At 46.5% G+C, this 288,358-nt stretch overlaps 4 protein-coding genes across 22 annotated transcripts; 3 read left to right on the top strand and 1 right to left on the bottom strand.

Annotated features, from left to right (window-relative positions):
• The first annotated feature begins 18,004 nt into the window (after positions 1 to 18,004).
• On the top strand, positions 18,005 to 29,288 carry CHRNA2 (cholinergic receptor nicotinic alpha 2 subunit). The gene is made up of 6 exons (XM_069575933.1): positions 18,005 to 18,077; positions 19,285 to 19,436; positions 19,879 to 19,923; positions 23,899 to 24,008; positions 26,970 to 27,978; positions 29,163 to 29,288. Exons 1-6 carry the CDS (start codon positions 18,005 to 18,007, stop codon positions 29,286 to 29,288), a joined length of 1,515 nt encoding a protein of 504 aa, XP_069432034.1.
• Positions 29,289 to 33,430: 4,142 nt separating this feature from the next.
• On the bottom strand, positions 33,431 to 171,467 carry PTK2B (protein tyrosine kinase 2 beta). 13 transcript variants are annotated; one of them, XM_069575923.1, is made up of 32 exons: positions 171,216 to 171,396; positions 103,364 to 103,449; positions 99,715 to 99,955; positions 69,591 to 69,769; positions 68,957 to 69,044; positions 67,293 to 67,372; positions 64,857 to 64,919; positions 64,280 to 64,334; positions 63,702 to 63,842; positions 63,227 to 63,301; positions 62,510 to 62,611; positions 61,705 to 61,822; positions 61,100 to 61,139; positions 60,402 to 60,448; positions 59,241 to 59,291; positions 58,630 to 58,727; positions 57,825 to 57,909; positions 57,085 to 57,185; positions 56,732 to 56,847; positions 53,664 to 53,764; positions 53,394 to 53,483; positions 52,347 to 52,551; positions 49,892 to 50,000; positions 48,032 to 48,097; positions 46,003 to 46,128; positions 40,916 to 41,062; positions 40,330 to 40,365; positions 39,950 to 39,974; positions 37,708 to 37,754; positions 36,929 to 37,066; positions 36,425 to 36,505; positions 33,431 to 34,527 (listed from the first exon to the last, which is right to left on the bottom strand). In XM_069575923.1, the coding sequence occupies exons 3-32, from the start codon at positions 99,916 to 99,918 to the stop codon at positions 34,312 to 34,314; spliced, it is 3,030 nt and encodes a 1,009-aa protein (XP_069432024.1). In that variant the 5' UTR covers positions 99,919 to 99,955; positions 103,364 to 103,449; positions 171,216 to 171,396; the 3' UTR covers positions 33,431 to 34,311. The 13 variants fall into 13 exon arrangements, with proteins under 13 accessions (XP_069432024.1, XP_069432023.1, XP_069432020.1 ...); XM_069575922.1 differs by lacking the exon at positions 103,364 to 103,449 and having other exon boundaries at positions 171,216 to 171,467; XM_069575919.1 differs by lacking the exon at positions 103,364 to 103,449 and having other exon boundaries at positions 39,944 to 39,974; positions 171,216 to 171,467.
• Positions 171,468 to 184,214: 12,747 nt separating this feature from the next.
• On the top strand, positions 184,215 to 244,142 carry TRIM35 (tripartite motif containing 35). 4 transcript variants are annotated; one of them, XM_069575934.1, is made up of 6 exons: positions 184,215 to 186,742; positions 198,165 to 198,260; positions 200,358 to 200,588; positions 200,909 to 200,931; positions 201,751 to 201,869; positions 203,400 to 206,210. In XM_069575934.1, exons 1-6 carry the CDS (start codon positions 186,308 to 186,310, stop codon positions 203,975 to 203,977), a joined length of 1,482 nt encoding a protein of 493 aa, XP_069432035.1. In that variant the 5' UTR covers positions 184,215 to 186,307; the 3' UTR covers positions 203,978 to 206,210. The 4 variants fall into 4 exon arrangements, with proteins under 4 accessions (XP_069432035.1, XP_069432036.1, XP_069432038.1 ...); XM_069575935.1 differs by lacking the exons at positions 200,909 to 200,931; positions 203,400 to 206,210 and adding an exon at positions 244,064 to 244,142; XM_069575937.1 differs by lacking the exons at positions 200,909 to 200,931; positions 203,400 to 206,210 and adding an exon at positions 227,834 to 227,922.
• Positions 244,059 to 252,327, top strand: STMN4 (stathmin 4). 4 transcript variants are annotated; one of them, XM_069575939.1, is made up of 7 exons: positions 244,059 to 244,142; positions 245,485 to 245,580; positions 246,260 to 246,340; positions 246,847 to 247,055; positions 247,972 to 248,163; positions 248,859 to 248,912; positions 251,738 to 252,327. In XM_069575939.1, exons 1-6 carry the CDS (start codon positions 244,130 to 244,132, stop codon positions 248,877 to 248,879), a joined length of 612 nt encoding a protein of 203 aa, XP_069432040.1. In that variant the 5' UTR covers positions 244,059 to 244,129; the 3' UTR covers positions 248,880 to 248,912; positions 251,738 to 252,327. The 4 variants fall into 4 exon arrangements, with proteins under 4 accessions (XP_069432040.1, XP_069432039.1, XP_069432042.1 ...); XM_069575938.1 differs by lacking the exon at positions 248,859 to 248,912; XM_069575941.1 differs by lacking the exon at positions 246,260 to 246,340.
• Positions 252,328 to 288,358: the final 36,031 nt, after the last annotated feature.

A 288,358-nucleotide genomic window follows, 5' to 3' on the forward strand; every position in this document is an offset into this window, starting at 1 on the left:
AGGAGCCTGGTGGGCTACAATCCATGCGGTTACAAAAGAATTGAACTTGACTGAGCGACTAAACAACAAGTAGCCTCAGGCCGGAGCAGTGGCTGCTTGAAGAGATGGACCCAGGCCAGGGAATGGGCTAACAGGCTTTAAAGTGTACTTGCCAGAATTTCCAGTCTGGGCAAAGATGGGGACCTGAGAAAAAGCCAGAGGCCACAGAACCTTTGAGAGAGAAAGAGAGAGAGAGAGAGACTCTGTGTGTGTGTGTGTGTGTGTGTGTGTTGCCAAATCTTTCTTCATTCAATATTTGGATCTTCGGTATTCATCTCAGTTGGAATATCTAGGAAAATAATAGATTTGTGTCCCTTATTTTCTAGATTCAGTACATACAGATTCCTCACTATCCTGACCATGTGCCTCTAGTCACACTTGTTTGTCAAGGCAAAATGTAATTCTGGAATAAAATAGAATGCCCCAAGTATGGTATGCCAACCCGCAATACATCCACCCCAGCCTCTTGTGGAATGAGGTTTAGAAGACATTGTTGTTCAGTCACTCAGTCCTGTCTTAAACCCTTTGCGACCCCGTGGACTGCAGCACGCCAGGCTTCTCTGTCCTTCATGATCTCTTGGAGTTTGCTCAAATTCATGTCCACTGAGTCAGTGTTGCTGTCTAACCATCTCATCCTCTGCCTCCCCCTTCTCCTTTTGCCTTCAATATTTAGCATCAGGGTCTTTTCGAATGAGTCAGTTCTTTGCATCAGGTGGCCAAAGTATTGGAACTTCAGCTTCAGCATCAGTCCTTCCAATGAGTTTTTTACTCAGGGTTGAATTCCTACAAAAGACATACATTTGAACTATGATTACTCCTTTGTACATTCTTTTTGTGCTAATGCTGCCTTAAAATGTTTGAACTTCATTTTAAACTAAACTCTTGGCTCATTTGTGTTTTTGGAAAACCTAAACCTTAGGAGTGTCTGAGCTGTGCTTACTAATGGGTTGTTGGATTCTCTGTGCCTTTGTAGTAAATTCTGTGAGTTAAAGCATATTCCTGGCCTAATGTTCCAACTTGCTGAGATGTGGGTTCAATCCTTGGGTTGGAAAGATTCCGTGGAGGCAGGCATAGCAACTCACTCCAGTATGCTTGCCTAGAGAATCCCATGGACAGAGGAGCTTGGGGGCCTACAGTCCACAGGGAGGGTTGCAAAGAATTGGATACAAATGAAGCAACTTAGGATGCATGCTCAAAGACCCTAGGTTTGAAGACTGAGCCAGAGTTAAAGTGAATAAAGTCACTCAAGAAGTTGATGAACTTAGGGACTTCCCTGATGGTCCAGTGCTTAAGACTTCACCTCCCAATGCAGGGGGTGTAGGTTCCATCCCTGGTCAGGAAGCCTGGGGCCATAAAATCAAAACATAAAATAGAAGCAATACTGTCATAAATTCACTAAAAGATTTTAAAAGTGATCCACATCAGAAAAATTTTTTTAAAAAGTTGGTGATCTCAAAAGTAAAATTGAGTCAAAAAAAAAAGAAAGAAAATGGCTGCCTGACTTATGTAGTTTAAAACCTCTTAAATTGAAAGCTACAATTTAGACTTCTCTGTGGTCTCCACATATGCACATGCAATTTCCTACTCAATACCTCCTCATGAATATCTCATAGGCAACTTGAATTTCTCATGATTGAAACAAAGTTCTTGCTGCATTCACGCCTCCCAAGTCTGCTCCAGGTCTTACTAAAGGGTATTTCCATTCAGGCAGTTGCTCAATCTAAAAAACTCAGAGTGGCTTACATATCCCTGGTTCCCAGCTAAGTGTGTCCTTGAACTTAATCCCAGTAGAGGCTGGCTAATTGGGGCAGAGGTGACAGCTTCCAGTTCAGTGGTGGTGTTTTTCTGGGAGTCTTTTTTTCTTTTAAGTAAATAAAATCTTTTTTATTAATAATCCTTTTATAAATTAATTAACCATGAACATTTGAGTGACAACATATGCAATTTATCAGAGTTGATTAACAATGTTGTGATAGTTTCAGATGTACAGAGAAGTGATTCAGCTATACATATTGTATAACTGATACGTGTATCCTTATTCAAATTCTTTTCCCATTTATATGATCCTGTAAGCTCACTCCTGGGCATACATCTGCAGAAAAACATGTCTGAAAGTATACATGCACCCTAAAGTTAATAGCCCAGACATGGAAGCAACCTAAATGTCCATCGACGGAGGAGTGGATAAAGAAGATATGGTACATATATACCGTCGACTAAAAAATTAATCACAACCTGAAAGCAGAGTTATTTTATTTGGTGGGGATGTTAAGGACTCCAAGCCTGGGAGATATCATTTCAGCAGCCATGAGAAAACTGCTCTGAAGAGGCAGGAGAGGGAATCAGGCTACATACAAGTTTGCAACATAGGGAGCAGGCAGTCTGAACATCAAAGATTATTGTGAAGTAAGGAAAACCAGATATCAAGTTAAGGAATTTAGCATTCTTCTATGCATGGAAAGATGCAAGAGTATGGGATTATTGAAGTCATTCCTTTCATATGCATCTCAGCTATCTGGGGCCAGCATCCTGCACAGAGATATTTTTCTCTTTCTTGAATTTCCTTAAGACCTTGCAGTTCACACTGGATTGCTATAATCACTGATGATTATAAAATCCTTATGTTCCTCATGTAGGAACTTGAGCACTTGTCAACATGGTTCAGAAACTCACATTTGGAGGGGCAGGATCATGGATAGCTGTGACATTTCTTATCCACCAATATGGCAGGAAATATTTTGTTTCACATTGCAATGGAATATTACTCAGCTGTAGAAAGAATGAAATAATGCCATATGTAGCAATGTGGATGGGCCTAGAGATTGTTATACTGAATGAAGTAGTTCAGACAGAGAAAGAGGAATATCATATGCTATTGCTTTCTTAAAGGCCCTGTCTGGAGCTCATTCTGCCATTTTTCCCCCAAAGATTCTACAGGTTCCTAATTTCCTGTATTCAATCTCTTGCTATTTAAATTAACTAGAGTGATTTCTGTTGCCTGACTGATGCAGTACTGTTTAGGAATACATATATGTGTTTGTGAAATACAGTAAAGTGAAGAGGAAGGTCACATCAACAGAATTAGATTTTATAAATCCCCCCTTTGAGAAAAAAAATAAGAAAGTTAGAATATGAGACCCCACTTTAGATGGGAATCATCTTTGCTGAAGATGAAATTGTGACCCCTTTTTTATTCCAGGGCTGTAAACTAGGAGAGTGATTTGATCTGGACTATTTTATAATACCTTGTGAGTTACAGGACTTCCTGGATGAATTACTTAGGGACAGATGAGAGGTCTCAATTGCATTTCTCTGTGTTCCACTTTTTCTCATAGGTCATTGTCCCCCTCTGTTTTCTGCCACACAAGATATAGGAAGATGTGAGTTCACTCAGCTGGACAATGGAAATGGTATACCTTTTTGAGATGTAAATCCTAACTCTTATGTCTACAAATCTTAATATTTATAAATATGTTTGAGGTGATAGCACTGGAATCATAAAACATGGCCAGTGTAGTAGTGAAAATTCAGAAATTACACCTGCTATCAATCACTCAACTTGTAATAAGCCTATCAGATTTTATTTTGGATTTTCTGCCCCTGCAACCCCTTCCCCACCTCCTGCCAGACATTGGTCTTCCGACCCTATTTTAAAGACGTATTTATTTTTATTTAGTTTTGGCTGCAGTAGGTCTTCACTGCAGTCATCAGGGGCTACTCATCATTGTGGTGTGCAGGCGTCTCATCGTGGTGGCTTCTCTTGTTGTGGAATACGGGCTCTAGGCCCACAGGCTTCAGTAGTTGTGGTCTGTAGGCTCAGCATTTGTGGTTTTAGGGCTTTAGAGCACAGGCTCAATAGTTGTGGTGCATGGGCTTAGTTACTCCATGACATGTGGGATATTCGTGGACCAGGGATTGAATCCACTGCCCCTGCACTGGCAGGATGATTCTCAACAACTGGACCACCAGGGAAATCCTCCAACCCTATTTTAAAACTCTGTTTAATTCCTAATAGTTGAGAGAGAGGTTCACAGCGCTGCTTCTCCTGCTGTAGGTGTTTGAATCAAGCTCAAAATTGTCTCAAGTGTTTTCTAAGCCCTCATTTCACATGAAGGTTGGTCTTTATTCAGTGCAGCAAATAAATTTCTTTTATTCATTCAACAAATACGTATCAAGTACCTGCTGTGTGCCAGGTACTTTCTCAGCACTTGGGATCCACTGGGAAATAAAACAGACCAAAAATAGGAACAAAAAGTTTCCATTTTTAGTGTAATGATGAATTAAGGAGTTGCCAGTTGCTTGTGGGGCAATGAGAAAAATGAGACTGGGAATAGTGATGTTAGCTACTTTTTTTTTTAAAGCAAGAAATATAACTGTCTTTATTTTCAGAAGACATGTTCTTAAAAATAGAAAATCCTAAGGAATCCACTAAAAATTGCTAGAACTAGTAAGCTGAGCAAGTTGCAGGACATAGGGTCAATATAAAATAGTCAACGGTATTTCTATACACTAGCAGTGAAAAATATGAAAACAAAATGTAAAAAACAATTCCATTTATAGTAGTATCAAAAAGAGTAAAATAATAAAAATAAGCTTAATAGAAGTGTAAAGCTTGCATTCTGAAAGTTGCCAGACTTTTTTTTAAAATTTAAGTTGTTTTTTCTGTCAGTTTTTGGGCTGCCAAATGGCAACCCACTCCAGTGTTCTTGCCTGGAGAATCCCAGAGATGGCAGAGCCTGGTGGGCTGCCGTCTATGGGGTCGCACAGAATCGGACACGACTGAAGTGACTTAGCAGCAGCAGCAGCAGCAGCAACGCCTATAAACTCTTGCTACCTTTAGAAAATTCTGCCCCAAAGTGGACATCTGTCAGTCAGAGATGCGCAATGTTCTTCAAACATCTCTCTATTTTGATATCTCTCACATTTTGAATTTTACACAAACACCACATTAGTCAGGCTGTCCTACTGATCACATGATTTGGGTGGTGCCAGTCAATGTGCTCGCCTGTTGGGTAAGGGAATGAGCAATCTGAAGTGACAGCCGTGTGAGGTGGAACTTGTTTCCAGCCTTGGCAGTGGCAGAAACATCTAGCTTTGACCTTGGAGAGATAGCTGTGAGTGGTCCTGAAGAGAGATTTTTAACTTCCTGCCCAGGAATTGAACCTGGGTAACCTTTAAGTCTGTTGTGTCTGATACGAATACTGACTCCCCTTTTCTTGCATCTCCGTTTGCCTGAAATGTCTTTCTCAGTCCTCTCACTCTCAGTCTGTGTGTGTCCTTTGCCCTAAGGTAAGTCTCTTTCAGGCAGCAAAGCTCTTGGTTTTTTATCCAGTCTGCTACTTAATGTCTTTTGATTGGAGCAGTCACTTCATTGACATTTAGGTAATTAATGATACATATATATTTATTGCCATTTTAAACCTTGTTTTCCAATTGGTTCTTTGTTCCATTTTCCTTTTTCTTTCTTTTTTTTGTTTTATTTCCTTTTATTTTATGCTTATGTTCTCTTCATTTTGGTTTTTGTGAATTTGTTGTATATTTTTGATTTGTGGTTGTCCTGTTTTACATATATGTTAACCTCATTCCAGTGTTCTTGCTTGGAGAATCCCAGGGACGGGGGAGCCTGGTGGGTTGCCATCTGTGGGGTCTCACAGAGTTGGATATGACTGAAGCAACTTAGCAGCAGTAGCAGCAACCTGGATGAAAACCAGAAATCTTAGCCACTAGACTGCCAGGGGCTAGAAGCTAGAAGTTCAGTTCAGTTCAGTTCAGTTCAGTCGCTCAGTCGTGTCTGACTCTTTGCGACCCCATGAACCACAGCACGCCAGCCCTCCCTGTCCATCACCAACTTCCAGAGTCCACTCAAAACCATGTCCATTGAGTCAGTGATGCCATCCAACCATCTCATCCTCTGTCGTCCCCTTCTCCTCCTGCCCTCAATCTTTGCCAGCATCAGGGTTTTAAAAAACGAGTCAGCTCTTCGCATCAGGTGGCCTAAGTATTGGAGTTTCAGCTTCAATATTAGTCCCTCCAGTGAACACCCAGGACTCATTTCCTTTAGGATGGACTGGTTGGATCTCCTTGCAGTCCAAGGGACTCTCAAGAGTCTTCTCCAACACCACAGTTCAAAAGCATCAATTCTTCGGTGCTCAGCTTTCTTTATAGTCCAACTCTCGCATCCATACATGACCACTGGAAAAACCATAGCCTTGACTAGACGGACCTTTGTTGGCAAACTAATGTCTCTGCTTTTTAATATGCTGTCTAGGTTGGTCATAACTTTTCTTCCAAGGAGTATAAGCGTCTTTTAATTTCATGGCTCCAATCACAATCTGCAGTGATTTTGGAGCCCAGAAAAATAAAATCAGCCACTGTTTCCACTGTTTCCCCATCTATTTTCCATGAGGTGATGGGACCGCATGCCATGATCTTCGTTTTCTGAATGTTGAGCTTTAAGTCAACGTTTTCACTCTCCTCTTTCACTTTCATCAAGAGGCTTTTTAGTTCCTCTTCACTTTCTGCCATAAGGGTGGTGTCATCTGCATATCTGAGGTTATTGATATTTCTCCCAGCAATCTTGATTCCAGCTTGTGCTTCTTCCAGCCCAGTGCTTCTCATGATGTACTCTGCATAGAAGTTAAATAAGCAGGGTGACAATATACAGCCTTGATGTACTCCTTTTCCTATTTGGAACCAGTCTGTTGTTCCACGTCCAGTTCTAACTGTTGCTTCCTGACCTGCATACAGGTTTTCTCAAGAGGCAGGTTAGGTGGTCTGGTATTCCCATCTCTTTCAGAATTTCCCACTGTTTATTGTAATCCACCCAGTCAAAGGCTTTGGCATAGTCAATAAAGCAGAAATAGATATTTTTCTGGAACTCTCTTGCTTTTTCGATGATCCACTGGATGTTGGCAATTTGATCTGGTTCCTCTGCCTTTTGGAAAACCAGCTTGAACATCTGGAAGTTCATGGTTCACGTATTGCTGAAGCCTGGCTTGGAGAATTTTAAGCATCACCTTACTAGCATGAGAGATGAGTGCAATTGTGTGGTAGTTTGAACATTCTTTGGCATTGCCTTTCTTTGGGATTGGAATGAAAACTGACCATTTCCAGTCCTGTGGCCACTGCTGAGTTTTCCAAATTTGCTGGCATATTGAGTGCAGCACTTTCACAGCATCATCTTTCAGGATTTGAAATAGCTCAACTGAAATTCCATCACCTCCACGAGCTTTGTTTGTAGTGATGCTTCCTAGGGCCCACTTGACTTCCCGTTCTAGGATGTCTGGCTGTAGGTGAGTGATCACACCATCGTGATTATCTCGGTTGTGAAGATCTGTTTTGTACAGTTCTTCTGTGTATTCTTGCCACCTCTTCTTAATATGTTCTGCTTCTGTTAGGTCCATACCATTTCTGTCCTTTATCGAGCCCATCTTTGCATGAAATGTTCCCTTGGTATCTCTAATTTTCTTGAAGAGATCTCTAGTCTTTCCCATTCTATTGTTTCCCTCTGTTTCTTTGCATTGATCACTGAGGAAGGCTTTGTTATCTCTCCTTGATATTCTTTGGAACTCTGCATTCAAGTGGGTGTATCTTTCCTTTTCTCCTTTGCTTTTTGCCTCTCTTCTTTTCACAGCTATTTGTAAGGCCTCCTCAGACAGCCATTTTCCTTTTTTGCATTTCTTTTTCTTGGGGATGGTTTTGATCACTGTCTCCTGTACAATGTCATGAACCTCCATCCATAGTTCATCAGGCACTCTGTCTATCAGATCTAGTCCCTTAAATCTATTTCTCACCTCCACTGTATAGTCATAAGGGATTTGATTTAGGTCATCCCTGAGTGGTCTAGTGGTTTTCTCCACTTTCTTCAATTTCGGTCTGAATTTGGCAATAAGGAGTTCATGATCTGAGCCTCAGTCAGCCACTCCCGGTCTTGTTTTTGCTGACTGTGTAGAGCTTCTCCATCTTTGGACGAAGCCAAGTGGCCCTGGCTCTTTCCCGGTTTGAAAGCAAGAACGTTTCAAGGAGGCAAAAACTCTACAAACATTTGCAAAGTTTATTATTAGAGACACAGCATAATATGTAGGAGAGCACACAGAGAAACAGTTTGTTTATTTAAAGCAGAAGTGAGACAGAAATATACACCCAGGGAGGAGCACAGGTGTCCTGAATGAGGAACATATTAAAGAGGTGATTTAAATCAGCAGTCCCCAACATTTTTTGGCAGTAGGGACCAGTTTTGTGGAAGATAGTTTTTCCTCAGATCCGGCGGTGGCAGAGGGGATGATTTCAGGATAATTCAAGTGCATTACATTTATTGGACACTTTATTTCTATTATTATTACATCCCCTCTATCTCAAATTGAAACAGAGCAGGACAATATGGTCCTTGTCCTACCAAGTCCTCTGCCTGCATTTTGTCTGGAAAACTTTAGTCAAAGAATAAGTTTAATCAGAGACGTGAGAACATGTGAAAACAAAGGAAAATAGTCAAAGGAGACCAAATAATGATAACGAGTCATTAAACATAGTCAAGGACCTTTCGTTCTTTCTCAAGGGCTGCAGATAATATTCTGAGCCATGTCCTATGAGCTGTCTTATAGATACTAAAACAGCAGGTGGAGAAGTTACTTGCTTGATGGCCAGACTGTAGCCATGACATAAGCTGCCACAATTCCGTGAACTGACCACAGAGAAATGGTAACAAATAGACCCTGAAGCTGAAGATTCAGTTCAGTTCAGTTCAGACGCTCAGTCGTGTCCGACTCTTTGCGGCACCATGAATCGCAGCAGGCCAGGCCTCCCTGTCCATCACGAACTCCCGGAGTTCACTCAAACTCATGTCCATCGAGTCGTGTACCTAAAACAACCAAGAGGATGCTGGTGAGACCACCGACAACCAATCTGAAGGTGGCTCTTAGAGCTGACTGTGCTGTTTCTGCATGTCCACAAAAGCTGTTCCTGCCACTCTGTCCACAAAAGCTGTCACGGCCTGCTTGTCATGAGGGGTTGGGGGAGTCGGCCTTGAAACAGGTGTCCCCTCTCCCCCACCAGTTGCTGGCATCTGAAAAAAAGCAAACTTTCCTTTCCACCAACCTGGCCTGTTCATTGGCTTTTGAGAGGCAAGCAGCTGGGCCCACCACATACCTTTCAGTAACAAGATCACTAGGCATTAGATCCCAGACGTGACCTCCTGATTTAAATCTCTTGTATAGGACAGTCCTTCCTGGTTTTTGTTTACCTTTGGCCAATTATCTCGTTGTTTTTTTTTTTTTTTCCCTAGGGCCCTCCCAAACATCTATATGCAACTTTTTGTTAAGATGGATCCCACACAGAGGACTATGGGTGCATGTCCACACTTATTGTGGGCTGGCACCCCCTCCCTTTTTTACCCCCAAGGAGCCTTCCTGTGTATGTGTGGGCAGGGGAGTTTTCCTGACTCCAGGAGCAGTCATCTTATTCCTTCACTTTAGCAGAGCTCAATTCTGCCTCTAGCTTTGTCCTTGGAGTGTCTGGGTGATCCTCCACTTGATGAACACCAGCTGTCCAGCCCAGGGGCCCATCTATCTCCCACTTCAGATTCACTGGGGAGCTGAGACAGAGCTTCTCCAGTCTAATCCTGGGCCTGCTTGCTGCGCAGTGGTGGCCTTGTTAACATTGTGCTGGCATGATTTGCCGTCACTACATTGCTTTTGGCTGTGTGGTTTCCACACCTGCTTCTCTCATCCTCCCTGAGAGTCTGTGAGCTATCAATATCCTGTAATAAGCCCCTTTTTCTTATAAGACTAAGAGAAATCTCTATGGTAGCAAATAAGAATCCCATAAGTCGTAGCTAGTGCCAATGCAAGAGACATAAAAGGTATGGGTTTGATCCCTGGGTCTAGAAGATCCCCTGGAGGAGGAAATGGCAACCCACTGCAGTATTCTTGCCTGGGAAATCCCACAGACAGAGGAGCCTGGTGGGCTACAGTCCATGAGGTCTCACAGAATCGGACACAACTAAAGCTGCTTAGCACACACTCCAGATGTAGCCACCTTATGAATCTTGGAAGTGCCACCTTGACCATAGCATCTAAAATTGCCAAGTGCTCACTTTCCCAGCTCCCTGCCTTGAGGCGGGGGTGAAGGTCAGTGAGCTTAGCCCAGCAAATCAGAGGCACCCAGCCCAGACTATACAACAGGGGCTGGTGAGGAGAACAGGCAGAGAGGAAAAGGGTTTTGGTTGGCAGTGTCAGGGCAGCAGCAGCATCTGGGGTCCACAGCTGTCAGAGGTGATGCAGGTGCCATGGCCCTCTGCCTTAAGCAGCAGCAGTTACAGTGTTCTTTGCGGGTTTCCTATCATTTTTTCCTTTCTTTTAAAAATAGTTTTGTTTTTTGATGTGGACCATTTTTAAACTTTTTATTGAATTTGTTATTCTGTTTTATATATATATATATATATATATATATATATATATATATATATATATATTTTTTTTTTTTTTTTCCAGGAAGCATGTGGGATCTTAGCTCCCGAACTAGGGATCCAACCCGCACACTCTGCATTGGGAGGTAAAGTCTTAACCACTGGACGACTAGAGAAGTCCCCCCTTCCCATCATTTTTCCGGTTTCTAAGGTAAAAGTCAGTCCTTGGGACTGTTCTCTTCTTCATCTACATTCATCCTGTTGGTTATCTCAACTGATCTCCTCCTCCCTAAACTCTCTTCTGTCGTCTTCCTCATATGTGACTGCCTGGCCACAGACAGCTCTGTGTGAAGGCCACACAGGCCTCTGGTTTTCATGTTCAAAAAGCTGCAGAGAAGTGATTGCCATGCTGAGACTACAAGCTGCACCCCAACCCTGTCTGTGCTGGGAATTGCAGGAAACCTGTCTCTCTTCCACCTGCAGTGTCTCCCCAGAATTCTCTCCTGAGAATGCTTAGCATCATGCACCCTTCAAAGGAGAAATGCTTGAAGAAACATGTGTCAGAGCTACATTTAAAAATGAGAGGCTGAACCTAGATAACTGATCAGAGGAGTAAACTTGAAACTCGGGTTTAGATCCTGTGATTTGCCTAATTATTGTGTCAATTTAATTTATAGCATCTATAGCAGGGGCGTGGGCAAGATCCCAGGACAAATGCCAGGAAGCCTCCCTTGTCAGGGAAATGTATTTTTCTTCCTCTATCAGATGAGCTCGTTTCTGCCTTAGCAAAAATTCTTGCAACAAACTCACCTAAGGATTTTTACTCTTTAATCTTAAAATTTTTTTGTTGAAGTATAATTGACCTACAACACCCTGTTAATTCCATCCGCACAACACAGTGATTCGCTATTTCTATGCACTACAAAAGGGATCACCACAGTCGAGCTACCATCTGTCATTCTACCAAATTATCACAGTACTATTGACTCTATTCCCCACTGTATATTTCATTTGCCTGACTCACTTATTTTGTAACTGGGAGTTATACCTCTTAGTGTCCTTTACCTATTTCACTCATTCCCCCGACTCCCTTCCCCTCTTCATCTGAAAGATTTATCCTGGGCAAGCCATCTTTCTTCCCTCCCCTAACCACCTCTCACTGCCTCTGAACTTGAACAAGGGTCGGGTCCCCACATGCCCCAGCAGGCAGGTTCAAAGGACAAACCTGGGAGGAGATGCAGTCACACCCCAAACCTCCAGTCCTAGGCTACTTACCCTGTTCTGCCTTGTGTTTCCTACAGAAACTCCAGTACACTCTGGGACATGCTTTCTCCACTGCCCTTTCTGCCCTGTCTGGCCCATGTGCTTCCCCAGGTGGCCCTACCTTACATGCTATGATTCCTGCTTCTGGGGATCTCTGCGTATAAACGTCTTCCTCCATGAAATCATTCACATGTCTGCATCTCTTACCATTCCTGATTAAAACAAATTCTGAGTATACAGTTTAGAACAGGATATGTAGATGTATGCATTATTTCAAAGTGTAATTACGAAAGAAACTTGGGTGTGTCAACTTTTTTTTTTTTATTGTAAGAGCCAAAGTGCTTGATTTGGGGGAGCTTCCCAGCATTTAAATTGCTTTCTAATACACTAAGTCCCCTACATACAAATGAGTTCTGTTCTGAAAGTGCATTCGTAAGTCCGATTTGCTTGTAAATCCAACAAGTTAGTCTGAGTACCCAACTAACACAATTGGCTATATAGTACTGTACTGTAATAGGTTTATAATACTTTTCACACAAATGATACATAAAAAAACAAACACAAAAATAAAACATTTTTAATCTTTAATCATTAAAGATTTAAATCATTAATCATTTTTAATCAGTACAGTACCTTGAAAAGTACAGTAGTCCAGTACGACAGCTGGCATACAGAAGCTGGCATCAACTGAACAGGCAAGAAGAGTTACTGACTGGCAGGGGGAGAGGTGGTAGATGGCAGAGCTGAAGGATCATCAGTCATAGAAGATGGAGGGCAAACTGTGATTTCACTCACACCTGACGTTGATGGCATAGGTTCTGGTTCCTTGCAGGAACCAGATGCATGTTCTCATCTTTGAAAGTTTGCAACCAGAAGGTTACTGTATTCTGTGAAAGTTCCCCCCCTTAAAGGAGGCAGAGGCTACCTTCCACATAGAAGCTCGAAACACCAGATACCTGCTTCCTCAGGCTTCATACAGATAGTTGACCAGCACAAGATTAATCAGATGTATCTGTCTTGGCCTTTGTCTTGGGAGCCAGTGACACAGAGAAGCAGGGAGAGAGGAGAAGCAATTCTGGCAGCAGCAGGAGTGGCTGGTTTCCAGGGACAGCGGTGACACAGAACCAGTGACAGATGGTGCAGGCCTTCACATCCAGTTCTGTGGCAGCAGCCCCCACTGTGCAGGGGATGGCCTGTGACTCGGGCTCCACTCCAGCAGGCATTTCCCTCGCTCTCACCTGTGCCCCAACGGGGTTCTCTCGTTTTGTACATGCACCTGTGAACTTCCTGTTGCCCTTTAATAAAATTGCTTTCGCTTAATCAATAGATGTTTTTATTGCTCAAACCAAAAACCCTGATTGATACAACCAATGATTATTTTCCCCTTTCCTTCCTTCCTTTAATCTTTCTCTCTTTATGCCTTTAATACTTTAACTCTATGCACACAGAGTTAAATATATATCCATATATATCAATATGAAAGTACACATGATAAAATATTAACTTTCATTAATTCTGGATAGCGGGAATGTGGGTAGTTAAATTTTTTGTATTTTATGGGCTATTATCTTTTTGTTAAAAGATAATCTATCATCTCCACATATGTAAATATATACTCTTATATTTGCAAATATGATATATAAGAGTATATATTTACATATGTGTGTGTGTGAGTGCTTAGTCATTTCAGTCGTGTCCAACTCTTTGCAACCCCATGGACTGTAGCCCGCCAGGCTCCTCTGTCCATGGGATTCTCCAGGTAAGAAGCCTGGAGTGGGTTGCAATCCCCTTCACCAGGGAATCTTTCCAAGCCAGGGATTGAGCCCGTATCTCCTGCATTGCAGGCAGATTCTTTACCACTAAGTCATCAGGGCTCCCATATTTGTAGATATCACACATATGTATCACATGTATATTTACATACTTACATATATGTATCATGTATAATTTCCATTTTCTAAAACCTTTATTTATACTAACTCATTTACTCATCGTTACACACTTATTCAGTGGAACCAGTATTCACATCCCCCTTTTACACATGAGGAAACTGAGGCACAGAAAGCTCTACCAGAGACCTGTCCAAAACCATACAGCTTTTAGGGAGCAGAACCTGAAGCAAAACCTTGGCAGTAGTATCCTGGGTCCTTGGCTTTTAACAATATATGGGAGATGAGACAGCAGGGAGCAGACCCCAAAGGGTGTATTTAGAACAGAGGATGAGCTTCCTTATGGGCTGAGGGGCAAGAACAAGGAGGAGAGGAAGAGATGAGGAAGCCTGGGGACGTTTGATAGATGGAGTCACTGTCAGAACCCCAGGGTCAAGTTCCACCAGATACCATACATGGCAGGAGGAACAGGAGTCCTGGTTTGATGTGGTCCAGAAGGAGGCAAGGGGTCAGCTTCTGGTTTGAAGTCAAGTGACCTTACTTGTCTGGGAAATTGAAGGCAAGGTCACTGGCAAGGGGGCTGAGGAGGAGACAGGAAAGCTGTAGCCAAACCAGGTCTCAGCACGAGTGACCCCGGGTCCTGCAGGAGGCTGGCTGCGGGGAGGAGGAGGGGCTGGGAGGGTGGTTCCTAGTTGGGGGAGAGAAAGGAGAGGACGGCAGGTTGCTGACCTGCAGCCCTCTCCGTGGTCCTGCTTTACTCAAAACTGCACATCTCTATCGACAGATGGACCCAGGAGGTTCCCCATCTAACGGTGAGGGTCGGGGGCCCAGGAAGTGATCTTGGAGCACAGAATCCTTCAGAGCAAAGAACGAAGCATCCTGGTAACCACGCAGAGGGTGAGCAATCTGCTGTCGGTCCCCACTGGACACGGACTGGAAAGTCAGAGGCTCCTCCTCCTCCCCTCTAGAGTGTGTGTGTGTGTGCACATATAAGAGATAGAGGGAGAGAGAAACAGAATGCGAGCATGAATCTGTGTGCTTGCCAAGCTGGCAATCCCTGCCCTGGACCTGCCTGACTCTTACCTGCAGAAGCCTCCATGCCAGGCTCTTCTATAGGACTTAAATGTGCAGCTTCTCTGCCTCCAGAGCTGAGAGCCTGGAAATAGCAGCCTGACTTCAGGACTTAACCAGCCCTCCCCAGGAAGACAACCTGCCTGTCAGAGTCAGACCTCTCTCACGCACCGAGGCAAGTCCTGCCCCAGCATCTGTCTGACCAGGAAGAGAAGTCACCCAGCCTTGGTCTGTGCCTGCCTTTCTATTCTTGGGGTGGAGGGGGAACTGTTGCCAGCTGATCAGAACCTCCAAACTGGGCTGGTTTGTTGAATGGCTTGTCTTCTCTGTGGTCACAGGTAAGAAAGGTGCCCCCCTCCGCCCCCGGCATGTGTTGGTAACTTGGTGGGTATGTGGACATTAAGTGGGTGATTCAAAGGAATATGAGAGGATTAGCAGCTTCTGGGTACTTGCGGGGGGGGGGGGCGGTCTATGTCAGACTGCTGGAAGATGCCTGCCTCTATAACAATTTTAGTTTTTTGGTTGTCCCTGCTGGGGCTGTACAAGTCCAGTGGCAGTCACTTCCTCTCACTGTGAAGGTAGCTCCATCTCAGGCATTATTGGCTTTACTTTATTGAATCTGCTTCTGTGTCTTTAATATCACTATTCCTCTTTTGTCATTTACTTATTCACTCAGTATTCCATATCCTTGAATAAAGTCTAACAGACATCCATGGTATTCACTGGCTTGGAGGGTAGCAAGTTCTATCATTGCTGTTTTTTTCCCCCTGAGGCTGGAATTTGTAAAAGAAAATAACCAGGAAAATGACCAGCTGGTGTGGTAATCCAAATGACCTTTAAGATTCCATCCAACCTTGAGAGGTTAAGCTTCTATGATTAATCAACGTATTGAGCCAATCATAAGAAAGCTAGAAACAGGCTCTCTCTATCACTGCCTAAGCAGTTCTGATGAAGTGATTTGGAAGAAGAAACATTATTATTTCCTTTAACCGAGGGACTTTCTCTGGGGTATTGACAGTTACAGAAGAGCAATGACTCCCGTGCCTGGGGATGTGCCGGGTAATGGACAGGGGCTCAGCGAGATGCAAACAGGTTTTATGGAGAAGGTGCTGCTGCTGCTGCTGCTGCTGCTGCTAAGTCACTTCAGTCGTGTCCGACTCTGTGCGACCCCATAGACGGCAGCCCACCAGGCTCCCCCATCCCTGGGATTCTCCAGGCAGGAATACTGGAGTGGGTTGCCATTTCCTTCCCCAGTGCATGAAAGTGAAAAGTGAAAGGGAAGTCGCTCAGTCGTGTCTGACTCTTAGCGACCTCATGGACTGCAGCCTACCAGGCTTCTCCATCCATGGGATTTTCCAGGCAAAAGTACTGGAGTGGAGAAGGTGAGCCTTGTGAAAAGAGTAGAACAGTGTGAGAAGTTGAAAACCATCTGCCGTGGGAAGATGGATGAAGAAGTCAGTGCATACCACCTTAACTTCAGTGGAATCAGGGTTCAGGATGTGGGCAAGAGAGGCTGACTTGGGTTGGGGTGTACGGAGCTCTGGTCATGGCAATGCAAGCCCAGTGAGCATGTCTGAGCCCTTTGAAATGAAAGTGAAAGTGTTAGTCACATGTCTGACTCTTTGCAACCCCCATAGACTGTAGTCCGCCAGTCTCGTTTGTCCATGGAGTTCTCCAGGCAAGGATACTGAAGTGGGTAGCCATTTCCTTCTCCAGGGGATCTTTCCGACCCAGGGATGGAATTCAGGTCTCCTGCAGTGCAGGCAAATTCTTTACTATCTGAGCCACACGGAAGCCTTGAGTCCTTTATATATGTAATACTTCTTGCATAGTTTTCCGGTGCACCCCCCTCATCCAGACCCACTTTACAAATAGGGTCATCACCCTGCAGGCACCACCCCCCTAACCTGCCAGTCCAGGCATGTAGAAGATTAAAGGGTTTGGGGCTCTTTCTCTTTTCATATCTTTCTAACAAGAGGTGGAAATTTAATTACTGCTAATTACCCGGAAGAGTTTCTCCTTTGGTTTCCAGTGACAAATTAAATTATCATAGTGGACTAATTACAAGATATGCAAGTGTGAGTCTTCTTGCAGGAATATGTCCACCGGAGTCGACTGAATCTTATTTGCATATTCTTCCAGAGGGTCTTGGATGTCTCTGGTTGAATCTTTATATGGTGCAAGTTCAGCATGACTTGATTTCTACTTCTTTTCCCCCTATTCTTATGAGTGGGGAAAAAAAAAATGCTTTTATTTAGTGCCCTTGGTGGGAAGGTGAAACAGATTATAGTCTTGGGATCTGCAGCCATGATACTGGTTGGAAGGAGAAGGGAGTGAAGCTGTGCATGGAGGAACCTCCTAGAACTCTGGATCTAGGTGAGACTGGCTTTGGTGTAGGGCACCTGGGCCTTGTCACCACCTGTCTTTCACAGACCTTAGTTATGACTGTGGCAGAGCAATGACAGTCACAACCTACAAAACACAGGCCAGTACTGGCCGAGTCGCCCATACACAATTATCTTTCTAGTTGCCACCGCTGAGTGGCACTAGAACACGTTATAGTTGACAAGCTGAGATGTGAGCTTGAATTCCAACTTCATCAATTGTTAACTGTGTTGTTGTTCAGTTGCTAAGTTGTGTCCGACTCTTGGCGACCCCATGAACTGCAGCGCACCAGGCTGTCCTGTCCTCTACTATCTCCTGGAGTTTGCTCAAATTCATGTCCATCGAGTCAGAGATGCTATCTAACCATCTTACCCTCTCCCACCTCCTTCTCTTTTTGCTTCAGTCTTTTCCAGCATCAGGGTCTTTTCCAGGGAGTCAGCTCTTCGCCTCAGGTGGCCAAAGTATTGGAGCTTCAGCTTCAACATCAGTCCTTTCAGTGGATATTTAGAGTTTATTTCCTTTAAGATAGACTTGTTTGATCTCCTTGCAGTCCAAGGGACTCTTAAGAGTCTTCTCCAGCACCACAATTCAAAAGCATCAATAACTATGTGGCCTTGGGAAAATCAGTCAATTTTTCTGTTCATCAGTATTTTAAATTTAAATAAAAAGGATAATACTATCCCCTTCCCTGTACCTTCCTAGGATTGATGGGAGGTCCAAATGAGGTCAAAGGTGTGAGGCACTGGAGGTGATGCCTTCTTGTGTCAAGGAGGCATCACCCTAAGAACACTTTGCTGGGCTCACTCAGGTTCTGACGTGAGAAGGAACCAGGGAGTTCTGCCGTGCTAGCTCTCCAGGCCCTGCTGGGGGAGTGGTCCCAGCTTCAACCCACAGCCAAGCCCAAGCCGGCCTTCCTTCTGATGTCCAGCAGCCGCCAGACCCCTCCTCTGAAGCCATGGGTCCCTCCCGTCTTGTGATCCCGTTCAAGACAAAGATCGGGCTCTGGTGGCTTCTTCTGATCCCGGCAGGTGAGCAGGGGCGGTCCCCAGGGCATCCTGTCACACATGCGAGCGCACATGCCTCGGGTTGAAACTGCTGCAAGTGGGTTGGTGGTGACCCGCGAGTCTCAGGGTAGCTGTTCCATCGCGGGATGGTAGGGGGCGCTCGCTGCGGCATCTGAACCTCGCAAGCCCAGTTCTCCCCATCTGCAAAATGCTAACTGTGCTGTGACCCTCCCAGGGCTCCTGGGGGTGTGGCCTGGAATGAAGGCTAGTGACTAGCACCTGAGATACATACATGGCAGCTGCTATCAATGTTTTGAATTTTAGAGCGGTGGTTCTCGATCTACTCAGGCAGGAGAACCCTGAAGAGATGAAGCTGTTTGCAAAACAGGGTGAAACCAGACAAGGGTGATTCCATCAGACAATCTGGGGACACTTTACCTAGCTGATGAGAAGGAGCAGATACCAGTGGTTTGAGGAAAAACAGAGGAGATTCTCCGAGTGGCAGAGAATTTCATGGTTAGCATTAGAGGTTCCTTATAAGGGGGTGGGAGTGAAAGTTCCCGGGGCCAGCTCACCCCTCACAATCAGGTGCCTCTCACAGTTTGCTGTCCCTTGGGTCTCCTCAGTTTCAGGCTTAATCTTTTCCCTCTGTCTGACTTCTTCCCACTGCTTTGCACCCCTCTGAGCACTTGTTTTCACCCCTTATCCGTTGTTGTTGCTGTTCAGTTGCTAAGTTGTGTCCGACTCTGTGACCTCGTGGACTTTGGCATGCCAGGCTTCCCTGTCCACCATTTCCTGGAGTTTGCTCAAACTCATGTCCATTGAGTCGATGATGCCATTCAATCATCTCATCCTCTGCTGCCCCCTTCTCCTCCTGCCCTCAATCTTTTCCAGCATCAGGGTCTTTTCCATTGAGTCAGCTCTTTGCATCAGGTGGCAAAAGTACTGGAGCTTCAGCTTCAGCATCAGTCCTTATCCAGTAGTCATAGAGTAACTGATATTGCTTGAGTGCCGACTATGCACTGATCGGTTGCTTTGTAAGCTCGAACAGACGTTATTATATTTCATTCTCAGCAGTGTTTTGACATAGGTACGGGATTAGTGTGCCCATTTTGCAGGTAAGGAAACTAAGGTTCAGTGAGGCTGAGTGGCTCTGGTTGGACGGGAGAGGGAGCCAAGTGCCCAGCACCACGGACACCTGGAAACCCCCATCTCCCTTCCTGTCCAACAGTATCCTCGAAGAGGGCCCCCCACACCCACGCTGAGGACCGCCTCTTCAAACACCTCTTTAGGGGCTACAACCGCTGGGCGAGACCGGTGCCCAACACCTCGGACGTGGTGATCGTGCGCTTTGGGCTGTCCATCGCCCAGCTCATCGATGTGGTGCGTCTGTCCTACCATCCTTCCCCCTTGGGATCAGCCCTGGGCACGAACCCCTTTCCAGGGCTCCTCTGTTCCTCCCCATCTCCAGCGCTCGCAGCCCACCTCAGTCAGAGCATCACCCTTCAGCATCACAGGTGTTCAGTCTCCCTCCCACTCTCAGCCCTGGAGCCCCTCCAGGGAGGACGGTGATTGGCAGCAGTGGGTTTTCTAAATGCCCTCCTTGTGTCACCTGACATAAGCCCAGAGGACCCAGAGGCCCGTGTGATCCTGAAGAATCTGAGTGAGGAGGGCAGTATCAGGAGGGGCGGAGGGTGGGCTGGACTTGGGGCGTCAGGTCAAAGCTTCTTTGGCGAGTGGGATCCTGAATCAGCTCCTCCCACTCTGCCCTGTTTCCTGGGACTCGCTCCTCAGTCTAACTGTTTTCTCTCCCACTACCGGTCAGGATGAGAAGAACCAAATGATGACTACCAACGTCTGGCTAAAGCAGGTGAGTGTCCCTCCCCGGGGCAAGGCAGGCGCAGGGTGGGAACTCATGAGCCCCATACCCTCCCAGGACTCTTTCACTAGCAGCATGATTCTAAACTCACCTTCTGCCTGAGACTTGCCACTCAGGACCCTTCCAAAGCCAGCCGATTTCAGGCCGCTTCTTGCGAGGGGCTGCGCTCCTGCGGCCAGGCTCTGAGTCCAGTATAGAGACTCCGCCGACAAGAGCCACGTGGTTCCCTTTCCGGGAGTGGACATTGCCTACATCCCTGCTACGTGTGCAGGTCAGCTCACTGAGCTGTCACTGGAAACATGGGCAGTTTTATTCTGTCCGCTTCACAGCCGAGGGAAATAGAAGCAGGGTGCTAGAAGAGAGGCCAGGTGTGTCCCACCGTGTATCCCAGGCTCCTTCTACTGGAGAACACCGAGTGCTCTGTGTCTACACTGCCTAACAGGCTTCCCCAGACCTCACTGGCTTAAAGCAACAGATAGCTTATTATAGCAAGAGATTTCATGGCCAGGCATTTTAGTGCTTTGCTTGGAGACTCCTGGCAGCACTTGGCTGGTGGCTGGAGGGTCCAAGGTGGTTTCACTCACCTGTCCATCCCTCAGCAAGGATGTCTGGAAGACTCTGAAAGATTCTGGAAGCCAGGCCCAGCCATGCCTTCTCCTCCTGGCACTTTCAGGGTCTCTCCATCTGTTCTCTCCAGAAGAGGAGCTGGACTCCTCACCCAATGGTCCAGGGACCCCAGAGAAAGGGTCCCAAGAGATAGGAAATGTAGTTGCTGCCTCTTAACCAGAAACTGGCTCAGCATCAGTTCTGGTAATGGGTGAGCGGCCCTCTTTGATGTGCCACTCACGAGGGCAGAACTCGGGTGCATGGGCTTTTTAGATCTCTCTCCCTTGCCCTCCTCCTTGCTCACCCTTCCCCAGACCCTGAAGATGTCTTCTCCCTGGAGATGGGAGAAGACAAGAAAGAGGGCCCAGCCCTTTGCCTACGTCCCTCCCATGGCGTCTTCTCCCCAAACCCACTGGCAACCTAACTCTCCCCATCTCAGAGGCTGGCACTTTGAAAACTATAACCATCAGAATTTTGATGGACATTTCTGTTTGAGTCACTTTAAAATATATGTATTTATTTTGGGCTGTGCTGGGTCTTTGTTGCTGCACATGGGCTTTCTCTAGTTGCAGGGTACATGCTTCTCATTGTGGTGGCTTCTCTTGTTGCCGAGTATGGTGAGCACTCAGGCTTTAGTAGTGGCTGCACATGGGGTCAGTAGTTGTGGTGCATGGACCTAGTTGCTCCCCAGCATGTGGGGTCTTCCCAGACCAGGGGTCCAACCCGCATCCTCTGCATTGCAAGCCAGATTCTTTTTTTTAAATTAATTTATTTTTAAATGAAACAAAGATGAATATTTTAAATGAAAAAAGGTACAATGCACAAAGAAATAGACGTCATAAACCATTAGACACTAAACACTAAAGAAGCTAAGATATATAAAGCAAAAATCAGAAGAAATATAAAGGAAAAGAAAAAATATAATAGTGACACACGTTAACATCTCTCTGAGAATATTTATCAAGTGCAGAAAAAATAAGAATAGAAGCATCTTGAATGAGGTTATTAACAATTTAAATATGATAGATTTCCATTTATATTATTTTGTATAAATCTTATATCCCACACAAATATATTTAAACTTTTGTATCTCATATGCTGTTATTAGATGTCCACAGGACATTTAGAAAAACTGGCAAAAGGATAAACATAACTAAATTATGCTGGCCATTCAGGCTTTACAACTGGATGTTTAGATGGATGGCATGGATCAGACCCCTCTGATGCTATTGACCTTGGAACTGCAGGGGCCATGAGGTTCCTCTTTACAGATGAGATGCAGAGTCATGAAGGGACTTGGGAAGCCACAGCAGTGCAAAGATCAGATCTTGAACCTGGGTGACTACAGTTGTCCCTGTGGACCAGTTATCTTGGCTTCAGGGACTGGGGTAGTAAAGAGAGAAAGAAGCACCGCAGCAGGAGTCAGGCCAACAGCACCGCTTCTGACCAGCCTGTGATACCATGCAAGTTAGTCTCAGAGCCTCACTTTTCTCATCTGTAAAATGGGGATACTACAATCTATCTGCCAATTAATATAACCCATCTTGGTGTGGATGCCCCTACACTGTTGGTCGAATCTGAAAACTTGACACACAGTGGACTGGGGGAAAGGGAAATATTTGCAAAGGCCAATCCCTTTCAAAATGGTTCCTCAATGTCCTGAAAAATCATGACAATTTTAGGAACATTTTTATCTTTCCTATTTGCAATCTGGCTTCTCTTTCTGTCTAAGCTTTCATCTGAAAGTGAAAGTGAAGTCGCTCAGTCATGTCTGACTCTTTGAGACTCCATGGACTGTAGCCTACCAGGCTTTTCCATCCATGGGATTTTCCAGGCAAGAGTACTGGAGTGGGTTGCCATTTCCTTCTCCAAAGCTTTCACCTACACACAAATAATTAGCACCACTGCTAAGCCAATGTCTTCCCAAGCATGGTTTTGGTACCAATGGCAGTTTCTTGAGATGATTTTAGTTGGCTCCAAAACCTCTTTTTAAAAAGTCATACATGTATATTTCAGTAGATAGCTTCAAATGGTATGGGTTTTCCAGCTACTTCAGTGATGTAAAATTCAAAAATTTATGTAAGCTTAACTAGGACTTCCCTGGTGGCTCAGACAGTACAGCGTCTGCCTACAATATGGGAGACCCGGGTTTGATCCCTGGCTTGGGAAGATCCTCTGGAGAAGGAAATGGCAACCCACTCTAGTACTCTTGCCTGGAAAATCCCAAGGATGGAGGAGCCTGGCAGGCTATAGTCCATAGTGTCGCAAAGAGTCGGACACAACTGAGGGACTAAACTAAACTAAACTAAACTAGTGAATCAATTTAAAGGAAAATACTAAGTAAATGCATAATACTAAAGCTAAGTAAATGCTAACACACTGCTAAGGTGGTGCATATATATGGGCAAAACTTGTGAAGTTGGGGCTTGAGTGCTTGAAGTCTGGGAATCATTGAGCAGGATCAATGCTTTTCCTCTCATGCACCTGCCTCCTGCAAAGCCTCCTGTTTGCCTTCTTGGACCCCTACCCAGTTGATGAGTTTGTGTAAATGTTTCACAGCTATCCTTAGAAGGGGAAAGGTTACCATGCATGGGAGCCTTTTCAAGAGTGCACCACTGCACTATTTTAGTGCAAATGCACAAAAGGAAAATGACCCCTAGAATTAGGGCAAGTTTGACGACTCGGAGACTTGGGTTCAAGCCCTAGAGCCGCCACTTGTTGACGGTGTACCCTCCAAGCTTCACTTGAAAAACACAGATTCACTTGAACCAGCCAGTGGAATCAGGGCTATTGGGGGGCGCTCTGGAGCACAGTTGGAAACTGTCCTTTCTCAGCTGACTCTCCTTTCTCAACTGTGTAACTCTGGTATGTTGTTTTTTATCCATCTTGTCCTCAGTTTCCTTATCTGTTAGATGGGGCAATACTTCTACCTGCTCTGCCCTCTTTGCCCAGCTCTTCCCATTGAGGCTCTTTCTAGACAGAGGGTGTGAAAAACCTTTGTAAGCTGTGATGCACTGAAAAAAACAAATGTTACTATAAATGAGTGAGGTTGCTTGCCGGGGTCGTCCAGCCAGGGACCAGCATAACGAAAGCGGGAGTAGGGTGACCCATGGTCAGATGTGACCCGGACTCTGACTACTAGAGTTGGGGCAAACCGAGAGCTTGGTCGTCTTCGACTGAACTCCTCTTTCCCATCTCAGGGCCCTTTTGGGGCATCGTGGCCCTTTCTATGCTGCAGGATCGGGTGAGGAGCTCCGGATGCTCTGTAATCGGCTGCAGGGCGTCCCTAAGCTGCCCGAGGTTTTCCCAGGCCCCCTCCCCTGGCAGGGCCGCTTACAGAACTCCCTTCCCCACGCACAGGAGTGGAGCGACTACAAGCTGCGCTGGAACCCGGTCGATTTCGGCAACATCACATCCCTCCGCGTCCCTTCGGAGATGATCTGGATCCCAGACATAGTCCTCTACAACAAGTAGGAAGCGGCTGGGGTCCTGGGACACCGGGCCTGCGAGGGGCGGGTAACTGGATGCTGGGCTGCGTTGGCCTTGGGAGGCGCGGCCCCTCGTGGCCCAGCTGCGTTGCCTTCCTCTCAAACTCCTGCTTTGCTCAACGCTCCACCTGGTCTCTTGATTCTCTTCTTTCATTTCATGCTTACACTCATACACCCCAAGTTTACTGAGAACCTACTATATATCCGTGCCTGCGCTCTGCTAGTAGGACACAGATTTGCCAACACTGAATATTGTTTGAAAAATGCGGTTGATGCAGGTTGTGAAAACAATGCGTAAGGGTGGGAGTTTTGCAGGATGGCATGACTGTTGGAAAAGGTAAGAAGCATCTCCCGGCAGCACCTTTGAAGGGAGCGAAAGTGACATTTAAAAATATTATTTATAGTTGCCTTGTATTCAGAACCAAAAAAGATCAGTCTTTGAGTGTAAGGACTAGAAGTTCTCCAGGGGATCTTCCTGACCCGGGTTCACTGGGTCTCCTGCATTAGCAGGCAGATTCTTTACTATCTGAGCCCCTAAAGAAGCCCCAAAACAGAAGGCAGGGGAATCTAAAGAGAGCCCCAGAGGACCAGGTCGGTTTTTTTTTTTTTAAATGAAAGATATGAAGAACTATAACTTCATTTATGTTTAGTAGCCAGTAATTATTTATTTAGAAGTCAAGAACTGAAAATTAAGAGATGTTTGGCATGATATTTGTCTAAAAATGTTTTCTAAAGTGGGGCTCCAGAAAGCACTAGTCCCTGGAGATGTGACTAGGTATGAAAAATAGTTTTGTGGTCAAATAATTCTAGATAACCTTGTATGTCATTAAAACCCCTTTGGCACCCCATCCCTAGTTCTTTGGAAAATGTCATTTTAAATGTTGTTAGAAGTTGTACAGACAAGACACCCCCTGAGCCCAGCATTTCCCAATTCGTTTGACCCAAATTTGGAAAAAGCTATTTTTAAACAATAGAATAAAGGGAAACAGATTCAATTCTGAAGTTTGGTGTCCTTAGATGGGTCAGGAAGATGACAGTGATCCCTTTATACTGCCCAGCCCCAAACAGGTCCAGAGCCCTTTCATCTGAGCCATCTCTGTAACACACATTCGGCAGGGATTATCCGCACTGTCTCACACTGCCACTGTTAGACCACTCACCTCACTCAGGATCCCTCTAGTTTCTGCTTCTCGTTTCTGGCAGAGGGCAAGAGCAAAGTCCTCGCATCAGCCAGGGCCTGGAGTTTTAGGATTGCCAATAAGGCCAGTGTTACCTGATTATAACAGGAAATGCCTTTGACAGAACAAAAGTTCAAATCAAATTCTTACAGACATTTGAAGAAAGGTCTTTCCTCCAGCCGAACCCTCCACTTCAGGTTAAGAAGACCCGGGACAGTGTTTGGCTCTTTCCTCAAAATAGGGGCCCACGGTGCCATCTAGTGGTCATTAAGTATGATGTCTTCAAAAATTTAACTTCTGCCCTAATCAGTTTGTACCTCCTTTTCAAAATTCCGGTTTCCACTCGGCTTAAATCTCTACCCTGGAACTACTGCAAGGGAAAGAAGTGTCTCTTTCTGTGTATTCTGGTTCACCTGCTTTCAGGATTGACTGTGGAAACTGTGGCGGGAAGTATGGCTGGGGCTAAGAGCCCATTGTGCCACTTCGTAGGGGCAGTCAGGGACTCAGGCTCCCAGGAAGCCCAACTGGACTGGTCACCGCTGTCCCAGTGTCACCAGTGTCCTTACGGGCCCTTAGATGGGTAGCCTCAGGACGCTGCTGGCCTCCTCTCTCACCACCCCCACCGAGGCCCCACTCTGCCCCAACTCACTGTCCAGCAGTTCCCCTAGCCCAAGCATTGTCTGTGAGCCATAGCCGTTCGTCCTCCATTCCTTGTTCCGCGGAACCTCTGCTGGTCCATTCTCCACCCCAGCTTTCTGCCAGATCCTACCATCCATCCATCAGGGCTTTGCTAAAATGACAGCTTGCTCACCGGAAGGGAGCTCCCCCGAATAGTTCTTGGGGAGAACTCTGATTGGCCTCCGAATGCTGTTGCCAAACTGCCTCCCTTGGACTGTAGATGCTCAAGGCTCATCTTTTCCTCGTGGTTCCCTCAGGGCAGGTGTTGAGTCTCCCACCTCATCCCCCCCACCAGTCCCTATAGTGGCCCTGGTGGGGGCAGCTGACTCAAATATGCCTGTTAACTGGATGGATTCCTTCTTCAGCAGCAAAATTTTCAGGTCTCTGCTGAGGAAGAAACTAAAATCCCAGGTAGAAAAGACAAGACCTCCAGCAGAGGGGTTTCATCACCACCTGCAGCACATGGTGGAGGATATAATAAAAAACAACCAGGGTGGCTCAGCAGTAAAGAATCTGCCTGCCGATGCAGGAGACACAGGAAATGGGTTCAGTCCCTGAGTCCTCTGGAGAAGATCCCCTGGAGAAGGAAACGGCAGCCCACTCTACAGTATCTTGCCTGGGAAATCCTATGGACAGAGGAGCTTGGGTGGCTCCAGTCCATGGGGTAGTAGCACAATTACCCTAAAATGTTAAATGAATACAAACAGGCCATCAAACTATGCATATACCCTATGATCACAAATATATAAAAATTCTATATGTGTTGTCTAGATGATGATCAAACATATGTGATATGTATATATATACATATATCATCAACAACAGTGATTATTTTTAAAATTCTTGGTACTTTCCTATATTCTTCAAAATTCCTACTTTTGTAGTTAAGAAGATGGTGTTTGAAAGACAACTCAGGTAGCTCTAGCTGTCTGTGTGCTGAAGAGTCTTGCTTCTTCAAGTCCCAACAACCCAGCATGGTCTGGCTGTGTTATCGGGGTCCCCCTGCTGGTAGTTATCTGGAGTAGCCTGGGTTGGGCAGCTGGGGTGCCCCAGGCCCCCCACCCCCCAATGCCTCTCCTCTCCTCAGTGCAGATGGGGAGTTCGTGGTGACCCACATGACCAAGGCCCACCTCTTCTCCTCGGGCCTGCTGCACTGGGCACCGCCCGCCATCTACAAGAGCTCCTGCAGCATCGACGTCACCTTCTTCCCCTTCGACCAGCAGAATTGCAAGATGAAGTTTGGCTCCTGGTCGTACGACAAGGCCAAGATCGACCTGGTGCAGATGGAGCAGACGGTGGACCTGAAGGACTACTGGGAGAGCGGCGAGTGGGCCATCGTCAATGCCACGGGCACCTACAACACCAAGAAGTACGACTGCTGTGCCGAGGTCTACGCTGACGTCACCTACTACTTCCTCATCCGGCGCCTGCCCCTGTTCTACACCATCAACCTCATCATCCCCTGCCTGCTCATCTCCTGCCTCACCGTGCTCGTCTTCTACCTGCCCTCCGACTGCGGCGAGAAGATCACCCTGTGCATCTCTGTGTTGCTCTCACTCACTGTCTTCCTGCTGCTCATCACCGAGATCATCCCGTCCACCTCTCTGGTCATCCCACTCATCAGCGAGTACCTGCTCTTCACCATGATCTTCGTCACCCTGTCCATTGTCATCACCGTCTTTGTGCTCAATGTCCACCACCGCTCTGCCAGCACCCACAACATGCCCCACTGGGTGCGGGTGGCCTTTCTGGGCTGTGTGTCCCGGTGGCTTCTGATAAGCCGGCCCTTGCCACCCTTGGAGCTCCGAGGCACTCCGGATCTGAAGCTCTGCCCCTCTTATCACTGGCTGGAGACCAATGTGGATGCAGAGGAGAGAGAGGAGGAGGAGGAGGAAGGCAGATGGGTGTGTGCGGGTCCTTCGTCGCCCTCCGTAGGCGTCTACACCCATGGTAGTCTGCACCCAGCGGCCTCGGGTCCCAAGGCAGAGGCTCAGGTGCTGGAGGGCGGGCTCCTGCTCTCCCCTCGTCTACAGAAGGCCCTGGAGGGTGTGCACTATATTGCTGATCACCTGCGGGCTGAGGATGCTGATTCCTCGGTGAGTGCGGGCTGGGGGAGGGTCCCTCCCCTGGGTGACTTTGCCAGCCTAGAATGGAACCACTCCCCCTCCCCCAAGGGTGTTAGCTGGCACCACCCTAGTCTCCCCCATAAGGACCAACTCCCTTAGTCATGGCCTTGGAATCTGGAATACATTGTGATGGAAAACAGCTGGCTGGCCGCTCTTATGACATTTGTTGGCAGAACAGCAGTAAAGGCTGTCCCAGTTTAACTCAGTCTTTGTGCTCAATGTCCTCAGTTTAACTGGGAGGCAGCAGGACAGAGGAGGAGGGGTTCCCCACGCCATCCTCACGCCAGCCATTTCCCACCAGTGCCCACAGGTGGGTGGACGGGGATGAGCGGAGGCAGGCGGAGGGGATTCATCAGGAGATCCCCCAAAACCGGCCGGCTCCTTTGTCCTGGTGGGCTCCCCTTCCTTGTCCTTGTCCTGGGCTCTGGGCACTTTGTCAACTTCACTATTTACCCACAAACCCCGAGGAGCTTGGCTGGGCCAAGTGAGTTCCCCTCCATCCCACCCCTGCTGTGTTCTGCATATTAGGTGACAAGGCCACTGCCCAGGGTCACAGAATTCTTCTCACCAACCTTGGGAAGGATGAAAGGCCAGGAGGTTGTGACTGGGTGGCCTTGTTGAGTAGATAAGAAAAATTAATTATTATCTAATCTGGAGGCACGTGGCTGGGCTGTGAGCCCCAGTCCCACGAAACCCTCAACCCCCACTGCATATACCCCTGCTAGCCTTCTCTGGGCCATACCCTCACCTACCTTCCCAGGGGCTGGGTGAGTGGTTGGGGAGGCAACTTTGGGGGAAACAAAGTCTTCGCCATTTTGCAACTTCTGAGTGTTGTGCTGAAAATCACCCTCCTCCAGGGAGGGTTCATGCCCCTGGGTGATTCTAGAACCTTCTGTATCCCTCTAACTTCCATAACCTGGAACTTGAGAGCCCATGGAAAGGCTCTGGGCTATTGTCATAGGGGTGGGATAGGGTGGAAATCACTAAGTGAGGGTTATTTGAGTCTTGAGACATCTCTGTTGTCTCTGCCCCCTCCACCGCCTTAGCTTCCCAAGGTCTCAGTGGGGTTGCCACCGCCCCCAGCACCATCCTCACAGGGGCTGCGTGTGGATGGGTCACCTTCCCTTTCACTGTGCACCCATCTCCCCCTGCAGGTGAAGGAAGACTGGAGGTACGTGGCCATGGTCATCGATAGGATATTCCTCTGGTTGTTTATCCTCGTTTGCTTCCTGGGGACCGTCGGACTCTTCCTCCCTCCCTTCCTGGCTGGAATGATCTGATGTCACATCACCTGCTCTGGCCCAGAGGTGGCATGGCTGACTGTCGTTCCCTGCTGCCACCTCTGGAGTTCGCCTTTGGAGTCAATGCCAACCGACTGCAGGTGTCTCTCCATGGAGTCCCAACGTGCAAGTCTTCTTAGAATGCTTCACTTGACATGTTTATACTATGTGCTGAGAATCTGCTGGGTACAGAGCCCTGTTTGGGTTTTTGGAGTTGGGCGAGGAGGAACTTGCTTTGCAAAGGGTTACCATGTGGTGAGGATGATGTGAAGATGGTGATGTGGTGATAAGATGCTCCTGGGATGCAAGAGGGATGGGAGGGCCAAGTTGGGGGACCCAGAGGGTGCGATGGGGCCATGTGAGGAGGCTCAGACATCAAAGGAGGGGTGTGTGGGGAGAGGGTGCCTCAGGGGACAGGTAGCTCAGGTGCCCACCCCTTCCACACCTCCACATGCTCTCCCTGACACTCCAGGGAAAACTGGCCACCCCAGGCCCAGCCCACCTGCTTCAGTTCTTTCCAAGACCCGCCCCCCCGGGGGGCATTCTTATTTCTGACCCCTCCTGCTCTGTGGATGCAGCCCCAGCCCCGCTACCCCTCCTCCCACCTCTCCTGAAGCAGGGATGCTCCCAGGCTTGACCTCCTGATGTAGAGATATTCCTTCCGGTTAATCCGTCTCCCAGTCAACTTGCAAATGAGGAAAGAGAGCAAATAAAGCCACAGTCACTGCTCAGGCAGCTGGGACCCCTTTCCAGCCCCCCAGAGCCCTGGTTACGTGGATGGCAGCTGGGAGGGTGCACTGGCTTTTCTCTGTGGCAGTGGAAGGTCTGTCTGGGTCCCCACTGGAAAGCCGCCCTTGGGTCAGGCACGGGGGGAAAGGGCTGGAGCACGCAGGCACCTGACCCCACCACCCTGCTTTAGCATGTACCCTGGGGGTTGAGGTCTGACAGAATGTGGCCCACTGGAGAAGGGAATGGCAAACCACTTCAGTATTCTTGCCTTGAGAACCCCATGAACAGTATGAAAAGGCAAAATGATAGGAAACTGAAAGAGGAACTCCCCAGTCGGTAGGTGCCCAATATGCTGCTGGAGATCAGTGGAGAAATAACTCCAGAAAGAATGAAGAGAAGGAGCCAAAGCAAAAACAATAACCAGCTGTAGATGTGACTGGTGATAGAAGCAAGGTCCGATGCTGTAAAGAGCAATATTGCATAGGAACCTGGAATGTTAGGTCCATGAATCGAGGCAAATTGGAAGTGGTCAAACAGGAGATGGCAAGAGTGAATGTCGACATTCTAGGAATCAGCAAACTAAAATGGACTGGAATGAGTGAATTTAACTCAGATGACCATTATATCTACTACTGTGGGCAGGAATCCCTTAGAAGAAATGGAGTAGCCATCATGGTCAACAAAAGTCTGAAATGCAGTACTTGGATGCAATCTAAAAAATGACAGAATGATATCTGTTCATTTCCAAGGCAAACCATTCAATATCACAGTTATCCAAGTTTATGTCCCAACCAGTAATGCTGAATAAGCTGAAGTTGAACGGTTCTATGAAGACCTACAAGACCTTTTAGAACTAACACCCAAAAAATGATGTCCTTTTCACTATAAGGGACTGGAATGCAAAAGTAAGAAGTCAAGAAACACCTGGAGTAACAGGCAAATTTGGTCTTGGAATACAGAATGAAGCAGGGCAAAGGCTAATAGAATTTTGCCAAGAGAATGCACTGCTCATAGCAAACACCCTCTTCCAAAACACAAGAGAAGACTCTACACGTGAACATCACCAGATGGTTAACACCGAAATCAGATTGATTATATTCTTTGCAGCCAAAGATGGAGAAGCTCTTTACAGTCAGCAAAAATAATACTGGAAGCTGACTGTGGCTCAGATCATGAGCTCCTTATTGCCAAATTCAGACTGAAATTGAAGAAAGTAGGGAAAACCGCTAGACCATTCAGGTATGACCTAAATCAAATCCTTTATGATTATACAGTGGAAGTGAGAAATAGATTTAAGGGACTATATCTGATAGATAGAGTGCCTGATGAACTCTGGACGGAGGTTCGTGACATTGTACAGGAGACAGGGATTAAGACCATCCCCATGGAAAAGAAATGCAAAAAAGCAAAATGGCTGTCTGGGGAGGCCTTACAAATAGCTGTGAAAAGAGAAGCAAAAAGCAAAGGAGAAAAGGAAAGATATAAGCATCTGAATGCAGAGTTCCAAAGAATAGCAAGAAGAGATAAGAAAGCCTTCCTTAGTGATCAATGCAAAGAAATAGAGGAAAAGAACAGAATGGGAAAGACAGGAGTTCTCTTCAAGAAAATCAGAGATAGGAACGTTTCATGCAAAGATGGGCTTGATAAAGGACAGAAATGGTATGGACCTAACAGAAGTGGAAGATATTAAGAAGAGGTGGCAAGAATGCACAGAAGAACTGTACAAAAAAGATCTTCATGACCTGGATAACCATGGTGGTGTGATCACTCACCTACAGCCAGACATCCTGGAATGGGAAGTCAAGTGGGCCCTAGGAAGTATCATTATGAGCAAAGCTAGTGGAGGTGATGGAATTCCAGCTGAGCTATTTCAAATCCTGAAAGATGATGCTGTGAAAGTTCTGCACTCAATATGCCAGCAAATTTGGAAAACTCAACAGTTGGTCGCAGGACTGGAAAAGGTCAGTTTTCATTCCAATCCCTAAGAGAGGCAATGCCAAAGAATGCTCAAACTACTGCACAATTGCACTCATCTCACATGCTAGTAAGGTGATGCTTAAAATTCTCCAAGCCAGGCTTCAGCAATACATGAACTGTGAACTTCCAGATGTTCAAGCTGGTTTTAGAAAAGGCAGAGGAACCAGAGATCAAATTGCCAACGTCCACTGGATCATAGAAAAAGCAAGAGAGTTCTAGGAAAACATCTATTTCTGCTTTATTGACTATGCCAAGGCCTTTGACTGTGTGGATCACAATAAACTGTGGAAAATTCTGAGAGAGATGGGAATACCAAACCACCTGACCTGCCTCTTGACCTCTATATGCAGGTCAGGAAACAGCAGTTAGAACTGGACATGGAACAACAGACTGGTTCCAAATAGGAAAAGGAGTACATCAAGGCTGTATATTGTCACCGTGCTTATTTAACTTCTATGCAGAGTACATCATGAGAAACACTGGACTGGAAGGAACACAAGCTGGAATCAAGATTGCTGGGAGAAATATCAATAACCTCGGATATGCAGATGACACCACCCTTATGGCAGAAAGTGAAGAGGAACTAAAAAGCCTCTTGATGAAAGTGAAAGAGGAGAGTGAAAAAGTTGGCTTAAAGCTCAACATTCAGAAAACGAAGATCATGGCATGCGGTCCCATCACTTCATGGCAAATAGATGGGGAAACAGTGGAAACAGTGTCAGACTTTCTTTTTTTGGGCTCCAAAATCACTGCAGATGGTGACTGCAGCCATGAAATTAAAAGACACTTACTCCTTGGAAGAAAAGTTATGACCAACCTAGATAGTATATTCAAAAGCAGAAACATTACTTTGCCAACAAAGGTCTGTCTAATCAAGGCTATGGTTTTTCCAGTGGTCATGTATGGATGTGAGAGTTGGACTGTGAAGAAAGCTGAGCACCAAAGAATTGATGCTTTTGAACTGTGGTGTTGGAGAAGACTCTTGAGAGTCCCTTGGACTGCAAGGAGATCCAACCAGTCCATTCTGAAGGAGATCAGCCCTGGGTGTTCTTTGGAAGGAATGATGCTAAAGCTGAAACTCCAGTACTTTGGCCACCTCATGCGAAGAGTTGACTCATTGGAGAAGACTCTGATGCTGGGAGGGATTGAGGGGAGGAGGAGGAGGGGATGACAGAGGATGAGATGGCTGGATGGCATCACTGACTCGATGGACATGAGTTTGAGTGAACTCTGGGAGTTGGTGATGGACATGGAGGCCTGGCGTGATGCAATTCATGGGGTCTCAAAGAGTCGGACACAACTGAGTGACTGAATTGAACTGAACTGGGGGTTGAGCCCTGGCATCTTTCGGCTTTTTGATCTCTGCCCAACACAAGCACAGTTGATTCCTTCCAGGGCCTCAGAAGGTCAAACAAACAAAACAATCAAACCACAAAGCAAATGGTACAATTTTAATTCATCCACAAGTCAAATATAAAGGAGGTAAGAGTGTTCTGCACAAACACAAGAGAGGGAGGGAGACAGGGTGTGGGCGAGAAAAGACAAGTAAGAAAAGACAGTAAGAAGAGAGAAGGAAGGGGCCAGGGAGGGAAGCAAAGCCAGGGGGTGAGGAGTGCGGAAGGCGCCCAGGTCCATTGTGGCCTTGCTTCTCCCCTCCTCCCCTCTCTGTGTGTGGAGGACGCAGCTTCCTGGGCGCCAACTCCCAATAGCTTGTCCCTTGACCATCCCAGGCCCTGCTCCGCCCCTCAGTGGGGCACATGGCTGTTGGTCCAGACCAGACTCACATTAAATAAATTCCAATATACACTGTACAAGAAGGCCAGGTCCATCCCTCATGGCACCAGCCACCGGCTTCCCCACTGAAAACCCCTCTCGGCCCCTCCCTCTGTGCATGGGGTTAGGGGAGGGGACCTCCGTGGGCGGAGCAGGAAGGAGAAGGACTAGCTTGGTTCCCCAATCGGCCTGCCCTGTCCCTGCGTAAAGCCATCTTGGCCACAAGGGACTGCCATGTGACCCCCTTGGGCCAGGTAGGAGTGGCTGGTGGGCAGCAGCCATGCTCCCTCTGAGCCTCTTTGTAACCCCTTGGTGTCCTGCAGCCCTGAGTCCCCTCTGTCCAGCTGCAGCCTGGGCAGCACAGTCTGGGAGTAGGGTGGAGGAGAGGGGTCGTGCAAAACGGCAAGGGAAGAAGGACCCCTCTCGGCCTTCCCTCCCCAAGTGGGCCCACGGGACCGAAGGCGAGGCAGGGGCAGGGGCAGGGGCAGGAGCAGGGAGGGGCGGGCGGGTGGGGCGGAGATGTGGGCAGGGGGCGCCGCCCTCTTCACTCTGCCAGTGGGCGGGCCAGGTTGGCCAGGACCTTGGCTTGGTCCACGGCGTCCAGCAGGTTCTTGGCGTCCACGGCCAGCGTGTGGGAGGCGGTGAGCATCTGCCGCTTGCACTCCTCACTCAGGGAAGTCACGGCGTTCTGCTGGGCCAGTCGCATCTTATTGATGAGTTCCGCCAGGTCCTTGTTCAGCAGTTTCTGGGTCCCCTCGATCTGCAGAAAGAGCACAGGGGAGGGGCTGGGACCCTGAGGGGCTGCCAAGTCCAGGCCCGGAGGACAGGGAAGCCCTATAGAGGTCCACCTCGGTGATGGCCCAGGAAGGTGGGGCCGAGAGAGGGCTGGGGTGGGGGTCAGGTCTGACTCAGCCCTGGGCTGAGTCCAAGGCTCGTGCTGGTTGGAGCCAGGTCGTCTAGGACAAACACTACAGGCACCCCAGGCCCCAACCTACCCAAGTCAGCCCCCTCCGATCCAGCCCCACAAACACTCCCTCCTTGGCAAAATGCCTGGGTGCTGGCCTGACACGGAGTGAATGGAGAGAAGTCAAGCGCCTCCATACATCTGTTAACTCTCTACAATCACATCAATAGATCACAGACTATGGTCTGGGCTTGTAGGGTTTTATTAACTACTATATCCTGCTGAACAAAGACTTGGCACTCAAGAGATATTTATCAAGTGAAAGAAAAGACTGGCTTTCACTGCCCAGGTGCGGTGCTCTCATGCCAGACGGGACCAACCTGGAGGGTGCTCCGCTGGGCTGCCGCAGCCACCCTGAAGGGACTTGGGAAGTGCCCAGACCCCCCTGCCCTGTCCTGCCTGTCTTGAGTGGTCACAGATGATGGAGACAGTGGCAGCTCAAGCTATAGCCTGGCAGGAGGTGTGGGAGTCTGTGACTGGGTTTCCAGACAGAATGCTCAGAGGCACTGCCTCTGTTTCTAGTCCTGCGGTAACAAACTACCACACAGTGGCTTAAAATAAGGCAGATTTATGCTCTTACAGTTCTGGGGGTCACAAGTCTGGAATGGGTCCCCTGGAGCCAATGGCCAGGTGATGGCAGAGCTAAGTTCCTTCTGCCAGAAGGGGAACTTCCTTCTTCCAGGGGAGAACTTGTTCCCTGCCTTTTCCAGCTTCACAAGGCTGCTGCCTTCCTCGGCTTGTGGATCCTTCCAGCAATGGCCTCGTTCCAACCTCTGCTTCTGTTATCCCATCTCATTTTCTGACTCTTATGAAACAAACCTCTGCTTCCACCCCCTTCTTACAAGGATCCTTGTGACTACACTGGACCCACTTGGATAATCCAGCATAGCTTTCTCATCTGAAGATCCTTAACTTAATCACCTGCAAGGTCCTGTTTGTCATGTAAGGTCACATAGACACAGGCTCTGAGGACCCAGACATCCTTTATTTGGTTGTTGTTCAATTGCTGAGTCATGTCTGACTCTTTGTGACCCCATGGACTGCAGCATGCCAGGCTCCCCTGTCTTCCACTATCTCCCAGAGTTTGTTCAAACTCATGCCCATTGAGTCGCTGATGCTATCTAACCATCTCATCCTGTGCTGCCCCCTTCTCCTTTTGCCTTCAATCTTTCCCAGAATCAGGGTCTTTTCCAGCTACCTTATGGGGGCGCATTATTCTGCCTACCACTGGCACCATCTCAAGATAGAGCACTGGCATTCCCGTTTTGGTTTTCAGTGGTTGCTTCTCATTTAAATAAAGAAGATTAAATGATCAATTGAAGAAACCTTAACTGCTATTTCTGTGACACACTCACCTTGACCTTAGTAAGAAGGGTGACTAGACAAAGAGTCATGGACAGGATGGGGCTAAAAAGGAGTATGTGTGTCTTCCTTTGCCTGTCCTCAGGCATTAAGAAGTCACTGCCACGATCTGAGACCTAAACTAGGAAATTCGCCCCAGAAAGCCGGCGAGGTCCCTGGGTTCCAACTCCGCCCCCTAGTGGTACCTGCAGGGATATATGGTGCAGGGCCACCTGCTGAAGGCTCACAGAGGACATGGGGCTGCCCAGGTGGCCTTTCTGGGTCTTCTGTTGAAACACAGCTGGAGCAGGACAAGGGGGCAAGGGACAGTGGATGACACCGAGACACTCACCTCTGTCCGTGAAGACGACGGCAAGGAGGGCAGGAGGTCATCCACACTGCCGATGAGCTTCCGCAGGGTCAGGCCCACATTCTGGGAGAGAGAGGGGCGGGTGGCTGTCACCCTTTGCTTTTTTTTTAAGTCTTTATTGAATTTGTTACAACATTACTTCTGTTTTATGTTTTGGTTTTTTTGGTCCCGAGGCATGTGGGAATCTTAGCTCCCCGACCAGGGACTGAACCTGCATTCCCTGTACTGCAAGGTGAAGTCTTAACCACTGGACCTCCAGGGAAGTCCCACTCTTTGCTTTTTGAGAAAGCCATGTCTCCCTTGAGAAGGGCCCTCCTGGGATGGTGCCTGCCTTCCGAGGCTACCTGGAACCAACTTCTCTTTGACGACCTTGTTCTAATGGGGTCTAATCGGGCAGACTGGGAAGCTCAGCCCCTCCCACTTCCTTCCAGGGATGGGCTGAGTGGCCTCTGTCCCCTAAGTCCACGGCTCCTCCCTGGCTCTCACCTTCACCACCACGACGTAGCCCTCAGGAGGCAGCTGGCAGAGCTCATTCTTGAGATCCAGCACGGCCCTCACTAGCTCCATGACGTTGAGGTACACCAGGTCGTCGGTCCGATCCAGGTTGGCTGTGGGCTGGATGGACTGTGGCGGGGAGAGGAGGAGGAGAAGCAGGTGGCCGGAGGGGAGGGTGGCGAGTCAGAGGGACACACTGTTCTTTCCTGGGCATGCACTAGTGGTGCCAACTCAGCCACCAAGACGTATCTCTGAAATAATAGTGCCTGGGCCTGGGTGGGGGGCTGCTTCCCTGCTGCTTCTTGGGCAATGGTTCTTATGTGAGAGTCTGCCTGGGTGTCTTAAAAAAGTGCTGGTGGCCAGCCTCACAGCAAAGCAACTGAACCATCATCTGGGCGTGGGGGCCAGGCCGTGTCAAAGCTCTCAGAGGATTCTCACGGGCTGCCAACACTGAGAACTGCTGCTCCAGAGCGAAGAAAGCAGCAGCTACCCCAGAACACGGGGGTGCAGGGAGCCTGGGGGACCACACCTCCTGCTCCTTGGGACGAGTGAGCCTTCCTCCAGGTCAGGGAGGGGGCTGGTTTTTTTTTTTTTTTTTTTAATGAATTAGCTGTAGACAGGGCACTTGCCCTCTCTGGGCCTCAGCTATATAATGAGGATACAGGACTCGATTCTTTCTGTGGGCCTCTGCAATCTTTGCAGTCCAGGCCTTTAGTCTTGTGGGGCCCTGATTCCAATCCATTACCAGCTTCAGCAGAGCCAGCACATACCTGTGCGCCGAGCCGTGGTGGTTTCTGCGGGGGGGCTGTGAACTCCGCTGCAAAGGGAAGGGGCAATGAGTAGGGGATGTCCTCAGCACCCTGACCCCTCCCTTCATAGGTGCTGATGACCAAGCTCAGCCCTTCTCCACTACTACCAGGAGACCCCAGGGAAATGGGACCTGAAACCCAGGACAATGGAAAGTAACCTCTGGTCTCCCTCGTCCTCTGTACGCAGGGACAGGCACTACTGTCCATTTCAAAGAGAGAAAAAGCCAAAGTCCCCGTGGAGATGGAGTGATGGCGGTGGGTGTTCCAGCACACTGGGCCCTGAGACTCTGACCTTGACTGTCATGAGGGAGAAACCTGCTCTGAAGGCAGCAGGTGATCCTGGAGCCTCACCCAGTGGGTGCAACAGCCACCTATGTGGTAGATTTGTGAAGCTTCCCTATTGCCTGCTGTGTCCATCTGGGGGTCAAGGAAGTGGACTGCTAGAAGCATGCTGTTCTCTGGCCATGCTGTTCTCTGGCCACTCTGATGAACAAAAGACAAACAGGCCGCATGGAACTGCTTGGAGTAACAGTCAGAAGACCTGATTCCACTTTCAACTCTTCCCCCAGAGTGGCGTGAGACTAGGGCAGCTCACTGACAGGCCCCAGGCCTTAAGTGTCATCTGCCAAGTAGGAGGTTTGCTTAGAAGGGCCCTGCAGGAGCCAGATGCCTGGGCTCAGATCTAGGCCCTGCTAATCACTAGCTGCGGAGAAGGCAATGGCACCCCACTCCAGTACTCTTGCCTGGAAAATCCCATGGGCAGAGGAGCCTGGTAGGCTACAGTCCATGGGGTGGCGAAGAGTTGGACACGAATGAGCGGCTTCTCTTTCACTTTTCACTTTCATGCATTAGAGAAGGAAATGGCAACCCACTCCAGTGTTCTTGCCTGGAGAATGCCAGGGACGGGAGCCTGGTGGGCTGCCGTCTATGGGGTCGCACAGAGTCGGACACGACTGAAGCGACTTAGCAGCAGCTGCAGCAATCACTAGCTGTGTGACTTTGGGTAAGTCACTTGCCGTTCCGGTGTATGTTTCATGTCCTTTGTAAAATGGGCATCATGATACATTGTACCCATTGCATAGGAAGGACTGCTGTGGGGTTTAAACTGACATTTTAAAGCACCTGGGGCCAGCGCTTGTCACTGTCTTTGGTGGCGGCCATGGTCACCATCACGGTCATCATCAGCCTCATTCCCCTGGGATGGTGATGAAGCGCCTGGCTCACTGCAGGACTGGGACCTGGGAACCTCTGCAGCAAAGTTTGCACCAGGACAATACAAAGAAACGATATGGGACTAAAAATAGCTCTGTGCATGCCGCAGTTGGGGCAAATGCTGGACCAAAAGATACAAAAAGACAAAAAAGAAACCCAAAATAAAACCCAAGAACCATTTCTGAAGAGCCAGGAGCGAAAAACTGGGTGTTGGGAGCAAAAGCAGGGTACTGCTGAATGCCCCGCTGCACGCACCATCACAGAAGGGCGGGCAAACCACCTAAGCCACCCCTCCTGCATGACGCCTGGATCCACCCCCATCCTCACCCCATGTAAGGAATGAACTCGCCCCTGCCTCTGGGAGCCAGCAAGGGAGCCTGTTTTTGCGTCCTCCTGCAGCTCGCAGCGCAGGAGCCCCAGTAAACTTTGCTTGAATTTCCTGTCAGGCCTCTAGTCAATTTCTGTTAATTGGGAAAGGCCAACATCCTGCCCGGTACCACTCCCTCCCTGCCTTTCAGGGAGGCTCCTGGAGAGACCCTGGGGTCGGGGCAGGGGTGGGTGGGAAAATCAGTTGGCTCCGCCCTCTTCTTGCCCTGCCCTCTTTCTTCCTTCCCTTACTGGGGCCTAGGGAGGCGAAGAGTCATTTGGGAGAGATGCCATGGAGCTACTTTAGAGCTTCCGATAGAGTGGGTGGGAGACAGGAAGGATCACCAAGTCCTCCAAATAAATGCAGCAGAGAGGCGGGAACAGGAGCCATGCCGTGAGAGGGGTGGGGGGCAGCAGTCGGAGCAGGGGTAGAGGTGGAGGATAGGAGGTGGTGTAATATCGACTCCCAAACTGGGCCTCTCTGCACACTCCGAACTCAGGACAGATGTTTCTTTCTATGGCAAATACACTCTGTTTGCTCTCTGCAAGGGACAGGGAAGGCGGCTGCACACAAGATGCCACGCCCAGGGACATTCCCGCCAAGAGGAAGGGTGCTCACACTTACTGTAGCCGGCCTCCTTCTCTGGGGTCTGGAAGGAAGGAAAGAGAAGAGGTCACTGGTGCAGCCCTGGGGGCCACCCACGTACCCCCTTAGCTTGTTCCCGTTCCCCTTGAGAGGTTTGGAGATCATAGCTGCAGGGGGACCTGGGGACTCCCTGACCGGAAGTGACTTGGGGAGGGGGCGGCCTGTGCCAGAGCGGGTGGTGCTAAGAGTGCAGATCAAGTGTGAGCTCAGCAAGGAGCCTCCATGATCAGAGTGAAGTGGGAAAAGGTGCTCTCGTGGTGCGAGGCAGAGAGGGCGAGGTGGGCAGGTGTGGAGTCGGAGGTCCCACTAACTACCCTGCAAGCCCTCCCTCCAGGTAGAGTGCTCTCCCGGTGACTCACCAATGGGGACTTGTCGTTCATGTAAACCATGGGGTCCTGCAGAGGGGGAAAACAAATCAGAGGACTTAGGATTCTATAACCAAAAGCTCCAAGGATGCCTGGAGAGCAGTTCACTCCAGCCAGGTGGGGAGCTGAAAGGGGACAGGATGGCATGGATCTCTCCCAGGGGAGCAAGGTTATCAGAACGTGTTCAGGGGCTTCCCAGCTGGCTCAGCGGTAGAGTCCACCTGCCAATGCAGCAGACACCGGTTTGATCCCTGGTCTTGGAGGATCCCACATGCTGCGGAGCAACTAAGCCCAGGCACCACAACTACTGAGCTTGTGCTCTAGAGCCTGTGAGCCACCACTACTGAAGCCCAAGCTCCCCAAAGCCTGTGCTCTGCAGCAAGCAAAGCCACCGCCATGAGAAGACCGGGCATTGCAACTGTAGAGTAGCTTGGCACAACTAGAGAAAAGCCCGTGTGCAGAAACGAAGACCCAGCACAGCCAAAGATAAAAATATAAGTAAAGTTATTTAAAAAAGAAGGTGTTCAGCAGTGGTGTCGGGGCATGTCCTCTCCCTCCCCTGGCTGGGCTTTCTCCTCACCAGGGCTTTCTCCTCCTGCCTCAGCCACTGGTAATCTTCCACCATCTGCTTCTGCTGCTTGTCCAGCAGTTGCCGCATCTTGAGCCTCTCGGCCTCCCACAGCTGCTGGGCCTCCTCCCGGCTGCTGGGCCGGACGAAGTCCTCCTCCTGGGAGCACAGTGGGGGGAGATGGCAGAGGACACAGTCAGCCCAGTCTCCGCACCCAGGGAGGACAGTCCTCTGGAGAGCCTTGTGGGAGCCACATGCCTTGGCCTCACTGGCCTCAGATCTGCAGCCATCTATGCAGATGGTTATTACTGTTGGCTCCGTCAGCCCCAATCGCATGCAGTGTGTCCGTGAAATGCTGAATCGCAGGGCATAGAGTTTAATAGGTACTGGTTTCAAATCGTCACGTGGCCCGTTAGTACTGTTTTATTTTCAAGTGACTGTCCTAATACTGTTTTCTCAGCTGGCGTGTGTCATGGCTGCTGTCACTGAATTTACATTTAGGAATGCAAAGCCAGCCCTCCGGGAAGCCTTGAGTGCTTAGCTAAAACCGAGATGGCAGGTCTGGAAGCTTCAAGGAGCAGTGGTGTGTGGTCCCCCAAACCTGTCCACTGAAGGGTGGAGCCTGAAAGAAGGAGCAAGAGCGTGCACCCATCTGATCGTGCCTTTTTTATCAGAAGATACTAGTTATTTGGGCTTCCCCATCCTAGTTATGGATGGCTCAGACAGTAAAGTGTCTGCCTGCAATGCGGGGGACCTGGGTTTGATCCCTGGGTTGGGACGATCTTCTGAAGAAGGAAATGGCAACCCACTCCAGTACTCTTGCCTGGAAAATTCCATGGATGGAGGAGCCTGGTAGGCTATAGTCCATGGGGTCGCAAAGAGTCCGACACGACTGAGCGACTTCACTTTCAGTTTCTGTGGCTCAGAAGGTAAAGAATCTTTCTGCATCATTCTCTTGATTAAGAAACTAGCCTGGATTATGACACCAAAGGTTAAAAGAGATGCATGAGCTAAGAGATAAAGTGAAGCACAAAATTTAAAGAAATAAGGATCTATGGATATGCAATAAGTGGTTCCTCTCCTGAGTTTTATTAATCTAACCCCATTTCAACTCATTTGTGGGGCTTTGGACTATTCATAGTTCTCCCTGTTATTTCTCCCTGCATGTTTCCCTTTCCTATTATTTCTCTTCCCTCAATCTTCCCCAGGGTTTCATTTATATAAATATCTGCTCAGTCCCTTTAAACTGGCTTGCTTTTTTCTGCTGCACAAGATTACCTGGGTCTCCTGGACATATGAGTGTTACCAGCATTCTTTTGATTGTGTAAAGCCTGGGGTGACCTTTGCTGGGGGCAGGTGACCTTTCTATGACGTTGAGGTCCGCAAGCTGCTCAGATCCCTTTCTTTGAACTGGCCCGTTTACATACAAGTCACTTACATAAAATGCTAAAAATGATTCTCAGTCTACTTTAACAAGCCATAATCTCTGCCAAGCCTCTAAAAAAGATTATCTCCACTAAAGTCTCTAAACAGCATGGTTTGAAAATAGTGACACTGGTGTGTTTTTCCTAGGCTGTCGGCTACAATAACTGCTCTCAATTTCTAACAATACTTCTCCTTATAAGATGTCTTGCTGAAATAGTCCTTGTTCATTACGCTAGTCAACGACTGTTTATTGAGCAACTACTGTGTGGCAGGGACAGGGCTGGGCCAGGCTGGGCTGGGAGGGCAGTGATGGTTAAATACGCAGTGTCCTTCCTGTTTTCATGAGGCTATGGAACCAATTGCAGACTGGGGTTGCTCAGCCTTAGCACTATTAACATTGGGGCCAGATGATTCCTTATTGGGGAAAGACTTCCTGTAACCTGTAGGATGCTTACAGCAACCCCACTCACTAGAAGCCTACAACACCTCCCCTGTTGTAACAAAAATGTCTCCACACATTACCAAATGTCCACCCAGAGTTGACTTACTGAGTTAGACCTTATGTTAAACTAATCTGTGGACATGGTGTGGGGGAGGAGGGTGGGATGAGCTGGGAGACTGGGATTGACATGTGTGCACTGATAACCAGTGGGAAGCCGCTGAACAGCACAGGGAGCCTGGCTCAGTGCTCTGTGATGACCCAGAGGGGTAGGATGGGCTGGGGAGGTCTGAGAAGGAGGGGATATATGTATGCCATAGCTGATTCACTTCATTGTACAACACTGTAAAGCAACTATACCTATCCCAATTAAAAAATAAAAGCAAATTTCAGAACATAAGACCATTTTATCATCATAGGATTGATAAAATACATAAGATTTACTTAATAAAGGCTTATGCCCCGCAAATGAAAGGGTTTTAAGGCTGTAAGTATCCTCAGTTAAATGCCAGCATGTGCAAACACAATGGTGTGTCTATATCAGGCTATTGGCAAATCATGACAAATAGGAACTAAGTGTCAAACGTTCTGAATATAGCATTAGGAATCTCCAGGTAAGGAAAATGTATGGACGGAGGAAGACTAGAGTAGATACTGACAGGAGGAGTTTCCAGACTCAAGAAAACACTTTGTAGTTTTGAAATTGCCAAATAAGATTCCTATCACTCAGATGTCTAGTATGCCCCAGGCTTGATCACCATCTGACCAAATATTTTAACATATATTGGTGGATGTATTCCTATGTCTTCCAATTTTCTAATAAAACTCAAGAAGCAAATGAGACTTTAAAAAAAAAACTGGATCTCTTTAGGGCTTACTGTCCAAAGTATACTTCAAGAATTCTTATCAGGCAATGAATGCTTACACTGCTGGTCATTTTTAAGAGGAATTAGACCCTTGGGGTGTTTTAAAAAGACTCTGATAAGCTGTGACCCCTTCCAGGAATTGACTCTTCATTCTGCCAGGCCTATTTCTATTGTAATTAAACAGCTCCTGCACTCATCGTAAGCGTCCCATCATTCAATCTGGGCCCCAACTCATGCTTCTGCCTACCTCATCCCCTGGGACCCTTCTAATTTTTCCCATCCATTGAGGCCCAACTGCAAAAAAAAAAAAAAAAAAAAGAAGCTGGAAAGAGTTGTTTTACTCTCTGAACTTCTTCTGCAAGTTGGCTGTACCTCTGTGTGCTACTCACAGCTCTCTGGTTTACATTATAGGCAACCATCTGCCCTGTTCCTTCTGGCTGATGGTAAGTTCACTGAAGGCAATTTTCCCTTCAGCACCTAGGACAGCGCCCAGCAAAGTGTCCCTTAAAAAAAAAAAAGGTGCTGTTTACTAAACTGTTGTTTTAAACTTCAATTGTGAGGTCTTCAAGAGGGAGACTGCTGCCATCCTGACTCCGGAATTGAATCCCACAGATTCTCAGATGAGTCAGGCAATAGAGTTAGTCACTAGAAAAGTTGTTTTTGTGGGAAAACCATCTCTGATTTTCGTTAAATGCTGTCAAATGCTTTGCAGGGAGTCTATTATACCTTTTCAGCATTCTACCTGGAAGAGGCTTTCTCGGTGTTTCTGATGCATACCATAAGATGGAGTTTGTATTTTTAACTTTTTTCTTTTTTGCTTATTTTAAGAAATGCTTATTATGTTCTTTTTATGTTCATAGGCTTTCCTATGGCAAGTACATCTAAACCCCTGACACAAAAGGCCCTTTTTCCTGCTGCACAGTTTGTCTTTATGGAAGGGAACAAAGACCTTTTGGTGAATCAGGGGTTAGACAAAGGCAGTGCCGACCCTCAAATGTGCAAAACACTTTCTTTCTGAAAGGGCATATTTTAAAGCCAAACTCACTAAAACCCAATTAATTATGAATAAAGAGTTAAGAGCAGGAGAGAGAAGTTGAGCACTACCTAAAAGAGAGTGCATGCTTACAGATGCAGTTTTATTATCGTTGAGTATATGCTAAGACATAAATTGGTTAAACTAATGTAAAAAAGAAAAATGAGCTAGGTCAGGGGAAAACCTATTCCACTAAGCCCTCACTGCCTTGAATTCGAAGTTATTTTAATCACTTCAAAGTTTTACTAAATTAAGAAAAACAGCAAGGATATCTCAACATACTTTCCTACATTTTTGTATATCTATTGTAATGGAAATGTAGTCGCCCCCAATTTTTAAGAGTTCTGTATACCTGAGTCTGAAATATGATGCATGGTTACAGAGTTAGAGCTAAAGTAATAAGGGTTTTAGTCTGTTATATCACATATCAAGACTCAGTTCAGTGAAATATATCAAATGCTCATGGCAACTGACCATGGGGGCCATTTGTTTTGAAGGAGGAAAAGATGGATGGGGACTAGTAACAAGTGGACAAGCAAAGGTGCACTTTTTTTTTTTAAAGGAGACATGACAATTAGAAGCTAGTTTCCAGGTGGTGCAGTGGTAGAAATCCACCTGTCAATGCAGGAGACTCAGGTTCGATCCCTGGATCAGGAAGATCCTCTGGAGGAGGAAATGGCAACCTACTCCAGTGTTCTTGGGGGGAAATCCCATGGACAGAGGAGCCTGGAGGGCTACAGTCCATGTGGTTGCAAAGAGTTAGACATGAGTGAGTGACTGAGCGACCGACAATGAAATACTCAAGGCTTCATTGGTAGTTGACAACAAAGAGGTGACTGGGGAGGGTATGGCTTAGCCCTATGCTAGTCCCCAAGTTTGTTCTCACATAGCAGCAACTTTTGCAAAGCAGCAGGAGTGGCAACCACAAGGCAGACTTTCCTTTGACTGAGGAGAAGTTGAACAATCACAACAATCAGGCAGGAGGAAGGGCAGAGCGGGGCAAGACCTCCAGGATCTTTTACTTTCTGGCACCATCAGGCTTCCTTGCCCTCTGCTCATGAGCTTTCACACTGTCACCAGGGCTGAGGGAAGGCCACAGCATCAGAGTAGGGATGGGGCAGGTCTGGGTTCAGCTGGAGTCTCAAGGGCAGTGCCTGGCTTGGCCCCCAAACTCTGTTGTTTGTAGAGGTGCAGGAGGCACAGAGCCCCGCTGTGGCTGACTGGTGTAGGGAGGGCACCTCCTGAGCCTGAGGATGCAGGGTTCCCAGTATCCCAGGCACCTCCCTCCAGCAGCCTCCTTGTCCTGGCCGGGACCCAGCATGCAGATTCCTCTTACCCGCATGCTGTGGCGCTTGAAGACATTGTGCCGGTGGAGAGGTGGGGTGTGCAGCGAGTTTACAGGAGATGGATACTCCATAGGGCTGGTGAGCGTGGGTGAGCTGGCACACAGACCCTCAGGGACCTATTCAGGAGAAGCAGAGGAGCACCAGGCACGGGGACAAGGCAAGAAGGTGGACAGTTAGCTGCTACGAACACGAGCACAGAGAAACGACACAGGAGCTCCATGGGAGAAACGGGACTTGCGCTCCAGGAGCTTACAAAGAACAAAGTGTGGGCGTTTCACTGGTACTGTTTGGGAGACGTGGCAGAGCGACATACACAGCTCTTGGCTAGAAGTCAGCACAGACATGGTGGTTGTTCTTCCATCTAATAACCGTTCCCGTGATGCTGTGCATACCATAGGTCCACAGGTGGCGCTGACCTACTGACTCCATGTCCTCCTTCAGGACTCTCCAGGGGAAAGTCATCATTGTGTTAGAAACTGACAGATACTGTTAACCCACAAGTATGTGTGTACGGGCTTCCCTGATGGCTCAGTGGTAAAGAATTTGCCTACAATGCAGAAGACATGGGTTTGATCCGGGGTTGGGAAGATTCCTTGGAGAAGGAAATGATAACTCACTCCAGTATTCTTGCCTGGGAAATCCCAAGGACAGAGGAGCCTGGCGGGCTACAGTCCATCAGGATGCAAAAAAGTTGGACATGACTGAGCAACTAAAACAAACAAACATATACGTGTATATATATGTTGTTGTTTAGTTGCTAAGTCATGTCTGACTCTTTTGTAACCCCCATGGACTATAGTCCACCAGGCTCCTCTATCCCTGGGATTTCCCAGGCAAGAATACTGGAGTGGGTTGCCATTTCCTCCTCCAGGTATCTTCCTGATCCAGGAATCAAACACACATCTCCTGAATTGCAGGCAGATTCTTTACCACTGAGCCCACAGGGAAGTCTATATATATATACACACACATTTTTAAAACCACTATTTTGGGACTTCACAGGCAGTCCCATGGTTAAGACTTCACCTTCCAATGCAGGGGGTTTGGGCTCAATCCCTGGTCAGGGAGCTAAGATCCCACGTGCCTCATGGCCCAAAAACCAAAACATAAAAAATGGAAGCAATATCGTAACAAATTGGACAAAGACTTTAGAAATGGTTCACATTAAAAAAAAATCTTCAAAAAAATAAAACCCACTATTTTAAACAGCACAAAGGGGTATATTTCTTTCTAGGGATATCGCTCCTGTCTTCTGCCTTGAGGTTTGTTTTCTTTTTCTTTTTTTCATATGAAGATGGTATGTCTATTTGTTCCTGGTTAGGCTTGTTTTGGCTCAGGAGCATTTCCTTGACCACAGGACACCAAATGAAGAAGCACCAAATAAAAGACACTGTTTCCATTTTTAAAGGAGGGACTCTGAGCTGAGGGATAAAAAGGAAGAAAAGAGAGGGGGCCCCTGGCTCCTTCTGACTTAGATGCAACAGAGAGACACAGGACAGAGACATCCTGAGGGGGACCAACAGCTTGGGCAGGTCCTGTGGTTGGTAACCATGGAGGTGTTGGGGGGGGGGCGGGGAAGCACAGGGGGAACCCTGCTCTCTCTCCATCAGCTACTGAGGTTTTCAGCAGGGGCCCTGCAGGGAGCCCCAGTGAGCAGCTCCATTCTCTGGGGAGCATCAATGGTCCCTAGCTGCCTAGATTCCTTTTCAGAGGCTCTGCTCAGGGCTGGGGAGGCCAGGAATAGAGACTTAGCTGTAGGCGGGCGCACGCAGCAGCCAATACTGTGGGCAGACAGATGTGGGTTGAAGTCGTCTTAACTGAGGACAACCTGGTAGAGGTTCAGTTAGATTCTTTGATCTCTGGCACTTTGAGTTTTAGTTCTTTTCTGGGTACTAAAGAAGAACTGCTTCCACTGCCTGAGCAGATAGGACTGCTGCTCTGCTAAGGCACGAGGATGGAAATTCAGGAAGGACAGAGATGAGGCCTGCACTTCCCCAGCCCTCCAGTTTACGTGTTTACCTGGAATTGCAGCTTGGGTGCCAGGAGGTTGGTTTGTGGAGGGGGTCTGTACTTGGGTCGGCTGGGCTGCAGAGAGAACATGGAGATGAGTCAGTCCCTCATTCTGTCCTCTTGAGAGAGCACAGCTCACCAAGGGGAATATCAGGTAGGAGTTGGGTCAGCCTTGTTCAGGATGGTGAAGATGAGGGACAGAGTAATCACTAAACTCATTCATGTCCGCTAACTGTGCATCTATCACTGCTGAGTGATATGAGGCCAGTGGCCTTCCTTCTGGAGGTCACTGCTAACTGGAGGCATTGCCAGTCTCTGTGTAGCCTCTCTGCATGTGCCAGGCATCCTGGAGTGTGAAGTCAACTATGGCTTAGGAAGCATTACTATGAACAAAGCTAGTGGAGGTGATGAAATTCCAGCTGAGTTATTTCAAATCTTAAAAGATGATGCTGTTAAAGTGCTGCACTCAATATGCCAGCAAATTTGGAAAACTCATCAGTGTCCATAGTACTGGAAAAGATCAGTTTTTCAATCCCAAAAAGGGGGTGTGTCAAAGAATGTTGAAACTATCGCACAGTTGCACTCATTTCACAAGCTAGCAAGGTAATGCTCAAAATCCTTCAAGCTAGGCTTCAACAGTATGTGAACCCTGGATGTGCAGAGTTTGCCAAATCAGTAATCAGGAGCTGCAGACATCCAGAGGTGAGTCATGGAGGCCCAGGCGTCCACAGCAGCTTCCTGGAGGTGATGAAACCTGAGCTGGGCCTGACTGCGGGAAGGTACAGGGCACAGCAGATCAGGGGGACCTCGGAAAGAGGCCCAGCACCCACAGGGCTTTGTTATGAACTGAATGTTTGTTCCCCCACCCCCACCCCACCCACCCCATTCATATGTTGAAGTCTTAACCCCCCAGGTGATGGTGTTTGGAGGTGGGGCCTTTGGGAGGTAATTAGGATCAGATGAGGTAACAAGGGTAGGACTCCTATGATTCTTATTAGTAGTAGCATTAATAAACTTCCCAGGTGGTGGTAAAGAACTCGCCTGCCTATACAGGAGAATAAGAGATGTGGATTCAATCCCTGGGTAGGGAAAATCCCCTAGAGGAGGCCATGGGGAGGCCATGGCAACCCACTCCAGTATTCTTGCCTGGAGAATCCTATGGACAGAGGATCCCTGCAGGCTACAGTCCATGGAGTGGCAAAGAGTCAGACATGACTGAAGCAACTTAGCATGCAGTCGTATTAATAACAATAACAGACACCAGTGCTCACTCTCCCCACCATGTGAGGACATGTGAGAAGGACACTTCTGCCATCCAGGAAGACAGTCCTCACCAGACACCTTGATCTTGGATTTCCCAGCCTCCATGCTGTCTGTGTGTAAGCTGCCCAGCCTGTAGTATCTTGTATGGCAGCCCAAGCTGACTTCTACAGACATGGTCCCACCCATCTAATAGTGGGGCAGAAGGGCACTGGCTCCTGTGCCCAGAGATGCCATGGACATCAGAGGCTGGACTTCAGCGCTCCCCATCACGTACCTTCAAGGGAATCTAATTTGTCCCTAAAAACACCAAAAGGGAAAGTGCTACTGTCTCCCGAGGGAAATGTTTCCAGGGTGACTGCCTGCTCCAGCAGCCCCACAAGGTGCATGCTCTCTGGCTGTCTCAGGGTCCATCTGCCGAGGTGACTGATGGGGGCTGACCTCAGGGCTGATGGATGGTTGGGTGGAAGGGCTGAGAAGACACAGGGCCCATCTGACTGCCACTGTAAGGGGAGCTGCACAGTCAGATCTGGGAGGGGCTGGACAGGGTCCCTGCTCTGCTGTGATTCATGGGGCCAATGGGGCCAATGAATTCGGGGCTTGGCTCACCTTGGGTGGGGGTTCCTGGAAGGGTGTGGGCTCTAAGATTTTGGGAGGTCGGTAGCGAGCGTTCCTCTCCTGCTCTAAGGCGATGTCCTTCTCCATCTGGTAAATGTCACTGCCAGGAAGTCAGGTCAGATAAGGAGATAGAAACAAGGTCAGATACATTCCTGGGGGCTCCCCTCTGTGCTCCACTGTGGCCGGGATCCTACTCCCAAGTCTCCCATGTCCTTTGCAGGTGGCACTGGGGAGATCCCTAGGAGACAGGCCACAGTATCGTGGACCCTGCAGCCGCCCCAACCTATGCATTCCTGGTATGTGCTAACGGGAAAGGGCCATGGATTTCCTCCCAGGTTAGCTGAATGCACGCTTCTTGCCTTTTTTTTCTTTTACCCAACAGTGTTCCCAACCTGGGAATCACACACCTCCAAGGACTCAAATAAAGGCAGGGGGTCCATGAATCCACAAGTGTACCAAGCACTGTCTGCAGACAGGGATTGTGTGTTGTTGAAATACATTTCTAGGCCCAAGATGGAGCTGCCTCTGCCCCAGGGGTAGCATCAGCAGGTCAAAATGCAGATAACTTTTGCGTCCTTCTAAATGCTATGCTTTATCAGAATCAAAGTACCATCCCAAATGCCAACCCAAATACCAATCCAAATGCCAATTCAGCTTTATGTGCTTAGTTGCTCAGTAGTGTCTGACTCTTTGCAACTCCATGGACTGCAACCTGCCACACTTCTCTGTCCATGCAGACTCTCCAGGCAAGAATGCTGGAGTGGGTTGCCATGTCCTCCTCCAGGGGATCTTCCCAACCCAGGGATTGAACCCAGGTTTCCTGCATTACAGGCAGATTTTTTTAATCATCTCAGCCACTAGGGAAGCCCATTCAGCTTTATATTTGTTTCCTATTCCCTATTCATTCTCTAATTATCTCTTCTTTATTCCTTATTCTTTATCCTATAAAAGTGTCCTACCTTCCGCTCCCATTTGCCACTGCTCTGGCCCTTGGAAATGGAGATGGCCACTTCACGCAGTGTTAAAAATTGTCTGTATCACTTAAATTGCCTTGTTTAATCATTTTAAACAGTACTGTGCTGTGCTTAGTTGCTCAGTCATGTCCAGCTTTTTGCGACCCCATGGACTGTAGCCCCCTACTAGGCTCCTCTGTCCATGGGGATTCTCTAGGCAAGAATACTGGAGTGGGTTGCCATGCCCTCCTCCAGGGGATCTTCCCAATCCAGGGATTGGACCCAGGTCTCCTGCATTGCAGGTGGATTCTTTATCATCTGAGCCACCAGAGAAGCCCTAAACAGTACTACTAAACATATAATATTTGGTACCATGTTTCAGATTTATATGCATTCTATTGTGTGCAATACAAAAATTCATGATACAGCTTGTTTATAGAGCCCTACCTATAAACAAATGCACTATCATTCTGAGAAATGAATATTTCCTGCCATATCAGTAAACAAGGATGTCACAGTCATCAGCAATTGCCTCCACCATGGATAGTGAGCTGGTGAGCCCTGAGGGAACTCAGGAAGGAAAGAAAACCTGCCATCTAGGAGCCATCAAACTGCAGCCACTCCCTACGGTAAGCCCTGAGGAAACTCAGGATGTGAAAACACAGTATACTGGCCCCAGAGAGCTGAGATGCAGATCAAAGGAATGATTCCAGTGAGCCCAGACTCTCGGATTTTCCCATACATAGAAAAGCACTCAATGCTTTAACTTGGGTATCTGGTTTTCTTTAATTAACAATAATTGTTTGCTGTTCAGACAACCTGCCCTTTGTTGCAAAACTTCTATATAAGCTGGCTCCCCCTTCACCTCTTCCGAGCAGTTTCTCAGAGCTATTTGAAATGTTGTCTCCCAGGCTGCAGTCCTCATTTTGCCTGCAACAAAACTTAACTCCCAGCTCTCACACTGTGCAAATTTTTTTCAAAGATTCCCATTGTCCGGACCTGGGATTCCCAGCCTCTCCTGTGGTGCCTTCCCAAGTGGCAGTTTCTGGGGATGATTTTCTAAAAAAAATGCCCACAAGTTGCCTACAGTATTTAAAGCTGTAGTATTTAATGTTAATTAAGCATTGGGTTCCTTAAAATAGGAGCTAGCAAACTAGGCCCACAGGCCAAATATAGCCCCCAAACCTATTTTTATGTGGCCCCAAATGGTAAAGAATCTGCCTGTAATGCAGGAGACCCTAGTTTGATCCCTGAGTCAGAAAGATCCACTGGAGAAGGGGATGGCTACCTACTTCAGTGTTCTTGCCAGGGAAATGTCATGGACAGAAGGGCCTGGTGGGCTACAGTTCATGGGGTCACAAAGAGTTGGACATGACTTAGTGACTGAGCACACACACATGGCTATAAACCTCTATGTGCTGCTAAAGAGGAGACTTGCTCTCAGGGGGCCCTGGGCTTGCAGTCCTCCACCCCACACCTGTCTCCTTGCTCACCTGAGGCTGCACACGAGCTCGGTGAAGCGGGGTCGTTCACTGGGGTCATAGTCCCAGCAGCGGGTCATGAGGGTGTAGAGAATGGGCGGGCAGAGGTCAGGCTTGGGCAGCCGGTCCCCCTTTTCCAGCACCCCAATGACATCCTTGTTCTCCAACCAGAAGAAGGGCTGCTTTCCGAAGCTCAGGATTTCCCACATGCACACAGCTGCAGGCGGGAGGAGAGGGCTCAGGGCCCGTGCTGAGGGGACTCGAACCTGGAGAGGGAGCCCACCCTCTCCAGAGATAGCCGTGCGGTCAACACTCAGTGCCTGCTGGGGACCGCCCTGTGTTCCTCTCTCTCCTCTATAGATAGCATTCTGGGGGTCCTGCCCATGTGGTGGTCTGCTAAGGGACCAATCGCCTATGACTGTAAGTGAACTAAGCTCCCATACCCAGGCCCTTTCCACATGGAGCTGTTAGGGTTCTGGAGAAGGGGACCGTCAAAGGAACTTCACTGGGACCACCAGGAGGGAGTGACGCCTCCATCAGAAAGCTGGCATACAAAGCCTATGTGCTTGCTGCCTGTGTGATCACGAGCAAGCCCCTGACTCGCTGAGCCTCAGTTTCCTTGTCGGGAAAATGGGAAGAAGAATGATGAGATTGTACTGGGCAGGCTGTGGAGACCTGAGACAGAGGATCTACATGGCTGTGTGCCTTTTAAGTGGCTGTCCATCACTTGGTTTTCCTCTCTCCTCACCCTGCACCTTCTTCTGAGAAGAGCTCAGCTCTGCCTTTGAGGCTCCCCTGTGGGGTGGCCTCACCTCAGTCCTGGGGCTGTTTTGGGAGCTCACGCTCATATCAAGAGCCTTTTCCATGAAGATGAATGCTGGCTGGCCCTTAGCTCGTGTCACCCCCAATCCACCACTGACTCCCCACCTCCGGGACTCCTCAGTGGTGGCAGCAAAACAGAACCCGAGGGTCCATACCCCTGCTTTTTGTGCCCCCTGTTATCCTGGTCACAGAGAGGTAATCAAACCCTTGTCCACGCCCTATGGAGAGTCTGCTCACCAAACATCCAGACATCGCTGGCAGTCGTGAAGCGGCGGAAGTTGATGGACTCGGGGGACATCCATTTGATTGGCAGACGGGTCACAGAGGCTGTGGGTGGACCAAGGGTTTATGGGAGCTCTTAGAGAAGAATGATCCAGACTTATCCAGAAAGGCAGCTTACTCTCCAGAGACTGTTGGCCTAGACTTGCCTTATAGTCACCTTTTGGGGGGATTTTGGCTTCAGGAATGCCCTTTGGGGACAAAGCTGTAACACACCCCCCACCTCACCTTTGTAATACTCCTCATCCTCAATGTATCGGGAAAGGCCAAAGTCCCCCAGCTTCACACACTCCGGAGAGGCTACCAGGATGTTCCGGACAGCAATGTCCCTGGAAGGAGGCAGAGACCAGGGTGAGGTGGTTCATAACACTTCAGGGGGACAGACAGATGGACAGAGAGGCAGAGGAGAAGAGAGCTTCAGGGCCCCAGCCTCCGGAGGAGAATCAAGCAGCTTCTGTGGGTCAGCCCTTCCTGGCCCCACAATTCGTCTTGCTGGAACTTGGCTCAGGCAGGAGCCTTGGCTGGTCTTCCCTGCTGCTCACACACCCTGGTTGCCTCCTTGCATCTCGTTGCTGAGCCCTGTCTCCCATCATCCCTTCTCATGCATCTCCACCTCCAAGCCTGTCTTGTGTTCCCCATATTTGCTCCAGTCACTGCATGTATTGTCCCCTCTGCTGGGGATGCCGTCACCCTGCTCACACTTCAGGGAGGAAGCCTGACCACTTTCCTGATCACAATTAACCTCTCCTTGTTCTGTGACCCCACAGCTGCTCACAGCTCTCTTTCAGGGGGCACTGGGAGAGCCAGGACCTGGCTCAGAGTCCCTGGGAACCCCTGGTATGGAGGAGAATGGGGCAGAGAGCTGGAGGAACACACCTGGCAGCTGGCAAGTGAGAGGTGCCACCCAGAGCTGAGCTCTCACCCCCCCACTTCCATCCCCAACTCTGGGAGCCCTTACCCACTCAGTCATCTTGAATCCCCACATCACTTCTAACCCCAAACTGGCTTATCTATCTCTTGCTTCTCCCAGGCAGGTTCTGCAGCCCACTGTTTGTCTTTGTTATTGAAAAGATGACTTCAAAGCCTGACAATGTCACACAAGGATGCAAATCTATTATACCACTTTGCCCCATGACTGTTCACCCTAGAAGATGCTAGAAGATGAGCTTTACAAGGAAAGGGGTTTCTGTTTGTTTTGACTGTGACTTAATCCCAGAGCTTAGGACACTGCCTGGAGGCCCACAGGAAGAGTTCCATCATATTTGCTGCATGAGTGAGCGAATGAATGAGTGGATGCATATTACATCCCCCAACATCGCTGCACATAGTGTCAGCCATATGGCCCTGTATCTGAGGGGGATGGTGTTGGACTGAAGAATTCACCTGCTCATCCCAGGGCTTTGAATTGGATCATCGAGAAAGCAAGAGAGTTCCAGAAAAACATCTACTTCTTTATTGATTACACCAAAGCCTTTGACTGCGTGGATCACAACAAACTGTGGAAACTTCTGAAAGAGATGGGAATACCAGACCACCTGACCTGCCTCCTGAGAAATCTGTCAAGAAGCAGCAGTTAGAACCTGACATGGAACAATAGACTGGTTCCAAATTGGGAAAGGAGTACGTCAAGGCTGTATATTTTCACCTGCTTATTTAAATTATATGCATGCAAGTACATTATGCAAAATGCCAAGCTAGATGAAGCACAAGCTGGAATCAAGATTGCAGAGAGAAATATCAATTACCTCAGATATGCAGATGACATCACCCTTATGGCACAAAGCAAAGAGGAACTAAAGAGCCCCTTGATGAAAGTGAAATAGAAGAGTGAAAGAGATGGCTTAAAACATTCAAAAAATGAAGATCGTGGCATCTGGTCCCATCACTTCATGGGAAATAGATGGGGAAACGATGGAAACAGTGACAGACTTTGTTTTTTTGGGCTACAAAATCACTGCAGGTGGTGACTGCAGCCATGAAATTAAAAGATGCTTGCTCCTTGGAAGAAAAGCTATGACCAACCTAGACAGAATATTAAAAAGCAAAGACATTACTTTGCCAACAAAGGTGCGTCTAGTCAAAGCTATGGTTTTTCCAGTAGTCATGTATGGGTGTGAGAGCTGGACCATAAAGAGAGTTGAGTGCTGAAGAATTGATGCTTTTGAACTGTGGTGTTGGAGAAGACTCTTGAGAGTCCCTTGGACTGCAAGGAGATCCAACCAGTCAAGGAATTCAGTCCTGAACATTAATTGGAAGGATTGACGCTGAAAATGAAACACTGACACTTTGGCCACTTGTGAAGAACTGACTCAGTGGGAAAGACCCTGACGCTGGGAAAGATGGAAAGCAGGAGGAGGGTGGCAGAGGGTGAGATGGTTGGATGGCATCACTGACTTGATGGACATGAATTTGAGCAAGCTCCAGGAGATGGTGATGGACAGGGAAGCCTGGTGTGGGGCAGTCCATGGGGTTGCAAAGAAGTCGACATAACTGAGCAACTGAACTGAACTCTCTCCTCCAGAGGATCATATCCTCCATGATGGAGACCTCCCTTCAGGGAAGGGGACAAAGCCAGGTAGAGAAGGGACCAGTGCCACAGTCAGACGGAGGACTGGACTTGGCAGCTTGGAGGTGTCAGAGACCAGGGCAGTGCCACTCACTTGGGCTGGAAGGCCCGGGACCCCAGGATTGTCCTAGAGCTGCCAGAACCCAGTCTCTCCTGTTAGGCTGCTGCTGCTGCTGCTAAGTCGCTTCAGTCGTGTCCAACTCTGTGCGACCCCATGGATGGCAGCCCATCAGGCTCCCCCGTCCCTGGGATTCTCCAGGCAAGAACACTGGAGCGGGTTGCCATTTCCTTCTCCAATGCATGAAAATGAAAAGTGAAAGTGAAGTCGCTCAGTCGTGTCCAACTCTTCGCGACCCCATGGACTGCAGCCCACCCGGCTCCTCCGTCCATGGGATTTTCCAGGCAAGAGTCCTGGAGTGGGGTGCCATTGCCTTCTCCTGCTAGGCTGGGTGCCACCAAATGGAAATGCCAGAGAATAAGTGAGCAGCAAGCAGGGAAGTGATTTCCTGTACCCACAGGGATGTGGGCTACTGAGTTACAGGCAGACATCCCTGATTTCAGATTTCGTCTTCCTAGCAATCCTGGGAGGGACCTCTGGCTGTTGTACTTTTAGAGGGGGACATGGGTCCCAAGAAGGTGCTCAAGCTGTCACCTAAGCGGGACCAAAGCCAGGCCTTCAACCCTGGTCTGTGCCTGACCCCACCCTCTCCAGGCCCCTCCCCAGCCCCACCTGTGGACACAGTTGATGCTCTCCAGGTAGGCCATGGCCTTGCAGATCTGCAGCGAGTACAGGACAAGAGTGAGCACCTTCAGGCTGTTCTTGTTTCGCTCCAGGTAGTGGCCCAGCTGCAGGAAAGGGAAGACGCCTTGAGGATTCTGCCTGACCTGGGTGTGGAGCTGGGGGATGGGGGAGGGGACACCCAGGCTGGCAGAAGAATCTGGCAACTTCCTCTCCAAACAGCCTTGCCGGGAGTTAAGGGCCCCTGGCTCCAAATGCATCCTCCCTGGCCACCCCCTCCCCAGGTGCTGCTCCACTGCAGTCCAGCTGTCGTCACAGGGGTCCTCCTTGGCCCTCCAGCTCACCTCCCCGTAGGGGTACAGTTCCATGATGATCCAGGTGGGCTCCTCTTCAATGATGCCGATCAGCTTCACAATGTGTGGGTGGTCCAGGTTCCTCATGATCACTGCAAGTGGGGGTGAGAGGGTTAGGGTGAGGGGTTAGGTTTAGGGTTAGGGCGGGGTTAGGGGTTAGGTGTTATGCTTAGTGGTTAGGTGTTAGGGTTAGAGATTAGTGTTAGGAGCTAGGGATTAGGAGTTAGGGTTAGGGTTTAGGGGTTAGGGATTAGGGTTGGGGTGAGGTATTAGGGTTCGGGGTTAGGAATTAGGTTTAGGGTTGGGGTTGGGGTTAGGGTTTAGGGGTTAGGGTTAGCGTTTAGGGTTATGGTTAGGGATTAAGGTTAGGGTTTGGGCTAGTGTTTAGGTTTAGGGTTAGGGTAGGGTTAGCTGTTAGAGTTATGGTTAGGTGTTAGGGTTAGCGGTTAGGTGTTAGGGTTAGGGTGAGGGGTTTGGTTTAGGTGCTAGGGACTAGGAACTAGGGGTTAGGGATAGGTGCTCCAGCGCCTCAAAGGTCCAAAGCAACAATCAAGGTCTGCTGGCAGGACTCAGAGCCAAGGGTGCAGCCTGTTCTCCCTGCGGATATCAGCTCTGTTCACTGCCTCCCTGATCTCCACCGCAGATGCTTCAACCCCTTCCCGCTTCCCGGTCTGCATAGTCTCCAGGCTTTTTTCCAGCCCCTGTGCTGGTGTCTCCCCAGGGACACCTACCTGCCTCACTCATGAACTTCTCCTTGTTATCTAGAGTGCAGTCTTTCTTGCAGGTCTTCACAGCCACGTTGATCATCTCCCCTTTCTGCAATAAGAGTGTGTCCAGGGACCCTCAGTTCTGTCCAGAGCTCCCCACACCGGCGTCCCCAGTAGACAGGTGACATCTGGGTCTCTGCAAAGCCTGCACTCCCTATCTCTTCCCCTCCTCTCCTCCACACCTGCTTCCTCCTGATCAGGAACATTTGGACTGGAGGAACGTTGAAGATCAGATCTCTTGAGCCCCTGGCTGTCCAGGTGAGGACACAGAGGCTGGGGGTCCACGTGACCTGCCCAAAGTTAGCGAGTGTTTGCAGGTCACATGCAAGGCCATTGTCAGTCATGGCGTCCAGGCCTTTTTCTCTTTATTGTTGGTTTTTACAATTTTGCTTTTCCCCCAGGCCTGGTTGAAGCACAAACACAAAGGCAAACTTGTCCAGCCCCATCAGCGACCTTGGAGCCCACCTTCCCTTTCTCACAACTGCTTCACATGGAGCTTCCCCCTTCATGTTCTCCCATAAGAGTCAGTCCCCACCACTGGGCCCCATCCCGTGCCCCATAGATGTTGCCTCTCTTCCGATCCCTGCAATTGCAGCCTTTCTGGGAAATGACTCTTGTTTTCATCACTCTCTGCGTATTTCATAAACACTGCAAAGGCCAAATATGTGAATTTCCACACACCACAGCACACCCCCCTCCCCCAGCACTAGAGTATTTGAGCTCCTTTCTCTTTCTATGGAAGAACAGAACTTGCATATCACAAACTCACATGATTTGTGTAGACACCTTCATAGACCTCCCCAAAAAAGCCTTCACCAAGAATACGATTCAGGACCACATCTTCCCGGGTGATGCCATACTGTGGGCCTGCACAGGTGATAAAACAGACAGTTCTGGGGCACAGAAACTGGTTGGTATCTCCTGGGAATCCAAGAATTGATGTCCCTGGGGATTCTGAATGCCCATATTCCTGGGATTCTGAGTATCCAGAGGCTCTAACACCAGGCTCCGACCCCTCCTGCCCAGGTGTGACCAGACCTCCCCCACCAACGCCTCAGCCAGGAACCAGGGGCTAGGCTGGGAAAGGGGGTCTAGAAGGTTCCATTGTCTCAGACTTGGGAAAGCTGAGTCCCATGTCCATGCTCTTGGCACACTCCTCCACCACAGACACACCAAGGGTCAATGGTGATGGGATAAAAACAGTGATCTCTGCTTTCAAATCACAGGTGCCTCACTCAGCTATGTCCCTGGCTGAGACACACATGGAAGACGACACAGGAAGGAAAGAAAGTCCCCTGTGATGTCATATGTGTCCTCAGATGTCACTTCCCACGGCCCTGGCGGTGGTTGGCATGGGGTGGGGGGCGGTCAGGGATCTACCTCCTTGTCTTCGTAGGGTCTCGTCAGGGATCTCAGCATAGATGTCTGATTCTGAAATGACAGGAGGACACCCTATGGGCAAGATGCCTTGAGGGGGGCATTACCAGGAACCAGGTATGAGCCCTCTTCCTGCCCCGCCTGCCACAGGTCAGTGGAACTAAGCTGACATCAGTGGGAGGGGCTTGGGGAGGAGCCAGGGGAGAACAGTTCTCCCCCAGGTATCTGGGTAGCCACAGGGTCCAGGGTCCTCGGCCTGAATCCCTCCTTGATGCTGCCGCCTGGCTGTTTAGGGCAAGTTGGTTCATCTCCTTTAATCTGCTTCCCTTTCTGTGAAATGACTATTTCTGGGGAATGTAAATATTAAAGAAAGCAATATCGATTATGTATTTAACACTGTCATGAACTGAATGTTTGTGTCCTCTCAAATGCATATGTTGAAACCCTGACCCCAGGAGTGGTGGTGTTTGAAGGGGTCTTTGGGAGGTGATTAGGGTTAGATGAAGTCATGAGGGTGGGGCCCCCATGGTGGGATGAGTGTCTTTAGAAGAAGAGGAAGAGAGACTAGAGCTCTCCATCTGTGCACCACATGAGGACACAGAGAAGGCGGCTGTCTGCAAGCCACAAAGAGAGACCTCACCAGGACCCCACCACACTGGCACCTGGATCTTGGACTTCCACCTCCAGAGCTGTCAGAAATCATTGTTGTTTAAGCTCCCCAGTCTGTGGCTTTTTTATGAAGCCTGAGCTGACCAAGACAAACATGGTGCCCTATACTAGCTGCCTAACATGTTTGTGCTCATGTTCAGTTGCTAAGTCGTGTCCAGCTCTTTTCAACCCCATGGACTGTAGCCTTGCCTGGGATTCTCGAGGCAAGAATATTGGAGTGGATTGCAATTTCCTTCTCCAGCAATCTTCCTGACCCAGGGATCTAACCTATGTCTCTTGTGTCTCTTGCATTGGCAGGTCAGTTCTTTACCATTGAGACGCAAGGGAAGCCCCGCCCAATACATGTTAGCTATTTTGATATTTTTAGCTGTCATTGAGCAGTCATAGGAAAAGTTCATTCTTCTGTAACTTTGAGGGAATCCTTCAGGATGCCACAAGAGCAGGCAGAAGGGAGGTTCTGGGTGCAGGCAGAGGACAGCAGGTGGGCAGGCTTACCTATGCTGCAGCTTTCCGAGAGGTGGGGCCGCCGAGCCTCCAGGTTTCTACAGGAGGAGAGGACAGGGCAGGAGCCATGTGAGCTCAGAGCCTGGCAGTGCCCACCCAGGGCAGCCTCATTCCCCCTCTCTTCCTCCCACCCTGCCTGGAGAAGCAGCGTGTTCTGATGGCACTAAGCTGGGAGCATGGCCCAGGCCACCAGGAGACAGGAGGGAGGTTTTCTTGCTAAGTCGTTTCAGTCGTGTCCAACTCTGTGACCCTATGGACTGTAGCCTGCCAGGCCCTTCTGTCCATGGGATTCCCCAGGCAAGAGTACTGGAGTGGGTTGCCATGCCCTTCTCCAGAAGATCTTCCCAACCCAGGGACTGAACCCATGTCTCTTACACTGGCAGGCAGGTGCTTTACCACTAGCGCCACCTGAGGGGACAGCAGCAATCCACCCCCGCCTCCGCCTTCCCCCACCCAAGATGGTGCCAGGTGGCTTTAGGACACAGGAATAACCCTGCACGAATTTACTGGGAGAAATTTACTGGTGAAAAATAACCACTTGTGAAATGCTGGAATTACAGCATTTTCTCCTGGGGGCCAGAAACTGGAAAACGTGGTGGGGCAGGCCCCCTCCCTGTTCGGTCTGCCTTTGTAAGGAAGACATGGGCTGAGGACGGGGCCGGTTCTCTCTCGCGGCTGGTTGTACTCACAGCGTGGGGATCTGGGGCAGACTGTTCCGCTTCTCACCATCTGGGGAGAGGAGAGGAAGAAGGGGAGCTGGAACCAGGGACACAGGGTCCCAGATGGATGACGGACCTCATTGCTTCTACCAGCCGACACAAAGGAGACCCCTCCCGCCACTCTATAGCCCCTGAGAGTTGGAGTGGAAGCTGGATAGGCTGTTGCCCTGAACCGGAGCCCTTTAGCACTAAGAAGCAACTCTCAGACTTCCTCTGCCACTGTCACACGTCCCAGCCTGACCCTTGCTTTCTGATTCCATCCCCAGACAGGACGGACCAGCAATGTTCTGGCAACAGCTTTGATCTTCCCAGGGTGACAAAGATCTCTCCATCAGAAGTTGCCCCCAGCACCCCGTGCCACCCTTGGTCAGCGGGGCCAGGGCTGTAGCCAAGCATCTGGGATGGGATCACAGGGAGTGTCCAGCAGGGCTTGGGGAGTCCCTCCCCACACTTCGAAATGCTCTTCATTCACATATCCGTCGATGGTTTAGCTTTCCCTGCTCCTCCCCAGAGGCTTGGCTCGGGTATGCCACCCACTGCCTGTTGGGCCAGGTTACCTTCGAGTGGAAACACACCTTTTTTGGTTCGAATGATGAGAGAGCCCTTGTGCTCCCCTTGCAGCCTGCAGTAACCATCTACGAGGTCAGCCATGTTCTCGGCCTCTGCCAGAGAGGAGGTTTTGATGGACAAGGACTGCAGGGAAGAGACCAGCCAAGGATGAGACCCCAGAGCCTTGGCTAGAGTCAACCCCACGGGACTGCAGGACTTCTAACCATGGCTTGCCTGGACTCCACCAGCTCCTCTTCTGGGGCTCGGCTTGTATTCTCCATTGCCACCAGGGGGCGCTCTCGTCACCCCACCCAACTGACCACCTTACACTCCAGGAAGGGAATTCCTTTTTCTAGTCACTGAGCACAGAGCACATGCCTTGTATGCTTGAGCAGAAAGGGAGAAAAGGGAAGAGGGAGGGAGTGGGGCAGAGGACACGTGGATGAAAGGACGGGCATACAATCTGTTTGTGGTCTGAGGTCTCTCTCGTTCTCCCACCTACAAAAAGCCATGGGTCCCCAAGGTCTTGGTTCTGAGTCATTGTTTCCTGTTCACAGTTAGACCTCTGATCTGTACCTTGATTTCTGGTCACTTTACTCCTGCCCTCCCCCAAACTTCCTACAACTTCTTTCTTGACATTTTTAACAACAGTTTTTCTTCCTGATATACTTTTCATCCTTTTCATCCTTTTCATCCTTTTCATAGTTTGACATCATCCTGCTACCTGGTCTAAGAACTAGGTGCCCTTTACTTAACAAGATCTCAGCAGCCAGGGAAGCCGTGGCCAGGCTGGCCTGAGCAGGCATGCCCAGTGTTCTCAGAGATGCTCACCTGGGGAGCGCCTTCGATGCCCAGCTGCAGTACCGCCTGGCCCTCCTCCAGAGGGAGGCACCTGATGGATTTGATCTGCTTGAACTCAGCCAGGCAGGTGGGCTGTGGGAAAGGAGGGGTTCCTTCAGACCATCCCATTCCTGGGATCGGGCCACGAGGATTGATCAGTATGGGGTGGGGGTAGGGAGCGAGGAAGAACCAGGCATTGGAGTCTCTTGGCGGGGATGAAGAGGGAATCAAAGACCACTCAGGTTAGAAGGATCACCTAGCCCAAGCCCCTTGCAGAAGAAAAAATGAGCCTGGAAAGAGTCAAGGTTTGTCCACGGTCATATGCCAAGCTGGTGGTAGGGCCAGGGCTGGACCTGGTTCTTCTGACTCCCAGGGACATGATAGCCCCATATGCCACTGAAAGAGCAACTACTATTGCCAGAAAAGCAACAGTAGTATCCTTCCCTCTTCCCCTCCCCCACCTTACCCACACCTGTCCCCACCCCCTCTGTGCCAGGGGCAGTCCCAGGGATGTAATGGCCCACGCTCCCCAGGCCATTATCCCAAATAGCCTCCCCACAGCTGCTGATACCAAGAACCTCTCTGCTCTCAGCAATGGTGTGGAAGAACCGATGGGACAGGCCAGGATGGGAGGCAGCCAAAAGGGAAAGAGCACTCTGCCTGGAGCTGGGTGGGGCCTGCCCCCCTCCCTACCCCATCTCTCTCTACCTTTGCATCTTGACTTGTCAGCTGGCGGATGCCTTTAGGGCCAATGACCAGGTCCACAGTAATGTTCCATCCTTGCTGGAATCAAAGGAGAGACAGGTTGTTGCCTCTGTTCTGTCTGCCCGTATTTCAGAGGCTTGAAAACAGTTCACTAGCTAGACATGTCTCCTGGGCCCTCCAGCTCCTTCCATCCTAACCTCCCACCATACAGATCACTCTGCTCCCAACACTCTGCCAGCACTGCCCACCTCCTCCCAGAGTTGGAGCCAAGGTTTCAGCTCCCTTTGGCAAGCAAGTAGCTTAGTATTAGTTGCATTTTCAGATATACTGGGGGAGGTCCTGGTGCCACAGAACCTACAAGCAGTAGGTTGGAGGGTTGTCTCGACCCCCATCCCCACCCTGAGTTGCCCCCGTGGCCGGCTCTCCAGAGAGACTTGGGATTTGGGTCAGGGGGAGAATGAAAAGAGGGCGGTGTTACAATGAGTTCACAGCGATAGGTCTCCTGGTCAATGTTGGCGAAGCCTGCGAGGGTGTTGAAGAACTTCATGACGCACTCCTCCTCCCGGAGTGAGGCGTACTGCTGGAACGTCTGCTGGATCATCTTCCGGAACTGCTTGGGCTGGGTGAGAGGGTCAGGGGTGAGCGGGGCCCGATTCCTTCCCTTAGGATCTCACCGCAGGCCTGCGCACTGCTGTAGGACAGTTCCTTAGGCCTCTGTAGACCGTGAGGGCAGTGGTGATCTCTTACACCATGGTGGTCTCAAGGGAGCTCACCATGGCCCTGGGAGGCAGGCACGGGTGGTAGCACCCCCGGTGCTCAGGCCATAGAGCTAACTGGCCTTTGATGTGGAACTAGAGCAGGGTTTCTTGATTCCCGGCCACAGATGGGCCCACGGGATGCATGGAGCAGTCCCAGGTCCAGATGGCCTAAGGCAGCACAGACACCCTGGCTTGCCCAAGGGTCCCCAGCTCCATCCCTTATAGATCTATTCCTTGGGCGACATAAGGGAGACATGAAGGGAGTCTTTCTGGGCTCTTCATCTACTGGTTTCCTCACCTTTAAGTTCTCCTGCATTTGCCTTGGGAAAAACAGGTCCAGGCCCACTTCTTTCCTGAAAGTAAGGGGGAAAAAGCAGAATTTGAGTTCACTTTGGTGGCTCAAATGGTAAAGAACTGCCTGCGTTGCGTGAGACCCAGGTTCGATCCCTGGGTCAGGAAGATCCTCTGGAGAAGGAAATGGCAACCCACTCCAGTGTTCTTGTCTGGAGAACCCCAGGGATGGTGGAGCCTGGTGGGCTGCCGTCTATGGGGTCGCACAGAGTCAGACACGACTGAAGCAACTTAGCAGCAGCAGCAGCAACCCACTCCAGTATTCTTGCCTGGAGAATTCCATGGACAGAGGAGCCTGGTGGGCTACCATCCATGGGGTTGCAAAGAATTGGACAAGACTGAGTGATTAATAATTTCTATATCCCCAACTCAGGACTTTGGGCCAATCAGGGAAAGGTGAGCACACCAGGGAGATGCGTCTTGCCTGGCTCTGGTCTGGGGATGGAGGTGTATAGGAGGTGAGCAAGAAGAGCAAAGCAGGAGAGGGGAAGGGAAGAGAGGCTGGGGCCAGTCCCAGGACTTACTCCAGGAGCTCGAAGTTGGACTTTTTGTCAAGTGCATTGTGGGGCATGTCCTTGAAGAACCGCCTGCAGAGAGAGAAGCCACAGGCCATCAGAGCTGGGCCACCCAACGCCCACATGTTGGCCCAGAAGCACCCTCCCCTGCCGGATGTGGGAACCACTAGGAGGGAGAAAGGAAGGAGAGGTGAAAAATTCATCTATGAATTTTAGAAAACCCACAAATTTCCTTCCTAGGAAAGACTCCAGTTGTACTCAAGGGTGTCCACCTCTGGCTTATGCAGTTGGTGGGCAGAGGAGGAGGACAGGGGTTCTACCAGTGGTCTCTAAAAATAAATGACCCAAAGCAGCCAACACTCGACTTATAGCTGAGAAACACTGACATCCACATTTTAGGTTCTGTGTTCCCTTTGTGACTTCCTTTGCCCTCATTTGCTACCTCTGAAAATCTATGTGTATGCATGCAAACAATTATAAAATATAGTACACATAAAAACTTTAGCATTTATGAGACAGAAGAAGAAAATAAAACAAATCCATAATCCTGGCACCTGGGGTGACGTCTGTTAAATTTTTATACATATTCTTTAAGTATGATTTTCCCTTAAAATATATGTCTTCATAGAGATTTTTAGGTATTACTTATTTATAATAATTATTTACGTGGAGACCAATTAGCCAATACTATTTGTCTTATCTTCCCTTCCCTGTTTGGATCATTGTGTCTAGTAATTTCTTCAACTGTTGCAGACATTGTCCCACTCCTGATCATACATTAGTAACTCAGTGTTACTTTAACTCATGTGTCCTTGTGCACATCTGGGAATAGTTTTATGCTTTTGATACCATAAGCAGAGAAGGGCAAGTAACTTATGATTCATAAACAATAAATTTACAAAATTTACAGTGTTTAGGAAAGACTGTGGTTAGGCCTTCATCTCACACTTTATTCTAAATATTTATTCTAGATAGATTAAAGGGAAAATGTTAATAATGAAATTATTTTAAAACTGGAAGAAAAGCTAGAGAAATATTCTCAAATCATGGAACTGAGAAGAATATCTAAAGCATGAAATCATAGAAGAGAGCTACATAAAAACTTAAAACATGTAGTGCTATGTCCTTAACAGTTTTTATTAAATGGTATTTTTGAACATATTGTCAATCAAGATAAGTAATAATAATTATGGTCCCGATTTTAGAGGAAAAAAAATACATTGGAAAAAACCTGACTTGGAGCTACTCTGCTAATGGAGGTTATCTCTGGTTAATGGAATTTCAAATGATTTTAGTCACCTTTTCTCCTTCCCTACGTGTTCCAAATACTCCACATTGTACAAGGCAGCATGGCCATCCGCAACGCCCCCTGGGTTGGGTGAGCTGCAAATGTACTTCCAGGTAACTGACCATATTGGCATGCTGCATGCAGTTAAGTAACTCTACAAAATAAATGTCAGCACGTGTCCACCAGCAAAGAGGTCTTCAGATCTTTCACGGTTACCCAGCCATACAAATTCATACTGTGCCCTCACCGTGTGCCAGGAGAAGGCGGCACCAACCCTGAGTTCAAGGATTTGATGGATTTCAGACTAGTGCATGTGAGCCGCTCGGCATCTGACAGAGTGGTGGATACATACGGCCTTATGGCCAATCCGTGCAGGGCGGGGTAGGTGGGGTGGACCTGGGCAATGGGAGACTTCCAGACTGAGAGACCCTGGAGTGGGCACTGTAGGAAGAGCCCAGGGTCACACTGCCTGTTTTCAAGGTGTGCTTCACAGGCGTGCGCCGAGGTTTTCTAAGAATGTTGAGGGAAAGCAAACAACTTTGGGGACTTCCTTGGTGGCTCAGTGGTAAAGAACTAGTCTGTAGTGCAGGAGATGCAGGTTCGATCCCTGTGTTGGGAAGATCTCCTGGAGGAGGAAATGGCAACCCACTCCAGTATTCTTGCCTGGAGAATCCTACAGACAGTGGAGCCTGGTGGGCTACAGTCTGTGGGGTCACAGAGTCAGAAATGACTGAGTGTCTGAGCTGGATGATTTACTAACTCTGTACACATCTATTAGCACCTATTGGAGCAGGGGATACAGCAGTGAGCAACACAGATGGAATCCCAGCATTTGAGTATCTCCCAGAAGCTTGCCTAGTATTCAAAGGAACGTTTACTGGATCACCTGGATGGCAGGTAGAAGGAAGAAGCCAGAGCCTGGAGGCAAGAACAGTGGCAGTGAAAGGCAGACAGGGGACACCGACCAGAGAGAGGGCTGGCGCCTCTCTTCCCAGGGCCAGACGGTGAGCACCTCGGGGCCTTACCATCTGTCAGCCACCCCTTGTCCCCTTCCGGCTCTCACATTCCTGCCTTGGAGGAGAGTCCAAGCTGGCCGAGAGCCCAGTGGAGGAGGGAGGAGCAGGCAACCTCCCTGGAGTGGCCCGGCGGCCACCTACCTGAGCTCCAGACAGCCCAGCTGCAGGGCCATCCCCTCGCTGACCTTGCTGGCATAGCGCTGCATGTAGTCGTTCCGGAGCTGGCAGGGAGAAAGGCCACGGTTCAGACTCCCGCCCTCGCTCCCCATTTCCCTGAGATGAGCAGAGGCCCCAGGAGGTGGAGGGGGCTTTGAACACCATCCTGCTGCCCTGAGTGGTCTCTCATCCCTCCCCCCACAAATGCACAACCACATAGCAGGAGGGGGAGGTGCCCTGGGTAGTGTTGATTGTGCCCCCACAGGCGTGATCGAGTTTTTGAAGTACTTTCAAAGCACATTTTTTTAAGCGTCCACAAGGCAGGAAGTTCAGGTTCCCCTCTCCCACCCCTCACTTTGGAGATAAAGAAACTGGGAATGGGGGGAGGAGTTAGTCATTTATTCTGGCTTCCCGATGGTTCAGCGGTAAAGAATCCTCCTGCAGTGCAGGAGACACAGATGAGGGTTTGACCCCTGGGTTGGGAAGATCCTCTGGAGGAGGGCATGGCAACCCACTCCAGGATTCTAGCCTGGAGAGGCGAGAGGGGCCTGGCGGACTACAGTCCTTGGGTTTGCAAAGAGTCGGACGTGACTGAGCGGCTGAGCACACACGCACACAGTAATTTACCCAAAGCCTTGTTGGTAAGTAGTGACGGATGTCACTCAAGATATGAGAAATGTCTGGCTCGGTCTCTAGAGGACTGGGAGGGAGACGTAGGCTGGGGCAAAGGCCAGACACAAAACGGCTGTGGCAGCTCTCTTGCACGTAGTGCTTATTTGCCGCCATGTCTTGTGCTGGGCACCTCAGGGGCACTACAGCCAGGAGTGCGGTGAGCTCCAAACAGCTCATGGAAGTCAGTTATTAAGTTTTCCAAAATCTTGTGAGCTGCTTGATATATTAATCTTTTGAAATAGGCCAAGATGGGAGTATTTGATTTAGTTAGTTGCTAAGTTGTATTTGACTCTTGTGACCCCACAGACTGTAGCCCATCAGGTTCCTCTGTCCATGGGATTTCCCAACTAAGAATACTGGAGTGGATTGCCATTTCCTTTTACAGGGGAGCTTCTGGACCCAGGTCTCCTGCACTGCAGGTGGATTCTTTACTGCCTGAGCTACCAGGGGTTATTTACACCATGGAAATTGGCAAGTACTACAAATCAGAGAGTTGGTTTACAAGAACACTGCTAGTACTATATAGTTAGGTCTTCATGGCAGCCCAGTAATGTACGTATTCTTATCATCCCCTTTTCATAGAAGAGGAAACAACCTCATGCAGGTAAATTAGGTCCCGAGGGGTTTCAGGTTGAGAAGTGGCAAACCTGGGCTAGAAACAGGCGTGTCAGACAGCTGAGCCTGTGTGCTATGATTGCTCCCCTTCTCTTTGGACTTGCTCTGCTTGCTTCCCCAGCCAGGTCGTCTGGGTAGAAAATAGCCACTAGGAAAATCCAAGAGGGCCTGTGCCTATGGGGAGGGGTCATTCAGCCCTCAGGTGTGAAGGAAGCAGGTTTGGATAGCTGACCAGGGACCAAGGAATGTCCCCGAGAGAACTTTCCTGGAATGAGACCTTCAAAATGCAAGCCTTGTCTTTCCATCTCCCCAGGAGAGGATGGTCATTGGACCCAGGGGACTGGAAGATAAAACACTTTTACCTGTTGGTAAAAATAAAGCAGCGTGGTCTTGTCTTCTTTCAGGCTCTCCATGAAGTCCTCTGGCAGGTAGCGGACTTGAAGGTCATACCTGGGACAGGAAGTTCAAATTCTCTGGTTGACAGAGGGAAGCTCGTCCTGCCAGGGGCTGCCACGGAGCTCCTGGCTACCCATTCAGGACTTGCTCCTTCTTTCCCTCCTTTCCATGGGTGGGACCACAGAGGACGGGCGGGGCGGGGGGGGGGGGTGCGGGTTGCCAGGCACAGTGGTCAGTGCTGGTTCTGACTCTCTGTCTCCTCCCCGTGATGGTAGCTGCTCTCCTTAGGTTTACTCCCCAGCCCTTGGCTTGGCTCCCCCTCCTCCTTGCACTTCTGCTCCTCCTCCTCCATAGCGCCAAGAGCATCCAGTCCAGGGATGCACCTAGATATCCATCTTGGAATGCGGATGTGTGATGAGCCCTTATTAGGTCTTAGCAAACACATGTATTGGATGCTGCAGAAGGGCCAACCTAATATGCCACTCAGATTTTCTATAATATTCTCAGACGTTGGTAAGTGCTCTGAGGAAAGGCGTCCCAGGGTCTCCCCACTCCTCATTTCCCCCACCTCCATTCCAGAACCTGCGGCTCCTCTCTTACCTCCACTCGGCTTCCACATGCAGACACTCATACTTGTCCTGCACCTCCCCCACTGTCATCAGCGGATGTAGCCAGTGGATCTCGTCTGACTTCATGTGCTTCAGCCTCAGCCCATAGCAGTCAGCCAGCTGGATGTTGGGCCCGATCCGCCCGCTCAGCAGGATGGAGGCGATGACTTCCTACAGAGGAGAAAAGAGGAGGCTTGACTCAGGGGTATGCCCTTCTGGGCTCCCACAGTCCTCACAGAGCCCCTGGAAGTGTGATTCTCTAGGGTGGGATTCTGACTTAAACCTTTTATTTGTCTCTGATTCACTAGCACCTAGTGTAAGGCTTGGTATGCAGTAGGCTCTATGTGATGAATGAGCAAGTTTGCAAAGTCAGACAGAGATGGAGGAACTGAGAGGAGAAGCAAAGGAGAAAATGCAGTGAGGCAAAGAGCATGGATTCCATGCTTATGCATTTCATTCCAACCCAACCAATCCATAACTGACCAGGTAAGAGCACCCTCTGAATGGCTTCCAATTTAGCCAGCATTAATAAGCATCTGCAGCAGGCATTTCTGGGAACTGTGCATACATTATTTCACTGAATCTGTGCAACACAAGGGAGCAGGTGTTACATTCCCATTTGGCTGATGGGGAAAGTTATGGAGATCACAGGGGCTTCCTTGATAGCTCAGTTGGTAAAGAATCCATCTGCAATGCAGAAGACCCAAGTTCAATGACTGGCCTGGGAAGATCTGCTGGAGAAGGGATAGGCTACCCAGTCCAGTATTCTTGGGCTTCCCTTGTGGCTCAGCTGGTAAAGAATCTGCCTGCAATGCGGGAGAGCTGGGTTTGATCCCTGGGTTGGGAAGATCCCCCAGAGAAGGGAAAGGCTACCCACTCTAATAATCTGGCCTGGAGAATTCTATGTACTATATAGTCCATGGGGTTGCAAAGAGTCAGACACAACTGGGCGACTTTCACTTCACTTCACTTTAATGGAGATCACACAGCTCATGGCATTAAGCTGGAATATGGATTCTGAGCCCTGGACTCTGAGAACTAGTACTAGATCAAGCTGCTTCATGGAAATGTGGGCAGGGTAAGATAGAAGGGCAGACTTGTACTAGGGATTAGGTGGCACCATTTCTGTACAAGAAGCCTGGCCACCAGAAACAGAGTGTTGACAAAAAATTAGGTGCCCTCCTTATCCCTGTTTTCTTGACCAGAAGCCAGCCCACCTCACAGCCTGATGCCATAGCTTCCTGGCCTGGAGCCTGAGCTGGATTAATAGGCCTATTGACAGCAGCCTGGAAAACCACCATCTATAAAGTCCTGCCTAGTTCTGAAGTCACACTGGTTTCACTTTAACTCAGGTTACTCATGGAGTTCCACACATAATTGGTCAATCAAGCCCACTCCCGATGGAGTAAAAAGTACTCTAAAGGCAAATGAAAAACTCACAAGCACTAACCAATCTCTGCTGAGTATCTTTGCAGTACATGCCACCCAGTCTGAGACCCCTGTGAATACTGAAAACTTCAAATATATATGAAGAAGGCACAAGTCAGTAGTTTAGTATAATAAATCCCCATGTATACCCCACCCATCCGCAACAGTTACTAACATTTCACCATTTTTACTTCTATAACACCACCATCTACTACTTAACCACCACTCAACTATCATCAATTTTTTACAGTTCTTCTTTCACAGTGAAATTTATATTAAAGACACAAAGTTTAGCTACACAGTTTGACACATGAACAGACCTGTGCAACCCACATATCAATTAAGATATTTCCAGATCTCCAGAAAGTTCCCTCATATCCCTTTTCAGTCAAATTTCATGGTACATTCCTACTTATGGTTCTAGGCAACAATTTTTTTTCCTCCCATTTTTACTTAGCTTTGTCTGTTGTGGAACTGCATATAATTGGAATCATTTCATATATATTATTCATCCTCTTGTTGCTAAATACCTGGGCTATTCCTCATTTTTGCTATTGTAAATAAAATTACTATGAGCATTAATGTACAAGTCTTTTTGAGTATGTGTGTTGTCATTTCCTCTGGACAAATACCTAGGAGAAAAATGACTGGGTCAAAGGTAGATGAACTTTATAAGTGATTGCTACAATGATTCCATTTTATATATATATTGTGATATATGAGATGTCCATTACACTACATCCTCTCCAACTTTTGGTGTTAGAAATGTTTTTCAGTTCAGTTCAGTTCAGTTCAGTCTCTCAGTCGTGTCTGACTCTTTGTGACCCCATGAATCGCAGCACGCCAGGCCTCCCTGCCCATCACCAACTCCCGGAGTTCACTCAGACTCACGTCCATTGAGTCCGTGATGCCATCCAGCCGTCTTATCCTCTGTCGTCCCCTTTTCCTCCTGCCCCCAATACCTTCCAGCATCAGAGTCTTCTCCAATGAGTCAAATCTTCACATGAGATGGCCAAAGTACTGGAGTTTCAGCTTTAGCATCAGTCGTTCCAAGGAACACCCAGGACTGATCTCCTTTAGAATGGACTGGTTGGATCTCCTTGCAGTCCAAGGGACTCTCAGGAGTCTTCTCCAACACCACAGTTCAAAAGCATCAATTCTTCGGCGCTCAGCTTTCTTCACAGTCCAACTCTCACATCCATACATGACTACTGGAAAAACCATAGCCTTGGCTAGACAGACCTTTGTTGGCAAAGTAATATCTCTGTTTTTTAATATGCTATCTAGGGTGGTCATAACTTTTCTTCCAAGGAGTAAGCGTCTTTTAATTTCATGGCTGCAGTCACCATCTGCAGTGAGTTTGGAGCCCAGAAAAATAAAGTCTGACACTGTTTCCCCATCTATTTGCCATGAAGTGATAGGACCGGATGCTATGATCTTTGTTTTCTGAATGTTGAGCTTTAAGCCAACTTTTTCACTCTCCTCTTTCACTTTCATCAAGAGGCTTTTTAGTTCCTCCTCACTTTCTGCCATAAGGATGGTGTCATCTGCATATCTGAGGTTATTGATATTTCTCCTGGCAGTCTTGATTCTAGCTTGTGTTCTTCCAGCCCAGCGTTTCTCATGATATACTCTGCATATAAGTTAAATAAGCAGGGTGACAATATACAGCCTTGACGTCCTCCTTTTCCTATTTGGAACCAGTCTGTTGTTCCATGTGGAATATTAGACATTTTAGTGAGTATGCATAGTATCCCACTGTGTTTTTAACTTGCATTTCCCTGAAGACTAACAATATTGAGCACTCTTCCATCTGCTTATAACAGTTGATATGTCTTCCTTTGTGAGGTACTTGTTCAAATTCGTTGTCCATTGTGTGTGTGTGTGTATTGATTGTAGGAGGTCCTTATACAATCTAGATAAAAGTACTTTGCATATGTTTTATGAATATCTTCTCTAGATCTCTCCTGTGAAAGAAAGTGAAAGTGAAAGTCGCTCAGTCATGTCTGACTCTGCGACCCCTTGAACGTAGGCTAGCAGACTGTTCTGTCCATGAAATTCTCTAGCTCAGAATACTGGAGTAGGTAACCATTCCCTTCTCCAGGGGATCTTCCCAACCCAGGGATCAAACTGAGGACTCCCACATTGCAAGTGGATTCTTTACCATCTGAGCCACCAGGGAAGCCCAAGAACACTGGAGTGGGTAGCTTATTCCTTCCCCAGGGGATCTTCCAGACCCAGGAATCGAACCAGGATCGCCTGCATTGCAGGTGGATTCTTTATCAGCAGAGCTACCCGGGAAGCCCAGATCTGTACTGTGCCTATTATTTATTTCCTTAACAGCATCTTTCAATAAAGTTTCATTTACCAAAATATTCTTTTATGGTCAGTGCTTTTTGCATCTTAAGAAATCTTTGCCTGTCTCCAAATCATGAATATATTCTCCTGTTTTATTTTGGTATAAACTTCATAGCTTTAGGACTTCCCTGGTGGTCCAGTGGCCAATGCAGGGGTCGTGGGCTCAATGCCTGGTCTGGGAAGACTCCATGTGCAGAGGGATAACTAAACCTGTGTGCCACAACTATTGGACTCCTCGTTCCCTAGAGCCCATGCTCCACAATAAGAGACTGCAGACTGCAACCGGAGAGGAACCCCTGCTGTCCAAAACTAGGGAAAGGCCGCACACAGCAAAAAAGACTTGGTGCAGCCAAAAATTAATTGATTTTTAAAAGGTTATAAAATAAAAACTTCATAGTTTTAGCTTTTACCTTTGTCTCTGTGATTGAGCTTGAGTTAACTTTTGTGTCTGGCATGAAGTAGGGGTCAAACAAAAATTTTTTTTAATCATAAAGATCTATGGTTATTCAGCATTGGCTGTTGATTTTCATCTCCTAATTGAGTTGCTTTGCTGTCTGTGTCAAAATCAATTGGCCATATAAATTCTGGGCTCTCAGTTCTGTTCTATTGATTTCCGCCTGCACTGTGCCAATGCCACTCTGCATTACTGTAGCTTTAGATAAGATCTTTTAAATTTTTATTTATTTATTTTATTTAGTTTGGTGTGCTGGGTCTTCATCGCTGCACACTGGGTTTCTCTGGTTGCAGTGAGTGGAGGATACTCCCCAGGAGCAGTACATGGGCTTCTCTTTGTGGTGTCTTTTCCTTGTTTCGGAGTAGGAGCTCTAGGTACCTGGGCCTCAGTAGTCAGGTACCAAGGCATGTGAGATCTTAGTTCCCAGACCAGGGATTGAACCTGTGTCCCTTGCATTGGCAGGCAGACCAGAGAACGAGTGAACCGCCGAACCACCATTCTTAACCAGTGAACCTCCAGGGAAGTGCCTAGAGGAGCTCTTGAAGTCAAACAGCATAAGCCTTCCGCCATTTCTTCCCCAAGATTATTGTGCTATTCTGGGTCTCTGCATCTCCATATACATTTTTGAATCAGTTTGTCACTTTCTATTTAAAATATCTGCTGAATTGTGATTGAGACTGTGTTACATCTATAGCTTAGTGAGGGAGAACTGGCATCTTAACAGCACGGAGTCTTCCATCCTCACACATGGTATATTTCTCCACTCATTTTGCTTGTCTTTCATGTTTGTCAGCAGTGATTTGTAGTTTCCAGTGTATAGGTTTTACAGGTCTTTTGTTAAATTCATTCCTAATTTTAACAATTGGGACTGATGCTGGAACTCCAATACTTTGACCACTTGATGTAAACAGCTGACTCATTGGAAAAGACGCTGATGCTGGGAAAGATTGAGGGCAGGAGGAGAAGGGGACGGCAGAGGATGAGATGGTTGGGGGGAATCACTGACTCAATGAACATGAGTTTGAGCAAACTCTGGGAGATAGTGAAGGACAGGGAAGCCTGGCATGCTGCAGTCCATGGGGTCACAATGAGTTCAACACGACTTAGCAACTGTACAACAACAACATGGTTTGAGAGAGAAAGGTCTGTTTATTGAGAGAACCTAGGACCAATGACACCCTGATAGTCAGCTGGATATCAAACACCCAGTCTTACTTTCCAAATACCCTTCTGTACTAAACAGATCCAGGATTCCTTGGAGAAATGCTGATTCCCTGGCTGGGGCAAAGAAGGTCTGAGATGAGCCTGGAATATCTTTTACGCTATAAGAAAAGGAAGTGTTTAGAGAATGTTGGGGGATGCATAACAAGGAACCCGTATCAGCTTAAAGGGGCTGGACAAGCCAAGCCTGGGAGAACATAAGCATTACAGTCTACATGGTGGAGTGCATCCACAGAATAAAACAGAATCTAGGACAGATCAGCAAATAAATGGGGGAGAAGAGGATGCTTTTCTTTAGAGTAGAATACTAACTAGGAAATATAGAAGGATGGAAATAGAAAATAACTGTCAACAAACTCAGTGTTGGTTAGTTCAGGCATGATTAATCAATGGAAGATAAGGCTGGAGGGCAGAGGATACTGACATGGTCTGAGTGTATCTCCTTTCAGACTCTAATCAAATACAAAGGAAAACCTGGCAGACACAAGTGACCAGGTCAACAAAGATAACTTCACCAGTGCTAGGACAAGGTCAAGAGGACATGCCTCCCACCTTGATACACTGAGATGGGTACAGGACATCATTTCTGTGCTGTCTCTGCTCTGAGTTCACGATGAGTCTAGGCACGGACCTGGGCGAGTGGTCTCCTCAGAGACTGATGGATGGAATAAAGGGGTTAACTCTCTCAGACTGAGAAACTCCTTCAGATTGGAGGAGACCAGAGAGTTATGACAACCAAATGCAATGTGTGTTCCTGGACCAGACAGGAAAAATAGATATTTTAGGCACAGTTGGTGAAATTTGAATGGGTTCTATGGTTTGGGTTTCCCTGGTGGCTCAGCAGTAAAGAATTCACCTGCCAATGCAGGAGACATGAGTTCGATCCCTGGGTCAGGAAGATCCCCTGGAAAACGAAATAGCAACCCATTCTAGTATTCTTGCCTGGAGAATCCCATGGACAGAGGAGCCTCGTGGGTTACATTCCAGGGGGCCACAAAGAATAGGACACGGCTTAGCAACTGAACAGCAAATGGTTTAGATGGTAGTGGTGATTGTAGCAACGGTGATTTCCCACTTTGGACGGTCACAGTTCTGTAGAAGAGTGACCTTGTGTGGGAGAAATAAACACTGAAGTCTTTCCAGTGATGGAGCAGTACTGCTGCAACTTGCTTTCAAATAACTCAGGAAGAGAATAAGGATAGTGGGCAGAGTGTATGCGTGTTTATGAAGAGATAGGGCCACTATATATGGAAAATGACACATTTAAAAGATTGGGAAATCTGGAGGTAGGTGATATGGGACTTCGGCCACATCTTTCAACTTTTTTATGTTTTAAATAATTTCAAAATGAAGAGAGTCTCTGGTAAGGGAGATTCCCAGCCATATAAGAATTAAAGGCACCATATCAAATGGACTAATAGAATTTCTGCCCAGCTGGACAGGGGCCTTGCATCCAGCTTCTTTTCCACTCAGAGTCTCTGAGAGGAGCCAGACTGTATCCACTGTTTGCTCTGTGGTTTGTAAAACTCTACAGGGCATAACTGGTGCAAATTTTTTCCCCCTAGGTTTCCTTCTAAAATGCAACCAACTTCTATCATGGAGATGTTGGGATAAGGTTAACTCTAGATCTTTAGAGTGGAAATTCATTAAGAGACTCTTCATACAACAGATTTTCACAGGAAGATTGATCTCAGCTTCAGGTAAGGAAAAGTATGAAGCGTACTATCTGGGGGGCTGCCTGGTACTGAGCAGACTTTTACCAGAAGGCATTCTTCCTAGAGGAGGAAACCTGAAGCTCCTGGGGGGAGGGAGATTTACCAAATGGCTACTCCACCCACCGTCACCCCACTAGTTACTGATGAAAGGATGTTGTACATAAAAGAACTTGGCTGCTCTTTGTCCTTGCTCTGGGAAGGGAGCCTCTGAACCCCTGAAATTTCCTAAGTGTCACTTAGAGTATCTTTATTGTTCCTGGTGGGTTCCTTGGACTGAGGTTTATGCTGATGAAGTGATTCATGGTGGGCCCCTGAAAAGTCTCATGATGAGGGCTGGCCTTGTTGGAAAAACCAACCATGTCATTAGAGATTTAGAGCTTTGAATTACATGATATTAGCCTGGCTGAGGAGGAGGTGGAAGGTTGGAAGATCATATCAAATAGATAAAGAAAATGTGATGCACAAATACAATGGAATATTACTCAGCCATTAAAAGGAATGGAATAATGCCATTTGCAGGAACATGGACAGATCTGGAGACTGTCATACTCAGTGAAGTAAATCAGATAGAAAAATAGAAATATAATACAATATCCCTTCTATGCAGACTCTAAAAAGAAAAATTATATAAATGGATTTATTTACAAAACAGAAATAGACTTGCAGATTTTAAAAATGAACTTGTGGTTGCCACAGGGAAGGATGAGGGGATGGGACAGTTAGGGATTTTGGGATGGACGTGTACACACTGCTATATTTAAAATGGATAACCAGCAAGAACCTACTATATAGCACAGGGAACTCTGTTCAATGTTATGTGACAGCCTGGTTTGGAGGAGAATGGATACGTGTATACGTACGGCTGAGTCCCTTCACTGTTCACCTGAAACTATTACAACATTGTTAATCGACTCTACCCCAGTAGAAAATAAAAACTTTAAAAACTTTAAAAATAAAATAAATAAAAAAGAAGACGCTTCTTTTTGGGGGGTGGAAGGGAGAAAGTGGCTTAAAGAGGAAGGGGCCCCTAGAGTGAGCCGGGGAATCAATTTAAAAGAAAAAAACTTTGAGGTTTGACATGATCTCACCATGGAGGCCTCGGCATCAGTCCTGCAGGCCCCTCACTCTTCACTGCCTCTTCTCTCACATCCACATAGCTTCTTGTCCAAACGGTGGGAGCAGCGGTATCAGCTCTCTGCCCACAGCTCATAAACTGTCATTAATGAGTTCTATATTTCTTTCTCTATGAATAAAATCACTTTGAAAAACAAGAGTATAGGATGTTTACCTGCTCATGAAATTGCCATATGCTACATGGTAGAAAGAGGGGGGCAGTGGGGAAGCTGTCTTAATTTTATCAATTGTTATTGAGCTAAGCCCAGGATTCTTTTTCTTTTTTTTGCTACAAGAAAATCTTTCCTTCTGCCCATGTGAGGGCTACTGAAAGGCAGGCCCCCAATCAGCCCATGGCTCACAGCTTCAGATGTGCAAATAGTGGGATTTCTGTGGCTTTTCCTCCTGCTTGACTGACATAAAAGTATTGGCTTTATCAACCAGCGTGAAGACCTCAGACTGCCTTCACCTCTCTCCCTGTTCTCTGGCATCTCCTCTTACAGGTCAGAAACAAACAAGGGGCAGGACTAGATGCCTATCCCCATGCCCAGGATAATGTAGTTATAAAGAAAAAAGATCCGAGCAATTATTCCTCAATCCATTTTCTTGCTCTTTTGTTGGAGTTGAGTCACATTTTTTTCCATCTGAAATTGACTTTTTTTAAAAAATTGATTTTTATATATAGTGTGAGGGCTCAGACAGTAAGGAATCTGCCTGCAATGCAGGAGACCCGGGCTCAATCCCTGGTTGGGAAGATTGCCTGAAGAAGGGAATGGCAACCCACTCTAGTATTCTTGCCTACAGAATCCTATGGACAGAGGATCCTGGGGGCTATAATCCAGGGGGTCACAAAGAGTCGGATATGGCCAGCAACTAAACCATCATGCCTGATGTCACACCCCTTACTGGGGGAAGCCTGCAACCAGTGATTGGTCACCGTGGGGGTTTCAAGCCCTTATCCTTTCATGCCCAGCAGAGCCATCCCATCCCAGCTCCAGTGCTCCCTGTGACATGTCCTGTCACAGCCCAACTCTTTTCTCTGTCCAGTCCTGTTTTTTTCAATCACTCGCTCCAGGTGAGGTTCATGGACATGCTCACTGATGCTTCCTGCCTGCAAAGATCGTTAGGGTCTGCTTTCTGGGAACCCACCTGAGGCTCTGGCCTTCATTTGCTTTCCAGGCTTGATCTAACTCACTCTCCTTACTTCTTACTCTTTGGCTTATGAAAACAAAATGATGGAACTTAGGGACTTCCTTGGTGGTCCATAGTTAAGACTTCATCTTCCAGTGCACAGGGTTTGGATTTCATCCCTGGTCAGAGAGCTAAGATCCCACATGCCACTTGGCCAAAACACCAAAATGTAAAACAGAAACAATATGGTCCATATTACAAAAAATCTTTTTAAAATAATAGAAATTAAAATTTTAATAACTTGAAACTTTGGTTTTATAAAGTCCTGCTTAAATTGTACTTTAAAAGTTACCCCTTTGAAACGAAAGGCACATTTAAAGAGGTGACTTTTGTTACTGGGTTCTCATTTTCTAGACAATAAGATCCAGACTCTTTAACATGAGGCATAAAAGGCTCTCTGGAATTTTCCTCTGTGTGTTTTTTCCAGATCATCTCCCACGCTGACACACAATGAATTCTAAGCACCTGCCATCTCCCAGTATTACTCTCCATGCCCAGGAGGCTCTTCCCTCCTACAGGATGCCAGGTCCCCTCCCCTCCTGTCCTCTCCTGATTGAGTTGCATCAAAGCAGTCCCATCAAAGCAGTCAGTCCTAAAGAAACTCAACCATGAATATTCATGGGAAGAACTGATGCTGAAGCTTAAGATTCAAAACTTTGGCCACCTGATTCGAAGAGCCTACTCATTGGAAAAAACCTTGATGCTGGGAAAGATGGAAGGCCAAAGGAGAAAGGGATAGCAGAGGATGAGATGGTTAGACAGTATCACCAACTAAATGGACATGAATTTGAGCAAACTCCTGGAGACAGTGAAGGACAGCAAAGCCTGTTGCAAACAGTCAGACAGGACTTAGCAATTGAACAATAACAACAAGCTCTCTGAGGTCCCCTGGGAAGCCCTGCCTGAATTGCCTTGACAGGGTTTGTTTTCATCCCTGGGTTCCCAAAGAAGTTTGCACACTCTAAGATGCTGTTGGGCTTCCCTGGTGGCTCAGATGGTAAAGAATCCGTCTGCAATGCAGAATGCGGGAGACCCGGGTTTGATCTCTGGGTTGAGAAGATCCCCTGGAGAAGGGAACAGCTATCCACTCCGGTATTCCAGCCTAGAGAATTCCACAGACAGAGGAGCCTGGAAGACTACAGTTCATAGGACTGCAAAGAGTCCGACACGACTGAGTGATTTTCACTTTCATGTTTGTCTTTCAGGTTGCTGTTATGGGTTGAATTTCCCACCCTCCCCACTGGGATATGTTGAAATCCGAACTGCCAGACCTTAGAACATGACCTTATTTGGAAGCAAGAGTTTTAGAGACTAATCGACTTTAAATGAAGTAGTTAGAGTGGACCTTAATCCAATATGACAGGTGTCTTTATAAAAAAGAGAAATTCGGACCCAATGGGAATTACACACCCAAGAAGAATGCCATGTGAAGATAGGGGATCTTATTGCAGAAACCAGTAATTGAGAAACCAAGCACCACATTCGGAGAGTTGGAGAACTCAGGTTTATGACGCCGGCGGGACCACAGGAGTTAACACTCTAAGCTCTGAGCCCCAAACAAAGGGGTTACAGAGCTTTTATAGACAGACTATAGTGGGCAACACTAGCTGCTAATAGGCTGGTTTAAACTAAGGGGTTTTGCACACTGGGAACAGCAGTCAAGATGGGGAAGGGGATGCCTGACCTTTACACGGAGAGGCACGATTAAGCAGGTTTGCAGGGCCTTGCAAAAAGCAGCACAAGGGTGAGTGAGATAAGCTCCAGCTTCTAGTATTTTAAGTCCCCACTTTCTGAGACTACATGATATAGGTGATCCAGACTTTGCAAGGAGCAAGCTGAGTTACAGAGGCAGAAAGAGCAGGAGGTTATGTAAAATTTTAACTTTTCCTTTTCATTCTTAGTGATACTTCTGCGAGCCCAGGAATGGTAATGGTTGCTAGGAACCACGCAAGGTGAGGAAGATGCAAGGAAACATTGTTCTCTTAGAGGTTTCTGAGGGAACATGGCTCTGCCAACAACTTGACCTTGGACTTCTAGCCTGCAGATCTGTGATAAAAATGAATTTTTGTTGTTTTGACTCACCCCACTTGTGTTACTTTGTTAGAGAAGCCAGAAGAAATTAATACAGACATTCACCAATTAGAACTAAGGCAATGGTTGATATTTGTCTTTCTAACCTTTCAGATGCAAGGTCGGAAGCCAAACCTTACATACAATATTATCCTTTTGACAAGCCCGGTACTTGGCCCACAGGAGAGTCTCAAATACTTCAGTGATGAATGAATGAGTAAATGAATAGAAGTCAGTTCTCTGGATAAGAAGTCAGGGTTATGAGAGACAGGGACCCACATTAAAAGATGTTCAAGAAATCAAGAGTGTGGTGACTAATGACATCACCAAGACTTTGGCATCTATCAGATCCAGCCAAGATTGTGTAGTAGGCCGTGATCAGGTTAGCTAACCTCTACTTCCTCATCTGAAAAATGGGGAGAATACCTCTTTTGTTATGAGATTTTTGGATGGGATTAGATAAGATAACATGTGGTATAAATATAAGGAGCAGATATAAAACTATAAACATGTAACACTGTCCCTTTTCCACCTTCTAAGGAGGTTTCCATGTACCACTCAACTCTTGAACTTGGTAATGGGGAGCATGAAGCAATGCAGTTGAATCTGAATTATACACTGGAAGACACAAACAGTTGACTGTACGTGTGTGTGCTAAGTCACTTCAATTGTGTATGACTCTTTGTAACCCTATGGATGGTAGCCCGTCAGGCTCCTCTGTCCATGGAATTCTCCAGGCAAGAATATTGGAGTGGCATGCCCCGTCTGTTACATCTCCTGTATCGGCAGGTGAGTTCTTTACCAGTAGTGCCACCTGGGGAGCCTAAGAGTTGACTAAGGGAAGAAAAAGAATGGATTTTGCCATGAGCAGTAGAGGGAAGGAAGATAAGAGCCTTCGTGGGCTGGATTTCAGGAATTTTTTAAAAATGCAAGTAAAGATATTTTTGGTCAGCAGTCAACCCGATTGGATATTAAGACATGATTATTAAAATGTTAAGAAATGTTGCTATTTTTCTTAAAAGTGATCCCTCAATGATATTTTTCCCCTAAAGGATTACTGTAAAGATTCAAGTTCAGTTCAGTTCAGTCGCTCAGTCATGTCCGACTCTTTGCGATCCCATGAATCGCAGCACGCCAGGCCTCCCTGTCCATCACCAACTCCCGGAGTTCACCCAGACTCATGTCCATCGAGTCAGTGATGCCATCCAGCCATCTCATCCTCTGTTGTTCCCTTCTCCTCCTGCCCCCAATCCCTCCCAGCATCAGAGTCTTTTCCAACAAGTCAACTCTTTGCATGAGGTGGCCAAAGTACTGGAGTTTCAGCTTTAGCATCATTTCTTCCAAAGAAATCCCAGGGCTGATCTCCTTCAGAATGGACTTTTAAATAGCAGACTAATAATTTTTTGAAATGTGATACTACTAAGATTGGCTTCAAGGATAAGTAAGCTGGCCAAGCTTTTGGTGGGTTCTACACATGTAAAGAGCTTACGAAGAAAGCTTACATAGCAAGCTTACCTAGCCTTAAACTAACACAGAGGAGTAGGTGCTTGATAAACAGTGGCCATTGTCAGGGTGGGTGGACAAAGGAGGAGAGATGAGCTTGGCTCAAGGTCAAGTTATCCTGGGAGTTGGATTAATGAACTCAAGAAGTCTATTTTGTCATTGTTTTCATCACTAAGTCATGTCCAACTCTTCTGAAACCCCATGGACTGCAGCACACCAGGCTCCTTTGTTCATAGCATTCCCCAGGAAAGAATACTGGAGTGGGTTGCCATTTCCTTCTCCAGGGGATCTTCCCAATCCAGGGATAGAACCCGTGCAGCTTGCATTGCAGGCGGATTCTTTACCACTGAGCCACCAGGAAGATCCCCAAGAAGTCTATAGCTGAGACACAAAATTTGAGAGCCTGAAATAGAGTCTAAAGTTGCCTGACCAGAGGCTCCTCTGACTCTCCCAGCCTGAGTTGGAGCTGGCGCCCTGGGAAATGGACCCATGGAGAAACTATCTGAGTAGAGGCTGAAGGAGAAAGAGAGAACCATGGTTACCAGTAACAGCTCTTCAGCTCCATCGAAGGGGTCCAGGTGGCTAAGGAAAGCCGTCTCTGGTAAAAGGATCTGAGATTGTCTCTAAGCTGAAGATAGTTCTGGTGGGAGCAGGCGGCTGACGAATGATGAATGAGCCTCAGAGGATGTCAGGTGATGGCTGTGGAGAAGTCGCCCAGGAAGAAATAGTGCAGACAAAAATGACTTCCTTCTGCCCAGAGCAAGAAAGCCACAAAGGGCTTTGCATTCCCAGGGCAACGCTCATGATAGCAGGCTTCTTCTTTTCCCCTTCAGCCACACATAGACACTGGAAGTGAAGTTCTGAGAAAGGCAGAAATAGGTGGAAAAGGACTTCTTTTTAAATGACTTGTACAGAATATAAGAGGTGTCCTCTGGAAAATATTCTGTTAAGAATAAGACTGTTCTGTCAAATGTTTGCATTTACTAATAAACCCCAAGAAAAGACTCTGGCTGCCAAGCTGAGATTTATTAATAGAGGGAGGAGGAATGAGATAATCCATTATGACAGAACCAAGAGGACTTCATGCACTTCTTTCTTTCTTTCTCATTTCTTTGAATATTAACTGTTTTCATTTGTTCATTTATTTATTTTTGCTGTACGGGGTCTTCATTGCTGCACACAGGCTCTCATTGCATGCAGTGAGTGGGGGCTACTCTTCGTTGAGGTGCACGAGCTTCTCGTTGGAGTGGCTTCTCTTATTGTAGAGCACAGGCTCCAGGTGCCCAGGCTTAGTTGCTCCATAGCATATGGGATCTTCCAGAACCAGGGATCGAACCCACTTGTCTCCTGCAACGGCGGGTGGACCCTTTACCAGTGGATCACCAGGGAAGTCCCTCATGTCCTTCTTTGAAAAAGTCTTCCTACCAAAATATCTCTTGAAGTCATGACTTGGTGATTTGTTTGTGTGGCGTATAGTGTCTGCCTTAGAGCGAGTTTGCTTCAGTGTGACTGGTGAAGCTTTATTCTCACATAGGGCAATGGGTTCCAGGTTGTTCATTTCACCATAATGCTCCGTAACTCACATCAGTGAGTCCTAACAGGCATTGGTATTTGGGGCCAGATGATTCTTTGCTGTGTGGTGCCATGTGGCATCTATGGCTGCAGCCTACTGAATGCCTTGCCCCCGTCATTCTGACAATGATGACAATGTGACAAGCAAAAAAGAAGGTCCCTACATGTTTCCAAATGCCAGGTTCCAGGAGATGTGGAACAGCCCTCAGGGTGAACTGCCAACTCATCTATTTGGTACTGTTTTCTTCTGCATGTATCGACACCAAAAATTACACAAGAAAACCTCTCAATAATTCTCATCCATGCATTCAATAATTAACATACTCTTGCATCAGGCTCCCTTCTAGGTGCTGTGGATACAGCAGAGAATGAGAGAAAGTCCTGTACCCGGGGAGCTCCCGTCCCAGTGCAAAGTATCAAGAATCTGAAGGGCTTCCCAAGTGACTCAGCAGTAAAGAATCTGCCTGCCAATGCAGGAGATGCGGGTTCAATCCCCGGGTCGGGATGATCCCCTGGAGGAAGAAATGGCGGTCCAGTCCAGTATTCTTGCCTGGGAAATCCCATGGACAGAGGAGCCCGGTGGGCTACAGTCCATGGGGTCATAAAGTGTTGGATATGACTGAGTGACTGAGCACAACACAGCATCAAGAATCCGAAATGTGTTTATATCTCGGATTTAGTTCTATGCCTGGAAGTGTGCTATAGACTGCTGGTGTCAGCCCCAATGGATACTCTGAAGCCTTAGGACTCAATGCGATGGTATCTAGAAGTGAGAGGTGAATAAGTCATGACGCTGGAGCCCTCACGTAGGAGACTAGTGCCCTTATAAGACGAGACAAAAGGGTGATGAACATTTTCTCTGTCATGTGAGGACAGCAAGAAGTGGCCGTCTGCAAGCCAGGAGGAGGGCTCTCACTGGAACCCAGCCCTCCTGGCACCCTGGTCTTGGATTTCTAGCTTCCAGAACTGGGAGCAACAACTCTCTGTTGTTTAAGGCCCGCAGCCTGGGCCGTGCTGTTACGGTGGCCACGCTGTTACAGCAGCCAAAGCATAAACTGATGAACTGATTCAAACCCCAGAAATATTCTGCACACAAAGAAACTCACTGCAGCAGTTATGAAAACAGCAAAAGCCCCAGCATAAGCCACCAATCCAAATAGTTCGAAAAGGACCGTGAAAGTGATGGGAGGACCACATAGGGTTTATGTGCTAGTATAATTTTACAAAAATTGTATGAAGAGCTTGTAATCACTTTTGAAAACAGCTTCTATTATAAATGGGAGGTGTAGTATATATATACCCTGGTGGCTCAGTGGTAAAGAATTTGCCTGCCAAGAAGATTCCCTGGAGAAGGAAATGGCAACCCACTCCAGTATTCTTGTCTGGAGAATCCCATGGACAGGGGAGCCTGGTGGCTACAGTCCAAGGGGTCACAAAAAAAGTTGGACATGACTTAGAGACTAAAAAACAGCAAAAACAACAGCAAGTACTATTATTGAATGAATATGTGTTCCATTCTACATATCATTGGATTCAATTTTCTAATATTTTGTTGAGTATTTTTGCCTGTATATTCATGATAGAAAATGATTTATAGTTTTCTATTCATGTCCATCTTTCATATATTCATATTATACTTGTAAAAAAACTTTGAAAATAAACGTCTAAATTTGGCTATTAGGCTTAGCTTAGCAGATGAGGCATAAAAAATCCACAGTGAAATAAGAGCAGACATCAGCTTCCAGTCCGAGACAAATGGTAACTTTTGCCTACATGCTTGGCTCACATGCTACCCGGTAGAGACCTCCTACCCAACTTATAGGATCAGCTCTTAAGAGATATACAAACTCCCCGGGCAATATAACACTCTAAAATTAAAATGCTGACTGGACAGCAAATGTCACAGGATCAGAGAAAAACAGTGGCCCAAACTCACTCAGGTCTTGATGAAAGTTAAGTTGAACAACTATTTTGCCTTCTGGATCTTGGAAGCTCATATGTAAAAGCAAACCTCACTGATGCAACCACAGCAATACAATCTACAACTCCACAGATATTCAAATATTCAGACATTAATAAGCTCATAAAACAGACCGGAATTCTAGACTCTTAAGTAAATTTAGAGATCACTTAATTTGATTCAGTTTTTAACTGAAGAAACTGAGAGCCTGGGAGGTCAAGTGACTTGCCCAGGAATATACAGGAGCTTCTATTTTAAGCCAGCTGAAATGCTGTTAACTCTCCTACACTTTATCACTTATGAAGGCTAAGCTTCCTTGAGGTCAACTTCCTCCTTGTCTTTACATCAAGTGACGTAGGAGATTCCTGGTCTCCTCTGTGGCCTACAGGCTCAGCTCATTCACTCATTCATCCATTTATTGTACAGACCTGAGTGTCTGCTTTCTGTTAGGCACTAAGTAGCCACTGGGGAGACAATGGTGAATGAGACATAGTCCCAGCTTTCCAGGAAGCCACCTCTGTTTAGAGGCTGACAAGAGGCAGGCACCGTACAACCTTTCTAGGGCTCAGATTAGGGAAACGGGAGCACAGTGGCACCACCTCCAACCCCATGAAACCCACCTACACCCCATCCCATCCCACCTACTCTTGTCACTTTTTCACAGTTCCTCCAAGACTCTGAGTATCTTGTGAGCTCTCAGATCCTCTACCATGCTTCTGTAGCCTGGGCTCCGGCCCACCTGGGTGATGGTTGATAATTCTTCTCCAGGGCATGTGAGCTAGGTGGGCAGCCTGCAGGCAGAAGTGAGTACTTCAGGGCAGTGACCAATCCCAGCAACCTGAGATTTCAAAGCAGTGAATTTGGGATGTGACTTGGAAAACTGATACTTTCAGTCTCCCTGGTGACTTAGCGTGTCTGCCTCATCTGGGAAGACTGTAGTAGTGATTATTTGAACCCCTCTGCCTACCCTATTCACAGCATCTCTTAGCATTCAATGCCACTGACCCCAGACACTGCCCTCTGTACACACCAGGTTAGTCCAAAAGTCTCTCTCCCTTGCTGGAATCTAGAGTTGAGACATGGAATTCCAGCCAGTCTCTGTTGACTTTATAACTGGAGTTCATCCATCCACCCATCCATCATTAAGTAACTACTCAATTCAGCAAACTGGGAAAACAAAAGGTTGCTCTCTCATGGAGCTTATTTTCTGTTGAGAGGAGGGTTAACAATAAACAAATAAGCATAATAATATCATAGGTCCTAATAAATACCAGGAAGACAAGCAATAAGGCAGGGCAGCAGAATGGTGGTCAGGAGAGGCTGCTATTCTGTGTGGTGTGTTTGTGCATGCTCAGCTGTGTCCAGCTTTTTGCAACCCCCTGGATTGTGGCCTGCCAGTTTCCTCTGTCCATGGGTTCCCTAGCAAGAATACTGGAGTGGATTGCCATTTCCTTTTCCAGGGGATCTTCCCAACCCAGGGATCAAACCTGGGTTTGATCTCCATTATAGGCAGATTCTTTACCATCTGAGCCATTCCATGTGGAGTGGCCAGCAAAGTTCTCTCTGATAAGGGGGCATTTGAATGGATCTCTGAAGGAAGTCAGGGAGAGAGGGATGGCCTTGTGAGGGGAAGGATCTTCCAGGCAAAGGGACCAGATGTACAGAGTTCCCAAGGAGAGCATTTATGAAGCTCTGTGTGCTTGGCACATTTGGGGAACTGTAAAGAGGCCAGTGGGGCTGAGGTGGGGAAGGCACAGAGGAGATGACGGCAGAAAATGTCAGAAGGCCAGGCCAGAGGTCAGCAGACTTTTTCTGGAAAGGGTCAGGTAGCAAATACTTCAGGTTTTGTGGCCAAATGGTTTCTGTTGCAACTATTCACTTCTGCTATTGTAGCTCAAATGCACCAGAAATAATACACAAACAAGTGTGGTTAGGTTCCCACCACCCCCCCCCCCCAACCAAATTTGTTAACAAAAACAGGTAGTGAGCCATATTTGGTCTGCAGGCCCTATTGCAGGTCAAGGCAAGCACTTTGGATTTTACCTTGGGTGAGGAAGGTAGGCACCAGAGAGTTTAAAGCAGAGCAGTGATATGATCGAAGGTGTACCTTAACTATATCCCTCTAACTGACTTGTGTTTGAAAAATTCACCATGTCTGCTGCCTGTGGAATGGAGCACACGGGGATACAGGCAGAGGCAGTAAGCAGGTGAATGCGTTATTCTAGGTAAGAGAATTCTAGGCTGTTATTCTAGGCTGTCGGCCTAGACCAGGGAAGAGGCAGCGGAGGTGCTGAGGAGGAATGCTCAGAAGCTGGATATGTTTTTATAGTCGAGCAGACAGGATCTCCTAATGCATGAAGTACAGAGTGTGACAGAAAGAAAGAATTCAAGGAGGACTCGGAGGTTGACAGCTGGAGACACGGTCACTGAAAGAACAGAGCTGCAGTTGGTGGAGCTGGAAAGACTAGAGGAGAAGCTGAATTTCAGGAGAGGATTCTGAGCTGTTTCTTCACACGGAGGTGGGCAGCCAGTGGAGATGGCGGGGAGGTAGGTGTACCTATGGCCTGGGGTCATGGAAGGAAGCTGGAGCCAGTATTACACATTTAGGTGCCACTGGGTAAAATCAGAATTTCAAGCTCTGTGACACCTGCAGAGTGACAAGGGACCAGCCTATGGTGTCACCCGGGCAGACTGTCATGGGAATCAGGCTGGAGTGGGGACAGCCCACAGCCAGCCAGCAACTGAGAGTCCCAGGAGAAGGTAGGGCAAAGTGATAGGCCTTCATCAGCCTGTGGTCACTTTCTGACACTTGGCCTTGTGTCAGTGTGGAGGTGCAAAGGTGTGCAATGTACTCACATCACCCTGTCTACTGTGTACACAGGCCTATGGGCTCCTGAATGAGGGTACCAGCATCTGCCATTGTGATCCCGCTGAGGGCTTAAATGGTGGCCCCCTGAAAATGAGTCTGGGTGTCCTGGAACCTGTGAACCTTTTTCATTTGGAAAAAGGGTCTCTGCTGATACCATCAAGTTCAGGATCTCAAGATGAGATCATTCTGGACTATCTGAGGTGGGGGGCAGCTCTTAAATCCAATGACTAGTGTCCTTATAAAAAGATACACAAAGGAGTGAAACAGAGAGAGAATGGAACGTGAAGATGAAGGCAAAGAGTGCAGTGATGCAACCATAAGCCCACAAGCCGAGGAAGTCTGGAGTGGCCAGAAGCTGAAGAAGCAAAGGAGGATTCCATCCTAGAGCCTCCGAGGGAGCTCAGTCCTGAACCCCTTGATACAGGACTTCCAGTCTTGGGAACCATGTGAGAAAACACTTTTGTGTTTGAATCCACAAGGATCACAGTGATTCACAACAGCCGCTCCAGGAAACAAATAACAACAGCAGGACGAGTTCTGAGTTTTCCACACACCTAGGGGATAATTTTTAAAAAGTGCCTGAAGAGCAAAATAATAACGTTAACATGATTCATCACTCTGAAAGCATTCATTTGGATGTGCTAAAAGCGTATACCTAACAAGGACATTCAGTGATGCCACTGCATTTAAAAATAGAAATGTGAGCACCGGCACCTCACTGCTAATTTGTGGACGTCATGGATCTGGGTGCGCAGTGAATAAAGGGGCGCAGAGGTCTGCACAGCTGTCTCGCACTCACCTCTGTGGATGTTGGGGGTGGGTGGGCTAGGCTGCCAAGCACACACAGGAAATGGGGACAGGGTGCTGAAAGGAGGAGGTCCTTGTGAATGTACCTTTTTTTGTCCCACTGTGTCTCTGTGGTGTCGATCTGTGGTCTCCTGGCTGAACCCCTTGTCTCAGGTTTCCAGGGACTGGTCTCATGCATGGGGGGCTGGTCTTGTGTGGCTCTTTAGAGTAACGTTTCTCTTAGCAACAGCAGCTTCCCAGGACATGAATTCCTTTCCTCTTACCCCTCAGCCTCATGGTCTTGCCCCCAGAGACACATGATAAGGGTAGCTTGGGCTGTTCTGGAAACAACCTGAGCCCATGAACTGTGGCCTGTAGACCCTCCTCTGACCACAAGGAGCTTTTGGTCCTCTGTCTGCTGAGGCTACTGTAACACAGGACCATAGACTGGGTGGCTTACATGCCAACATGTACTCCTCAGAGCTGGAGAGGCTGAGAAGTCCAAGGTCAAGGTGTTGGCAGACCCCATTCTTTGTGGGCGTTGTCTTCCTGGTTTGCAGAGACCTGCCCTCTGGCTGTGTCCTCACATGGCAGGGGACAGAGCTCTGGTCTCTTCGCCTTCTTCTCAGGACACTAAGACCTCATGGGAGCTTAAAGGTCATGACCTCAAGCCCACCTCGTAATACCACTGCACTGGGAGTCAGGACTTCCACGTACAGATTTTGGAGGGGTGTGCCTGCTCAGTCACTCAGCCACGTCTGACTCTTTGTGACCGCCATGGACTGTAGGCCACCAGGCTCCTCTGTCCATGGGGATTCTCCAGGCAAGAAGATGAGTGGATTGCCATTCCCTTCTCCAGGGGATCTTCCCAACCCAGGGATCAAACCCACGTCTCCTGCATTGGCAGAGTGGGTTCTTTACCACTGAGCCACCTAGGGGGGAGGAGGCACATGTTCAAGCCATAATACCCTGTGTCTGGTTAAGTGACAGGTTTAAACTCAAGAGTAACTGGGATGAATGTCTGGCAAGGTAGGGCAGGGACAATGGGTGGCAGCATCTGAGATCTGCCTCTCTGGGAATATTCTGGGATGTACTGTAAGACCACTGAATCTACAGGGAGGGCAATGAGTCCAAGCAGGTGTACAGCAGGCTGCCTTTGGACTGGACTGTGCTCTCCTCACTCGCCAGGTGAGTGGCCTCTACTGGCCGCCCCACAGCCTGGAATCCTTGCTGTAGAGGGGAGGGGACAGAACTGGACCATCCGGGAAAGGGCACAGGATGGCTCTATCTCTGACCCTCCCGGGGATACAGACGTGGATTCTAAGTGGGGTGATGCTTCGGGACTAAGGAAGGATGGATCTTTTTGTTTGTTTGTCTTCTTTTGTACACATGTCATGCAGGATCTTAGTTCCTCGACCAGAGAGTGAACCCGCACCTCCTGCAGTGGACGTGCGGACTCCTAACCACTGGATCCCCAGGGAAGTCCCAAGGACAGATCTTGATCATGGCTTTTCAGCACAATAGAGGCTGGCAGAGGGAGAGGGTTTTAACGTGGGGGCTCTGCTGCCATCCTTGGAACCACACCTTATCACAGACAAGTGCCTCATTTTCTGCTTAAGGCCCTCTTGTGTGAGACACAGATGGTCCACTGATGGAGAGAGATGGGTCCATGCAGGGTGTGGGTCAGCTGGTGTCAGCAGGGGAGAGAAAACACCATGAACCAGCCAATCAGTGTTTTATGCAGAGAGGAGTGAGAACGGCACTTAGCCGTAGGTGATTTATCCTCTGAATCATGATGCTCTCGAGATTGGCAGGGGTACTGCTCATATTCATCCCTGGACAGTGTGTGGAAAGAAGGACTCTCCCATACAACTGGGACATATGGTCAACCCACCCTAAAGAAAGAGAAGAGAAGGAGAAAAGAGGAGGGAGACAGGAGAGAGAAAGGAGAGGCTGTAAGAGTCAAAGAGAGACACCCTGTGTGGGCATGTCTGGGCGGCACTCAGCTGCTTGTTTGCAAAGTGTTATCTTAACCTCTTTCCCAGACAAGCAAATTAGCATGTTAGAAAAATATATGATGATAGAAGCCTCCACTTGCTCCAGAGCTCCCCACACACACATTTTCCTATGAATATCAAACAAAAGGGAAACAGGAAATCAAGAGGAGCAGTCTCCATTTCTCATTCAGCACGTTGCTCCATTCTCTCCAACACCTGTCTAATTTCTGTTGGGTCCTAAACACAGGGGTCAGAGCTTATTTACAAAGCTTTTAACAACCTAGAGAAAACATCTTGAGGCAACTGTATTTATGCAGAAAGAGGCTGAGAAAAAAGGGGAAAACACGAGATCAGCAAGTACACATGTAGCAACTACGTTTTGGAAATGTGTTGCCAAGTGGACTGTGCCAGGGCCATTCTGCATGGCTTCTATTCCACCAGACACAATTCTGACACCTCCACTATTTGGAGGTCAGAATTTCTGGAGTGTTCTTGTGGAAGGACAAGTGCTTGGCAAGCTTGAAAGGACTGGCAGTACTTTGACGCAGAGAAGATGGTGAAAGAAGATACAGAGCTGCAAGGAGAAAAATCCATCGGAGGATGAAGCCCAGCTGGGGAAAGAAATACTAGAAGCAGAGGGTGGGAGGGCCCAGTCCAGGCAGGGAAACTGGTCTGGATCTACACGACTGGAACATAGCATCTACAAACAGGCCATGAATAGCTAAACAGTTCCTTGATGTTTAGACCAAGCTCTTTTGTACTCTGTGCTCTCACAGAATTTCTGTCTTCCTGTCGGAGCACTTGTCTCCATTTGTAAAGGTTCATTCATCAGTGGGGGTCAATGTCATTCATTTTTGTGGGTCCTTGGCCTGAAAGCCCACTGAAAGCAGGGATTGTATTTGTATATGGGGGTTTGATTTTACTTCCATGCCATAACCGGCATGGTGCCAGGTACATGGGGGCACTCAACACATCCTTGTGGGATGGATGATGAAATTATTCAGGACTTCTTCTTTGATGATTTTACCCACATTCCCGGCTTTAACCACCATGCAGAGGCTGACAAGATCCAAGTGTCTATCTCCAGCCCAGTTTTTCCTCCAGAATCACGTATCAAACAGTCTACTCAACATCTTCACATATATAGTGAAAGTGAAAGTGAAAGTGAATTCATGTCCGACTCTTTGCTACCCCACGGACTGTAGCCCACCAGGCTCCTCCGTCCATGGGATTCTCCAGGCAAGAGTACTGGAGTGGGTTGCCATTTCCTTCTCCAGGGGATCTTCCCGACCCAGGCATCAAACCCAGGTCTCCCGCATTGTAGGCAGACGCTTTACTGTCTGAGCCACCAGGGAAGAATTCACATATATAACGTAACATGAAAATGTTAGAGCATCCCAATTGCACTTGACAGTCCACAACTGGTTCTGGGATCTCCCCACTCTCCAACCAGTTTCTCTTCAAGGGTCTTTCACCTTAAGGAGCTGGGACCCTGACCACCTGAACTAGGGCTGCTGTTCTTGACACCTTCTTCTTTGTTTCTGAATCTCTGGTTCATTAGCAAAACCTTTCATTTTCATCTCTTAAATTTTCTGGATTACAATCACTTCTCTCCATAGACCATGGTGATTAAGAGTGCAGGCTCTGGAAGGAGATTGCCTCAGTTTGAAAACAGTTTCCACCACTTACTAGCAATTTGCTTAACACTTCTGAACCTTATCTCCATATATAGAGAATGGAGATAATAGTAGTGTGTGCTTCTAGGTTTCTTCTGAGAAGTTGATGAGATAATGCTTATGATGCACTTTCAAAACTGCTAGTTGCTATTATCATCACCACCACCATCAGCAGTACCACTATTACATCACTACCACCATCATCACCATCACTACCATCACCATAACACCATCATCATCATCACCACCATCAATACCATCAACATTATCATCATCACCGATCCTCACCATCTCCACTGCCGTCATCGTCACTACTACTGCCACCATCATCACTGCCATCACCATCGCCATAAATGTCATCCTTATTATCACCACCGTCATTACCACCAGCACCATTATCACCACCACCAGCACCATCAACCCTTTCAAGATTACCATCACCATCATGATCACCACCATCACCTCCATGGCTACAGTCTTAATCTAAACTACCATCATCTCTTATCTGGATCATCACAATAGCCCCCTAACATCTTCTTACATCCATTCTTGCCCTCTCCAATCTATTTTCCACTGTGTAACCCAAGTGATCTTTTAAAAACACAATCTCATGTTTCTCACATATTTAAACTATATCAGTAGCTCTCCATGGAAGATGGGGTAAAATCCAAAATTGTTAACATGGTTTAGCTAGTCAACCTTGGACATCCTTTAGCCTCAAAACTAACAGGTGTATTGGTCACTTCAGGATCTTTGCCAAAGCTCTTTCCTTTGCCAGTAACACTGTTCCTCTTGCCTTTTCCTCTTTCCTTCCTTACATGAGCAAAGCCTCTCTGGAATGGTAACATTCACTGTCTCTGCTCTCCAAATGACTGCACAATGGCTTCTTCCCCCATCTTTTCATTGAAATTGACCAGAAAAACAGCATTATAGCACCTGCTGGTAAAGTCAATGAATCTATTTTTAGCTTTATCTGACTTGACCTTTCTGAGAATCTGACAGCTAACCACTCTTTCCTCAACGTTTCCTCTGCATTTGTCTCTCCTTTCTGCTCTCTTGGTTCTTTTCATCTTCCTCTGGATGATTCTTCTTTTTTCCTTCATTTGTCCCTCTTTGCCGACTAAGGTCTGTCTAGTCAAGGCTATGGTTTTTCCAGTAGTCATGTATGGATGTGAGAGTTAGACTATGAAGAAGGCTGAGCGCCGAAGAATTGATGTTTTTGAACTGTGGTGGTGGAGAAGACTCTTGAGAGTCCCTTGGACTGCAAGGAGATCCAACCAGTCCATTCTGAAGGAGATCAGCCCTGGGATTTATTTGGAAGGAATGATGCTAAAGCTGAAACTCCAGTACTTTGGCCACCTCATGTGAAGAGTTGACTCATTGGAAAAGACTTTGATGCTGGGAGGGATTGGGGGCAGGAGGAGAAGGGGACAACAGAGGATGAGATGGCTGGATGGCATCACTGACTCGATGGACATGAGTCTGAGTGAACTCCGGGAGTTGGTGATGGACAGGGAGGCCTGGCATCCTGCAATTCATGGGGTTGCAAAGAATCGGACATGACTGAGCAACTGAATTGAACTGATCAGCCCCTTAGAAGTTGATTGCCCAAGGTTTCCTACTTAGAACCCTTCTTTTGCTCTTCTCATTCTCCATGGGTGATCCTACCTATTCATATGATATCCACTGCATAATGACTCCCAAATCCTCATCTCTAGGGCCTTTCTCCCTCCTCAGCTCCAAGTCCATGCCCTTCTATGAGGGTGTTTCATAAAGATGTCAAACAGAACACTCATAAAGCTGAAATCTCAGAACGCCCTTCCTTTCTCTGTTGGTATCTCAATGAATGGTACCAACGCCCATTCAGTGGCCCAAGCAAAAGCTTGAGTCATCCTTGTTTCCTTTCTTCCTCTTCCTCCCTACATCAGGTTAATCATCAAGTTCTATTGATTCTGCCTGTTTAGATGCACTTGGATATGCTGACTTGTCTTTGTCACCTATGCCACTCCCTTAGTTTATCATATCCCACCTACACTACAGCCGTGGCTTTCTAATTCTTCTGCCTTTCACCAGCCTTTCCTCTCTCCTATACTTTTTGTACTTTGGTAGGAGTTGAGGGAAAACAGATCCCTAAATGATTTCTTAGAGAACTGGCTGTCCAACTTATAGGAGAAAGGGTTTCTTAGGCAAATAAGAAATGACTGACTTAAGAGAACAGCCTCAGATATGCAGATGACACCACCCTTATGGCAGAAAGTGAGGAGGAACTAAAAAGCCTCTTGATGAAAGTGACAGTGGAGAGTGAAAAAGTTGGCTTAAAGCTCAACATTCAGAAAACGAAGATCATGGCATCTGGTCCCATCACTTCATGGCAAATAGATGGGGAAACAGTGGAAATAGCGTCAGACTTCATTTTTGGGGGCTCCAAAATCACTGCAGATGGTGATTGCAGCCATGAAATTAAAAGACGCTTACTCCTTGGAAGGAAAGTTATGACCACCCTAGATAGCATATTCAAAAGCAGAGACATTACTTTGCCAACAAAGGTCCTTCTACTCAAGGCTATGGTTTTTCCAGTGGTCCTGTATGGATGTGAGAGTTGGACTGTGAAGAAAGCTGAGCACCAAAGAATTGCTGCTTTTGAACTGTGGTGTTGGAGAAGACTCTTGAGAGTCCCTTGGACTGCAAGGAGATCCAACCAGCTCATTCTGAAGGAGATCAGCCCTGGGTGTTCTTTGAAGGGAATGATGCTGAAGCTGAAGCTCCAGTACTTTGGCCACCTCATGCGAAGAGTTGACTCATTGGAAAAGACTCTGATGCTGGGAGAGATTGGGAGCAGGAGGAGAAGGAGACAACAGAGGATGAGATGGCTGGATGGCATCACCGACTCGATGGACGTGAGTTTGAGTGAACTCTGGGAGTTGGTGATAGACAGGGAGGCCTGGCGTGCTGCAGTTCATGGGGCTGCAAAGAGTTGGATATGACTGAGGGACTGAACTGAACTGAACTGAAGAGAACATCACTGCTGTGGCTCTTTATTAGAACCCATCATGCAGAACAGCATATTAAAGATTCTAAGAAGTCCTGTCACAAAGGAATTGGTTCAGGATTATTTAACCAAGCATCTCCAAACTCCTTCAACCATAAAAAAACCTTTTCCAGAATGTGCTTCCTAACATCTTGCAGGACACTACAAACTGTTTCAAACTACAAATCTGATCATCTTACTTTACTTGAAGATATGACAGGTAAGTGGATAAACACTAAAAGACAATGATTTTAATTTTATTCTACAGGCGATTAGAAACCCTTGGAGATTCTTGAGCAGGGTAAAGACATAATACCCACACAGTCAATAACTTCCAAGGACTGAGCTTCTGCTATATTCTGGATGTTTCTCATCTACCATCTCTGATCCTTAACAATGAGGCTACAGGCAGGCATAGTCCCTAGGTGAGGGGACTGGGCCAGGTTGGCTAAGTGTTAGGTCTAAGGCCATACAACCAGTAAGGGTGGAATGGTATAAAGCTCAAGGTCTAGATGATTTTAAAGGCATGGCCATTTTCAGTGAGCAGGTGACATGTTGCCTCTAGGACAGATGTGAAATAGGAAAAATCAGAAGGCTGGGACATAAACTCCTAGGAGGCTACCACTTCTTTTTTTGTTCTTTTTCCACCTCTGTTTTTATACTTCTCCAGATAATACTTCAAGTACTAGCCATTCTTCATTTTTTCTTAAGATTTTTTGATGTGGATTATTTTTAAAGTCTTTATTGAATGTGTTACAACAGTGTTTCTGCTTTGTGTTTTGGATTTTTGGCCATGAGGCATGTGGGATCTTAGCTCTTGACCAGGGGTTGAACCTGTACCCCCTTCATTGGAAGGTGAAGTCTTCATCACTGGATGCCAGGGAAGTCCCTGAACCATTCTTTCTAAGCTCAGGTCTCCTCGCCCTTTCTGCAGGCTTTTGTATTTTTTCCCTTTAAGCACCCAGCAAGACATCAGATGGCTCCAGGAAAGCCTCTCTTTCTTGAAAGCTGTGTGTCTCTAGTGCCTGTCTGAGCCCAGATTTCTCAGCTTGATATTCTAGGCCCTCCCTTATCCGCCATCCAATTTCCTTTCTGATCTTGACTCTAGATACCTTTCTAAATATAACCCATGCCCCAGCCAAACCCAACTACCCACTGTTCAGCAGCCTCCCTGTGTTTGTTCTTGCCATGTTCTCCTCTTAGAAAGCCCTCTTCAGTACTGCCTCTTACAATCCACCAATCCTTTTGGGTTCCTTTTCGCCATACCTCCACAGAACACGGGCTTCCCTGGTGGCTCAGATGGTGAAGAATCTGCCTGCAATGCAGGAGCCCTCGGTTCAGTCCCTGGGATGGGAAGGCACCCTAGAGAAGGGGATGGCTATCCACACAAGTATTCCTGCCTGGGAAATCCCATGGACAGAGGAGCATGGGCTACAGTACATGGGGTTGAAAAGAGTTGGACACGACTGAGCAACTTAGCATGCATGCACACCACAGAGCACATCCTAAAATGATTAGTTTGACTACACGCTCTTTGGGTTTCAGCCCCAAAGGGCAAGAAGGTGCTCCAAACATGGAAATTAGATTGCCTTCTGAAATTAAACTAGTAAACCCCATTGTAGATGGCATCAGCTATCTGCAAAGATGATATACTCAAAGGAAGGCTCAAGAAGTAGAGAGTTAAGGAGATCTGAAAACATCCTTTTGGAGGAAAGTGCCTAGGACTTTCTCCTGGGACACAATTGTACACACATATCTGGAACCATAAGATGCAGACAAGGCCCTCATCAGATCAGTTATAGGAAACAGGGGGAAGAACCAACCCAGAATCAATTGTGACAATAGGCCAAGACAGAGACCTAATCAATTACATTCAGCTCAGCGTGTTGGAGCATAGCGTGTGCTGTTACAGACAGAAGGCAGCCAAATGCACAGACGTGGAGAGGCTGCTGCCAGTGCCGACTGGAAGAGATGCTTTCTGAGTCTGGGGAATGACTTCTGGGACATGGCAGGGTTGGTGATTACAGGACTAGAGATGGTTCATCCAGCTCTCCCTTGAGTGTTCCCAAGATCCTCCTGCTTCCTTTGTTCAAATGACAAACCCAGCAAAGCCATCTCTGGAGAATCAGTTTGGCCTTGGCTTACTTTCGCATCATCAGAAAGGAATACTCTGAGCAGTGGAAAGTGATATCCTTGCTGTATCTATCGCAAAGGTTCAACCAGATAATGTAGAGGGGTTGATTCAGGCATGTATATAGGAAAGAAAGCAAAGTGTTAGTTGCTTAATTATGTCCAACTCTGTGACTCCATGGACTGTAGCCAGGCTCTTCTGTCCATGGGATTCTCCAGGCAAGAATACTAGAGTGGGTTGCCATGTCCTTCTCCAGGGGATCTTCCTGACCTGGGAATTGAACCTGGGTCTCCTGCATTGCAAGCGGATTCTTTACCATCTGAGCCACCAGGGAAGCCCCATGTATATAGGAATTGTTCAATAAATGTTGCATTTAAAATTAATCGGTGTACTGTGGCTCTGCTTCTGATGACAAGCTCTCATACATTTGGTTAAGGTGAGTTAGCTTTCTGGTGTCAAGGTGCCCTGGTGACTGTGGGTACTTGGATTTGCAAAACAGATTCTGTGACTCTGGATGAGAATGAACCAGTTGAAGTACAGCCTCAGAAAGGGCCTGGCAACCCTGGTCAAGGGCATCTCTAGTTTATTACCATCCTCTTAATGTCTCCACAGCTCCCTTTTCTAAGCATCCAGGGCATGTCTGGGAAAATCCCTCTTGTTCTGTGTTCAATGCAATCACTTGTGTATTCCAATTCCATGAGAGTGTGAGCTCTTTGAGACGAGAGGGAGCATGTATATCCCTTGCAGAGCCTCAAATGTCAAAAATAAGGAACAAGTTGAAATGAGATAAATCAAAGCTTGAGCAAATGACCTAGGGTTTGAAGGAAGGCTACACACTCTGCCCCCACCCCTAGAGCAGCAGAGCCTTGGAGAGGAAGCCCAGAGCTGCAGGAGGAGAGCATCCCTCTGGTGCCCACTCGTCCCTGCCATCCAGGGAGTGGATACAAGAGAGCTGTCAGGCTGAAGCAGAGATGCTCAGCCACCCAGGAAGAGTGAGGGAGAGACGGACAAATGGATGGAGCAGGTGGTGCCCGCCACACTCACCCGAATCTCGGTCTGCACAGTGCATTTAACCAGTTTGAAGTTCTTCCCAGGGTTGAAGCTGTTGCCATAGAAGCAGACCTTGAGGATCCTCACGTCTTCCTTTTCCACGTCTACTGGCACGACCACCATGGGCTCTGCGGGGCCTTCAGACCGACGTAATGTGCCCACCTTCACTCGGCTCAGGGCCTCAGACACCCTGGACATCCTCTCTGACGGCGGCTAGGACCAGAACATCGCAGTCCTGCGGAGACAGCAGAGGGATGGCCCTGAAATGATGGGCGTGGGCCCACCTGCCTCACCCCCCAGGGGCAGCACCCAGCAAGCACACCTCCTCCTACTCCTGAAGACGCCCCTTAAAGGCATCCAGCTTGGAGGATGGGGAAGCAGAAGTGCAAAGGAGCAGTCTGAATGAACATCCAGGTACCAGCCAGGGGATCTGGTGTGTGCAGGCGGGTGCTCTCTGTGAGGGGCCCCTTCTCCCCATCACTTTCCTCCTCCCACACTGGCTCCTAGGCAAGGGGCCCACATTTTGCATACGCAGCTGTGAGAGGAGGCGGCCCCAGCATGATTCCAAGGCACAGCTGAGCAGAAAAAGTGAAAAGCAAGACAGTAGAAAATAGCAGGAGAGGAACAGGGACAAGGGGGGAGAAGCCAGGAAGAAACAGAAGTGGAAAATGGGTAGCCTGGAGGGCAGTGGGATGGGGAAATCAGAAAAGGATCCAGGTAGGGGACCAGCCGGGGGCTGATGGCTTTGCCCGCACCCACCTGCAGCCACCAGCCTGGGTTTCAGGGCTGGCAGCCTCGGTCCCACTGGAAGTCATCTCCCAGAGCATCTGTCACCATATCAGATGGCACCCTGGCATCCCAATCTGAGAGGTCTTTCTGCTGGGGGAGGGGTGTCGAGGGGGTTAGGGGGTGCGACTGGGCCCCTAGAAGACCCAGCCCAGTTCTGACGACAGTTTGGTTGATATCTACATGGACTATAAGTATCCTAGGAATCTTCAGTTCACCCCGAATCTCAGCCAACATTGGTCCTGGCTTCTTGATCCAACAACAGCTCTGTAGGGTTTACTATCACTGGTCTAAAGCTATTCCTGCTTTAGGAATACTCAAAGGGAGCAAAGGAAGTCTGACACCAGACTGGAGATGCCAACCTTGGCTCTGCATTAATATACCCTGAGAAGCCGTTAAGAAAGTATAAATCCAGACCCATGCCCAGAGATTGTCAGTAAGGTGGTCTGGGGGAGATCTGGCATTGGTATTTTTAAGTTTTCAAGGATGTTTCTAACATTCAGGCTAGGTTGGGAACTTCCGTTCTAGACTAAGTTTAGTTCTCATCAAAACCCATTCCTACAGAGAAATCTCTCCCTTCTAACAAGAGACTGTGATTTTAGGGGGACATTCCTAGACTAGGAGTTGGGGGCTGAAGGATGGAGTGACAAGTGAACTTATTCATGCAACAGAAATAGAGTCACAGATGTAGAGAACAAACTTCTGGTTGCCAGAGAGTAAGGGGAGGGGAGGGATAAATTGGGAGATTTGGACTGACATATACACACTACTACATATAAAATAGATAACTAATAAGGACCTGGGCTGCTTCCCAGGTGTCTCAGTGGTAAATAATCTGCCTGCCAAGCGGGAGACGCAGGTTAAATCCCTGGGTTGGGAAGATCCCCTGGAGAAGGAAATGATAACCCACTCCAGTATCCCTGATGGGAAAATTCCAAGGACAGAGGAACCTGGTGGGCTACAGTCCATGGGACTGCAAAGAGTTGGACATGACTGAGCGATTGAACATACACTACACACCAGAATGTAATGAATGTACCACTCTGGTGGAGGATGTTGGTAGCCAGGGTGGCTATGCATGTTTGAGGGCAGGGGGTAGATGGGAAATCTCTGTACCTTGATACCACTGACATTGGCACAAACTCCATGCAAGAAAAAAAAAAAAAGTGTCAGCCCAACATGGAACATCCCAATCTGTAAAGAGTCTTGAACCCTCCTGGCTTAGAGAGCGTCACCCCTTCCCAAGCTAAGATGTGGTCATGACAGGTCCTGGAGGGACTTAAGAGTCTGGGCAAAAGACCTCAGTCCAGAAAGGTGGTACCCACATCTCTGATGACACGTGGCAACTCCGTCAAGGGCATCCGAAACCACCAGCTCTCAGTACAGATCTGCAGTGAACTGCCAAATGAGTCTCTCCTTTGGGACTGAAGCTGAGTAACTGAAAGGCATTCTATAATCAAAGCCTCAGTCACCTGCCTTTGGGGTCTTAGAGAAAACAGCCTTCAGCCTCATGCATGGTCTTCTCTCCCAGCCCACCACGGCTGATTTCAGTCTACCAACGTATGGCAGTGGATGCAGTGTGGAAGACAGGAGAATAACCCACTGACTCTAGCTCATGCTTCCTGACAACACAACCGGCCTGTCCTTCCAGACTTTGCCTGATAACTTGAATCTCTCATTGACAGCTTGCCTTTGGATTTTGATGATCACAAAATCCTCTGGCTCTCCCTGTGTGAATCAAAACCCCTGCCCTCCAGTCCAGACCTGGACCGCAGCCTGGTGACCCCTTCTCCCTGCGTCCCGGCCAGCCCCAGACCCCGTGAGCACTGGCAGAGCAGAGACCATCCCACCACCCTGGGGAGAACCCTGGCAGTGAGCCAGCGTGGGCTCCGGGCTGCCTCCCAGCCCCCAGATCTGCCCAAGTCAGAGCCAAAGAATAACAAACACAAGGAAATGGGCTCAAATTAAAACAGGAAAAGTTTTGATTGGCTCTAAGAACGTCTTGGACAAGAACTGCCAAGGGCACTGACGGAAGCTTAACAGTCTTTGCGTCCCTGAAGACTTCAGGAAAAAAATACAGGACACTCTTCCTGAACATGAGACATTCACCTGCCTGAAGGGGGCAGGGGGAAAATTTGGAGATTTATTTATTTATTTTTAACTTTTTATTTTATATTGGTGTATAGCTGATGAGATGGTTAGATACCATCACCAACTCAATGGACATGAGTTTGAGCAAACTCCAGCAGATAGTGAAGGACAGGGAAGCCTGGTGTTCTATAGTCTATGGGGTCGAAAAGAGTCAGACATAACTTAGCAACTGAACAAGGATAGCTGATTAACAATGTTGTGATAGTTTCAGGTGGAGAGTGAAAGGACTCAGCCATACATATACATGTATCCATTCTCTCCCCAAACCCCCTCCCATTCAGGCTGCCACACAACATAGAGAAGAGTTTCTTATGCTATACGGTAGGTCCTTGTTGGCTATCTATTATAAATATAGCAAGGTGTATACATCCATCCCAAACTCCCTAACTATCCCTTCTTCCCATCCTCTTCCCTGGCAACCATGAGTTCATTCTCTAAGTCTATGAGTCTGTTTCTGTTAGGAAAACATACTCTTGTTTTTGAAGATGTTGCAAGGTAATGTTACATCTTACTGAACACACACTGTGTGTTAGGGAGCTTGTGTAAGCAATCATTCTCTAGAAAGAGTCTGCAGGATAGGTAATGTTAGAGAGGTCCAGGGAGGTGACTTTGTCCAGATCACACAACTGGTAAGGGCAGAGAATTAAGGCTGCCGAGTTGCCAAAGATTAGAGGGCCCATGGTATCACGTCCTGCCAACCAAGTACCTTGAGACGTCAGGCTGGGATGGGACAGAGTTCCCAAACAGCAGCTGGCAGGTGGATGATGGCCTTTGGTGATATTTTGCTGTGTCCTTGGAAAAATGAGAAAAAATAAGGACACTATGGAGGATCCATCATAAAACTCAATGTATTTCATTTGAGGCGCAGGGGCAGTCTTTCATTCTTTGTCTTTCCACCTTTTTTTGTTTTTTGGTTTGGTTTTCCAATGTTCATTAATTTATGAGATGACAGTAATAGCCTTTGGCAACTGACATTGAAGCTGGGCCTCTTGGGCAACCAGACTTGAGGTGACACTGGGAGTTCCAAGGGTAAAAGGCAAAGTCTTGAGGATTGGAAGTTCTGCCCTGGATTCAGGGAGCAGAGACAGGGCACCATTAGTCAGGAAGATGGCACAGTATCAGGAAGAGAGCACAGACACCTGACTCATTTGAACCTGGTTTAAAACTCATGTCCTCGGGGCTGCCATGCTGCACAAGTCTGGGGCGTTACTCACGAGGGATTTCACAGTTAGGCAATGTGGTGGCCTTCAGTCTCTGCTGCTTATCAGCTGTGTGATCTGGACAAGGATATCTCTCAAGACCTCAGTTTCCTTTCTTGGGATAGGAGGCTAACATTACCTATCCTAGAGAATTTTCTGAAAAATCAGAGATTACTTAGATAGATTCCCTGGCACGTGTATTTTTTTAAATGCCTGTGACTTGGCAGAAGAAAGAACCAGAAACCCAATACCAGTGTCTGCTTGTAAAAGATTAAATAGAGCCAGTAAGTCAAGGCTCAGGGGGTTGTGACAATCCTTCCTATCTCCAGTACCAGTGCCACCCACTCCATCTACCTTGGCACCTGAAAAGATCACCTCCACCTCCAACCCTCTGCTCACGCTTAGAGCCATCGTCTGTTCTGTACATGGAAGGAGGCCCCCCCAGGACACAGCTGAAAGGCCAGTCCTCTGCGTCCAGCAGAAGCCAGAATGTCATGAGACACACACTTTATTTCCACTCTGTCTCTGAGTCACTTCCTCTTGCCGTTTCCACATCAACAAAATGGGGAACACATGCCTTTCCTCTGCAGAGGCCTGCTGAGAACAGCCACTTAACGAATTGGCAATGACCTTGCAGTCTTGGGGAGCCAGGCCTGTGTTTCTGGGAAGCCAGGCCCTACTGGCTCCATGCAGTGCCCCTCCCCAGCCCAAGCCCTTTCAAACCCCAGTTCCCACTGGGTGGCAGCATTCTGCTCACCCTGGGGAAGCCCAATCCATCACTTGTTTAATCCCTTCCCCTCCTCTCCAAGCATCCCTCCCCACTACCTTGCAAAGGAAGGACCCAGGAAGGTTGTGATTAATGCCAGCTCTAATTCAATGTCATTCAAAAAACCTCTACTGAGACTCTATCGCATTTTCAGCTTGCCACCTCCGCACACATTACCCACTCCGGATCATTCTCTTTCCAGCACTTTGTGACCAGAGGTCACCTGACTGGGGCTGGCTCTCGGGGGGTGGGAGACCTGCCCTTTCTTGTTCACAGAACCTCTGTTCTCTCACTAGCTCAAGGGCTCTGAGCCCTAGAGCTGGGCAGAGCCTTTTTACCTCCTGGTGACTTCTGGGTGCCCCTGTTTCCCCAACCCTTCATGAAATCCCCCTCCCCTTGCTTCTAACTGGCCAGTTCATGAGTGATTGGGCTGGCTGGTTTTTCTCCCCCTCCCTCCCTTCCTTTTTTCTTTCCTTCTTTTTCTTCTTCTTCCCTTCTCCTCCTTCCCCCGCTTTTTTCTCTCCCTTTCTGCTTTGCTATGTTTCAGGAGGCATGCCAGAATCCAGAGATAAGAAGATAAACAGAAGAAGGAAAAGGGTCCCCATAACCAGGGACTCATCCAGTAAAAAGGAAAAGGATTAAGCAAAGCAGCCACAATGTGATACAGGATCTAATGGGGTCTCCCCTAGGCGTCAGAGGGTCAAAGAAGAGGACTTGCCTCTGGGGCCCTGGGGTCTCAGGAAAAGGAGACACAGTAAGATCAGGAAATCATGTGACATGATACAGGGCTGGCCAGGAGGGTGCTGAAGGGCTGTTGGGAAATGAGATGAGGTGGTAGCAACATACCACCCTGTGGGGAGGCAGATTTTCATTTAGAAAATAGAATTTGGGCCATACAATGAAGCATAGGTGAGAGATGGGAGGCAGGAGGAGAGGCTCAGATAATGCCTTTGTATGAGTTTCACAATGGGCTTCCCAGGTCGCTCAGTAGTAGAGAATCCACTTGCCAATGCCGGAGATGCAGGTTCCATCTCTGGGTCAGGAAGAGCTCCTGGAGATGGGAATGGCAGCCCACTCCAGTATTCTTGCCTGGGAAATCCCATGGACAGAGGAGCCTGGTGGGCTACAGTCCATGGGGTTGCAAAGAGTTGGACACGACTTAGTGACTGAGTGACTGAGCATGCACATGAGTTTCACAACCAGCAGTCCAGAGGAAAGATGGCTCAGTTGCAGTGTTTGTTGATTTCTCTGGTGTAAATGCTTCTGGCATCTCTGTTTTCAAGCTACCAGTGTGACCTCACTGACAGCAGACTCGGGGAGAGAAGCGTGTCTCACGCTGGTCCCAGCACTGCAGGGCTTTATCAGGGAGAGACCTGGGAGTAGGATGGGGGCAGAGACTAGAGCACTTGCTTCAAGCCCACCTCTGACCCTGGATGTTGCCTGCTCTTGGCAGTGATATGGCCAGCCAGTACTGCAAGATAGAAACATACTATAAGGTGTATGGAAGCACAGAATTTTTAAAATATATATAATTATTGTATTTATTTGTCTGCTCAAGGTTTTAGTTGCGGCAGGCAGGATCTTTGACCTTCATCGCAGCATGTAGGAACTTTAGTTGGGGCAGGAGAACCCTTATTTGGGGCATGTGGGATCTAGCTCCCTGACCAGGGATCAAACCCTGGCCCCCTGCATTGGAAGCATGGAGTCTTAGCTGCTGGACCACGAGGGAAGACCCAGAAGCACAGAATGTTAAGATTAGCTCGTTTCTTCAAGGAACTTCTGTTTCTTTTCAGTTTCCTAAAAGTTGTAGTTTTCAAAGCCACACCCTGTCCTCATTAACCATCAGCTAAATTCTCCAACTTCTCCACTATGAGTCCCAGTCTCAGGCTTTTCCTTCTCTCCCAGCTTTCAGCTCCAGCAAACCCCATTTCTCTTTTTGTGCATGCTTAAGTGTTGGTTGTTGGGCTGGGAAATTTGGCACCATGATGAATCCATGCTCCATTGGGTGTTTTGAGCTCTTCCCCGTTTTCCTGAGAAGTGAATGAGGATGCCAGATGACAAGCAGGTGAATTCACAACTGGTCAAATGGTTTCCCCAACAACTGATCACATGTCTATGTTAACCTGAGGACCAATGGCTGTTCAAACTGGCCCTTGTTCACACCGCCGCACTTGGCTTTAAGGAGTTTGTGGTTGTCAGACAAGAAGCACCAAGATCAGCACAGGATTAGGGGAGATTGTGGCTCTGGCTGAAGGACCCCTGACATCTGCACGAGAGGGAAGACATACCAAGGGGAACAAAATGCAACCAGTGAAATGGGCTAAATGTGAAGTTCTTCATGTAGAGGAAAGAAAATCTCTCTCAATCTGGGATGAGGAAGATGTGGTTGAACAACAGCATGGATTAAAAAGTGGGGCTTAAGCTGTGTCACCATGAAATAGCTGCCAAAAAGTTAACACTGTTGGGGTTACTAGAAAAATCCCTAATATAAGGATGGTGACTTCCCCCCAGGGCTCTGCATGGGAACAACTGCATCTATGGAACTGGTGGTCTAGGGCTCCTAGGTTTGATAGGCTGTGTTCTAAGATGAATCTCCTAGGACACTCAGAGCCCTGGGAATCTGGAGGGCCAACCCTGAGGCTAAAGGGAGATGAGGGTCCTGGGAAGTGAGGACTGGATGGCTGGTTTCAAATAGTTGCAGGGCTGCCATGCAAGAGATGGACTCACTAACCCCATCCAGGTCATTGTTTTTTAAAAAAGTACAACAGGGACTTCCCTGGTAGTCCAGTGGTTGGGACTTTGCCTTCCAAAGCAAAGGGTACGACTTCAATCCCTGGTTGGGGAACTAAGATCCCACATGACTCGCGGCCAAAAAACCAGAACACAAAACAGGAACAATGCTGTAATAAATTCAATAAAGACTTTAAAAAATTATCCACATTAAAAAATATTTAAAAAGTGCAACAGACGGATGGGAGGAAAGAGGGTCTTTATACACACATCATACCCTCTGTGCTCCCATTTCTGGACTGTTTGCACCATCACTTGCTATCTTGTTGCTCTCTCCCAAGGCAGACTTCACTCCCATTTGGAGGATGAGGAAAAGTGATAAAGTAGCTTGCCTGGGGTCACTGTTGTTAAATGGCAGAGGCAGGACCAGAACTCAGAATTTCCCATCGTAACCCAACAAACAAAGCCCACAGCCTGAGTCCCCTAACTCTGTGCTTTGTCTCCACACAGCAAGTGATTCCTGTGCTCAGGTGGACACTGCTTTTCTGATATCCCTAGAATTCTGCTCAGATGAAAGCTCACACATAAACGTCAATTTCCAGCCCTGCAGTGCCAAAAGGGATACTTGCCTTTTGATATATTAATATTATAATCATGGTGTATAGAATTTTATCTTTGATGATACATTTAATAAATAGAAAAAAATTGACCATGAAAAGAAAACTCAAGTTTTTTTTATTTTCAACTAGATAGTACAAACCCAGGTCTGACAGTATGGGTACTGTCTTCTCATCTAGTACCACTTGAAAACAACCAAAACATCCTCCTGAACAAGCTTCTCCACCTGACAGCCCCCAATATGCTGCTCTTTGCAACTTCAGTAGACACTACAAATTTGCTTTTTGTAAACCAGATATCCAAGCCATTAAACATGCTGGTGGCCCCAGTCTGTACACTGCAGTGATTGCCTTTCACTTTAGTGAAGTTAGATGCCCTGCCAAGTAAACAGGATGCTACCTGTGCGTGAAATGACTTGGGAAAATTAAAAATAGAGGGGAAAATCTTCAGCAGTTAAAAATACTAATAAAAAAACACTTTGAGGCACCACTACAAACCTTTTAAACAAGCCAATGTAGCTGGAGAAAATAATACAATCTTATGTTTATGGACCTGAAATTAAACTAGTACAATTGCCAGTTGATTCAGAACCAGCTTCCTGAAGAATAAGCTAGCTGAATAGAAAACAACTGATGAAGGGCAGGAGACCTAGACAGAAATTCCTCCAGAGAAGACAAGAGGACATGAAGAGGTGCTCAACATCACTAATTATTAGAGAATGCAAATAAAAACTGCAGTAAGGCATCACCTGACACTGGTCAGAATGGCTAGCCTCAAAAAGTCTATCAAAAATAACATATGCTGGAGAGGGTGTGGAGAAAAGGGAACCCTCCTACACTGTTGGTGGGAATGTAAATTGGTACAGCTACTATGGAGAACAGTATGGAGATTCCTTAAAAAACTAAAAATAGAGCCACCATATGATCTAGCGATTCCACTCCCAGGTATATATCCAGAAAAGATGAAAATTATAATTCAAAAAGATACATGTGCCCCAGTGTTTAAAGCAACATTATTTACAAAAACCAAGATGTGGAAGCAATCTAAGTGTCCACTGACAGATGAATGGGTCAAGAAGATGTGATATATATATATATATATATACACACACACACATACATATACATACACATACACACACACACACTGGAATATTATGCAGCCATAAAAAAGAATGAGGTACTGCCATTTGCAACAACATGGATAGACCTAGAGGTTATCATACTAAGTGAGACAAACACAAATATATGATATCATTTATCTGTGCAATCTAAAAAACAATACAAATAAACTTATTTATAAAACAGAAACAGACTCACAGAAGTAGAAAACAAACTTATGGCTGCCAGAGGGGAAAGGGGGAGAGAGAGGGATAAGTCAGGAGTCTGGGATTGACAGAACCACCTTACTATATATATATATATATATATAGTAAGTATATAGTATATATATATATATATATATATATATATACACACACACACACACACATATACATATATATAAAATAAACAACAAGGGTTTACTGCATAGCACAGGGAACTATATTCAATATCCTATAATAATCTCTAATGGAAAAGGATCTGAAGAAAATACACAATATACACACGCACATATATGTATAACAGTCACTTTGCTGTGTACCAGAAACAAATACAACATTGTGAATCAACTATACTTCAAAAACAAAAACAAAACAAGTAACTGACATAGGTTGACACGGCCGTTCAACTTTGGGAAATGCACATCCCACATATCTAAAGAGGAAGCAAGGATCACGTGCACAGAAATGTTCATAACTATAATATTTATAAGAGTAAAAGTGAAATCAGAACAAAATGCTCAGAGAAATGCTGAGGGGGAATTTTATCTAGGCAATATCCATAATGATAAACCCCATTTAAAAACATGAACAGTGGTAATTCATGAAAATACTGGGTTGGCCAAAAAGTTCGTTGGGGTTCCCCTACAACATTGTATGGAAAAACTTGAATGAATTTTGGCCAACCTAATGTTTATATTAAAAATGTTAAGTGACAGGGAATGGGGCTTATGTACAGATTGTAACTATGTAAAAATACATTCTGAATTACATACAGTAAGGACTGATGCTAAAACTGAAACTCCAATACTTTGGCCACCTCATGCGAAGAGCTGACTCACTGCAAAAGACTGTGATGCTGGGAGGGATTAGGGGCATGAAGAGAAGGGGATGACAGAGGATGAGATGGCTGGGTGGCATCACCGACTTGATGGCCATGAGTATGAGTGAACTCGGGGAGTTGGTGATGGACAGGGAGGCCTGGCATGCTGCAATTCATGGAGTTGCAAAGAGTCAGACATGATTGAGCAACTGAACTGAACTGAACTGAACTGAACTGCAAAGACGTTAAGATCTTTTGATGTTAGGTTGCCTTCCCAGGTAGCTCAGTGTTAAAGAATCCGCCTGCCAATGCAGGAGACCCGGGAGTCTAGGGTTTGATCTCTGGGTTGGGAAGATCCCCTGAAGGAGAGCATGGCAACCCACAACAGTATTCTTGCTTGGGAAATCCCATGGACAGAGGAACCTGGCGGGCTATAGTCCACGGGGTCGCAAAGAGTTGGACACAACTGAGAACGCACACACTGTCTGTCTCTCTGGTTAAATATAAGCAAATATTAAGTGGCTCCCACAAGGCTAGAAACTGGCCCCGTCTCTCCTTCCGACCTCCAGCTCCCCTTCTGATGGTCTGACTTTCTTATTTTCTGTGCTCTCCACGTAGCCCAGAATGGCCAATCTTCCTACCCCAGAGCTTGGCTAGAGAGCAAACAGACCCCATATCTAGATGTCAGCATCCCACTCAAAGCAGGAATTGGGGTGAAAAGGCAGAGAGGGAGTGCAGTAAAAGCTACCAAGAGAACCTGGAGCTACAGAAAGTTACCCTCAGGCCAAGACAGTCCTCCAAGAGACCAGAGCACGTGGCAAGACCTGGCGGGGGGCTCTTTGCCACAGGTCTCCAGCCTGAGCCCATGTTCCCTTCCTTCTCCCCTGCACACCCGTGGAAGGCTCACTTCTGAGAACTGGCAGCAATTCACACAAAGCCTGTTCAGCCCTAACAACAAATTGAGAAGGGCAGCTTAGGCTGAGCAAAGTGACTTCCCCAAGGTCACAGGGGAGGCAGAGACCAGATGGGATTCCTCATTGTCCTGAGGGCTCTGAGTGTGGGCTCTTGACTGCCATACCCTGCAGTAATTGTGTCTGGGACTACTTGGGGAGGAGGCCTTGGCACATAGACAACACCAGGGTAATTCCTTTTGGGGCTCTGAATTCTAATGATGAAAACAGTGGACTATTTGACCCGACACATAACACCTAACAGCACCTGGACTCTGCCTTCTTCAGCTGGCTGTGAGCTCATGTGCTAATACACATATGGATAAAGATTCTCTCCTTGACCAAACTTTTGTCTGGCCCCTCTGAGCCCCTCTGCTCTATTAGGCCTGGGTATCAGCTTCTCTGTTCCTGTCTTTGTAGAGTCCAGATTTTAGTAAGAATCTCACTAAGCGGATTTAGTCAGAACTCCCTACTTTCTATAGTTCCCTACTCCCACTCCCAAGGTAACATCTGATTGCTGTAGCCTGCCTTCAGTAAGAATCCTGTTAGGTTAACTTAGAAAAGAAATACCCTGTCCTCTTACTCTGTCTATCCACTGACCCCCATCCCCCACTCTGGTTCTTGGCAATAATTTCCTCTTTCCCTTGTTTTGTTTCAATTTCTTTCCCCTACTGCAAAAACCCACTGTAGTAGTTCCCTTGAATAAGGTCTGCCTTACCATTCTTTAGCGAGCCTCTGAATGTTAATAGTTTTGCTTTAACAATTTACATGTGTAAATATCCCAAAGCGTGGTGGCTCAGTGGCAAAGAACCCACCTGCCAATGCAGGAGACTCTGGTTTGATCCCTGGGTAGGGAAGATCCTCTGGAGAAGGAAATGACAGACCACTCTAGCAATTTTACCTCGGAAATCCCATGGACAGAGAAGCCTGGCAGGCTATAGTCCATGGGGTCACAAACAGTAGGACACGACTGAGCTACTAAAGAACAAGACATCTCATCTTAGTTTCCATGAATGAAGACACCCTCTGTGCTGGGGCCCAGTCATCTACTTTTTAAATCACATACTAGGTGATTCTGATACATAACACTGAGGGTGTAGAATAGCTGGTTTGGCCTTTGTCTCCCTGGTGAGCACTTAGTTTCAGAGAGACTAAAATCTGAGAACTCTTGGCTGAACCCCAGGTCTTGGCATTCCCAGGCTGCAGGCTCCCACTAGCAGGGTGGTGTCTGATAAACACTTGATGCAGACAGGTCTCAGTGAGTTATGATTCTTAAGTGTGGGGCCTTCCTGGCTGTCATTGAGGCTGAGTGCAAAGCACAGTACTGGTTTCTATTTCAGTTTCTTGTTGTTATCCAAGCCTATTATTGGGAAATGGACTGAGCAACAAGAGACAGGTGGTTTCAGTTACTCAGAGCTCAGAAAAATCAGAAAATTTGGGGGAACTCTGGTCTTTGAAAAGTCTAGCCACTGTAGTTCCAAGGGAGGGAAACCCTCAGTGCAGTGGCAAGAAATCCCCCAGCTTACACCCCTTCTCTCACTATCTTCTCAACCACTTCTCAAAGTGTGGTAGGATTTTTTTTCCTCCCTGGTTAGAAAAATAAAACAAAATACAAAGGGAAAACCCAAGCCAAAATTTCCTGAGCCCAAAAGGTAGCAAAATTACTGTTAGCCTTTTACAAGGGCTATGCAAGGAAAAGGTCTCATGTACCCAAAGGCAGGCATACAAACTTGATGTCAGGTGGCCAGGCTAGGATGGGGAAGAACTGACCCTTAGGGACCCAAGTTTGAGTCACGATTTGAGTAGGAGGCCCTGAGAATGGGGGTTTATGGGCAGAAGCTCAGCAATGTGCCATCAAAAAAAAATTAGAAAAAAAAAAAAAAAAGGAAAGGAAGGAAGGAAAAATGAAAGAGAAAGAAAGGAGGAGCCTGGTATTTCTCCATAGTTTTGTCTTTCTCACCCAGGTATAAAATTTCACTCATATATTACTTCTGGTCTGTTCTAAAAAGTATTTAATAAAGAGACAACTTAGGCATATACAATTAAAGTAATGTAAAGAAAACCTCCAAAGATTCGATGCATATTCATTACACAAATATATATGCTCCCATGGTTACAACTAGCTGCATGCAGAAAAGGAAACAGAGAAATTAAAATGGTTGTGGTAAAGAGGTAAGTAAGCATTCTCTTTTAACGCGTTTGATTTCGGTGATACATTTTTCTCAAGAATCATTTGGGCTACCTCCCGAGGCATAGTGGACCCAAGCCTGAAAATATTGAGGATCCCACTATCTACTTCCAGGCGTTTGTGTTCCCTAGAGGCCAGGCAGGGGTCAGAATCTTGGGGTCTGGGTCTATAAAAGTCGTGGATCTCCTCCCTGCATGTCGGATGTAAGTCTATGTTTGGCATAACGGTCCTTGGCCCTTTCTTCCTTTAGCTGGTCTTTCACTGAGGTTTCCGAAGCACACAGGAAGTCAGAAAAAAGAACAGCAACCCACTCCTCCACAGCATCACCACAGATGAGAGGCAGTGGGGGTGGGGTGCAGAGCACAGCAGATCCCAGAAAGGGCCCTGTGTCAGAGGAGGGGTGTGGGGACTGGTGGGCCCTCCGTGCCCCACAGGGCAGGATGGGAGACGGCAGAAATAGGTGGGAGGGTAGCAGCAGGGGTTATGTCCACAGCCAGGTCTTGTAGGGCCTCCAGAGGAACCCAGTTCTGGTACCTCCCTCCTTCTGTTGACTGAGAATTTTCTGGTTACCTCACATACACCCACAAAAGCTATAGCATGTGAATTCTTTTGAAGCACATCTAACTTAAATGCCAAAGAAATGCTTGGTTAACTATGCCAATTCACCTCACCTGCTGGGACCTCATTTTTCTCATCTAAAAAGTGAGGGGATTGGGTAAGAGGAAGATTTTTCCCAACAAAGTCTAGAGCACGAATGTTTCACTTTAAAAGGGGTTCCTGGGGTGGCTCAGTTTGGCTGAAAATGCTTCCGTTTTTGCAACCCCCCACCCAAGTCCTTTTCAATGGTCCTGAGTTCCAGGCTAGAACCGCTGGACCAGGTTAGATGCCTCCCAAAGGGCCCCTTAGATGGAAAAGTCTGGAAGCTGAGGTCATTAGTCCCGAGGAGAGACCCTGGGTCACTGAAACAAGGGCAGGGAGGGGTAAGTCATGAGTACAAAAAAGAAAAGGAATGATTCGGGATATTGATGAGCGAGAAAACATAATGACTCTGATTATAAGCTCATTGGTGGTGAGAACCAGAGCTGAAGGGGCTCATAAATGACATATTTTTACTTCTTCTGTCTTATTTTTACCTCACCTCTAGGTGAGGAAACTGAGGTCGGAGATGTCAAGTGACCTTCCCAAAGACACGGAGCTGAAATCCTGATGTGGGGGAGCAGAGCAGGGGCCCTTTGATGTGTCAGCCACAGAACTTGGGGGGCCTGAGTCTTTGTCAAGAGGTCCATCTCACCAAAAGGGAATCCCCTGTGAGTGCTAGAGTCCAGGCGACCCCATAGGGACTGACTATGTAGGTGATGCCAGCCAGGAACAGGGTTAAACAGAGGAGGACTCTGCCTTCTAGAACCTTATGCATCTCCTTCTAACACTTCTGTGTTCTTTACCTTGCCCTGCCCATCATGCACAGCCCTCTTGGGAGAGCTTTCTTGCTGCCCAGAAAGGAAGTCTACATTTCAATGGCGACCTAAGCTAAAAACGGGGCTTTCCCAATGACTTAGCGGTAAAGAATGTCCTTGAAATGCAGGAGATGCAGGAGACATGGGTTTGATTCCTGGCTTGGGAAGATCTCCTGGAGAAGGAAATGGCAACGCATTCCAGTTTTCTTGGGGAGAATTCCATGGACAGAGGAGCCTGGTGAGTTACGGTCCATGGGGTCACAAAGAACTGGACATGACTGAGTGACTAACACTTTCAACACTCCCCCCTCACACAGGTAGTCGAAAGTAACAGTCCACAGAGAACTTGTCCTTCTCCTTCCTCCTCTCTCTGGAGGTGGTACTGATCCCTTTACAGAGGAAGAGACACTGGCTTAGAAAAGTTAAGGTCCATGGCTCAGCTGGAAACAGAACTGAAGCCTCCCAATCAACAGCCAAAGGAGGCCTTCCGGGAGAACAAAGTTCATATCATGCTGGAAGGAGCACATGTTTGGAGGTCTGTCCTGGTTCAGGCCACTCATCTGGGACAAATTCTGTTACCTTTCTGCATCTCGGTGTGCTCACTCACAAAATTTAGGTATGTTAATACTATCTTCCCTAGAACTGCTGTGAAGAGGAATAAAAAAAAAACTGTATATAAAAGCATTTCATAGGGGCTTCTCTGGCAGTCCAGTGGTTAAGAGTCTATCTTGGAATGCATAGATTCGATCCCTGATCTGGGAAGATCCCTCATGACACAGAACAAATAAGCCCGTGTACCACAACGACAGAAATTCAGACGCTCTGGAGCCTGTGCTCCACAACAAGAGAAGCCACCGCGATGAGAAACCTGTGCACAGCAACTAGAGTAGTCCTGCTGTCTGCAACTAGAGAGAGCCTGTGGGTAGCAACGAAGAGCAGCGCAGCCAAAAATAAATATATAAATAAAATGAGTGAAGGACAGGGAAGCTGGCGTGCTATAGTCCATGGGGTTGCAAAGAGTCAGACATGACTTAGCAACTGAATATTACAACAATATTAAAAAAGAAAAAGCATTGGGGAAACACTAAATCCTTGAGTTTTGGTCATAATCATACCTAATCCGCAATCCCTGGGTTCCTTGAAGCATCTGCACAAACATTTCTGTGACAAGGACTCATTCCTGTCAAAGAAACTCATTTGTCCTGTGTTGGGGCCAATTTCAGTACTAGAGAGGTTTTTCCTGTGATGTGTTAAAGGCACTTTTCTGTATCAGTAAGTGCTGGACCTGCCTCGGAAGCTGCTAATCATGAGCTCTGCCCCTTCACCTATCCTTGGCACAGCCAGTCCTGGTTCCAAACACAAGGCTGCAAGGAAATAGGGGGGTTTGCAGGACTCTTCGATCATTCCACACCAGAACCACCTGCTGCACATACACATCTTAATGCCAAGAAACTCACAGAAATCAAATGGATGAGCTATGCCAGCACCAGTGTGGTGGTAACTGGACACCTCCAGAGACCACTCAGCCTGCAGACTTGCCTGACCTGAGCCTGCCCCAGGTCCCAGGTCTCTGGATCTAGACTTAGGTTCTTAGGATTTTAGAGCTGCATATGTGTTGGCTTAGATGGAAAAGAATCTCTGTACAAAGAAGGAGACCTGGGTTCGATCCCTGGGTCAGGAAGATCCCCTGGAGAAGGAAATTGCAACCCATTCCAATTTTCTTGCCTGGAGAATTCCATGGACAGAGAAGCTAGGTGGGCTACAGTCGACGGGGATGCAAAGACTCAGACGTGACTGAGCGGCTAACTCTTCACTTCATGGGTTTTGAGGGGCTTCCCTGGTGACTCAGCAATAAAGAATCTGCCTGCCAATGCAGGAGACATGGGTTTGATCCCTGGGTCGGGAAAATCCCCTGGAGGAGAGAATGGCAGCCCACTCCAGTATTCTACCCTGGAAAATTCCATGGACAGAGGAGACTGGGGGGCTACAGTCCATGGGGTCACAAAGAGTGGAACATGACTGGACGACTAAACAACAATCTAAACAATCTAGACTTTGAAGACTAGATCTTCCCCATGGCCTTGTAGTCACCAATGTGGCTCCTGGGGACATTGAGTCCACTCTGAGCACTGGTCCCTGCTCATCCTCGAGCTGGGGTGGCAACCATACCTGCCCCCTTTAGTCCCCATAGCACCCATTGAGCAGACTCACCTCCCACTATTCTCAGCTGTCAACATTGCCATCACGACTGCCATAGCTTGTCAAGTGTCTAATTGTACATGGCCATGTGCCAGGTGAGGGGAATAAAGAACCCCGAGCAGGGGCTGCAAGCCCACCGTCCTTCTGAGGGCGAACGGCTGGTATGGGCAGAACGCTGAGCCTGATGTGGATGGACACAGTGCACTTGTTGTATACACTGGGCTCAGTGGGGAGCAGGGCTAAGTGCACAATGGGGGGTGGGATTCGGGTTGGGGGAGGCCCACTGTGGAAGAGACATGTGGGCCAGAGCAGAAACGCAGCCTCAGGAAACAGGGCTATGGGCTTCCTGTGCTGAAGCCCTCCCCACAGGTCCTCAGATGTGACTGCATTTGGAGATTTGACCTTTAAAGAAGTAATTAGGGAAAAGTGAAGTCAATAGTGGCTCAATGATAAAGAATCCATCTGCCAGTGCCGGAGACATGGGTTTGATCCCTCGGCCAGGAAGATCCCGTGGAGAAGGAAATGGCAACCCACTCCAGTCTTCTTGCTTGGAGAATTCCACGGACAGAAGAGCCTGGTGGGCTACAGCCCATGCGGTGGCAAAGAGTCAGGCACGACTGAGCTACTAAGAATAGTAGCAGTAGCACAGTAGAACTCAAGGTCTATCAGGCAGAATGAGTGGGTGGGGCAAAGAAAGAGGAAACTGCATTTTAACAGGGAGGATATCAGGCAGCAGGTTGGGAATGACTGGATCACAGTTGATAAGCCTGATGACAGGGAGGGAAATAAGCTGCCCAAGTGAGACACTTGGAGCAGGGCCAACAAAGCGGAGACCAGTGTGGCACCTCCTCCCCCCAGGCTGAATCTGCTTGCAGACCCTGGTTCCAGGTCTTCCTTTTGCCTTCAGGGCAGAGGAGGGGAAATCAGGAGCTTTGCTGCACTACCAGAAACTGCACTTCTGACCTGCCCTAGGAACCCCAGGGGCTTCCCATGAGGTTCAGTGGTAAAGAATCCACCTGCCAAGGCAGGAGAAGTGGATTTGATCTCTGGGTCGGGAGGATCCCCTGGAGAGGGAAATGACAACCCACTCCAGTATCCTTCCCTGCGAAATGTTATGGACAGAAAAGCCTGGTCAGCCACAGTTCAGAGGGTTGCAAAGAACTGGACACAACTTGGTGACTAACAACAACAGGAGCCCCAGCCCCTAGGACGTGCTGGCTAGTCCACACTCTCCCATTGTGGACTTTTATGCATGAGGAATCTGTGCCCCCTCCCTCTAGCCCCTTCTAACCACAGAGAGTGGCCAAAGGGAAACTGGGTTCCAGGCTTTTCTCTGAAGTGAACCTGAGACTTTGACTGAGTCTGTTTACCCCTTTGGGTCCAGGGTCCCCTCTGAACAAAGCAAGAGTAAGACTGGACTCTTGGGTTACCTCTGGCTCAGAGGTGTTACCTGATTGACAGCACCTCTGGGCTGGAAGGAGACGCAGGCATCACTTGGCCTGGCGCTCCCCTCCTGGTACATTTGGAGAAACCCATCTCCCCAGCCCCCAGCATGTGGGCCGAGCCTTGTTAAGCACCATGTTTCCTCCTTTCTGTGTTTGGTGCTCTGACTCCAGGGTCTGCGCTGACTCTGAAGGGACTGCTCCTCCCTCTGCTAGCAAATTCTTGAGAAGGTGCTTTTCATGTAAAAACCTGCCAATCCTGAGTCCCTCAGTTCAGTTCAGTCGCTCAGTCGTGTCCAACTGTTTGTGACCCCATGGACCGCAGCACGCCAGGCTTCTCTGTCCAACACCAACTTCTGGAGTTTATTCAAACTCATGTCCATTGAATCGGTGATGCCACCCAGCCATCTCATCCTCTGTTGTCCCCTTCTCCTCCCACCTTCAATCTTTCCCAGCATCAGGGTCTTTTCAAATGAGTCAGTTCTTCCCATCAGGTGGCCAAAGTATTGGAGTTTCAGCTTCAGCATCAGTCCTTCCAATGAATATTCAGGGTTGCTTTCCTTTAGGATGGACTGGTTGGATCTCCTTGCAGTCCAAGGGACTCTCAAGAGTCTTCTCCAACATCACAGTTCAAAAGCACCAATTCTTCAGTTCTCAGCTTTCTTTATAGTCCAACTCTCACATCCATACAAGACTACTGGAAAAACCATAGCTTTGACTAAACGGACATTTGTTGGCAAAGTAATGTCTCTGCTTTTTAATGCGCTGTCTAGCTTGGTCATAACTTTTCTTCCAAGGAGTAAGCGTCTTTTAATTTCATGGCTGCAGTCACCACCTGCAGTGATTTTGTAGCCCAAGAAAACAAAGTCTGTCACTGTTTCCATTGTTTCCCCATCTATTTGCCATGAAGTGATGGGACCGGATGTCATGATCTTCATTTTTTGAATATTCAGTTTTAAGCCAACTCTTTCACTCTTCTCTTTCACTTTCATCAAAAGGTTCTTTAGTTCCTCTTTGTTTTCTGCAATAAGGGTAATGTCATCTGCATATCTGTGGTTATTGATATTCCTCTCTGCAATCTTGATCCGAGCTTGTGCTTCATCCAGCCTGGCATTTTGCATAATGTACTCTGCATATAATTTAAATAAGCAGGTGAAAATATACAGCCTTGACGTACTCCTTTCCCAATTTGGAACCAGTCCGTTGTTCCATGTTGGAACATGGAACTGTTCTGTTGTCCAGTTCTAACTATTGCTTCTTGACCTGTATACAGATTTCTCAAAAGGCAGGTCAGGTGGCCTGGTATTCCCATCTCTTGAAGAATTTTCCATAGTTTGTTGTGATCCACACAGTCAAAGGCTTTGGCATAGTCAATAAAGCAGAAGTAGATGTTCCTAGAATCCTCTCGCTTTTTCGATGATCCAGCGGATGTTGGCAATTTGATCTCTGGTTCCTCTGAATTTTCTAAATCCAGCTGAGTCCCTAACCACTCCTAATCACCTTAATTACTGGGTTCTCATACTCTGGTCACTACCCCCTTCTCCTCATCAGCCCAGGGCCAGGTATCAGACAACCAGAGACAGTCCCCATGCCCCAGAGTCCTCTGATGTTATCCAGAAAAAAAATCACATGGATGGCTCTTCCCCATATTTCCCCCCTCATTCCTCTGTCTCCTGACACAGCTTGGTGCTTCCCTATGTGGCCCCCTGTGTGGCATGTTCTGCCTCTTATTCTAGAAACCCATGTGTGTAAACTTCTTCCTGCATGATATGCATGCTAAGTCACTTCAGCTGTGTCCAGCTCTTTGCGATCCTGTAGACTGTAGCCCGCCAGGCTCTTCTGTCCACAGGATTATTCCTGCATGCCTGTCATCTCCATGTCTGCACATCTTTCCAGACCTGCTTAAAAATAATCCCTGGTTGGGCTTCCCTGACGGCTCAGTAGTAAAGAATCTGCCTGCCAGTGCAGGAGTCATGGATTCGAGCGCGGATCCGGAAAGATCCCACATGCCGAGGAGCAACAGAGCCCACATGCCACAACTATTGAGCCTGTGCTCTAGCGCCTGGGAGCTGTGACTATTGAAGCCCGTGCACCTAACGTTCATGCTCGGCGGCAAGAGAAACCATTGCAATCAGAAGACCACGAACCACAACCACAGACCAGCCACCGCTCTTTACAATGAGAGAAAGCACACGCAACAGTGAAGACCCAGCATAGCCACAAATAAACAACTAAAATTATTAAACAATAATAATAAGCCCTGATCTCCTCAAAACTGCCATGGCCTAGAACCCTGGGCCGGTATGCAACCCCTTTAGGGTTAAAATTCCCACTAGTCAACCTCCTACTGTCGTAAGAATATTTTCATTGCCTATGTGTACCACCCATGAAGGAGGTTTGGGACTCTTGATACAGTCATCCTCCAGCCTACCCATCAAATCCCCTCTGTAGTCCCCAGGGCCATGGGGCTTTACTGTATTATGCACTATGCCTTTCTACTTCCAAGGAGCCTTCTCTGCTAGAAAAGTCTGCATTATGCTCACCACAAACCTGCCTTCTCATGACTGTTGGTCCTCGGTTTGATGCCTGCCCTCTGGGGATGTACCAAGTCGGTGCAATCCCAAACTTCCATATGACATCCCTTCAGCTTTTTAAAAGCAGCTCTTGGTTCCCCTAGAGGCACTTCTTCTCCCATCTCAACACCCCCGGTTCCTTCACTGTGCCTCATTAGTGGAAAGTCATGTTTTTCATGATTCTGTGACTCTAGAAGTTTCCATCCCAAGGCCCATCTCTGAGCATTGGGCTTGAAGAAGAAGAAACGACACCCTGATCTTAAAGATGCCTGACTTACATGTAACCACTTCTCCTAGGTTTTCATGAGATTTTGAATCTGAAATTGAAATTTAAAGTGTTGCTATGAACTCATAAAACATGATAGCAGCATGGGGCTGCTGGTCCTCTCCCAGCCAGTCACTCAAGGCCAATTCCCTCCAGATGGCTTGGCTGTTCCCTGGTTGGAGGGCATCTTGAGCTTTCCCACCACCCCCCAAGATCTTTCCCAGTCATAGAACTCTGGAGGGCCTGTGGCCATGGGGCTACTTTGGATAGAAGCTTGTTAGAGAAGCTTGTGAGGAGACCTGGGCAAGATCCTGGTGAGTGCTTTGAACAGTCTCATCCTTGCTTCTCCCTCTGCTCTCACAAGGAGAGGACACAGCCTGCTGTTGGCATAGGCTCTCTGCTAGGGGCAGCTGGGTGGGGGGGTGCTGATGTTCAGGTCAGGTGTCTCTGTTCCTATAGCAGTGAATAAGTGAAAGTGTTAGTCACTCAGTCATGTCCAACTCTTTGTGACCCCATGGACTGCAGCTCACCAGGCTACTTACTCTGTCCATGGAATTCTCCAGGCAAGAATACTGGAGTAGATAGCCATTCCCTTCTCCAGAGGATCTTCCTTACCCAGGAATTGGACCCAGGTCTCCCACACTGCAGAGTGATAGTAATAGACATGAGTGCAGCAGGTCAGGAGTAGGTGATGGAGGCTAAGCCAACAGGTTGGGGGTACCTCATGGTGGGGGGCAGCCCCAGCTCAGATGTCTAACCTCTACACAATTTCTGTTTTTTCATGTGCTCAGTCATGTCTGACTCTTTGTGACCTCATGGACTATAGCCTGCCAGGCTCCTTTGTCCATGGGAATTTCTAGGCAAGAATACAGGGGGCGGGGGTGTGTGGCCATTTACTTTTTCAGGGCATCTTCCCCTGGCCCAGGGATCGAACCCACATCTCCTGTGTCTCCGCATCTCCTGCGCATTGCAGGTGGATTCTTCACCCACTGAGCCATTGAGGAAGCCTTCTATTTTTCTTTTTTTATGAGAGCTAGAAACTCAGACTTTTAATGGGAACTCTTCAAGATGTTGGCACAAACTTATTAAGTACAGCATAAACCATCAACAATACATCTTTGGATTGGACAGAGCCCCAGGACAACTAGTTTGCATCCTGTCCTGACCTCAGCCAGGGTTACCCTCCCCTTCAGAATAGGTGGTCACTCAGTGATTCCTCAAGGACCTGCTCAGCTAAAACATCCTCCAGCCATAGGTACCAGGGCTGGTTGATTGTGATGTATCAATTTGACTGGGGTGCCCAGATATTTCATCAAAGATTATTCTGCATATTTCTGTAGGAGTATTTTGGATTAAGGTTAACATTTGAGTTCCCTGGAGAAGGAAATGGAAACCCACTCCAGTATTCTTGCCTGGAAAATTCCAAGGACAGAGGAACATGGTGGGCTACAGGCCATGTGTTTGCAGAGTCAGCCATGACTGAGCACATCAGCACGTAACATTTGAATTGGTAAACCAAATAAAGCAGATTTCCCTCCATAACCTCAGATATGCAGATGACACCACCCTTATGACAGAAAGTGAAGAGGAACTAAAAAGCCTCTTGATGAAAGTGAAAGAGGAGAGTGAAAAAGTTGGCTTAAAGCTCAACATTCAGAAAACTAGGATCATGGCATCTGGTCCCATCACTTCATGGGAAATAGATGGGGAAATAGTGGAAACAGTGTCAGACTTTATTTTTGGGGGGCTCCAAAATCACTGCAGATGGTGACTGCAGCCATGAAATTAAAAGATGCTTACTCCTTGGAAGGAAAGTTATGACCAACCTAGATAGCATATTCAAAATCAGAGACATTACTTTGCCAACAAAGGTTCATCCAGTCAAGGCAATGGTTTTTCTAGTGGTCATGTATGGATGTGAGAGTTGGATTGTGAAGAAAGCTGAGCACCGAAGAATTTTTGCTTTTGAACTGTGGTGTTGGAGAAGACTCTTGAGAGTCCCTTGGACTGCAAGGAGATCCAACCAGTCCATTCTGAAGGAGATCAGCCCCGGGATTTCTTTGGAGGGAATGATGCTAAAGCTGAAATTCCAGTACTTTGGCCACCTCATGTGAAGAGTTGACTCATTGGAAAAGACTCTGATGCTGGGAGGGGTTGGGGGCAGGAGGAGAAGGGGACGACAGAGGATGAGATGGCTGGATGGCATCACTGACTCGATGGACATGAGTCTGAGTGAACTCCGGGAGTTGGTGATGGACAGGGAGGCATGGCGTGCTGTGAGTCTTGGGGTCACAAAGAGTCAGATATGACTGAGTGACTGAACTGAACTGAACTGAACTGAACTGAATGTAGGTGGGCCTCATCCAATCAGATGAAGGCCTAATAGGGAAAAAAAAAAAGGCTGAACTTCCCCCAGATAAGAGAGAATTCTTCCTGTCTTATGGCTTTTGAAGTAGGACATTGGATTTTTCCTGTCTTTTGATCTTGAACTAAAATACTGGCTCCTCCTGGGTATTGAGGCTGCTGGCTCCAACTATACCACTGTCTCTCCTGGGTTTCCAGATTGGGGCTTCAGATCTTGGGATTTGTCAACCTCCACAATCACATAAACCAATGTCTTATAATAAATCTCTTTATACATTCACATATACATGCAAACCACTCCAGTATTATTGCCTGGAAAATTCCATGGATAGAAGAGCCTGGCAGACTATAGTCCAGGGGTTTGCAGAATTGGACATGACTCAGCGCATAGCACGTACACACACACACACACACACACACACACACATATGCATCATATATATGAGATACATACATATTACTATATATATATGCCCATCTCCTACCATTTCTGTTTCTCTGGGAGACCCTGCCTAATACAGTCTTTCCTTAACCCAAAGAGAACTATATGTCTGAAGAAGCTATATATTTTACTGAATGAAACCATCATTTCTGATTCTCTGCCTGGTCATTTACACCATATTTTAGTGTTAGATGTAAGAAATATAATAACAGCAACAACTACCATTTATCAAGCACGTATGATGATAGGTAACATGCACATACACATCTATACACACAAATACATACACATGTACTTTCTTAATCTGAACATCACCTAGTCCTTTATTGGAATACCTGAGTATCAAGAGGACAAGAGCCATATCAGTCCTTCCCACCAATGATGCTCGTGCCTGGCAAGTACTTACCAAGAAGGGGGTGGTCAATAAATTATGCATTGAATTAAATGTTCTTAAAAAGAGATACAGTTAATATCCTCATGTTACAAGTGGGGAAATGGAATCTCAGAGACACTAATACCCAGGGTCACAAGACTAAGGAATGGTGGAGCTGAGACAACCCCAAGATCACTTGAGTGAGCATCCCACATTCCTGACCCTCTGCCCTCTTCCCAGTGAACATGGAAGAGCCTGGAGTCAGGGTGGTGGTCTCCAGTGCCTGACTTTGACATTCATGCCTACCACTCTCTTAGCCAATGTGGATGCCTGGCGTGAGAGCCTTCACAGCTCAGCACCCCTCACCCGCCTGCACACTGATAGCCCTGCTACCAAGCTGTCCACTGAGGTTTCGAAAGACTAATTTGAGCATCTAACCACAGTTTCATTTTTAAAAATAAGACAAAAGCAAGACGGGAAACTGGCTGCAGAGGTCTTTGTTCACCTCCTTGTTTCAGAACTGCCTCAGGGAACAGTGGCTGCAGAGGTCTTTGTTCACCTCCTTGTTTCAGAACGGCCTCAGGGAACAGAGGAGACTGAGCAGGCAGTTGCCCAGGCTGAGAGGCCAGATCATGGAGCGACTGAGGGGAGCTGACCACTCTTGGCCCTGGCAAGGAAGAAGGCTTTGAGGAAATGTGCACAATTTCTAGAAACTACCACCTCCTTACATTTGGCCTCTGTAACCCAATGTGGGTCAAGCTGCACAGCAAGCTGGCAGATAAACAGTTGGTGGTGAGTGGAGTTAGGTAAAGCTCGTGAATGGCAAAACACAGCCAGCACAGGAAAGAGGCAGGAGGGGGAGGTGAAGGAGGAGCTCCAGATGGACCACAAAGAGATGGGAGGTTTACCAAATCATGGATGCCCGTGGGACCCATCTGGAGTAGAAGGCACAGCAAAGGATGACTAAGAACTTGGTCTGGAATGTGGCCACATACACAAGTCTCTTCATTTGCTTCTTAATGACCAACCCCTCCTACCAGCATGTATCTGGAAAGCATCATTGTCTGGATCCCTCCAGGGGGCCATTTCAGTCCATAAGTACTCTGGATACGCCACATTTGCTTTATCTAGAACAAACAACAGTCTGGTTTCTCTTTCTGTCCCAGAAGCAACAAGCTCTCATTTCAATGATTGCAATACAACACAGCCAGGACTTCCTGGGTGGTCCAGTGGTTAAGACTTTGCCTTCCAGTGCAGGGAGTACAGGGGGCTTCCCAGGTGGTACTAGTGGTAAAGAAGCTGCCTGCCAATGCAGGAGACATAACAGACCCGGCTTCGATCCATGAGTCAGGAAGATCCCTGGGAGGTGGGCATAGCAACCCACATCAATATTCTTGCCTGGAGAATCCCCATGGACAGAGGAGCCTGGCTAACTGCAGTCCATATGGTTGCACGGAATCTGACATGACTAAAGCGACTTAGCACCCATGCATACAAGGAGTACAGGTTTGATCTCTGATTGAGGAGCTAAGATCCCATATGCCTCACAGCCAAAAAAACCAAAACATAAACCAAAGCAATATTGTAACAAATTCAATAAAAGACAAACAAAACAAAACAAAAACCCACATCCATTCTGAAAACAAAATAGGAGGGTCTGAGGACAACTGCAAGTCAGGGTGTTACAGTTCCTACCTTAATCCTTGGCACAGGACATCCCCAGCAAGACATTAGTTGCTTATCTAAGCAGGAGGGACTGAGCCAGTTCTTAACAGTCTATGACTCAAGTCCTTAGTATATGAACCCTTGTATCACTTGACATTGGGTTCTCTGTAGGCCCAGGATCCCCCAAACCTGGCACAGGCTGGCTACAGCAGGGACCCATCCATGCCTGGGAGGGGATTCTGTGATTATCAGATGGTTGAAGGAGGGCTACAGGGCAGGGAGGGAAGTGGAAGGATTTTAGGGGAAGACCTGTAAAAAGAGGAAAGTGGAGACTAGAAAACATTGGGAGAAGTGAGGGCATAAAGAGGAGATGATATTCCTTTCTTCTTTTATCTCAATATCACAGCTCTGTTTATTCTGAGAAGCAACCAGCTGCAGCTCCAAAATAGATATGCCAAGAAACGCCTCTAATGACAGAATGTTTCTGCGGGAACCAAGGTTAGAACAGCTCTTTTCAAGCAATGGGAGCAGGAAGAGCCTAGAAGGGGACACTGATGGCTTCCCTCTTGTCCCCTCCAGTTCAGGGCAGTCATGGTTCTTCCCAGAGTCCCCAGGGCTTGGAGCTGAACATGGCTCTATCATCATTTGCAGGCCTGGGTAATATCAACCCTTCCCCATGATGGTTCCTTCTGCCTCCCGGTGCCCCCAAGATGGTCCCTCAGGGAGGACTGGGCTGCCCCAAAGCCAAGAGGGCTACTGGTTCAGGCTTCACAGGACAAAGGGCCTCTGTCATTATTTCTAAGGGAGTCTATTCACAAAGTCACCATATCTCTGTGTGTGTGTGTCTTGTATGTAAAACTATTAGTTGATGAAAGTAAACATTTAAACTGCATCATGATATCTGTTGCCCTCCTTTGATAGTTCTGCTTTTTTAATGCAGAGAGCCTCCAAAAATGGAAGTAGTCCAGACTTCTCTAGAACCTGAGCGGCCCCATCATCAGGGAAATTTTACTTTTTAAAACTGAAGATTCAAATGCCAGGTAAGCCAGAGAATAGTCTCTCACTCTCTCCCTTCCCATCTTCTCTCCTCCACTTCCCTTGCTGCTTGTCACTCCCCTCTGCCCAGCACCCACCCCTCTCCCACCCTACAACCCCCACACACTGGCCCATAAGCACAAATAGCCCAGACAAACATGAGCTAGAGCCCTGAGCTGTTCTCTCTTGGAGTCTGTTCCATTGCCTCCCTGGGGGATACAGGCTCTGTCGTGAGCAATTTGCATACTGTGCAGTCTGACCAGACCAGCACAGGAGCTATGCTCGGGCGGTACCTCCCTGGCGGTGAGGGGGGGTGGGGAGGGGAAGGTTAGGTAGCAAGGGGGGCAAGGAAGAGGCTGAAGGTCTCTGCCCTCCCCTGATGCCACTCTGATCTTGGCCTGGGACAGACTGCACCATTCAAGGCAGATGCTGATTGGGCAGCTGAAAGACCTCCTGCACTGAATGAGGCATCCACATCTTTAGAAGCTGGTTTTGCCTGGACAGACTGTGCAGTTTACATGGGAAACAAACTGGGTTATTGGAAAACCTATCACACCACAAGAGGGAGGGGTGGGAATTAGTCCAAAGTCTGAAATAAGTCTGAAGCCTACAGGGGCAGGGTGGGGTGGCTGAGCAGCCAGGAGGAGGCTGGCAAGTCTGAGATCAGGGTGACAGTGTCCTCTTCTGGGTTGGCTGACAGGTTTCTCACTCTGTCCTCACATGGGAAAAGAGGCTAAGGAAACTAGGAGGAGGTCTCATTTAAAAGGGCACTAATCCCACTCATGAGGGCTCCACCCTCATGACCTCATCACCTCCCAAAGGACCCACCTCCTAAGACCATCACCTGAGGGGGTTACAGACTTGAACACATGGATTTGTGTGTGGTGACAGGGTGGGGTGGGGTCACATATTCAGATCACACCAGATGGAGGGATTGAGGAGATGGGAGTGCCCAGGGGGCACCTGTCCTTAGGGAGGTTGAATTAATTCTGGAGTCCCCTAAGATTTTCTAGAATGTGCTTGCTTTCCCTGAGACTCAAGTCCCTAGTCTGATTTGCCTGTTGGGTTTCAGATTTCCTGTTGAGCACAGGAAGTGGAATGTCAGGTGGGTTACTGTCCTATCTGAGAAAGAGGCTGAGTGAAGGAGAGGGTGCTGGTAGGACTGCTGGCTGGAGGTCTTGTATTTCTGGGGTAACGCCAATGGGAAACATTATAACATGAGATCTGATGAGTGTTGTGAGTCCTTTTCTCAGGACTGCTCAGTCAGCCCCTCAGACCTTAGCTCACATCTGAACCCTCCCAGGGTCTGTTTTGTGGTCAGGAAGGTACATTTCCAACAACTATCCCCAACAGTACCCATCACTTGGGCCCCCTTCAGGATCTCTGGTTCTCAGATATGCGCCTCTTGCCTGCTAGGAGGAGGCCAGGTTATTAGTAATATATTATTATTACATTATTTAGGTTATAGTATTCCCAGGTGGTGCTAGTGGTAAAGAACCCGCCTGCCAATGCAGGAGACATAGAGATACAGGTTTGATCTCTGGGTCAGGAAGATGCCCTGGAGGAGGGCATGGCAACCCACTCCAGTATTCTTGCCTGGAGAATCCCATGGACAGAGGAGCCTGGTGGGCTATGGTCCATAGGATCACACACAGTCAGACACCACTGAAGCGACTTAGCACACACATGCACAAACACAACTATACTTATAAGGCTAATATAATAACCTTAAAATAATAACATATATTGGGTATTTTTAATACACCAGTGACATAAATATTAACTTAATTCTTAAAATGAAGCAAAGAGGTCAACACTATTATTCTCCTGCCATGTTACTTGTGGGGAACAGAGAGGTTAAATGATTTTTCCAGGGTCATGGAGCTTGGAAGCTGCAGATCTGGCTCCCACTTCCTTCACAGTATATCACACATCTCTCAAGGAAACATACAGGACTTTGTCACAAAGTGGAGGAGAACAGCCATGGCAATGGCAGGTCCCTGTTCTTGCTAACTTGTTTCTTTTCCCATAGAAAGCGTGTATGGCGCTCTGCCAAGGTCAAGCCCTGTGTGCAGCTGCTTTCCCAGGGTTTCCATCTGCATCCCTTCAGTCTGGGGCTGGACCTCAGGCCCTGTGATTACAATCAAATCCATGAGCGGGCTGACAGAAGAGGGATGACAAAGGCAAGTGACTCGCCATGTGGGAACTTAGAGCCAAGCTAGGCAGATAGGCAGGCGTGTCCACAGATTAACTCCACATGGCAAAGTGTCCTATGTGCTAGCAGAGGAGCATAGATCCAATTATACCCCCGAGCAAGGAAACAGAAGGAGTTAACTTCACTTGAGGAGGCATGGCATTGGGAGGCAGGAGTGGTGAGGTTTGTAAACAGTTTGTAAAACAAAGGAGATGGGCAGGGAAGGTTGTCAGCAAAGCCTAGAATAAATGTGGGCCAAACCACAGCAAAGGGAAGTCTTGCTGTGGATTCAGTCCAAGTGCCAAGGTTTATAAAGGTGACTCTACGTACAACTATGCATAAGGTGGATTTGCAGGGAGAGACCCTGGTGCCTGATAGGTTGATTTAAGCAAGAAGCACGGGAGTCTCGGCTAGGATAGGAGGTAGCAGTAAAGGATGGATAAAGGGAGGTGTCCACAGAGAAGCTGCAGGCACCACTAGTGGTTTGGAAGAGGCCCTGATGTCGCCTACTACAACCTGCAGTTGCTGGCAGCCTGGCAAGGCTGTTTGTTAAGTCAGAGGAGGAGAAACTTGGGTTGAACAGTTCTGTTGGGGGCTGGGGCCACCTAAGGGTAGATAGAGAAAATATGAGGGTCAGGCATGCTTGCTTAAACAACAGCTCGACTTCACAGGTCCAATTCTGTTACCCAAGGCTCCTGTTGGTAAAGTCCATTTCAAGTTCCATCTCTGTTATGAAGCTTTTCCTCCTGTCCTTCAATACGCTGATCTCTTAGGCCCAGTGAGGTGCACCTGGCTTATTGTGAACACGCAATGTTCACTTTTTGGAACCACAGCTTTCTCATAAGCTGGAAATAGTACCTCGTACGCTTCCTCCCCCCACCCCTCTTGTATTTAGCACAGGGCCTGGAATCTATGGAGAAGGTCACACCTCCAGGAGTATGGAATTGAACTGCTCGGTCCTGAACCCTAGAGTACATGCAGGTAGCTGCCTGGGGCTCCCTCCGGCAAGTCCACCGGATGTCCCTACAGCTCATGGTGGAGATGCCAGCAGCACAGCTCTGTCCCTTACTAGCTGTGTCCCATGCACAGTTCCAACTATTCTGAGCCTCGGTTTCCTCCTCTGTGCAATGAAATGATAACACAGCTGTTTCGGACTGGCCTTAAGGATTAGACTTGAGGGTGTAGGATGTACAGCATGCAGGCACCCCATGAACAGCGCCAGAAAGAGCAGGCCAGGCTCCAGGCCTAATCTTAGCCCTGCAGTGGCCTGGATATTTCCTTACTTCCTCATCTGCAGCCTGAGGGAGAGTAATCTTGACCCACAGGACTGGTGGGTGGATGAGATGACCAGTAAGAATTCACAGACATGTGTCACAGAAACGCTTGGTGACTGGACTGGCTCAACACATGGCAGACTTCTCTGGGGTCTCTGCCAAGAGCGGTCACCCAGCCCACCCCAGGCTGGGGTGTGTGTTGAGTCGCTTTAGTCGTGTCCGACTCTTGGTGACCCTATGGACTGTAGCCTGCCAGGCTCCTCTGTCCATGGGATTCTCCAGGTAAGAATACTGGAGTGGGTTGCCATGCTCTCCTTCTGGGGATCTTCCCAACTCAGGAATCAAACCTATGTTTCTGTGTCTTCTGCATTGGCAGGCAGTTCTTTACCACTAGCGCCACCCCAGGCCGGAGCACAGGCCAGACTGTGGGCTTCTGTCTCGCTCAGGGGAGGAGTCCCACGATGACAAAGATGGAGATTTGTGGCAAGAGTGTTGTGGGTTTGGAAGACAGGCAGAGCTAGACCCGATCAGAGACTCTTAGAGGTGAGAGTGGAACAACCCTGCAGCCTGAGCTTTAGCCCAGGTGCAAAAGCTCCATTTTGGCCAACGTCTGCTTGAATTCCTCTAGCAATAAGAAGCTCACTATCTCAAAATGTGAGCAGTCTGTTCACACTATTCAAAGCTCTCATTATAGGCAGGCGTTTGTTTCCAGACAGCCCAGATACACTGTTCTGTAACTTTCTGAGTCTGTCTCCTGGACCTCCACTTGACAAAGCACATCTCACTTTCACAGAACAGCCTTTTGGTAGCAGAGAGCAGCTCACCTGCTCTCCACGGGTTCTCCAGCCCTTCAGACGGTTCTCGCGAGACGCGACCTTCAGCTCCTTCATCTACCTAGATCCTTCCAGCACGCTTTGTACCATTATAATGAGATGGGGCCCTCAAGAACTGGGTCTGAGACCACAGAAGTACCACGGCCTCCTAGACTGTGCTGGCCCAATCCTGGTCCCTCTGCCAACAGGGAGACTTCCCTGAGGTCAATGGGACCCTGCTCTTTTCCCCACTTCCCACTGTGAGCAGCAGGATGGCTGCTCTCCTCAGAAGACCTGCCCCTGGAGCCCACATCACAAGGATTCCTGGCTGATCTCTGGCTGTGTGGCCATCACAGGCACCACAGGTCACAGAGAGGTGGGACAGTGCCTGCAGAGTGGTGCCATGCCCGCATGATGGAACCTCATTTCCACCTAGCAGTTCCAGTTTTCACACGGGAACGGCTTTTTGCCTGCTTGCTGGTCTCTCCCATCCTGCTCTAACCAGGAAGGCCAGGGATGGATTTGTGAGGCTGGATCCTTCCAGCTCAGTCACAGCGCCTAGCATCACCCCGCTGGCCTTCCCAGGGAGCAGCAGGCTGCCACATCAGGGTTGCCCATAAGGCCAAAGAATGCATCACTGGTGGGAAGGTGAAGAGAAAGTGGAACAGTTCTGGGAACTGGTGGGGAGGGTGTGGGGATGGAGGTGGGGGTGGAGGTGGCAGAGAAAAAGCCACCCACTGTCCCAGGCCCCTGCTTTTCCCAAACACCTCCCGGTGGAAAACACAGACAGCCTTTCCCGCAGGTGATAGATAAATTCACTCCAAAAATAAATCCCTACCAGGATGCTGCAGTGGGCTTGAAGGTCCGACACTTTCGATCCAGTTCAATCAGATCAGAGGGGTCTCGGAGGTAGCGGGGGGTGGGACACGCTCAAAGCCTGGGTCTCAGAGCAATAAGGAAATGACACACACCTGCCATGCTGAGAGGGAGCCTCCGGGTGAATCACACCCCGGAAGTGGAAAGGGGAGAACTGGTTGGCCCAGAGAAGCTCGGGGTGGGGGAAAGGGGAGGGGAATGAGGCCCTGGGAAGCTGGGGTTCCTGACTGCTGCAGGCTCTGACTTTTCAACTCCATCTGCCCTGCCTGCAGGCTAATAAACTGGGTCAGCAGAACTGGAGGAGGGAGAAGGCTCGGGGCCAGCCCTGGATTAGTACAGGCCTGCAAAAGGTTGGTCAGCAGTCTGTGTCCATAAATGGAAGTTCCAAAGGGAGACCAGGCCCGGGCTCCCCACCACCCGATGTGGGTAGGTTGGTAAACACCGAGAAGGTGCACACTCACACTCATGACGCAGAGACTGTTTTCTTGGCACAAAAGGGCTGAGCTGGCTGCCAAGATGGATTTGAAGACGAGAAGAATTACTAAGGGAGGGTGTTGGATCACGGGGTCACCAGTGACAGGAAGTGGGGGGCAGGGTGTGGAGGTGAGCTGGGAGGCTGCTCCATAGCCCCATGAGTAAGGGTAGTTCACTGGGGACCCTGGGGGAACCAGGTGGCTGGGCCTCCCCAGCACCCCATTTCCCCTGGGAGGCATCTTGAACATCAGAGGTAGAAGGGTCCTTCCAGACCCAGAGCCCTCCTCACCTTACAGAGAAGGGGCCTGGTGCCAGGTGCCCCTGACCGTGGTCCCATCAGGAAGTTGGAGAAAGAGCTGGGCCGTGGTTCTCCCAGGGCTCTTTCCTGTAAAGCATCCTCCCCACCTATCCTTCGGGTTTCCCAGGTGACTGCCAATGCAGGAGACATAAGAGAGGTAGGTTCGATCTCTAGGTCGGGAAGATCCTCTGGAGGAGGGCATGGCAACCCACTCTAGTATTCTTGCCTGAAGAATCTCCTGGACAGAGAAGCCTGGTGGGTTACAGTACATAGGGTCCCAAAGAGTCAGACACGACTGAAGCGACTTAGCACGCATGCCCGCACCCATCCTTCTTCCCCCCCCACCCCAAACCCCGGGCTATCTGAATAACCAAAATGTTGTACTTGGAGGATAGTCGAGGACCCTTTCTTCTGGTCATCGTCTGGAAGGAGAAGGACTCCCCAGTGCTAGACCCAGAAGACAAAAGAAACACAGTTCTGCCTTTCCCCCCACCTCCATCCTGCCAGTCAAAATATACCAGGTGCAGTGTTCCACAGACAAGTCTTTCACATCCTTTTTCTTTTTTTGTTCACGGCATATATAAGCATCATATGTGAGGGTATTTTGCAGTATTTTAGGGCATCGTGCCGGGGGAAATCCTGCCCCTGCCACCCATTCCCACACCTGTCAGGTTGGATCACATCGGGTGCCTGGTCCTTCAGCCTTTGTGACATTTGGGCTGCTTCGCTCCTGACTGCTGGCTGAATCAGGCCTCCGTTGGGACACAATAACATGCCTTTTCTTAGCTAAGGTTGCAAATTTACACTTATTCCTCAGGCTACCTGATTCAAGGCTTTCTCCTTCTCTGGGTGTTACCTTCTGGGAGGGCAGGGCAGATCTTCACTCTGCACTGTAGCCCTCTGATCTCATTGGCTCAGTGACGTTTGCTGGCTGAAAAGAATGAAAGTGGGCTTCCGTCAGGGTTAAGAATGTGAGATGTGATCGGCTGACTTACAGTCATAGTGAGACAGACCTAGTATAGATCTGGTCAGCCCTGCTCCAAATATGCAGAAATGCTGGACAGAATACAACAGGAAAATCTTATCACAGCCAGCATCAAGAGAGGAGATGCTTAGGTATCAGAAACGGAAGGACTCACAGCCAGAGTAGAGGAACACATGCAGAGGGTGACTTCCGGGTCCAGATCCTTTCAAGGCAGCGGTGGAGCACAGAGAATACACAGAGATGGGCCCTGGGAACACCGCTTACCAGCCCAGGGAGGTGAGAAAGCTTGACCTCTGTCTGGGGCCCGATTAAAATAAGAAAGAAAGAAATTTTTCCTAGAAACCAAAGCCTGTACCATTCTAGCAATGTGCACCAGGAATTCTAATCCAAGTAATTAAAACAAACAAATTCAAGGACTTCCCCGGTGGTCCATTGGTTAGGACCCCTCACTTTCACTGCTGGGGCTGCGGGTTTGATCCCTAGTCGAAGAACTAAGATCCTACATGCCATGGTGGCGGCATGACTAAAAATAAATCAATGAAAACAAACACAGAAATAGTGACAAGTGATTCTGGCAGGGGAAAAACAAAACTCTTTGCTGAGGGGGGATAAGTCAATCAGAAATGAAGTGGGAATCCCCACCCTTCACATAAACAAACACACAATTCAAAATTACAAACCATGCAGATTAACAACCCACCTGTGAAGAAGGCTCAGCAGACAAAAGTCTTAGATTTGAAAAGCAAGACCTGGCCAAAGAACTAAACAGACATTTCTCCAAAGAAGACATACAGATGGCTAACAAACACATGAAAAGATGCTCAACATCACTCATTATCAGAGAAATGCAAATCAAAACCACAGTGAGGTACCATTTCAAGCCAGTCAGAATGGCTGCTATCCAAAAGTCTTCAAGCAATAAATGCTAGAGAGGGTGTGGAGAAAAGGGAACCCTCTTACACTGTTGGTGGCAATGCAAACTTGTACAGCCACTATGGAGAACAGTGTGGAGATTCCTTAAAAAACTGGAACTAGAACTGCCATATGACCCAGCAATCCCACTGCTTGGCATACACACCAAGGAAACCAGAACTGAAAGAGACACGTGTACCCCAATGTTCATCGCAACACTGTTTATAATAGCCAGAAGCAACCTAGATGTCCATCAGCAGACGAATGGATAAGAAAGCTGTGGTACATATACACAACGGAATATTACTCAGCCATTAAAAAGAATACATTTGAATCAGTTCTAATGAGGTGGATGAAACAAGCCTATTATACAGAGTGAGGTAAGCCAGAAAGAAAAACACCAATACAGTATACTAACAGTATACAGTATTCCATATATATGGAATTTAGAAAGATGGTAACAATAACCCTGTATGCTAGACAGCAAAAGAGACACAATGTATAGAACAGTCTTTTGGACTCTGTGGGAGAGGGCAAGGGTGGGATGATTTGGGAGAATGGCATTGAAACATGTATAATATCATATGTGAAATGAATCGCCAGTCCAGGTTCGATGCATGACACAGGATGCTCAGGACTGGTGCACTGGGATGACCCAGAGGGATGGTATGGGGAGGGAAGTGGGAGGGGGGTTCAGGATAGGGAACACGTGTACACCCATGGTGGATTCATGTTGACGTATGGTAGAACCAATACAATATTGTAAAGTAATTAGCCTCCAATTAAAATAAATAAATTTATATTAAAAAAAAAAGAAAAGCAAGACCTGGGGTTAACAGAATAATTCCAGGACCATAAAGAGTCTATTTCAAATATGTAAATGTGAAAGTGGGCAGGGGAAAGATATGAGAAATGGAAGATGATAATTAGGCTAAATTTAGGAGGGAGAATTTTAAAAACAAGGTGACATTAAAATGCTTGTCTAATAGCTTGAAAGATGGATGGTCAAAGATTGGAGCTGAGGTGTCCTATCCTCCACTTTGGGGAGGAGGGCAATGATATTGGCTAATGCTAGACTTTCAAATCAGAAAATCCCATGGACGGAGGAGCCTGGTAGGCTGCAATCCATGGGGTCACTAAGAATCGGACACGACTGAGTGACTGCACTTTCACTTTTTCACTTTCATGCATTGGAGAAGGACATGGCAACCCACTCCAGTGTTCTTGCCTGGAGAATCCCAGGGACGGGGGAGCCTGGTGGGCTGCCATCTATGGGGTCGCACAGGGTCGGACACGACTGAAGTGACTTAGCATGAGGTAAGTCACTAAAATAATAGAACTGTAATGTATAACTTCTAAAGTAGGAGGGTAAAAGAGGAGGAAACTAAAGAAGCACAGTCAATCCAGTGAAAGACAATAAGCCAGGAAAAAGACAAAGGGAAAATGGATTTCCAAATATACAATAATATAGTAGAAACATACTGAATATATTAGAAGTCTTAATAATTTTTTTAAAAAAAGCTTAAATTGCCTGTTAAAAGACAAAAACCTTTGGATTCAATTAAAAAAAACAGTTCTATGTATTTTATAAGAAATAAAACTAAAATATTAAAAAAGTTGAAGATAAGGGGAAAACTGTAAATCAGACCATTACTAAATGAAAGATAATTGATACAAGTATATAAAATAACAAGCTAGCTGGATTTGAAGAAAAAAATAAAAATGTGATTATGAGGAAGAATGATTTTTAAAAGAAAACAATTTACCGAGAAGATACAATAATGAACATATCAAAACACAATGAAATAAAAATATAAAGCAAAAATGAACAGAAATACATAAAGAATTTTCACCTTCCATACTTGATGTGGTCTGAGCTCTACAGAACTGTGCAGATGCCCAAAGTGATGGAATTAGAAGCCAAGTCCTCTAGGAGGTGATTAGGTTATGAGGGTAGAGCCCCAATAATGGGTTTAGCACCCTTATAATAGAGATATTAGAGGAATTACTACTCTTCCACCACCATGTGAGGACATCAGGAGAAGACAACTGTGAACAGGAAGCAGGTTCTAACCAGACTGCAGACACCTTGATCTCAGACTTCCCAGCCTCCAGAACTGTGAGAAATAAATGTTCGATGTTTAAGCCACCTAGTCTATGGTTCTTTTGTTACAGCAGCTTGAACAGATAAAGATGCTTGCTGAATCAATGGATGAATTCAGATAATACTCCAATCTGTGCTTTTCCTGTTAAGTTATAGCACCTAATTTACCCATCTTAATCTTAACTATCTGTCTCTTCACTTTCCCCAGATCTCCCCCTACAACAAAGGCTTCTCCTTTCTCCAGTCTGTTTACTGGCCATTTCCCCCCATCATCCAGAGTTGGCAGAGGAAACAGAAGAAAGTCAGGCTCTCATATGTCCAGTGTGTCTCATAAACACAGTCAATCTCCCTATATACCAGGAAATGATGCTCCCGGTGGTTGTTGAGGGAGAAGGCAGGCATGGAGTGTTGCACAGCACTAGAGATCTGGGAGGAGGTGAGTTTTCTATTCTCTGCTGCCAATTGCTAGCATCATCTCCCCATCCTGAGCAGATGTCTAAAAGTGATGGGGGAACCATGAAGTGTCCAAACAATAACTGAAATGGACCCAGAACTATTTGAGTGATGAGGAAGTTCTTGGGGACAGAAGAAATATCATCAGACAGATGAATTTTAGTTGGTATCTTTTTAAAAATTTCTTATTTTGAAATAATTGTAGACTCATAGGAAGTTGCAAAAGTAGTACAGAGTCCAAGTACCCTTGATCCATCTTCCTGTGATGCTGAAATATCTAAACCAGGAAACTGACATCGGTTTACTGCCGTGAGCAGACAACAGACCTAATTCAATTTTCACCATGGACAACAGACCTAATTCAATTTTCACCATTTTCCATAAGGATTTGCGTGTGTAGTACTATGCACTCTTATCCTATGTGTATGATTGTGTAACTATCTCCCCAATCAAAATGCAGAACTGTTCCAACACCATGAAAGAACTCACTTGTGTTACCCTTCATTTCTGCAACTACTGCTTTGTTCTCTATCTCTACAGTTTTGTCTTGTAAGAATGTTACATATTGGGATCATACAGGAATCTTTTGGCATTGATTCTTTTTTTTCACTATGTATAATGCCCTCAAGATTCATCCAGATTGTTGTGTTTATCAACAGTCCCTTTCTTTTTACTGAGTAGTTTTGGATTGTGTGGGCCACCCTGGTGGCTCAGGGGTACAGAAGCTGCTTGCCAATGCAGAGATGCGGGTATGATCCCTGGGTCAGGAAGATCCCCTGAAGAAGGAAGAAGGAAATGGCAACCCGCTCCAGTATTCTTGCCTGGAGAATCCCATGGCCAGAGGAACCTGGTGGGCTACAGTCCATGGGGTCGCTAAGAATCAGACACAACTTAATGAATGAGCACAGACACAGATACACAGGGCTGCATTCCTTCAGAAAACTTTTCCTTCTCTTTTCTAGCTTCTAGAAACTGTTTGTTAGCTTTCTGGTCCCTACCTCCATCTTTAAAGCCAGCAGAATAACATCTTCAACACTCTCCATGTGAGCCATACTTCCGACATCACATCACCTTCTTTGACCCAGACCCTCCTGTCACCCTCTTATAAGACCCATGTGATAGGCAACCTAGGATCATTTGCCCATCACAAGGTCCTTAACCTAATCACATCTGCAGAGTCTCCTTTGCCCTGTAAATCAGCACATTCACAGGTTTTCAGATTAGGACCTGGCCATCTTTGGGAGGTTCTGATTATACACCAGATGCACAGTATTAAAGCATTAAGACTCCTTTTGAACAAGAGCAAAGTGTAGTCTAGAGACTGAAGAGGCAGAATTGAAAATAGTCATTTATTCTAAAAACAACTTTCACTCATGACAAAAGGACACTTTGGTTTTAAAATTTCAGACATAGGCAGTACAATAAAAATGTCATTCTTGAAAACCGAGGATGGGACTTCCCTGATAATCCAGTGGTTAAGACTCTGGGCTTTCACTGCAGGGGGCATGGGTTCGATCCCTGGATGGGGAAGTTCCAAGTACTGCATGATGTGGCCAAAAAAATAAATAAATAAATAAGAAAATCAGGGATGATTCTGTGGGGAGATCACCACTATTAGTGACATTGCCTTCAAGTCCAGGAAAAAAAAACCAGTGAGCAGGTGACTTGGTCTGGGAAATTCTACAAGCTTGACTGCATGACCAAGAAGTCAAACTCAGTCATCTCCTCCTTCATATAATAACTCTTGTCAAGCAGTTCAGCAGTATTAAATGATTAATGGACATATAATTTATGACCTTACAATCTGTCCTTTCTGCAAAGCTGTATTTAATCCTTGGCTGTAACATAATTCTACATTGCCAATTCCCAAGCACTTTAGATGTCACCATTTCCCTCCATTCCTCAAGTTGAATTATCTTCCCAACAGACACACACACCTGCCAGCAGATATAACTTTACTGTATGATCAAAGTTGGGAAGACTACTGCAGGGGGAACCTCCATTGTTTTGTCTGCCTTCAAACCTCCTTCCCCTTCTTCAGAATTTCCCTAGTTCTCTTTGTGGGGAGCTAGTCCTCCTTCCATGGCAACCAGCTGGTCCTAGTGGAGGCTGGCCACCATGGGAGACCATCTCCTCCTCCTGTCTGGACCACAGATAGGATGCCTAGGGCAAAATGGCACTCGCCCTGTTGGCCAGGAGGTTCAGTTCAGTTCAGTTCAGTCACTCAGTTGTGTCTGACTCTTTGTGACCCCATGGACTGCAACATGCCTGGCCTCCCTGTCTATCACCAACTCCTGGAGTTTACCCAAACTCATGCCCATTGAGTCAGTAATGCCATCCAACCATTTCATCCTCTGGCATCCCCCTTCTCCTCCTGCCTTCAATCTTTCCCAGCATCAGGGTCTTTTCACATGAGTCAGTGGCCCAGAAAAGGACACATGACCTTAGCCAGACCAATCATAGTTTTCTTTGGCTTTTTTCAAACTTTGGCTTAGGGAGTGAGGATTTCCTTTGTGGGTGAGAAGGTTGTGGATGAAAACTTGACACAATTAGTGGCAATGCTCCTGGCTTTTGGAGAAGTTGTTCTGAAAGAATGAAGCCAACATGCAATGAGAGCCAGAGAGGCAGACGGGCAGAGCCAGGAGTCCCTGGCCGTGTCTAAATGCCTGATTTGAGTTGACCCTGAGTTCAGTTGCTTCCTGAATCTTCCCTTAGTTTGGATATGTGGTCCTGCAAATCCTGTCTTTGGACCAGCATCTTTGGGGTTTGTGTCATCTGCATCTACAAGGCTATTGACAGTGGCGATGACAGGTGTGGGATGCCTTCCTTTTCTTGCTCTATCCTCAACAGCAGGTTCTTTTCTGTGGATGCTTTATTGCTCCTGCTTTTGGGAAACTTATTCCAAAGGCACCCTTTGAAGGTCTATGTGACTGATGATGTTTCATGAGTAGGCACTTGCAGGCTAGTCATCCTCAAGCAGATGAATAGTGGGAGATCATACCTTCAAAGCAGCATCACCTTAGAACAATCCTGTGACCAAGGTGCCTCTTTTACTTAAGCTTTGGTCTGGACGTAAGCTGCCATTACAGGGTACACATGGAGATTGTGCTGTGGTAACCAAAGCATGAGTGTGTGTGTGTGTATGTGAGAGAGAGAGAGAGAGAGAGAGAGAGAGAGAGAGGTTGTGAATGTGTGAATAAATGCACTAGGGACTTTGCTTATTCACACTCACAGGGCTTCCCAGGTGGCCACAGTGGTAAAGAATCTGCCTGTCAATGTAAGAGATGCAAGAGACACTGGTTTGAGCCCTGGGTCGAGAAGACTCCCTGGAGAAGGAAATGGCAACCCACTCCAGTATTCCTGCATGGAAAATCCCATGAACAGAGGAGCCTGGAAGGCTACAGTCCATGGAGTCTCAAAGAGTCAGACAAGACTGAGCGACTGAACAGCAACAAGAACAATTCATAGGTCAACACGTACAATTAGTCCAAGCTGGGCCCTTCCTTCCTTGGACTTTCCTGGTAGCTCAGATGGTAAAGAGTCTGCCTACAATGCAGGAGACCTGGGTTCAATCCCTGGGTCGGGAAGATCTCCTGGAGAAGGAAATGCCAACCCACTCCAGTATTCTTGCCTGGAAAGTCCCATGGATGGAGGAACCTGGTAGGCTACAGTCCATGGGGTCACAAAGAGTCTGACATGACTGAGCGAATCCCATGAAAAGAAAGGAGGGAGAAAAAACTTGACAATGGGTTAGAAAGCAATGGACACTATCTCTGAATTGTCCTAGTAAACAACAGACTTTCGGGACAGGCAGCCCATCCCCAAATTAAGGGTGACTCACTGGCTTGGCCTGGTAGCTCTTTATCTGCCCCACTGCCTTCATCTTGAACATCTGATAGATCAAACCTCCAACAGGAACAACCCCATCCATGAAGAGCTCATGGCAAATTTCTGCTCTAGACTTTTTGGCTCTCTTTTGGAGTAGGATTCTGGAATGAATCCCCTTCAAGTCTGAGACTAGATAGGCAGTCTTGTGAGCATGTAGTTCTTTGCCTTGTGTCTCCTTGAAGGGGCGTGGCCTCCTCTGTCTCAGGGGAGGGAGACACGGTTTTCCTTCAATGCTTCTTGCTGCTCTTGAGATAGAAAATGCCAGGACACCATGCCATCCCCTTGGGTTCAAAATCACATGCCTTCCGATGAATTAAAGTTCCTCTCTTGACTCCTAGAGCCAAAACAAGCCCACAAGTGTGGGCTGGCCCTGATGACACGTCCCCTCTGCATGGTGAGGATAGTGTTCTTGCTCTAACAAGCACTGACATGAGGCAAGCTGGTTGCAAGGCCTTTCCTGTCTTTTGTTTTCCTTGCTCACAGGAACCCATGTTGACCTTGACTTGGCCTTCAGGGTATCATGCCTATGTTGCCTAGGCTGGAGACTACCAACTCTGAGGATGAGTAGGTGAGTGAGAAAAAAAGCTTTGGCACTTTGTCAGGATATGTGTAGAGTAGGTAGGGGGACACCATTTGTATTAATGGGTGAGCATTTTGAAAGGTGGGAAGGGTGGGGGTCTTGGAGCTCAAAAGAACAGAAGGGGGATCATCAAGGGAGAGGGGAGGTAACTCAGTCAGGGTCCCACCACCACCCCCGCCCCCCACAACATGCCCCATGAGTCATGCATGACAGGCCCTGCAGAGCAAGTGCTGAAGTCAGCTCCCAGCTTGGGGAAGCGGAGCCTGAACAGCGAATTGAGTCATACTTATTGAAGAGACCATGGGAACAAAAGCTGTCACTGGGAGCCTGTGTGGGGGCCAGCATTCACACTGCTTTTACCACCCATTAGCAGCGTTTCTCTTTCCTCAAGTGGACGGGCTACGTGGGCTGTGGGTTAAGAAAATCAAACACAGGTTCCATTTTGCACATTCTCCTTCAGTGGGCGGGTTTAACCCCATAAACCAGGTGTGTTTGGAGAGACTGGCTTATAACTGACATTTCACTTTTAACATTCCCCAGAGAGTGAGGTGGCTTTCCTGGTGGCTCAGCGGTAAAGAATCTGCCTTCAATGCAGGAGACCCGGGTTCAATCCCTGGGTCAGGAAGATCCCAGGGAGAAGGAAATGGCAACTCACTCCAGTATTCTTGCCTGGAGAATCCCATGGACAGAGGAGACTGGTGGGCTGTGGTCCATAAGGTCACAAAGAGTCGGAGACAATTGAGCAACTAAACAACAGCAGCAAGACCAACACAGAGTGAGGCTCCTTGGTATTCAACAGAAAATGTTTATAAGATGAACCTGGATGACTGGAAAATGCTGATCATTTTAGGTTTTAAACTGTGGAGTCTCATTGGAGGTATGATTCTGTTCTTATTGTAAACGATCTTTTTGCAAACCTAGGTCTAGCCCTTGGTGGAATCCTCTGGGGACAAGCAGAGGAACAAAAGTTGACAGGGGGGCTTGGCAGGTTCTGTCCTGACACTTCTAAGGGGCCTCAGGCAAATCACTTTCTGGGTTTCTCATTTTTGTATTTTTATTTGAAAAGCAAAAATTTAGAAAGTGGTGGTCACCCACATTTCCACAGTTCCAAATGAAGTACTGTTCACATGTTGCAGACTCTTGTCTTGTTTGTTGACCAAAGGACTGTCATGGGTGATGGCCAAGGTCTCTTTCAGCTTAACTTTCTCTAATTCGATGACTAATAATTCCACGTGTGCATGCAAAGTCGCTTCAGTTGTGTCCGAGTCTGCAAGCCCACCAGGCCCACCAGGCTCCTCTGTCCATGGGATTCTCCAATCAAGAATACTGGAATGGGTTACCATGCCCTCCTCCTTCCCACCCAGGGACTGTACTCACATGTCTTATGTCTCCTACATCTCCTGCATTGGCAGGCGGGTTCTTTACCACTAGCGCCATTTGGGAAGCCAAATTATTACATGGGTCCAGTCATAACAGAGATCAGATCTGTCTCCCTGGCGCTCCCCCGCCAAACACCTACATTTTTGAAAAGTTAGTGGTAATATGTGGTTAACCATTGATACTTGTACAATACAGGACCCCTTGCAGCTTGATTACAAAGCAAGAATTCCCAAATTTTTGTTGACTCCCAAAAAATATCAAATTTTTATTTTAAAATTTTAAGTGATTCACAAATGATTGCTGAAAAATGATACCCCATGGCCTGAGATAGTTATTTAGCAAAGCAGCTAAGTCGTGTCTGACTCTTTTCCGATCCCATGGACTGTAGCCTGCCAGGCTCCTCTGTCCATGGTATTTCCCAGGCAAGAATACAGGAGTGGGTTGCCATTCCTTCTCCAGGAAGAATTCCCAACTTTGTAATGTGTTTATTCATCTTTCTCCTGAAGCCATGGGATTGGAGAATGGGTAAAGGCCCCGAGTGAAGTTGACCCCTCTCTCCTAAGGGCTTGGAAATAGATCTTCTGGGCAAAGCCAGAGCTTTGAGAGTTGCTTAAAGTATCCATCTTTCCTCTTGGGATCTTCCTTGTATGAAGACACTGTGCTTGCCTGGGGAAGTCTCACTGAGGAAACTGCAAAGGCTCTGGAATGTTTGTTCATCCTTGGCCAGACTCCCAAGCTCCAAGATTTTTGTTTTTGGCCACACCGTGAGTCATGCAGGATCTTAGTTACCTGCATCGACCAGGGACAGAACCCTCAATCCCTGCAGTGGAAGCCTGGAGTTTAACCACTGTACTGCCAAGGAAGTCCCTTCAAGATTTCAGTAATATCCAAATTTATGGTTTGGCTACACTTTTATTTTGTTAACTTCCTGTAAACTGCTGACGTCACAAACTTTTGTATCTCTGGCTTCAGGACTTCTGTATTTGCAAATTCAGCCTTTTCAGGTCACTATTAAACAAAGAAGCACCATGGAAGTCTCCATGATACCCATCCAAACGCCTCTTCCCCAGCACCTCTGTCACACCTTGGGCACGTTCTGACTCACTTGTTTTCATTATTGAAAAGACAGAGCTCTCCATATAACTCCAAACCAGAACTAGAAGAAGCCTCTAACTGGATAATAAACAGCTACCTTGGTCATGGGGTCCAGAGATGAGGAATCTATTCTTCTGTCCACAGGACAAATACGCTCTGTAAAGAAGGATTCAGTTCTCTCTACAGAGGCAAATTTTGAAGGGCACTGCCATTTCTCAGTTTGCTATAGTTTTTGCATTTAAGAGGGCTTTAGGCATTTTTTAATCTAACTCTTTCATTTGACAAGGATGGAAATGGGACCAGGTTGTCCAAAATAATCCTGATCTCTAAAATTTGTGAAAGACTTTAAAATGTGTAAAGGATATTGATGGGCTTCCCAGATGGTGCTAGTAGTAAAGAACCTGCCAGTGCAGGAGACATAAGAGATGTGGGTTTGATCCCTGAGTAGGGAAGGTCCCCTGCAGGAGGGCATGGCAACCCACTCCAGTATTCTTGCCTGAAGAATCCCATAGACAGAGGAGCCTGGTGAGCTATGGTCCATGGGGTCACAGAGTTGGAAGCAACTGAAGCAACTTAGCATGCACACAGCTCAAAGGAGATAACACGCATTTGAATATGCATTAGACAACTCAGGTGTTCTTAGTTCCATTTTACAGGTGAACAGAGGGAACCTCAGGGCTATTGAGGCAGGACCCAAGATCAGAGGAACTGACCCGGAGACCTGGAGCATGTCCACCCCCTCTGGGCCCCATGTCCTTGTCACTGCACAGTGGTGCCACTTGAGAATCCAACCAGAAAACTGGTTTTCCCTTGAGAGAGAGAAGCTGCCAAAGAAAGGGTAAAGAGATAGAGATGGAAGGAGAAGGACAAAAACAGAGTTCTCCAGCTCTCTGCAATGTATTTTGCTGGGCTCTTTCTATGTTACCTTATATGACTGTCATCGTTGCCTGGTGAGGCAAATATTCCAAACCCCTTAGAAAACAAAGACTTGGAGAGGTTAAAGAAACTTGATCTAAATCACAGAATCAAGGGGGAAAACAGAGGATCAGGAGTTGGAATATAGGTCTTCAGACTTCAGACTCTCACCTTCTCTACTGTTTCATGCTACATACACCACATCGGTGAACTCCAGCTCACAAAGATCCGGTTCTGATCAGGACACCAACAGCGGGTAGAAGGAGGACTTCAGTCCACTGAGTGGTGTCTGGCCCAGTGGCCTGAGGTTGGAATGTAAAGAACATACAGGAATACAGGAAATGGCGAAGAGGGGGTGGGGGGTGGGGGGCGGTAAGGTGAGGGGAATTGGTGATCTGAGGAACTGGGGGCTGTCTGGTCACAGGAGGCGCATCTGAAAGGCAGAGGGACCAGGGACTGGAAGAATAGAGGGCTGCAAGGGGGGGGGGGGGGCTGGGGAAAGGGCAGTGCCAGCACGTTGAAGAACCACCTCCAAATGGAAGAAAGTGAGGGGAACTGTGGCGGCTGGGGGCTGGGGGACGCGGGCCTGGTGCAGGGCAGGGCTGCGTGGGAGCAGAGAGGATCTGCAAGCTGCCCTGTCTGCATCACAGGCATCCTGAGAACAAGTGCAAGCAGAGAGATCCGGCCCTTCAAGAACCACCTACCCAGCCGCCCCCACAAAGACATTACCCAATGCCAAGTGAGAGCGAAACGGCAACCAATTTAGGGTTCCCGGGGGATGAGCCAATATCTCTGGAGCATGATGCTGGCCACCTCTGACAGTTACCTTCCTCTTGTTGCACAGAGAAACCAGGGAACTGTTTGTATTGTCTGCAGTGCTCCATGGACAGTGCGCGGAGGTGTGATCACACTTCCCCTGCTCGTTGCTAAGCAACAGCATTAAGATGATATGCCAGGCTGAAGCTCTGGGAGGTGTGTGTTGGAGAGTGTGCATGCTGGGGAAGAGTTGCAGAGAGGAGTGGAAAGAGAAATAGGCTCTGTGGATTTCAGTTTAACTCAGGCATCTCGACAGGTGAAGTCTGGGAGAGCCTTGTCTTGTGGAGGGAACATGGAGGAGACTGCAAGACTCTGAACTGTGAGGAACCAATGAAGAAACCTGACTATTCACCATGTGAGAAGAGGACTGAGTTCTGTTTAAGTCTGTATCTCAGGAACAATATCTCAGGGTAGACAGTTCTCAGGCATCTAGTCTCACTAGTTTTCAACTTCCGGAGTATTTCAGATTTTTTTCCCCCACATGCTATTCAGTTCTCACTGTATCCAGAGATCATTTTATTTATTTGGGATCACTTTATCTAAATTGGAAGGGGAAGCTCCTTCTGTTTGTGAAGCTTGGAGCTTCTAGGTACAGGTTGCTGGTATAGAAAGCTGTGGAAGCCAGGAGAATGGACTGGTTTAGGAGAACAGGAATTCTTCATCTCTGGGGTGTCTACACAGACTGGACAACCACTTGGCATGAGAGCTTCTATGAAGAGTGGCCTTGAAGGAGAAGCAGGGTAGGCAGGGCAAGAAGCAGAACGAACAAAGGCAGGAGAGATGAAAGCAAAGGATGTGTTCTGAGAAGACTGGGTCAAACCAGCAAAAGGTAAGGTAGAATGTAATGGGCTGAATTGTCTTCCCCCACACACAAATTCACATGTTATTGTCCTAACCCCCAGGACTTCAGAATGTGGCTGTATTTGGACCTATGACTTTTAATGAGGTAATTAAGGTAAAACAAGGTCATTGGGGGTGGACCCTCATCAGCATGACTGGTGTCCCTGTACGAAGAGGAAATACAGACAAGGATATGAGCTGACGGAAGTACACGTGAGGACACAGGAGAAGGTGGCCATCTATCAGTCAAGGAGGGAGGCCTCAGAAGAAGCTCATCTTGTGAATATTTGATCTTGGGCTTTCAGTTTCCAGAACTGTGAGAGAACAAATGTTTGTTTAAGCTGCCCAGTCAGCAGTATTTGTTACACGGCTGAGCTGAGGAATACAAGAATGATGAGAAGCAAGACTGAGAGAATGGACCAGAGAGAAACCGATGGGAGTTTCTGGGAACATGAGAGCCAGGCTGAGGAATTCAAAGGGACTGTAGATGGGTTTTACTTTTTAAGTTTCATGAGGATGTTTCAAAACAGAAGTCCCACTTGGACAGGGGAAAGATGGGAGCCCATAAGTGATAAAGAGGCTGGAACCAGCTAATAAGTCTTGTTTCTTATGGAGTGTTAATGTCTATGGCTGGCTTTGGCATTTTTAAGATGGCAACAAAATCACTCATGCAGAAGTGGAGAGCCAGAAAGGCAGGGCATCTGAAAACTATGTCATACAAGAAAGAGGTGAAACAGTTCTTTATGGGAAGCCTTCAACAAGAATCATGGGGTAGGTGGTCCCTATCTTTCAGGGTAGCCGTATTGAAAAGGTCATGATCACAGCTGTTGCAGAGGGCAGATCTAGCACTGGTGGGGTGTGTTTCAGAGCTACTTCAGCTCAGTGAAAGGAAGAACCTTCTAGCAATAAGAGTTTTCCAGCAACAATGAGTTCTATGGATGAGGCATTTCCCACAAGTGCTCAAGGAAAAGAAGAGTTTTCTTCGAGAGTTTAGATTAGACAACTTCAGCAGGCCACCTGCTCCTTCCCCCAAATAATGCTCTCATCAGCGGGGTAATCTCTGGTCCTTAGGGATGCTCTGCTCTTCTGTGCTCAGAAGAAATTCTCCATCACTTTTCTCATTACTCACAGCAGCATGGCCTGCAGAAGGCAAGCAGTTCTACAAAAATAGAGTAGAAATAAGGATCCACAGAACATCCTTATCTGCAAGTGGGAAGTGGAAACTCCACGAGGGCCAACTGCCCATGACACCAAAAGTGGTCTTGAGTGACCACACTTTCAGTCGAAACTGAAATTTCAGAATTTCATTGCATGGATTTCTAAAAGATTTGTGGAGACTTTACTGCATTCCAGACACTTGAAGCCACTAGATAAGGCTGAGAGTGGATTGGAAAACAGGTTAGATTGTTTTACAGAGTTCGCTGGAAGTCAGAAGGAGGGGAATGCCCACTGTCACCCAAGGCTGTGAGCTAGGAGACCAGTGAGAATAGGGCAGTTCACTCTGATGATGGGCAAGAGGAACTCAGGAAGGCCTCTCAAGGGTGGTGTGGGGGAAAGATGAGAAGAATTTTAAAGGGTGAATGAAAAGAGTGAGATGTGGGGTTGAGGAGCATTTGGGTAGATGAAACAGTGCTTCTGGCAAAAAAAGTGAAGTGAAGTGAAAGTGGCTCAATTGTGTCTGACTCTTTGCAACCCCATGGACTATACAGTCCATGGAATACTCCAGGCCAGAATACTGGAGTGGGTATCCTATCCCTTCTCCAGTGGATCTTCCCAACCTAAGAATTGAACCAGGGTCTCCTTCATTGCAGGCAGATTCTTTACCAACTCAACTATCAGAGAATCCCCTTCTGGGAAAAAGTGTGAGAGCAAATAGCACTTTGGGGGACTAGGAGTTTGGACCCCTGTGATGGAGTAAGTGGGACAGGCTTAGTCCCTCCCTGAGCCTCTCCTGCTTCTCAAAATTCCATACCACTGCCTGGAGTCCTCGCCGAGACCTCCAGGGTCGTGAGCTCCTGGCTCTTCCATGGCAGCTGTTTCTATATTTTCATCTGACTCACCTGTCCTGGGATGCATCAACCCTGTCTTAGGTTTGGTTCGATTTTCCAAGTCTGACTCATCCATAGCTAACAGAACCTTTCTCTCTCTTGTTGACTTGTTTGATCAGGAAGTCCATGTGGGAGTTAACAAGTCTCATGGCCAGAATGCCCGGTCTGCAGTCTGCCGCCCTTCATGAGCAGTAAACACCCCAACTAGGCTCAGTTTACCTTCATAGGGAGTGGGCATCTGTTTCACAATTTCTATTCTCCGACTGCTCTGTCCCCAGCCATGGGCAGCTGTCCCATGTGGCCTTGTTCACCATTTCAGCTCCCCAGACATGAACTTCGGGGTCCTGTTGGCAGGATGTAGCAACATCTTGTGTTTGCTTAAACACATGTAGACAATAAAGAGGGACTTCGCTGGTGGTCCAGTGGTTAAGAATCAGCCTAGCAATGCAGTGGATGAGGGTTTGATTCCTGGTCTGGGAACTAAGATTCCACATGCTGTGGAGGCACTAAGCTCATGTGCCACAACTACTGAGCCCATAGACCACAACTAGAGAGTCTGTGTGCTGCAAGGAAAGATCCTGCATGATCCAACAAAGATCCTGTTGGCTGTAACTAAGACCTGATGCTGCTAAAGCAATCAATCAATCAATAAAAAGAATGATAAGATCTCTACTCCCTTAGGAGATGATAACAGAATTCCTCCAGGAATAAAGCTGTAGTTACTTAGAAATATGTCTGCTATGGTCTGAATCTTTGTGTTCCTTCCAAATCCATATGTTGAAATCCTAACTCATAAGGTGATGTACTAGGTGGTGGGAGATGATGAGTTCATAAAGGTGGGGACTTCATGACAAGAGACCTCAGAGAGATCTCTTGCCCCTTCCACCATGTGAGAACACAGCGAGAAGACTTCTATCTAACCGGAAAGCAGGTGCCCAAGAGACACAGAATCTGCTGGTGACTTAATCTTGGATTTCCAGGCAACAGAACTGAGAAATACATCTCTTCTACTGATAAGCCACTCAATCTATGGTATCTTGTTTTAGCTGTCAAGCGGACTAAGGTAATACTCTATTGCATCACTGGAGTTAGAAGGTGAAGCTCAGGGAATCCCGGCAGGTATGCTTTCTCACTGTGTTGGGAAAGAATGGAGACAATGAATGGAAGGGGTGGGGTGGGGGGAGACCAGAGAATGAATGGAACGTTGTAGGATCTGTGTGTAGGGAACTGGGGGAGGGGGCGGAGCTCTGGGCCTTGGGGAGACGTGACAGAACAAGACCTGATGGCACAGGTGACCAGAGGCACAAGGAAGGGAATCTAAAGCTGGCAGAGATCACGGGCAGGCGTGGGCTATGGAGCTGGGGTTTCTGTCAACCATGACCAGACAGGTGAGGAGCAAGGACCCCCGGAGGCACTTCAGTTGCACCTACTTCTGTCTTCCGATCGTAGGTGCCATTAATAAGAGCAACTGCTCCATGAATGGAGTACTTCTTACATGCCCTGCACCCAGGCTGAGTGCTTTACATATATAACCATATTATGTCTCTTTAACCTCTGCAGTATCCCTTTAAGGAAAGCACTAGCCTGATGACTGTTTGGGAGGAAAGTTGAGGATTAGCAACCACATGGCTGGGGAGTAAGGAGTCACATCTTGAGCACAGGATGCAGACCACTGCTCCTTCCAGTTACCAACGCTGCTCGCTGATGGACTGTCACTGTTTGTGTGCGAGCTGGGGGAACCTCTGCCTCCTTGGGAAACTCAACTGCCCCATGTTTAAGGGAGCAATAATGTCAGACCCAGGCTTGTGCTGGGGAGCCGGTGGGACCTGGGAAGGGGAGGATTTGGAGTGGTTGGGGGGTGGTTGTACACAAATAAGGCAGCTGATACGCTTGCCATTTTCCTGAGAAGTGAAAGATGGGGTCAAGAGCAGAGTCTGGGAGCCCATTCTCCAACCTGAGGCCATTTTTAACTTAGTCACAGCTCTCAGAGGAACAAAACAGAGGGGAAAGGCCAGAAGGCAGGGGACAAGGTTAATGAATAATGTACAGCTTGTAGAAGCATTACCGAGGGCACGCCTCTGCAAACTGTGGTCTCCTCCCGGCTGACTTTGTCGTTTGTTGTTGTTTAGTCGCTCAGTTGTGTCTGACTGTTGCAATTGCATGAACTATAGCCAGCCAGGCTAGAGGATCCTCCAGGGAGAATTGTCCATGGGATTCTCCAGGCAACAATACTGGAGTGGGTTGCATTTCCTTCTCTCCAGGGGATCTTCCCGACTCAGAGCTCGAACCTGAGTCTCCTGCTTTGGCAGGTGGGTCCTTTACCATTGAGTCACATGTCATTAGACAGTTGTAAATAAACAGCAAAGGGCAGTGGTCTCAGAGATGTATGTGGGTCACCCGGGGCTTCTGTGATTCACGAGGGGTCCTCAGGGCAGGGAGACCAAACTCCCGGTGAACCTCAGCAGCCCCACTGGAAAGGAGTGAGTTCTCTTAACAAGAACTGCAAGACAGTGTTGCGGGAAGGTAACTATGTTGGAAAGTTTTCTGAGTGTTGAGAGGGCAGCATGGGGGTTGGTTATATGTCAACTGAGAGATCTGGAAGGAGTACAGGAAGGAGCAAAAAAAAAAAAACAGAGAGAAGAATCAATCATAAAAAGAAATTTCTGAGGCTGCCTTGAATGCCAAAGACAGCACTTTTTTTTTTTTTTTTTTGCCTGAGAAAAACATTCTTAATACAGCTCTGGGGGTGGTAGTTCCCTGAGTGATACAGATTAGTAATCAGATTAGTTTCAAGGCTGATGAGCCCATCCACAATGCTGGGACCTGGCCATATCAGCTCACAGACGGGGTTCAGCAAATGCCTTCTCTTCTCCATCACCTCAGTCTTCCAAGAACGGGGGCCCAGGGGAGGCCAAAGTAAACAGCTCTCAGTTTGTTTTGGTTTCTTTCAGACGCTCAGTCTGATTCAGCAAACACAGATTGAATTAGCCCTCTACAGACCCATTGAGGGGCACGTGGGCACCACGCCTGTGATCTCCCAGGTTTCCAGTCTAATTGGGAAAGACAGTGTTATGGCAGAGTGTTTCCTGTTATGGACAGAGAGACCTTCCCACTGTGCCGCTCCCTCCTCCAACCCACCCCACCCCATCCATATGTGAAAGCCCTAATGGCTCATGCAACTGTATTTGGAGATAAGGCTTTTACGGAAGTAATTAAGGATAAATAGGGTCTTAAGAGGCTTTCCAGGTGGCGCTAGTGGTAAAGAACCTGCTTGCCAACACGGGAGACCTGAGAGACACGAAGTCATTCCCTGGGTCAGGAAGATCCCTTGAATAAGGGCATGGCAATGCACTCTGGTATTCTTGCCTAAAGAATCCCATGGACAGAGGAGCCTGGTGGGCTACAGTCCGTGGGGTCACAAAGAGTGGGACGTGACTGAAGCAACCTAGCACACATGCAGGAGGCTGTAAGGGTGGGCCCTGATTGGATGGAATTAATGTCTTTGTAAGAAGGGGAAGTGGAGAAGGCAATGGCACCCCACTCCAGTACTCTTGCCTGGAAAATCCCATGGACGGAGGAGCCTGGTGGGCTGCAGTCCATAGCGTCACTAAGAGTCGGACAGGACTGCGCGACATCACTTTCACTTTTCACTTTCATGCGTTGGAGAAGGAAATGGCAACCCACTTCAGTGTTCTTGCCTGGGGAATCCCAGGGATGCAGGAGCCTGGTGGGCTGCCGTCTGTGGGGTCGCAGAGTCGGATACGACTGAAGCGACTTAGCAACAGCGGCAGTAAGAAGAGGAAGAGAGACCAGAGTGTGTTCTCCTCCCTCCTTCTCTCTTTCTCCCTCTTTCTCTCCCTCCCTTTCATACACACACACCCACCAAAGATAAATTAAGAAAGGACACACAAGAAGGTGGCCATCTCCGAGGTAGGAAGAGAGTCTTCACCAGAAACCAACCGTGCTGACAGCCTGACCTCAGCCTCCCAGCCTCTAGACCCATGAGAAAATAAAGGACTGCTGTTTAAACCACTCAGTTGAGTTCGTTATGGCCACTGCACCGACTCAGACAAAGGGCGCACACATAATAAATGGCAAAACAAGGCAGGAAGAAAGTGCTAGCAGAGTCAGGAAGAGAGTGTTGGGGATAGAGAGGATGCTGAGCTGAAGCCAGCCTGCGGCTGCGGACAAGAAAGGCGTCATGTCAAAATCTGTGGAGATGCAGTAGGCATTTCAGCCTCGGCGGGCATCAGAACCATTTGGGGAGGGTTAAGGGCAAAACAGAGCAAAACCAAAACAGGGGAGAGATGTCTGTGCGGGTCTGACTGCAGATAGACACAGGGGTTCCAGGGGAGCTCTAAGAGACACCCCAGGTAACAGGGTGGTCACAACACACAGAGTGGTCCCCAGGCTAGCAGCATCGCCGTCACTTCTAAGCCTGTCAGAAACACAGGGAGTTGGAGCCCAGTTGTGTGTGCTTTTGAAAGCTCTCCAGCTGATTCTGAGGTGGCACTGACGTTTGATCAGCACCACTGTCTGCTCCGCTGGAGGACCTAGGTTGCTTCCACTCTGAAAAGTTCTCCGAGGTACACGTGGCCTGAGGTCAGGAAGTCCTCTGCCCACTTGTCTCTTTCAGCAGCTGATGAGATTTTTCACATCCTGCTTTATCTGAACTCCTCTGATGTCCCTCATTTTCACCAGTATTGGAGACCATCTCTAAATAAAGCACTTTTTCCTCTGCTCTCTTCCCTAAAACCTCCTGTCTGTACAAGTGTTTACTGAGCACGAGTTTGTAGCCTGACATTTGCTAGAATAGTGTCGGGAGACCGAGGGGCAGGAGGTGAGATCCCTGCCTTCCCCCATTCCATTGAACAAGGCGTGTACTTGTGAAAAAATAATTTTATCTCAAGATAACATGTGCCTGGCATAAGTGGAGGGTACAGCCAAGAGCTCTGGGAGGAGGGGGGTTCGGGGGAGGCAGAGTGTGAGCTTTCATCCTGTGACAAATCCCTCTGCCCACCACTCCCCACCCAGAGTCTTCCGGCCCTGAATATCCTGTGTGTGCAAGCACGCTCAGTCTCTCCGAGTCATGTTTTACTCTTTGAGACCCTACCGATGGTAGCCCACCAGGCTCCTCTATCCATGGGATTCAGTCTCCAGGCAAGAATACTGGAGTGGGCTTGCCACTCCCTCCTCCAGGGGACCTTCCCGACTCAGGGATCAAACCTGCGTCTCTTATGTCTCTTGCATTGGCGGGCAGGCTTTTTGCCACTAGCACCACCTGGGAAGCCCTGAATATCCTATATATCCCATAATAACTGTGGGACACCCTATTCCAACTGGAGGGGCCAACAAGGGTGCTTGGCATCCCCCTTGCTTTGCAGCAGGCATCCTCTCCTAGATTCCCTATTCCTGCAGCTTGAGTCTCACCCACCACACCTGCCCACTGAAGGCAGGCTGGTTCCTCTTCCCCTGGCCAAGCCCCTCTCTGTCCACTCAGACCCCTCCTCACTGCACAAGGATGGATGTCCAGGGGAAGGAAACGAGAAGTAGGCTCTTTCTCAGAGCCAGCCCTGTGGGCCAGCCCTCAACACCACCGTCTCTGGCCAGCCCGCAGTGTGGGGAGCTGCGACACCCAGGCTGATGACGGGAACTCTGGGCCATTGGCACGGCACCGCTGCTGACCATGCCCATGCCCCAGAAATGCCTGTCTACAGGTCTCTGAGCCAATCCTTGTCTGCACTTGGCGCAAGAGCCACTCTGGTCTGGGGCCAGAGTCCTCTTTCCCAAAACAAAAATCTGACTCGCTTCCCTGCTCGAAAACTCCTACGGCTACACATCCTATAGACACACTCTCTTATCAGTCTTGTTGCTTCTTGTTGCTAGAGAACAAAGTCCAGTGCCAAGTGACTGTAATAAAGTGCCTCTCTGTGTCCCTCTAGCTTTATTCCCACTGCTGTCCGGCCAGCTCCAGCCTCCCTGAGCTGTTCACAGCTTCCCAGACCATCCACACTCTTTGATGCCTTGTCTTTAAATTTGCTGTGCTCTCTGCCTGGTGGGGCACCTCCCTGCCCTTTCTCTGCCTGGTACACTCCTATCCATTCTTCAAAACCCTTCCCAGCATCACCTCAACAGTACAGCATTGTTAGCCTCCCCCAATAATGTGGGTGGCTTTGACCTTGTGTATCTGCAGCATTTGGCCATCACCTCGCAGCCCATCTGGTTTTACCGTGGCTCTTGAATGGTTCTTTCATCTTGAGGATGCTCTCTTGTGCACCCTTGTAACCCTGGCACCTTGCTTATCACCTGGCCCAAGGCTGGTACTAAGTGATGAGGAGCTGGGCTTCAGATTCACCACATAACACTCCCACTGATCCCACATTCTTAAAGAAGGAAACAGCACTTCAGGGAGGAAGAATACAGACTCTCCTTCCTTGCAGAGGTTTAACATCAAGATAAACAATCACATGGGGGTGGGTGGGTGAGGGGAAGAGAGCTTAGACTCAGTCCCTCCTTGGCAAAGAAGTAAGGACTAGCTCTCACTGGAGGATGCTGGGACCCTGCCTAGGAATGGACTAAGTGGTGGAGGGACTTAGTGGTTAAGACTTCACCGTCCAATGCAGGGGTTGAATGTTCGATCCCTGGTTAGGGAACTAAGATCCCACGTGGCAAAAACAATAACAACAACAACAAAACATAAACCAGAGGCAATATTTTAACACATTCAATAAGGAATTTAAAAATAAAAAATATACCTTTAAAAGAAAATAAAGTCGTGGGAAGGGACCCAGGCTTTGCCTGATTTACCAGATGTGCTGCCCATTTCCCTTAGGACCACCATCTGTAAAGGAAGGGGGGACCAGGCCCATCAACACTTCCCTTCATCACCCCTTGTTCTCTGATTCCAACTCCAACCACACACACTCCAGTAGAACTGCAGTCCTGCTGGGTCCAGGATCCCTGAGCTGTTCACAGCCTCCCTAACTGGCCACACTGTGGCTGTCCCTCTGTGGCTGCTGTGAAGGTCTTTCTAAAGAGCAGTCACATCCATCACTGATTTCCCCTCCGGGGTCTGGGCCTCTAAAAGCCACCCCTCAAGCTTCCATCCCTGTCTGTCACTTCTTCACACGTCTGGCCACAACTTCCACTCTGGTCCTCCTGCCAGTCAATCTTCCTCTTTCCCTTCCTCACTCTTATAGCAAACCTGGGTGTCCCAGGTGGCGCAGAAGCAAAGAGTCTGCCTTCAATGCAGGAGATGTGGGTTCAATCCCTGGGTCAGGAAGATCACCTGGATAAGGAAATGGCAACCTACACCAATATTCTTGCCTGGAGAATCCCATGGACAGAGGAGCCTGGTGGGCTACAGCCCCTGGAGTCAAAAGAGTCAGACACGACTGAGCAGCAGCAGCAACAGTCCCAACCCAGGAGGGCTGTAGGCTCCAGCTCACATGCGTCTCAAGAGAAGACCAGAAGGGAAGCATGGAAGGGCCAGTCTCTCTCTGAGGAGTCTGCTGGTGAACCACCAGGGAATGCGGTTTGTGAGATGGTCAGACCATCCCAGCCCCGAGAAGTGAGGGAGAGAAGCCTCCAGGGCTAGACACCCCAAGTCCTCACACTAGTGGGAAGAGCAGTGGTGGACTCGGAGCCTGATCAGGGCAAACCCAAGAAAACCCTCGTACCACGTCACGTCCCTAAAGGTCCGGCTCCACCGACGCGTAGCCCTCAACCATGCAGTCCTCTTACCTGGTCTTTGGTTTCCCAACCACTTTCAAAAACCAGGCAGACTCTGGTTTTCCCATTTTAAAGAAGGTGAGAAAGACTGTCAGACAACAGAAAATCTAGTGTCTTGTTTCCAACTCGGAACTACAAGTTTTCAAAAAAATTAATAATTTATATATGATTCTATGGAGTATAGATGAAAGACCAGTGCTGGTTTTCTCCATGAGAATAAAGAAGTAAAAAGGGCCAGATTGCTGAGGCTGCTTGATTGACTGTCTCACCAGCTTGCATTCCTTCCTTTTTTCATTGATTCATTCCTAAAGTTATTTGTCCATCCATCCATCCATTCGGTCATCATCTGTTTTTAAACATGTGTGCTCTTTCTCTCCCCAAATTATCTGTCAGAAAACAGGATGTTTGCATTCTAGTCCTTATGTGATCTTTCATTTCACGGGCTGCTTTCACAATCACCCTATTTGGAACAAGCTGGGAAAACATTAGTTTGACGCCACTACAATAAATGTTAGATTTCACTTACAGTAATGTTTTAAAGTTTACTGCCATATTATAGTACCGTAATATAGATTCAGAAACTTTGTTTGAGGGTATAGCTTCATAATTACAAGTGCTGAATTTTGTTAAAGACCATTTTTCAAAAAGCAATATGCTAAGTAGTTATGCTCTAGACATCTAAAAGAAATATCTTCTATAGGGTTTGATTAAATATTTTTCCAAAGTGCTGTATGACTGGTCAATAAATACATGAAAAGATGCTCAACATCCTCAATCATTAGGGAAATGCAAGTGAAAACCACAACAGGGTACCGCCATGGCTGCTGAGTGGTCACTCAGTTGTGTCTGGCTCTTTGCCACCCCATGGACTGTAGCCCACCAGGCTCCTCCATCCATGGAATTTTCTAGGCAAGTGTACTGGAGTGGGTTGCCATTTCCTTCTCCAGGGGATCTTCCTGACCCATGGATTGAACCCGGGTCTCCCGCATTGCGGGCAGACACTTTACCGTCTGAGCCACCAGGGAATCAAAATTACCGACAATAACAAGAGTTCCAAGAATGGAAACCATCACACATTGCTGATGGGAGTATAAAATGGTGCAGCTGCTGTTGAAAGTAGTTTGGCCATCACTCAAAATGGTAAACGTAGTTATCACATGGCCCAGTAATTCTTCTTCTGGGTTTATAACTAAGAGAAATGAAAATATAAGTCTCTGCAAAAACTTGTACATGAATGTTCCCAGAAGCATTACTCATAACGCTCAAAGATTAGAAACAACTCAAAAAAAAAAAGAAACAATTCAAATATTCATCAACTGATGAACGGTTAACTCAAATGTGGAATATACAAAGAGTGGACTATTAACTGGAAATATAAAGGAATGAAGGACCAATACACCCTACAGCATTGGATAAACTTTAGAAACATTACTGTAAGTGAAAGAAGCCAGTCACAAAGAGACCTACGATGTTACATGATTCCATTTATATGAAATGTCCAGAATAAACAAATCCACAAAAACAGAAAGTAGATTAGTGGTTGCCAGGGACTGGGAGGAGGAGAAAATGACGAGTGACCACGGACAGGATGAGGTTTCTTAGAGAGTGATACAAACGTCATGCAATTAGATAGCCATGATGGTTACACAGCTCTGTAGATCCAAAATTCACCGGACTGTACATTTTCAAAGGATGAATTTTATAATACATGAATTCTATCTCCAAAAGGCTGTTACTGAAAAACCTACAAACATCTTCTGTGTTTATAAGAAAGAGCCAACTCTCTTTAGACTGTTGGGACGGTGATATAGGCCACAACACAGAGAGCTGATTCAAAAAGTGAAGAGGACACTGGTGCCAAGATGTGAGTGAAAGGTTGACTGTTTCGTAAACAGGGAGAGTTGGGGAAAAGCCACACTTTAAATGTAATATATTATTTTATATGAATAGCAAGTGCTTTAAAATGTCTGTCTAAATATTTTGAAATGTTTGTGTGGCTCCTCTGTCCATGGGATTCTCTAGATAAGAATACTGGATTGTGTTGCCATTTCTTCCTCCAGGGGATCTTTCTGACCCAGGGTTCAAACCCGCATCTCCTGCATTGGCAGTCAGATTCTTTACCATTGAGACACTTGGGAAGCCCATTTTGAAATGTCTACATATTTACATTAGCTGTGCAACCCTCCTTATCAGGAGACACATGTGCCCAGGCATGAAACATGTATGTATCAAATGCCAACTGTGTATCAAACACCACCTGTCCATCTCACTCTCAGTGCAAACGCTGAGACTTGTGTTCTGACCTCCACAGAGCTTACAGCCTAGTTCACTTGAATTAAAACAGAGCTTAAGTTGGAGATCATTCCTTTAAAAATCTATAAAATTGATGACAAAACTTTGTGGGTTGTTCTTAATATTTGGTGGAGGGGTGCCATAGGTTCCTTGGAGCTTAGATGAAAGCTTTGGACTTTCTTCTCATAAACCTGTGCATTTCCTCAGAGGCGGAAATTACGCATCTTCTCCAAGGGTGTTCACGTATGCAATCCGCCCTCAGCTCCTGCGGTACACACGCCATGCCCCAGCCTGCATTCCTTACTTTGAGTTCCTTCTTCACTGAATGCACCTGAATCTAGACCTGCTGTCCACTGTCTGTGTGTTTAGACACAAAAACAATGAGGACCTCAGGAACTGGAGGCCTGGAGAGGATCCCAGACGATCTGGGCCCCTCGAGATGCATGGAGGGACCTGCCCTCCCTGCTTGAACTTTGGGAAGCTCTACTGTGACGTGGTTTACACACTGGGCTTTCCCCTAAGATCCATGTTGAAGAAGATATCCTCTGGTTAAGGACTCCCAAGCCCCCTTATTTTAAGTACAAATAAAAACTCGGAGGCTTGAATCAGCCCACCCAAGTGACTCACCCAAGGTCAAGTGACAGCGAGGTGACTGAGCAGCCACTTCCTGGGTCTGCTTTCCAGGCAGCGCTCTCTCTGTCCCCACGCCTCTCCCCAGGAGTGAACTCAGGCTGGCCACTAAGCGTTTAGCAAACAGGTGCAGGAAGAGTTTTTCTAGACAGAGAGTCAGGTAGAGAAGGAGGGAGGAGGTCCAGAGGCCACTCGGGACCATGGAGAACCACCCTCTGTACAGCTCTGTTGCAGCCACCACGACAAGCCCCAGGCCTGTGCACAGAAAGGTGGAAGTCCAAGTGGCTAAAAACTGTGGCTCTCATCACTCAGGATCTCCTTATCACTCAGGCTTTCAGTGGAGGAGAGACTCTTTTTCCAGCATCCAAAGCCTGAATCTTAAGTGAGATTCTCATTACCACCATGTATGTACCCTTGAACAAATCACTTTGCCAACCTGTGCCTTGCAATCTCTCCTGTATCCTCAAAGTGACTTCACCCTTGACCAGAGCTTCTGGTCTTTTTTCCTGCTCCCTGACTTTCTGCTGTCACTCAGCCTGGCTAGGATGATTTCAAATAAGCAGGAAGATGAGAGGGAAAAGAAAGCAAGGATCCAATGGATTAGAGACAGGAGCAGCTCAACAAAGGGATTATCAAACTCTAAATCACCCACTCCCTCTCTCTGGGCTCTCGAAAACCTGCACATTCCCTGAGAGGCCAGGAAAGCATCCTGACCTCAGGGGGCTGGGAGGAGGGGGTAGAGAATGGTGGCTGGACATGGAGAATGCAGTCCTCTCTCTGTTGCAACCGGCTGTTGTGAAGCCCAGCACAGAGAAGGACAAAGATTGCATCTGGCCTCAGGGAGCCAAGACAGATGAGTGTGTAAAGGAGGAAGATGGAATCTCCAACCCTTGGAATTTTGAGGGAGTTTGGAAGAAGGATAGATGAGTGGGTGGGGCTTGGCCTGAGCCCTGGGGGAGGAGTCTGATTGAAGAAGGGTGAAGGGGCTGGCAGTCCTGGCAGGTAGTCCAAGAGGATCTGGGCAGAGATTTGATTTGGGCATAGGTTTGATGGGAACCAGCAAGCAGACCAGGCTATTTGGGGTGAAGGGCTTAGTTTGGAAAGTATGGGGAAGTTAGGAGAGAAGGTAAATGGAGGTGAGATTACAGAGGGCATTAAACAGTAAATGTAAGGGATCCAGATCTGCCTAGAGGCACAAGCCCTTCTGAGGAACCTAGAAGCAAGGAGAGGCAGTGAGGTAACATCCGGTGATATCAGGTAACATGGCTCAGACTAGAGTAGGGGCATGGGAAGGGGGAGGAAGGAATGTGAGGCACGAAGAAAGAATCTGCAGGATTAGTGATGGGTAAGATGTGAGCAGGCTTCCCTGGTGGCTCAGAGGATAAAGTGTCTGCCTGCAAAGCAGGAGACCCGGGTTCGATCCCTGGGTTGGGAAGATCCCCTGGAGAAGGAAATGGCAACCCCCTCCAGTATTCTTGCCCGGAGAATCCCATGGACAGAGGAGCCTGGCGGGCTACAGTCCACAGGGTCACGAAGAGTCAGACACGACTGAGTGACTTCACACACGAGATGTGAGCAGAGGAGAAAGGGGAGATAACCCAAAGTTTCTGACTAGGAGAACTACAACTGCGTGCCCAGGAGAACTGTAACTTTGTGCAGAGGAGGGGAGCCAGAAGGCGAGGCTTTGGGGTAAGAAAACGGCAAGTTTTGTTTTTCAACCTGCAGCACTGAAGATGAGTTACTCAAGTGGACATCTTTTACAGTTTCTTGGAAGTGGAGAGCTGAAGCAAGGGAGGAGGTCAGGCAGGAGGAGGGAACCAGGAGTCGTCTGAAGTGATGAGGGTGGGTTGGAGGTGGTAGATAAAGCTGTATGCCTCTCCGGAAGGCCGCCATTACAAAGCTTGCTATAGGATCTCAAGACAGGATGGCAGTGCATCTCCACCAAAGATGAGGTCCACGGGAAATGGCTTACATGTGAACCAAGAACGTGGAGGAAGGAGAAGATTAAGGGGAATGACGAGTTACTTATATAACCTAAACAGTTTGATGCTCCCATAAATGCTACATCTCTTAAATCCATGTCAGGACCAATTTCAATTCAGAGAACACAGAAGCCTCCGACTAACCAGCAGACACTCTCCAGGACCTGCAAATCATCCCAGATCACAGAATTTATCCAGACTCTTGAGGCAGGAGCTATTATAATAAACTCCTCCATGCCCTCTTTCCAGGTCAAGCTCTCTTATTTCTGATCTACTTTATACACTGCTGCCCAAACCTGATCATTAACCCTTTACCCACGTTCAGAACAAAGTCCAGTGGCTCCCAATAGCCTGCAGAATCATGTCCAATCCCTCAGCCATCATGTTCCAACCTTATCTTATTCTCCACCCTTATCTTAATTGCCCTTTGATACTCTTGGCTCCAGCCAAAATGAGTCATTCAAATCATGCCTTCCAGCCTCCCTCTTATTCATGCTCTTTGACCACAGCCACCATCCCATGTTTCCAGGGTCATACTCTGGACATCTTTTGAGAGCTTTTTCAAATTCCACCTCATCCAGGAAGCATTCCCAGACTCCCAAGACAGAAGAATTCTCTCTGTTTTCTGGCCTCATTGTACTTTATTGGTGCCTCCTTTATGGAACCAAAAGTCCCTGTCTGGTCTCACAGTTATTTATCTTTATGTATTATGGCCAGGAATATCCCCTAGAGAAGGGAGTGGCTTGCCCACTCAGTATCCTTGCCTGGAGAGTCCCATCGACAGAGGAGCCTACAGTCCACAGGGTGGCAAAGAGTCAGACACAACTGCGAGACTAACACTTTCACTTTCATTATGTCCCTAAGAAGACTGTAAACTCTTTGAGGAAAGACAATCCTTCAAACTCGGGGAAAGAATATACTCTGTGAGTGACAAGGGGGCTGAAGGAGGGGAGAAATGCTGAACAAATGCCAAGAATGAGTCACAAGTGAGAAAACTCAGGCTTTGAGAGGTTACATAACTGGCGATGTCATCTAGGGAAAAAAGTGACAGATGAAGACCCAACCCATGGGGATTCCCTCATGGTCCAGTGGATAGGAATCTGCCCGCCAATGCAGGAGATATGGATGGGTTCGATCCCTGGTCTGGGAAGACTCCACATGCCACGGGGAAGCTAAGCCCATGCTCCACAACTGCTGAGCCTGCGCTCTAGAGCCTGGGAATCACAGCCACTGAAGCCAGGGCACCCGAGAGCCCCTGCTCTGCAACAACAGAAGCCACTGCAATTAGAAGCCTGCGCACCTCAACTAGGTGAACCTCACACAGCAGCGAAGACCCAGCATAGCCAGAAATAAATAAATAACAAGAAAAAAAAGACTCAACCCATGTCTTTCTGACCCAAACTCTTCGTCTTTCCAGGAATCATGCCTGGGGTGTCTTATGGGGCAACTTCACGCAAGTTAGGTGTTTTGCTCAACAACCCTATCAAACTTGCGGTACTATTTCTTCATTTTGAATGAGAAAAGTGAAGTTACTTTGCCCGAAGTCACACAGCCAGCTACTGGAAGAATCTAAACCAGAGCCAGGTCTCCTGACCCCTGACCGTTTTCCCACTCACCCAGGCTGACAATCTGCCAGTGCTGAGCTGGGGACTCGAGAAGTTCAGCTGGGGACAGCCAGTCACAACTGGCTCAATGGGCATGGCCGTGTTTCAGCACCTGGTGTCTATGCCATAGCAAACACAGGTAAGCCGATGCTGGTAAGAGCATCTTCGAAGGTGCTGGAGGGTCAGATCTCTGGTTACCCGCTGGAGCAGGAGCTAAGGGTGGGAAGAGCATACACCTGAGCCAAAGAGAGAGGAGCTGGGTTCTCACCCTCAAAGCTCCTGAAGAACAAAGAGACTACTCAAGGCTAGAGAGGAAGTTTGCGGGGGGGAGGTTATTGAGGAGGGACGATTGACATTAATTTAGAAACTCGAAAAAGATGTGATGCTCCAAATGGCACGGACCAGAGGAGGGACTGTTCTCTCACTGGTGGGAAATGGCACCCATGCCCTCAGAAGAGCAAAACCTGAACTCAGGGTAGAATTCCCGATGGGCCTGTTAGGGGAGGCACATTGACTGAAACTGCCCACCCTGACCAGGCGCCGTAGCAACCATTTGTGTGTGTTATTTTACGACAGGAGATCCTGTCTTGAACTAGTAGGCCACCCCCAACCAGAAGAGTTGGGGAAAAGTCAAAAGGAGATGCCACGTGTTCAACCACCTCCCAGAATCCTTTTCGCTGAGCAACTTGTGAGCCACCAGGAAGGACCCTGAGCCAGAATGATTGGCCAAAGACAACCTAGAAACAAATCCCATCACCATAAAACCTGAGACTGTGAGTCACGTGGCAGAGCAGTTCTCCTGGGTCTTTGTTACCCAGCTGCTCTCTGCCTGGGCACCTCCTTCCCCATTAAGTCTCTTGCTTTGTCAGCATGTGTGTCTCCTTAGACAACTCATTTCCAAGTGTCAGACAAGAGCCCACTCTTGGGCCCCGCACGGGTCACCCTGCATGTGTCCCAGGGGGATTGCAACAGCTGGGGAGTCAGCGAGCCAGCTGGAAGACTGTCAGAGAAAAAAGGGGTATGAAACAGAGTGCCCTCCAAGTTGTTGGGAGAATTGTTCTATTGAAAGGGAGATAGTCCACAAGACAAGAACTAAACCCAAAAAATGGGCATGAAACAGAGTGCCCTCCAAGTTGTTGGGAGAATTGTTCTATTGAAAGGGAGGTAGTCCACAAGACAAGAACTAAACCCAGGAGCAAGCTCTCAACACCAGGCCAGTGGATTCCTTGAACTCTTGTCTAGGCAGCGATGGTGCCAGGTCCTGTGAGGGAGAATTTCAGGACACAAAAGGGAAGAACACAGAAGAGGAGGAAAATGTTAGTGGATGGTCACTAGGATAAAAAAAGAGGAAGGTTCCCTTCCAAGGCACTGGAGGTGGCTGATCTCGGTTCTAATCACACTAACTGGCTGCCTTTAGTGCTGGGTAAGTTCAGAGCTAGGTGGGGTCTGCAGCCCACCCACAGCCCACCCAGAGGGTCACTTGGAGACAAAATCTTGCACCGCTATCAACCCACTCCTCGGGTCTAGGTAAAAAGTACATTGGAGCACAGTCTCCAGCCTGCTCTCTTAATCAAACCATCATCATGAGTAATAATTATACCCTGGGAAACAGCAGAGTGACTAAAAAAGCTGCACCCCTCCCCCCAACACCACCCCCTCACACAGCTCAGAGCTTTGTGCTGGGTGCCTAGCGCCCTGGAAGCTGAAGCCACCATTTTCTCCTGTGAGCCCTCTGTGCACCTTCAGTGACCATACAGGCTCTAGTGTCTGATGCGTGGGAGTAGAAAGGCTCTCAGTTGGCTAAAGAGCTGACCCAGCCAGGCTGCTGACAGAGTGAATTGGGGGCAAGAGTAGGGGGTATGGGTTGGAGGCAAGACGCAAATTCTGCCTCATATGTGATTGCATGTTGGTGAGACAGTCCATGTGAGAAGCTGACTTCTGCCCCTCAGAAGAAGGACTTATCACCAGGGGAAAAAAAAAAAAGCTCCTTCCCCATCAGCTCAGATTAACTCTAAGTGTGACTACAGAATGATAAGGAGAGCTGACACTTATTGGATGCCTACCATGTGCCTGATAAAGGACTGAATGTCTTATGTACAGTCAAGGCAATGAAGCTGGAGCATAAGTCCATCTGGGAGATGGAAACACTGGACTAGTCCATCCAAACTGGAGGGCCTCCCAGGTGGCACCAGTGCTAAAGAACCTGCCTGTGAATGGGGGAGACATAAGAGACATGAGTTTGATCCCTGGGTCGGGAAGATCCCCTGGAGGAGGGCATGGCAACCCACTCCAGTATTCTTGCCTAGGAAATCCCTTGGGCAGAGGAGCCTGGCAGGCTACAGTCCATGGGGTCACAAAGAGTCAGACACCACTGAAGTGACTTAGCACAGCACAGCAGTCCATCCAAGTTAGTGAACGTCCACTCCCCCAGCGCCCTGACTGCCTACCTGGTCCACCCCCCAGGTTACCCATGAGCACTGACACAATGGGCTGGGTTCTGTTAGATTCCTGCCCAGGCCTTAGCAGCTGTTAATATTTTGGCTATTACTCCTGGTATCCCCTCACAGAAAGCCCTGTCATAGTCTCCGTTTCAGAGATGAGGAAGAGAGGGTGATAGGGCTTGGCCAAGCCAATGTCATACCATGAGTCCCAGAGCTGAAGCTGGAACCCGGGCTGGCTGACCAAGTCCGGGCACTGGCCCACAGAACCACCAACCACATTAGTGTTTTGGAGACCATTACCCATCTCCCTGCTCCTTCCCTTTTATTCTAGAACGGGCCCAGAGTCTAAGAGAAACTCTAGATCAGGAGCCAGCAAGAACTTGTGTTAATTACCACCCCTTCTGCCCGCACGTCTTGGCAATTGTCCATCTCTACTCCAGCCACCTCGGATTATCCATATCTATTCCATTTACCTGGGAGGCTGGGACCACATGGTCCTCGAGTCTAGGAATCCTGGGCAGGGAGAAAACTAGGAGTCGGGAGACCTACCATGCAGGGTTCGCCCAAGATACACTCCTTCCCCTCCCCTACCTCAATTGTACTTAATAGTATCTGAACACACGGAACTCCTCCATCACCCCAGAGGGCCTATGGGCTGAGAGACATACTTTACCAGGGTCCTCTGAACCGTGGGAAATGGGTGGGAACTGTCGTAGGAGGCTGTAGGCTGACACGTGTCGGGGTTTGTGTACATGAGGCACGAGTGATGCTAGGACAGGGCACATGGTGCCAAGTACCTGAAGATCTTCCATAAGCTAGACACTGCTGAGTCCAGGCTAGAGGTATGGGGTGAATGATGTCCATGGAAAGATCTGCTTGGTCCAAGAACTGCACTCACATCAACAGTCACTAGGTGTGGGTTGGCTGTTTCCCTTGAGAAGGTAATAGTGCCCTCTCCAACCCACTACACATATGGATGTGAGGGTTGGACCATGAAGAAGGCTGAGTGTCAAAGAATTGATGCTTTTGAACTGTGGTGCTGGAGAAGACTCTTGAGAGCTCCCTTGGACTGGAAGGAGATCAAACCAGTCAATCCTAAAGGAAATCAACCCTGAATATTCATAGGAAGCAGTGATGCTGAAGCTGAAGCTCCAATACTTGGGCCACCTGATGCGAAGAGCTGACTCAGTGGTGGTGGAAAAGATTGAGGGCAGGAGAAGGGGGTGACGGAGGATGAGATAGCTGGATGGCATCATTGACTCAGTGAACATGAGTTTGAGCAAGCTCCGGGAGATGGTGAAGGACAGGGAAGAGTGCCCTGCTGCAGTCCATGGGGTCACAAAGAGTTGGACATAACTTAGCTACTGAACAACAACAACCCACTACAAGGGGTCTATAGTCAAATCTAGGGACTTCCCTCTTAGCTCAGTTGGTAAAGAATCTGTCTGCAATGCAGGAGACCTGGGTTGATTCCTGGGTCAGGAAGATCCCCTGGAGAAGGAAATGGTAACCCATTCTATTCTCTGCCTGGAGAATCCTATGGACAGAGGAGCCTGGCAGGCTGCAGTCCATGGGGTCGAAAGAGTTGGACATGCCTTAATGACGAAACCACCACTACCACGTAAGTTCAGCAATACAGATGACTTTTCTGTGGAATTGACCATGGTCTAGATCATGCAAACATGTGGGACAAATGCATGTTTATCCGAGAGTGGGCTCCTTGGAACGTGTCACCAGTGGAACACCTGTAACCATCTCATGGCACAGAGTTCCTCTGAATACTGTTTGGCAAATGGTGCTCTAAGAGCTGGGACAAAATGCTTATCACTGGGCAGGAGGATGGGAAGATTCAGCCACTGGAAAGAAGGGCCATTTTTAATCCAGTGATTCTCATAAGGAAACACACTTTCCATTTCCCCTTTCTCTTAACAGATTCTTAGCTCCTTCCATGTTCCCTTTCAGGATGCCAGTTAATTTGCTCTTACAAACACCCCCATAAAAGTCAAAACAAGGCATCCTTACTTCTTCTACCCCTGAGCTCTATTTTCCTAATAAGTTACTCAGTATAAAAACGGGTGTGTTGGGCTTCCCTGGTGGTCTAGTGGTTGACTGCCAGTGCAGGGGACACAGGTTCAACCCCCAGTCTGGGAAGATCCCACAGGCAGCAGGGCAACTAAGCCCGTGCACCACAACCACTGAAGCCCATGCACCTAGAGTTTAAGCCTGAACACTGCAGCAAAGAATAGCCTCAGCTGGAGGCAGCTGGAGAAAGTCCAGGCGCAGCGATGCAGACCCAGTACAGTCAAATAAATAAATCTTTAAAAATATAAAAATGCAAATATTGACAGCCAAATTTTATGGCACGTTTGTCTCTGTCAGCCACTGTGCTAGCTGTTTACCTAGATTCTCCCTGTTACTTCACTCACATTTCCTTTCAGTTAATTCTTTGAATCATTCCCCTCCCCTCGCCCGCTCTCCACTCCCAGTATCCTCCAATAGAAGAGCTGGTTATCTCTTCCCTTGAAGCAGGGCATCTAGGCAGCAGGTCAAAGGCAAAGTTGAAAAATGAGCCAGGCTCTCCCTCTCAGGAGCTAACCCACTCTCTCCCTGGGAGTGGGATCCCCACCGCATATTTCCCCTGGGACCTCTGTGCTCAGTCACTCAGTAGTGTTCAACTCCACATGACCCCATGACCTGTAGCCCACTAGGCTCTGTCCATGGGATTTCCCAGGCAAGAATACCGGAGTGGGTTGCCATTTCCTATTCCAGGGCAACTTCTCGATCCAGGGATCGAACCCACATCTCCTGCATTGGCAGATGGCTTCTTTACCACTGTGCCACCTGGGAAGACGTTGGTACCTCTGCTGCTGCTGCTGCTCAGTCGTGTCTGACCCTGTGCGACCCCATAGACGGCAGCCCCCCAGGCTCCCCCGTCCCTGGGATTCTCCAGGCAAGGACACTGGAGTGGGTTGCCATTGCCTTCTCTATGGTACCTCTGAGCACTCAATAAATAAAAACAGAAATAAATGAGCCCCAAGTCCTTTGAGGATGCTACTTTGGTCACCTCCGGGAAAGTGTTACAAAGATTAATATCTACCACTTTTTCTTCAGCATTCCCTGGGTAATTTACATACATGACCAGGGAGCCAGCCTACAACCTGGACAAACAGGTACTCTCGTCCTCATTTCTGAGAAGAGGTTCTGGGGCTCTGAAGAGCTAAGTGGTTTATGGGGGTCTCACAGCAGGCAGGTGGCCAAGCTGGCATTTGACCAGGTCCATTCAGCTCCAAAGACTAAGGAATTGTTTTTAAGAGACAACATGGTCAATTAGTGGACAAGCCCCAAAGTGGAATCTAGGAGGACTGGCTACAAGATGATATGTCCTGAGACTGTTCCCTTGGTGCCTGCACACTACCCACCCCTCACTTCCAAGCACAGTAGCATCCTCAGCTTTCTCCCAGACCAGTGGTCTCCAGCCTCTGGGATCTAATGCCCGGGGATCCAAGGTGGAACAGATGTAAAAGTCATAGAAATAAAATGCACAACAAATGAGCATGAATCATCCTGAAACCATCCCTCCCCACCTTCCAGTCCGTGGAAAGACTGTCTTCCATGAAATGGGTCCCTGGTACCAAAAAGATTGGGGACCACTGTACTGAAAGACAGGTGCCAGATAAAATACAAGACGTCCTGTCACACCTGAATTTCAGATCAACAGTGAATAATGTTTTAGTACAAGTATGTCCCAAAGAGTGCACGGGACATACTCGTACTTGACAAATACACCGTTGCTTATCTGAGATTCAAATCCAAGTGTTCTGTGTTTTCATTTGCTAAATCTGGAAGCCCCGCCCTTGAGTCAAGTCAGAGGCTGCTGGCTCTAGGGCCTGAGTGACAGGAGTTGCCATGGCAGCCCAAGCAGACCCTCCTGGAGCTTCTCTCCCCACTTCTGCAGCGTCACTTCTCCCCTGCACTCTCCATGCACTGAACACCCCGAGCTACTTTCAGTTTCCTGGGTGCGTCATGCTGTTTCTGGCCTCCAGTCTCAGCACTTGCTGTGCCCTGCGCTGTTCATCCCCCTCTTTCCCTCCCAGACTAATTCTACTGATCCTTCAGGTCTCCACTTAGAGCCACTTCTGCCAGGAAGCCTTCCTGGACACCCTGACCGGTCCCTCCCACAGTCCCCAGCACTGAGCGGTCACCACCTGCTGCTTTCCTCCCCACAGCACTGCTGGTGGGTTGCGGGGGTTGGGAGGTGCGGATGGTGCACACTGGGGTCCCTCACGCCCAGTGCGAGCACCTGGCCTGGGGTAGGAAGTCAGCCAATGTGTACAGAATGAAGGAATGAGAGCCCAGCGTCCTGCCAGAGCTTGTCTCTTGGTGTGTCTACTTCCCTCCCTCCGTCCATCTTCACTCACTTTTTCATCTCTGCCTCCTCTCACCCGCCCCCAGAGGAGTTGTGAAATCTGGGGTTAGGTCCACAACTGCATTCCTTGCCCTCGAGGGAGGGGCCTCCTCCTGCCCCTTCCCTCATCTTTGGCACCAACTGCCCCCGAGGGCTCATGTCCAGCTACAGGTCAGGGGAAGCTCTGCTCTGGCTTCTGAGTGCCCCTGGTGAGTGTCCCCTGCGTCCCAAATTCTGTTCCTTCCTTTCCTGACCCTTGGAGGAGTCTAACTGGATTGAGCACCAAGTTTGGGGTGCAGGGAGTAGAGAGTGTCAGATGGCTGAGGGTTAGGGCAGTTGGTGGGGTTCTTGCTGGGCTCAGAACAGCACCCATATGCTGCCTGCTCACCCACCCCAGGCTTTGCCCACGCACCGCCTGCCAGGAGAAGGAGGCAGGGAGCTTAACTCTTTAGGGGCATTCCCAAGTAGTTTCACAGAGACCCAGGGCGGCAGCAGGTCTTAACTTTAGTTCCCCAGGACACACAAGTACTCACACACACACACACACACACACACACACACACACACACACACACACACACACACACACAGTAGTCCTGCCTCTACGCCCTTGCAGAGCCCTGCTCGCTTCCAGTCGGGGGTGCAACATACAGAAGATGCCTCGTGAGGTGGTCAGGTTGGGGAACAAGAATCCAAAGCGGGGAGCCCCGGGGTGTTCATGGGCCCGTGACCGGGGTGGGAGCGCTGTCTTCGGGGGCAGGGGCAGGGGGTGGGGGTGCAGCGCGGGGCGCCGGCAAAGGCTCTAAGGCAGGAGTGGAAGGTGGATTCTGAAAGCTCTCTGATCTGACCTTTGCAGGCAGGGGGCCCTTCTGAGTCCTCTCATCATAATCCCGGCCTTCCCTGTCTGAACCCGATAAGAGAACTAAGAGGGGAAAGAAAACACCCTTGAGTTTCAAATTAACTCCCCAAATAGACTCCCTCTCCCCTTGGCCGAGGGCTAGCCAGCCCAGAGGCGCCCACTTCTGGGTCCGCGGTCCGGGAGTCGCCCCCCACCTCTCCCTCGTCCAGCCTCCAACTTCTGGCTGGGCGCTCGGCGCCGATCGATCGCGGGAGGGGACTCACTCGGGGCGAAGCGCCGGCTCCAGTGGCGGCGGCTGCGGCTTCTTCTCTGCTCGGCCAGGTGCGGCGGGGGCTAGGCAGGTAAGGGGCGCTTCCGAAGGGGCTCGCGGCGGCTCGGGAGGCCTCCGCTGAGTAAGAGCGCTGACAGGTTTGTGTTTTCCCCTTCTCCTCCTCCGGCTTAACCACACCCCTGCCGCTCTCCTCCCCACTTCCTTAAAGGGTGGGGTGTGTTGTCTGCGGTGCGGAGCGTGTGTGGCTCCAGCCTCTTACCATAAACTCTGAAATAGACGCCGCTGCCAATTCCCGGAGCTGCACGTGCCCACCTGGGAGGGGGCCATCTCTGCCACCCCCAACCCCACGTGGGGTCTCCTGATAGTCTTTGTCACCACCGCTTCCACCTCGTGAGCAGTTGAGCACCCCCAACTCCACCCCTCCTCGCTCTCCCTTCCTCTCCACTGGGAAGCTTTCCTCTTAGCTCCCAGGTCTGTTGCAGAGCTAGAGACTGTTAGCAGCCTGCCACACTCCCAGCATCGGTGTCCCTCCGGGTCTCTTCAAGGCCTAAAGTGCTGCTTTGGGAGGATGGGGTGGGGGCACCAGAGGTCAGATGACTGTCACCAGGGGCTTTGGCAGAACTGGTCCAGGGGTCTGAATGCCACAGTCCAGGTCCCTGCACTACAACAGCCAGGACCAGAGGCACAATAGTCAAAGATGCTGGGCAGCCTTTTCTCGTCCCCTCTCCACATCAGTCCACTTGGTTTGTTGACCAAGAGCTTGGTTACCTCTTCACTCTGGCCAGCAGGGCAGCAAGAGTCGAGGCAGTGACTCAAGGGCACTTAGTAACCCCTTTCTCTGTCACTAGAAAGATTCTAGACTTTTTCTTGAGTAGGAGCAGGTGAACAGGACTCAGCATAAAGTCAAAAAGCTGGTGTGTCACTCAGCATTCCTCACCTTCTCAAAGTTCCTCTCCAGAGCCCCACCCCAAACTTCTTCATTCTGTATCCTGAGAAGAACTGGGATCTCCCACACTGTTAGAGGATGCTCTTCACAAAGGCGTCTCTGAGCATGGCACCCCCTGGTGTTGTGCAGCTGCCTGTGACAGCCCAGTGTACTCTACAACCAGCCCCAGTCTTCCTTCCCCCACCACTTCCAAACTCAGAGGACGGGCCACCCCAGAGAAGAGCCAGCATTTGGTTAGTATGTCTAAATGCCAACCACTGTGCCAAGGAACACTCCATTTACATTTTATCTATGTTAACATTTCCTTTCATTCTTCCCATTTTCTGAAAAGAAAACAGATTTAGATTAAAATGTCCAAGGCTGCAAAATCAGAAAGTCAGTTTCCTGCAGTTATGATCAGTGGACTGTCTGTAGCTCTTAAAATGCAGATACCTGGATGTGACTCTGGGGCTACTGAAAATCAGAATCTCTGAGCCTGGGACCCACCCACTCATGCAGGGTAACTTACAACCCATCTGTTGGAACTCACAGCCTTGTTAATCTCATACACTGATCAGCCGTGTTCTCAGCACCAAGTGTTGCCGGGGTCTACAAAGCAGTGAGAAGACACACAAGTAGGTATCCAGGGATACTTTGGGCAGGGCTTGGGTGACAAGGCGAGTCAGATAGGGTAAACTAGAGTTAGAAGGGGATTTATGGGGGAAGATGAGGCGCTAACTGACCACCCTATGAGGAACTTGTCAGAGGGCATCAGAAAGCAGGTGATCTGATTGTCTTCCTGGCATGGGAATGAGGTGATGAAGGTCCAGTGGTGTGAAGGCAAGAGAACCTGTGTGAACTGTGGAGAGTCTGGTGCCTGGTCTTGACAGTGGGTACTCAAGAGCAAAGCTACTCCAGACTGGTTTAATAAAAGGTGAATTTGTGTATGCTGCCTCTGTGTGGCCAAATCCATGAACTACATCTTCATTGACTCAATTCAGGGGAAGAAAAGTTTTCAGATATTTAAATTGTTGAAGTCTTTAGCAAATTCTTTTGAAGCTCCAAAATAGCTCCTGGAATTGTAGCATCACAGGTTTTATTTGTGAATGAGACCTTGAGGCATTCCCTACAATGTATAATTCCATCTTCAGGTCTTCTTATACTCTGTCCAATGTGTGTGTGCTCAATTGTGTCTGACTCTGCAACCCCATGGACTGTAGCCCACCAGGCTCCTCTGTCCATGGAATTTTCCAGGCAAGAATACTGGAACAGGTTGCCATTTTCTCCTCCAGGGGATGTTCTAGGCCCAGGGATAGCACCCGTGTCCGCTGCGCTCCTGCATTGGCAGGTGGATTCACCTTTGACTCCTTTATTGCCCCATAGTCATTCAGTCTCTAGGTTCTGGGAATCCTTCTGAGCATCTTTCCTATTCATCATTTTCATTCTAGTCCTATTGCCCCTGCCATGGGCCACGGTCTGTTTTATGCCTAGACTTTAGAAAAGGATTCTTTTGATCCGTCCCACACTGCTATCCAGTGTTCAGTAAAGTGGTCTGATCAGGTGATGAGCTTCCAGTTGGCATCTGAGACCACAGGAATAGGTGAGATGGTCTGGGACAGCAGTGAGGAGTAGAGATCTTAAGGTCCGGCTCTTGCCAGGAGCAAACTTAGTGAAGAGGCAACAGTTGGGTAGGGGGAGTTAATGAATGAAATAGAAGTTAGAACATGTAGGCAGCATGTTGGCTGAAAGGAAAATTGACGAAACAGGGTGCTGAGGCGCTTGTGGGTTGAAACATGGCTACTTAATCCTTTGCTTAAGATGTAGGTTTAAACGCACATGGGAAGGATCTTGTCGAGAAGGAAGACATGAACTTGAGCAGGTGGAATCCTTCTCTCTGAGCTCCTATCTCCTAATCTAGAAGATTAAGGACTACCTTCACTGCCTATTTCATAAGGTTCTGTGATGCTTAAGTTAACAACTATGAAAATGCTATAAAATACTATATTATTATTTTTAGATGTGATAGGAATTAAATAGGATGGGATTAGTGGGGAGATTTACATATGTATCTGTTATATTTATACAGTTTATTGAGTATTCACTATGACCAGAACTTTTACCCATCATCTAAGTAATCTTCACAACAGTTCAGGTTGATTATAATACTCCTATTTTGCAGAAAGGTAAAGGAGGCTTGGAGAAGGTAAATAAAAAGTTTGTCCACCACCCAGGTGGTAAAGAGAGAAGCTGAATCTATTAATCATTAATAGCAGGGCCATGATGGTAGTAATTGGAGTCTCTCCATTATGGACAATGGAGTTAAATCACATAATATAAATTCACTATTACAATTCATTTCCTTTTAAAAGGACAGCATGGTTGTAAGTGTCCTGAACAAAAAACCAAAAAACTCATGGGCACAAGGACTAAATAATTAAGTTGTTCATGACCCAAAGCCATCTGCCTCTAATTTAACCAGGTACCACTAGGTGTACTAAATGGGCCATGGTTGAAGCCAAAATGAAGGACTCAAAACCACGCCCTTGACTTCTAAAGAATCCTTTACTCTATCCACAAAAGCACTCCTGTTTGTCCTCCTCTCTTCACTTATAGTAGTATCCCTGATTTTTAGTTGGCCAGAGGCTGCCCAAAATAAAGACTTCCTTTCCCAGTCTGCCTTGCAAGTGTGACTGGATGATTATGTTCTGGGTGATGGCTGGTGAGTAGACGTATGTGTGCAGCATTAGGACCAAGTCCTTCCTTCAGGTCAATGGGTATGCCCTCCACTAGTCCCTTTTCCACTTCCACCTGATGATGGAACCTGAAGCAGTCTTCTTGGCCTGTGCATTTGAGAATAGCTAAGCAATGTGAGAGACGAAGCCTGGGTCCCTATTGAATGCCATCAAGCCACCATGCTGGCCCCAGACTTGGCCTGGACCTGGGTAAACTTTTTACATGAGAGAGAAAGAAACACTTCAGTTGTTCAGGTTACTACCACCTTGAGGCTTTTCTGTTGAAAACCAAAGCCAAAACTGCATCCTTTAGCCCATCTGAATATACCACCATTTAGTTCATTTTTTAAATATACAAATTAAGGCAGAACCTCAGCATCCCCATCTATAAGATGGGAATAATGACAGAGTTGTGAGAAGACTAGAAATAATACATGCAAGTTTTCTTGCTAGTGCTGTGGTTCATAGTGGACAATAATGGGAGGTATTATAACCTGTTGTAAGTTTAAAAACTGTGTTCCTTAAATAAAAATGATGGTTGCTTTGAAATATTCCATATCCTGCCTCCAACAGTATAGGGGAAAAGAGAAACAAAAACAGCAAAATTTAGAACTGACATAAGATGAATGATGGGTATGTGGAGGTTAATTATACTATTCTCTCTAACATTGTGTTTGAAAATATTCATAGTAAAAAAGTTACAATAAATAAAATCTTTCCACAGAGTTGGGGGAGGGGGGGAAGAATTCCAGGACACAATCCAAAGTATCTCCTTTGGAAAAATAAAATGATATTAAATGCACTGAGAAATGAATTTTCTCAGTACCCACGTGGAAGGGCAGATGGATAAGGCAGAAGATTGTTTTGCTTTCAGCAGTTTCCACAGCCTGGGGCACTGCTGCCAGTCCTTCTGTAGCCCCTCAAGGTGGAGGCAGGTCAGTGGGCTCTGGGATGCTTCTGGAGGGTGCTTCTGTGGAAGGGGAGCCCGCCTTGCCCACTTGGGGTCAGCTCTGTGTCCTGTGACTTTGACTTTGGTTTTCAATCCTTAGCCCCACCTGTGGATGAATTCACCAGGTGCCTCCACCTCCAGCCTATGGAAAAGTTCTGAAGTAACAAATGACTGTGTGAATCTTGGTTTGCCATTGTTGATGCCAGAGATTCTAACACACATGGCTATCAGCTCCCAGCCCACACTATGCTAGAAGCATCAACTAGGAAGAAGTGCAGGTTGCTATAGGCAGGCTCTAATAAACAAAGAAAGAAAGAAAGCCCAGCCAATGCAAGAACAAGAACCTGCAAATCACAGGGATCTGTGGCCATTGAAGGGGCAGAGAAAAAGAATCCTGCACACTTCATTAACTTCTGAGGGCACCCCATTATTACTCAGCCTAGCCCAGTGATTATTGTCTATTTTGGTAAGTCATGAAGAAAAGTTAAATGATATTCTGCATCCTCTATTTTAGAGAGAGAAAAGCACATGATGTAATTTAAAAATTTTTCTGTTGAAAATGTTTGCCATAAAATAATTGGGGGCTTAAAGATAAATTTTAGGAACATGGAACCTCGGTTTAGATTTCATTTTGTCAAGTTGTCAAGTTGCAGTCTGTACCAGAGTATTTTTACCACCCTCGCTCCTTCATAAGGAGAAGCAGTAATGTGTAGCCATCACTGGGGACCTCCAAGTGTTATTGTTAGTCGCTCAGTTGTGTCTGACTCCTTGTGACCCCATGGACTATGGCCTGCCAGGCTCCTCTGTCCATGGGATTCTCCAGGCAAGAATACTGGAATGAATAGCCATTCTCTTCTCTAGGGGATCTTCCAGACCCAGGGATCAAACCCAGGTTTCCTGCACTGGAGGCCGATTCTTTACTGCCTGAGCTACCAGGGGGACCTCCAAACAACGGGTCAAAACCCCAAATGCTGATGGAGGCAGGGAGTGTGAGGGATGCTGATGGAGGCAGGGAGTGTGAGGGAAGCTGGCTAGATGGGGAACACGGCAAACAGAGACAAATGTTCCTCCTACAGGGAGCAGCTGCTATTCAGCTCAAGTCTCCTGCCATGTAGGAGAGGAGCTTAATGTGGCAATTGTAGGCAGATCTTTCCTTCTTTAAGAGCAAAGGCAGACTGGTTATTTGAAAAGGAAATTAAGAAAATATTTTCATTTACAATAGTATCAAAAAGGATAAAATGGAGGCGAAAGACTTGTACACTGAGAATTGTAAAACATTGCTGTGTTCAGTTCAGTTTCTCAGTTGTGTCTGACTCTTTGTGACCCCATGGACTGCAGCATGCCAGGCTTCCCTGTCCATCACCAACTCCTGGAGATTCCTCAAACTCATGTCCATCGAGTCAGTGATGCCATCTCACCATCTCATCCTCTGTTGTCCCCTTCTCCTGCCTTCGATCTTTCCCAGCTTCACGGTCTTTTCCAATGAGTCTGCTCTTCGCATCAGCTGGCCAAATTACTGGAGTTTCAGCTTCAACATCAGTCCTTCCAATGAATATTCAGGACTGATTTCCTTTAGGATGGACTGGATTTCCTTGCAGTCCAAGGGACTCTCAGGAGCCTTCTCCAACACCACAGTTCAAAAGTATCAATTCTTTGACACTCAGCTTTCTTTATGGTCCGACTCTCACACCCATACATGACTACTAGAAAAACCATAGCTTTGACTAGATGGACCTTCATTGTCAAAGTAATGTCTCTGTTTTTTAATGTGCTATCTAAGTCAGTCATAGCTTTTCTTCCAAGGAGCAAGTGTCTTTTAATTTCATGGCTGCGGTCACCATTTGTAGTAATTTTGGAGCCCAAGAAAATAAAGTCTCTCACTAGTTTCCATTGTTTCCCCATCTGTTTGCCCTTAAGTGATGGGACCAGGTGCCATGATCTTCATTTTTTGAATGTTGAGTTTTAGGCCAGCTTTTTCACTCTCCTCTCACTTCCATCAAGAGACTCTTTAGCTCTTCTTCGCTTTCTGCCATAAGGGTGGTGTCATCTGCATTTCTGAGGTTATTGATATTTCTCCCGGCAATCTTGATTCCAGCTTGTGCTTCATCCAGCCCAGCATTTTGCATGATGTACTCTGCATATAAGTTAAATAAACAGGGTGACAATATACAGCTTTGACGTACTCCTTTCCCAATTTGGAAGTAATCATAGTACACAAGTAAATGGAAAGATATCCTGCATTCATAGATTGGAAGACAATATTGTTAAGATGGCAATACTACTCCCAAGCTATCTACAGATTTAATGCGATTCCTATGAAAATCTGAACACCATTTAATACAGAAATAGATTTTAAAAAACCATCCTAAAATTAATATGGAATCTGAACAGACCCCAACACTCAAAATAATCTTTAAAAACAAAAGCAGAGTTGGAGGTCTCATACTTCCAGGTTTACAAACTTATTCCAAAGCTGCGGTAATCAAAACAGTATGGTACCAGCATAAAGACAGGCATATAGGTCAGTGCAACAGAGAATTAAGAAATGAACCCTTGCATATACGGTCAAATGGTCTTCAACAAGGGTGCCAAGACCATTCAGTGGGGGAAAGGACAGTCTTGTCAACAAATGGTGGTGTGAAAACTGGATATCCACATACAAAAGAATGAAGTTGGACCCTTCCTTTACTTCATGTATAAAAAATTAATTCAAAATACAACGCAGACTTACACATAAGACCTAAAACTATAAAGTTCTTAGTAGAAAACATGGGGAAAAACTTTCATGACATTGGGAATGATTTCTTGGATATGACATCAAAAGCACAGGCAACAAAAATAAAAAGAGATAAATTTGGCTACATCAAACTAAAAAAAAATTCTGTGAAGCCAAATGAAAATGGATGGCAGCAAAATGAAAATGGATGGCAACAAAATGATAGAATGGGAGAATATATTTTTCAAGTGATCTGGTAAGGGGATAATACTCAGAACATATAAAGAACTCATACAACTCAACAACAAAAACATCGAATAACCTGATTTTAAAAGGGGCAAAAGACTTAACAGACATTTCCCTAAAGATGATATCCAGGTGGCCAACAAACATGGGAAAAGATGTTCAACATCACTAATCAACATGGAAATGCAGATCAAAAGCACATGCAGATATTACCTCACATCCATTAGGGTGCCCGCCACTGAAAAAAAAGGAAAGAAAGAAAATAACAAGTGTTGGCCAGGAGGTAGAGAAATTTGGAATCCTTGGGCACTGTTGGGAATGTTAAGATGGTGACTCTGTTGTAGACAACAGTATGTCAGTTTCTAAAAAAAGTAAAAACCAATCCAGGGATTCCACTTCTGGGCAGATACTCTAAAGAATTGAAGACAGGGTCCCGAAGAGATATTTGTACACTCATGTTCACAGCAGCATCATTCACAATAGCCATCAGATGGGAGCAATCCAAATGTCCATCAACAGATGAATGGGTTAGCAAAAATGTGGTACATATATACAGTGGAGTATTATTCAGCTTTAAAAAAGGAGGGAAACTAAGATATGCTACCAGATGAATGAACTTTGAGAACATTATGCTTAGTGAGATAAGCCAGTCACAAAAAGACAACTATTATTTGATTTCCCATATCTGTGGTACCTAGCCTAGTCAAATTGTTAGAGACCTAAAGTAGACTGGTGGTTGCCAGGGAGCGGGGAAAGGAGGAGGAGGCTATTTGTTTAAAGGGTTCAGAGTTTCAGTTTTACAAGAGGAGAAGTTCTGGGTATTGTGTTGCACAATAATGGGAATATACTTCATACTACTGAACTGTACTTAAAAATGCCTGCTGCTGCTGCTGCTAAGTCGCTTCCGTCATCTCCGACTCTGTGCGACCCCAGAGACGGCAGCCCACCAGGCTCCCCTGTCCCTGGGATGGCCAATTTTATGCTTATTTGAACACAATTAAAATTTTTTTTAAACAATGGGAAAGCAAAGTTAAAATTTTTTAATGGAAAATCTCCCAATTTGCATATGATGGCAACTGTTTTGAGCCTCTAGTTGCCTATTTCGTGATGATTTCCCCTTTTTGGTAATAAATAGCCAAGCCCCGGGTGTATCTCAGTGACAATCTCTGCAGCACTTGATTCAGGTAAAACCTAACTGATTCAGGCCAGTCATAGTAGGCTCATCTTCCTTGCTGGTGATGGATTTAGAGGTAGGCATGTGACCCAGTTCTGACCCATAAGGTGTGAGGGAAGGTCTTCTGGAGGTTTGTAGGAAAGGTTTCTTGGCACTGAAAAGGAGACATACTAAGGAGAAATGGTCCTTTCTATTACTGGACATTGGTTTATATCAGGATAAGATGTCTGGGGCAGTGCAGTAATTTTCTAAACCAAAGGCAGCCATGGGCAGACCAGAAAAATGGAAAGAATCTGGGGGTCTCAGTGTCATTGGGTTGGACGTAGCCTTCTTGCCTCTAGACTTTCTGTTATGTGAGATCATACATACTCTTACTGTTGGGTTGCAATTTACAAGTGGCAGCTTAGAAGATCCTAAGTGATACAGAGGAGGAATATGGATCCAATAAAAGAAGTCTGCAACTGAATCTGATCCAGAGGCCAATGATTTACTACCTCAGGTGTTTCTCTTTTGTTTTTGTTGTTTTGTCACTAAGCCATGTCTGACTTTTTGCCACCCCATGGCCTGTAGCCCACCAGACTCCTCTGTTGATGGGATTTTCCAGGCAAGAATACTGGAGTGGGTTGCCATTTCATGTTTCCCTAGTCACTTGCATTAAGGACTATTTCTTAGGACAGTTCTCAATGCATTAGTCAAGCAAACTCAGAGCCCCACTGCCCCCACCCCCAGCTCCTTTACTTCATGGTGTAGGCCTGAGAGAAGGCCCAAGCCACCAGTGTGTCCACTATCAAGTGTGTGACTACAGTGATTTCCTCAAAGACGTCCTTGGTAATGTTGCTGAACAAGTTCCAGTATGTCGGCATCTCTGGTTGCTTGTTTCTAAAAATGGTTCATGCTACTTCCAGCTCTGTAACTGTCAAATACAGAAGTCATCTTCCTTATCCCTATAATATTCTCCAATAGTAAATCTGCTTTGTCTGGTATTAATAGGGCCACTCCTAGGACTCCCTGGCAGTTGAGTGGTTAAGACTTTGCCTTCCAGTGCAGGGGGTATGGGTTCCATCCCTGGTTGAGGAGCTAACATCCCACATGCCTCTTGGCCAAAAAACCAAAACCAAAACACAAAACAGAAGCAATATTGTAACAAATTCGATAAAGACTTTAACAATGGTCCACATTAAAAAAAAATCTTAAAAAAATAGTGCCACTCCAGCTGTCTTTGATTCATGTTGGTATGGTATAACTTTTCCTATTCTTTTACTTTTAGCTTACCTGTAGGTTTACATGTGAAGTGGTTTCCTTATATAGTTGAGTCTTGCCTTTTTATCGAACCTAACAATCTCTGCTTTTTATTTGCAATAGTCACTTTCTAATCAACTGCTTTAAAAAAGGGAGAGAAAGAGTCACTCTTCTTTCTGCACCCAGAAATATATATTTTTTCTCCTAACACAACACTTAAGAAAGAGAAGTCATTCCCGACATACATTTGTGTGATATTGCCATATATAAAATAGATAGCTGGTGGGAATTTGTTGTGTGACACAGGGAACCCTAACCCAGTGTTCTGTGACAACCTAGAGGAGGGGGATGAGGAGGGAGGTGGGAGGGAGGTTTAAGAGGAGGGGACATATGTTTACCTATGTCTGATTCCTGTTGAAGTATGGAAGAAACCATCACAAATATTGTAAAGTAACTATCCTCCAGTTAAAAATAAAATTAAAATAAATAGAAAAATGTATATGATGATAGCAGGGGGTTGGAAATGTGGTATTCCCTGGCAAAAATGCCTGGGGATGGAATGGAAAGGGGGAAGTTATAGCAGTGAGAACTGCCAGTTAAGTTTTGCAATAGTTTCACTGGTGTACAGAATATCTGAACTTCAGGGCCTCTAAGGAAGGTCCTTTATACTGGAAGAAGAAACAGGAGCTGCTGACACATGAATTATGATCACCAAGACTTCTATTTCCTGGTTTCTGTGTCTTAGTCACCCTCTTTCCTGAAATTATGCAAAGAATAAAAAAAAGTTCAGAGTGTTGGAGCTTGTGAGAATTCGCAGCAATTAGTCCAATCTTTCCTTAACAGTTGAGGAAAAGGAAGTAAGAAAAGTGAAGCATCATTCCCCAGGTCATATTCCTGGCTAATGGTAGAGCGTGGAATAGGACCAAATCCTTTCCAGATTTCCAGAAAGACAGGAGGACCTTACTGGTTTAATGTTAACCTTTGTATTCTACTTAAGGAGAGATAAAAATCCATTTGTTAATATATGCTCTTTACCTTTGATTTGTGGCTCTACTTAGAGAGTTGAGAAAAAACCAACAACAAAACAAACAAGGAACATCATAAGAACAGAAGGAAACAAATATATAGCAAGACAGATTCAAAGAGCGACTGAGACACATCGATAAAACAGTGAAAGAAAACAAGATTAGAAGATGAGATTTCCCAGCAAGGTGCCTGGCATGTGATTTCCCCGGTGGCTCAGTGGTAAAGAATCCACCTGCCAAGCAGGAGACATGGGTTTGAGCCTGGGTGGGTAAGATCCCCTGGAGGAGAAAATGGCAACCCCCTCCAGTATTCTTGCCTGGGAATTCCTATGGACAGAGGAGCCCACTGGGCTACAGTACATGGGGTCTCAGTCTGACATGACTTAGCAACTAAACAACATCTTATCATGTGGGGTTATGAGCCCCATCTTGTGGCCCTTTTGGATATTGCTTAAGGTTAATTTTTGAACCAGTCAACATAACTGGAGCAGCATTCTTTGGCTTCCCTGGTGGCTCAGATGGTAAGAAATTCGCCTGCAACGTGGAGGAGGCCTGGGTTCAATCCCTGGGTTGTTTTGCCTGGAGAATTCCATGCCCAGAGGAGCCATTAGTTCACAAAGACTTGGACACAACTGAGCAACTAACTCTTTATACTTTCAAACTGAACTGGAGTATCCAAAAAAAAAAAAAAAAAAAAATCACCTGGGTGTGAAAATGCAGATTCCTAGGCCTTTCCATCCAAAGAGGCAAATAGATCAAAGAATCTGGGCTCAAGAATCTGTGCTTCTAGAAAGCGCCCCAGGTGATTATAGAGGAAACAAACTGGCACTGAGCAAGAAACACTTGTCAACAATAAACTGGCACTTGCCATCTACCTCTACAAGGATTAAATCTTGTGCTGCTGCAGATGCTGACTTTCAACACCTCTGAAAGGAGCTCAGGGTAGAGAGCAGAAATGAGACTCTGTACTCTGGGAAAAACTAGCAGGATAGATCTTCAAATAGTTAGATATTTTCAGGAGTTGATTTTATGAGCCCAATTCTTGTATCTCCTCATATTTAGAAAAGCACTAACATCCTTCACAGTGACATCGGCTCCTCATGACTAGCAGACCCCTTTGGCAAAATACATGTGCTTTATTTCATGTACTTCCCCTCACCAAAATCACATATATACTGACCTTCCTCCCTACCTCTTTGGAGCGATTTCTCAGAGCTATCTAAAATGCTAACTCCCCAGCTATAGTCCTTTTTCTCTTTTTTAAACTCAGAATATAGTCTTCATTTTGCCCCCAATGAAATTTAACTCACAACTCCCACATTATCTATTTTTTTGTCAGCATACTGCAGATGGCAATAAGAATTAGTGGCATCCATCCCCTAGGCATTGTGGCTAAAGGCCTATTCTGAGTACAAGTTGGAAGGAAATTGTCTAGCACTATAAAGGTCTGACATTTTAGCCTGCTTGCAAGGTAACAAATTATCAATGAAAAAAAAAATGGTTCCTGCCTTATCAGTCAACAAAGGGTGCTGCAGCCATCAAGCCATCATAGTAATGCTGCCCCAACCTAGCAGTCAACTACTGCAGCCACCCATCAATGATGTGCCTTGAAGAGACTCAGCCGGAGAAAGCAGCACTGGCCTCAGAAAGCTGAGGTGCATACCAAAGGAATGATTTCAGTGAGTCCAGACTGTTGTATTTTCCTGTACACAGAAAAAGTGCTAAATTCCTTGAGATATCTACTTTTCCTTAACAGCAATCTTTTGAAGTTTTGACTACTTGGTCTTTGTTGCAAAAACTATATATAGCTCCTCCCTTACCTCTTTGGAGCAGTCTCTCAGAGCTGTCTGAGATGCTGTGTCCCTGGCTTAAGTCCTCAGTTTTGTTCACCAAATAAAACATGATCCTCAACTTTTAGATTTCTTTTTTCAGTTGACACTTTAGTACGCAAGTTTCAGGAATGCTGGTAGATGAAACTCTTGGTTCAGAGACACAGGACAGTTTATTACTAACAGCAATTTCAGTAGTCAGATTATAGTCACTTGAGCCAGTTTCCTGACTTAATTTCCAAAAGGCATTGTAGAGTGGGCCAGAGGATAGAGCTTAGAGAATCTGAATCTTTTTTTAAAATTGGAGGATAATTACAATATTGTGATGGGTTTTGCCATACACTGACATGAATCAGCCATGGGTTGCACATGTGTTCCCCCATCCTGACCCTCTCTCCCATCTCCTTCCCCACCCACATCCCTCTGGGTATTCCCAGAGCTCTGGCTTTGAGTGCCCTGCTTCATGCATCAAACTTGCACTGGTCATCTATTTTACACATGGTGATATACATGTTTCAATGCTGTTCTTTCATATCATCCCACCCTTGCCTTCTCCCACATAGTCCAAAAGTCTGTTCTTTACATCTGTGTCTCTTTTGCTGCCTTGCATATAGGATTGTTATTACTGTCTTTCTAAATTCCATATATATATATATATGTGTTAATAAACTGTATTGGTTTTTCTCTTTCTGACTTACTTCACTCTATGTAACAGGCTCCAGTTTCATCCACCTCATTAGAACTGACTCAAACATGTTCTTTTTAATAGCTGAGTAATATTCCATTGTGTATATGTACCACAACTTTTTTAACCATTTTGTCTGCTGATGGACACCTTGGTTGCTTCCATGTCCTAGCTATTGTAAACAGCACTGAAATGAACATTGGGGTACACGTGTCTCTTTCAATTCTGGTTTCCTTGGTGTGTATGCCCAGCAGTGGGATTGCTGGATCGTATAGCAGTTTTATTTCCAGTTTTTTAAGGAATCTCCACACTGTTCTCCATAGTGGTTGTGCCAGTTTGCATTCTCATCAACAGTGTAAGAGGGTTCCTTTTTCTTCACACCCTCTCCAGCATTTATTGTTTGTAGATTTTTTGCTGGCAGCCATTCTGACCAGCATGACATGATACCTCACTATATCATTTTGATGTTCATTTCTCTAATGAGTGATGTTGGGCATCTTTTCATGTGTTTATTAGCCATCTATGTGTCTTCTTTGGAGAAATGTCTGTTTAGTTCTTTGGCCCACTTTTTGATTGGGTTGAGAACCCAAAACTTTTACAATGCAGAGAGATTGCCTGCAGGGTGACATTGTCTCTCTCATCCCAGGCTCTTCATCATAGAAACATCCTTGAAATGACAGTTCAAAAATGGCAGTGTCTCTGGATAACATACAGGAACACCATACAGGTGGAGAATTGTCTTCCAGCAGAAACTGTTAATGAAAGGAATCCTACATCTGAATGCTGTAAAGTGATCAACCTGAGGCAACTTGAGCGACTCAGACCTGTTGTACCTGGCAGGAAAATTCAGCCTGGACTGTAGTCTCCATAGCTAACTTTGCAGAAGTCTTTGATCTCTATTTCACTCAGGAGGAAATAGATTTTGTTAAAGATTGTGACTTGCCTGCCTATCCAAACAAGACAAGAATTGGGTCTTCTCAGAGGTCTTCCACTGCCCCCTGCTCTCATTTCTTCCTTACCCCAGCAGGCAGGAACTAAACAGGCCAAAATAAGTAAACAACTAATTCAAGGGCGGGCATAGACCTTTCAAAGGGGCACTGCAAACTCAAGCGGTGAAAACGCTAACAACGCTGTAAGATCACACTCTACTTGGAACCAGGAAGTAAGAAGCTCTGGCTTCTCCCACCTCGCGGGCCTGAGATTTCCGGGAACCAAGGAAGTGTCTCCTAGACTTCATTTTCCATTTGAAATCGGAAGTAGGTTTCAATGCTACGGAAGCCCTTGAGCACGGACGGGTAGTTTTTTCTTGGCTAAACTTGACGGGCACGCCTAGAACCCGCGCGGACCGCAGAGCAGATGGGCTGCGCCCCACTCTTCCGGGATTTCCCGAGCTGACCGGAACTGGGGCGGAGCCTCCTAAGCACGCCCCGAGCAATTGGCCGGGGCCGCTGTCGCTCAGTGCTCCGAACGGAAGAGGCTGGGCGCCTCTCTCAGGGTCTGGGGAGCAGTCAGGCGGGTGGGAGGGACTGGAGCGAAAGTTACCGGCTCCAGAGCGGGGAAGGCTATGGAGCCAGGCCCCGCCGCCTCCCCTGGGCCTTCCCGCTCCTTCAAAGAGGAGCTGCTGTGCGCCGTCTGCTATGACCCCTTCCGCGATGCCGTGACTCTGCGCTGCGGCCACAACTTCTGCCGCGGGTGCGTGACCCGATGCTGGGAGGTTCAGGTGGCGCCCACCTGCCCGGTGTGCAAGGACCGCGCGGCCCCCGCCGACCTGCGCACCAACCACACCCTCAACAACCTGGTGGAGAAGCTGCTGCGCGAGGAGGCCGAGGGCGCGCGTTGGACCGGCCACCGCTCCCCGCGTCTCTGCCGCCTGCACCGCGGCCAGTTCAACTTCTTCTGCCTCGACGACAAGGAGCTGCTGTGCTGCTCGTGCCAGGCCGACCCCCGGCACCAGGGACACCGCGTGCAGCCGGTGAAGGACACCGCCCACGACTTTCGGGTAAGAGTTGCTGCGGGCGGGAGTTGGCCGAGCGCGCACGTGGACCGGAACCTAGCATTCTGACCCCGCTGCTCCTGCACTCCAGCCTGCCAGGGCTGGGTGTGCCCAGTCCCGTCCCTCTTACTCCTGCCAGCTTGCTGGTGCCTTCTCAGGACCCCGTCTTCTCCTGGTAACATACAGAGCCTACATCGAGCACCGCCCAGGGCGTCTGAGATGGAGGAGAGACTGTCAACAGGAAGTCTGAGAATTGGGGTTACAAGATGTTCTTAAGACCGCCCGCCCACCTCTGAAGGGCTGAGGCTCTGCACCCTTTCTACCAGGCGAATGTGGCTCATGCCCATTTTAGAAGCACAGGTTGAGTAAGTCCAGTAACCCTGGAACTTGGTACACAGAAGGCAGAGGTGCAGCACCCGAAGTCCTGGTCAAGGATATGGAGCTTTTAGGTCTCCCCCGAAGCCTGGAAGGCTGCAGTCCATGGGGTCGCTGAGGGTCGGACACGACTGAGCGACTTCATTTCACTTTTCACTTTCATGCACTGGAGAAGAAAATGGCAACCCACTCCAGTGTTCTTGCCTGGAGAATCCCAGGGACAGGGGAGCCTGGTGGGCTGCTGTCTATGGGGTCTCACAGAGTCGGACACGACTGAAGTGACCTAGCAGCAGCAGCAGCACCTCCCTCACCTACTTCCTGGGCCCCGAGCATTGGATAGCTCTGGGGAGGCCTCTGGCCCTGGCCAGCTAGTATATCCTGGATCACTCTCTCTGCATCTCCCATGCCTGGAGTTACACTGGTTATAAATAAAGGAGCTCCAATATTTTGGCCACCTGATGTGGAAAGCCAACCCACTGGAAAAGACCCTGATGCTGGAAAAGTTTGAGGGCAGAAGGAGAAGGGGACCACAGAGGATTAGATGGTTGGATGGCATCATCGACTCAATGGACAGGCATTTGAGCAAACTCCGGGAGGTGGTGAAGGACAGGGAAGCCTGGGGTGCTGCAGTCCATGGGGTGCCAAAGAGTCAGACATGACTGAGTGACTGAACAACAAGAAAAATAAAGGAGCAACTTATAAGGGAAAACTAACATGAAGTTTTTGGCACAGGAAGGAAAATGATCAGGAAATAAGGGTTAGCCAGCTCAGGAGTTTTCAGAATTTCTGACCTTTGCTGGCCCATTGTTGTTGTTCAGTCGCTCAGTCGTTTCTGATTGTGACCCCATGGACTGCAGCACACCAGGCTTCCCACAGTGAGAAATATTTTTTTCCATTATGACTCAGAAAAGCCACATGTATGTATCATGTTCTGTATCAGTGGAAACAAAAATTCTGTGAAAATCTCTATTGTAGTCTGGCATTTTCTGTCATTGTATTTTAAAAATTGCACAGGCTATAAAACATTATTTTATCACCTACTAATACCAACTAATACATAGGTCAGACCCACAGTTTGGAGACACTGGTTAGCTAGTCTGAAGATGAGTGTATTGAAAATAAGTGTATTTCAAAAAGTTGAAAATAATTCTATAAGAATGCCTATTCTTCAGATACTGTTTTAGTTTGATTTAATGCCTTTGTTGTTGTTATTTAGTCACTAAACTGTGTCTGACTCTTTTATGACCCGATGAAATGTAGCTTACCAGGCTCCTCTGTCCATGGGATTTTCTAGGCAATAATACTGGAGTAGGTTGCCATTTCCTTCTCCAGGGGGTCTTCCTGACCCAAGGATCGAACCCACATCTCCTGCATTGACAGGCAGATTCTTTACTACTGAGCCACCAGGGAAGTTCACAGTGAAAGTAGACAGTTTCATATACATTTTGGCAAAGTCCAAGTGAAGGAGAGTGTCATCAACATGCTTATTTGAAGAGTGTTTGAACAGCAATGCTTTTTCTTATTTTACCTGACAGAACTGCCAGGTCCTGATTTGAGACAGCCAATGTATTAATAAGTGTGGGCATTCTGGGCATCCTGGGGGCTGGTGTCGAGGTAAGGGGACACCATGGATCAAGTCGTGATGAGTCACTATGGGGCTGGCAGATATAGATCAGGAAGGTGGGTGGGGGTCAAGGCCAAGAACACTAAGGCAGAACCTCCAGGTCTGGGCTAAGCCAGGATTCAAGATCAGTGAGCCAGGTACCAGGAAGTACATACGGTCTGATGACCTGTTACTGTTTATTCAACAGATGTCTTATACTGCTAGGCCCTGGGGATACTGCGCAACAGGAGCTGAACAGTAATTCATACCTTCACGGAGCTTTAAGCAGAGACCCAAGGAATAAGGAGGTGTTAGCCAGGCTTTCGTGCATTGGAGAAGGAAATGGCAACCTACTCCAGTATTCTTGCCTGGAGAATCCCAGGGACGGGGGAGCCTGATGAACTGCCATCTGTGGGGTTGCACAGAGTTGGACACGACTGAAGCAACTTAGCAGCAGCAGCCAGGTGAAAGGGGTCAGGGAAGGTATTTCAGGCAGTGGCATGTGTAAGGGTCCAGAGGAGGGAGGCCAGATTTTCCAGCACCTAGAGAATTTCAGGGTGAGAAGGAATGAGGATGGAGATGCAGAAGGAGCCAGGAGGTCCCAGGCTTATCCTTTATCCTGAAGACTGTAGAGAGAGGACTTCCCTGGTGGTCCCATGTTTAAGACTTCACCTTCCATTGCAGGGGGTGTGAGTTTGATCTCTGGTTGGGGAGACAAGATCACACATGCCTCGAGTCCAAAATAAAAACAACACCCCAAACATAGAATAGAAGCAGTATTTTAACAAATTCAGTCAAGACTTTAAAAATGATCCACATCAAAACAAAAAATTCTCAAAATACCCCCCAAAACTTGGGAAGTAGTGGGAATGTTTTAAGCAGAGGAAGGATGCCATCCAAGCAGTGGTCACTCAGGACAGTGTCTGAGGGGCCAAGGAGTCCAGTCCCAAAGATCTGAGGAGTGTGCTCAGCCTGGTGCCAACTGGCATCACTTGTATTAGACAGCTGTGTGCCAGGGCTGTCCTGGGAGCTGAGGCTGCAGAGGTCAGTAAACCAGAGCCCTCGCCCCATGGAGCTGGGGGAGTCAGCCAGCAGAGAGTCAAGTTGTAGTTCTGGATGGTTGGAGTAGGTGGAGGTGTAGGGAGAGTAGCATGGGAAGGCAGGAGAGGTGAGAAGGGGCCAGTGGGGAGCCCAGAAAGCTTTTGCATGGGGGTTTGGCAATTTGATTTGTGTGTTGGAGACTACTTTGGCAACCACATGAGGAACTCCACCAAAAATAACAACCATAGCAGACAACATCCTTTTTAAAAATACTTATGTATGTATTTTTGTCTGTGCTGAGTCTTCATTGCTGCATGCAGGTCTTCTCTAGTTGTGGCAAGTAGGGGCTACTCTCTGGTTGCAGCGCATGGGCTCAGTTGCCCACACTTCGTTGCTCCACAGCGTGTGATCTTCCCGGACCAGGGATTGAACCTGTGTCCCCTGCACCGGCAGGGAGATTCTTAACCACTGAACCACCAGAGAAGTCTGCAGCCAATACTTTTTGAGCACTTACTATGTACCAGGTACTCGTAAGTGTTTTTGTCAACACATTTAATCCTCACAAAAACTCTATGAGGTTGTGTATTAGTTTCCAATTGCTGTTGTCATAAATTGCCACAGACTCTGGTTGAACACCGTACAGATTTGTTATCCCACAGTTCTGGAGGTCAGAAGTCCAAACATCAAGGTGTTGGCAGGACTCTGTGCCTTTTGGAAGCCAGAAGAGGGTTTCTTTCATTGTCTTGTCCAACTTTTGGAGGCCCTTTCCTCCATCATCCTGAAGTACATCGTTCCAGCTTCTGCTTCTGTTGTCTCTTTGTCTTCTCTGACTCCCTTTTGGAAAGACCCTCATGATTACAGGGAGCCCCTGTGGACAATCCAGGATGATCTCCCCATCTTAAAGTCCATATTTTAATCACATCTACAAAATCACTTTTGCCACATGAGGTAACACATTCCCAGGATTAGGACAAGGACATCTTTGGAGGAGGGTATAGCAACCCACTTTCACTGCAGTATTCTTGACTGGAGAATCCCATGGAAAGAGGAACGTGGTGGGCTACAGTCCATGGGGTTGCAAAGAATTGGATGCAACTTAGCACACATCTCTGGAGTAACTGGTATTCAGCTTACTACACCTGAGTACTATTCTTCCCATTTTACAGACAGTAATACTGAGTCTCAGAGAGATTAAGTAACTTGTCCAAAGCCAGAGCAGTTACTGTAGAGTTCACTGGGACCTTGCTCTGCTCTTACTCCAGTGAGTGACATTGATAGACCCTTTTCTGGTGTCGGGCTAAGGTCTTCCCTACCAGCCCACTTTTCCAGGAGCTGTGAGGGCAGCTGCCTCTGTGTTTGGGTTCTTAGAGGCTTGTGTGGATGAGGGCCCCCATCAGTGGGCCGGCAGGTATGGACTGAGTGCTTGCTCTGTGCCAGGCCAATCCCCTGCCTTCTTGGAGTCAGGTGGGCACGATCAAATATGTGCATGCATCCTCAGTCGCTCAGGCATGCCCGACTCTTTTTCGACCCCATGGTCTAGAGCCTGCCAGGCTCCTCTGTTCATGGGATTCTCCAGGCAAGAATACTGGAGTGGGTTGCCATTTCCTCCTCCAGGGGATCTTCTGGACCCATTTTACTGCATTGGCAAGCAGATTCTTTACCGCCTGAGCCATCAGGGAGCAGTGGATGAAAGCCTCTGCCTTTGCAGAGCAAGCCTTCATTCTGTCTGCAATTTATGGAGCATCAGTGTGCTTGGTGAGAGGACCAGGCATGAGGACCTACCCCCAGGAAGCCTGCAGCCTTTCCAGGAATGTGAGACAATGATGCTGGGTATGAAGTAAAAGTGTCCATGGAGGGGCAACTAAACTACACTGGGGAAATCAAAGCAGGGTTCTAGAGGAAGTGGGGGAGGGGCCCAAGTTGAGTTTTCAAGGCCATGTTGGGATAGTTGCCTGAAGCAGGTAGGGATCGGATAGAAGCAACAGGCTATGTGGAAGGACATGCTGTAAAGCTTTAAATACTGTAGAAGATTATCTTTATGACCTCAGCGGAGGGAGGTATTTCTTAAAACCAAGGGGCACTAATTCTGATTTATCACCTTGAATTAGTGTTGCTGATCTTGATCTTCACATAAATGGGATGAAACTGTATGTACTTTCCTGCAAAATAATATATACATATACTTTTTGATTCGTCTATGTATCAGTCAGTTCAATTGCTCAGTCGTGTCTGACCCTTTGCGACCCCATGAATCGCAGCATGCCAGGCCTTCCTGTCCCATCACCAACTCCCGGAGTTTACCCAAACTCAATCTAGTTGGTGATGCCATCCAGCTATCTTATCCTCTGTCATCCCATTCTCCTCCAGTCCTCAATCCCTCCCAGCATCAGGGTCTTTTCCAGTGACTCAACTCTTCACGTGAAGTGGCCAAAGTATTGGAGTTTCAGCTTCAGCAACAGTCCTTCCAATGAACACCCAGGACTGATCTTTAGGATGAACTGGTTGGATCTCCTTGCGGTCCAAGGGACTCTAAAGAGTCTCCTCCAACACCACAGTTCAAAAGCATCAATTCTTTGGAGCTCAGCTTTCTTCACAGTCTAACTCTCACATCCATACATGACCACTGGAAAAACCATAGCCTTGACTAGATGGACCTTTGTTGGCAAAGTAACGTCTCTGCTTTTTAACATGCTATCTAGGTTGGTAATTACTTTTCTTCCAAGGAGTAAGCGTCTTTTAATTTCATGGTTGCAATCACCATCTGCAGTGATTTTGGAGCCCAGAAAATAAAGTCTGACACTGTTTCCACATCTGTTTGCCATGAAGTGATGTGACTGGATGCCATGATCTTCATTTTCTGCATGTTGAGCTTTAGGCCAGCTTTTTCTCTCTCGTCTTTGACTTTCATCAAAGGCTCTTTAGTTCTTCTTCACTTTCTGCCATAAGGGTGGTGTCATCTGCGTATCTGAGGTTATTGATATTTCTCCCAGCAATCTTGATTCCAGCTTGTGCTTCCTCCAGCCCAGCGTTTCTCATGATGTACTCTGCATATAAGTTAAATAAGCAGGGTGACAATATACAGCCTTGATGTACTCCTTTTCCTATTTGAAACTGTTGTTCCATGTCCAGTTCTAACTGTTGCTTCCTGACCTGCATATAGGTTTCTCAAGAGGCAGGTCAGGTGGTCTGGTATTCCCATCTCGTTCAGAATTTTCCACAGTTTATTGTGATCCACACAGTCAAAGGCTTTGGGATAGTCAATAAAGCAGAAATAGATGTTTTTCTGGAACTCTCTTGCTTTTTCCATGATCCAGGAGATGTTGGCAATTTGATCTCTGGTCCCTCTGCCTTTTCTAAAACCAGCTTGAACATCTGGGAGTTCACGGTTCACGTATTGCTGAAGCCTGGCTTGGAGAATTTTGAGCATTACTTTGCTAGCGTGTGAGAAGAGAGCAGTTGTGTGGTAGTTTGAGCATTCTTTGGCATTGCCTTTCTTTGGGATTGGAATGAAAACTGACCTTTTCCAGTCCTGTGGCCACTGCTGAGTTTTCCAAATTTGCTGGCATATTGAGTGCAGCACTTTCACAGCATCATCTTTCAGGGTTTGAAATAGCTCAACTGGAATTCCATCACTTCTACTAGCTCCATTCATAGTGATGCTTCCCAAGGCCCACTTGACTTCGCATTCCAGGATGTCTGGCTCTAGGTGAATGATCACACCATCGTGATTATCTGGGTCATGAAGATCTTTTTTGTATAGTTCTTCTGTGTATTCTTGCCACCTCTTCTTAATATCTTCTGCTTCTGTTAAGTCTATACCATTTCTGTCCTTTATCAAGCCCATCTTTGCATGAAATGTTCCCTTGGTGTCTCTAATTTTCTTGAAGAGATCTCTAGTCTTTCTCACTCTGTAGTTTTTCTCTATTTCTTTGCACTGATCACTGAGGAAGGCTTTCTTATCTCCGCTTGCTATTCTTTGGAACTTTGCATTCAGATGCTTATATCTTTCCTTTTCTCCTTTGCTTTTCACTTCTCTTCTTTTCACAGCTATTTTAAAGGCCTCCACAGACCTCCAGTTTGCTTTTTTGCATTTCTTTTCCATGGGGATGGTTTTGATCCCTGTCTCCTGTACAGTGTCATGAACCTCTGTCCATAGTTCATCAGGCACTCTGTCTATCAGATCTAGGCCCTTAAATCTATTTCTCACTTCTACTATATAATCATAAGGGATTAGATTTAGGTCATACCTGAATGGTCTAGTGGTTTTTCCTACTTTCTTCAATTTAAGTCTGAATTTGGCGATAAGGAGTTCATGATCTGAGCCACAATCAGCTCCTGGTCTTGTTTTTGCTGACTGTATAGAGCTTCTCCATCTTTGGCTGCAAATAATATAATTAATTTGATTTCAGTGTTGACCATCTGGTGATGTCCATGTGTAGAGTCTTCTCTTGTGTTGTTGGAAGAGGGTGTTTGCTATGACTAGTGCGTCCTCTTGGTAAAACTCTTAGCCTTTGCCCCGCATCATTCCGTACTCCAAGGCCAAATTTGCCTGTTACTCCAGGTGTTTCTTGACTTCCTACTTTTGCATTCCAGTCCCCTATAATGAAAAGGACATCTTTTTTTGGTGTTAGTTCTAAAAGGTTTTGTAGGTCTTCACAGAACCGTTCAACTTCAGTTTCGTCAACATTACTGGTTGGGACGTAGGCTTGGATTACTTTGATATTGAATGGTTTGCCTTGGAAACGAACAGAGATCATTCTGTCATTTTTGAGATTGCATCCAAGTACTGCATTCCGGACTCTTGTGTTGACCATGATGGCTATTCCATTTCTTCTAAGGGATTCCTGCCCACAGTAGTAGATATAATGGTCATCTGAGTTAAATTCACCCATTGCAGTCCATTTTAGTTCACTGACTCCTAGAATGTTGATGTTCACTCTTGCCATCTCCTGTTTGACCACTTCCAATTTGCCTTGATTCATGGACCTGACATTCCAGGTTCCTATGCAATATTGCTCTTTACAGCATTGGACCTTGCTTCTATCACCAGTCACATCCACAACTGGGTATTGTTTTTGCTTTGGCTCCATCCCTTCATTCTTTCTGGAGTTATTTCTCCACTGATCTCCAGTAGCATATTGGGCACCTACCAGCCTGGGGAGCTCCTCTTTCAGTATCCTATCTTTTTGCCTTTTCATACTGTTCATGGGGTTCTCAAGGCAAGAATACTGAGGTGGTTTGCCATTCCCTTCTCCAGTGGACCACATTCTGTCTGACCTCTCCACCATGACCCATCCGTCTTGGGTGGCCCCACACAGCATGGGTTAGTTTCATTGAGTTAGACAAGGCTGTGGTCCATGTAATCAGATTGGCTAGTTTTCTGTGATTATGGTTTCAGTGTGTGTCTAGACATAATCACAGAAAATGCGTCTGTATATGTATCAATAATTTATTCCTTATTTATTGGTAAGTAGCTTTCCATATGTAAAAGTTAAAGTGTTAGTTGCTCTGTCTTGTCCAAGTCTTTGTGACCCATGGACCTACCAGGCTCCTCTGTCCATAGAATTTTCCAGGAAAGAATATTGAGTGGATTGCCATTGCCTTCTCCAGGGGATCTTCCCGACCTGGGGATTGAACCTGGGTCACCTGCATTGTAGGCAGTTTCTTTACCATCTGAACCACCAGGGAAGCCCAGCTTCCCATTTAATAATATCATCATTTATTCACCCATCTCTTGTTGATCAACATTTGGGTCATTTCCAATTTTTGATTTTCCTTACGTTTTTAAGATGTGTCATTCAGTTAGACATTTATGGGAGGAAGTTTTCATTAACATGCTAGGTTATTTAAGGAGTTGGGCAAAGTATGGCCAGAATTATAAGCTTTTATTCTCCAGAAATAAAGACATTGACAGTATGTTTGATGTCACCTAGTTTGGAAATAAGATGGCACATTTGGAAACACAGAAGACAACTGGACAACATAGTAGTAGCTCCCTTAATGAAACAGGTTGGGTAATGTGGTTAACACTGTGGCCTTTATTTTTGGGCAGTTCTGCAGACAGAGCCTGGTTCTGCTGCTAACTATAATTTTGGCATGTTACTTAATTCTTCTGGGCTTCTTTTCTCTTTTATGTGTTAGGAATATAGTGCCTAGCTCGCAGAAATATAAGAATTCAATAGAATGATATCTGTAAAGGACCTGATTTAGTGCCTTGTGCAAAGTGCATGCTCAGTAATCACTGTTCATTAGTGATAATACAGACTTTCCAGGTGGCGCTGGTGGTAAACAACTTGCCTGCCAGTGCATGAGACATAAGACATGTGGGTTTGATTCCTGGGTCAAGAAGATCCCCTGGAGGAGGGCACAGCAACCCACTCCAGTATTCCTGCCTGTAGAATCCCATGAACAGAGGAACCTGGCAGGCCATGGTCCATGGGGTTGCAAAGAGTCAGACATGACTGATGCGACTTAGCATAGCACAGCGGTAATACAACCATTGGTAAATCTCACCAGCGAGGAACTCAGAGAAGGGCACATATTAGGGCTGGGACTTGATGAATTGAAGCAGAACTCTCCCAAGTGATTAAAAAGTTTGAGAAAGACAAGGGACTGTTACCCCCTTCCCTCTTCATTGCCCCGTAATTCCCTAACTCAAGGTTGAAGGGCAGAGGGTCAGGGGTGTGTTCTTTGGGGCCAGCACAGCCCTGGGTAACGTGTGTGGGCAGTTGCTTTACCCCTGATATTCACAGTTATTTCACAAATCATGGAATTTTTCTTTGGGATAATATTACATAACTTTGCTACAAAACATCTCGTCCCATCAAATAACACGTTGGGATGACATTTCAGTGGTTTTGTGGGACACTTCTGCTAATGTTATTTTGCTATTGAAGTGGTATAATTTAAGGTGTAATATAAGGTATAATCTCTCTATACCTTAGAGATATTACAGAAAACAATATTTTTTAAAAATCTGTTGAATATTGTCAAGAAGAACATAAGGATGACCAGAATGAATTGAAAAGAAAACTAAACCTGCAGTAAAGGAAATCACTGTTTATTTTCTGTAGAAGTGTGGTTAAAAGAATAGACTGTGGAGTAGGATGCATGGGCTAGTTATCTGCTGCTGTGGGACAAATTGCCCCAAACATAGTGGCCTTAAACAAAAATGTCTACTGTATCTGGCATGACTGGTTGGGTGTTTCTGCCTTAGGGTCTCAATGGTGCAGCAGTGTGGACCAGGGCTGCAGTCTCATCTGAAAGCCCAAGGAGGCCAGGATCCCCACTCAGGCTCACTTGTGTGGTTGGCAGCAGGATTCAGGTCCTCATGGGCTGTTGGTTGGACACCCTTACTTCCTAGCCCCATGGGCTGCTCTGTTGGTTGGATCACTTCCATCTGATAGGGAGCAAAAGAGGGTGAGAAAGGGTCAGTGCAGGCTTTTTGTCACCTCAGCTCATCTCCCGTCACTTTTGCCGTATTCTGTTGATTAGAAGCATGTCTTCTGTAGATCCAGCCCTCAGGGAGGGGCTTTCAGCAGTGCAGTACTGGGAAGTGGGGATCCATAGGGCCATTTCCAAGGCTGCTTCCTGCAGTCTGGCCCCAGTGATTGATGTCCCTCCTACCTGCAGAGCACTCCCACCCCCTCCCAGGATCCCCAGTCATCTTGTCCCATTATAGCGTTAGCTCAAAGTCCAGAATCTTGTCATCTAAACCAGGCCTAGGTGGGGATGAGGCTTTAGGGACTAAAAACACAGCTTAAATTTACCACTCTGTTAACTATCTACATAGCATTTACATTGTACTTGCAACTACTTACACGGACTTTTATACTAGCACTGAAGCATTTTCACATAAGGGACTTAAGCATCCTGGGATTTCAGTATCTGTGGGGATCCTAGAACCAACCCAGGATGACTGTGGTTTAGACAAGGTCCTGTGGGAAGAACTGGGTTAACCTCGTGATCAGACCTGTTCTTTCATGACTGTAAACCAGTCCAGTTCACGAAGTTGTGAAGGAGGCCTATGAGCACATTGTTGGCCCCCAGCTCGGGTTCACTCCTCCGCCTGTACCAGCTTTCGGCTTAGCAGGATGTCCTTCTGTTCTGTCCTGTGACCAGCATGGAAACTAGTCCCTGTACCTCCTCAGCTGTTTCCCTATCTGTATCAGGTGTAAACAAAGGTGCTGGGTTAGAGGGTATCGGAGGCCCTTTGTGCTGTACACCATCAGGTGCAGGGTCAGAGCTGTGCTTTCCCCACTGTGTCCCCCAGCATGCGGCTGGACTGGGTTCAGTAAATAATGGTCGAGAGGTACCCACAGAGAAGTGCGCCTCCAGCTGTGATGTGGCATGCTGCGTCCCTGCCTGGCCTCTGCCCCTAACCCACCTCCTTCTGGTCCCTCTTGGCAGGCCAAGTGCAGGAACATGGAGCATGCGCTGCGGGAGAAAGCCAAGGCCTTCTGGGCGATGCAGCGCTCCTATGAGGCCATTGCCAAGCACAATCAGGTGAGTGAACGCTGGGGCTGAGGGTGCAGATGGGCACACCTGGACTACCGTGGGGTAGAGGTGCGGGTGGTCTGGCCCTGGCCCTGGCCATGGCTGCTGCTATAGGGTCAGCCTTCACCAGCCCTGCTGGCGAGCACAGCCGTGCCCTTGGGTGCTGATTGTGACGTCGTGGCATCTTTAAACACCTGGGCATGGCCACACCAGCAACCACCAAGCGGCTTCCGCAGCTTCCTGTGTCTGTGAACTCAGACTGATGACAGGTGCCATGCTGCACCACCTGCTGGGGTTCTCAAACCAGCGACACCCCCATTCTCACACCTCACATCCACCGTCTCCAGAATGCACCTGTCCACTGATCGCCCTCTCCATTCCCAGCATCTGTTCCAGGTCCCCATCGCCTCTGCCTGCCCTCCTACTTGGGCCCCATGCTTTCGCTCTTGTATGCAGTCCACACTCCTTGCAGTGGACTGATCTTTTAAATAAAATAGATCGGTTGTGTCACTCCTCTGCTTAAAACTGTCTAGTTCAAGCTCCTCACCATGGCCTCAAGGGCCCTCATCCAACCCCTATGCCCCTCAGCTTCATCTCCCCCCAAGCTTGGCCAGTGCCATCTGCCTGGCTGGCCTGATGTGGGATGCATTGGGGATACCTGGGTTGTGTCCGTATGTCCAAGTGACAGCCCCTGTCTGTCCATCCCAGCTGCTGTAGAATTCTCATGTAGTCAGTTGTGGAGAGTCCAGGATTCTGGCTTGATTAATGCTTTTCCTCTCAATTCAGTCCATCCTGGTGGATGAGAGGTGAAAGTTTGTGTCTTCCCCTTTATTGAGAGGCTCCATGGCCAGTGTGAGGCTGGCTGGAGCTGACTTTGCACTGGCTGGCTTTTCCTGTCCACTCTATTTTTTATCCCCCTGTGTGATAAGAATCCTCCCAAATTTCAGTGTCTTCCACTGTACATTGTCAGTCTTTTTACCTGATATTTCAACTATGCCATCTCTCCTCCTATGCTTTTCTTTGGTTATTAAAGTAAGTGTGCTTCCTTTCATAAGAATAACAGCTATCTGTATTTTTTCTGTGGCTGTTCACATTCTTTTTCTTGGGATGTTTGTCTTTTCTTCTTGTAGAGACTTAAGAGCACTTTGTATATGAAGAATAGCAATCTCATATATGTTGGAAAGATTTTTCCTAGTTTGCCTTTTTTCAATAAATTGTGCATGCGTGCTCAGTCACGTCCAACTCTTCGTGATCCCATGGACTTTAGCCCTCCAGGCTCCCCTGTCAATGGGATTTTCCAGGCAAGAATACTGGCGTAGGGTTCCATTTCCTCCTCCAGGGGATATTCCTGACCTAGGGATTAAACCCTTGTCTCCTGCATTGGCAGGCAGATTCTTTACCACTGTGTCATCTAGGAAGCCCTTTCAATAAATCATTTCCCTCCCTTTCAGTGAATCACTTTGTCATATTAGCATGTTATTGATTCAGTTTCAAAATAAATACTTTCTACTATTTTTTTGGGTGAGCATCTATCAGTCTATCAAATTTGAAGTCCTAATATTGGAAGGTGAGTGATTTTTAAAAATCGTTGCTGTTTGCAACAGTTTACTTCTGTGATTCAGAGTCCCTCACTATCGTACAGCCTGTGCAAGTACAAAATATCACTGAGGAATTTATAGAATTGCAGTTGTCCTCTATAAGCACTGATTTTGTTTTATTCATTTATCTAAACAATCTCATTATGCTGTTTGACTTTTTTATTTAAAGCATTTCTTTTTTTAAAAAACTTTTGGCCGCACTCCAGGGTCTTCCTTTTGGAGGACCAGCTTAGTTGCCCCAAGCCATATGGGATCTACGTCCGATGCCCTGAAAGGGGGATTTTCAACCCCTGGACTACCAGGGAAGTCCCTATGCTGTTTGACTTACTTTAAACTTACAAATATGTGCTAAGAAAGCTGCATCTCTATTTTATCTTCGGAGGTTCTGCACATGATTTCTTTTCTTAAAAAATGGAGTTCCTTTGCTAAACATCTGGGGGCCACCCGCTGGGTGATGGCTGAGGCTCCGCCCCTCCTCTGCCCCACCCGGCCCCACCCTATGCTGCAGGTGGAGGCTGCCTGGCTGGAAGCACGGATCCGCCGGGAATTTGACAAGCTCCGCGAGTTCCTGCGTGTGGAGGAGCAGGCCATCCTGGATGCCATGGCCAGCGAGGCAAGGCAGAAGCAGCACCTGGCGGAGGAGAAGATGAAGCGGCTGACGGAGGACACGGAGGCCTTGGCCCACGAGATTGAGCGGCTGCAGATGGAGATGAAGGAGGATGACGTTTCCTTTCTCATGGTGAGGAGTGCAGCGTCCAGATCTAGTGACAGGGGACAGATGTCAGAGGCCAGTGGGGACCCTGAGATCAGCAGCCCTGGCTATGTTGTTTTTAAAATATCTATTTATTTATTAAAGTATTTATTTTGGGGGTGGTATTACTGTTGTAACAATATTATTAATAATTTAATTATAGCAATATTAACCTTAATATTATTATTAATTTAATAATATTAAACTTCTAATCCATCAACATGGGATGTATGCCTCCTTTTGAGGTCAGAGGTTTATATGTTTTCTCTGTGTCTACGTTTGTGTATCTGTTTTTTTTTTTTTTCCAGAAACATAAGAGCCGAAAACGCCGGTAAGTTGCCAAGTCTGGTAAGGGGAGGGGAAGCATAGGCAGAAATACCAGGGGTACAACCTCAGGTGGCTCCCGGGCCAGGCAGGTGGTGAGGCCAGCTGGTGCAGTACAGAGGCAGCAGTGGGACTGGCCAAGTGGAGAGCCCTCTCTCAAGACCTCCAGTTTGCAGTGGTGCAGCGTTGTCTTCCTGAGGGTGGAGTGTGACCATCTACTATGTGGGGAGAGATCGTCATCCTTCATGGTGCTCGTAGTTCTCTGACGGTCAGCCCAACATTTAACCTTGTTTCTTGGTCAGCCCCCCACCGAGAGTCTCAGGACATACTAGTTTGTGTTGATGGTTGTTGGGGTCACAGAGATGAATATGGAATAACTGTGTCCCAGTCAGAGCTGTACAAAGATGGAAGAGAATGCTTTGGGTGGTAGTGAGTTCCCTGTCACTGGAGGTGTTCAAGCAAAGGCCAGTGACACTTTCAACATGTGGGACTAGAGGGCCCCTAAGGTGCCTTCTGACTCAGACATCCTATGACCTGATGTGTATGTGTCATTTCTGCTCACATGAAATTAAACCATGTCTCAGAACCTCCTGTTTATATTTATCCCAGCGAGGGCAGGAAGGGCTCTAGTACTGAGTCCTGAAGGGTATGAGCCACCCAATTGGTTCCTAGTTCATCTCCCAACAGAGCCCGTTGTAGGTTTGCCTTGAAAAAGGCAGCCAGGAAATGCAGACCTGAGGCAAGGGATCCTGCTTCCAATTGACTGAGCTAGGCCTAGACGCCTGGCCCTGGCCCTGCCCTCCAAAGCCCACTTCTCCTTTCCCAGCCTCTTCTGCACGATGGAGCCGGAGCCCATCCAGCCCGGCATGCTCATCGACGTCTGCAAGTACCTGGACTCCCTGAAGTACCGCGTCTGGAGGAAGATGGTTATGTGTGTCGAATCTGGTGAGTGGGGGCCCTAGGCAGGTGTAAGAGGCCGAGGAGGTCATGCTGGGCAGAGGGCCAGCTGAACAAACTCCTTCCCGCTTCCTGCAGCATAAGATCTCCTCCTCCCTGCACTGGTCACCTTTCCAGCCTCTTTCACGCAGGTCCCTGTGCCCTGCTCCACTCCTGTCCTGCTGCTCAAACCATTCCTGACAGAGTGCCTTCCTTTTTTGAGTCCTGACACTTGGCTACCTCTCTGGAAAGAGCAGCTGACTTCCCTTTCTATTCAGAACCATATTGTATATATAATGAAAGAGAAGAGCTCCTCAGTTTAGGGCTGCCTCTCCCAAGGTGATGCTAGCCCATGCAAGTTGCTGTGGACTGAATGTGTCCCCGACCAAATTCGTATATTGAAGGCTTAAGCTCTGTGTGATGGAATTTGAAAGCAGGGCCTTTGAGAGGTGATCATAGTTAGAAGAGGTCATGTGGATGGGGCCCTCTGATGATCAGATTAGTGCCCTTTTAAGAAGAGACACCAGAGAGCTGGCTTCTTTTCTCTTTTCGCCCTCTGCCTTATGAGGACATAGTAAGAAGGCAGCCGTCTGTAAACCAAAAAGAGGGCCCTCACCAGAATGTAAGCATGTTGGATCCCTGGTCTCAGAATTCCAGAAGCAGAACCATGGGAAATATTGTCCTGTTGTTTAAGCCATCCCATCTCTGATACTTTTGCAGTAGCATCCCAAACTGAGACGTGATTTTATGGGGAGAAATGTCAGTGACCAGGGGCATGTCACATGCTTTTCTAAGGTGGTACAGGCATCTTGTGAGGTTCACTGACTTCCTGTGGGCTATCCTCACAAAAGACTGAAGTCTGGATGCTTTAAAATGACAGAATTTTATTCTCATGGTTCCAGAGGCTAGGAGTCTAAAGCCAAGGTGTCCGCAGGGCCACACTGCCTCTGAAACCTGTAGGGGAGGATCCTTCTTTGCGTCTTCCTAAATTTTGGTATTTTCTGGTGAGCTCGGTGTAGGCAGTTGCAGCACTGTGACCTGTGCCTCCATCATCAGAGGGCTTTTCCCCTCATGTAACTGGTTTTCTCCTTTTTTATAAGGACAACAGTTATATTGGATCAGGGGCCCCCTCTCCTCCCATCTGATCTCATCTTAAATTGTTAACATCTGTCAAGAACCTCATCCTCACATAAGGTCACTTCCTGAGGTGCTGGGGTTAAGACTTCAACACAGCTTTTTTGTAGGGCACATTTTTTTTTTTTGAACTTTATTTTGTATTGGGGTGTAGCCGATTAACAATGTTGTGATAGTTTCAGGTGAACAGTGAAGGGACTCAGCCATACATATACATGTATCCATTCTCCCCCAAACTCCCTTCTCATCCAGGCTGTGCAAGGCACATTTCAACCTATAATGCAACCCCCAGCCCAGGGCAGCCCCCTTTGTTCACTGGGCCAGGTGGAACACAGTGGGTCAGTTTAGGGGGACCCGAGGCCACAGGCTGGTCTGATTTCCCCACTCTCTTCCCTCTGCACGTAGTGCCTTTCAGCCTTGATCCCAACACCGCAGCTGGCTGGCTCTCCGTGTCTGATGACCTCACCAGCGTCACCAACCATGGCTACCGGGTGCAGGTGGAGAACCCGGAGCGCTTCTCATCAGCGCCCTGCCTGCTGGGCTCCTGCATCCTGTCGCAGGGCTCACACACCTGGGAGGTGGACCTGGGGGCACTGGCCAGCTGGCGCGTGGGGGTGGTGCGGACGCGACAGGATGCGGGCACCGAGGGCCACGCGCACAGCTGCTACCATGACACGCGCTCGGGCTTCTGGTACGTGGGCCGCACGCAGGGCGTGGACGGCGACCACTGCGTGACCTCGGATCCCGCCACCTCACCCCTGGTCCCCGCCATCCCACGCCGCCTGCGCGTGGAGCTGGAGTGCGAGGAGGGCGAGCTGTCCTTCTATGACGCTGAGCGCCACTGCCACCTGTACACCTTCCACGCCCGCTTCGGGGAGGTGCGGCCTTACTTCTACCTGGGCGGCTCACGGGGTGACGGGTCCCCAGAACCACTGCGCATTTGCCCGCTGCGCATCACCATCAAGGAGGAGCTGGACAGCTGAGGACCCTCAGGCCCGCGGGACTCCACTTGCATCCAGCAATCGGTCCCATTTCCTTCCTGTCCCTTCCCAAAGCCACGCTCGCCTTTGTACCTCTCTACCTCCTGCCTTCTTACCAGGATCTTCCTACTGACCTACCCTGTCATTTTCTGTGGCTCCAGGCAAGGGGCCTCTTCCTCCTTTTTTTTTTTTGGTCCCTTCTCTCACCTCCTTTGAAAGTCAGCTAGGAGACATCTCCTGGGTCAGGCTTTTTCCAAAGTTGTGGCATCCTCTGGATGTGAATTTCCTGGTCCAGATTCTAAGATTTCTGGGATAATGTTTGTTTCTAGAGTGGGTCTGTTTAAAAAATGTAGGTTTTAAAAAAAATCATTTTTCAAGTGTTGTGAGGCCAGCAGATGGGAAGGGACTGCTGTTGAAAAGAGTTTGTTACTTAAGTTCCTAGGAGAAGGGGTGCTGTGGTGGGGGTGGCGTTGGGGGCACACCAGGGGAAGCACCAGAGTCCTTGGGAGGCAAGGGGCGTGCTTTTCATGGAAAGGAACGGAGGAGGCAGGGTACTGGGTGAGTGGGTTTATGATCGGCAAGTCTGAGTGCTTTTCACAGGTTCTGGGGCGTAGTGGCTGCCCCTGGTTGTCCTGAAACCTGGCTTTGGGTTGACTGTGCATGTGTGCATGCTCAGTCACGTCCTACTCTTTGTGCCTCTGTGGGCTGTACCCACCAGACTCCTCTGTCCGCGCAGTTTTTCATTCAAGAATCCTGGAGTGGGTTACCATTTCCTATTCCATGAAATCTTCCTGATGCAGGGACTGAACCCGCATCTCCTCCATTGGCAGGTGGCTTCTTTACTGCTGAGCCACCTGGGAAGCCTGTGGGTTGATTAGCACAGGGGATTATTGGCTTGGAGTGGATCCCGGTGAGAGCCTGGCACAGGAGGTGGTTGGGGTACCGATTTGCATGTAAAAGATTGACTGCATTCAAAAGGCACACTCACAGGGGAGTTGTTTGTTGTCTGCAGGAACTTGCTGGCCAGGGAGGCCCCAGGAGCCAGAGTGGCCCCAGGAGCCAGAGTGTCAGGAATTCAGAAAAGAAGAAAATATGGTTATTCTAGCACCATTGCCATGGCTTTGGGCAGGACCCATGCCCTGGCTTGTCTGTCACTTTATACTGGTGTTTAAAGCTGCTCTGTGGGCCTCGGTGGCGCCCTTCAGGGCGGGGGTGGGGACAAGGCTGTCCACCCATTTGGCTCTAACTTATAGATTAAGACGTCTTGCACAATTTCCTCTCAACAGAGTTTCCAGAGCACTTTAAAAAACATGATTTAAATAGCATGGTTTTCACTTTCCTCATCTGCAAATGAGATGGTAGATCTGGAAGGGGATGGATGCGTTGCACTTGTGTGGAGGACCTTTCTGTGGTTCCTCTCACAGAGGTACAGAAGGAGGAGAAGAGGGGCTGTCTGTGTCAGGAGGGAAGGGAGGCGATTCTGTCCAGGGAGGGGGTCGGTGTCAGGAATGGGGGGGTCTCCAGGGCTGCGGTCTTTGCTGACCTCAGCCTGCTCGTTCTTGCTCTGCTTCCTTTACATCTTCATCCTGATTTCTTCTCCCTCTGCTGGGCCTCCTGACCCCTGTCTCACCTTTTCGTCTTCACATGCCTCTGGAGAGTTTTTAGTGGTCACCTCCTCACTTGTGTCCTGGGACAGGGAATGTCTCCCTGTAGGAGCAGTGTTCTAATGGAGGTGTTTTTACCGAAGACTCACTTTCTCCTGCTTGTGTCTCCTGGTTCACCAAAATGGACATTTTAAACAGAAATGATGATTCAAAACTAAAAACTGGTTATAACGGTGATGTGTCCATCATCGGTGGCCAGGGGAGGGAGGTGGTAGGATATACCACTGAGTCAAGGGGACCAGGTGCAGGAGAGGGGTGAGGATGTTGGCAAAGGGGTGGATGTGAGCTGAGTGGCCCCTCTAAAGATGCTCAGATTCAGCAAAGCTCAAGGCACTTTGGACCCAACACATCTGAGTCTATTGTGCACTTTCTACCATAAAGTATTTATCTAAACTGTTAAATGCAAATCACTACCTAATAAATCTTGACCTGAAACTATTTTGTTAGTTGTAAACTTTTAAAAATGTTTTTCCTTTTTACCTTAGGTGTTGGAAGGGCTTTGTTTGTTTTTACAGGATATTGTGGATTGCGTAGGCCCCTTTTTACCAAAATAAAGTGTTTGAGCCAAAGTATACTTTTTTTTTTTGACATTTTCCTTTTAGTGTTCTCATAAACAAAAAGTTTCATTTACCTTGTAGCATATATTCAATGTTTTTGTTTTTATCATGGATAATCTATTATATAGATATATGTATACTGCATTTTACTTACCAACTCTTCAGTTGGTGAAAACATTTTGATTGTTCTCACTTTTTGCCATTATGAATAATGCTGCTGTAAACATTTGTGTGCAAGATTTTGTGTGGACATATGTTTTTTGTTTTCTTGGATAGGTAACTAGGTACAGACTTGCTGGATCATGTCCTGACTCTCGTTTAACCTTTTGAGGGACTGCCAGGCTGTTTTCCAGTATGGCTGCACCTTTGTATAGTCTTATAATGTAGAGGGGTTCCAGTTGGTCCATATCCTTGTTAGCACTTGTTCAGTTCAGTTCAGTTCAGTTGCTCAGTCGTGTCCGACTCTTTGCGACCCCATGAATCACAGCACGCCAGGCCTCCCTGTCCATCACCATCTCCCGGAGTTCACTCAGACTCACGTCCATCGAGTCTGTGATGCCATCCAGCCATCTCATCCTCTGTCGTCCCCTTCTCCTCCTGCCCCCAATCCCTCCCAGCATCAGAGTCTTTTCCAATGAGTCAACTCTTCGAATGAGGTGGCCAAAGTACTGGAGTTTCAGCTTTAGCATCATTCCTTCCAAAGAAATCCCAGGGCTGATCTCTTTCAGAATGTACTGGTTGGATCTCCTTGCAGTCCAAGGGACTCTCAAGAGTCTTCTCCAACACCACAGTTCAAAACCATCAATTCTTCGGTGCTCTGCCTTCTTCACAGTCCAACTCTCACATCCATACATGACCACAGGAAAAGCCATAGCCTTGACTAGACGGACCTTAGTCGGCAAAGTAATGTCTCTGCTTTTGAATATGCTATCTAGGTTGGTCATAACTTTTCTTCCAAGGAGTAAGCGTCTTTTAATTTCCTGGCTGCAGTCACCATCTCCAGTGATTTTGGAGTCCCCCAAAATAAAGTCTGACACTGTTTCCCCCTCTATTTCCCATGAAGTGATGAGACCAGATGCCATGATCTTCATTTTCTGAATGTTGAGCTTTAAGCCCACTTTTTCACTCTCCTCTTTCACTTTCATCAAGAGGCTTTTTAGTTCCTCTTCACTTTCTGCCATAAGGGTGGTGTCATCTGCATATCTGAGGTTATTGATATTTCTCCCAGCAATCTTGATTCCAGCTTGTGCTTCTTCCAGCCCAGCGTTTCTCATGATGTACTCTGCATAGAAGTTAAATAAGCAGGGTGACAGTATACAGCTTTGACATACTCCTTTTCCTATTTGGAACCAGTCTGTTGTTCCATGTCCAGTTCTAACTGTTGCTTCCTGACCTGCATACAGATTTCTCAAGAGGCAGGTCAGGTGGTCTGGTATTCCCATCTCTCAGAATTTTCCACAGTTTATTGTGATCCACACAGTCAAAGGCTTTGGCATAGTCAATAAAGCAGAAATCGATGTTTTTCTGGAACTCTTTCCATGATCCAGGAGATATTGGCAATTTGATCTCTGGTTCCTCTGCCTTTTCTAAAACCAGCTTGAACATCAGGAAGTTCACGGTTCATGTATTGCTGAAGCCTGGCTTGGAGAATTTTGAGCATTACATTACTAGCATGTGAGATGAGTGCAACTGTGCGGTAGTTTGAGCATTCTTAGGAGAAGGCAGTGGCGCCCCACTCCAGTACTCTTGCCTGGAGAATCCCATGGATGGAGGAGCCTGGTGGGCTGCAGTCCATGGGGTCGCGAGGACACAACTGAGCGACTTCCCTTTCACTTTTCACTTTCATGCATTGGAGAAGGAAATGGCAGCCCACTCCAGTGTTCTTGCCTGGAGAATCCCAGGGACGGGGGAGCCTGGTGGGCTGCCGTCTAAGAGGTCGCAGAGTCGGACATGACTGAAGCGACTTAGTAGTAGTAGTTGAACATTCTTTGACATTGCCTTTCTTTGGGATTGGAATGAAAACTGACCTTTTCCAGTCCTGTGGTCACTGCTGAGTTTTCCAAATTTGCTGGCATATTGAGTGCAACACTTTCACAGCATCATCTTTCAGGATTTGAAATAGCTCAACTGGAATTCTATCACCTCCACTAGCATTGTTTGTAGTGATGCTTCCTAAGGCCCACTTGACTTCACATTCCAGGATGTCCGGCTCTAGGTGAGTGATCACACCATTGTGATTATCTGGGTCGTGAAGATCTTTTTTGTACAGTTCTTCTGTGTATTCTTGCCACCTCTTCTTAATATCTTCTGCTTCTGTTAGGTCCATACCATTCCTGTCCTTTATTGAGCCCATCTTTGCATGAAATGTTCCCTTGGTATCTCTAATTTTCTTGAAAAGATCTCTAGTCTTTCCCATTCTGTTGTTTTCCTCTATTTCTTTGCATTGATCGCTGAGAAGGCTTTCTTATCTCTCCTTGCTATTCTTTGGAACTCTGCATTCAGATGCTTATATCTTTCCTTTTCTCCTTTGTTTTTCGCCTCTCTTCTTTTCACAGCTATTTGTAAGGCCTCCTCAGACAGCCATTTTGCTTTTTTGCATTTCTTTTCCATGGGGATGGTCTTGATCCCTGTCTCCTATACAATGTCAGGAACCTCATTCCATAGTTCATCAGGTACTCTTATCTATCAGATCTAGGCCCTTAAATCTTTTTCTCAACTTCCATTGTATAATCATAAGGAATTTGATTACTTGTTACTAGCACTTGTTCGGAGAAGGCAATGGCAACCCACTCTAGTACACTTGCCTGGAAAATCCCATGGACGAAGGAGCCTGGTGGGCTGTAGTCCATGGGGTCGCTGAGTGGGATACGACTGAGCGACTTCACTTTGACTTTTCACTTTCATGCATTGGAGAAGGAAATGGCAACCCACTCCACTGTTCTTGCCTGGAGAATCCCAGGGATGGGGGAGCCTGGTGGACTGCTGTCTATGGGGTCACACAGAGTCGGACATGACTGAAGTGACTTAGCAGACTTAGCAGCAGCAGCACTTGTTAGTGTCCATCTTTTAACTTGGGCATCCTAGTAGATGTGAGGTCATATCTCATTGTAGTTTTGACTTGGATTTCCCTAATGACTCATGGTATGGAGCCTCTTTTCAGGTGCTTATTGTCCATTTGTTCACCTTCTTAGGAGCCTCTTTTCAGGTGCTTATTGTCCATTTGTTTACCTTCTTAGGAGAACTGACTTCAGATCCTTTTGCCCATTTTAAAATCTTTTTTTTGTTGTTATTGTTTTTACTATCCATTTGCGAGAGTTCTTCATACATTCTAGATACAAGTCCCTCATCAAGTACATGATTGCCAAACGTTTTCTACCACTCTAGTTGTATTTTCACTTTCTGGAAAGTGTCCTTTGAAGCACAGAAGTTTTCATTTTGGGGTCTGGTTTATTTTTCTTTTTGCTGTTTGTGTATCCTGGAACTCTTACCTTTGACACTGCCCTTAAGCCAGTTCTAGGTCTTGGCTCAGGCATGGGCAGCCATCGCAGCATGGGTAGCCATTCTATTGACAAAGAGCCCATTCCTTCTTCCCTTGAGCCCTCCTATCCACATGATATGATGATTGAGTGTGTGCATGGGAGCCCAGGTAAGCTGTACCTGGAAGTTTTCTAAGCTGGCGGCATCTTTGGTAAAGAGAAAGCAGCCGGAACCAGAAACCCAGATTCCTACACCCAAGTCCCAACTGTATGATTTATGAGCTACTGAGCCTTTGAGCCTCTGCTCCCTCATCTAAATGAGGATTTGGGGTACCTATCTCAGGTTGTTGTAGAGATTAAGTGAGGGGATTTGGGGGTTACAAATGCTTTGTATTATGTCCTAAACATACTATAGACTCAATGCGTGTTGGCTAATTCTTCAAAAAGTGGAAGATTTTGAATGTTGACATTATGGTTCATGTTAAGGAAAAACCCCAAAGGAAATTGAGAAATGAACTTACATTGGGAGTGCTTAAATTTCTTGAGACTGGAAGGTTATAGACATAAAACTTATGTTTATTAAAAACAGTGTGGGAAAATGGTTATGTTGTAATGACCGAGAAGGCTAGGATTTATACATATAGACGTGCAACACACAATTTGTCTCTAATTTGTGTGTGTTGTTGATGAGATCACCCACTTATGTGGCTGTAAATTCAAAAGGTTCAAAAGAACAGCCTTTCCCACTTCTGCCCAGACACTCAGCCCCCTTCTTTGTGGACAGTCATATTACCATGAAAAAAATCCTTCCAGAGGGATTCCATGTACAGCAGTATTCTGCTGTGAGTATATTCTGGTTCCCCCGATACACTCTAATTTAAAAGCAGATACTTGGGGGCTCCGCTGGTGGCTCAGTGGCACGGAATCCACCTGCCAGTGCAAGGAGACATGGGTTCGACCCCTGGTCCAGGAAGATCCCACATGCCATGGGGCAACTAAGCCTGTGTGCCGCAACAACTGAATCTATACCCCAGAGCCCGTGCTCTGCAACGAGAAGCCACCAAAGTGAGAAACCTGTGCACCACAACTAGACAGTAGCCGGTGCCCACAGCAACTAGAGAAAAGCCTGCGCAGCAGCGAAGACCCAGCACAACCCAGAATAGTAAAAGCAGATACTCTAGGTCTGTATCTCTAAGCAACCCAACAAAAGGAGACAGCTCAAAGGATGTTATTAAGATAATCTCCTCCCCTTTAAGAGGAGGTTTGTCATGGATGTTTTCATGTAGTGCATTCAGCTTCTTGTTTATTTCACCGTAAGGTTTTAAAACAGGGAAAAAAAGTGTAATTTTAGCTGCTCATGACATAGAAGACAAAGCTTACACTTGAGACCTCAACATACGTTTTTAAAATCTCAGTCCTTACCAAGGTATCTAGTGACCTATATAGCTAGTGTGTTAGTGGGGGATGAATGACCTGGGTTAAAAGTCTGCCTCAGCCGCTGTGTGACCTTGGGAGTTACCTAACTTCTCAGTGCCTTAGTTTCATTATGTGAAAAATGGAGATCTTAAGATGAGTGGAGATAATAACCTACCTCATAAGGTGGTCGTGAGATTAAGTGAGTAAATGTGTAAAACAGGACAAAATCTGACATGTACTTGGCAGTTGAGAGTTCACTGTTGTTTTACTTGGCTGCGCTACTCTGGTACTTCAGATAAAGCCATTCAACTTCTCATCTGTAAACAGGGAAATGAAGACATGCACATGATTTTTTCAAGGTCTTTTCCAGTTTTAATGTCCTTTGATCCACAATTTGTGTCACTAGCAAAGGCTGGTATCCTGCACACAGTAGGGGCTGCTGATTCCAGGTGCTGCAGCTGACCAGCTTTCAAGAACCTGAGTGTGGTTTGGTGCCAGCAGCCTTGTTTCCTCATGTGTTGAGTCTGGAGAAAAAACTAAATAGTCATCATGTTTGAAGGATGGCAAGGTTGTTCCAGAGAGGAGCAAGTCTTGGGAAATTGCTTCTAAGATTAGTAATCAATCATGCACAATAAAATTGGACAGTCATTTTTCACAGATGGTTCATGTGCTTGTATGTGCAAGATTAAAGATGTCAAATATTGACTCGAGTGCACCGTGATCTTTGTGGCCTCAGAGCTGCTGGATTGGGCAAAAGATGACTGATCGTTCGTGTTGGGGACTATAGTAGGTCCCTTCAATTTTCAAAAAGAAAATGCATCTTCTTACAAGGTTCTATGCCTCCTATTCCTTCCCCAGCCACGCCTGGAGGACCCAGCAAGACAGATCACTGGCTATTAAAGCCTGATTCCCTAGCACATGGGAAGTGCTCCTGTGGGTGCCATCAGTCCCTGTTTGTGGGTGTTGCTTGGGTGGGTTTCTTTCTCTAGGGAATAGGCTGAGGATGGGAAATTCAGGTTTCTATGGATACTGGGCTAGTTGGGATTTGCATCATGTATTTCAGAGACAATCTAGGAACAACGTGGGCTCAGGAGGAACATAGAGGCACATGGAAACAGTTGGAGGGCCTGGGTAGGCAAGCTCCATTTCAGTCCTTCTCCGGGTACGCAGATCTGAAATCCCCACCCTTTGGAGAGGCTGCAACTTGGAGCATGAGGATCCAGGGAGGTGGTGTGCGAAAGGCGCCCCCTACAGGATGTGACAGGTACCGAGAGCTCTACAAAAGTTAATACCCTTTTGCTTCCCTTTTTATCTCAGCAATTCCCTTTCTAAGGGGTCTTCCCTACCCAGGGATTGAACCCCAGGTCTCCTGCATTGCAGACAGATTCTTTACCGACGAGCCACCAGGGTAGCCCCATTGACTAAAGGGTCCATCAATAAGGTTTAGCATGTGAATTCTCCCTTGTTTATTTATAAAGCATTCCACCATGCCCCCACTTCTCCGTTATCTTATTTTTAATTTTTATTGTAAAATACACAAAATTACCATCTCATTTACTTTTAAGTGTACAGTTTGATAGTGTTAAGTATATTCATATTGTGGTGTTTCCTTCCTTACCTTAACCCCAGTGTTAACTACAGTTACATTTTTCTGTGTCCTTTCAGAAAATGATATTGTGCCCTCTCGTTTTAATCCCCACTCTCCCTTGACCACCCTGTGAGACAGATTCACCAGGGCAAGAGACTGGTCTATACCTGGCAGCAGATCCAGACCTCAAGCCCAGGTCCCCTGGAGTTAGCATCTCCAAATCCAAAAACACCTTCTGGGGTCCCCAACATCAAATGTGGCATCAGGGAGGCAGTTCTGTTTGTGAGGCCTGAACTGAAGGATGAGGAGTGGGGATAAAGAGGAGAAATAGGCATTTGATACACTGGAGGAGGTAAGAGGGTCAAGAAAGGTCCTGGAGGAATGTCCTACATGAGGAAAATCAGGAGCCTGATGGCTGCCAGTTTCCTAGCTTGAGTGATGATCTAGTCTCCGAGTGGTGGACCATAGGAGAGCAGGTGAGTTCAGTGTTGTGTAGGGGACATCAAGTAGAATTACAGAGAAGCTCTATAGCCCAGGATTCGAACAGGATGGGAAATAGTCGTTGTCAGAGTTGTCTTGTTGAGACTACTGGAGTCTGAGGTCTTGTGTAGAGAGTATCTGGAATAAAAGGAGCAGAGACAGGGTCCTGGGGGCATTGACACGTTGGAGGTGGGCTGAGGATTCCAGATCAGAGACATGAGGGAATAGAGAAGCAGAAGCAGGGCAAGGTGGTATGGCCGAAGCAAATTGAACATGTAAAAGGCAGAATAGAGGAAGCCACAACATCAAAAGACCCAGAAAGTCAGGTAAAGGGAAGATGAAAAAGAATTCATTGATTCCAGTTTACCTGCAGCCCCTGGCACAGTTTCTCCCAATATCAGGGAAAACAGAGAAAAGATGAAGATGTACAATATCCACAAGAAGCAATGGGTGACCAGTCTGTTGGCAGAAATTAGGAGGGATGATCCCAAATTACAAAGCAGAGGAACTTGAGTTTTAGCTCCCACCCAAACTTTGCTTCTTGAAATGTCCACACAGGAGACATCAAAAGCTACTTTATCCTCCCCTATCTCTCTATCCGTACTGTGTGAACCAGGTGTTACAGGGTTCTGCCATTGGGCTTTGGGGCTCTAATGGGGTGGAAAGGACAAAGTGGAATTTAAAAGAATATTTCATACTCATAAAAGCATCAAAGTATATAAGGTAAGTTGTTAGACATACATTACAGATTTGCTGCTATAATATTTGCCTATAAACCCAAGAAAATCAACTGAAAGCAGAACTAATAAGAGATTTGGTAAAGTGAATCCAAATGATATTAGTTTATAAAAAACAAATTTTTATGCCAGCAATATCCAGCTGGAAAATGATATAGAAATAAGATTCCAATCACAAAATCAACCAAAATATAGAACTACCTTGAACTGAATAGAAACTTTAATGAAAAAATAAAAAATTGACTAGACTGACCAGTCATAAATCAAAATAAGGCTTGGCTTCAAAATTGAAGTGATTTAAATTTAATTTGGAATAAGTAGAAAGGAAGCTTAACCAAAATATTTGTGGCAAAAAGTGTTTAAGATAATCCTATCACTAAGATTGCATCTGGAAGAAAACTAATGATATTGGGTCCAGAAATTATGTACAAAAGACCCCTCGTTCAACACAGATTTAAAATAGGGAACAGTTGAAAATCATCTAAATATGTAATAATACCGGTATAGTTAAGTTATTCTGTTTGCTGGAAAACTGTGATGCGACTAAAACAAAATCAAACCACTAAGAATATTTAAAGACATGAGGAAATGCTTACATGAGAAAAGCCAAAGAGGAGAGAGGACAAAGTATTTATAATCAGTGCAATTCCAAATTCGCAAATCTATCATCTTTCTAAAGTGACTGATATTGTTAACCATGGATATCTCTGGATGGTATTCACCCTTAGCTTCTGTTTTCCTCCTCTGTTTTCTAAAAAGAGAAAGCATTACCTTAAAACTCAGAAAAATGTAACGTTATGAAAAGCAGAGCCTGTTACAGGTGGCTGTAAAATGATGCCGGGTTTTATTTTCAGAACTGTGAGGCTAGGAGGGCAATGCCTGAACTGACGAGGGACAGGATACGACGCTGAACTCGGTCCCCACAGAGAGGATGAGTGACAATATGAGGACAAACGGAAGCAGTCACATTGACTTGTGAACCTTCTATTGTTTTCAGCCGTCTGCTGAAAAAGCAAGCAGCAGAGGTGTCGGGGGGGAAAAAAAAAGTGGTGAAGCTCTGGATAGAGCGGCTGGGGGAGGAAGCCAGAGCCCTTCAAAGAGCTGCCGCACAAGGGCCAGCACCGCACTCAGAGACCTTAAGCTGGCCCATGTCTAAGCCCAGCCTGGGGGCGGGGGCGCATCCAGATCCCCAGGTCTGGTCCACAGCATTCAGCCGCCCACGTCTCAGGTGGAAATGTCAGTTCATTAGCTGGTCCAGACGCCTCTTTAAGGCATCCGGGTCTTAAGGACACTTTATAGGCAGGGATGTTACTATTGGTTCCTGCTCTCGGCATGATGTCACCATCAGCCAATCTGAAGTCAGCATTTCCTCCTAGGCAAAGGAATTAATTACGAATTAATTAACTCTTCCTAAACCATAGAGGCAAGCAAAAGCAGTGCCCGTCATCTTTTCTGGTTTTTCTTTGCCAGCAGAGTAAGGAGATGGAGTTGGAAATAAACTGAATAAGAGCAGATGCTAGTTTTGTAGATACGTGCTGTCAGTCGTGTCCGACTCTTTGTGACCCCATGGACTGTAGCCCGCCAGGCTCCTCTGTCCATGGGTATTCTCCAGGAGAGAATACTGGAGTGGGTTGCCATATCCTTCTCCAGGGGATCTTCCCAACCCAGGGATCAAACCCAGGTCTCCCGCACTGCAGGCGGATTTTTTTTTTTACCGTCGGAGCCACCAGGGAAACCTTTTGTAGATGTAGGCATAGATACCATTTTTTAAGGTATAAAAGTAATATATATTCACTGAAAAAATTGTGAAAAGAATTACTTGAATTCCACCACCTAGAGTTAACAATAATAAGCATTTCGATGCAGGTTCTTCCTACATTTTAAAACTCAGAAGTGTGGGAATTTTATGGAAATTAACTCCCACTATAATTTTTGTAGCATTTTAAATTTATTTGCTGTGAATAATCAATGATCTTCAAATGAATAGTACTTAATGGCTGCAAAACTTTTCAACTAAATGGACATTCTATAAGTATCCCATGAAGTATTGTATGGGAATATCATAATTTATTTTAAAAGTGCCCTGATCACAACTGAAAATAATACTGTCACAATTTGTGTATTTTGTTATTCAGAAGCTAAGTCGTGTTCAACTCCTTGTGACCCCATGGACTGCAGCACACCCAGCTTCCCTGTCCTTCACTATTTCCCAGAGTTTGCTCAAATTCATGTCCATTGATATACATTGTCCAATTAATTCCTTAAGATAAATTCCTAACAGTGAAATTCCTGTGTCAAAGATTAAAACGCATGTTCCCAGACTGCTCTCCAGAAATGCTGCCAACAGTCTACAAGAGTTCAATTTTTCACATCCTAAACAAACCAGTACAAAATGATAGATAGCTCATGAAGCTTTTTCAAAATTAATCTTCTTCATTACTGGTGATATTGACCATGTTTTCATGTATTCAGTCCCCTCTTATATTTCTTTTTTGCGTTCTTTGTCTTCTTTGCCCATTTTTATATCAGGATGTTTGCTTTTTTTTCTGACCCATGTGCAAGACCTTTAATTCAACTTGACAATATTTTCTTGAGTGTTTTTTTCATAGGTACATTAGTGGGTGTACCTAGGCACATGGTTGCCTTGTAATGTACTATGTTTGTCAAGCTTTTGTTTCAGGGTTCATCCCTTTTCATAGTGCAATTGAACAACTTTCTTGTTTTTTTTCTGTGCCATGAAATAGTTTATGTAGCGTGTTTCTGGAAAGTTTAAAGAATCAGAGTCATTATTGAAAGAAATTCTTTGAACACTTTAAAAATACCTTACATAATTATTAGTCAACCAGGTGGCACTAGTGGTAAAGAACCTGCCTGCTAATACAGGAGGTATAAGAGATGCAGTTTCAATCTCTGGGTTGGGAAGATCCCCTGGAAGAGGGCATGGCAGCAAACTCCAGTATTCTTGCCTGGAGAATCCCATGGACAGAGGAGTCTGGCTGGCTACAGTCCATGGAGTCGCAAAGAGTCAGACATGACCGAAGCAACTTAGCACAACATGGCACATCTTTGGCCAACCAATTGGGTCTTGAAAAGTGGTCCACATGTAGCATGAGTCTGTGTATGGTGGGAATGGAGGGCAGGAGGGGAGAATGGTTCCCATGGAAGACTCAGGGACCCACAGAGAGGTCTGGACTCTTTTCTGTAGGTTCTGGGGAGCCTTTGGTGATTGTAAAGGAGGGTCAAGGTATGATCAAGAGCAGGTTTCCCCTCTTTCTCTTTCCCCTGGTCCCCAGCCCAGTGAGATTGTTCTCCCTATAGGAAAGGATGACAATAATGACCTGACTTCCAAAGCTATGGTGCTCATTACTTAGAGAAATGCAGCTACTCAGGGTCCCTGAAGGACCTGCCCCATGAAGTTGCTGGGGGAACTGAGGGCATCACTGGAGTCTCAGAGCCTCAACAGTCAGGGTGATGTCATGCTCACTGTGACCTGAGGCCTCCGTCCCCCACGGACAGCTCTCACTGGGCTTGTTACTAGCAGGCCTCTCCCCAGGTGCAGAGAGCATGCCCATCGGCTGAGGAAGGTCACAGATGGTGAACTGAGAGTCAGGCAGAGATAAATGCCCAGAGATGACTTGGGATGTGTTCTGAACATTAGACAGTAATTTTTCAGATTCTTTTCCCATATAAATCGTTATAGAATATTGAGTAGAGTTCCCTGTGCTATACAATAGATCCTTGTTGATTACCTACTTTAAATATAGTAATGTATATATGTTAATCTCAAGCTCCTAATTTATCCCTCCCCTCTGTGTTTCCCCTTTGGTAACCATAAGTTTCTTTTCTACTTCTGTGACTCTGTTTCTGTTTTGTAAATAAATTCATTTGTATATACTTTTTGAGATTCTCATGGAAGTGATATGGTATTTGTTTGCCGTCTATGGGGTCACACAGAGTCGGACACGACTGAAGCGACGCACCAGCAGCGGCGTTTTGAAAAATCAACTTTATTGACATATAAGTTACCAACAACAAAATAAACTTGTACTAAATTTGATTTAAAGTTCTCCTGGGCCCCTCCCCAGAGAGTCCTCACACCCCAACCCAGCCCCGCATACCCTCTCATCTGCCTTCTATCCCTTCAGATGAGACTAGTCTTTCCTGGAGTTTCATATAATTGAAGTAACGTGATAGTTCAAGAAAGAAACCTGTGTAGATGAGAAAAAGCCAGTTTCTTTCTGAAAAATAAGAAAATCATTTAAAAATGTGTATCATTTCCTTCTAAGGAGCAAACCAATATTCATTCTTTCTAGAGGGCAAACACACAGAAGTGTAGCCTCTTGACTGCGGATTCCAATTAGCTCCACATCTCTGTGCCTCCTCCTGCTGTGCCCTTCCTTCAATTTATCTGTTGCCGTTTTCCTTTGATGTCTTATTTATTTTACTACAGTATGAAAATGCTGTTGGCGTTCTGCTTATGGCTGTTACTAATTTCCTTGGATTTGGGGACATAAATAGATTTTTCATGGGCTAATATGTCTTCAAGACTGCTTGAATTTGGCCTGTTCATCAATCTAAAATGGGTTTGAAGCCTTTGGACAGAATGAGGCAGATGCTAACCTACATGGTGAATGAGTCTTCAGGGCTTTTTGTCATTGTGGCAGGACTATGTGTATTTCTTCCTATTCAGCTCTTACCCTATTCCTCATCCCTATAGTACCTTAAAGGTTTCCCAGGTGGTGTCGTGGTAAAGAATCCGCCTGCCAATGCAGGAGATGCAAGAGATATGGGGTCGATCCCTGGGTCAGGAAGATCCCCTGGAGGAAGAAATTGCAGCCCACTCCAGCATTCTTGCCTGGAGAATCCCATGGACAAACAGTCACAGGGTCACAGAGAGTCTGTCACCACTGAAGCGAATTAGCACACACGCCACTGTTCTCTTACCCTCCTGAGTGGAGCAAGGAGGGAACATATCAAGATGACCCCAGAGGTAATACTAGCTTCCCGATTCTATCTACATGCAGAAACATGCAGCAAGCAGACCTGGGCAGCTGGGCTACCTGTGACCTTGACTGAGGGGCAGGTGGTCCCCTCATCTCCCAAGCCCCAAGCCATCTGACACACTGTGTTTGAAGCATCACTTCTTTTCAGTTATCCTTTTAAAATACTGATTGATTTATTTGACTGCGCCGGGTCTTAGTTGAAGCACATGGGATCTTTGATCTTTGTTGCAGGATCTCTAGTTGTGGCATGTGAACTCCTTGTTGCAGCGTGTGGGATCTCATTCCCTGACCAGGGATAGAACCCAGGCTGGATACAACCTTCATTGGGAGCTTGGAGTCTTAGCTGCTGGACCACCAGGGAAGTCCCTGAAGCCTCCCTTCCTAGCTCCCTGCTATGATACCAGTCAGAGGAGGCATCTTTCTAGGGATTCTACCCTTGCTTCCCCCAGGAATTCTGCACTGGGGATGGAGCTGGCTCTAGTGCTAGAGGCCAAACTATGCAGAAAGGCAAATACTCTTCTCATCCTCTGCATTTCTCTTTTATACCTGTCCTGATTCAAGCATTTTGCTACTGGCAGTTAGCTATTGTTCAAGGACATTTTTGCAGCGAACGCAATATTGCTCTTTTATTATGAGTCACGAACCCTGGAGGGGTACCCGTATGGGATATCTGCTCCACTCTCCACGATGCCTCTCTGAGAACAGAACCCTTACTCTCTGCAGATTCAGGGAATGAAACCCAGCCCCTGGCCCAAATCCTTGACCTCAGACACACACACCTTAGCGAAACTGGGCCAGGTGGATTCTTTTCCCTAGACATTTGAAATGGGGATTGAAAGGCAGCTAGTCTGTCTCTCTGTCACCCCAAGAACATGAGATGTCCAGGGCTCACAAAGCAGAGGGAATCTGTCATGGAGATGGAAGGAAATAGCCATGTAGATGAATGTACATGTGGACACGCGTGACCACTTGATGACAGAGGTGGGAAGGGCATCAACATTCAGAAAGAAGGAGAGAGGCCGAGAGACAGAGGGAGATGGGGAGAGAAACTGGCTGCCCAGATTCTGTCGGTTTCCCAGTTTCTAGTTCAGCCCAGCTGTTCTTTTGTGTTAGTTTCTCTGTGATAGCCTGGTAAACTTGAATGAACTTCCTGTTTTTGCCTAAGGTAATTTGGAGTAATTTCCTGTTAATTTGCAGCCAAAAGACTCTAAATAAGACGCTACCTGGTACCAGGAAATGAAGCTGCGCATAACCACAGAAATGGCCCATTTCAGAACTTGGGAATAATAAGGATTCTGATGTCTTGGGATATGGAGGAATGTTGTTGTTCAGTTGCTAAGCCATGTCCGACTCTTTGCAACCCCATGGACTGCAGCATGCTTGGAGGAATGTTGGTGCAACAGAGACTAAAGCAGCCAGCGAAATTAGTGTCGGTGGTTTTGGGGGACTTGGATGATTTTCCTTGAGGCGGAAGCTTTAGGAGGCTCCAGGGCCAGCTTGAAGTATGCAGCTGATTCCTTGGGACTCCAGTATGGTGTGTGGGAGACATGCACCTGTATGAGGCTTAAGGTGGATGGGGGAGAGCAGGTCAGTTATGCAACTCTGCTCCTGGAAGTCCTTTCTGCCTATAGTATGGGAGCTGAGACCACTTCCAGGCCAGTTTTGAAATTCATCATAGGATTTACTGAACTGCAGCACTTACACTCTGTGTGGCAACAGGCATCAAAAACGAAATCTGGTGAACCAATTATGAAACAGTGACGGTGGCAGTTAGAAAGAGGACATCTGGGGAATCGATCCTTCAACACTTTTTCCAAGTGTCTGCTCTGCCCTCTTGCTGGAGAGAGGTACTGATACCCTGTGAAATGACAGATTCAGGGTGCTCTCTTTAGCTAATGAGGTGAAGCAGGTTCTCCATTGCCCTCTGCACCCAAAGGTGCAGAAACCCATTAAGCACAGAACTGGGCACAGCCTTCTGAGACACTGAAGCCTCCCAGGCATGGCCCACCTCTGGCTGCCTAGTTGTGCAAGATGTCTAGGAAAGGTGTCCAGCAAATTGAATCTCTAACTTAAGTCAATGGGCTGCCAGTTAAGGTCTTACAGGCATTACACTGCCAAGAAACCTCAAGCATGGAGAGCAGGGTCTTTGGAGAGACTCAAATCCATGCCACAGGGCTTTTTGGTCCCTCAGGAAGGCCATGCTCAGAGGTGGCCAGTTCCATCCAGAAGGTGTCTCGTGCCCCACAACAAAGTTCTTCTCAATCTCCTTTCAGGGGTGGTCCTGCGGGATCCAGGACAAAGGCCATGTTCCAAGGGGCGGAATCTGGAATGGTTCTACTGGAGAACCAAGGAGCTCCTCCTACTGGAGTCAACATGCGATGGCCACGTGCTTTGTCAGATATCAGTGACTGCCACGGGGTTACTGCTTGGAGGTTCCTCCTTCTTCATTTCTAAGTGGGGGCTTTGTGGGTATTGTCTGATTTCTCTGCATTCTATATCAGATGGAATGGAGATGGCAGGCTGTTGTCATCTCTTCTATAGGTTGTACCAGCTGGGGACTGACTTGGAGATAGGGACTTTGTTTGGGAACAGGGCCCCTCACAGGAGAGGTGAAGGTCCTGACATTGGTAGGCACGTCCGTGCTATTGTGACCCCCTGCCATAGGATGAGGCAAGACTCTAGGACCAGACAGTCTCTAGTTGACTTTATTTTCCTAGAAATTTTGAATTGACTCAAAGAGAGCTAATGGATTTCTCTGTGCAGCCCAATTACAAATGATACTGGCACAGCCAGAAGGCAATAAGGTCCCTCATGGCTGTGAGGCAGCCATAGGCATAGAGCAGCAGAGATGGTAGAGAAGGAGGCAGGTTTGCAAAGAGAGGAGAGAGACAGGGATTGAGATAAAGATGGAGAGATACAGGAAGAGAGAGACAGGGAGACACACTGATCCGTGTTTGCTTTCCTGGTTTTTGTTTCTTGGGAGAAGGTGTTGTACCATGCTTAGGTGCCATGAGAATCCCTGACCCTCCCTCCACCTTAAAAACAAAGGTCTAGTTTTGGAATAATTACAGATGCAGAGGCAGTTGCAAAGACAGGACAAGGGGATGAGTCCATGGGTCCATGTACCCCTTAGTGTTTCCCCCATGGTTACAATTTATCCAACTACAGGACAGAATTAGAGCAAGAAATTGAACATAGTATCATGTGCTGATTTATCACCTGTGTGGATTTGTGTAACTACCTCACTACTGTCAAGGTCTAGAACCATGTAACCCATAAAGATCCTCCTGCTGCCTCCTCCCACCATTCCTAACCCCAAGCAACTACCAGTCTGTTTTTCATCTCTATCATTTCGTCATTTTGAGAATAGTCCGTAAGTGGAATCACAGTTCGTGACTTTCTGAGACTGGCTTCTATTCCTCAGCACATTCCCTTGAGACCCATCCAAGCTGGTGTGTGTCTCACTCATCCACTCACGTTACTGATGACTAGTAACCCATGGCAGGGGGACTTCCCAGGTGGCTCAGTGGTAAAGAATTCACCTGCCAAAGCAGGAGATGCCAGTCTGAACCGGGGGTCAGGAAGATCCCCTGGAGAAGGAAACAGCAACCCACGTCCAGTATTCTTGCTTGGAGAATCCCATGGACAGAAGAGCTGGTGGGCTACAGTCCACGGGGTCACAAAAGAGTCAGACATGACTGAGCAATTAAACAACGGATAAATGAAGGAACAACACGTGGGAAGGATGGACCAGTCAGCATTTGTTTAACCATTCACCCAGGGAGGGACATTATGGTTGTTTCTAGTTTGAGGCTATTACAAATAAAGGCTGCTGTGAGCAATTGTATACAGGTTTTGTGTGAACATGTATTTTATTTCTCTGGGAATAATGCCAGAAGTACAATTACAATGAGGGTATGTTTTGTTTTTTTAAGAAATTGACTATTTTCTGGAGTGATTGTATTATTTTATGTTCACACCAGCTCTGCATGAGACCTCCAGTTTCTCTGTATCCTTGCCAGCACTGGGTACTGTCATTTTTTTGGATATTTATTTTTATTTATTTATTTGATTGCCCTGGGCCTTAGTTGCGGCACGTGGGATCTTTAGCTGTGGCATTTGAGATCTTATTTGTGGCTTGTGGGATCTAGTTGCCTGATTAGGGGTCGAACCTGGCCCCCTGCTTTGAGAGGACAGAGTCTCAGCCATTGGACCACCAGGGAAGTTCCAATACTGCCACTTTTTATTTTACCTGTTCTTCTAGGAATAGAGGGATACCTCCTGGGGGTCTTAGGTTTCATTTTCTTTATTGCTAATAATATTGAGCATTTTGTCACATATATCTTTGTTGTCTGTATGTCTTCATTGATGAAAGGTCTTTTTGTATCTTTTGCCCATTTTATAATTGGTTGTATGTATGTGTTTACTATCAAGTTTTGATATAAATTATCTTGTTTCATTAACAAGTTTGAAATGGGCTGTTGGTACTTGCAGACTCATGGGTGGCGTACTTTGTATTTAGTGCCAGAGTAGTGTACCTTGTATTTAGCAACAATCATAGCAACATCTAATGCTTATTGAGCACACATTTTGTCAGGCACTGACCTATGTGACTCACAGGCTTTAGCTCAGTGTATATATGTTATTTTACAAATATCATGTGTTCCTGTCCTAAATTGTAATCACCGCTGCAATTTATTTACGAGTAACCGTCAGCATAAACAAACAGCTCTGGGAACACAGCATTGCCTGGATTCGAATTGGCTCAGTCTATTTGTGTTTAGTCAGTTGAAAAAGTTCTAAGCCACTGATGTACAAGTCAGGAGAGCTGCTCTTCAAGTGAAAATCTGTTTCCACAGTCAAGACATTATATAGGACACACCTTTATTATTTGTTTTAAGTAAATATCTGTCAATGTTCGGTTCAACACATTGTGCAAAAAGAAAAATCCCCCCAAGCTTTCATCTCCTCCTAAAACAAAGCAGAAAATAAATGCCTGTTTACATTACATAGTTTAAAAAAACCACATTGGTGTGAATAAAGCAGATACAATACAGTGATCAGATATTCTGAATTCCTGGATGAGTTTAGGACCATATTTACCGAGGTTTGAGAGAGGTGGGAGGTTTGGGAAGTGTCCTGAGGTGGCTGTGAGTTGGCCCTACAGTAGAAACACCGCTGTGACAGGCAAGATCCCTTTGGGAACAGGACACACTCCTCTGTGCCTTCGGGCTGTAACTGTGTGTTGCTGGTGAGTCACTGAGCAGGATGCCTTGGGGCCCCTGGCATCTGGACAGTCAATCATCTCTGCTGCTGCTGCTTTCCACACTTCCAATCAAAAGGAGGATGCAGGAGTTCCCTGGCAGTCTGGGATTCCAGTGCAGGGGCTGTGAGTATGATCCCTGCCTGGGGAACTAAGATCTCACTTGCTGTGCTATGCAGCCAAAAAGAGAAAAAGAAAAAACAAAAACCCAGGAGGATGCAAAGCTCATTCCCACACATTAGACAGTCATGTTTCTACCCTTAGAAGAGGCAAAATGAATGAGGTGCCACGGCGCAGCCAGGCAACACATGGAGATTCAAGGAGTGGCCACAGGTGCCTGCCTGGGCCCTGTACCATGGCCCCAGTACAGCGCGGAATCATGCAGAGTGAAGCCACAGATCTGGGCATTGTTAGCCGAAGTCCCCTGGACCAATGTTCAGCAACCACATTTTGATGGATTGGTCACAGTCATTTATCCCAACCCCAGCAGACCCAGCAGGTCCTGGGATATCCTCTGCCCGCACATCTTTCTCAGCGAAACTCAGGGCAGTGCTGGAGGTATGAGAAACATGTAGCCCACTGCCCTCCTTTCCATCTCTGCCCTGGTCACGACCCAGCCCTCTGAGCCTCCCAGGTTTGACCTTGCCCATGTTTCTCGTCACCCTTTATCCTCTGGACTTGAGGCTTGACCCATTTTCTTACAAAACTCCAGACCGTGTTTTTCTCTTTAGTCTACCACTGTGTTGCCCTATGCCACCTCAAGGAAGCAGCCCTGGTGAGACAGGAAAGGGGCAGGGCACAACCTTTAAAAGAATGATGTAGCTTGAGGACCCTACGTAAATGGATTAGAACCACCCAAGTCCAAGATGGAGGAAAAGTCAACTTCACACATTGTAACCCGTTCCCACACATTAGACAGTCATGTTTCTACCCTTAGAAGAGGCAAAATGAATGAGGTGCCCATGGCGCAGCCAGGCAACACATGGAGATTCAAGGAGTGGCCACAGGTGCCTGCATGAAGGTCAAAAGTGGGCATGACTTTTTGCCAATTCCTGCAAATCCCCATCCCTTCCCTAAAATAGCTGTTACACCCTTCCCACTCATTAGACTATGAAATTGCCCACTCCTTTAAAAACTGACAACCCCATACCCTGGTGACTCTCTGGCCTTCCAAGATGGCCCACACTCTGTCTGTGGAGTGTGTTTCCCCACAAATAAACCTTTCTCTTTGCCATGGCTCGCTCTTGAATTCTTCCCTGTGCAAAGCCAAGACCCACACTTGGCAGTGGTCCCAGGCTCTCAGATGTGGCCTGGGATGTGACCATCTTCTCATGCCCCACACTCTTTCCTGCAACACTGGGACTCTCCCTTCCAGAAAGGCTCCAGGCAGGGCGGTTCTGCCCACCTCCCTCTTCCCAATATTATTTTCCCTCCCCCTTACCAGCTAAGCTGTCTGCAAGTTATCTTTCCTAGCTGACTCTGCTTTCTTTATAAATGGGGTCCCTTTTTAGTGGGTCCCTTTTTCACAAGGCTGATGTGAAATTGATGGATTCTGTTATACCAGGGGGTGTGATGGTATAACGAAAGGGAAATTATTGTTTAAATGGGCACAATTTTTCAATTTCTGGAGATGCATGGCAGCACATCATTGTAATTATACTTATATATCACATCACGTCTTAGTACTCAAACCGTAGTTAGATAATTCTAGAAATGGGTGGCCCTTCCTTTTCCTGTCCCCGTCTTGATCTCTGCTCTCAGATCCTGATAACCTGTCCTCCACACCCTGGTTCCAGTCCCGCCCTCTTATCAGTCACTCAAGGGGACTCACAGAGTGCCCCTCTTACCCAGCAGTGGAGGACCGCTCCCTGACTGCCATCACCATGGCAACTCACTGTCTCCTCCTTCCTCCCCATCCCCCATTTTCCAGTGCTGCTGGCAGATTTATGGAGTTCCAGACTTCTCAGGGTTGGGAGGGAAGAGGAAAGAGGCTGAGGGAAAAGGGAGGCTCCCTTGACTGCAGAGGCAGCTGGCCACGCAGCTCAGGTTGGCTTGGGTCCCTGATCCCAGCCTGGTATGCAGCGGTCCCTCTGTTGTCCCCACACATTGTGGAAACCACTTGGGGATCCCTAGGCACCCCTAATTCCCTCTGAGAAAGGGCCAGCATGGGCCCTGAGGGTGGGGGGTTAGTGGCACATGGTAGGCATGGTAAGCGTGTGGTTCAACCAGAAGATGGGTCTCTTCTGCTCTTGCAGCATGGTGGGGTAGGGGCTGGGGGATTACCTGATTGAACCAGGGCCAGTGAGCTTTGCAAATGCCAAAGGCTGTCGGAGGCATTGGTTATTCGGCCATTCCCAACGTGGCTGGCCAGAGTGGGGCAGCCTAAGGAGTACTCACCCCTCCTGACATGAAGTAGGGAGTTTGGAGATGTATTTCCGCATGGGACCCCCTAGAGGACAACACAGGGACAGTGGGCATGAGATGCCAACCAGTGGGTCCCAGCTGGGGAGGGCAGCCTGGTGGGGGTCAGCAGCAGACCCTGAGAACCTACCTTTTCCCCAGCCCATCTGTAGAATGAACACACCCATGTCTTACACATGCAGGACCTGCAACATGCAGATAAACTCTCACTGGTGCTCTTGTAGTCAGAAGAAATCATTTCAAGGCATGAGCTGAATTTAAGGTAACTTTAATTTTTAAAAAATTTATTTATTTACTTTGGCTGTGCTAGGTCTTTGTGGTTGCATGGGCTTTTCTCTAGTTGCAGAGAGCTGTTGTGCTGTGCAGGCTTCTCATTGCGGCGAATTCTCTTGTTGCAGAGCATGGGCTCTAGGGTGCATGGGCTTCCGTACTTGCAGCATGGGGCTCAGTAGTTGCGGTTCCCAGGCTCTAGAGCATACGCTCAGTCATTGTGGCACACAGGCTTAGTAGCTCCACAGCATGTGGGATCTTCCAGGATCAAGGATTGAACCCATGTCTCTGGAATTGGGAGGTGGATTCTTTAACCATTGAGCCAACAGGGACACCCTCAAGGTAACCTTCTGTCATGATGTGTATTCTTAGTCAGCAGGGCTGTGGTGGTGGCAGGTGAGAGCCCCTGAAAATGATGGTGGTTGAACAAACCTTCCTCTGAAAGGTTTCCCAAATGTAGTGGAATTGAGACCCAGGCTACAACCTGGATGAACCTTGAGGATGTTCTGCTGAGTGAAGTAAGCCAGACACAGAAGGACAAATACTGTGTGATTCAACCTACATGAGGTAATAGATGAGGTAATGAATTTACTAGAATAGGTGAATTCATTGAGACAAAAAATAGATTCGAGGTTATGGGAGGTTGTGGTGGGGAGAGGGAGTTAGTATCTCATGGAGGCAGCGTTTCAGCTCAGGAAGGTGAAAAGGATCTAAAGATAGGGGATGATGGTAACATAGCCTTGTGAATGTACTTAATGCCACTGAACGGTGCACGTAAAAATGGTCAAATGGTAAATTTTAGGTTATGTGTATTTTACCACAGTAGCAGAAATCACCTCCCCCGCCCAAAAGGGAGTGGTGAGGTAAAGCTGGGTGGAGGATTGCTCTGTCCTGGCCATGGGGCGTGGGGGTGCAGGGCTTATCTGAGGCTTTGATGGAGAGCAGTGTTCTCTGCCCCTAACTGCCTCACTCTGCCACCTCCAGCCGCCTGTGGTGTTGAGAAGGCTGTGTCCCGGCGCCCTGCTCCTGATTGCTGAAGCCACTGCGGATGCCCTGTCACCTCCCTGTGGGGTTCCACCTCATTTGGGAAACCCCAGGGTGGTGACCACCCTCAGCATCAGTCATGTCTCCCTCCCTCTGGAAGGCACAGGTATGTGTGGTGGACTGTGAGGACCCACCAGTGCTGGCCAGGTGGCTACAGCAAATGTGTGGCCCACGTGCCAGCCAGCTGGCAAGAAGGTGGCTCTGCTCTCCTAGGACCACCATGTCGCTCCCATACCAGCTCCAGGGCCTGGGGTGCCGGCAGCCCCTCCTTGCCTTCTGACTCACTGTTCAAACCCACCAGCCCTTCTGAAAGAGCTGGAAACAGGCACAAAGCCCTCCAAGGAGCTATTTTTAGGGTTCATCTGTTCCTTTTGATTTCTCCTCTAGATTCTATATTCTCCCTCCCCCAGATCAGAAAAAGCTAAAGATTCTGGACACCATTCATCAGTCCCTCTGTCCAGGTGCTCTTTCTTTGCTGGGCAGCTCAGTTTGCAAGCTGGGCCCTCACCTCCACCTTCCCGTACCACTCCTTCTCTCTTTCTTCTTCCCCAACCTCACCCTCTGGTTCCCCAGCTCCAGAGGCAGTGTAGAAGGCAAGCTATTTGTCTGACATCATCTTCTACTCCCTGGTCTGCTAAGAGTTACTCACTCAGGCAATCCCTGTTCAGCCAGAGGAGACTGTCCAATTGCCAAGCAACCCACTGTTAGCCAATCACAGAGCTTGGAGGTGATGTCATGGTGAGAGCTGAGCAGTGGTGCTGATGTGGAGAGAAGCCCAGGGTACCACTAATTGAGGGAGTGAAGAAGGCAGCAGCTCGCATCTAACTGGACTGCAGGTAAGTAGAATGGAATGCAAATTATTTGAGGCTTTTCATACAAAAGAAAAGAAAAACAGCAGCTGTAGAGAGGAGAAGCAAGGAGTCTGGTATCTATTGTGTTGCCTTTTGGTTTCACTCAGTTCAACTTTGCCAAATCCTGGGGGCAATGGGGTGAAGCGTAAAGGATGGTGCCTGGCAGAGGGGCGAGGATGGGTTCCAGGAGTCTCTTCTATTCTGGACCTCAGGGGACAGAGGATGGGTGGGAATCGCCAGAGCTTCTTACGGATCAGCCATCCACAATGAGTTCTTTCTGCATAAAAATGTTTTGTTGCTGAGGGAGAAGGGTTTTATTCAGAGTCTGGCTTTCTCTGGATCATCTCTGGCCCCACAGAGCCCTCACAAACTGAAAGCAGACTGTGGTTTACATTTGCTTTCTCAGCCACAGCTATTCTGTCTCCCTTGCCCACTGGCAGCCTCCTTTGCTTTCTCCTCAGTCTGTGCTGGGTTGCTTTTTTCTCTTGGTTCTAATAACACAATGAGCTCACCATCTCTTCTTGCCCCGCCCCGCCCCTGAGGTCAACCTGGTCCTACCTCGGCAGGGACAGATGGCTGTGAAGCTGCAATCTGTGGGAACCCACACCTGCCACACCCTGTTCTCTGCCTGTGGCCCCAATCAGGGCGCGACACCTCCCCAGCCCCAGTGCTCAGCCCCCTGCCTTCACCAGGAGTTTAGGCATTGTCCCCACCTCATCCCGGGGACACAGGGTTTTGACAGCCAGCGGCCAGCTGTGTCCCTGCGTGGCATGCTGCCTTTGTTTTATTCCTCTTGGAGGGCATGGTCAGTTGTGGAGGAGTCTCAATGTCCTGAAAAGGGCAGGACCCCCTAGGGCAGCACAGAAATATACCAATAGCACCTGTCCAAATGCCTGGAGAAGGGACCCCAGAGGCTAGAATAGTGGTGGTTGGGGAGAGGCGGCAAGCAGTGACCTGTGGGGTGGGTGGGAGGTTGAGGGTGGATGTGGGGGAATCTAGTCTCCACCAAGTCTGAGGCTCCCTCAAGAGGGCGGAAGCCTCTCCCACAGGCAGGAGTCAGGGTGCCAGAGGGAGATGAGATCATCCTTCAGACTAGGGGATAATCCTAGTGCTGGAGCTAGCAGAGAGGAAAGGTCTGATCGGCAGCTCCACTGCACGGAGGTTGAGTTGCCCAGAGACCCTGCCCCACCCTTCAGGGCCAGCCAGACCTGCATTGCCTCGGCTCTCCCATGTCCCTATCTTGCCGCTGGGAAGATCTGTCATTTTCCCTGAAGCCCACTTATCATTGATAGGGCTGGAGCACCTGTCAGCAAGTCCCAGCCCATGTGGGATCCCTGGCTCCACCCAGGCTGCTCAGGGAACAGGTTTGAAATGGGCAAGAATCCTTAACTGCTGGAGGATCTGCCACAGAGCAAAGTAGAGAGTGAGTCCCCCATCACTGGAGGCATCCAAGCCAAAGTCAGATGACCACCCAGCAGGGTAGCTATAGAGGAGATTTCTGCATTGTCTTGGAGATTGGTCTGGATCAGTGTTTTTCAAACTGCAGATTGAGACCTGTTTGTGGATTTTGAAATCAATTTTGTGGGTTGTGACTTGTTATTTTCTTTTTTTAGATAAAATGGGATAAAACAGAGTAGGAAAAAAGTAAAAATGCATTCCATACAGTAGTATTTTCCTATACCATTTTTAGTTGCATATTCTCAGTTATGTTAAATATAAATATATTATTAAGTTTATAAATATATTTAATAACATTCATAAGTAAATATGAATATACTTATGTTTATATTTCAGCTATATATATGTGTATGTGTATACATAGATATACATATTTGTGTATATATATGTAAATACATGTACATATATATGTCAGTATCATGGCATATACGTATTGGATCATGATATAAAATGTGCTTCTTTATTGTGGATTCCAGTAAGAAAAAGGATTGAGAAAAACTGGCCTAAATAACCTCTTACCACTTTTTCTAACTATAAGACAGTAAACCTGTAGATAACTCTTACTAGACTATGAAGTTCATTTAACATTTTAAAAAATTCTTGATTGTGGTAAAATACACATAATATGAAATTTACCATTTTAGCCATTTTTAAGTGGTCAGCCAGTGATATGAAATACTTTCACGTTGTTGTGTAACCATCACCACCATCTCCAGAACTTTTTAAATTTTCCCAAACTGAAGCTGTCCTCACTAAACAATAACTCCCCATTCATTCCGCCCCACACCTGGCAGCTCCCCTTGTACTTTCATTATTGTGACTCTGAGTACTCTAGGTCCCCCATCAAAGTGGAATCCTACAGTAGTTATCTTTTTATGACTGGTTATTAGCAGAGTGTCTTCAAGGTTCATCCCTGTTGTGGACTGTGAGCTTCCTACAAGAAGAACTGATTCATTAGTGCCCCAGGTACAAAATAAGTGCCCAAACCCCAAGTGTTGTTTTCAGTGGAAAACTATATCTCTTTAGGGAGAGATAATTCTAAATGACCCATCAAAGACAGAGAAGTCTGGTGTAAGATGGTCCCCTCTGAGCAGACTATGGAATAGATATTATGGTGGTGGGCAGTGGGAGTGTCTTTTATTTCTGGCTTCATATCTAGATTTTACTGTGGCTCAATCATAGACATTCTAGGGGCAAGTGAGGTTAGCTGTCTTCTCTTGTGCAACTAGGTCGTTTTAACCACACTTTCCCTGTGGGACAGATGTGAGCTTACTGACAAGATTTAAAATAGAGCAATAAAGACATAAGCTGAGATCCAGTGAGCAAGGTCCTGGAACAGAAAACCGAGACAATGGCAAAGAAGGAGCATAAGAGAGAGCTAGAGAGAAAGTGTCTACATGAAACCAGCCATATAGAATGGGAAAATTCAGATCTTTGGGGTTCTTGGTTTAAAATCATTGAATATTTAAAAAAAAATCAAGATCAGAAACAAAGGCTTCATTTTTCCTGAATTCCTAAGATCTTCTCTCCAGATCCCCTTGATATTTTTATATTATTTCCCACTTACCTGGAGACTATCATTTGGAGATACAGAGATAAAGAATTCCCAGAGATTTTGAAATCCTGAGTAGGTGGACATTTTGGAGGGTGGGGTGGGGAGAAGAGAAATTTGGAGGAAAATTCTAAAACATGCCATGTGTAATGGCCTGTAGGGAACCAAACTTTTATAATGCCCTGTAGGGAACCAAACTCTCTCCCTTCCCATCTCACCTCCCCCCTTTTTTGGCTTGGGAAATAAACATGCATCATACATAACTTAATTTGCTTTTAAAATTAGAATTTGCTGTATTTAGAGATGTGGTAGTCTTGGAAAAAGGTTACTTTTTGTCCTTTTCTTTGGGGGAAGAGTGAGAACCCCCCCCCCAAAAAAAATCTTCCTTGACATTTAAAAAAGCATTTTTGAGATGTGTACATTTTCAGTCCCGCGACAAAGACAGGGAGACACACAGATAGAGGTATTGGGTTGGCCAAAAAGATTTTTCCATCACATCTGGCTAAAAATCTGAATAAACATTTTGGCCAACACAATACACCATGCCTGCATCCCGATACACACCGATTCTGCTTCCCCAGTAGAACTCACTGGTTTTTTCTATCATTGCAGACTGATCGTTGTATGTCCACTCTTTTAGGGTCCTACTTTTAGTGGTGGGTGGTGGGCTTCTGCCAGACTGAACAGATCAGAAGGGGCAGGAATCTGGGGGTGGTGGCCTAATTTATAACAGGGCACAGGTGACCTGAGAGCTCAGAGAACAAAGTAGTGAGTGTGAATCCTGAGAAAGGAGCTAAGCACAGACTCTGTGTTGATAGACCCAGCGGGATGGGGGCTGGGCAGAGTGCAGCGTTCCAGTGGGTCATTTGGGTATGGGGGCCCAGAAATCCAGACCGGGTAGAGAGAATGGTTCAGACTGAGTGTGTGTGAACAGGTGGACCAACTATCTGCTGACTTCACAAACCAACTGGGCTGTTGATCCCACAGTAGGTCTATTTCCTACACCTGCCACCAAACGAGATAGGCAAGGACTCAACAAGGATTCCATGAACTCCTCCTGGAAAAGAATTATTCCAGCATAGTCCAGATAATCAAAGAGTTTTATCACATTAAAGGACTCAAGTACAAAAAAGATGGGGTATTGATGATGACCACCAAGAAAGAAAATGCTAGAATTTAGAGTCATTGTCTAAGTATAATCAATTGCTCAGAAAGGTGAATGCAAATGTTAAACATCTGGAGGCCAGGGAATATATATATATATATATATATATATATATATATATATATATATATATATATATATATTAAATTCATCATCGTATTTCTCCTTAGTACCTTGCCTTGTGCTTATAGTAAATATTTCTCCAAAAGTATTTGTTGAATGAATAATGCAAGAAAGAAATCAATAATGATACTCTAGAACTGAAAATCCAAGTCATTATGACAAAAGTCAGGTTTGTAGGGAGAGGAAGTAAAAGTGTGCTAAAGCTCTTATCTCCTAAAGAAAATCATTAGATACTGTTCTATTCTTCATGTAATGAAATTACATGCATTCCTCATTTTATTGCGCTTCAGATATTGCAGTTTTTACAGACTGAAGGTTTGTGGCAAACCTATGTTGTCAGATGATGGATAACCATCATTTTTTAACAATAAAGTATCTTTTAGACAAAATGCTATTGCACATTTAGTAGACTCTAGTATAGATAAACATACCTTTTATACCTACCAGGAAACGAAAAAATTCATCTGACTTGTTTTATTGCAACATTTGCTTTATTGTGGTGGTCTTCAATGGATCCTGCTACATCTCCAAGGTCTGCCTGTAGACACAAATGATTTTAACTTCAAGATAAAATCAAGATATAAAACTTAACAAAGCATCGGAGAAGAATGAAAGAACAAAGAAACCGGAGTAATATTGCAAAAGAGGAGAGTCTCCCTCTCATGTAGCTAGATGTGGGGCCAGAAACCAGGCTCTGCCCCTCCTACTCAGTCTTGGGAACAACACTGGACCTCTTGGGTCCTCTGTCTTCTCATCTGAACATAGATGTGAACCAGAAGCACTGTAAGATCTCCATGGCTCCTCCCATTTATGGGCACAGAACTTGACTCCTGGAAGTGTTCCCAAATCTGTTGCTTGTTCTCTGTTGACAGTGAAAATGATTTAATTGATTGCACTTGGTAGGTCATGTGTGTGCATTTTAACAGGGACTTTTTGAGGCAATGCCTAACGCAAAAGAGGGCTCAGTGTTGAGACTAGGGTACTTGTGGCTGGGAGGGAGAGTTGGGACAGGCAAGCTCTGGTGTGCCCTTCAAACACATGCCCCAGGCAATCATTCATCTTCCTTACATTTACACTTGGCCTCGAGTCTCAGGAAGTACCACGGAACTGTGATGTTGGGCTGACCAAAAAGTTCATTCTGCACTGTCCATAACATCTTACGGGAAAATCTGAATGAATCTTTGGCCAACCCAATATAGGAAGACTTTGATAAATCCCATCTTTATGGGATCCCATAAATCTCATCTTTATGATTTTCGACTTTTATGATTTTAGGCAAATCAAGTCACCTTCCTGAATTGATCGTCTGTTAAGTGGGTTTAATAGTACCTGTTGGATAGAATTTAGAGAGAATGAAAGGATAAAAGTGATGATAACAATGTAAAAACAATAGACATAAACAGAAACTAGAAGGAAATACCAATAGAGTAGCAAAATGCCAGAGATTCGTTTCCTTTTCTCTGTCACATAGATATTCTGAAATGTATTAATATGTCTGTAATTAAAACATTATCAGTAAAAGGAATATATATATACAAATACACACACACACACATGAAAGTGCCTGGCAAGCTGTAAAGCACTATGAAACCTTCCTATTGTGACTAGGAGTAAGATTACAGGGACTTTCTCTATGTGCTGATGCTTCCAAAGGCTTTGACCCCAGGATGTGACACAGAGCTGGGTCCCAGTTCCTTGTTCTCCATCCAGCAACGCTTCACAGAAGCCCATGCCCCTGACTTGTGTGTGTGTGTGTGTGTGTTTCTATGCTTAAAAAAATTTTTTTTATTGGATTATATTTGCTTTACAATGTTTTGTTAGTTTCTGCTGTAAAGCAAACTGAGTCAGCTATACGTGTATACATATATCCCCTCTTTTTTGGATTTCCTTCCCATTCAGGTCACCATAGAGCATTGGGTAGAGTTCCCTGAGTATACAGCAGGCTCTCATTAGTTATCTATTTTATACTTAGTACCATGAGTGTGTATGTGTCAACTCCTCCATGTGCCTGATTCATATTCTAGTATGTTGATTCTCTCGTATCTATTGAATGGAAAATAAAACTAGCCCCCAAAGCACCTTCACTGTGGATTATTTGGGGCTGTCTGTTTTCCAGACTTAATTTTCCTCCTCTGGCTTGCCAACAACAAGCAGGGGCCCCTCAGACTTAGACCATCAGAGCTCTGCATTTGCCAGCCGGTGATGGCTCCTTATTTCCTAGAAGCACCGTTTCTAGGAAATGAAGCTGCATTTCTCAGCCTGCTAGGGACAGTCTGGAGGTTATTCTTGGCCAGGGCTCCCACCATTTCTTCCCCTTGGAGCCTCAGAAGCAGACCTAAGCAGGTGCTGATCAGACACTCGTCAGTTCCCCACATCACTTAAAATCACAGGTTGCACATACACAGACAGGCAGGGCCCACTGAACCACACCAAGGCCTTGAGTATCCAGGGATTTTGGTATCCACAGGTCTCCTGGAACAGATTCCCCCATGGATCTGGAGGAATGACTCTATTCTGCTTTGTCTAGTGTCTCTCTGCAAGCCTCAACCGTCCGTTCTTGGCCCATACCCTAATACCTACTCTTTCTCCCTTTATAACATGGTCCTTATTACTGCCAGAGACTTGCCCAAGGCTAGCAGAAATTCCAAGACTCTAAATTCACACCCAGGGGACCCATTCATTTTTTTCCTTATCGAAAACCCTTTTGGTTATTTTAGGACCTGGCTGAGGGCTTGGGCATGGAATTAAATATTCAACAAATATTGTGGAAAGAATGAAAACCACAATCATGAAAAAATAATTATCTCTTCTTTTAAAGAAAACCCAAATGAGACACATGACTGCCAGTCAGAGCCTTTGGATCAACATGAAATAACCAGGTTTACTGAATGGACATGATATGATTCCATGACATTTAGGCAGCTCGTGCATTGTATTTTAGGTTAATGTTATAATTTCAACAGAACTTTAAAAAATTCTGGTAATTGGCACAAATCAAAAGAGCCAGCTTCCTCTACTGCTTGTGGTTAAAGGAACTGGGTCAGAACTCAGAGCTTCCACAGCATGATTCTATGAGTTCTTCTACTATCTCTGAACACTCTTGCCAGGGACCACTCTATTCAAACCATTTGGATGCACATTAGCTTTTTTCCTCTGGAAAATAGTCTACAGGGGATTTGACACATTTTGATGGCATTTTCTGGGCAGAGCTTGCAGTGACAAATAAAATGCTTGTTCACTCAGGTCATATGGATGGTCAGAGATGCCTCCGGGGTGCCATTCACCCAGTGAATGGCCACATGGCATCTGAGAGCTGGATGCTCTTCTCTGTTGGCTCTTGGCTATTGATTAATTTATAGAAAGCCTGAGGGCACAAGTCACCATTTCTCATCTTGTAAAAAAGTTCTTCAGCATCCCTATCACCATCAGTGGCTCTGGTGGGCCCCCCAAGTCTCCCCCCACCACCTTATGGGATGTTCCTGTTGTGTGGGAGGAGAAAGGGAAAAGCACTGACTCTGGAATTCAGAGGTTTGGTTCCATCTCTGCCACCAACTCAGTGCGGCATCTAGAAACCCAGTCCCCAGGGAGGAACACATTGGCATTATGGAAGGGACAGTCATTGGTTGTGTGTGATTGTTGTGTACCACGAAGGACATTTAGGCTACCTGGTACCACAGGGAGGCCTGTAGCACCTCCAGTCAAACAATCCTCCAAAAGTCACATATATTTCCCAGGAGTGAGGTTGCCCCTAGTTGAGAATTCCTTAGCTAGTGATGGCCAGTTCTTCCTTCCCTGACATTTTCATGTTCTGGGGGGAACTGAGGCTCTGATCTCTTCACTTTCATTTTTTCCTCCCACCAAGAGATCCCTCCTCTGTCAACAGCCTTGATTCTAGATCTTCATGGTCGGCTGCCCTACACTCAACCAAGATTTCCTCCTTCTGTGTCTTCTGATGACCTGGACCTCAGCTCGGTGGGATTATTGCTAACTGATTAATTTTACTAATTGTGCTAATGGTTCAATCCATCAACAAAAATGTGTGAATGCTTGCTTTTCCATACACAGACTCTGAGATGCTGGAGCTGGACTAAGAGTAGGGACCAGTTTGCAAATGGGAAAACAGTGCGGCGTGGGATGCAAACAGTCCAGGGGTTAGCTCATTTAGGCAGACCCTCATCCCTTTGTGCCTCATCTCAGCTTCTAGTCTTCTCCTAATCTTTTCCCCAAGCTGGTGCTGCCCAAATGAATCTTTTTGCACTAGCAGTATAATCTAAAGAGAGAGATGGGTTTTAGACTGAAAAGTCCAGATTTGCCCCTTACTACCGGTAGGACTTAGTGTAATTAACCTGACTCTGTTGAGCTCCAATTTCCTCATTATAAAAGGACCTCAGAAAATAAAATTGAGATAATGCCTATGATTTTTCTGGTACCAAGGAGGTGCCCAAGAAGTGGTAGCTGTTATTATTGCAATGATCCTCAGCATCACCATTTTTACTCTTTATATTCAAAAGATGCCAGTGGCTTCCTACTGAATAGAAGATAGAGTACCTTTCCCTGGTCTGGAGGTCTCTGATCTTCCTATTCCTAGTCTAGTAACTGGTCCCAGTGCATCCTGCATGCAGCCCAGAGGGCCCTCTCTGTTTCACCAGTAAAACCAGTCCACACACCCAGCACACAAGCAAGTTCCAGAGCCACTGCAAGACTAGAAGCACGGCAGAAGCCACACTGCATCATAACCCCATCAGCCTCTCACCTTTGCTACCTGAAGCGTGAGTCCTCTCGCCACTGGCTGAGCTTGACCGTACCTGACAGCGCAGGGGTTGGGCTGCCCAGGGAGGCCCTGCCTCTCCAACAACAAGTCTGCACCCGTCAGAAATGTGTGGGAGTGAGCACCAGGGGATGGGATGGGGGAGGTGGGGGCGACTGGGAGGCTGTGGTCCTGAACTCTGGCTCTGGTTCTGTGGCTATCGGCTGAGTGATTGAGACACGTTCCCATTCTGTTGTGGGCCCCTTTGAGCTTCTATTGCTGGATATGGTCAGTTTCCTGGTCTTCCTTAGGGGCAACCCAAGGCCTGGAATTGGCCTCTGCCTTAATAGAAAACATGCAAGGAGACTCTGGGAGGGCCAGAGCTGTGCCTCAGCAAGGGTTTTTGTCAGATGATGTTCTGATATCTGGTGTCTTGGATAGAATCTCCCACTGATGGGCCTGACCTCTTAGCCTTACCCCCTACTCTGGCCTCTATGGTCTTTTAAACTTCACCTGCCTCCCTGAATTCCTAGCATTCTGTCTTCCCTGACCTTGGCAATAACACCCATATTGCCCCTCTCTGGTAGTCCCTGGATAGGCTTGGTGACCCCACTCCATTGCAGGTATTCTACTGTGACTTGACAACCCGACCCACACTGTCAAGCCATTTGACATATTCCACAGCACTGAGACAAGCGTGCAGGACCCAGGTCTCTAAACTAAGGCTGGTCTGTGGGCCCTTGGGTTCATGGGATGCACCCAGGAGAATGGCCTGGGCTGTTGGTGTTTAAGATGGGAGAACAGAGGATGGAGAGCTGCTTCGAAGGGCTTGAAGGTCAGGGGTTAGCATAACTAGATCTTTCTAGCTGTGAGTGTCCAATCTGGGTGTCATCCACAAGAAACCTGGGGTCCTCAGGCAGCAAGGCTGAGTGCTGGGGAGGGAGTAGGACTGGCCCATCACCCACATTGATGCCGCAGGTTAATTAGGGATGCAGTCAGGCTCCCTGCTGTGGCCACCACTACCCAGGGACTCAGGACCACTTTGCATTGTTGAGCCCTTCCAGAAGAATCTTCTCTCCCCACCCTGCCCCCACCGTTATATCCTTTCTTAGAACATTCTTTTGAATCTTGAGTGCCGTAGAAGTGATGTGACTGTTGGCCTGAGGATTTATAAGGGTACCATGCACCTTAGGTACACATACACAGATCATCTTTTTTTTTTTTTTCGATTGAGCTCCAAGACATTTGGGAGCTCATTAGTTCCCCGAGCAGGGATCAAACTCATGTCGCCTCCAGTGGGAACCCAGAGTCTTAACCACTGGATCACCAGGGAAGTACCAGAGATTATCCTGAGAACCAAATCAGACCATGTGAAAACACTGGTAGCTGAGATACAATGAACGAATGAATCATGGATCTGAATGAATCCTGGCCCTGTTGCTTATCAAGTATATTAGATTGCTTGGGCTACTGTAACAAATGATCACAAACTTAGCAGCTGAACACAACAAAAATTCATCCTCGTGCAGTTCTGGTGTCCAGAAGTTCAGAAATGAAGATATTAACAGGGTCTTACTCTGCCCAGAGACTCAGAGGAGGGTTCCCCTGCCTCTTCCAGTTTCAGTGCTTCAGGCCTTGCTTGGCTTGTGGCGGCATCACTCCAGCCCGTCTCCACCTTCCCAAGGTCCTCTCTGTGCATCTCTCCCCTGCATGTTTCTTATAAGGGCACTTGTACCACTTGTACAGACAGAATGATCTCATCTTGAGATTCAACTTACTTAAATGTGCAAAGAAGTCATATTCCCAAACTGCAAGGGTTAGGATGTGGACAGTTTAGGCTCGAGGACACCACTCAAAGCACTACGCTGAATGACCTTGGTAATGTCATTTAGCCTCTCTGAGCTGCAATTCACGCCTCTTTAAGACAGGGGTAGTAAGACCTACATCACAAGGTTATGATGAAAATTAAAGTGAAAGCACTTGTCACATAGTAGATGCTCTATAAATACACATGTTTAATGATGCAGATTTCAACCCTGTGAAACTGAGAGCTTGCAACTGCAGATCTCATGGCCATGAATACCTCTGCTCATCTTTAAAAAAAATTCTTTTGTTTTATTCACACTGCGTGGCCTGTGGGATCTTAGTTCCCCTACCAAGGATCGAATGAACCCTTGCCCCCTGCATTGAAAGCACAGAATCTTAACCACTGGACTGCTGGGGAAGTCCCCTCTGCCCATCTTTAGGAGTCTCCTCTTCCCTGCCCTGTCTTCCTTCTCTGCCTATCCGACCTGTACTTGATTTCTCCTGCAATTAAAACTCCTCGCATAATATCTTTCATTGATGTATAGAGAGCACCTAGTACATAGACTTTATTAAATCATATCCTGAGGTTAGACTGCCTTCCCCCGAGTCCCCAGGACCATGGAGGAAACAGTAGTTAGCATTCAGTCCTTCCACTGGCTATAAGAGATGAGCTTATAAGTCAGAAGACTTGGACCAGCTCTACACCAACTAGCTGTGTACCCTTAGCTAAGAATCTTAACATCTCTGAGCCCCAAGTTCTTCACCTAAAAGTGAAGTTGACAATGCCTGTCTTATCAGCCCAGCCCAGCCTCCTGCAAAGATCGACTGGGATAATGTAGGCAACCAGGACTATAATCAGTCACATGCTGCAGGAGTATAGGGTCTTAATTATCATTTTCAGCTCAAGCCAAGGGACGCGGTCCCTGATTCTAGGTAGCCACGTTCACAAAAAAAGCCCAGCTTGGTCTCCTTCTTCCTCAGGGTGTTGTACTTACTCTGCCCCCTCTTTCCTATTTGGACCCCCACTTTTAAAAACAAGTATTTACTTATTTTTCTATTGAATTTTTTGTTTTGTCCTTGCCCCGTGGCACGAGGGATCTTCACCAGAGATGGAACCTGCCCTGCCTTGCCCCTTGCAGTGGAAGCTCAGAGTCTTAACCAGCGGACCACCCTCACTTCTGATCCATTACCCAGGTTGAGGTCTGAGGCTGTGCCCTCTCCTGGCAAGGTCTCACTCCCTCTCCCAGTCGCCCCATCAAACAGCCTGGTCATGAGTGGGAGATGGTGTGCAACAGAGCTCATGACCAGAGCTGTTGTTTCTGGGCATTCTGCCTGCATCTCTGCTCGGGGACTCACTGGTGCTGCCAGGATCAACTTGACTCCGAGGACAAAGCCCCATTGTGTTGCATGGGGAGGGGCCCTAGCGGGGACCTCTGGCTCCAAAGCACAAGGAGAACACAGAGGCCCTGAGGGGAACAGAGCCCTTCGAGTCTGGTTGACCTGGTTTCAAATCTCTGCACTTTCACTTTCTAGCTGAGCAACTCTGAGCAACTTGCACAAACCCTCTGAGCCTCTATTTCCTCGTGTGCAGACGGGGATGACAGTGCTTACCTGTAGGTGTGCGATACCTGGTAGTGAGCTTGATGTAAAAGGCTGAGGAAAGGAAACTAATATTTATGAAATGCTCCCTTTTGCTGGATGCTTTTCTCATTTTATTTGGACAGCTCTGTGCAGAATTAAGATGGGGAGAACAAGGTTAGATGTGTGACGTGACTAGTGACTGCTACAAGAGAGATGAAGCCTGTGTCTGACCCTACACTGGTCCAGCCTTAAAGCCTGGGTGGAGCCTCTTGTTCCCATCCACTCCCCTGCCCATCTCCAGTCAGTACTGATTCTGATCACAGAAGGAAAACACCCCAGTAAGCAAGGAGAGGGGTTCTAAGTTGGTTTCAGAGTCCCTTTCCCTCCTGGGGTGGCAGGCAGTGAGCTCATGCCACCTTCTGCTGGCACAGTGACCACTGAGGATGACTGGGTTTGTCAGGGTTCTCCAGAGAGACAGACCAGTAGGCTACATATAGAAAGAGATGTATCATGAAGGATCGACTCATGCAATTATGGAGGCTGAAAGTTCTCGCTATTAGCTGTCTGCAAGTTGGAGGCCTGGGAAGGCCGGTGGTGTAATCCTGTGTGGATGAGTGCTTAGTCGCTTCAGTCATTTCTGACTCTTTGCGACCCCACTGACTATAGTCCACCAGGCTACTCTGTCCATGGGATTCTCCAGGCAAGAATGCTGGAGTGGATTGCTATGCCCTCCTCCAGGGATCTTCCTGACCCAGGGATCAAACTCACATCTCTTATGTCTCCCACACTGGCAGGTGGGTTCTTTACCACTAGTGCCATAAGGAAAATCCTGAGTAATCCTAGTCCAAGTCTAAAGGCCAAAGAACCAGGAGCTCCCATGCCTGAGGGCAGGAGAAGATGGATGTCCTAGCTCAAGCCAAGAAAATCCTCCCTTTCTCCACCGTTGTGTTCTACTCTGGCCCTCAAAAAATTGGGTGATGCCCACTCAGACTGGGTGATGCCCATCTTCTTTGTGCAGTCTCTTGACTCAAATGCTCACCTCTTCTAGAGACACCCTCACAGACACACCCAAGGATGTTGTTTACCAGCCATCTGGCCATCTCTCTTAGCCCAGTCAAGTTGACACAAGAATGAACCATCACAGCAACCAAGGATTGAGTGGTGCCCATGATGGTGGGCTCACTGCTGGTTGTCCCTCACTCCACCAGATAGAAGGTTTCAGTATCCTATTGCCTTCTATCTGTCCTCCAGACACGCTCCAGTCTGTTTCCTTCCTGCCTCTCTTGTTTCACCTCCTCCTTCACACTTTCTGGTCCAGCATCAATCAGCTTGGTACCCCCATAGCTTTCTCACTCTGACTCTCTTTTATTAAAAAAAAAAAAAGTGTTCATTTGTTTGGCTCTGCTGGATACCAGCTGCAGCATGCAAGATCTTCAGTTGCATCGTGTGGGATCTAATTCCCTAAGCAGAGATAGAACCCAGGCCCTTTGCACTGGGATCGCAGAAGTCTTAACCACTGGGCCATCAGGGAAGTCTCCCTCCCTGACTCTGGCATGTGCTATTCTCCCAGAAAAAGGTCCTGCTTAATTTTGACTCATAATTTAAGACTCAGTACTGGTGCTGCTAACACCAGGGGTCCTTTCTAGCTCCCAGGACCTCATGCAGAGTCTAAAGCGCTGTCTCTGTGGTCCTGCAGTAATCCCCAATGCTGATTTCCATCTCTGCATGAATCACATGATGATCACATTAATATTCAATATTTGTTCCTTTTCATAGTCTAGGATTGTCTTAAAGGGGGTCAAGCAGTGCTTAGGACAGTGGTTCTGGAAATGAGCCAAAGAAGGTGAGGGGGCAACCGAAGAGGTTAATTTGTTGGATTTTTCTTTAGGTTTTCTAAAAGAAATGTATTTCATTTTATTATGACATCATAGAATAACTATACTCTTAATATTCTTTTTTAAAAACTGCAATATATTTGCTTTACAATGTTGTGTTGATTTCTGCTGTGCAACAAAGTGAATCAACTGTATGTATACATATATCCCCTACCTCTTGGACCTCCCCCCGCCCATGCCCACCCCCATCCCACCCCTCTAGGTCATCACAGAGCACCAGGCTGAACTGCCTGCATTATACAGTAGGTTCCCACTCTCTATCTGTTTTACACATGGTTAGTGTATATATGTCAATTCTAATCTCCAGTTCATCCCACCCCACCTCTCCCTACCTGTGTCCAAATGTCCATTCGCTACATACATGTCCGTTCCCTCCATCTGCATCTCAAGTTCTTCCCTTCATTAGATTCATCTGTACCAGATGAATCTTTCTGACTTACTTCACTCTGTATGACAGACTCTAGGTCCATCAATGTCTTTACAAATGACCCACTTTCATTCCTTTTTACAGTTGATATTCCACTGTATACATGTACCACACTGAAGAGGTATTTTTATATCCTCTGTCCACTGTCATATGGTCTGGACAGGAAGGTCCAGGGTGAGTGTAAGAGAAATTCAAGGCACAGAGTTATTTTGTGAATATGTCCCAGGTGATTCTGACTTAGGGTCCAACCTTTGCCTTGGACCAGGCCACTGAGCTGCACAAGGAGACAGATGAACATCTACTGATACATTCAGTTTGGGGAAATCTGTGTTTGAGGCTTGAGGGGTCTTGAGATTGGGAAGTCAATGATGAAACTCTTATTGTGCTTGGAAACTGAACTTAACTGGGGTGATGTGGAAGAGGTGGCTTGGTGTTTGGGGAAGGGAAATTCAGCCTGGAGGTGGGGGACAGATGATCCTGAAATTTCCTCCCTGGTTGTATAAAGACCTTCCTCATGTGAACACCCTGTCAGCTAAAATGCTCTTATATTTTGGATTTGTGACAGTGTCCTGAGCTGGCAGCAGACTTACCTTGACTTTCACTAGGACTCAGCTCTCACATTCTGGAAAACATGACCCTTGCTGGTAAGTACAAAAACCCACCTATGTTATGGGCACCACAACACAGGATATTTCTGTAAGCACGTGTTTGTACTTACTTGTGCACAGAGAAGATACAAGGCTGACAGGAAATGCACCTAAGGGTTAAAGAGTTTATCTCTGGGTGGTGGGTGGGATCCTAGCTGAGTTTGTCTTCCTTTTACTCATCTGAGTGTGTTTTTTGTTTTCTACAATGGCTATGTAATATTTTTGCAGTTAACCCTGCTTTCAATTTGTAAAAGGAAATGAGGGGTGAGTTGCGGCATTGGGGGTGGGGAAGGGACTGACAGGAGCACACACCAGGGCCTGGAGGAGTTGGGTTGGACTGGACTCAACATATCAGCTCTAGGGACTTCCCTGGTGGTCCAGTGGTTAGGACTCCATGCTTCCACTTCTGAGGGCCCAGGTTCGAGCCCTTGTTGGGGAACTAAGATCCTCTAAGCCGAGTGGTGTGGAAAAAACATCAGCTCTAAACATGACCTCTTGGTTTCCAAACCCTCTCCAGACACAGAGTGACCAGATAGGGGTGGGGGTATGTGTCCAGCCCTCACGGAGGGACACCAGCCCTTTTGGCTTTGACCACTGCATTGGGATGACCAGGGAAGGCTCACAGCCTAACCTTGTCACCCAGGGAAGGACAGGATCACAGGAACGGTGGTGGCCTTCTTTGCCCTCACAGTACTGCCAAGTACCTTGAGAACGGAGAGCGTGTTGCCTCTATCCTAGAGTGAAAGGAATGGAATATCCTGGGCATGTGGGGGAAATAGGCAGAGGTCCAGGGTGCACGCTGGCCTGAGGGCACTGGTGCTTGGGGTCCATGTTGTTGCTGTTTAGTCGCTCAGCCATGTCTGACTCTTTTCGACCCCCAAGGACTGTAGCCCTCCAGGCTCCTCTGTCCATGGGATTTCCCAGGCAAGAATACTGAAGCGGGTTGCCATTTTCTTCTCCGGGGGATTTTCCCTGACCCAGGGGTCAAACCTGCATCTCCTGCAAGTCTCCTGCATTCTTTATCACTGAGACCTGGGAAGCCATCGGGGTCCATACCTGAGGGCATATTTTGCGTTCAGTATCACAAAGGGAGATGATGCACTGGCGAGAGGATAGGGTCCTCTGGGAGCTCTGGCAGGCTCAGGTTCTCATAGGTGGGCAGAAGTGGGTCCAAATCATACACAGGGATTCTAAAGAGAGCTGCTCAGGGCGGAAAGGGCTGCGTCACCGTGCAAGGGTCTGGGTGGTTTGGGTGCCTCTGTGGAGCCTGGTGAGCCCCGGGGTCTGTTTCTGAGTCTAGGAAGGGGTTCGCCCTCTTCACCTGTCTGTGTTTCCACAGCCTACAAGGAGAAGATGAAGGAGCTCCCGCTGGTGTCCTTGTTCTGCTCCTGCTTCCTGGCCGACCCCCTGAATAAGTCATCCTATAAATATGAAGGTACATGAGGGCCACCGTTGGGGGACTAGGGACTGAGGCTTCCTGTAGCTTGTCTCCAGGAGCCCAGCATACCCACCCTAGTTTCCCGAGATTCCACCCTACATCACAGTTTCTTTCCCAGAGCCAGTAAAGTCACCGCAGCTGATTCTGGGGGGTCTATGTGCAACATGATGGTGGGGGTGAGGCTGCAACCCGGGAGACCAGACAGCAGCTGAGGGTCTGAGTCAGACCCTCTCAGAGTGCCCTTGATCTCAGCTTTTGTTCACCTGTGTGACAAACAAATGTGGTGGAAGATGTAGAGGCCAAGTAGGCAGAGTCTGCCCTCAGGGACACCTAGCCTAGAAGAGGGACAGTCATGTGTCAATCACCAGACACCCTGGCCCATTGTCTCTTTAGTGAAGGGTTAAGAATGCTCTGAGCGAGTCCAGAGGTGGGAAGGGACTTCTGTGCTTTGGCCACTCAAGGAGTTTCTGGGATGGCTGTGTTGCCCGAGCCCTGTGACAGGTCCCAGGATGCGGACAAGGAACATTGATTGGCCATGTCCTGATTGAGGGGGGTTGGTGGTTGGGGAAGCCAGGTCACCTCTTAATTTCCTGGGGCTTAAAAGGAAGGTAGGGGTTTGGTCTGGAAATGAGAGATGGGAATGCTCGGGTCACCTGAGATTGTTTTTTCTGTTTAGGCTGGTGTGGGAGACAGTGTAGGAGAAAAGATGAGAGCCAGCGGAGAGACAGTGCTGACTGGAGAGAAAGAAGAGAGCAGGGTAGGAGGGGGTGGGGGGAGAGGTCCTCAGGCCGAGCATCAGATCTGTAGTGTGGTGAGGAGTCGATGGGCGGTGGGTGGTGAATGCCTCCAAGTGCACCAATTTGAAACTGAAAGTGTTAGTTGTGCCCAACTCTTTGAGACCCCACGGCTGAAGTCCATCAGGCTCCTCTGTCCATGGAATTTCCCAGGCAAGCCAGTTTGAGCAACAGCCCAGCTAAATGGGCACCCTAGTGGCAGAAGCAAAACAAAGGCAGTTGCTACAGCCATGATTAGAAATCCCCTGTCCTGGGGCTCCTGCTCTTAGAGCCAGAGACCCTCCAGTGGCTGCCCACTCCAGCCCCATCAGAGCCCAGCGAGCTTGGGTGCTATGTTCAGGACAGACCCAGAACCCTGGCCTTTGGTCAGCCTTGGGGACCCTGGCCCTCCCTCATATGAGTGCATGCTATAGGGGGGCTCATATGGTCTTCAAGGAGGAGTGAGCAGCCCCTTTTCTGTTCTCTGCAGCAGACACAGTGGACCTGAACTGGTGCGTCATTTCTGACATGGAAATCATCGAGCTGAATAAATGCACCTCCGGTCAGTCCTTTGAAGTCATCCTGAAGCCACCCTCCTTTGATGGGGTGCCTGAGTTCAATGCCTCCCTTCCCAGACGGCGAGACCCATCTCTGGAAGAAATCCAGAAGAAACTGGAAGCAGCTGAGGAGCGGAGGAAGGTAAGTGGCTCTCCTTATATTCCCTGTAAGGATGGGGAGGAAGTTGAAGAAGACAGGTTGTGAGCTGGAGTTGAGTCACCACCAACCTCTAGATATGAGGGCAGCACCTCCAGATACCAGGAAGGGAATGAGACACTATGGAGAGAAACAAAGATGTAAAAGCCCCAGGTGTTTAGGAACTTGCTTAGGGGAAGAAGATGCTATATTACATGCCTCCAAGGGGTGACCTTATAGTGACCGGGGCCAACACTATGGATTTAAGGAAAGGCTGGAGCATTAAGGAAAGGGGTCCTTAACTGGGGGAGACGGAAGAAGGTCATGGCATGGTATATCGGGTTGGTCAAAAAGCTGGTTTGGGTTTTTGGTTAGTGCTTATGACAAACCCCAAAGAATTTTTTGGCCAACCCGATACTTTCACCCCTTGGTATGCCTTCCTTGCTTTCTATGGATTCTTATGGTTCAACTCCAGTGCCGTTTCTGTGTAAGCGTTCCTTCGACTTTGAAGCTGAAAATGATGATCACCCTTGAATGCCTATAGCGCTTCATTTCTGCCTCTCAAGGCATATGTCACACGCTAGCCTGGGTTAGAGTTATTTATATATGATTTGTCTCTACTAGACTTTTTTTTTTTTCTTTCCCAAGTTGCTAGAATAATGCCTGCTACACTGTATTGATCACTTTTTTGTGAATGAACGAATGGATGGATAGATGGATGAATGATGGCAATGAGAAAAAGAGGACTGAGAGCCCAGTGGGAGAACCCAAGAAGCATCATTGCTTCCTGCCAGCAGGCCAGGGGCCTAGGCTCAGGGAGGAGGTGTGCACTCTGGGTGTGCAGCTTTTAAGTTATGATGATAAAATCACACCCTGGCTTGCTCACCTGCAAGGGCCTCCTTTTCACTTCATGCTCCCACAGTACCAGGAAGCAGAGCTCCTGAAGCACCTGGCAGAGAAGAGAGAACACGAGCGGGAGGTGATCCAAAAAGCCATCGAGGAAAACAACAACTTCATCAAGATGGCAAAGGAAAAACTGGCCCAGAAGATGGAATCCAATAAGGAGAACCGGGAGGCCCACCTTGCTGCCATGTTGGAACGGCTGCAAGAGAAGGTAAGAGGCCTTGGATTGGAGAGGAGACTCCTGGACTTGCTCTTCCTTCCACGGCAAGTACAGTGGACATGCCTGTCATTTCAGGGAGCAAGTAGCCTCAGGCAGGAGTGGCCACATTTCTGTTAGGTTAGATCCTTAGAGAGTTCCAAGGGATTACTTGGGAGATGGCAGGCAAGAACCATAAACCGAGCCAAGAACCATGAACCAACGAACCAAAAACCATGAATTCCTTGGGGGGATGAATTTCCCAGCTACACAACTGAAATTTCTTATTGTCCGAGGGAGATTAGACCACTTATCTTCCAGAGGAAGCCTGTCGAATGCTTTTGTACATTCCTGGCTTCATCCTTAAATGCCCTGATTGGATTTAATGAAAGATGCTGACTTGAGCTCTTGGCTTGAGGCCACAGGCATAACCAGCTGAGCTGCCCACTGAGCAGGAAACATGATCCTCTCCGGACCTCTTGATGTGGGCTGAGTGAGTCACCGGTCTCTCCAATATTCTGCCTTTTGTCAATAAACCTAACGATGTCACCTGAAAAGAGAAACGTGAGAGATGGGGGTTGGTCCCGCGTGTCAGCAGAAGCACAGCCCATACTGCTGAGAACACACTGGCCTCATTTCCTGAGTCCCGAGGCTGCCCCAGTTTCTCCTGCGGCTCCTGGGAGAGCTCCAGCTCTGTGTTTTATTTCCAGGCGCCGCCTGCCGCGCGGTGACTCCCGGGACCCGATCGGTGGCCTCATCCCATGGTGAGCAGCGTGGTCTCCGCTCCTTCCTGCCCATCTACCTAGAGTCTCAGGCCCTTGGCACAGCTACTAGAAAGATCTGGTTTCTTCACAGGGGATCTGGATGTTGTGTAGGCCCTGCAGCTGGCCAGCATGTGGCAACCCCCATCCACTCTCTTTCTCCATCCTTCGGGGGGCAACGAGCCCTCCATAAGTATCAGATGGGAGGGAAGTGTTCTGGGTCTGATTTCAGGCTTCCTCAGTTATTGAGAGATGGGTAGGAACAAACTCTTGCAGGAAAAAGAAGTCAGGGATTGGGACAGGATGTGGCCTGGGCACTCAGGCTAAACCTGAGACAAATCCTGAGGATAAAGTCACGATATACAATTTGAAAGACTGCAAAACACTTTTATTTTATCATACCCTATCCTCACAATGCAATGAGAAGGACGGGCATTATCCTTATTTTACCAGTAAGAATCCATGTCAGAAGAAGGTCCAATGACTTGCCCAGCATCACATAGCCACTAAGCAATGGAGCTGGGAACAGAACCGAGTTCTTTGACTATGAGTCTAGGTGGCTCTTTCTATGCTTGTTTCAGGAAGACCAGACCACAAGCATCCTGCCAGCCTTTTGTCAGATAAGGAGTCACTTGGAGGCCAGGGAAAGGGAGTCCAGGAACCTAGGGATCCGTCCAGTGAGCAGATATAGGGAATAGAGAGAGAGAGGCTGGGAAAGTCCAAGGTCTGGAGGAAGAGCTGTGGGGGTGAGATAAGCCTCAAATGAGCACGATGTTAGAGCAGATGTGTGGGTGGGCCTCACTCCTCTGGGCTCTTGACCCCTCTTCACCTTTGCCCACTGGTGAAGACGGGAGGTAGGATGAGATAGCTATGTGGTGTCTGCTCTGCTAGGCACCTATAGCAATGCCTCTGCATCAGTACTTGTGTGAGTCACCAAGTGTCAGCACCAGACTTACCTGGTGTAAAGTTGAAAACTATAGGTACCTGGACCCTAACCCCAGACCCACCAATCTTGGCTCTCTAGGGATGGTGCCTGAGGATCTCAGTGGGTTTTTTTTCATATTAAAATTTTTTATTAGAGTATAATTGCTTTACAATGTTGAATTAATTTCTGCTGTATAGCAAAATGAATCAGCTATACGAACACATACAACCTGTCCCTCTTGAGTCTTCCTCCCAGTACCCCTCCATCTCACTCCTCTGGGTCATCACAGGGCACTGAGCTGAGCTCCGTGTGTCATACAGCAGCTTCTTACTAGCCATTTTACACATGGTAGTCCACATAAGTCAATGCTACTCTCCCAGTTCATCCTGCCCTCCACTCCACCCTCCCCTGTGTCCATGTAGGGCCTCAGTTTAATAAGCTTCCAAGATCATGCTGATATGTGGCAAGGTTGAGAACCACTGCCCTAGATGTACCATTCCCCATGCTTTCTCCAGGGCCATGGAAAGTTCTAGGGTCTCTCCAGGGACATATCTGTAGTCTAAGGTACCTCCTGGGACCTTGGGCTGCCTCAGTGGGTCTCCCCCAGGCTGATTCATACCTGGATGTGAATGGATAGAAGGCTCTGGCAGAGACACACTTTAATAAGCATCTATTATGTGCATGGTGCAAGTTGAGGAACTGGGAGATACTAATACAAAGAGGAAAAGGCCTGCTCCCTGCCCACAAGGAGGACCCAGATGTCTTCACCATGATCAGGGATGGAAAGTAGACCATGAAAAGCCCTAGAGGTGAACCCCCAAATCACAGAATTCTAGAGGTAAAAGAGCTTCCTTTCCATTTGTTGTTTAGTGGCTAAGTCACGTCTGATTCTTTGTGACCCCACAGACAGTAGCCTGCCAGGCTCCTCTGTCTGTGGAATTTTCCAGGCAAGAATACTGGTAGCCATTTCTTCCTCCAGGGGGATCTTCCCGACCCAGGGATTGAAACCAGGTCTCCTGTATTGCAGGTGGATTCTTTACCACTGAGCCACCGTGATGTCTGTGGCCCTCCCTGAGCCTGATCAGTGAAGTGAGTTGGTCAAGGTCACACAGCTGATGGGCCTTTGAAGTCAGAGCCCATTGTTTGGTTTGATGATGCTCAGAAACAAAGGGAGCTTCCCTGATGGTTCAGACAGTAAAGAATCTGCCTGCAATGCAGGAGACCAGGGTTTAGTCCCTGGGTTGGGAAGGTCCCCTGGAGAAGGGAATGGCAACCCACTCCAGTATCCCTGCCTGAGAATTCATGAACAGAGGAGCCTGGTAGGGAAACAAAGAGCTGGATACCACTGAATGACTAACACTCACTTTCAAGAAACAAAAGAAGATTCTTTATCACACTTTGTGGAACTGGACATTTTCCAAAATCCTTTATTTGATTTATGCTTTACAAGCCCTCGTCTTTCATCCAGGGGCTTAAGAAAACCTTCACTAAAGAGGTGGACCGGAAACACAAGGGCAGTCCAGTTGCCTGTGTGTAGGGGCCACCTGCAGTGAGTTCTCCTGAGCTACTCCCGGCATTAGGTCAAGCCTAGTAATCAGCCCCCAGACGGCCAGGTGAGGGTGGCAGAGGCTGATGGTCCCTGCCAGGTGGGTCCCCCAGGGAAGTTGTTCCCAGGTAACGAGCATCCTGGGGCCAGAGGCACCAGCAGCTCGCTCACCTGTCTCCTGCCAGGCTCACCTGCCTCATCTGGCCCCTTCTCAAGATGCCTTTGCAGACCCTGCGTGTCTCTTCCTGTGGTGGCCAGTGGTGACCACACTGTTTGCTTCAGCCCTCCAGCCCCTTGGTCTCTCTTTATCCCAGGGTAGTCAGTGTGACCCAACCTTTTCTCTCCCTTCCCTCCCAGGACAAGCACGCGGAGGAGGTGCGGAAAAACAAGGAGCTGAAGGAAGAGGCCTCGAGGTAAAGCCCAGAGGCAAAGAAGTTTCCAGAATGGCCAGACAGCTCCAGCAGCTCCGCAGTTCCGGAGGCAGCCTGGCCCATCGCTGGCTGCTCTCCCAGCACTGGGGTTTGGGGGGAGGGGGGTGGCCAGGGGCGTTTCCTCTGCTTTTGGTGTTTGTACATGTAAAGAATTGACCAGTGAAGCCATCCTATTTGTTTCAGGGGAACGACGATGGGGTGGGAGAGGGGAGCGAAGGAGAGAGGTGGGGAAAGAAAGATGAAGGACTCGTGGACATTGCAACCCAGCCCAGGTCAAACCCTAGGCTTTTCTTCACAGTGAGCATCTGGGCACCGCCTTGAAGGAAGTTAACAACAGGCGGTAGAATTCCCAGCAAAGGGCAGAGTCCTGGGTGGAACGAGGGCTGCAGGGCGTGGCCGGAGACGCCAGCAGCGAGTGGGGGGCCCTGTGACGGGGGGGATGAGGTGTGACTGTGTGTGCGTGTGTTAACCATTATCTTTTGATCATCATGACCAACAATGAAACATTTCCTCCAAGTCTCCAGTTCTTTATTTCCTGAATTTGTCCTTTGTGTAATTTATAGAATGTTCTTGAGTTTGGTTTCCCCCCATCAGGGGCCAGATGACCCCTTATTTCTTAATTTGACCATTAGGGCATCTGAAGTGCTGGGTTAGGATGGTTGAGACATGCCATTCTTTGGCACTGTTTGATTTTTCTTCTTCATTTTAACTGCCACTCCCCTCACCTCTCCTGGGCTGTTGTATTGAGTTGTACTGAATTGATAAAATTAATATTCCTTTGCATGGATTGACATTCTAATGTGGTCTTCAAGAAGAAAGAGGGCTTCCCTGGTGGCTCAAATGATAAAGAATCCTCCTGCAATGCAGGAGACCTGGGTTCGATCCCTGGATTGGGAAGATCCCCTGGAGAAGAGAATGGCTACGCAGTTCAGTATTCTTGCCTGGAGAATTCCATGGACAGAGGAGTCTGGTGGGCTACAGTGCAAGGAATTGAAAGGGTAGGACACAACTGAGTGAATGAAGGAAGGAGAAAGTCTGCCTCACGTGAAGGGTATGAGATGCTGCTGCTGCTGCTGCTGCTGCTGCTGCTGCTGCTAAGTCACTTCAGTCGTGTCGGACTCTGTGCGACCCCATAGACGGCAGCCCACCAGGCTCCCCTGTCCCTGGGATTCTCCAGGCAAGTGTATTGGAGTGGGTTGCCATTTCCTTCTCCAATGCATGAAAGTGAAAAGTGAAAGTGAAGTCGCTCAGTCGTGTCTGACTTTTTGCAACCCCATGGACTGCAGCCCACCAGGCTCCTCCATCCATGGGATTTTCCAGGCAAGAGTACTGGAGTGGGGTGCCACAGATACTGAGCAAGTGAGGACATAAAGTTTGTTAGTGGAAAGCAGAGAGGATTGTTTCATGATCCAGAACATGGAACCACAGCTGGGAAAGGGGTCTCCCTACTTCTCTCCCTGCAAACAGAGGGGGTAGGGACAGCCTGTATGTGAACAGGGTCCCAGGGCACCTTGCCACCCTGCCCTTCCCACTGTCTTATATAACTCTGTAAATAAATCTTTTTTCTTCCCACTAGTGGCACTATAATTTAGATTCATTTAGAACAGGATAACAGGAGGGATCAGAGATGTCATTTTGTAATTGTGTGGCAAGAATTTTGATTAATACATGGAGCAGACACAACTCTTCCTTTGAGCAGGTGGAGACAAGGATGATAGATTTACACCAAGAGTATGTCCACACTACACTCAACTTCTGAGTGTAAGTGACAAACCTGCTGATGATTATCTAAGCCCAGAACTCAGTTTTACATATAAGCACAAACTCCCTCCCACCCCACCGTGGTGGCTTTTGCAGGAATGCAGTCCCTCTGCTGTGCTGGTCTTAGGTCTTTAGCCCTTGATCTATCTTATTCCTCTGTGCGCTCTCCTTGGCTCTTGAGTCCTATTTTTCTCCATTTACTCTGTCCTTGGACTTAATTCTTTTCTCCTGCTCAGCACCTTCTCACAGACAAGAGGTTAACTTGAATCCACTCTGACAAAACTTAAAAGCAAGCTTTGAAAAAAATCACACTTGTTTCCAGTAAATTATTGGCATGCCAGAACAAAGTCCAAACTGAGCCCAATAATGTAAAATTAAAAATATCTGATATCTAGTAAAAATCTACAAGGCATACAAACAAGAGGGAAAATATTGCAGATGAACAGGAGAAAACTCTATGGAGGCATATATAGAAAGGAAAACTTTGATGGAATTAATAGACAAAGATTTTAAAATAGCCACCAAAATCTGCTTCATATGTATAAGGAAGTAATAGAAAACAAGAAAGTAATGGAAGATATATAGAAAAAAATCCACTGGAAGTTCTAGAATAAAAAATATAATATTTGAAAAAATTGCACAGATACACTGGATGGGATTAGTGGCTGGTTAGCCAAAAGAAAGCTTGAAGACAAAACCACAGAGATTATTAAATCTAATTACAGAGTGAAAAGTACTTAAGAAATGAGGAGGGTAGCAGTGATCTGAGGAGTAAGAAAAAAAATGTTTCAGCATATGTAAAATTTGAAGAGAGGAGAGTATAAGGGAGATGAGGGAGCAAAAAATTATTTTAAGAAATAATGGCTAGCATATTTGAAATTTCATAAAATGTATAAATTGGAGAAGGAAATAGCAACTCACTCCAATATTCTTGCCTGAAGAATCCCATGAACAGAAGAGCCTGGTGGGCTACAGTCTATAGGGTCGCAAAGAGTCAGATATGGCTGAAGCTACTTAGCAAAATGTATAAATATCAGATTTTTAAAATCTCAACAAACCTCAAGAAGAATAAACAGAGAAACAACACCAAGATACACCCCAACCAAATCGTTGAAAAACAGTGATAAAGAGAAAATTTTTCTCCTCCTCCCCGCACTTTTTTGAGATATATTCAACCTACAGGACTGTATAAATTTAAGATGTTCAGCATCATGACTTGACTTACATATATTGTGAAATGATTATCACTTCATGTTTAGTCAACATTTATCTCATATAGAAATGCAAAACTTTTTCATAGTGATGAGAGCTCATAAGATTTGCTCTTTAAAAAACATTCAAGTATACCATGTTGATAATTACATTACCCTAACCCTAATGGGTTTCCCTAGTAACTCAGTTAGTAAAGAATCTGAGTTCTTTACCTGGTTCAATCCCTGGGTCAGGAAGATATCCTGGAGAAGGAAAAGGCAACCCACTCCAGTACTCTTGCCTGGAGAATTCCATGAAAAGAGAAGCTGGACAGGCTACAGTCCATAGGATCACAAAGAATTGGACAGGACAGTGTGAGTTTCATTTTTTCTTTCCACCATAACCTTTAATTATATAAACATTCCAATTACAAAGTATAGACTGCTACATCAAATATAAAAGCGAAGTCCAAGCTATTTGCTACATACAGTGGGTTCACTTTCAATATAAATATGAAGATAGGTTAAAAGTAAAAATAATAAATAAAGATATGCCATGTAAGCACCACTCAAAAGAAAGCTGGGGTGACCAGTCATATCAGACTAAGTAAGATTTCAGAACAAAGATCATTACTAGGAATAAAGAGGGACAATATACAATAAAGGAAGGAATTTATCAAGAGAAAACAATTGTAAACGCTTGTGCATCTAATAACAGAGCTTCAAACTACATTGGGAAAAGCCTGATAAAACTGAAAGCAGAAATAGTTGACAAGCTTGACCAACTAGAACATTATCTCCAACAACAGTGGAGTATGCATTCTTTTTCAAGTACACATGGAATTCATCAAAATGGACTAAATTCTAGGCCATAAAGCAAGTGTCAAAAAGTTCAAGAGAATGAGAATCATGCGAAATAAATTTTCTGACTCTAGGGAATAAAAGCAGAAATTAGTAACAGGAAGATCTCTGGAAAACCCCCAAATATTTGAGAATTAAACAACACACTCTAAATAACCCATGAGTAGAGGCATAAATCATACAGAAAATTAGCGTGAAAAAAAGTGAAAGTCGTTCAGTCATGTCTGACTCTTTGCAACTCTATGGACTATACAGTCCATGGAATTCTCCAGGCCAGAATACTGGAGTGAGTAGCCTATCCCTTCTTCAGAGGATCTTCCCAAACCAGGGATTGAACCCAGGTCTCCCACTTTGTGGGCAGATTCTTTGCCAACTGAACCACAGGGAAGCCCAAGAACACTGGGGTGGGTAGCCTATATCCCTTCTCCCGTGAAACTTCCTGACCCAGCGATTGAACCCAGGTCCCCCTCATTGCAGGTGGATTCTTTACCAGCTGAACTACCAGGGAAGCCCCAGAAATTAGCATACTTTGAACTAAATGAAAAAAATCACAATACCTCAAAAATTTTAGGAAACAGCTAAAGAAATGCTTAAAGAGAAATTTATATTTTAAATGCTAATATTAGAAAAGAAGGAAGATTTCAAATCAACAAGGTTTCACCTTAAGAATTTAGAAAAGCAAGAACAAATATATCCAAAATAGCCAGAAGGAAAATGTAAAGATAGGAGCAGAAACCAATGAAATTAGAAACAGAAAGACATATAGGGTAAACGGGAACATGAAAAATGCTTAACATTGCTAATTACTAGAGGAATAATTGTGCAAAAAAAGCTACAATGAGGTTTTAATATCACCCCACACCAGTCAGAATGGCCCTGTTGAAAACTCTACAAATAATATTTTGGTTAGCTTTCTGTGATTGTGGTATTCCTTCCAGAGGCTGCAAGGTTGTATTCTTGCTTCTTCTGTCTGCCCTCTGGTGGATGAAGATAAGAGGCTTTTGCAAGCTTCCTGATGTGAGGGACTGGCTGTAGGGAAAACTGGGTCATGCTCTGGTGGGCAGGGCTATGCTCAGTAAATCTTTAGTCCTATTGTCTGCTGATGGGTGGGACTGCACTCCCTCCTTGTTAGTTCTTTGTCCTGAGGCAACCCAGTCTTGGAGTCTACAGGCTTTATGAGACATCTAAGAGGACTTATGCCAAGATGTATCTCCCAGCACTGCTGCTTCCAGTGACTCTGTCCCCGCCAAGGGCCCCTGCCAACCTATGCCTCTGCAGGAGACGCTCCAACGCTAGCAGGTAGGTCTGGCTCAGTCTCCTGGGGGGGTCACTGCTTCTTACTCCTGGGTCCTGGTATGCACAAGATTTTGTTTGTGTCCTCCAAGAGTCTCTGTTTTCCCGAGTCCTGTGGAAGTTCTGTAAGTCCTGCTGGCCTTTACAGTCATATTCTCTGGGGATTCCCTGTCCCTTTGCTGGATACCCAGGCTGGGGAGCCTGATGTGGGGATTAGAACCTTCACAATAGTGCAAGAACTTATTTGGTATTATTGTTCTCCAGTTAGTGAGTTGTCCACCCAGCGAGTATAGAATTTGACTTTGTCATGATTGTGCTAGGTTGCTCAGTTCAGTTCAGTTCAGTCGCTCACTCGTGTCTGACTATTTGTGACCCCATGAATCACAGCACCCCAGGCATCCCTGTCCATCACCAACTCCCAGAGTTCACTCAGACTCACGTCTATCGAGTCAGTGATGCCATTCAGCCATCTCATCCTCGGTCGTCCCCTTCTCCTCCTGCCCCCAATCCCTCCCAGCATCAAACTCTTTTCCAATGTGTCAACTCTTTGCATGAGGTGGCCAAAGTACTGGAGTTTCAGCTTCAGCATCATTCCTTCCAAAGAAATCCCAGGGCTGATCTCCTTCAGAATGGACTGGTTGGATCTCCTTGCAGTCCAAGAGTCTTCTCCAACACCACAGTTCAAAGCCATCAATTCTTCGGCGCTCAGCTTTCTTCACAGTCCAACTCACATCCATACATGACCACAGGAAAAACCATAGCCATGACTAGACAGACCTTTATTGGCAAAGTAGTCTCTGCTTTTAAATATGCTATCTAGGTTGGCCATACTTTTCTTCTAAGGAGTAAGCGTCTTTTAATTTCATGGCTGCAGTCACCATCTGCAGTGATTTTGGAGCCCCCCAAAATGAAGTCTGACACTATTTCCACTGTTTCCCCACCTATTTGTCATGAAGTGATGGGACCAGATGCCATGATCTTTGTTTTCTGAATGTTGAGCTTTAAGCCAACTTTTTCACTCTCCTCTTTCACTTTCATCAAGAGGCTTTTTAGCTCCTCCTCACTTTTCTGTCATGAGGGTGGTGTCATCTGCATATCTGAGGTTATTGATATTTCTCCCGGCAATCTTGATTCCAGCTTGTGCTTCTTCCAGCCCAGCGTTTCTCATCATGTACCCTGCATATAAGTTAAATAAGCAGGGTGACAATATACAGCCTTGAAGTACTCCTTTTCCTATTTGGAACCAGTCTGTTGTTCCATGTCCAGTTCTAACTGTTGCTTCCTGACCTGCATATAGGTTTCTCAAGAGGCAGGTCAGGTGGTCTGGTATTCCCATCTCTCTCAGAATTTTCCACAGTTTATTGTGATCCACACAGTCAAAGGCTTTGGCATAGTCAATAAAACAGAAATAGATGTTTTTCTGGAACTCTCTTGCTTTTTCCATGATCCAGCGGATGTTGGCAGTTTGATCTCTGGTTCCTCTGTCTTTTCTAAAACCAGCTTGAACATCTGGGAGTTCATGGTTCACATACTGCTGAAGCCTGGCTTGGAGAATTTTGAGCATTACTTTGCTAGCATGTGAGATGAGTGCAGTTTGAGCATTCTTTGGCATTGCCTTTCTTTGGGATTGGAATGAAAACTGACCTTTTCCAGTCCTGTGGCCACTGCTGAGTTTTCCAAATTTGCTGGCATATTGAGTGCAGCATTTTCACAGCATTATCTTTCAGGATTTGAAATAGCTCAACTGGAATTCCATTACCTCTACTAGCTTCATTCGTAGTGATGCTTCCTAAGGCCCACTTGACTTCACATTCCAGGATGTCTGGCTCTAGGTGAGTGATCATACCATCGTGATTATCTTGGTCATGAAGATCTTTTTTGTATAGTTCTTCTATGTATTCTTGCCACCTCTTCTTAATATCTTCTGCTTCTGTTAGGTCCATATCATTTCTGTCCTTTATTGAGCCCATCTTTGCATGAAATATTCCCTTGGTGTCTCTAATTTTCTTGAAGAGATCTCTAGTCTTTCCCATTCTGTTGTTTTCCTCTATTTCTTTGCACTGATCCCTGAGGAAAGTATTCTTATCTCTTCTTGCTATTCTTTGGAACTCTGCATTCAGATGCTTATATCTTTCCTTTTCTCCTTTGCTTTTCACTTCTCTTCTTTTCACAGCTATTTGTAAGGCCTCCTCAGACAGCCATTTTGCTTTTTCGTGTTTCTTTGCCATGGGGATGGTCTTGATCCCTGTCTCCTGTACAATGTCACGAAACTCCGTCCATAGTTCATCAGGCATTCTGTCTATCAGATCTAGGCCCTTAAATCTATTTCTCACTTCCACTGCATAATCATAAGGGATTTGATTTAGGTCATACCTGAATGGTCTAGTGGTTTTCCTTACTTTCTTCAATTTAAGTCTGAATTTGGCAATAAGGAGTTCATGATCTGAGCCTCAGCCAGCTCCTGGTCTTATTTTTGTTGACTGTATAGAGCTTCTCCATCTTTGGCTGCAAAGAATATAGTCAATCTGATTTCAGTGTTGACCATCTGGTGATGTCCATGTGTAGAGTGTTCTCTTGTGTTGTTGGAAGAGGGTGTTTGCTATGACCAGTGCATTTTCTTGGCAAAACTCTATTAGTTTTTGCCCTGCTTCATTCCGTACTCCAAGGCCAAATTTACCTGTTAACTCTACGTGTTTCTTGACTTCCTACTTTTTCATTCCAGTCCCCTATAATGAAAAGGATATCTTTTTTGCGTGTTAGTTTTAAAAGGTCTTGTAGGTCTTCAAAGAACCGTTCAACTTCAGCTTCTTAAGCATTACTGGTTGGGGCATAGACTTGGATTACTGTGATACTGAATGGTTTGCCTTGGAAATGAACAGAGATCATTCTGTCATTTTTGAGATTGCATCCAAGTACTGCATTTCAGACTCTTTTGTTGACCATGATGGCTACTCCATTTCTTCTGAGGGATTCCTGCCCGCAGTAGTAGATATAATGGTCATCTGAGTTAAATTCACCCATTCCAGTCCATTTTAGTTCACTGATTCCTAGAATATCAGGGGCAGCGGCCGGGAGGAGCGACCCCACATCCAAGGAGAGGTGGCTGCGCGGGCACTGGATGGCCTAGAGGAGCTATTCCATGTTCAAGGTTGGGAGGGGCAGCGGTGAGGAGATACCCATCGTCCAAGGTAAGGAGCAGTGGCTGTGCTTTGCTGGAGCAGCCATGAAGAGATACCCCACGTCCATGTTAAGAGAAACCCAAGTAAGACAGTAGGTGTTGCAAGAGGGCAGACACACTGAAACCATAATCACAGAAAACTAGTCAATCTAATCACACTAGGACCACAGCCTTGTCTAACTCAATGAAACTAAGCCATGCTGTGTGGGGCCACCCAAGACGGACGGGCATAGTGGACAGGTTTGATACAATGTGGTCCACCGGATTAGGGAATGGCAAACCACTTCAGTATTCTTGCCTTGAGAACCCCATGAACAGTATGAAAAGGCAAAATGATAGGATACTAAAAGAGGAACTCCCTGGGTCAGAAGGTGCCCAATATGCTACTGGAGATCAGTGGAGAAATAACTCCAGAAAGAATGAAGGGATGGAGCCAAAGCAAAAACAATACCCAGTTGTGGATGTGACTGGTGATAAAAGCAAGGTCCGATGCTGTAAAGAGCAATATTGCATAGGAACCTGGAATGTCAGGTCCATGAATCAAGGCAAATTGGAAGTGGCCAAACAGGAGATGGCAAGAGTGAACGTCACTCAGTCATGTCCAACTCTTTGAGACCCCAGGGACTGCAGCCCGCCAAACGACTCTGTCCATGGGGGTTCTCCAGGAAAGAATACTGCACTGGGTTGCCATATTGCTCCCCTCCTAACATCTCGCTGTGGCTTCTCCATTGTGCCTGGACACGGGGTATCTTTTTCTGGTGGGTTCCAGTATCTTTCTGTCGGTGGCTGCTCAACAGCTAGTTGTGATTTTGGTGCTCTGGAAGGAAAAGAGTACGCACGTCCTTCTACTCCGCCATCTTGACCCAATCCTCACTTAGGTTCAAAAAGTCTACGAATAATAAATGTTGGAGAAGGTGTGGAGAAAAAAGAACCATTCTACTTTGTTGTTGGGAATGTAAATTGGTGAAGCCACTATGGTGAACAGTGGAGATTCCTTAAAAAGCTAAAAATAGAGTTATCATATGATTCTGCCTTCCTACTCCTGGGCATATACCTGGACAAAACTCTTTCAGAAGCCACAGGAGATGTGAGTTCTATCCCTTGGTCAGGAAGATTCCCTGGAGGAGGGCATGGCAACCCACTCCAGTATTTTTGTCTGGAGAATCCCACAGACAGAGAAGCCTGGCAGGCTACAGTCCACGGGGTCACAAAGAGTACGACAAAACTGAAGCGACTTAACCTGCAAGCACATTATGTGATGCAGAGTAAGGCTTCTCAAACTGGGCACATGATATCTGGGGATATACTAAGCTACAAGACAAAAATTTCACATCTTTTTAGAAGACTGTCTTTATTGAAAAGTTGAGGGGAAACATTGTTATGATAAATATGAAAAGCAACTACAAAACAAAAATGCACCTCAATATTTTTTTTGTAGTAAAAACACAAAGTGTAAGATGAACCATTATAACCATTTTTAAGTGTATCAGTTCAGTTCAGTTCAGTTCAGTCACTCAGTCATGTCTGACTCTGTGACCCCATGAATTGCAGCACGCCAGGCATCCCTGTCCATCAACAACTCCCAGAGTTCACTCAAACTCACGTCCATCGAGTCGGTGATGCCATCCAGCCATCTCATCCTCGGTCGTCCCCTTCTTCTCCTGCCCCCAATCCCTCCCAGCATCAAACTCTTTTCTAATGAGTCAACTCTTCGCATGAGGTGGCCAAAGTACTGGAGTTTCAGCTTCAGCATCATTCCTGCTAAAGAAATCCCAGGGCTGATCTCCTTCAGAATGGACTGGTTGGATCTTCTTGCAGTCCAAGGGACTCTCAAGAGTCTTCTCCAACACCACAGTTCAAAACCATCAATTTTCAGCGCTCAGCTTTCTTCACAGTCCAACTCTCACATCCATACATGACCACAGGAAAAACCATAGCCTTGACTATGCGGACCTTTGTTGGCAAAGTAATGTCTCTGCTTTTCAATATGCTATCTAGGTTGGTCATAACTTTTCTTCCAAGGAGCAAGTGTCTTTTAATTTCATGGCTGCAGTCACCATCTGCAGTGATTTTGGAGCCCCCCAAAATGAAGTCTGACACTGTTTCCACTGTTTCCCCATCTATTTGCCATGAAGTGATGGGACTGGATGCCATGATCTTTGTTTTCTGAATGTTGAGCTTTAAGCCAACTTTTTCACTCCTCTTTCACTTTCATCAAGAAGCTTTTTAGTTCCTCTTCACTTCTGCCATGAGGGTGGTTCCATCTGCATATCTGAGGTTATTGATATTTCTCCTGGCAATCTTGATTCCAGCTTGTGCTTCTTCCAGCCCAGCGTTTCGCATCATGTACTCTGCATATAAGTTAAATAAGCAGGGTGACAATATACAGCCTTGACGTACTCCTTTTCCTAATTGCAACCAGTCTGTGGTTCCATGTCCAGTTAGTTCCTTATATTCACCTTATTGTGAAACAGATTTACAGAACTTTCCATCTTGCAGAACAAAAACTCTGTACCTTTTAAGCAACAATTTCCCTTTCCCCCCACCCTCCAGCCCCTCCCTGGTAACCGCAATCTACTTTATATTTCTATGCATTTGACTACTTTAGATACCTTACATAAATGGAATCAGACAGTATTTGTTTTTTGTAACTGGCTTATTTCCCTTAGCATGATGTCCTTAAGGTTTCTCCATGTTGTGGTTTGTGCCAAGATTTCCTTCCTTTTTAAAGCTGAATAATATTCTATTATATATATTTTGCTTAGGCTTCACTGGTGGCTCAGTGGTAAAGAACCCTCCTACCAATGCAGGAGACTCAGATTCGATCCCTGGGTAAGGAAGATCCCTTGAAGGAGGAAATAGCAACCCATTCCAGTATTTTTGCCTGGGAAGTCCCATGAACAGAGGAGCCTGGTGGGCTACAGTCCATGGGGGTCACGAAGTGTCAGGTATGACTTAGAGACTGAGCACGAGCATGATATTTTGTTTATCCATTCATTCATTGATGTACACTTGCGTCTCTTCCACCATTTGGCTAATGAGAATAATGCTGACATGAATATGAGTGTACACATATCTCTTCAAGGCTCTTCCTTCAGTTGTTTGGGATGTGTACCCAGAAATGCGGTTGTGGCTCATATGGTAATTCTATTTTTAATTTTTGGAAGAACTATCATACTCCATATGCTGAGCTGTGCTTAGTCGCTCAGTTGTGTCTGACTTTTGCAACTCCATGGACTGTAGCCCACCAGGCTCCTCTGTCCATGGGGATTCTCCAGGCAAGAATACTGGAGTGGGTTGCCACGCCCTCCTCCAGGGGAATCTTCCCAACCCAGGGATCTTACCCAGGTCTCCCACATTGCAGGCAGATTCTCTACTGACTGAGCCACCAGGGGAGACCAAGAACACTGGAGTGGGTAACCTATCCCTTCTTCAGAGGATCTTCCTGATCAAGGAATCAAACCGGGGTCTCCTGCATTGCAGGGGGATTCTTTACCAGCTGAGCTACCAGGGAAGGTTTTCCAGGCAAGAGTACGGGAGTGGTGTGCCATTGCCTTCTCCACTCTTTTTCATAGCAGTTGCAAAAGTTTTCATAGATTTTTGAGGAAAAAACAAAAGCTTCTAGGATTTCACTTGCTTCTAAATGGCAAGCTTTGTCTATACTCCACACACCCCAAGGATCAGCTTGCTCAGTTCTCTAACATTATGCTCATTTTGGTGGAAAAGTTTGGGAAGTCTTGATGTAGGTTGAAAATAACCTTCTAAAGGTTGAAAATGACCTTTAGAATCATTGCAATCTGGATTTATGAATATTGGATCTACTGTGAATATTGGATCTCTGTGACTCTTGATAAGTGACTAAACCTTTTGAAGTTTTAGTTATCTATCTCAAAAATAACTAAGATTAGTCACTACTAAAGCTAAAATGCATAGCACTGTGCCTAGCACACAGCTAACACTCAGTGAATAATAGTGATATTCTATGGCAGTTCTCCTCTGCAATGAGACTAAATTTACTTCCTCTTCTTCATGATAATGTTATTGTAATCTTCTTCATGATTGATAGATGTTTAAAAATATCTAACATGTCTGCCCTTATCCTCTGGTAAACTTTCCACATTTGTCTCCAATAATTACTTGCATATAATGTTTGCTTTCTATAGAGACTTTCAAGTTGCCCCATATCTCTCTTAAGTGTGATGTTCTACTTTCGTGAATCCAAATAGGTTTGGCCATTTTAGCAAACCATTCGGTGATACATAACATGACCCTAAAAAACGTCTGTTGTTGTTGTTCTTGTTTGTTGTTCAGTCGTGTCCAACTCTTTAGGACTCCGTGGACTGTAGCCCACCGTCTCCTTTGTCCATGGGATTTCCCAGTCAAAGAATACTGGAGTGGGTTGCCAATCCTTTCTCCAGGGGATCTTCCCAGACCAGGGATTGAACCCGCGTCTCCTGCATTGCAGGCAGATTCTTTACCACTGAGCCACAGGAATCCAAATGTCCATACCCACTGATTTACTTACTTTCTAGAAATCTAAAGAAATCTGAAATACAAAGTATATGGACAAATGCTTATGAGAATATTAAATATAATATTAAAATGCTGCTCATGTTACTGTCTGGCAATAGGGAAATAATCTTGAAAGTATGGGACAATTATACAGGGAACGTTTATAATTTATAAAAATTTTTAATGTTATAGGGAGCTTGACTCGGCAGCCATGTGAAAAAAATGATATAATTTAAGTGGAAAAAGCAGGACATCAAATTATATATAATTTAGTAATTCTTAACCATATAAAATTACACAGGCAGTATATGCTAATTTATGTGTTTAGCTTTTCATTCTGTTGAGATCCTGTTGTAATTTAGATAAGGGCAAGGTTCTGAAGATACAAATAGAAACAATAAAGATTCTTTTTCTGGAATGTCCTGTAATCTAGATGAGTTATATAGATATTCAAAGTATTGTGATAAGTCATATAATGAAAGTAGATGTTTTATGGGAAAGCCTGACTGTTCAGTGGAGTGAGAGGAGGTGAGGAAGCAGAGAAGTTTACAGGAGAGGGATGTCTGAGCTGACTTTTGGAGAATTACCAGGAGTGGGTCAGGCAGGCAGAGGATGGGAAGAAGAAGGTTTACTGTTGTTCAGTCCCTTCAGTTATATCTGATGATTTGTGACCCCATGGACTGTAGCATGCCAGGCTTCCCTGTCCATCACCAACTTCCAGAGCTTGCTCAAACTCATGTCCATTGAGTTGGTGATGCCATCCAACCACCTCATCCTCTGTTTCCCCCTTCTCCTCCTGCCCTCAGTCTTTCCTAGCATCAGGGTCTTTTCCAATGAGTTGGCTCTCTGCATCAGGTGGCCAAAGTAATGGAGCTTCAGCTTCGGCATCAGTCCTCCTAATGAAGATTCAGGACTGATTTCCTTTAGGATTGACTGGTTTGATCTCCTTGCAGTCCAAGGGACCCTCAAGAGTCTTCTCCAACACCATGGCTGGAATGCATCATTTCTTCAGTGCTCAGCCTTCTTTATGGTCTAGCTCTCACATCCATACATGACGACTGGAAAAACCATAGCTTTGACTATATGGACCTTTGTTGGCAAAGTGAAGTCTCTGCTTTTTAATACACTGTCTAGGTTTTTCATAGCTTTTCTTCCAAGGAGCAAGTGTCTTTTAATTTCATGGCTGCAGAAGAGAGTAGGGGAAGGAAGCAGAGAGCCTTCCAGACTGAGAGAACAGTCTGTGCAAAGGTAAGAATGCGATGTGGCATTCTTGAAGTGACTAGTAGTTCCCTATAGCAAAGATTGACAGTAATAAAGGGTGTGCCAGGAGCTGGAGGTACAATAATTGGCTGGACCCAGATTCTTCATGGAGCTAGGAGAGGTAGGAGGTTGGGAATGCTGGCTGCATCCTGTTAGAGTTCTGGAGGGTTTAAAGCATGAGATCTGTCCTATGCTGTGCTGTGCTGTGCTTAGTCATGTCCATCTCTTTGTGACCCCATGAACTGTAGTCTGACAGGCTCCTCTGCCCGCGGCATTCTCCAGACCAGAATCCTGGAGTGGGTTACCATTTCCTCCCCCAGGGGATCTTGCCTGACCAAAGGATCAAATCCATGTCTCTTGTGTCTCCTGCGATGGCAGGCGGAATCTTTATCACTAGCATCACCTGGAAAGCCCAGAGAGGAAGAACTGTGGCCCAAGCAGGGAGCCTGCAGGGGAATGTTCAGGAGATCAGGCAGGGTGAGAGCCTGAACTAAGTATGTGATGATAAGGCTTTACAGGGGAGGGTTGAAACAGGAAGAATCAATGGCATTAGTGACTTAATAAAGAGATTTCTATGTTTCTAGCTGCTTGAGCAGGTGGGCCGATGGTGGTGCTACCATTAAGATGAGAAAAGAATATGGGAGAACAGGGAAGGTTACAAGGGAAGCATTCAGTTTGGGAGATGGTGAATTTAAGATTTGATTTCATTAAATAATATAACCAAACTGATTTCTTGATTACAGTTAAGTTACCTAACTTGCTTATGAGTTGCTTTTCATTAAACAGCATTAGGGAGTAAGTAATGGGGCTCTGTGTTCAACAACCAAGGCTGGAGTGAATAGTCCTGCCAAGTGTAGAAATAGGCAATCTCGGAAGCAGTGACTGCAATAATATCCTAACACCTGATGGAGATAAATTTAAGTTACAGCTATAAACACATATAAAAATTTATGCTTGAATATAGAGTAAATAATTAATGCTAAATGTATTGGACATTAACTTATCATGAGCCTAACTTCAAATTATCATAAGTCATTTCAGTTTCAGGGAAACTGTTTCATGAGTATGTGTTTAGTTTGCATAGTAAAACTTTGGATAAAAAACTCAGTCTCCCTTGTTGTTTGTTTATTTATTTTTGACCAGGAAATGGAAACAGTACTTACAACTTCTGGGAAGTGTTTTTATTTTATTAAAAAAATTTTTATTGACATATAGTTGTTTTACAGTGTTGTGTTAGTTTCAGGTATACAGTAAAGTGATTCAGTTATATGTGTGTGTGTGTGTGTGTATTCTTTTTTTACATTATCTTCTATTATAAGTTATTGTAAAATATTGAGTATAGTTTCTGGTGCTATACAGTAGGTCCTTGTTGGTTTTATATATAGTAGTGTGTATATTTTAAACCCAAACTCCTGAGTTATCCCTCTCCCCTCTCCCCTTTTGTAAGCAAAAGTTTGTTTTCTATGTCCGTGAGTGCATTTCTGTTTTGTAAATAAGTTCATTTGTATAGGAAATGTTTTCATTTGAAGGAGTGTGTTCTTTTTCCCTTTTCTATCTCTTGCCTTCCCTGTCTCTTGCTGGATTGAATCTGGGTGTGATATCCGGAACTGGAGGAGCCATTTTGGATCCTAAGGTATGCATGGAAACATAACAGGGTCACAGAACCCTGGATCCCTAACACCAAAACTTACTTCAGATGCATAAAAGAGAAATAAACACCATTTTAAAAAGAGACGCATTATACAGAGTGAAGTAAGCCAGAAAGAAAAACACCAACACAGTATACTAACACATATATATGGAATTGAGGAAGATGGCAATGACGACCCTGTATGCAAGACAGCAAAAAAGACACAGATGTGTATAGCGGACTTTTGGACTCTGCGGGAGAGGGAGAGGGTGGGATGATTTGGGAGAATGGCATTGAAACATGTATACTACCATGTAAGAATCGAATCGCCAGTCTATGTCCAATGCAGGATACAGCATGCTTGGGGCTGGTGCACAGGGGTGACCCAGAGAGATGTTATGGGGAGGGAGGTGGGAGGGGGGTTCATGTTTAGGAACGCATGTACACCCGTGGTGGATTCATGTCAATGCATGGCAAAACCAATACAGTATTGTAAAGTAAAGTAAAAATAAAAATTTAATTTAAAAAATCAACCTAACAAAATAAATAAATAAACTTTATATCTGATTAAAAAAAATTAAAAGAGATGCAGACACAGAGAACAGATCTGTGGATACAATAGGGGAAGGAGAGGGTGAAATGAAATGAGAGAAGAGCATAGCCATTTATACACTACCATGCGTAAAATAGATAGCTAGTGGGGACCCACTGTATAGAACAGGGAGCTCAGCTGGGTGCTGTGATGACCTAGAGTGTGGGATGTGGGGTGGGTGGGAGGGAGGTCCAGAGGGAGGGCATATATGTATACATATAGCCGATTTACTTCATTGCACAGCAGAAACTAACAAACATAGTAAAGCAACTATAAGCCAATTAAAAAATAAAAAATTTATTTTTAAATAAAATTTTCAGTTATAATTTAATCCAGTCATATTAGATTTAATTTCTGTATTTATTAGTAAAATTTATATCAATTTTTTGTCCTAGCCACTTCCTGCATTTGTGCTAATACACTGAAAGCACTGGAGTGATAGATATCAATAAAAGGACCCCAGAGCTTGTATTCTATTAAGGAAGAATCATACAGCACCAACCAAAACAACAAGTGATAGGTTCTATTTTTGTGTCCTGGGGTCCTTAAGAGGAACTCCTTAGCCCAGGCTGAGAAAGCGTGACTTTCAACTGAATCCTCTGCATAAGGAGGCTATCACCAGGTATAGAAGGGGTGTGGAGAGAGGGCATTTCAGGGATTATACAGTATGAGGAAAGGAAATGGCACGTACAACTCTTAGATAGTGTTTTTTGGAAGTATTTTAGGAACAGTAAGTTATCCAGGGGCTTCCCAGATGGCTCAGCAGTAAAGAATCTGCTTGTCAAGCAGGAGACATGGGTTCAATCCCAGGGTCAGAAAGATCCCCTGGAGGAGGAAATGGCAACCCACTCCAATATTCTTGCCTGGAAAATCCCATGGACAGAGGAGTCTGGCAGGCTACAGTCCATGGGGCTGCAAAGAGTCGAACACGACTAAGCAACTGAAACAACAATTACTCATAGTGACCAGAACTCCATATACAATGGGGTTGCCAGAAGATAACCCTAGCATGATTGTGTCATTGAAAAGGATTCTGAATTTCAAACAAATCTGGACTTAATCTACAGGCAATTAAGAGCCCTCAAGTGATCTACAATGAAAATAAATCTCTTTACAGACTGCCATGGCAATGATCGTACAGTCCTATATTCAGAACATCAGTTTGTTGTCAACCAAATGGTGAAGGAACTCCCCATGAAAATACAATATAATTACAATTTTCTTCCAAGGGATTCAAATAACTTTGGGGGCAAGAGGCGGGAGCTGGGGGAAGGAAAGGAGGAAGTGAGGGAAGGACACACACACACACACAGTAAAAAAGCGAGAGAGAGAAAGATAAAATGAGACAAGAGTGTGCGCATGAGTATGTCTGCACTTTTGCTAGAGGCTACAGATGGTAGACAGGGGAGGGAAGAAGGCCTGAAGACTTGCAACAGAAAAGCTTTCAAAGGAATGGAAAGAAGAATCGAGATGAATTTTGAAAAGTTTAATTAAAACCATGGAACATTTCTGCCTCAGGGAAGGAGAAAACAATCTCTAAATTTATCTGTAATGAGGTCTTCACACTTTCTTCCCCGATCTATTTTTGTAGTATCTCTACAGGCTAATGGTAATAGATGTTTAATGTCTTTTTTGATGGAGTTTCCAGAAGTGGTAATGTATGTGGTATTTATTTGATTTCAGATTTATTCTTTTATAAAACTGAATATTTATATGTATTCTCATGCTAAGTCGTGTTTGGGTCTTTACAACCCTATGGACTGTAGCCCGCCAGGCTCCTCTGCTCCTGGGATTCTCCTGGCAAGAATACTGAAGTGTGCTGCTATTTCCTCCTCCAGAGGATTTTCCTGACCCAGGGACTGAACACATGTTTTTTGTCTCCTGCATTGCCAGGTGGGTTCTTTACCACTAGCACCGCCTGGGAAGTCCTATAAAACCGAGGGAAATGTTAAATCTTTTTAAAATTATATTTTGTACAGGGGACAAGAGAAAAAAAAATACATTGCTCCTACAATGTGCCTTTTATCTCGTGGCCCTTGGCTTGTGTTGTGTCGTTTAGTTTAATCCTCTCTCTAACCCTATCAGAGAGGCATTGCATTCATTTTACAGAAGGAGACGAGCATCTCAGAGACTGAGGATAATGTCCAGACTGTTCTTGAAGGAGAGAACCAGGATTTGAATTCTGCTCAGCTTGACAATAGAACCTGTATTCTTTCTAAAACACTGAGAATATTCTGACTTTGTCTTTCCTTGGCTGAGAGAACCTGGGCAAGTGGTACAGCCTCAATGAGGCGAACTGAATTCCCAAAGGAGAGGCTTCTGGGAACCTTGAAATGAGGCACACAGATACTGTGTGCTAAATTTCTCATGGGAAACAAATATAGCATATATATATATATATATATTTTTTTTTTTTTTTTCTTGTTAGCAGTTTTACTTGAAGCCTTCGAATTTATGCAAAGAAAAGTCTTCTGAAGCCACTTGAAATGCTCTGAACTCAGCAAGGAAGGAGGAGTAACTGAGAAATTCTAAGGAGCTTTAGGTCACCAAATCTATAAACCATACGATTCCTTGCAAGGTCAGGAGGGTCCATATGGGAAGCTTTAAGAACATGGGAATGTCTAATGCCTGGGCTATTTCAGTTGTGTTGTGTCAGAAGTCTTGAATATCTCACACAGGATATTAATCTGCTTTCTTTATCTTCTAAAATTCAGCGAAAGTATTTGTACAGTCATGGCAATGTGCATTTAAGTTTTCTTACTTCTTTTTCTCTGTGGTTGTTTTATGGAACTGTCATGTACATAGAGACAAAATGGAGTATTATGAGCATAAGGCTCTGTGGTTGGATGATGAGACCCTGAAGCAGGAATAAGAAATAGAATTCCAGTGGTTAAGACTGCACTCCCAGTGCAGGGGGCAAGAGTTTGTCCCTGGTCCTGGAAACTAAGATCCCAAATGCTATGTAGTGCAGCCAAGAAGAAAAGAAAAAAAATGGGGTATCTCGTATTGCCCTATAGTCCAGAATTCAAGAGTTTGCAAGTTCTGGCATTTATCTCCCACGTCAAACTTCTTTTTCTTTTTTTTTTTTAATTTTATATATTTTTTAATTTTTATTTTTACTTTATTTTACTTTACAATACTGTATTGGGTTTGCCATACATTGACATGAATCTACCACGGGTGTACATGCGTTCCCAAACATGAACCCCCCTCCCATCTCCCACCCCACATCATCTCTCTGGGTCATCACCGTGCACCAGCCCCAAGCATGCTGTATCCTGCATCAGACATAGACTGGTGATTCGATTCTTACATGATAGTATACATGTTTCAATGCCATTCTCCCAAATCATCCTACCCTCTCCCTCTCCCGCAGGGTCCAAAAGTCAGTTATACACATCTGTGTCTTTTTTGCTGTCTTGCATACAGGGTCATCATTGCCATCTTTCTAAATTCCATATATATGTGTTAGTATACTGCATTGGTGTTTTTCTTTCTGGCTTACTTCAGTCTGTATAATCGGCTCCACTTTCATCCATCTCATTAGAACTGATTCAAATGTATTCTTTTTAATAGCTGAGTAATACTCCATTGTGTATATGTACCACAGCTTTCTTATCCATTCATCTGCTGATGGACATCTAGGTTGTTTTCATGTCCTGGCTATTATAAACAGTGCTGTGATGAACATTGGGGTACATGTGTCTCTTTCAATTCTGGTTTCCTCGGTGTGTATGCCCAGCCATGGGATTGCTGGGTCATAAGGTATTTCTATTTGCAATTTTTTAAGGAATCTCCACACTGTTCTCCAAAGTGGCTGTACTAGTTTGCATTCCCACCAACAGTGTAGGAGGGTTCCCTTTTCTCCACACCCTCTCCAGCATTTATTGCTTGCAGATTTTTGGATCACAGACATTCTGACTGGTGTGAAATTGTACCTCATTGTGGTTTTGATTTGCATTTCTCTGATAATGAGTGATGTTGAGCATCTTTTCATGTGTTTGTTAGCCATCCGTATGTCTTCTTTGGAGAAATGTCTATTTAGTTCTTTGGCCCATTTTTTGATTGGGTCGTTTATTTTTATGGAATTGAGCTGCATGAGTTGCTTGTATATTTTTGAGATTAGTTGTTTGTCAGTTGCTTCATTTGCTATTATTTTCTCCCATTCCGAAGGCTGTCTTTTCACCTTGCTTATATTTTCCTTTGTTGTGCAGAAGCTTTTAATTTTAATTAGATCCCATTTGTTTATTTTTGCTTTTATTTCCAGAATTCTGGGAGGTGGATCATAGAGGATCCTGCTGTGATTTAAGTTGGAGAGTGTTTTGCCTATGTTCTCCTCTAGGAGTTTCATAGTTTCTGGTCTTACATTTAGATCTTTAATCCATTTTGAGTTTATTTTTGTGTGTGGTGTTAGAAAGTGATCTAGTTTCATTCTTTTACAAGTGGTTGATCAGTTTCCCAGCACCACTTGTTAAAGAGATTGTCTTTACTCCATTGTATATTCTTGCCTCCTTTGTCAAAGATAAGGTGTCCATATGTGTGTGGATATATCTCTGGGCTTTCTGTTTTGTTCCATTGATCTATATGTCTGTCTTTGTGCCACTACCATACTGTCTTGATGACTGTGGCTTTGTAGTAGAGCCTGAAGTCAGGCAAGTTGATTCCTCCAGTTCCATTCTTCTTTCTCAAGATTGCTTTGGCTATTCGAGGTTTTTTGTATTTCCATACAAATCTTGAAATTATTTGTTCTAGTTCTTACGTCAAACTTCTTACACTCCTTCCAGCAAAGCTCTTTTGTCTGCCAGTGTGCTGTCCTTCATGTGCTATATGTTCTTCTCTGGACCTTCTCGTCATCAACTCATCTAAGCCCTGCTCTTTTTCCATTGAACAGCTCCAATCTCACCTCTGTCAGGAAGGCTTTGTGGTTCTTAAAGCCTTCCCTGCTCCACTAGGCAGGAAGGGGTCCTTGGGGCTCCTCTGATATAGGGGACAACTGCTCCAGGGGAAAAAAGGCAAGAACAGCCACCTGGGAACCTTGGGGTGCAGTCAAACCAAAGATTTACTGGAGAAAGCTGCTTCTTTAAGCAGCAGCTTCACCAAGACAAGCATAGGAAACTGCACAGGGATAATTTTGCCTCCTGGGTCCCCCACGGATTTTTCTCTTCCATCATCTAAGCTGCTGAATCACTGAGTAGTAATGTAGACTGTTGTCAACCTGCTTTTTAGTTTATGATCTGATAAGGACTCTACATAAGCTAGTTGTTTAGTCGCTCAGTCATGTCCGACTCTTTGAGACTCCATGGACACGCCAGGCTTCCCTGTCCTTCACCATCTCCCAGAGTTGGCTCAAACTCACGTCCATTGAATTAGTGATGCCATCCAACCATCTCATCTTCTGGCATCCCCTTGAGCACAAAGAGAATCTACTGACTCTGCCAGATAGAACTGTCCTTGTTCAAGGATGTGTAACAGGGAAAACCCGATCAGACTGTGATAAGGGATGAAACTACAAAATAAAGCTTTCACAGCACTCAAGTTATATAGGAATACTTGGTATTTTTTGAGAAATATTTACTATCATGGAACAGAGAAGAGTTTTTAAACTCTATATTTTGTATAGGAGTATAGCAGATTAACAATGTTGTAATAGTTTCAGGTGAACAGTGAAGGGATCCAGCCGTATATATACATGCATCCATTCCCCCTCAAACTCCCCTCCCATCCAGGCTGCCACATAACATTGAGCAGAGTTCCATGCGCTATTCAGTAAGTCCTTGTTGGTTATGCATTTTAAAAACAGCAGGGGATACGGAAAATTTTAAATTGCAGCTGCTGGGGGGGATGTGGGAGGAATTGGAAGATTAGGATCAATGCATATATACTATGTGTAAAACAGATAACTAATGAGAACATATTCTATAACAGAGGGAACTCTATTTAATGCACTGTAGTGACTTGAATGGGAGAAGGCAATGGCACCCCACTCCAGCACTCTTGCCTGGAAAATCCCGTGATCAGAGGAGCCTGGTGGGCCACAGTCCATGGGGTCGCTAAGAGTTGGACACAACTGAGCGACTTCACTTTCACTTTTCACTTTCATGCATTGGAGAAGGAAATGGCAACCTACTCCAGTGTTCTTGCCTGGAGAATCCCAGGGACTGGGGAGCCTCGTGGGCTGCCGTCTGTGGGGTCGCACAGAGTCAGACACAACTGAAGCGACTTAGCAGCAGCAGCAGCATCAGCAGCAGCATCAGCAGCAGCAGTGACTTGAATGAGAAGAAAGTTCAAAAGGGAGGGGTTAGGTTCCCCTGCTAGCTCAGTGGTAAAGAATCTGCCTGCCAATGCAGGAGACATGGTGGGTTCGAGCTCTGGGTCTGGAAGATCCCTTGGAGAAGGAAATGGCAACCCACTCCAGTATTCTTGCCATGGACAGAGGAGCCTGACGAGCTACAATCCATGGGGTCACAAAAGAGTAGCACGATAGTGACTAAACAACAACATATATGTGTGGACGGATGATTCATTCTGCTGCACAGCAGAAACTAACACAACACTGTAAAGAAATCATACCCCAATAGAAATTTATTAAAAAATAAATAGCCCCTGCTATGAATTCATGAAATTCAAGAAGAAAGAAACATATTAATATGAAGAAAACACATTAATATGAAATAGACTGAGAAGAAAGAGGAAGAAATATGGAGATGCATGCAATATTGGGAGCTATTGAAGGAAAATAAAAATGTACGCCAGAAATAAGACACAGAATAGTAAAATAAATTAATAAATCACTCACCATAAACAGATGATTTAAGCCAAGTATAAAATGAGTTTAAAGATTTCTCCTAAAATGCTGAGGGAAAAAGAGAAGTAAAAAATTTACAGCGAACAACGAATGAACAGAAAGTACACTGTTCGCCATGGGTTAACCATTCATTTTATTTATTTATTTATTTTTAATTTAAAGTTTTATTTTTACTTTATTTTACTTTACAATACTGTATTGGTTTTGGCATACATTGACATGAATCCGCCACGGGTGTACATGAGCTCCCAAACATGAACCCCCCTCCCACCTCCCAACCCGCATCATCCCTCCAGATCATCCCCATGCACCAGCCCCAAGCATCCTGCATCCTGCATTGAACATAGACTGGCGATTCGTTTCTTACATGATAGTATACATGTTTCAATGCCATTCTCCCAAATCATCCTACCCTCTCCCTCTCCCACAGAGTCCAAAAGTCCACTCTACACATCTGTGTCTCTTTTGCTGTCTCGCATACAGGGTCATCATTGCCATCTTTCTAAATTCCATATATATGTGTTAGTATACTGTATTGGTATTTTTCTTTCTGGCTTACTTCACTCTGTATAATCGGCTCCACTTTCATCCATCTCATTAGAACTGATTCAAATGTATTCTTTTTAATAGCTGAGTAATACTCCATTGTGTATATGTACCACAGCTTTCTTATCCATTCATCTGCTGATGGACATCTAGGTTGTTTTCATGTCCTGGCTATTATAAACAGTGCTGTGATGAACATTGGGGTACATGTGTCTCTTTCTATTCTGGTTTCCTTGGTGTGTATGCCCAGCAGTGGGATTGCTGGGTCATAAGGCAGTTCTATTTGCAATTTTTTAAGGAATCTCCACACTGTTCTCCATAGTGGCTGTACTAGTTTGCATTCCCACCAACAGTGTAGGAGGGTTCCCTTTACTCCACACCCTCTCCAGCATTTATTGCTTGCAGACTTTTGGATCGCAGCCATTCTGACTTAACCATTCATTTTAAAGGGAATATTTATTTACTTATTTACACATTATTTATTGACAATGGTGAATGCAGTTACAGTAGATCTCAGGAAAGAATCTATGGGGAAACTTATTTTCAAAAAATTAACTTGACTGAATTTGATTCTACTTTCACATTCTAATTCCTACTTTCCTATTATGTTTTGAGAGTGTGCCACTGGGTTTGGACCTTCCTTATTCACTGACATAAGAATGGGAGTTTATAAATGTGCAAATTCTGTATAATCACAATTCATTTCTTTCTGGAAATTGGGAGGGTTCATGCAGTTGTCGTTCTGATTATCAGGCATTGCACCTCAAAGTGGGCAGGAGTGTGCAGGAAAGAGTGGTAGCCACCAGGTGGTGCTCTTGGTTCTTGCTGATTTCATTCTGGGAGTTTCAGCAGTAGTTCTGCAAAAACACGACTCGCCCAAGACAGGTTGCTACACCAGAGCTCACAGAATTGGTAATTAGGGTTGCTATGGTGATGGCAGGGGGCATCTTGGGATGTTTATGGCTTTGTAGGAGCCAGTGCCTATAAGCCATCAGATTGCTTCCTTTGATGATAATGGCCGGTGTAGCAAGGTCATGAAAATCCTTTCAGATTGCGCACATTGCAATGGTCACTGTTCTTTCAATGTTCTTCTTGATTCGTGGGCTATAACTGGGGTGTTGAGAGTGACAGAATGTATTTGTTTTAATATGTTTATCTTCTACCATATTGTACTTTGGGCATTTTTCCATATTTGGTTTTCCTCATCCCTAGCATTTCTCAATTTCTTTTTTTTCATACTCTATGAAGAAAAACTTGATGGTCTAACAGGTTCGAGCAAGACTGCATGTTAATTGCTCTTGAAGATTCAAAATGTCCACCAATATATTAAAATCAATGCAAAGTCCTGTTTTATGTTAAAAAGATCATGTGACAATTGAACCTGTTTTAGTGGAATATTCATTAACACTTAGGAATTCTTCCCTAATTTTGTCCCTAACATGTTAATGAATGTTCCATTAAAATGGGTTCAGTTGTAGTAATTTATTATGTTTACATGGGTCTCCCTAGGCTTACTGTCTAATCGAGGTTCAATAAATGTTTATTGTTGTTATAGGCTCCTAAGAAATATTTTTTAGTTGAATTATCTCTCTGTGGATACTATCGATTGCAATTAAAAAAATATATTTATTTATTTATTTGTGTCCAGTCTTAGTTGCAGCAGACAAGATCTTTGTTGTGGCACTTGGGATGCGCTAGCTGTGGAGTTCAGGCTTAGTTGCTCCACGGCATGTTGGACCTTAGTTCCCAGACCAGGAATTGAATCTGTGTCCTCTGCACTGCAAGGCAGATTCTTAACTAATAAACCACTGGGAAAGCCCCACAATTAGTGTTTATAAACAATCTTTAGCCATAAGTTTTAGTGGGATTCCAACAGCAAGATATAGCAACACCATTTGTGATAAGTCATTTGCAACTTAGTGGGTTACCATTTCCTTCTCCAACCAAATTATCACCAGGTCTCATGAAAAGACAAAAGAATGAAGGACTTTTGCCTCTACTCAACATTTATTTTTTGTCTTATTGCATATACTCAGTGTTTTAAGATCATTATGTTGCTAGCAATTTTTCCAAGAGACACCATTTCTCCTGTGAATAATTTTCTGCGATTGATCATAAAACATAACCCATAAAAAAACTCACAAAAATGCAAAAACACTGAGCATTTGCTCATACGTCTTTTGTTTCCCCAGGGAGCCGTCCTTACTAACATTTTATTGCGTGCATGACCTTATGTCTCTTGCCTTTTTTGGAAGTGTTATGCATGTCTGAAATCCTACTAGCATAAAAAGAACAATAACCATGGGGGCATAGAAGGGATGCTATTTGTTGAAACCTGTATCAGGACTCCAAGCAGAAGGCTCCCTGAATCCTTTCCTTTGAGTAAATCTAGGTCGCATCCATTGAGGTGGGTTCTTCTACAAAGACTATAGCCTCTTCTTGTTTCTGAATTTAAACAGATCAAGGCTCTATAAACTTTTTCTGTTCCTACAAGTTGTGCAAGATTGGGGAGAGGGGTACCTCTGAGTCTTTGTCTTATTATCTCTGAAAAGGGGGTAATAAACCCCAGCAAATGAGTTACTTTGAGAGTCAAATCTGATAATGTATGTGATGAAACAGCAGAGTCTGTCATGTAGGTAGGCACTCTGTTGAGGTCACTCTCTTGTTACCTTGTTACTTTTTCCCTTTCTTGGCCCTGGAAACAAAAAAGTCATTGAATCTAAGGACATGGGACGGAGCTAGAGTCAGGGCAGAGACATAACTATACTCTGAATATTTGTGTCTCACCAGAATTTATGTGTTGAAATCTAATGCCCAAGGGGACAGCATTAGGAGGTGAGACCTTGCAAGATGGTTAGGTCATGGGGGCAGAGATCTCATAAATGGGATCTGTTGCTGTTTAGTCACTAAGTTGTGCCTGACTCTTTGCAACCCCATGGACTGTAACTCTACCGGACTCCTCTGTCCATGGGATTTTCCAGACCAGAATACTGGAGTGGGTTGCCATTTCCTTCTCCAAGGGATCTACCCAACACAGGGATCGAACCCAGGTCTCCCGCAGTGGCAGGCAGATTCTTCACCACTGAGCCACCAGGGAAGGCTCTTTATAAGACTACAGTGAACATTAATCATATAAAGTATACAAAGCTCCTGGCACATCTTTGGGAGACAGTATTCCAGGAATGTTAGTTCTCTAACATCCTTCCATTCTTCCTTCCTTCCTTCTTTCTACTCCCCCCCCCCCCTCCTCTCTTCTTCCATCTCTGCCTCTCCTTTCCTTCCTTCCTTATTTTCCTCCGAGTATAACTAAGCCTTTTTTGGATATCTCTGAAAACTATGCTTTACTTACTCCCTTTCTAATGTCTCAGCAGAAGAGAGAGGGGAGAAGGGAAGAAATCAGAAAAGATTTTCTGTCAGAGAAAGACAAAATGATTGCCCTAAACAGCATTGGGGGAGCGCAAGTCTTTCTCCTGTGTTCCACCCTACCTCTCGGTTTGAGGGCTGGTAGTGTCCTGGTGGGCAGTGTGTGAGTGTGTGTATGAGACAGGGATACATCTGAGGCTTTGAGTTAGGAGTTGATGCTCTCAGAGGGGAAAACCATGACTCAAAGATGGTATTGCTCCCTCATTCTTCTTGAGTCCATTCCCCTTTTTGGATTGTTTCTCTTTGTGATTATTCTCTAATTTGACTGATACAAGATGACTTGGTATCTCCTTTCACTTTTAAGAAGGCCATACCCCACGACCCCCTGCATCTCTCAGAAAATAAGGCAGTAAACAAGGTGGTACCCAGAGGAAATAAGACAGGTCTATTCAGAACGGAATATTAATTAGGTGAAAACGAATTCTCCCCAGTTTGTGAGGAGTATACTTTCCTGAGCACATACAGAGCCAGGAATCGTTCAAGATCCCTTGAGATGTGGTGGATGGACCCGGCTGAATTCACAGAGCATTTCAGAGAGACTCCAAGAGGGTCACAGGTCACATGGGCTTTTTATCTCATCTGAATGTCTCAAGCATACACCACAAGCTTAACCTGTTACACTCAGTTCCCTCCTAATCTTCCGAAAGTCCCAGTTTTCCCCAATCTCCCTCATCTCAGTGAGTGAAAAGAAATATCCTCAATTAGAGTCTCAAGTCAGAAAGGTGTGGGTGACCCTCTGAATCCTCTCATGCCCTCAGCACCCACATCAGCAGGTTCTCTAGTTTGTATCTCCCAGATGGATATCTTTAATTCCTTCAATTTTCTTTATTTCCACTGCCAACCATCTCCTGTCTCACATGTAACCAACCCAGCTATCACTTCCCAGTTAAACTACTGCAACCAGTTTTTCTGACCTGCTTCCAATTCATTCTTCATGTATTAACTATGTGTGTATCTTAGTCACTTAGTCATGTCCAACTCTTTGCAACCCCACGAACTATAGCCTGCCAGGCTTCTCTGTCCATGGAATTCTCCAGGCAAGAATACTGGAGCCAGGCTTCTCTGTCCATGGAATTCTCCAGGCGAGAATACTGGAGTGGATTGCAGTTCCCTCCTCCAGAGGATCTTCCCGACCCAGGGGTTGAACCCTGGTCTCCTGCATCACAGGCAGATTCTTTACCACTGGAGCTACATGGAAGTCCTACATTAGCTATAGAACCTTTTAAAAACCTTAAATCATATCATGCCATCCTCTTAGGTTTAAACTTTTTAGTAGCTTCTTATTGAACTTGGAAAGGATGTCCCTGGTGGTTCAGTGGTAAAGAATCTGCCTGCTAATGCAGGAGATGCAGGGTCCATCCCTGGGCTGGGAAGATCCCCTGGAGAAGGAAATGGCAACCCATTCCAGTATTCTTGCCTGGAGAATCCCATGGACAGAGGAGTCTGGGGAGGCTCCAGTCCATGAGGTCTCAAAAGTCAGTGAGTCAGTTCAATCACTCAGTCATGTCCGACTCTTTGCGACCCCATGGACTGCAGCACACCAGACCTCCCTGTCCATCACCAACTCCTGGAGTCTACTCAAACTCATGTCCATTCCGTCAGTGATGCCATCCAACCATCTCATCCTCTGTTGTCCCCTTCTCCTCCCACCTTCAATCTTTCCCAGCATCAGGGTCTGTTCCAATGACTTGCTTCTTTGCATCAGGTGGCCAAAGTATTGGAGTTTCAGATTCAGCATCAGTTTTTCCAATGAATATTCAGGACTGATGTCCTTTAGAATTGACTAGTTGGATCTCCTTGCAGTCCAAGGGACTCTCAAGAGTCTTCTCCAACATCACAGTTGAAAAGCATCAATTCTTTGGCGCTCAGCTTTCTTTATGGTCTAGCTCTCACATCCATACATGACGACTGGAAAAACCATAGCTTTGATTAGATGGACCTTTGTCGGCAAGGTAATCTCTCTGCTTTTTAATATGCTGTCTAGGTTAATCATAACTTTTCTTCCAAAGAGTAAGTGTCTTTTAATTTTATGGCTGTAGTCACCATCGGCAGTGGTTTTGGAGCCCCCCAAAATAAAGCCTGTCACTGTTTCCATTGTTTGCCCATCTATTTGCCATGAAGTGATGGGACTGGATGCCATGATCTTAGTTTTCTGAATGTTGAGCTTTAAAGCCAACTTTTTCACTCTTCTCTTTAACCTTCATCAAGAGCCTTTTTAGTTCCTCTTTGCTTTCTGCCATAAGGATGGTGTCATCTGCATATCTGAGGTTATTGATTTTTCTCCCAGCAATCTTGATTCCAGCTTGTGCTTCATCCAGCCTGGCATTTCTCATGATATACTCTGTATATAAGTTAAATAAGCAGGGTGACAATATACAGCCTTGATGTACTCCTTTCCCAATTTGGAACCAGTCTGTTGTTCCATGTCCAGTTCTAACTGTTGCTTCCTGACCTGCATACTGATTTCTAAAGAGGCAGGTCAGGTGGTCTAGTAGTCCCATCTCTCTCAGAATCTTCCACAGTTTGTTGTGATCCAGACAGCCATAGGCTTTGACGTAGTCAGTAAAGCAGAAGTAGATGTTTTTCTGGAACTCTCTTGCTTTTTTGATGATCCAATGGATATTGGAAATTTGATCTCTGGTTCCTCTGCCTTTTCTAAATCCAGCTTGAACATCTGAAAGTTCAGGTCCCATCAAGTCCCATCACTTCATCATAAATAGATGGGGAAACAATGGAAACAGTGAGAGACTCTATTTTCTTGGGCTTCAAAACCACTGCCAATGGTGACTGCAGCCATGAAATTAAAAGACGCTTGCTCCTTGGAAGAAAAGTTATGACCAAGCTAGACAGCATATTAAAAAGCAGATAGATTACTTTGCCGACAAAGGTCCGTCTAGTCAAAGCTATGGTTTTTCCAATCATCATGTATGGATGTGAGAGCTAGACCATAAAGAAAGCTGAGCGCTGAAGAATTGATGCTTTTGAACTGTGGTGTTGGAGAAGACTCTTGAGAGTCTCTTGGATAGCAAGGTGATCCAATCAGTCCATCCTAAAGGAAATCAGTTCTGAATATTCTTGGAAGGACTGATGCTGATACTGAAGCTTCATTACTTAGGCCACCTGATGGGAAGAACTGACTCATAGGAAAAGACCCTGGTGCTGGGAAATATTGAAGGCAGGAGGAGAAGGGAATGACAGAGGATGAGATGGTTGCATGGCATCACCGACTCAATGGCCATGAATTTTAGCAAGCTCTGGAAGTTGATGATAGACAGGGAAGCCTGGCATACTGCAATCCATGGGGTTGCAAACAGTCAAACAGGACTGAGCGACTGAACTGAACTGAACTGAACTGAGCTTTCTTAATTAAGTTACACTTGCTCTTAATATTGTGAGACTATTTTATGTTTGAAATCACTATGGAAATACCTTTTCTAATTTGATAAGTTTATTTTTATTTTATTGTTTTTATGATGCATGAATATTTTGCATTTTTATTTAGTTAAATCAGTTATATTTTTCTTCAAGGGCTTTGACTTTGGCTTAAATGTTCAGAAAGTTTTTCCCTACCACAAACTTGTGTTAACATTTATCTGTTTTTTCTTCTGATTTTTTTGGATTTTATTCTGTGCCCTCCATTTAACTACTCCATCTGGAATATATTTGGATATATGGATTGAGGTAAGGTTCTAATTTTAAATCATTTCCAGCCAGTTGTTTTAATACTATTTTGGAATAATCCATTCCTTCCATATTGAATGTTCTGAAATGTCTTTAACATATGATGCATTCTTGTTCTTACATATTGCTGTTCTGGGATTTCCTTTTCTGTTCCATCAATCTATATTTTTATCCTTTATTCCAATACTATTTTCATTGGTGTTACTTTTATGCTTTAAAATAACATAAGCCTACTAAAATAATTTTTCTTTTGGTTCAAATTATGGCCAATCCATGAAATTCTTCCTCCAAGGGGAGAAAAAAAAATTTTTAGGAGCAATTTTCCAGTTCCTAAAAATTATATGGGAGATTTTATTGAAATTTGATAAAATGTATAGTCCACATTTGGGAGAAGAGAATTATTTTTCTTTTTAATAATTTATTTACTGATTTACTTCTGGCTCTGCTGGGTCTTCACTGCTGCGCTGGCTTTTCTCCAGTTGCGGTGAACGGAGGCTGCTGTCTAGACGTGGTACCCCGGCTTCTCACTGCAGCGGCTTCTCACTGCCGAACAGACTCTAGGTCACGTGGGCTCCAGCAGCTGCAGCACCGGGCTCTAGAGCACAGGCTCAAGAGTTGTGGTGCACGGGCCTAGCTGCTCTGAGGCCTGTGAGAGCTTCCCATGTCAGGGACAGAACCTGGATCTCTTGCACTCGCAGGCGGATTCTTTACCGCTGAGCCACCAGGGAAGCCCGAGAACTGAATTCATTATTCATTAAATATTTTTGTCTAGGAATAGAATGGCTTCCATTTTCTTCAATTATTCAAGTCACTTTTATGTCCCTTGGCAAAGTTTTATAGTCTTCTTCAAAACATACAGTTAATGTAGTGCTTGCATGTATGCATGCTAAGTTGCTGCAGGCGTGTCTGACTCTTTGCAACCCTATATACTGTAGGCCACCAGGCTTCTCCATGGGATTCCCCAGGCAAGAATACTGGAGTGGGTTGCCATGCCCTCCTCCAAGGAATCTTCCTGACCCGATGATCGAACCCGTGTCTCTTGTGTCTCCTGTATTGGCAGGAGGGTTCTTTATCCTACTAGTGCCCCCTAGGAAGCCCAATGTAGTGCTTAGTAGTTTATATTTTATGTTAGCTATTATTTTTCTAGGTTATTGCTAATGCTTTGGGAAAAAAAAATCTTTGTATATTTAATTTGTGATTGAATATATAAACTTTCACTAATTCTTAAACATGTTTAGTTAATTTGGTTAGGGAGGTGGATGTTTCCAGTTTACCAACTTATTATTTGCAAACACAGTGGACCCTTAGTATCCCAGGTTCCATATCTGTGGATTCAACCAACTGTGGATTTGAAGTCCAAACAAATACCAAGTAGAACTTCTAGATATGGAAGGCTGGTGACTGTATTATGCCATTTTATATAAAGGACTTGAACGTCCATGAATTTTATATCCATGTGGGTTCTGGAAGCAACTCCCCACAAGTACCTATGGATGACTGTATTGATTATTTGTTCCCTGCTCTGGCGTTTCTACATCATATTCTTTTTCCTTATACATTGCACTAGCTAGAACCTTCAGAAAAATACTTACCAAGAGTAATTAGGATGGGCATTCTAGCCTTGATCCAGACTACACTAGGACTTTTTCCAGTTTTTCAACATTAAGTGCAATACTGGTTATATGATTAAGAAATATATAGGTATATTTATCATGTTTAAGGAAATACCCACATTCTAGGTCACTGAAAGTTTAACAAAATCAAAACAGATGTTCAGTATTATCAAATGTCTACAAGAGTTGTATTTCTCAGGCGTGCTGCTTGGAAGCTAAGATGTACAGGTAATTGGCTGATGGATCAGTTGGTATGTTCTGAATCTACTCATGTTCCACTGAAACCATGCTTCCCACCAGCTGCTCCCAGCCAGTGACTGAGGCAGCTGAGATACTGAGATGCATGGATCTCCTCTGGTGGGTACCCTTTCTTCCCTTGACATTTTCCCCATCAACCTTGCCTAGCATTTCTTAGAATTCAACTGCAGTTTAAGGCTCATTCTACCCCAACTTCTTTCCTTCCCTCTCTTCCTCAAGGGTCAGCCCTGCCTCCTGGCCTGATGCCTTTCCTAACCTTCTAAAATTTCCTCCCCATTGGCCTCTACAGGTGTATTTCCCTGACAAATCTCTTGTCTCTCCAATCCCATGCTATACCACAGAGAGAATCAAGTGAGATAAGGAAGGAAAATGGCGGTAGAAAGCCTTCAGTAAATGTTAGCATACAAAAACACTAAGTATTACATTCTATCACAGTGTTTAACTCTCCTTCATGGATACATCCCTTTTCTTCTTCTTCAGTTAAACATTTGTAGATTTTTTTTTTGTTTTTTGCTTTTTTCTCTTGAGTGAACTTGCTAGAAATTTGTCCATATTGTTCTCTTTTTCACAGAATCAGCCCTTGGATTGATTTATGTATTTATTGATTCTAACATTAATTTAATAATTTTTATCTTTGTATTTATCAACTTCATCTTGCCTTATCCCAAGTTTGTTGTGTATTCCACTTTATAACTTCCTGAACTGAGGTTTTAGTTCTTTTGTATTCATTCCTTCTTGTTTAGTAATGACACTGCTTAAAACATTTAGTTTTCCTAACGAGTATGTCTTTGGTGGGACTGTATTGGTTTTGGTGTGTCATCATCTCATTGCTGCAGTTTGTTAATAATTGGTAATTGTAGTTTTGGTGTACTCTTTCATTACTATCAGTAATTATTTTGTCTGCTAAGTTGCTTCAGTCCTATCCAACTCAGCGACCCCACACAGTGTAGCCTTCAGGGCTCCTCTGTCCATGGGCTTCTCCAGGAAAGCATACTGGAGCAGGTTGCCATTTCCTTCTCCAGGGGAGTCTTCTTGACCCAGGGATTGAATCTGGATCTCCTGCATTGCAGGTGGATTCTTTACTATCTGAGTCACCAAGGAGGTCCCAATTATTTTGAGATGATATTTTAATTTATATTTTAGTTATTATTTATTTTTTATTATATTTCACTAATACCTTCTGTACAAACTTCACTTTTGAATTTATTAAAGTTACTTTGTGACGTGTACACCCATGGCAGATTCATGTTGATGTATGGCAAAACCAATACAGTATTATAAAGTAAAATAAAAAATAAAATAAATAAATTTAAAGAAGAAAAAAATTACTTTGTGGCCTAATATATGACCAGTTAATATAAACATTCATTAATTTTAAACCAGTACTAAAGCACATGACACATGGCAGTGTCTGGTGATAAAAAGCACAGAATTTAGCATGAAACAGAAGTGGGTTTAAGTCCTGGCTGTCCTTTATTAGCTGTGTAATCTTAGATGTGCTATTTAATATTTCTGAAATTTAATTTCCTGTACTGAATATGGAGGTAATTGTAATATTCCCTTCACAAAGATGCTGTGAAGATCAAATGTAATTGAGTGATTATTTTATACTGTTGACAGTTGTACCTTTTGGCTGCAATAGTGCAGCTTTTACAAGATTATCTTTTGTTCTTTGTTGGGCAACATAGTGACAAAACTTGAGAATGGAAATAGCTTGTAGATGGATTTTTTTGGTCTAAGGTATAGTATAATTGATGGACTGTGTGTGTGTGTGTGTGTTAAGTCGCTTCAGTTGTATCTGACTCTGTGCGACTCTATGGACTGTAGCCCACCAGGCTCCTCTATCCATGGGATTCTCCAGGCAAAATACTGGAGTGGGTTGCCATGCCCCCTTCCAGGGGGTCTTCCCAACCCAGGGATCGAATCTGCGTCTCTTGCATTGCAGGTGGATTCTTTATAGCTGAGCCACCAGAGAAGCCCTCTCACAGTTGACTCCTTGCTAAAACAGCAGCTTTTAAATGCTCTCACTACACACACACGCATATAACAGTAATTATGTAAGTTGATGAAGGTGCTCACTAGCTTTTTTTTCTTTAAAACTTTATGTTTATATATATATAAACTGCAGAAATAGTATTTAGTGATCTCAACCTTAATCAATGGAGTGTGCCCATTGATTACAGGCTGTCAATTGTGTTAAGCTTTTGCATGGACAAATCTAGAAACTATGTAATTTTGAAATAAAAAAATTTAAAGTTTATACTAATATTTCTTATCTGGATATTAATAAAATTTCACAAAATATGTGTGCATCAAATCATCACATTGTGTACAAACTTATGCATTGTTATATGTTACTTATATCTCAATAAAGCTAAGACAAAAAATGACTAGCACATCCAAAATTGGAATACTATGCAAAAGATGACTCCCATACGAGGATATAAAATGACCTCCAGGGTACTATTTCTGCTAAAAAGAAGCAGGAATTCCCTGGTGGCCCAGTGGCTAAGACTCCATGCTCCCAAAACAGGGGGCCTGGGTTCAATCCCTGGTGAGGGAACTGGATCCCACATGCTGCAACCAAGACCTGGCACAACCAAATAAATAAATAATAAGTAGAATAAATATGTAAAAAAAGAAGAAAAAAAAGAAAACAGGGATTCTGGAATAATAGTTATACCCAAATACAGAGAAGGAAAGATATTCTTGAGCCTGGAATGTTTTATTATGTATGAAAGTATGGTAGATGGTTCATTATGCTGGCTAATAAGGGTGTTTAAATATAAAAGACTACTAAAAATACATGTTAAAAAAATACAGAGGCCAAAAAAAGGAAGTTCTCATTGATCAAAGATGGGCATCTTGAAATATTAAAAATGATATTGAATGTTATTGGTTGAAAACATTGACTATATAAAAACCTTGGCGTTCATAATTTTTAAAACGTCATTGGATACCACTGAAGTAACTGGAGCAAAACCAACTTACAGCAAAAACTGGAAATTAAAAGGAAAGAATTAAACATTTAGTCTGTCTTTCTTCATGAGCTGTATTTCAAGGTTATCAGAAAGCCTTGACACTCTAAAAAGTTTTTTTATTTAAAGGAAGAATTCTAGTTCAAACTGTGGAAGAAATGATGGAATTGTAATATCTATCTTGCAACTGTAAATGATCCCCAATAGACTAAATATTAGCCTAGCTGAAAATTTGATGGGGAGATTCATAATGGGGAAAAGGGAAGAATCAGACTGCAGTCTTCTGAATTCATTCATCAGATGCCCACTAACTATGGGGCATCTAGATACTAGCTCATAGTAACAGTGAAGAAGTATTCTTGCCAAAAAAAAAAGTTGAAACTAATTCTAATCAAGCTTATAGATTTAACTCTCATTTGCAGGGAAATATAAAGAAACAGGCTAAGACCCCAAGGAGACAAATTCAGAGTGTAAGGTATTTTTATAGTTGGGTGACTTGGTTTCTGCAACATTTAAATGACTGTCAAGGAAAAAATCAGGGGAGGAAAATTCTCACTTAACAGAGATTTAAGACATAACTACCAAATATAATGAATGGATTGTATTTGGATTCTGGTTTGACCCAATCAAGTGTAAAATCAACTTTTTGGAGGCAGTTGGAATATTTTTTTATAAAAGGGCATTATGTGAAACCCTGAGAGTGAAAAAGCTGGCTTCAAACTGAACATTCAAAAAACGAAGATCATGGCATCTGGTTCCATCACTTCATGGCAAATAGTAGGGGAAACAATGGAAACAATGAAAAACTTTATTTTCTTGGGCTCCAAAATCACCATGGATAGTGACTACAGCCATGAAATTAAAAGACACTTGCTCCTTGAAAGAAAATCTATGACAAACCTAGACAGTGTATTAAAAAGCAGAGACGTTACTTTGCCGATAAAGGTCCGTCTAGTCAAAGCTATG

Source organism: Ovis canadensis, chromosome 2, assembly GCF_042477335.2.
Source record: "Ovis canadensis isolate MfBH-ARS-UI-01 breed Bighorn chromosome 2, ARS-UI_OviCan_v2, whole genome shotgun sequence".
NCBI classification, from domain to species: domain Eukaryota; kingdom Metazoa; phylum Chordata; class Mammalia; order Artiodactyla; family Bovidae; genus Ovis; species Ovis canadensis.

Coding starts and splice junctions, on each gene's coding strand:
- PTK2B (XM_069575919.1), bottom strand. CDS start 99,918: ATGTCCAGGGTGTCTGAGGCCCTGAGCCGAGTGAAGGTGGGCACATTA. Junction 63,843..64,279: donor AAATGCAGGAGAACTTAAAG/GTGAGGAAACCA, acceptor CCTCTCACCCAG/CCCAAGCAGTTCCGGAAGAT. Junction 50,001..52,346: donor GAGCTCGTGTGCAGCCTCAG/GTGAGCAAGGAG, acceptor ACTTCCTGGCAG/TGACATTTACCAGATGGAGA.
- TRIM35 (XM_069575934.1), top strand. CDS start 186,308: ATGGAGCCAGGCCCCGCCGCCTCCCCTGGGCCTTCCCGCTCCTTCAAA. Junction 186,743..198,164: donor ACACCGCCCACGACTTTCGG/GTAAGAGTTGCT, acceptor CCCTCTTGGCAG/GCCAAGTGCAGGAACATGGA. Junction 200,932..201,750: donor CATAAGAGCCGAAAACGCCG/GTAAGTTGCCAA, acceptor CTCCTTTCCCAG/CCTCTTCTGCACGATGGAGC.
- STMN4 (XM_069575938.1), top strand. Junction 245,581..246,259: donor GTCATCCTATAAATATGAAG/GTACATGAGGGC, acceptor TTTTCTGTTTAG/GCTGGTGTGGGAGACAGTGT. Junction 247,056..247,971: donor CAGCTGAGGAGCGGAGGAAG/GTAAGTGGCTCT, acceptor ATGCTCCCACAG/TACCAGGAAGCAGAGCTCCT.
- CHRNA2 (XM_069575933.1), top strand. CDS start 18,005: ATGGGTCCCTCCCGTCTTGTGATCCCGTTCAAGACAAAGATCGGGCTC. Junction 19,924..23,898: donor CCAACGTCTGGCTAAAGCAG/GTGAGTGTCCCT, acceptor CCCCACGCACAG/GAGTGGAGCGACTACAAGCT. Junction 27,979..29,162: donor CTGAGGATGCTGATTCCTCG/GTGAGTGCGGGC, acceptor CTCCCCCTGCAG/GTGAAGGAAGACTGGAGGTA.